Source organism: Peromyscus californicus, unplaced genomic scaffold (assembly GCF_007827085.1).
Source record: "Peromyscus californicus insignis strain IS unplaced genomic scaffold, ASM782708v3 Scaffold_13__1_contigs__length_99412109, whole genome shotgun sequence".
In the NCBI taxonomy this organism is placed as follows: Eukaryota; Metazoa; Chordata; class Mammalia; order Rodentia; family Cricetidae; genus Peromyscus; species Peromyscus californicus.
In genome coordinates this window covers 18,363,534-18,651,891 of record NW_026294424.1, presented here as the reverse complement: position 1 = coordinate 18,651,891, position 288,358 = coordinate 18,363,534, and the positions used below count along the sequence as shown (strand labels likewise).

The window sequence follows — 288,358 nt, the reverse complement described above, 5'->3', positions numbered from 1 at the left end:
TTGTTAGATATTAGAAATGTGATACTTATTTCTCAATCCATTTGCTTGAGATTCCTTTTCTATTCTTTGTTACTATGGTTGCATTTGTCTATTGTGGTAAAGTATGTTTTGGGGAAGCAATCTACCCACCCAATTGGCTAGCATGTATTTTGTGTCTTTCAATTGCAGAATTGAGATAATTAATATTCATGGTTATTATTGACAGGTGTGTATCAATGCCTGACATTTTTATTTTGTAGCTTTTCTTCATTTGCTTATCTACTCCTATAGTGTGGTTACCTCCTATATCCTTATGCACCCATAAGGATATGCTTTTTCTTCATTCTAACTTGTTTAACAGTCATGAGTTTCTTTTTCCTGTTTTTATCACAGAAAATATTTTCTCTCCTTCTATTATGACAGATAGTTTTACTGGGTTTGGTAGCCTGAGTTGGCAGTTGTTCTTTATATTTACTGCTTTGACAATGCTAGGATGTGGAAAGGTTCTCCTCTGATCTGTCTGGATGCTGTTCTAAATACAGTCATCTCTTTCTCTGGGTTTAGAAATGTTTTTGTTGTGATTTTATTGAACATATTACCTATGTCTTCAGCCTGAATTACTTCTCCTTTTTCTATAGTCATTACCAGAGAGATTTTGGGGTTGTTTTATGTCCAATAGCTATTGAATGTTCTGTTAATAACTTTTTATCTCTGTCATATAAATGTCCATTTCCTCTACTTTGTCTTCAAGCCCTAACATTCTGTCTTCCCTGTGATCTATTCTATTAATAATGCTTCCCCTGAGACTTCTTTAACTTACCAAAATTTTCATTTTCACTATTCCAGGTTTGCTCCAGTATTTCTCTATAGCCAGACTTTTTTGTCCCACCTGTCTGCTCCCAAATAACCACATGAAGACTAGTTATTGATGAAAAGTGAAAGCTCAGCTGATAGGTTAGGCTTGGTCCTAACTAGTTCTTATAATTTAAATTAACCCATATCTTTTAATCTACATTCTTTTAAGTGGTTTGGTTACCTTTGTTCTCTAAAGCCGATGCTGTGTCCTGTCCATCTCACTGGTGACTCTTTGCATCTCTACCCTTTTTTCCCAGCATCCTCTCTGCACCAAAAATGCTGCCTAGCTATTGGCCATTCAGCTTTTTATTTAACCAATCTGAAACAACAAATCTTCATAATGTACTAAAACATTATTTTACAACATTTCTCTCCATTGAGTTCTATTTTCTTACTCTTGTTTTGATTTCATTTCATTCATCTGTTTGTGTTCTTTGGAAATTCTTTCAGGAGTTTGTGTCCTTTTGGATACCTTTGGATGCCTTTATACTTTTTATTTTGAATTCCTTGTATAGAATTTCATCTATTTTACTCTCTTTTGAGGCCTTACTTTGAGATTCGTAATATTAGAATGAGTATATTGACTTGGTATTTTGTTTCTTGTGTATTTTGTCACAAATTTTGCATCTGGGGTTAGATTATTTGACTTTTTAAATCACTCCTATTTTTTTCAGTTGACATGTTTTAAATGTTCAAGAAAAACTATGCTATAGAAGGCTTAAGTTATTGTTTTTCTCTGATATATTTGAAGTCTAGCTCAGTCATTAGACACTCAGCCCACTATGAAAAATTCAGTAACAGTCAAGCAAAAACCATTACCTATCAAATCCCAATGGTTTTATGAAGTAAAGGAATATTGACAGTACTGTGTATACTAAAATACTAGTTATTGTAGGTATAAGTGTAAAGTGACAGAATGAAAATGAAATTAGTACTAGATTGATTTACGTGGGAAATGTAAAAGCAGGAAAAATAAATAGAATGGAAAAACAGTAAGGGCAGGTAGGGGAAATGAAACAGTTCTGACTAAAAGTGAAATGAAAAGAAATGCAATCAAATAACCTAAAACAGTCTAAACTCTCAGAAGGATTAGACCCAAAGACCTTGCAAACCAGGTCAGCCTATGTTCTTTGGGAAATCCTATCAAAATGAAAATGAAGAAGTGTTGAGGTAGAGAGAAAGGATGAGAACAGAGCACATCAGACTTCCAACAGATTTATTGGAAGAAGTGTGAAGGCAGAGAACAGAATGACATAAAGAGTCAGATTCAGTCCTACCTGCTTGCTGGTTCCAGCTTCAACTCTCAATATTCCTCTCTGAGCTCCCAGATGCCATGCACATTCTGGCATAGTCCTTCATGAAGTCACATCTCAGATTCTGGTTCCATCAATGTGTGGTTCTTCAAGGACAGGATCATAGCCACTGATCACAACTCTGGACACTTCTTTAGCAGTTGGTCAATTGACCAATGATGGTCCCATCCTTGGGCAATCCTTCTTGATATCTGACTTGATGCTAGGATTTTGTCTGTATTCCCCTGCAGATAATTACTCCAACTAGGATTCCACCTTGCTGAATATATGAAGTTCTGAATCAAAGTTAATTTTCCACAGTTTAGAGACAATTCTCCAGCCAGATTTCAGATATAGTCCTTGCTCTTGGTTCCTACAGTATGATTCACAGGTGTTACAGGCCACAAAGATGCTACCAACTCAGCAGGGAGCTTCTTATATGGTGTCCTCAGAAGAGGGTTCACAAACTGCTCTCCTGCTGCTATTTCCATGCTTAGCTTTTCTCTCCACCCTGACTCTTTAAAGCATTTGTTCCTGAGGGCACAGTACTGATTTTCTAAGGCTCACTGTCTTTCTCTATGCCTCCTGCCATTACCTCTCATTGAAAAGAGAGTGCTGCACCTACCTCTTTATGACAGACTGGACATCTTCTATTTATGTTTTGCATTTCTACTGACATAAAAGATTTTTGACAATCATCCACCTCTTCCAAAAGCTGTTAGCCAACTTTCCCCTGTTTAATTCTCTGGGAACTGGAGCAGACAACACCTTTGTGTTGCCCACCATGTTCTTCCTTTGCTGAAATCTGCTTCCACTTTTAATTAAGGCATGCTGGAAAGATAGTATTTGTACAAACACTTATAAAAATCTATTTGTGCAAAGTGTCATCTATCCAGGTGGAAGCACAAGCAGGAAAATAGCATCTTTGTGAATGTCAACAGCCCTGAGCCTCTGAGTGGCAAAGGCATATGAGTTGGGCTGGAAAAGCCAGACATTTACAGCTTTAAATCTTGTGAATTATGGGCTCATGGCTCTAGTCTTATGATTGTAGGCTCTCAGAGCTTATTGGTCTGATCCTGGGGTACCAGCAATTTTCAAGCTAGGCTTTCAAAACAGGGACTTACAGCTCTAAGCCTGGAGAGCCAGAGGTTTCTGGCTCTAGTTCTGCAAAACCAGAGACTTAGGGGTATAAGTTTCCATTTCCAGAGACTTACTCCGGTCTTGTCAAAACTGTTTTCCAAGCACCATTCAGCCGCTGTTACAGTTCCTGAGATTCAAGGGTTGGTGTCTTAGGTGCTTAGTCACTTTGAATGGCTTTTCTTATATTTTGAGCATTCTTCCTGCACCACAGTCTGTAGTTCTTCTGCTTGGTTCTTTTGCAGCCTCTTGCTTTCTGTAGTTTCACAATTTGCTGAGTCTTGCCTTCTCAGTACTTCCATAGTCCTTTAGAGACCATAGTCTCCCCTCCCAGCTCTGCTCTGGAACAATTCAACCTCCTTTATTTCCTGGCACTGGATTGTTCCTGAAGCTGACAGCCCCAGGTTTTGTCTATCCCATGCAGCCAGCTCAGCCTGTTCTCTTTATAATAAAGGCCACAGGTGGGCAGTAAGAGATTGTTCAGAAGAATCTGTTCATTTCTGCCTCATCTTCAACACAGGGAGGCAGTATACATGAGAGGAGGCTCTCAGACTACCAGGAGGAGATTGAGAGGAGCTGTGCTTATACAGACAGTCTCTGATGTACACCAATGGTCATGTGCAGAGCAGCAGGGCCTCACCTCTGACAGGAAGGAGGCCAGCTGTGGTGCAGTCCCCAGGAGTAGTAGGTAAGACCCTTTGCAGCAGTTTCAGACTAGAAGTACACTGTCAGCTGGAACTGTTTCACCCAGTGGAACATCATTGAAACTCCATGATGGTTGAAGGCACTAAAACTACAACAGATTCATACTGAGGGAAAGTGAGATTAAAACAGCAGCCTTGGCTATAGCTATTCCCATAGCTGGATCAGAGTTGTCTTTGGGCATCTTTACCTATATCAGAGCTCATGTAGGTATCTGCACCTGTGGTGAGGTTTCTTGAAAAATTAATGGTTATCACTGATGAAAGCTGGAAGAAGTAGCTCTCTGATTGACAGCTACCATGCTACCTGTAAAATGGGAATGCTAAAGTCATGACAGTGGCTGGAATTTCAGAAACAGAAGCAATGCTGTTCACAGTCCCACTGGACTTGAAAACCATAACAGGGCGCAATGGTTGAGTAGGACCTGTTGTGGCCTAGTCCTGGTAGTCAGCAGGAACTGTAGCAGGCATTTGCTACTGCAGCATATTGTGGTAGATGGGGAGCATCTGACAGCTATTAATCAGCAGAGTACTTGTTTGCTTCTCACAAAAAATAATAGAGACCACTTACAACCAAGACCCCTGCCACATACCAGCAGTTGGGTCCTCCAATCTGTCGCAAATGCAGAAAAAGTTTTAGCAAAGTAAACAGCTCTAAGTGTTCTAGTTAAGCACATGCCTGCTGCATGCAAAGAACAATGAAGAGAAGGCCAGACTGTCTTGAATAATCATCAAAGGATAGCAGTAACTTGAGGTGAATTCAGAGTAGGGAGAAGGTCATATAGATAACACATGGTTGCAAGCGAACTATATGGACTTTTGTGTGGACTCTGAACAGCACAGGGAGCAGCTGGAGGGGACTGAGCAGAGAAGTGGCACTATCTGGCTTGTTTTGATTGCTGATTGTTTGTTTTTTTGTTTTTGTTTTTGCCATTATCACTTTGTTTCTATGTTGTACCAAATGCTCCAGAAGATTGAGGTAGAAGGAAGACTAAGAAAATGAAGCTAGTCAGTAAGAGTGGTGATGGTGAGACTGATAAGAAATTACTTTTACAATGAGGTGATAATTTGTTAAGTTATATATTTATATTTAAACATTGTTTTATTTATTCTTTGAAAACTTCATATAATATATTTAATCACATCATGCCCCTCTCTCAACTCTTCCCAGATTCTCCTCTACCTCCCTACTCATTCAGCTTCATTATCTCCCTCTCCACTCTTAAATTTAAAACAAACATACAAAAAAAAAGAACCCTCAAGTCTAGTTGGGATTTTGTCTGCCTGGAACTTTTGTAGGTCTCATGTATGCTGTCACAAACACTGTGTATCCCTCTATTGATCTGCCGTTACATGCCTGGAAAACATTGTTTCCTTAAAATCAGTCACTACCTCTAGCTCTTACAATATCTCTATCCCTTCTTCCATTTAGATCCCCAAGATTTAGATGGTAGGGCTGTGTTTCAGATGTACCATTTAGGGATAAGTATTGTCATGTCTCTTATTTTCTACGCATTAACCAGTTATGAGTCTTTGTGTTAGTTGTCATCTACTTAAAGAAGCATCTTCTCTGATAAAAGTTGAGTGACACACTGATGTGTAGGTATGGCAATATGTCATTACAAATCGTTTTATTGCTATGTACTTTTAGCAGAATAACAGCCCTTTCCCCCAGGGTCCATGATTATCTAAGCACAGGATCATGTCTACTTGACAGTGGCTGGTGGGGGTTCTATCCCATGAAACAAAATTTAAATCCAACCAAAAAGTGATTGATTGCTCCCACAACATTAGTGCCACTGTTTCACTACTAGATAGATCTTTATTGTAGTTTACAGGGTACATAGCTGATTGAGATTCATGATTACTTCTCTCCTCCTATAGTGTGCATAGCACCTTCCAGCACTACAAATGGTAGCCAGTAGGGGTGAAGCTTCTAGCTGAGAACCAGATAGATTTCTCCATCTTCTATGTGTTTATTCATACTGAGAAGCAGTATGACTACACACTTACATACAAAACTGTGTATGTGTTCCCCTGTGTCAACCCATGTTTCCCTGGTACTACAAATAACTTTGACCATTTTCTAACTTCAACATGATGCACACTTTAGGCCACACATTTCAAGGGTGTTCTGCGCATTGCAGGAAGTTTTGTTTTATGTCTGGTTCTACTTTCATATTATAGTAATCTCCCCCAAAGCTGTGGTGACCAGATAATCTCCATCCTTTGCATATGTGCACTGTAGAGGGGTATCAGTCCCAGCTAAGATTCAGCACTTTGCATGACATGACTTTCCTGGCCAAGACTGTTAAGGAAATTTGCCTGTTGTGCATTGTTCCTGTTAATCAGCCCAGTAAGGGTCCACATCCATCCAGTGTTGGGTCATATGTGAGAGAACGGGTCAAATTTTTCTAAAACCTATTTTCAGTATTCTTCAAAAGCACCCACTTTGTAGGGAAAAGGGGCTGGCTAAAGAAAACCACCCTGACCCTGGAGCCCAGAACTAGGGAAAGATGGCTCAGATCAGGGCAGAAGGACATACAGTTTGGCTCAGTCAGATCAGAGCCATCTCTGACCCTGGCCAACTGACTTGTGAAACCAAACAATCACAGAGCAGGATAGTAGAACCCTGGGCCCAGGGTTGACTCCACCCCCAAGACTTCCTGTGTAAACCACCCTGCCTAGTCAGTTAGAAAAAAGGCTCTTCTCTCCACCCTGGTAGAGAGAGGCAGCTACTCTACTGGACTCCTCCTTCCCAAATAAATCTCTTTCTCAAAAGAGTTTTGGGTGTGAAGATCTTCAGTCACTGGCATGGAGAAGATCCTTGCTGAGACATCCCCAGTGGACAAAACAAGAGAGAGCTGAAAAAGCAGAGCAAGGAGGAGCTAAATCAAGATCTTTGCTGAGACGTCCCTCAGTGGACAAAGCAAGAGAGAGCTGAAAAGTAATACTTTTCTGGGAGCTGGAGATTGCTACACTTCTGCAGGGGTTTCCCCTTTTGCAGAGTGAAGCAAAAGAAGCAACATTTTAGGCTAGAGAAGCAGAGCTCTGCTAGGAAGCCCCCTTAAGTGGGGCCTGAGCAAAGCTCAGCTGTAGCGACTCTCTAGGAGAGAAGCAGGATTGCTATATCCTGCGGGGAGACCATCCCCCATCATACTAGGTATATCTTGACTTTCCCTAACAGTCAGAATACTCTTCTCTGCTGAAGCAGTTCCAGGCCTGGCTTTCCCAAGAAGTCAGAAAATTTTCCCTTTCATGGTTGGGCTGCTTCTTTGCAGTTCCAGCCATCATAGCTGTGCTAAACAGCTCCAGATATCCAGGACACCTTTAGGGCAGAGCTGTTGTTCTTAGCAGCTTGAGGTGTCCAGGATACCTCACCCTTCAGGGCTGAACTGTCTCCTTGCAGTTCCAGCTATCAGAGCTGTCCTAAGCAGCTCAAGGTGTTGCCTGACTCCCCAGGTAGCCAGGACACCTTTCTCCAGAGTTGTTGCAACCAATTTACTTACCTTGTTGGTGCTGAAACCCAGGACCAAACCCAGAGTTGTTTCAACCAATTTGCTTACACATTTAGCACTACCAACCCACAATAATCTATAACATGTCTCCTTCCAAAGAACCATCTCTACCTCCTGAGGATATGTCTAATGCATTATTTCAGTTCTTGGATATAAAGTGGTCTTGCTTTATTGGGAGAGGAAATAGGATGGTCAAGGAGGGCTTCTGGTCATTATGTGAAGTTATTTCTTCAGTGATGACTCCTGTCTCCTTCAGTCTTTACATATACTCCATTCCCCAGGCAAGCTTTAACAGGGTTGCCTCAGCTGAAAGGAATGAAATTGGGTAGAAAAAGTCCTGTATCTGATCCGTGCTTAGGTGTTCTGGGTCAAGATCTGGAACGCACCTGAGGAACTGTTATTCTGACAGGGGCAGGATAAACATGAGGAATGGCTAGAGGAAAATGTCTACAAAGGGAATAGTTCAAAATGAACCATTCCTACTAGGAGAGGCAACCTTTTAAGTCTAGGGGGAAATTGTTCTATTGCTGGTGCCTGTAGAGGAATAATTCTTGTCAGAATTGTGAAATAGATCATACTTTTAATGACAATGACTCTGCCTACCTAGTTTGGTAATAGAAGAAACTGATCTAATACTTTTGGGAAGAGAAGTGAGATGGGTCCAAACTCAACAGAATAACAAGCTTTCTTTCTTCCTCTGTTTTCCTGACCCTATGTGGTTTCACCCTAGTACATACATTCTCCTGGTGGTGAGAGTCTGCTATAATTCACATAAGATTTCATTGTCAACATCAATCTCCAAGAAGAGCCCTGATAAACTTTTTTAGTTGTGTCTGTACCTATGGATTCATCATGGTGTCACAAATCTTGACTAGTGAAAGTTCCACACAAGAACTCTTCTTTTAGATGGTAAAAAGGATAGGACTTCCAGGAAGACAAATACAAGTGGTTCACTAGACATAGTTACAGTCTTGTGCTTTCTCTTTATTATAACACAAATCTTAAACGGTCTTATTAATAAAAAAAACCTCAGTGCCAGCTAGTGGGTTACACTCTATGGTCATTCTCTACCTATTCTCTATAGTCATTTATTATCCTCTCACCATCCTTCCACTATACAACACTCACTTTCACTCTCCTCATGGGCATAACTATCCTATTTCCCTCTTTCTCCATCTTTATCTATTGCTTGAAACGCTGGCCATCATTAAAGATTGAATGCAAAAAATTGGAGACCATGCTAGAAATACTGGGATTTTCCTTTGGTGATGGAAATAGAAGAATCTACAGAATCCAGTGTGCAAAGCAGAGTGTGGTGGAGCACACTATCCTACCAGCACTTGTGAGGCTGAGGGAGGGGTTCCTGAGCTGCATAGTAATATCCTGTCTCAGAAAAGAATGTCAACCTAGCACACTCAGGAAATGTCTGACTTTACTTACCCTAATCATGTCAGTTTCAAGTGCTGAGCCTCTCTGCAGTGAGCACTAGTGAAACACAATGACAAGATGTGGGAAGCTCCTGAGGAAATCTAGCATTTCTCTAGCTATCCAGACAACAACACTGGGATCAGGTTAGTAGAGGCCAGGGCTTAGAACTGCCTCCCTCAAGTCTAGGGCTGTCACAGCAGGTCCTTAGGCCTTCATTTAGGGCAAAGCCTGTCATAATCTAATCAACATTACTGAGTCTCTTCTGTACTCAGAAAAGTAATCAATGGACAAGCAACCAAGTACAAACTTATAATGAAGTCTTAAGAGACTCAAATCCATGTTGGCTTACTCTCCAAAAGAATGCTGCCTTGCTTAAATATTGCTCACTGTCCCAATAGGTTACTTCCTACTGTTCTCTGTGTGCTTTTCTAAACCAAAATTGCACCAGAAATATGTAAATCAGAGATCAAAAAATTCAGTGTGGCATCTTGAACATACCAGGTTAAAAAGTAAATTTTCCAATATAAGTTTTGGGTGACCTTAGCTAGTGAAAAATGGCTACCATAGTAGTGATCACTAAAGGCCTATCTGTGTCTCCATTGTCTTGGGGAAGTCTACATTAGCTACATTAACAGTATCTATGGAATGCAAGTCTGCATGATTCAGCTCATTTTTTCTTTACATATATCACACAAATATTAGTCAATGTTAAACATCAATACACCAAAACCACCTGAAGAATTTCAAAATATACCCATGTCACATACCATCCTCATAAATGCAGCTACAATTTTTTGACAGAAAGAAAGAATTTAATTGACTGAAAATGTCCCCAGTAATTTTATAACCATCCAAGCTGAAGATATCAGGCATATGTTAAAACTTGTATTTAATCTTAGTAAGATATTGTTATGTGTCAAGTAGTGCATTTACAAGTGTCTTATTCACTTGTCATAACTGTATTAGTATTTTAACCCATTTTAGAGGTTAATTGAACTTGGATGAGTTAAACTTCCTTGAATAAAATATGATGTTTGTTTTAGAAATAGAAATTTGTATCTGATTTGTGTACTAAAAATTCTACATGCTTAATAGCCATTATATTCTATTTCCCACCATATTATGCTAGTTCTAAACAAATAGGATTATGAGGACCAATTCTAAAATAGCAGCCATCAACTGTCAATAGTTTTTCAACTAGGGATAGGTCCCCTTGAGCCTCTTCCTCCTCCATGCGGGAATGGTGACCGTCTTGGCCTTGGTCAAGTCTTGTATAGGCAGTGACAGCTGCTATGAGCCTATGAGTTCATGGAGAACATGAATTCACAGAAAACATTCTGTGAATGTTTTCACAGAAACAGAGACATTCCTGCAGCGGTCCTGCCTAATCTCTGGCTCTTACCATCTCCTGTGTCCCTCTTCTGTGAGGTTTCCTAGTTCTTGATATTGGGTGTGATTTTAATTTGCACTTCTCTGATTATTAGTGGCACTGAGAATTTTTCATATGTCAATTGACTCTCATATCATATTTTGTTAAAAAGAATGTTTACTTAGGTTTTTTCTTCTCTTTCCTTCATTCCTGGGGATGAAAACCAAATCCTCTTGTTTGCAGGACATACGTTCTACCACAGAGTTCATCTCCAGCCTGTGCCTGCATTTTAAACTGAATTGTTCTAAGTTATTGTTCTTTTCTGCTATTTGATTCTATATGCAAATTAGATATAAACATTACTTTAAATTTATACTTTATTTTCTCTCATACTGTCTATTGTCTCTATACTGGGTTTTTTGAGATTATACTTCCATCATTTCCCCTTTCCTTCTGCCCCTCCTGTTTTATTTCCTTTGTTGTGCAGAAGCTTTGCAGTTTGACAGCATTCCATTTCTCTATGTTTTATTCCCTGTATTTTCTCGAAGTACTTTCATAGTTTCAAGTCTTAAGTTTAAGCCCTTAATCCATTTTGAGTTGATTGTTGGACTCAGTGTGAAGTAAGTGTCTAACTCCAGCATATGGATACCCCTTTTTCTTAAAGTCATTGATCTCTAATACCATTCTTCCCCGATGTAGATTCTTGGCACCTTTGTCTGGAATCAGCCAATTATTTGTGTATGAATTTACTTCTGGTCCATGTTTTCTGCTGGGCCACTCCGTGAGCCTGCTTTTGTACCACAAATTTATTTACTGTGGCTTTCTGGTACATTTTGTGAGTCAGCTAGTCTGATGCCTCTAATTTTGTTTTGGAATATTTGGGGGATATTTTGGTGTTACTTCCACAAAATTTAGTTGACTTTTCACATATTTATGATTTCAAAAATTTCAGAATATCCTTAGGGTTTTGACAAGGACTTCATCTACTGTACGGATAATTTCAGGTAGTATGGGCACATTGATGGTATAAATTTCCCTAAACAATGAGTATAGAATTCTTTTCATTTGTGTGACCTTCACTTTCTCTTGTCACTGCTTTACCAGTTTCCCTAGAGATCTTTAACTTCCTCCATAGACATGGTTTTAGTTACTATTACAAATGAGATAATTTTCTTATTATTTTTTCAGAGTTCACTTTTAGCATATAGAAATGCTATTGCTCATAGTGGTTTTGTATTCTGAAACTTTATTGAATTTATTACTTCAGATATCCTTCTCATGGAAAATTAAAATTTTTAAATAAGATTATGTAATCTGCAAAAGGAGAAATTTTTACCTCCTCCCTGCCACTCAAATGTCTTTATTTCTATTTCTTGCCTAAATACTCTGTTAGGACTTCTGTGTTAAAGAGAAGTGGAAATGGGTATTTTTTTAATTTAGAAAATTCATACAATATATTCTGCTCATGTTTTTCTTTCCCACTGTGCCTCCTAGTCCCTCCCCACCTCCCTATCCACCCAACTTTATTCTTGATCTGCCCCAGATCTTAGAGAAAAAGCTTCCAGCTTTTGCTTATGTAAGCAAATTTCTAAGTGGTCTCATTAAATAAAAAACAGGGAGCCAAATATAGGGGTGAAATCCTTAGAGACCAGGGAAATAGGAATAGCCACCAGATAACCTTACCTCACCAGGCCACAGCTTCCAAAGTGCCATGACTTCCTATCTACCCAGGCTTTTATTGCCTTGCTGTTCTGCCCTTTCATTAGCCCAGCTACCCCACTTCCTTGTCACTGCCTGTCTGTACAGACCTCCAGGTCTCTATGGTTGGTACTGGGATTAAAGATGTGTGTCACCATGCTTGGCTTTGTTCTCTAGTATGGCCTTGAACACACAGAGACCCTGCTTGCCAAGTGATCGGATTAAGGGCATGTGATACCACTGCCTGATTTTCGTGTTTACTTAAAATGACTTGCTATTTCCTCTGATCTCCAGGCAAACTCTATTTATTAACATACAAATAAAATATCACATTTCAGCACAAATAAAATATCAACACATTTTCCCTTTTTTGTTTAATAAAAATAAAAAATAAAAAAGTTATAACTAATATAAGAAAAACTATATACAATAAGTTCAACAACTATATACAATATATATAAGCAATAAATATGTCAACAATGTCTAGTCCATTTGCATTTGACAAACTTAGAGAAAATATTCCATTATCTATCCTATTTTGGTAAGTACAAAATGTACCTGATTCACTTTCTATCCTAACATATATTACTAACAGAGAACTATCTTATAATGTCTTTCAAATATATATATATATATATATATATATATATATATACATATACATATATTACACCTCTTAGTGAGTTTCTTTTCTGAAATTTCTTAGCAAGGAAAATTGTTACTACAACTATCTAATCTTCAACTCCCTCAGAGACCCAAGAAGGAAATAATATTACCTAGTGAAACAGAAAGTGCAAACAAGCAACTTCCAAAAAAATGTGAGTTGACAGAAACAGCCAGCTGCCTGGATACTGTTCTGTATGCTGTGAATATGTGTTGCTCTGATTTGGTTGATAAATGAAACACTGATTGGCCAGTAGCCAGGGAGGAAGTATAGGTGGGGTAAGCAGACAAGGGGAATTCTGGGAAAAGGAGGTCTGGGGCAGGTGATACCAGCCCACCCTCCAGGCAGCAGCATGTAATGGCACACAGGTAATGGCACAGAACATGTGGCAACAAATAGATTAACAGAAGTGGGCTGAGTTTAAATGTAAGCGCTAGTCAGTGGTAGGCTAATGGCTAAGCAGTTTTAATTAATATAAGCCTCTGTGTGTTTACTTGGGTCTGAGCGACTGTAGACCAGGCGGGACACAGGAAAACTTCCAACTATATGCTTATTTTGCATGGTTTAGTGTTTTGTGTTTTGTTTTGTTTTGTTTTGTTTTTCCATGCTAAGGTATATATCCTCTTCTGATCATGAATTTTTCTCTGGATTTCATTTCTGCCTAAAGTTTCCTTTGTATCATTATTTTGAATTCCTTTCAGGTAACTGATGAATTCCCCTTCTTTATGGTCAGTTACTAGGGAGTTTCCACACTAGCAGATGTGCTTCTCTGCATTGTACACTTTGTGTTCTCTCCTTGATTTCTGTGAACCTGAAGGTGACCTTTTCCTAACAGTGACTTTCATAGAGAGACTTTCACCTGAAAATTGGCCTTACAGTACTTCCTAGGAAGGTTGTAATACTTCTAATTCTAAGCAGATGCAGAGGAGTAGCCTCTGGGCAGCTGTGATCAACACCAACAGTGACCATGTTTTTCTCAGTGACATAGCTGCACAATCAATGCCAGTACAATGGCATGATAATGTCCTTGGTGTCAACAGATTTTGGAGGGACATGCTCATTTTCTCCATGGTAAGAAGACTTAAGAAAGGGATGCACATCTTGGTGTTAGTTTTAGTGCAGCCTACAAGCATTTTAGTAGAGCCAGATTCTCTGGTGCAGGTGATCTGAGTAGCAATGAAACAAATGTCCTAGGCTAGGTTTCATATGCCTACTATCCTACTCAGTTTTGGTGTGCAGCATCATACTCCGAGACAAGAAGACAAATTCAAATGTAGATGGTGTACAGAGTTGACATTGGAGACCATGAAGCACTACACAGCAGCTCAGCACCTCCTTAGCAGATTGTATCACAACTCTGATCCTAGGAGGTGGGACACAGTATTGGAGTGACTGTCGAGAAAACTGGAGGTACAGGTCAATAATCAGGTCAGAGCTGCAACTTGGAAACAAAACCCAACAGGGCACTGTAGGAACTCAGGTCTTGGAGGATGAGGCTCTGGGTAGTGAAAATGCTGGACAATGGAATATTAGTTGAACCCCAGACTCTGTGAGCTGAGATGCAGCAGCATCAAAGACCCCAGAGTGGTGAATTTAGAAATTTTATGGGTGCTTGTAAACAGAGAACACCAAAGAACTGTCTTCAAAGGAAAGGGGTACAGGATTTGTTCTACCTATGGGAAAAGGTTCTCAGTTAACCAACATTCAGTTTCCCTAACACATAGGGTACCCTGTAATGTCAGTTTTACAGTATCAACCTTAGCTCAGCTCAGCTCAGCCAAGGCAATGACTGTTTTAGGCCCAAGGCATATGACTGCTCTGAAATTTACTTTGGAAGCAGGGTGCTGCTGAAACCTATGCCTGGGGAGAAGGCTATCACTGCATTGGTCAGCCACACCACTATTTTCCTAGGTCAGTTTATTCACAGGAATGCATGACTGCTTGAGGTAGTCAAGTCATTATTATCGCAGTGTATATAGCTTGACCTCAGACCCTAAGGCAAGAGGCAGCAGTAGCTGGGAAATGGAGGTAGAGTACCTTGGTTCACAACTGGCTTGGGTAAGAAATAGACAGCAACTTGGCTTAGAAATGGCAGTTTACCAAACAGGAATCATTTTCACCAGTGGCTAAGCCTCAGATGGAGAAGGGTACAGTGCCATTGACCCTGAAAGCTGGCAAGACCCCAGTAATTTCCCTGATTTCAAGATGGAGAAGTGCAATAGCCTTGTAGGACACCTTACAAGATCATTGTTAGCTCCTGCTCTCAGGAAAACAAATAAGATGGACTTCATGCAACTACCCTGTGGTGCTGTGGGATGTTCTGTATGGCAAATGTGTTGCTCTGATTGGTTGGTAAATAAAACACTGATTGGCCAGTAGTCAGGCAGGAGGAAGTGTAGGTGGGACAAGGAGGAGAATAAAGCTGGGAAGTGGAAGGCTGAGTCAGAGAGACACTGCCAGCTGCCACGATGAGAAACAGCATGTGAAGATGCTGGTAAGCCACAAGCCACGTGGCAAGGTATAGATTTATAGAAATGGATTAATTTAAGCTGTAAGAACAGTTAGCAAGAAGCCTGCCACGGCCATGCAGTTTGTATGCAATATAAGTCTCTGTGTTTACTTGGTCGGGTCTGAGTGGCTGTGGGACTGGCAGGTGAGAGAGATTTTCCCTGACCCTGGGCCAGGCAGGAAAACTCTAGCTACACTGTGGACTTAGTGCCTGTGAGTATTCTGCATAAAAGATGATATCATCAGAAAACAGAAAGAAAATTCACCTTTTTTCTTTCTTATTAGCATGCCTTTTCTCTATGTCTCTCACCTAACAGCTTTGGCTAGAACATTTTTATCATATTTAAGAGAATCATGAAAAATGAACATTCTTGTCCTGTCCCTAATCTTAAAGAACAGTCAGTTTTTTTTTTGCTGTTGAGATGTCAGACATAGGCTTATCATATGTACCTTGCATACAATCTCTGCTACAATTTCAATAGGCCATACCCCAAAAGCTCATGCATTAAAAGCATAATGCCAGCCGGGCTGTGGTGGCGCACGCCTTTAATCCCAGCACTCGGGAGGCAGAGCCAGGCGGATCTCTGTGAGTTCGAGGCCAGCCTGGGCTACAGAGTGAGTTCCAGGAGTGGCGCAAAGCTACACAGAGAAACCCTGTCTCGAAAAACCAAAAAAAATAAATAAATAAAAATAAAAGCATAATGCCAGTTTGTCAAAATTAGTAATTAATAAGACCTTTAAGAGGTAGAATATAATGACATTTCAAAGATGTTTACAGAACTTCCCTGGAAAGGAATGAATAGAAGATGCCAGTTGTTCCCACAACAGGGTTGTTAGAATAAAGCCCAACTCCTGGTCTCTAGTAATGACTGTGTTATTTCCTATCTGATCTTATTTTAGGTTTCCAACTGTGGGAGAATATGTGGTCCTTGCCTTTCAGTGTCTGGCCTAGTTTACTAACATAATTGCCTCCAGTATGATGTATTATCTAAAATGAAATGATGTGGTTCTCCTTTTGTATATATACTCTATCTTCTTTGTAGTATTCATGTATATACACACACACAAACACACACACACATATTCTGTGTTGATGAATAACCAGGCTGAATCCATATCTTAGCTTCTGAGAGGAATGCTACAATAAACAAGTGTATGTATGTAACTCTTTGTATACTGATTTTGTTCCCTCTGGGCATTTATTAGAACTTGGATGGCTAGGCTGCTCTGTTCTTAAGTGTTTGTGGAAGCTCCATACTTTTCTTATAATGATGATACTAATTTCCATTCTCATTCACAATGTGTAATTTCCATTCTCCATATCTTCATCAACATTCATTACTTGTTTTATAATATCTATTCTAACTGAGGTGACATAGTATTTTGTTGTTTTGAGTTAAGCTTCCCTAATGACCAAGTATATTGAGACCTTTTTCATATATGTTTTGTCATTTGCATTTTTCTTTGAGAAGTACATATTCAGAATTGAAAAGATGGTTCATCAGGTAAAGTGCTTCTCACCCAAGAGTGGTGACTGCATTTCAGATTCCCAGAATCCATACACAAATTGGGTAGGTGTGGTGGCTGGCCTCTAATTCCTCCATACGGGAGTAAAGGACAGTGAATCCACAGAACAAACTGATTGGCCAGGTTGACTGTAATGGTGATCTTTAGAGTCAATATGAAACTATGCATCAAGATATAAGGTAGAGCACAACTGGGGAAGATACATGCATACTCATGCATGTACACATACTCACCTGAATTCACAAAAATGTGTCTTTTCAAACCATCTACCCACTTTAACTGGATAATGTTTTACATTTTTGGGTTATTTATATATTCTAGTTATTAACCCACTGTCAAATGAATAGTTGGCAAATAATTCCCCACATTCTGTGGGCTATTTCTTCACTCTGCTGTTTCTTGGCTGTGCAGAAACCTTCTAGAATGCACTCGCATTTATCAACATTTCTGTTCACTATGCTTTTGGAGTCCTATCCAGATAATGATTTTTCTGAATCACGGTCTAGAAGTCCTGCCTATTATTTTTTGTTTGTTTGTTTCTAGTCCCTTTTTGTTCATATCCTATATTTGGGTCTTTAATCTTTTGGAATTGAATTGTGTATTTAGGAACATATTCAATATTTCTTTAGGTCACCAAACTTGTAGCACTGTGAGAGTAATTTATTGTGATCCTTTGGATTTTGATGGTATCAGTTGGTATATCTCCCCTTTCATTTCTCATTTTAAACAAGCAGTCTCTGACTTTTTCTTCACTAATCTGACAAAAGGCTTTTCTGCTATGACTTTACCAAATTTCAGTTTGGGTAGTTTTGTTAAAATTTTTATTTATTAATTGGTAATTTTATTTATTAACACAATGTATTTAGAGCATGTCCACCTTCCAATCTCCCATCCAGTTCCTCCCCCACATCCCTCTGCCAGCTTCATTTTCTCCCAGTCTTCTTCATTCTCCTGTCTTTTTTTATAATTCTTCTTCTCCTTCATCTCCTCTCCCTTCTCTCCTCCTTCTCTGCTTTTAACCCACCAAGTCTAATTAATGCTACCCATATTTGCATGTGTGCATGGTGCCACCCATGAGCACCCACCATGAGCTGCACTGCTGAAGAAAACTGATTTTTCTGTTTTCCAGCTTCTAGTTTGCTTGATTCTGCTCTGATCCTCACTAATTTCTTCCTTCTGCTAACTTTATGCTTAGTTTGCCCTTCTTTTCTTCTAGTTTCTTAAGGTACAAAGTGAGATTATTTGTGATCTTTGTTCTTTCTGCATATGGTGCTTATCACATTATATCACTGGTCTAGGACCTGCATTCAATGACTTTACACAGGCTGTGTTTACACTTTAATTTCTCTCAAGTCTGTTTTTATAACTTTTAAAAACTTATCCTATAGCTCATTTGTGATTTTGGAGCATGTTTAACTTTAGAATATATATATATATATATATATATATATATATATATATATATATATATATATATTCCAAAAATTAATTATTTATACCTTTATGCATACCCCTTTGTGATCTGAAAAGTTACTTGATAAGTTTCAATCTTTATAAATACTTAAGATCTGTCTTGTAGCCTTATCTCTCCTTGGGAATGTTCATGTGTACCAACAAGATTATACATAGTCTGCTCCTTTTGGATGGAATCCATATTTTTAGTAGATTCATTTGTTTCAAAATTTGATTTTAGTGCAAAATTTCTCCAGTGATTTTTCTATCTCTAAGATTCTCTATTCCTTGTTAAAATGCAGATATTGTAGGCCCTCCCTGCAGCCCACACCTCTCCTCAGATCACTTAGCCATTGTTTTATGAACATAAGTGTTGCAATGTTGTGACCATGTATATTTTTATTTCTTTATCATTGTATATTAACCTTTTACTGTTTTTAAAGTCTGTTTTCCTGATGTAAGTGAAGATATTTCTGTTCTATTTCAGATTCTGTTGAAATAAATTTTCCTTCATTCTTCACTTTCATTCTCTGTGCACGGAGGCTTTACTGGTAAAGTGACTCTCTATATGCAATGTGTGATTGGATCTTGTTCTTTAATTCTTTTGTATTCTATATGCCTTTTAATTGGAAAATGTAATCCATATGTATTAAAGATTTTTTTCTTTTTTCTTTATGTATGCCTATATGCTACATGCATGCCTGGTGGTCCTGGAGACCAAACAAGTGTGTTAGACTCCCTGGAGATGGTACTTGTGAGCTGCATGTCTTAAGTCCACTGCCAGAGCAGCACATTTTCTGAACTGTCAAGCTACTCTTCCAGCCCCTCCTTGATCTCTAAATATCACTTTCCTTACATTGATGCCTAGCATCTAAGGAGAATACATCTTCTCTCCTTCGCAGGTGTTCTTCAGTAGTACTATTTCTTTATTATAAATACAGACTTCACTTTAGTGTACATCTAGTATTGCTTGAGATGGGCCAGTTGATCATTACCCGACAGGAGCTCTTGATATTTGCACTTACTACTTTGGTTGTTGCTTCCTCTCTTTTGTGGCTAAATGGTCTTACTTGTGCTACCTGGTCTGGTGGGACTACTAGCTGGACTCAGCTGTTGAGGTTTGGGGGCTGGTCTCTTCAATAACCTCTGAGCAGGGTTGTAGGTTCTTTCCTGCTTAGACAATGATATTTGGAGTATGTTAGGCAAGGCTGCATGATGAGATCCAGGTTTGTGTGGGGTGTGTAGTTGCTAATTAGTCACAGTCATAGGCAGAGCCAGAGACTGTACACTGGAAAAAAATGTGTGTGCACATGCTTCTGAGGCTAAAGTGGGCTTAATCAAAACATGTGTTTTATGGGCATTGCTTGATAGTTGGGAGCAGACAGTGTTAGGTTCTCCTTCTCTGGAGGACTGCTTATCTTCACTTGCTTGCTGATCTGAAAAAAATCCATATAAACACCAAAATTCAGTTGGAACACCATCTCCACCTCTGAAGTTGTGCAAAGCTAGATGAACTTTTCACATGTGATTACATGTGAACATTCAGGTGCTTCCACATCTAGATTTAATTTGGCACCCAGTCCACCATTGACTGCACATAAGCCCGAACATTAGTGCATGACTAATTGTTGTCCTGCAGAAGCTCCTCAACCAGAGGAGAACTAATGATTGTTTATGACTTGTATGAAGAAGCTGACTACTGATTCTATTTGAAAAGATCCATGAATAATCTATGCTTTATGCTTTTGGGAGTCACTGAGGTGATTCTTCCATTGGCAGAAATGCACATTGAACAAGGTGCATGCATTGATCATTGTGGTCTCCACCCCCATTGTTTCTAACTGAGCCTGGGGAAGATAGTCTTACAGTATTCCCAGTAAGTGATGTTCCTCAGAAGTGCATGGGTGTGTGGTGGCCTCCATAGTTTGTTATGTTTGACTACTTGGTCCCCACTTGGTGAAACTGTTTGGGAAGGGTTAGGAGGTTTGCCCTTGTTGGAGGAGGTGTGTCAGTGGAGTGAGTTTTGAAGTTTTGAAAGACACACACTTTCCCATTGCTCTCTCTCTCTGACTCCTACTTGTGCTCAGGATGAGTTTTCAGCTGTTCTTGTCACCATACCATTGCCCCACCATGATGGAGTCTAACTCTCTGAAACTATAAATCCAATAAAAGGCTTTTTTTTAAATAAGTTGCCTTGGTCATGACATTTTGTCACAACAATAGAAAAGTAAGCAGGACAGGTGCCATCAAGGAGTGACTGATGTCCTTGAGTGGCTTGCAAGAAAAATAGTTACAACTGAACTTAAATGATGAAAGAGATAAGAGCCAGTAATAGTTTCTCCAATACATGCACACACACACACACACACACACACACACACACACACACACACACACACAAAATGTTATCAAAAGTTGTAGTAATAATATATTAGGAAATCTTTTGAAGAGATATTAGAAAGTGAAGAAAGCTTTACTTAGAAGTAGAAAAGTAAGAAGGCATCACGTAATGAAGAAATCTCCAGCACGGAGAAAGAACAAAGGCATCATTCTAAAAATGAAGCAACCAATAGATCTTCTAGCAGTCCCCTTCTCTCTCCTTTGTTGTGGTCTTGCTGAATTTTGCTGAAGCATTTCTCAACAGATTGATTTGCCAGACTATAATGTATTGTGTAAGTGCCTCCTACTATTCATTATATTCCAAATAACTGTCAAAATCAAATGTTAGCTCCTTCTGCATTTAGAAGAGTTCCTTTAAACCATTAAAGAAATCATAATTAAAGTGAATCTCCACTGGATTACATTGATCTTTCATGCTGAATTAAAATTATTTCTGCAAGTAATCAGAACAAAATGGTAAGTGTACACTTACATATGGAGTGTCAGGGAGTTGAGTATTTAGTTTCAGGTACTGATATATATCACCAGTGCATAGTTGCTTCCATATTTGACACCCAGTCCACCACTAGGGACAGGTATGACAGAAATTTCTAATTGCTGCCCTGCAGAAACTTCTCAACAAGAGAAGAACTAATAGGAGTTTATGTCCTGTGTGAAGGAGGTGGTAGTGATTCCAGCCTGGGAGATCCACACATATATAGTGTAGTCCTTCTGTGGCATTAGTGACTTCTACCATCCTTGCTTAATTTTAACAGAAGAAAAAAAGTAGAGAAATATATGCTACTTTTAAAATATATACTCAGTGTGTGTAAACAGTATTTTCTAGTTTCTGTTTTATATTTTTCAGTAGTTTGGAGAGTGATTTTGATCTTTTTATAACTTCGTGTCATATGATAGATACAGAGATCTGATACATTGTTATGAAAATGGTCTTTATAAAAGAGATTACAATGTAAAAAAACATTGCTAAGGATAATAATAATAATATAAAAACTACCATGGCATCATGAGAGATGTTTATTGTTGTCTGATGCTATTTATAGATTTTATGGGTTTTTGTTTTGTTGTTGTTTATCAGCCTACTTTCTCTGCTTTTCAACAGTGGAAAGATTGTATCTAATTCTAAATGCATTAATATTCTTTAGACTTGCAAAATTTCTCCACTGCACCACATACCTGAAAATGTTCTGTAGTTGAAACTGCTTTTTTTAAAAACAACTTAAAGGCTTAAATATATATATATACATAAAATAACAATTGATGAAAAAAGAGGCAATGAATTTGAAGGAGAGCAAGAAGTGGTTATATGGGAGGATTTGGAGGGAAGAAAGGTAAAGGATAAATATTGTGATTATATTATAATCTCAAAAATAGAAAAAAAAATGGAGCAATTGGGAGTAGTTTATAGAAGCAAACCTTGAGACAGTTGAGCTGCTTTACAAGGACTTAAAAGATTTCCAGAAAGCAAGAAAGTGACACGCATCCCCAACTCAAATTTCCTAAGAAAAACAGAGCAGTTAATAATGATTGAGTTCATGATAGTACAAATACCCTTTTTTAAATGTATTAAACAACAGTTTGTACAAACTAAAATTTTCAACAATTCAATTATTATTGCCCATTGAATAACAAAATGAAAGGTGTAAAATTCTTCAAGACACATGAATATAGAAAAACACATTTCCAATTAACACATGGGTAAAAGGAAAAAATCTCAAGAAAAACCTGCAATATTTAAAAAATGAATTTTTTAAAATACATATGATATACCAAAATAGCAACTATAGAGAATATGTAGCATTGCTACATAAGAGGAGAAGAAGCAAAAATCAGTCACCTATGTTGTGTAATTAGGAAGCAAAAACAGTAAGAAAAGTCATAGAAAATTAAGTCCATGAAAGCAGAAGCAAAGAAATGAGTGCGTGTGTGTGTTTATGTGTGTGTTATGCATGTTTATATGCATGTTTGCCTGTGTTTGTGTGCATGTGGAGGCAAAGAGTTAACAATGAGTGTCCTCTTCAATTATTTCTCTTTTAATTTTGTTGAGGTAGGGTGACTGAATGAATGCACAGCTTGCTGACTCAGCTAATCTTACCTAGACAGCTTCCTTCAGGTCTGTCCTGCTTCTGCCTCCCCAGTGCCAGGATTACAGATGACTATCATGCCTACCAGGACTTTTTGTGGGTTCTGAGGGTTCGAGACACTTATGAAACAAGCAATTATCCACTGACCCATGCATCCAGCCTCCATGATGAATCTTGAAAAGATTGATGAAATCAATGTTCCCTGGCCAAGTATGTAAGAAAAAAATAAATAAAAGCAAGAACACACAAATTACTGTTATCAGCAATATAATGGGGGTTCCCACTACTAATCCCATGGATGCTAAAGGGTAAATAAGGAAATTTTATTTTACAAATTTTTGTCAATAAATTTGAAAGCCTGAGTGAAAATGGATCAACTCATTTAAAGACACAGCCCAACGAACTCATGGCAAGCTAAGGAGACACACTGAATTTTCCTGTGTTTATTAAAGAAATTCAGTAAACAACTTAAAATCTCCTAACTCACTAAGCAGTAAATTCAGATTCATTCACTGTTTCATTCTACTAAACATTTAAGGACTAAATTACACTAATTATTCATAATACCTTCCAAAAGGCATAAGCAGAGAGAGAATACTGACTCATTCTATGAGGCAAATATTACTCTCTAATACCAAAATCATACAAAAATATTGCCAGGAGAATAAAGATAAGTGTCTCATGAATATAAAAGTACAGAAATATCTTTAGAAATAGCAAATCAAAAGTAATCATGCTTTAAAAAATTGTAGAAAATGTCCAAAATGTTTTTATTCATTCAATGTATTTATGTTTAGTTCAACACTTAAGATTTGGTTAAAGTAATGTATCACATAAAGAGGATAAAGAAAAAAAGTACATGATCATATTAGCAGACACACATTCGACAAAATCTAAAACTCACTCATGGTAAAAATTCACAACAAATTCACAAAGCGCTGTAGTCCTGGCCAGAGCAACTTGTCAAGAGATACATCATCTAAATTGGAATCGTGACAAACTGTCACTGTCCCAGATTCCATGATCTTGATAGAGAAAGCCCTGAAAACTTCACCGTAAAGCTGTTGGAACTAATAAATTCAGGCAAGTTTTGAGATGAAAAGTCAGCACACAAAAAGATCCATTTTTTCACATGTATGTCACAAAGACATCTGTTCATAAGATAAAAAACCCCTACCTTATATATGACATAAAAATATAAGGAGCTATCTGAAAAAGACATCAAGAAAACAATTTCATTTATAACAGCTACAAAAAATACTGAGGAATACATTTAATAATGGATGTGAGAGAGCTCTACAATAAAAATTATAAGACATGGGTAAAAGACATGGAATATCTTCCATTTATTTCTGTCTTCTTTAATATCAATAGATTGGAATAATTAATATTGTGAAAATGCCATAGCATACAAGGCAACCTATAAACTTAATACAAGTCCTATCAAGATACCAAAGTCATTCTTTATAGAATTGTCACAAATTAAAATGTCTTTAAGCATTAGGGTGATTTTTAATCTTCATATTTGGGACTCCTAATGTAGAAAGGGACTCCAGCCATTAGTGAATCATTATCTCAGTGATTTTCTCCAATATTCTGGCTCTACCTTTTTGTGTGTTCATGTTTTCACCTTCCAACAACTTCTTCAATGGAAGCTAGTATGAGAGAAAAGACAAAAACTTCTACCTTATATATGAAATAAAAATACTTCCCAATGAGTTGAAACAAGCCACCTTTGATCATGTGGCCACTATTGGAACAGAGATGCCTGCCATATACTAAACACTTAAGTTGGACTTTTGAACCTATTATTAGGGAGAGTGAAATTACTGCTATGATTTGAATATAATTTCTCCCTTCCAAAACTCATGTAGAAATTTGGGCTTGGAGTTTAGAGACATGGCTCGATGAGTAAGTGCACTTGTGGCACAAGCATGAAGATTTGAGTTCTTGACAAGAACCCACCTAAAACCTGAGCACAGCTATGTGTATGCCCATGACAGCGGTGATATGAGAGGCAGAGACAGTACCATTCGGTGTTTGTTTGCCATCACCCTAGCTCTAGGTTCTGTGGGAGGACACTGTCTCAAAGAAAAAGACTAAGGCTGATAGAGCAAGTGACCCATTGTCTCTGTCCTCTGAGTGTGTGCACATGTTGTACACATCCTCAAATACAGGAATGCATGCACCACACGTAAGTACATACCACACTACACACAGATACACATACACTGTGCACACACACACACACACAGCAGGAGACTCAATGTTCTTTGTCCTCTTTGAGTGTGTACACATGGTGTACACATCCCCAAATACACAAGTACATACCACACTACACAAATACAGGAATACATGCACCACACCTAAGCATAACACACACATGCACACACACACACACACACACACACACACACACACACACACATATACACTCTATACACATTCAAACACTGAAGTGGCTGGAGAGATGGACTTAGTGGATAAGAGAGTGTACTGATCTTCCAGAAGTCCATAGTCCACTTCCCAGTACCCACATTACGTGGCTCACAAACACCTATAACTCCAACTCCAGGAAGATCCAAAGCCTCTGATCTCCCAGGGCACTAGAATTTAGTGTGCTGCCCCACCACACACATAATGCACATGATTAAGAACGAATCTCTTTGCAAATGAAAAGAATAAAGAAAATAAACTTGGTGTAGTGGAATAGTGTTGGGAGGCAGCGGGGCCATTAAAAGGTATTGGAGGTGCTACTGTTCCACTCTGGTGTGACTGGACTGTTGCTCATGGTGCTGAGTGGATTCTTGCTCTCTTGGGACTGTAGTAGTTACTGCTAACAAGGGCTGTTTTGTCCTGATTTTTCTGATTTCTACCAAGTGTAAGGCCTGATCGCCTTACCTGCTCTATGTCTTAGTGCTTTTCACCCTCTAGATCTATGACCCAAAACAAACCAATATTTCCTCATTCATTATTCAGTGTTGGGTATTTTGTTATGGCAACAGAAAACAAAGATGTTTAACAAGAAAGAGTCCAGCATCAGACTAATGAAAAATGTACCACTGAATTTGCAAACCATTTTCCCCAATTCCTCTTGGTTTTGTGAAAAATTACCCTAGAGACTGGTGTTCAATTTGCCATAGGTCTTGTTTTTGACTGACCTTGATTCTTAAAAAACAAAGCAACAGATATCTATAAAAAACTTCTTTAAATGCTATATTAAGCTCATGAAGTTTGGCTTCTACCCAGTAATGGTATAAAGAACCAAAGAAACAGAGAAGCTCTGTGCTATATAATACTGCATTCTTGATTACCATATGAATCTGTTGCCATGGAAATGATGGTGGTGTATGTTGCATGCTACCACCTTAAAGCAGAATCTAGATAGTTAATGTTCCGGAACTGTAAAGGAAGGACTTCTTAGTTATATGATGAAATGAAATCTTAAGTCAGGCATCAAAGCAGTGATCAAATGTGTGGAATAAGAGAACTTTATATTTTAGAGGAAACAAACAAATTTTCAGTATACACAAAGAAATCCTTCCAAATGATTTTGCAATAACCCTTAACATAAAAATTCTTAAAACAAGGAACTTAAAGACAAATTGAAAAGAAGAATAAAGGGAAAGATACAGTATAAAAAATCATAAAACTAAATTTCCCATGTTTTCAGAATCCTTTTACAATGAAAACTTATCATAATTACTTTTTATTGAAAACATATTTTATATAATATGTTCTGAATACAATTTCCCTTCCCCAACTCCTTCCATATCTTCCTCATCTACCCATCTACCCACTAAAATCCACATCCTTCCTTTCTTTCTCTCTCCCATGAGAAAACCAGCAGGCATATAAAAATTATACTAATAATACAATAAGAAAAACAAAAGCAAACCAGAATAGAACAAAACAAATAGAAAGAGGAGTCTAAGAAAAAGCATATGAAACACATATAGACAACAGAGACACACATTCACACACACAAAAACCCCACACAAACACAAAATCAGACACCACAATATAGAAGCAATAGATCTATAAAGGAAAAAAAGACCAAAGTACTGTGAGACAAAAGCCCCCAAAACTGCAATTGAGTTCAGTGTTTGTTGGCCATCTACTGCAGTACAGGAGGCCTGACTTTAAGTGTGTGTGGATTGTATACCCAGTGAGACTCCATCAGAGGAAACTATTTTTCCCTTGCAAAGGGTTATCAATTAGTGATAGGTTAGGAATAGTGACTTGTACCTACTTCCTGTCTTGGCACTGGAGCCCTATCTGGCCCAGACCTGTGCAGGCCCTATGTGTGCTGCCACATATGCTGTTAGGAGTCATTTTATTGTTGTTCCTTTATCAACACAGTACTATTTGATTTTCCCTAGGTTCATGATCTATTTAGTCTTATGTTCTTAGCCACTTGAGAAAGTGTCTGGCATGGAGTACACTACATACACTATCACAGAAAAAACATTTCTATTCCAAAAGCAAGAAATAAAGACACAGCAAGGAAATGTCAGACCAAAACAAGACTGAAAGGCAGCAGAGAAAATTCCAAACAGTCTAATTCAGTATTTGGGATTTGGGGGCACCATCTGGGCTCCAATGGTTTTGCATAGCCTTACCCTTACAACTCTGCTGCTTTTGATGCTTCTCACTTTTCTTTGGAAGTGGTTCCATTTAGTTTTTTTCTGTGAATGCCACATATATCTGACATGTGAAATATCCTGGGTTTTCCACTGCAACTTAAGCTGCATGTTAATAGCTTCATGCAGTTGCCTCTCAGGGCCTACCTTCAGGAAATCCAAATCTGCGCCACATTGTCTGGCCTCTGGCTCTCTGTACACAAGCCTCCAGCATGCCTTCACTCCTGCATCTTGCATGCTTGAAGCTCTGCTACCAACAAAGCTGTTTTCTTCCACAGCTGTATTCTTCCACATGTGGCCTACATGTACCTACCTGGCTAAACATGGGAACACTGCAGGGAGGTCCTGTATCTATATTTCAAACTAATTTGTAATATTATCTCCTGTGGTTCATGATGGGTAGGGTGCGGCTCTCATGTCATCTTTCCTATTGTGCTTGTGTAGTCTGGGGTGTGGTGATATTTGTTTGTGTTCTAATAAATAAATCTTTCCAGAGGGCAGAGCTAGCCTCTAGTTAACCATAGAGACTAGGCAGTGGTAGCCCATACCTTTAATCCCTGCACTAGGAAGGTGGAGACAGAAAGTGATATAGCTCAGTACGGAGAGGAATATAAGTCAGGAGGAGACAGATGCCCAGCTTTTTTTGGTCTGAGTATTTAGAAGAGGTAAGAAGTCTCTCCAGTCACTGGCTCCTTTACTTCTCTGATCTTTCAGCATTTACCCCAATAGCTGACTCCAGGTTATTATTATTAAGACCAATTAGAATTAATGCTACATCTTGCATCCAACTTGTGGGGCATGATTCATGAAAAAGCCCCTTGCCTGTGGCTTTATAGCCACTGGCACAAGATGGAGCTGCATGTGGCCAAAGTCACTACACCACCACCTAAGTTTTTGTTGCAGCCTCTCTGCAAAAAACTCCATAGGTGTGTGGGCTCAATACACTGTCAGACTTAGCCCCTCACCACCAGCCAGCTCTGCCTTTAGGCAGCTCCTGTCGCATGTGTTTCTTCCCCATGGTCTCCTATGTGCATTTTTTCAGACAGTGGGTTCCCTCTCCCGGTGGGTTGTGAGCTTTTCTTGGATCCCTTCCTCAGGCTGCCACCACATTAGGTAGCTGCCTTGAAAACCTACTTGGGTTTCTACTCTTCTATGCAGAAGCAGTCAGCCTCACATTTTTATCATCATCATCAACAGATTTTGTAAGACAACTGGGAATTCTTGAAGGGAGAAATTAGCTAAAAGAGAGAGTTTTTTCTCACATTAGAAAATAGGAAACACTATTACAATGGAGGGAGTCAGGTCTCTGTATGATAATACACTGGACAGTTTGAAATGGAACAATTAAATGAGAGGATAATTAATTTAGGTGGGATTTATATAATGTCAATTATAAACATTACCAGTTTTATCATTTTTGTTTTATCACTTAGAAAGTTGGTTAATATGAGTGATAAGATACAAGTTTTAGAAAAATGTATTAAAATGGATCACAGAGATATTCAGACCCAGACAAAGGAGTTAAGACCAAAATTAAAAATATAAATAAATGACATTATCATTGAAGGTCTTGTAGACACAGGTGCAGATGTGACAATTAATTACACCAGAATCTTGGTATCAAAATTGGCCTCTTTGGGAGGTAAATGTTCAGTTTTTAGCGATTGGAGCATTATCTCAGGTCAAACAGAGCATGAGATGGGTTGAATGTATAGGAGCAGAAGAACAGAGAGGAAAATTAAAGCCATATGTGGCTAACATAGCAATGAATTTATGGGGACATTATTTGTTACAGCAATGGAATATTCAGATTAACATTCCTCCAATCTCAGAAACAAATCATAAATTAACATGTTTCAGGGAAAATAATAAAGGTATTATAAAGAACAGTCACCAAGCATTCAGGTTGTACAAGTCCACAGCACAACAGCTGCTGATCTTTCAAAGATACTTACAGCTCTACCTTTAAAATGGTTGAGGGACAAACCTGTATGGGTTGAGCAATGGTCTTTAACATCAGAGAAATTACAGGCCTTAGGACAGCTGGTACAGGAGCAGCTAAAAGCTCAGCATATTGAAGAATCAACCAGCTGTTGGAACAGATCTAAGAGCAGCCAATAAGGTAACTCAGCCAATGGGCTCTCTACAGTCTGGAATTCCTTTGCCTTCTTTGTTACCTAAAGGATGGCCTCTGATAGCTATAAATTTAAAAAACTGTTTCTTCACAATACCTTTGCAAGTAAAAAACAGAAAAAATTTGCATTCCCAGTGCCTACTTATAATAATTCTCATTCTGTTAAGAGATATCAATGGAAGATTCTCCCACAAGTAATGTTAAATAGCCCCATGTTTTGCCAATATTGTATATGTCAGCCATTGGAAATGATGTGTAAGCAATTTCCTCAATCTATAATTTACCATTATATGGATGACATCTTATTTGCTGATTCAAATATAGATACCTTAGAGAAAATGAAGAAGTAAAGAAAATTTTGCCTTGTTGGGGTTACAAATTGCTCCTGAAACAATACAAAGAGGAGATTCTATTGATTATTTAGAATATAAAATAGGTCAACAAAAATTGAGACCCCAAGAGGTTCAAATCAGAAGAGATCAATTGTGGACTCTTAATGACTGTCAAAATTTGCTGGGAGACATTGCCCATCTCTGGTCTACAATTGGAATAAGGAATTAAGAACTGAGTCATTTGTTCCAAACTTTAAAAGGTGATAATGATTTAAATAGTCCAAGAGAATTATCAGCTGAAACTGAGAGAGAATTGGCTTTGGTGGAAAAGAAATTACAGGACACATGTGAATCCTGTGGATCCATAGCTTGATTGTGTTCTGGTTATTTTTACCATTTATGCATTCTCCTACAGGAATATTAATGCAGAGGGAAGATATTATCTTAGAATTGATCTTTTAACCACATAAACGGAGTAAAAATTTAAAAACTTATGTGGAAAAGATTTCTGAGTTGATTATAATTGGAAAATTGAGACTTCATCAATTAGCAGGAATAGACCCAGCAGAAATTGTAGTACCTTTTACTAATGATGAAATTGACAAATTATTGGAAGAAAGTGAACACTGGCAAAAAGTTTCCAGTAATTTATTTGGGAGAGATTAACAACAAATACCCCCAACGCAAGAAAATTTAATTTATAAAGAGAACTAACTAGATCCTCCTCCCATTTTATGGAGAACACAAATTTCTGGAATCCCTACATTTTATACTGATACAAACAAATCAGGAAAGGCAGGTTATAAGTCAGGAAATTTAAGTAAAGTAGCTCAAAGCCTTTATGAGTTCATCCAAAATCAGAATTATATGCTATTCTGATGATATTAATGGATTTTACAGAACTTCTTAACATAGTTACTGACTTTTAGTATGCAGAAAGAGTTGTTTTATATATTGAAACTGCTGAATTTATTCCTGCTGAGTCAGAATTAACTTTGTTATTTATTCAGTTATAAGAAATAATCAGGCATAGGAATCATCCCCTATGTATGACACACATCAGATCCCATATGGGCCTGCCAGGCTCTCTAGCATAAGGTAATGATGAAATTGATCATCTATTGGCAGGAAATGTGCTCGAGGCCTCATAATTTCACAAAGAACACAATTTCAATAGTAAAGGTTTGAAGAAAGATTTTTACCATCACTTGGCAACAAGTCAATGAAATGTCCTACTTTTTATTTATACAACCAAATCTACTGCCTGTAGGAAGTAATCCAAAGGATACTCATGGGAGTGAAATCTGGCAGATGGATGTGTTTCATTTTATAGAATTTGGAAAATTAAAATGGGTACACCATACCTTTGATACCTATTCAGGATTTCAATGGGACACTGCTTTGAGCTCTGAAATGACTGATTCTGTAATCACACATTTGCTAGAAGTTATGGCCATTATGGATATACCTGTACAAATTAAGACTAACAATGCTCCAGCATATGTCTCTGTTAAAATGAAACAGTTTTTGCTTATTACAATATAAAGCATATTACAGGTATACCACACAATCCTACAGGGCAAGCAGTTACAGAAAGATCAGCTCAAATTCTAAAGGATATGCTAAATGAACAGAGAGGAGTAATAAAGACCCCCAGAAGTATATTGCATAATACTTTATTAACTTTGAATTTTTAAATGCTATTGAGAAAGGAACAACAGCTGTGAAAAGATATTGGATAATAGAAAAAATACAGAATTAAATCAGCCTGTATCCTTTAAGATGTGCTGACCTCATAATGGAAACAAAGATATATGTTATATTAGGTTTGCTTTGCTTCCACAGGAGAATAAAAGCTATGGATACCATCAAAATTGATAAAGATTAGATATGAACAAGAGAGACCTCTTGATTAGGAGAGATGATAGTTCATCAAACAGCATGACCATTCAATCTAAACTAACTTATATGACTAACAATTGCTTCTCATTTGATCAGATATAATATAATGTTCCAAAAGGGAAATCTCCCCAAAGTTAGGGTTGGGGCAGTTTTATTTTTGTACACAATGCAAATGGTCTTCTTGTATTCCCAGTCCAGTTAAAAATTAAAGCTGGCTTTGTAGTTGGAGTGTGGCTCTCCTCTTCTCTAAACCCAAATATACTTGTTAAAGTAAAATCCAAAATCCCTGTCTCCTGTCAGAGGAGCCACCTGATATGGGACAGAAGATAAACCAAAATTTAGGGACTATTTTATTGCCACTAATTTCATAATCCTCTAGTTTTATTTTGACTCTTTCAATTTTTCATAAAATATGAATATTATCTCAAAATTTTTAAGATTAATATATATTTTAAAATTTTTTGTCATGATATTAATGGTCATATAGAGTACTAACTAATTCTAGAAAAAAGCTTCATCTAGCTTCCTGTATACAATTTCAGGTTTGAGTCTCTATCAAGTAACTAGGAATTAAGATTGTGTATTCTGGATGTACATAACAAATATTGATCCTTTAATCTCTTTGAGATCTGCTACACATGACACTTAAAATGTTTAAATTTTCTGCAATGAACCATAACCATGCCTAATAGTCATCTTTGAAGTCTCCAAAAGGAGGATGGGGCTCCACAACAATGATTCCATCAGGACTATGATAACACCACTAAGCTAACAAACACCACCTAAACTTTGGCTTTGGACTACTGCTCAGGACAATTTCAAGGGGGCTAACTGAGATGGTCCAGTCTTACAGACTACTCTATCCAGGACTTGAAAAAAATGTGCATATTTCCATTACACAGAGACTGTATAACAAATGATACACCTAACTCTCCCAGGACTTGATAATTATTCCAATTTTTTTCAGGGTCCCTTAAAGATACTGTCACCCCCAGACAGCAAGAAGTAATTTTAAGAACAAGACACCCACATTCTTAAGAGGTGGTTTTTGGTCTTTCAATTGGTTATGGCTATTTGTCATTTTTTGCAGTGGTTGGTTTCAAGTTGATATTGGTAATAGTTAAAAAAAAGCTGAACAAAGGGATTAGATTCAGGGTTCTTGTTTTGAAAAAATAAAAGAAAGAAAAAAAGAGATATAGAAATGACAGGATAAAAAGGTAGACTATTAAATGTGCTCTGAAAGGAAAAAGGGGGTATAGATACAATAAGATAAAAGGGTTGATTATTAAGTCTATTTTTAAAAAGCAACTATTAACTTTACATATTTTACATTTATATGGATCTTTGTATAAAGATACAAAGTTGAGATTACTTTGGTTAGAACATACTACACATACATTTTTTACTTTTGTTCAAGGTATTGTACCTACACAACTCATTTAATAATGTAATGCAAATTTCTAGTCCTTGAAAGTTGTTATTACCAAGTCTTAGGGATAATAAGGAAATGCAGGTTAGTATTTAGTCACCTATTACAATCGAACTTGTAGTCATATTAGGTTGTTTTCAAGGTGAAACAGATATATTTTTGATAGACGGGTCATCTTCAAACACTTCAGAGATCTACAGAATGTGGCATTTAAGGTGTTTTAATAACATAGTTTCTTTTTTTATGACAGTGAGACATATGTGCTCCTGGCAGCACCAATATACTTTGGAGAAGATGATGGACATTGAAGAAACTCCATATGGAGTTTACTTTCCTTGTGACAAAAATTAGCCACTGGGCAAGAAAGTGACCTTGCCTTGACTGCTGGCAGTATGCTATACAAACTGGACAAGCAGGACACAAGAGAAAGTGACTGCTAAACTTTGCCAAGACAATGTAAGTCAGAATATCCTATATTGCAGAAATGTCTTTCAGATATTCTAGGCCTGTGGGATGAAGATGGATGTCCCAATATTGCAGAGGAACCTTGGGTGTCTGTCCAGGCAGCTGGTTGTTTCTGTCATTTCTTACATTTTTTGGAAATTGCTTGCTTGCACTTGCTGCTTACTCAGGTAATACTATTTCCTTTGTGGGTTTCTGATGGAGTTGAAGATTTAGTTATAGTTATAGTTTTCCTTGTTACCAGATTCAGAAAAAGAAATTCACTTAAGAAGTATAAAGTGTATAGGGTTGAGAGACATTAAAAGAGTTTTGGTAATGCAAGTTAGAATAGAAAGTGAATTAGGTTCAACCTTTTGGACTCACCAAAATAGGATAGGTAATGGAGTATTTTCTCTGAATTTGTCAAATGTTTATTGACAAAACATTGTTGATGTAATTGTTGCCTGTATATATTATATATAGCTGTTGTACTTATTGAATATAGTTTTTCTTATATTAGTTTACCATCTTGTGTTTTGTTTTGTTTTAGACAGAAGGGGGAAATGTGGTGATTTTTTTGTGTGCTCTAACAAATAAAGCTTGCCTGAAGATCAGAGGACAGAGCTAGCCACTAGTTAACCATAGAGGCCAGGAAGTGGTGGCACACACCTTTGATCCCAGCACTTGGGATCTCATGTCTTTGATCCCTATACTTGGGACATGGAGACAGGAAGTGATATGGCTGGGTGTAGAGGGGAATATAAGGTGGGATGGACAGGAGCTCAGCTTTTTTTCAGACTAAGGAGTTGGAAAGGTAACTAGATGGCTAGTTCCTTTACTTCTCTGATCTTTCAGCATTTACCCTAATATCTGACTCAAGGTTTTTATTATTAAGACCAATTAAAATTTGTGCTACACTGGGGTTTTCCTTAATGGCACTAATATCTCTAATAATTATAGATACTTTATCTATGCTACCCTGTCTTCAACTTAAATGCCACACTGCACATTTTTCATGTATTCTCCACTTTCTTCTCTCTCATTCTAAATTTTGGTAAACTCAATGATTCATAACCAAACAACATCCTAAATATTATGGTATGTTAAAATTCCATGGCCAGTCCTCAGGTGGAGCTCCAGGGTCCAATTGGCGAGAAAGAGGAGGGTTTGTATGATCGAGAATTGTTGAGACCAAAAAGCACAGGGACAAATAGCCAAACGATTGGAAACACATGAACTATGAACCAATAGCTGAGGAGCCCCCAACTGGATCATGCCCTCTGGATAAGTGAGACAGTTGATTAGCTTGATCTGTTTGGGAGGCATCCAGGCAGTGGGACCAGAACCTGTCCTCAGTGCATGTGCTGACTGTTTAGAACCTGGGGCTTATACAGGGACACTTAGCTCAGCGTGGGAGGATGGGACTGGACTTGCCTGGACAGAATCTACCAAGTTGAACTTAATCCTCAGGGGAGTCTTTGCCCTGGAGGAGATAGAAATGGGGGGGTGGGCTGAAGGGAAGGCGGTGGGGGGGGAGAACAAGGGAATTCATGGCTGATATGTAAAAGTAAATTAAATTATAAAATAAAATTTAAAAATTAAAAAATTTTCTTCTGTCAAGAAAATTATTTTATTACTTTTGGATAAGGCTCATTCAAGTTTCAGTATAGCCAGAATGCACTGAGAGTCTTCATAGAATGCAGCATGAAAACCTCAAGGCCAATCACAAGAAAGTCCTTTGTTATCTGAAACTTCAGGAGATAGGACTTCACTGTCCCTGTTTCTATTAGCATTCTGGTCTCCACGCTCCCATTAGAATGGTCTGTTAAGCTTTGCTTATGGCATTCCAGAGTCCTGGCCCACAACTCTAAACATATATGCCCTTGTAAAGAAATTTCATGGGTTTGAGAACCATATGGCCAAGTTCATTACATACAGTAATAAGAATATTGCTGCTGGTTTCTGTGTTAGCAACATGTTGCATTGTTATTATGGAATACTTGGCAAGAAACAATATAGGGAAAGGGGGATTTATTTTGGCTCACTTTTGCTGTGGTATGGTATAAGGCTTCATCCATAGCAGGAGCTTTCTGCACAGCATTTTCCAGCCTGTTCCATAACCAAAGATGAGGATAGAGCAGGGAGGGGCAAGGCTATAAACCTTTAAGCTCTAGCCTCTCCAGAACACTCACTGGATCTAATTGGTGCCCACATCTTAAAGGTCCTATAGCTCCCCAAAACATTATAACCAGCTGGGGCCAAAGTATTCAAGCATATGAACCTGTGGGGGCTTTTTTACATCTGTGTATAATATCTGTATCATGTGATACATTTTAATTTTGAGGTAACTCTATTAGTGTTTGCCACAACAGCTATGCTAATTTACATATCTACCAACATAAGAGTTTCTGCTTTCTCAATGGGCCATTGCCAACAGTTTTTAAGTTTTATCTTCATTGCAATGGCCATTCTAAAGTAATGTGGTATCTCCTTGTGTTCTGATATTCATTTTTCTCATGTTAAAAATATTGTAAATTTTTGATATATTTATATTTTTTCTGGAGAATTTTCTCTTAAGCTCATTTGCACAATTTTTAAAGTATTTGACCCACTTCCTACTTTTATTACATTTTTGTGTTCCTTACATATTCTAGATGTTAATCCTGAATTGTTTGAATATTTTCTCCTATGTTGTAGGTTGTATATTCACTCCTTAAATATTGCCATTTAAAGAAGCATCCTAGTTTGAAATAATCCAGTCTACCAAGTTTTGTTTTTATTATCTGTATTTTTGAAGTGTTATCCAGGTGGCTGTTAAATCTCTCATGATTATTGTAGTGTAGCTCATTCATCTGTGAGGGCCTCGCAGAATCCACTTGATAACAACCAATGCCCTGACATTCAGTGATGTAGACTTCCAAGGACTACACCTTCATTCTGATTACTCAATCATTATGTAAGGGTTTTTGCTTTCCCTACATTTGTCTTGAACTCTTACTTGTCAAATGTGTGTCTAGTTATGTCTACGGGCTTTAAATTTTCCCTCTTTGGAATATCACATTCCATGTTTTCACCTTAAACTGCGTGTATCTTAACATTTTTTTCAACACTTTTTAGCCAGTTCATGTTGTTTAACAGAGAATTTTGTGTTGTAGTTGATAAGGATTTACTAGTAACATGTCAGTGATAATCTTCTACTTGATTTGAAAACTATGTTTTTTTTTTCTCCCCTCTCTAATCTTTATGGTTTTCTGGTAATAGTGTTTCTTTCTAGTTGTCTTCTGTGAATCTATTTTCTTTCAGGTGGGATTTATATGCCTCATGCTTACATGATGACAGATTTCTTTCTTTATTTCTGAATATATTTCTGGTAGAATTCTGGTGCTCATGAATTCTTCGGGTTTTGCTAGTCTTGGAAGGTTTCTGCATTCATATGGTAAGGCCAGCCTTGCTAGATACAGTAATCTTGGCAGGCAGTTATTTTCTTTCAGGACCTAGAGTATGTCACTGCATTCACTCCTGGCTCATAATGTTTTGTTGGAAAAATGAACAAACAAAACTGTTCTTACTCTAATGAATACCCTTAAATTTAACTTGGCATTTTATTTTCAGATTTTAAAATTCTGTGTCTTGTACTTTTTATGGTTCAACTAGCTCATCATATAAAGATCCTTCCAGATCATGACATTTGTCCTAAAGGATTTCTGTATATGCATGTCTTATGATAGTCTACTGAATAGCTTTCTGCTCTCCACCTCTTTTCACTGTAGACTTTTCAAAAGCACAGACTGCTATTAATATGAGTTTCCACATGAATTGAACACTGCATGCTTATTTTTTTAAATCAGAGATCTTTCAAATGGTCTGTGTTCTCAGAGAGTCTTCTTTCAACTTGATCTCATCCATTGTTTGATTTATTAAGCACTTCAAAATCTGTGTGGTTTTTTTAAAATGTGTGCTGAATTTCTCGTTCATACTCTGCAATGTCTTCTTAATTCCTTTTAACTGTTTACATTATTTTGATTCTCATTGACCTTTTAAAATAGTGATCTCTTAAATTATTTTTTAGGTATTTTATTCATTTTGATAGCTTCAGAATATACTGGGAAGAGAGCTCTTATCTTTGTCTTTGGGTATCACACTATCTTGCATTTTTCACATTTATGTTGAGGAGGGATATGCTGAGATTTGCATATCACATCAGATCTCTGTTGCCATATTTATTAAGTGACCTTATGGTAAACAATTTTCTCCTGAAATTTTATCTTAAGGTGTCTATTTTATATTTAATATTGGCTTTGATGCTAGCTGGACACTCTAGCTCTCTCGGTAGCTTCTCTCATGCTAATAAACCTGGGCCCAATATATTCGGTGGCAGAGCTAGAGATGGACAGTTAAACAGTGAGTATACTTTAGTAGTGCAGCAGGTTTAGTATGTGACAGATCATGATTCCTACTCCAAAAAGGGGTGTCATGGCACCTGTTAAGCAATGGGAGATTCCTCAGGCAACCTTAACAGAGTCTGTCATTCACACCAATCCTGTCCATGATAAGACCAGGTGTGGAGAAGGAAAGTGGGAAAAACTGTAGATAGGGTGACGGTGGAAACTGGTATTCCTTTCTGTGGCTTTGGTGACAATATCTGCCAGGACCAAGACCATGCTGTGTCTTCATAATCATGCTACAAAATGGTAAGTAGAGAGACGAAGAGGTGTTTGTTTGTTTGTTTTGTCTATTTTGTTTTTGATTTATTAAATTTATTTGTTTATTTTACATTCTGAACAAAATTTTCTCTCCCTCCTCTCATCCCATCCCCCACCCCAGTCCTTCTCTGTTTCTGTTCAGAAACGGGCAGGCCTCCTATGCATTTCAACAAAGCATGGCATATCAAGTTGAGGTAGGACTAGCACCTCCCCTTCTATTAAGGCTGGGCAAGGCAATCAAGTATGAGGAATAGGTTCTTGAAAGCCAGCCCAAGCATTAGAGACAGCATCTGCTTCCACTACTGGGAGTCCCACAAGTAGAACAAGCTACACAACTGTCACATATATGTAGATGGCTTAGGTCAGTCCCATGTAGGCTCCCTGGTTGTTGTTTCAGACTTGGTAAGCTCCTTTTGAGCCCCACTTGGTTATTTATGTGGGTTTACTTGTAATGTTCTTGATTCCTCTCACTCTGGCTCAAATAATCCTCCCTCCCTCTCTTCAGCAGGTTTTCCCAAACTTGGCCTAATATTTGGCTATGAGTCTCTGAATTTGTTTCCATTATTACTGGATGAAGGCTCTATGATGACAATTGGGCTAGGCAACAGGCTATGAGTATAGCAGAATATTAGTAATCATCATTATGTTGACATTTTTTTCTCTAATCTTGTTTGGTTCTATCCTAGGTCTCTGGGACATTCAGCTTCTGGGTCCTGGTGCTCCAGGCAGTGTCAGAGGTGGGCTCACTCTCATGGCTGGACAAGTCATTGGTTGGCCACTCCTATAATCTCTCTACCACCCTCCCACCAAGACATTCCATAGGCAGGACATACTATAAGTTGAATGTTATGTGACTGGGTTTATGTCCCAATCCCTCCACTGGAAGTCTTGCCTGGTCACAGGAGATGGCCAGTTCAGGCTACAAATCCCTTATTGCTAGGAATCTTAGCTGGAATCATCCTTGTAGATTTCTGGGAGTTCCCCTTACACCAGGTTTCTACCTAACTCCAAAATGCCCTCCTTTCCAGTCATTTTTTCAGTACTCTCCCCCTCCATCTATACCCCAACCCAATCCCTCATGTCACATCCCTACCTGCCTGCAGTCTACTCACAAGATCTTGATTTCCCCTTCCCAAGGAGATTCATGCATCTCCCCTTGGGCCCTCCTTGTTAACTAGTGTCGCTGAGTCTGTGGATTGTAGCATGGTTATCCTTTATTTTACAGCTAATATCCACTTATAAGTGCACACATTCCATGTTTGTCATTCTGGGCCTGGGTTGCCTCACTCAGAATAATTTTTTTCTAGTTCCATCCATTTGCCTGCAGATTTCGTGATGTCATTGCTTTTAAAAGTTGAGTAACACTCCATTGTGTAAATGTACCACATTTTCTTTATCCATTCCTTGGTTGAGTGGCATTTAGGTTATTTCTAGGTTCTGATTATTATGAATAAAGCTGCTATAAACATAGCTGAGCAAGTATCCTTTTGGTATGATTGAGCAACCAAGAATGGTATAGCTGTGACTTATGGTAGATAGATTCCCAATTTTCTGAGAAACTACCATATTGTTCTCCAAAGTGACTATACAAGTTTGTGCTCCCACTAGCAATGAGAGTGTTCCTCTTACTCCACTTCCTCTCCAGTATGAGCTGTCACTTGTGTTATTGATACTAGCCATTCTGACAGGTGTAAGACGTAATCTCAGAGTCATTTTGATTTGCATCTCCCTGATGGCTAAGGATGTTGAACCTTTTTTTAACTGTTTCTAGGCCATTTGAGATTCTTCTGTTGAGAATTTTCTGTTTAGATCTGCATCCCAATTTTTAAGTGGATTATTTGGTTTGATGATATCTAGTTTCTTAGGTTCTTTATTGGTGCCACAGAATAGGGATGCCAGGGAATTAGTAGGGTAGAGGGCCCCATGGGAAGTTAGGGTATGTCCAACTATGTTGTGTAGGTAGGGGTAATCTATTCTATTCTTGGGAGTGAGAGGGGCTAAAAGGATGCCCAAGTGCTGAAGCAAGTACTTGTCTCTGTCTATGTTTCTCTCTCTTTCTAGTAAAGTAAGTCATAAGTTTAGTTTGAGATATTAAGGCAGAATAACTTTAGATATGTAGAAATTGTGAAGGTGAATTTAGAGTAGAGTAGGTTTTCCCAACCTGGGACACAGGTGGTAGCATCCCTAGCAGACTGTGAATTTGTCAATCTGAGAGGTTTCAGAAGCTCCAGAAGCTGCTAAGAATGGTGGATAGCAGAGCCAGCACAACAGCCATAGCCAGGCATCTGCAGCTGAGACCCAAGGAACATCACCACAGTGCAGGTGGTAGATGCCTGAGGGCCTGCAAGCTTTCTGCTGAAAGGAAGCCATGGTGAGGAGCATAGTGGAGACTCTATGGCAGGCAGTGGCTTGCATCAAAGACTTCAGACCCCAGCTGCTGGCACAGGTCTGTCTCAGAGCTGCAGTCCCTGGTGGCCAGAGCCCAAGACATGACGGGAGAGGTGGAGAGCAAAGCAGGTGGCTCAGCAGAGGCTCTATGGGGAAGGCTGAGAGCAGAGTGGGCAGCTGGAGAGCTGTAGCCCAGGGAATTGCTGAATGCTTCAAGATGAATAGCCAGACTGGGGCTCTGTGGGAACTGCTGAGATTGAAGTAGTCTAAACTCCCAGCAGCAAGGTATAGCTGGAACCATGGAATTGCCTTGGGGCTACAGCCGTGTTAGCAGGATAGTATACAGAGGTTTTCAGGCCCTAGGGTGCTGAGCATGGGACAGCGAGTGAAGCAGGTAAATGGGACCCAAGAAAACTGCAGTACAAACTTGCTACAAAGTTGCTGGATTTCCTCCTGGAGCCAGGCTTGTCTTAGGAAAGCCACAGCTCAGCTCATAGCAGCTAGAGAAATTGTGAACCCATGTAGCATGAGGTGATTGAGAGCTTTCTAGCCAGAGGACACAGAAGTCCTGGGAACAGCCCAGATTACAGGAGGCACAGACAGACTGGGACTGTAAAAGCTGTAAAAACCTGAATTGAGTTAGCAGCAAAAGCTTTGCAGTTCCTGTTTGCTGACTGTAAGAAAGTCTCTTTTGAGAGGACTTTACACCAGCCAGCTCTTGTGGAGCTAATAGGTTTCCCCCTGAGGGAAAAACTGCCATAAAATGCTGTTGCAGTTGAAAGTGCCTCTATCCCTGAATATGAAAGTGCCAGAGATGCTTGTTTGAACTAAAATTGTTAAGTGCAAAAAGATTTTGGCTGTGGGAAACACTTCTTCATATTTGGAAATGGAAGTCTGGTACTTAAATTTATTTTTTTAACGTTTTGAACTTAAAAAAATGAGATAAAATTATAAAAAGGTTTTGATTATGGGTTTCTTCATATTTGGAAAGCTGGTATCAGAATTTATTATTTGAATTTGGGGGCTTAAGAAATGAGTTGGACAGGAGTGATGTCATTGCAATGGAAGAATTTTGAATTTACTTATGCATATAGACTCTGTCAATGGTGATAACTTAGGAAATATTTTATGGAATTATTTGTGTTAAAAATGGAACTGTTTACATGGAGAAATTAATTTTTTCTATTTAGGCTCAAGATGTAGTTTTGTATATGCATATATGCTCTATTAACTGTGGTGATTCATGAATTGTTTTTTGTTAAAAATGGAACTGTTTTATGAAACTGCTTATGAAATTGGTTTTGTGTTAAAAATGGAACTGTTTAAATGGAGAAGGTTGGGGTTTTCTTCTAACTAGGCTCAAGATTTAGTTTAAAAAATTATAAAGAAAAGGGAGAGTTAATATTCCTCAGTCTATTTAATTTAAAAAATATTTTCTTGTTATTTGAGTGGATTAATGTTATGTCTTGTATAGTTCTATTAAGAAAGTGCTTTTGGATGTTTTGTGAAAGTTTATAAACTGTTAATGGTATATTGAGAACATTGCTTTTGAATGTAGGTTTGTAGGAATTATAATGTTGTATAATAATATTTATGTTAGTTATCATGTTATCCTAAATGGAGAAGTTTGGAATTTTTTTCTAACTAGTCTTGAAATTTAGTTTAAAAAAATTATAAAGAGAGTTCGAGGCCAGCCTGGACTACCAAGTGAGTTCCAGGAAAGGCGCAAAGCTACACAGAGAAACCCTGTCTCGAAAAACCAAAAAAAAAAAAAAAAAAAAAAAAAAATTATAAAGAAAAGGGAGAGTTAATATTCCTTAGTCTATTTAATTTAAAAAATATTTTCTTGTTACTTAAGTGGATTATTGTTATGTTTGTATAGTTAGAATAGTATAGTCTATTAAGAAATTGCTTTTGAATGTAAATTGGTAGGAATTGTAATTATGCATGGTAATATTTATGATAGTTATTATGTTAACCTATTGATATTGATACACTATTGTTTGGTGAAGTTAAGGGAGTATTTAAGTTTGATGTAGATGCATCAGAAATTTACTATGTTGTGTTAGTAAGAAATGCAAATGGTTGTATTAAGAGATTGCTTTAGAGTATAAAGAGTTTTATTAAGAAATTGCTTTTAGATATTTGCTAAAGTTTTTAAAGTGTTAATGGTTCTATTAAGAGTTTGCTTTTGGGTGTAAGTTTAAGAGAATTGTAATTATGTATAGCAATATTTATGTAAGAATTATGTTAACCTATTAATGTTAATGATGAAGCTAAGGGAGTCTTTAAGTTTGATGCAATTGCATCAGGAGTTTATTGATGTGTTTGATGTGGTTGCACCAAAAGTTTTTTTGATTTAGAAAGGGCTTGAAGCAGTTAAGACTGCTGTCGTCATCTTAGACAAATTCCAAAAAGGACATTCCAACTGTATCATCCTCTATTCCTTCACTGGGAGGTATGACAGCTATGGGAATTGCTGTGAGCTCTTAATGGAGAGTTGGTTTTTGTTTTTGTTTTTTTTAATATTAAAATTGGAGCCAATTTGGTTTTCCTAGTGGCTTTAACCAGCAGGTTGGCTTAAGGAGGATGATTGGATCATGGGCCTAAGTACCAGGTGCTTGGAAGGGTCTACACTTGGCTGTATCTAGCAAGGCGGAGGTCTTTGCCCCTCCCTTGAGCATTGTGATAAAAATCCCTGTTGTATAAAGTTTGGGGCTGGTGGACTGTGATCCAGGTCCTACTGAGGCTATCCTGCATTTCTGTCTTTCCTCTCATTGTCTAAGTATCTCTTTGCTGTGGATATCACTCTGTATAAATAAAATGCTGATTGACCAGTAGCCAGGCAGGAACTATAGGTGGGATAAACAGAGAAGAGAATTCTGGGAAATGGAAGGCTGAGGCAGGGAGACGCTGCCAGCCGCCACCATGACAAGCAACATGTAAAGATACCAGTAAGCTACAAGCCATGTGGCAATTTATAGATTAATAGAAATGGGCTAATTTAAGATAAAAGTAGATAACAAGAAGCCTGCCAAGGCCACACAGTTTGTAAGCAAAGTAAGTCTCTGTGTGTTTACGTGGTTGGGTCTGAGCAGCTGTGGAACTGGCGGGTAAGAGAGATTTGTCCTGACCGTGGGCCAGGCAGGACCAGAAAAACTCCAGCTACATCTCTTTCTGTCTAGTATTTCTCACTTCTCCCTACTCAAGAGTATCCTGGGCTGTAAAAGTGGTGACTGGTCCCCCACACTTTACATGTTTGAAATTTAGTGTGTCAGTTATGGGGTTAGTGAAGACTTTTTTCCCATTCTGTATGCTGTCATTTTGTCCTATTGATGGTATCCTTTGCCCTACAGAAGCTTTTCAGTTTTATGAGGTCCCATTTATTAATTATTGATCTTAGTGTCTGTACTACTAGTGTTCTATTCAGGAAATGAAACAAGGAGTTTTATAAGGCCATTTCAGCAAGCCACTGTGGGTAGAATGGCAAGAATGTCAGTATCCCCTCCCTGGCTTGTCAGCAAGAAGCACACAAGAATCATACCTGAGAAGGTAGCCAAAACCACATGGGTGGCTGCCTTCAGTCTTGTTACTGGTGTGAGTTCACATGCAGCAAGTCACACACTCTCTCTGAGGGTAAATGTTCCAACTCTCTGACTCTTGGGAGCAGTTTACAATATCTTCCTGGTGACACTACTAGTTCCATGCAGTGCAGTAAACCCAGTGGGCTTAGGTCATTCACAACACTGTGTCAAGTTGTAGTGTGGCAGCTATACCTTGATGCCAGCATACTAGATTGTCAACAGAGCACCAGCGACAGTAATATGAATGGACTTTGAATCCCTAAAAGAGTCTAAGTTGAGAGGCTAGATCTTTTGTCAGGATGTGAAATCCTTTCCAAAGCAAGGATACCATACAGTTTTCAGACTCCAATGTGAGTGGCTATAAGCCTGTCGCGATTGTTAGTTTTTCCAGGAGCCAGGACAGACAGCATCTATATGGCTGGCTTGGTTCCTTGTTTACCCTTACCCCTGTGAAGGGGAAAGTCCTTCTGCCTAGCTGTGGCTCCAGGCTTGCAGATGCCTTATTTCTATTACTATGCTGTTGTCTCAGGCTTCTGATTTGACCAGGTTTCAGTCTATTCTTCCTTGGAAAAGAGGAAGTGGAGGTTGGGCATTTCTATTCAGCCATCAAGTATTAATCATTTTGTTGAATTAACTTTTTTGAGAAAGTCCTACTATGTTACCCTGGAACTCACTATGTAGACCAGGCTGACCTCTAACTCATAAAGATTGGCTGCCTCTGCCTCACAAATGCTGGAATTAAATGCATGTGCCACCACACTGGGCACCATATTATCTCTTCTGAATGAAATTCCCAAACTGTTTTACATGGTGGATATTCATTTGGTTTTGTTTCTGCATAGTTGAGTCTTCCCTCCAATTTGCAGTGGATGACATATATTCAGTTTAGGAGTAAATCCCTGTGTTAGCTGTGATATTTATTCTACAACTTGCATGTTGGCTTCAGGGCTTTAGGAGACATAGAAGCCTCTTTAATATGAAGGAAACAGTTGGAACGAACTTCTGGGTAGCTTATACCAGGGCTGCTGATCTGAGTCTCAAAGGTCCATTCCCACCCTAGTTATTACAATCTGAGATCTGTGTCCTCTTTTTCTTTACTCTGGACTAGGAGAAACCATTTCTGTTTTCCTTTGTCTGACCCAGTGAAGGTATGGTTATATACAGAAATTAAAGTGGCTAGCTATTGTCCCTTACCTAGGGACCCACAAAACCCACACCAAACTCTGCTTTCTTTAGAACATCATTCTTTGTCAATGCCTCCATCATGGGTGCTGGTTGCAGAGTCATTCCTCATTCAAATCTAGTTGTCTCTCTTGTAAGACTTAATACTAGTCTCTGGGCCATGGAGCACATTGTTTCATCTGCTGTAGTGGGATCATGGGTTTATTAAAAATGGCTTTTAGGTAGCCTCCCTGGTGATGTGAGTAGCAGTCCAGTCATCCTTGTTCCACATCTAGTATCCTCCTATGAGTGAGTACATACCATGTTTGTCTTTCTGAGTCTGGGTTACCTCACTCAGGATGATTTTTTTCTAGATCCATTCATTTGCCTGCAAACTTCATGATGTCATTGTTTTTCTCTGCTGAGTAGTATTCCATTGTGTACATGTTCCACATTTTTGTTTATCCATTCTTCAGTTGAAGGGCATCTAGGTTGTTTCCATGTTCTGGCTATTACAAACAATGCTGATATGAAAATAGCTGAACAAGTGCTCTTGTGGTGTGGTTGAACATTCCTTGGGTATATGCCCAAGAGTGGTATAGCTGGATCTTGGGGGAGATGGATTCCCAATTTTCTAAGAAAGTGCCATATTGATCTCCAAAGTGGTTGTACAAGCTTGCATTCCCACCAGCAGTGGAGGAGAGTTCCCCTAGCTCCACATCCTCTCCAGCACAAGGTGTCTTCAGTGTTCAGTGTTCAGTCAAACAGGACCCCGAGAAAGACATGGGGATCACCCAATGACGGAGAAATGGAAGAGATCTACATGAACAGCCTGGACATGAGTGGGGGTGATGAAGGGCGAGGGTTGAGGGAAAGAGATCTTGGGGGAGTGGGAGATCCCAGCTGGATCAAGAACAGAGAGGGAGAACAAGGAATAGGAGACCATGGTAAATGAAGACCACATGAGAATAGGAAGAAGCAAAGTGCTAGAGAGGCCCACAGAAATCCACAAAGATACCCACACAACAGACTGCTGGCAATGGTCGAGATACAGCCCAAACTGACCTACTCTGGTGATGGGACGGCCAAACACCCTTATTGTCATGCTAGAAACCCCATCCAATTACTGAGGGATCTGGATGCAGAGATCCATGGCTAGGCCCCAGGTGGATCTCTGGGAGTACAATTAGTGAGAATGAGGAGGGTTTATATGAGCGAGAATTGTTGAGACCAAGGTTGGATAAAGTACAGGGACAAATAGCCAAATGAATGAAAACACATGAACTATGAACCAATGGCTGAGGGGTCACCAACTGGATCAGGCCCTCTGAATGGGTGTGGTTGTTTTACCTGGATGTACATTGGTTAACCACATGTGTGGGGTGTCCACAGAGGCCAGAATAGGCTGATCCACTGGAACTGGAGTCACAATCAGTTGTGAGCTAACATGTGAGTGCTGAAGATCAAATCCAGACCCTCTGGAAGAGCAACCAGTACTCTTAAACACCCAGGTATACTCCCATATCCATATAGGTCATTGTTTTAAGAACTGTTTTACTCATAAGCATGTTCCTAACCACATTGACACTGTAATTTTTAAAGCTAACTGAGCAAATGTACTGCTTCTTAAAATTTAGTGGTTTATTTTATTGTTATATTCCAATAAATTATTTAAAAAAACAAAAAAAATGGCTTTTAAATCATTTTATGATGTGAGCAAAAGAGAAAGCAATAGCAGGTTCTGCCATCATGAATTAGAAATATTTATTCTGATGGTTTTTTTTTTTCCTTTCCAGGGACATGAATATAGAATTACATAGTAGTGGGGATCTCATCTTAATATAACAGGAATAATAAGAATCTCTTGCCCTCTTGTCACTTGTCACTATAATACAGTTACCGTATAATATAAGGTTTGTAGGTTGGGTAATATATAAAAACTAGAATGTGATAGCATATAATTGTGCCGCTAGAAAGTCCTCATTAAGAATGTCATTATAATATGATAGTGGGTAAACAAATCCTTCAGCACTGATGTTTTTCTTCCCCAGCCTAATGCTGCTACCACAGCCTATATGTCTAGGTTTCTGTGTCACAATGGAGTTGCTATTATTCTTCATGTACTTCATATACTATAGAATCTTAGACTCAACAGACACAGTAAGAACCTTAAAATGACTCAGCAATATAGGTGTCATTTCTCTTCAGTACATGGGGGCACTGAGGCTCAGTGAAGTTGTTTAAACTCATAGACTTAATAATAGTCAAATTCTGAACTTGCGTGCTCAAGGTCGGCCCATCTAAAGTCAAACACTGTTTATTCTAATCTTTAGTAGATCAGTATATTTTAACACAGTCATGGCCAATGTGGTGATTCTCTCTTCTCTAACAGATATTACCTTTATTTCTCCCTCCTCTGAGGATGAACCATAAGAAATTGCTGTTTTTGTAGACAAAGATCATGTGTAGCAATCTCATGTTGTTCAGTCAAATGTGCTTTCTTAAAAATGGTGAAGTTTTTATTCTTTAGAAGTCAATATGTGATTTCCTCACAGTTGTCTTGATCTTGTTAGTGATCTACTATTATAGGATAGCTTATAGGAATAAATGCCAAAATTTCTTCATTAGGTTGAGGCAGAATGCAGCTGCAAGAAGTTTATTACAGCATCTAGAGACTGAGAATTAATGGAAGGCACTCAGGGGGCTCTTCCTACAAATCAAATGAAATGGATATTTAAAACAATCCTATTTTAGGAATCCAGAATAAAGGAATCTCCTGCTGATACCTGAGATATGTTCATCCCTGTATGTTTTGCAAAATCCTAAGAACCATTAGCTGAGAACCAAAACTGTATGCACCAAGGTATTCACTAAGTGTTCACTGAACTAAGGTGCAATAAAAACTAAGGGTAAATAAAGTCTACCAATTAAATTCTTGGACTGTCACATGAGATGATCTGATTTTCTATGGAGCTTTAAGCATGTGCTGAAAATGAGAAAGGCATTCATTAAAAGTTAGATTGTGATTGTTAGTCTATCAGCCTCACTGCAACTAAAAGTACTGTCAAGATATGGAAATTGCCTTTGTTGTAGGAATGATTAGATAGCAAATTCATAAAAACAATCCTGTAAGTGTTACTCATGTGATCAATGTACTCTGCTTTTAAAACTGGGCTAATGGTCAATTTAGGAAGCCTTATTTTGCCATCTTATTTACAAATTCTGAGAAGTCTTGTATACTATTGTATATTTCCCCCAAACATGTAAAATAACTTTTATTATTTAAAAAACTATTTTAGTATTTCCCTTCAAGTATAAATTTAAAGAGTGAGAATTTTACTACAAAATTCTACTGTGACTAAATAATCCTCTTAGAAACTATAATAGAAAATGGTGTGAATTAAGATAAGATGTCTCTGACTATTAAGTCCTTTGTAGGCATATTTTAAAATATGCTTTTGTTCTATACTTAATTCTCTACATTACTACTATTATCATAATCACACAAAGTAGAATGATATTCAGTGACTATTAGAAATCTATTTCATTAAAGAAAAACATTTCAAAACAGACAAAAATACTGTGAGATTAAATAATTTATTACTGTTGCTAAGATGAACACATCTACTTATTACTCAATTTTATGTGGAACTTTAAAAAAATAGTTTTAATACTGTATCAAAATTTACACAAGTATCTTCTCAAAAGACCAGTGTCCTTTGTATCTGCTACTGCCGGCTCTGCTGCAGGCACAAAACGTGTTTAAATGTCTCCAGATTGCAGGAATGCAACAATTGAGGGATGCTTCTATGAGGAAAGGTGTACACATAGCAAACACTTTTCTCTTGGACACTAAAATATAACATTTTAAAGGAAGAGTCTTAAATTATAACCCAGTTATGGTAATTGGAAATATCCTTCTATATTAAATGAATTTGTAAGTATTTTCAGAAAAATATCTTAGAAAAGAATTTCAGAGGGCAGCTTTGAAAATCATAATTACACTGTTTACTATAACAAAATTCGTTCTCATCCCCCTGCCAATAACCATTAATACACTATACAATAAGACCATTTAAAAACAACAAAGAATATTGACTGTAAATCAAACCATAAGTTTAGAAGATACCCAGGAATTGTTGCATCCCTACTTTTATAATCTTAAACTACAGTAAAAACAGCATTCTATCACAGGCCTCTTGCACATTCATACAAGAAACTATCATTGCCTTTAGATAAACACAAAATATCTATCACAGCATTTCCAGTACACACATTCTAATATTACATATCTATACCAAAAATAAGAAAACTAAGCAAAGCTAGCACACCTCAAGCGATCTGAATAGGAGCTTTTAGCCTCAATTATGGACATGCGTTAATTTCATAAAACATTAGATAGCTGCAGTAAATAGGCAAAGAAAGCTTTTGTTTCATAAGTGCAGTGCAATATTTTAAATTTTACATAAAGTTTATTAAATATACAGCATGTCTAGAAACTAAATTGTAGAAAGACAATCTCACAGTTCAAAACACTTAGAAAAATTACGTTTGCTTCCTTGTTAGTTGACATTGGTGTGCTGAATATATATGAAGGGTTGTGTGTTCCAAAGACATGCCTTTATAAACAACTCATCAAAATTAAAATATTTAGTTTGACCAACTGAAATAAATGATACTCTCTGATAAGCACTTTAAAAATTCCTGCTACCTTTCTAGCTTGTAAAAGAATTTGTGATATTTTTAGCACCTCGGAGTTCAAAACAGAAATCAAATATTATCTTGCATCCAACTAACTATGTGTTAGGAAGCAACCTTTCCACAACTGAAATATAGGAGGGAGCTTCCCAGTCTTGTATGCTGGAAAATACCTCTTCATATGTTCCACATAGTAGAAAGTCCCCACCATTAGTTACAATGAACCACCTCTATCAAAGCCATGGAGGCTCTACTGCACTCATCCAGCCATGCAGATTACTCAATGTGTCAATCATAGGTGTGGAGAGTTGAAAACATTTCAGCTGTCATGAAAATACTAATGAAATGATGATTTTCCAAAGCTACCTTTAGATTGCTGTGAACACTAAAGTGAGAAGTATAGCGCATCTTAGCTTTATGGGGAAGTTGTACTGAAGGGATTAGAGGGGAGATATGTGCAATGTACAATCACTCTGTGTGATGCCATGAGTCCCATTTTGTAGGAATCAACTTTTTTTCTTTTTCTTCTTTTCTTTATTTTCTGGTAGTGGTGATTTCATGTTTGAATGGAGTTCTTCTCACATGGGCCCTTTGTACTGGTTTCCTGACAAATGTTGCCTAATTCCAGGACACGAGCCTGCAGCATCTCCAAGTTTCCTCCACACAACCTTAAAAGAAAAAGAAGAAGTAAGCATCTTATGTGCTGTCTTGCAGAAACAGATGTGTGAGTTTCAGGGGAATTATGAGAGGGCCAAAGATAGGTGCAAAGACAAGACAAACTCCACACGGATGGGTTCAAACATAAAGTAAAGCATGATAATGACAGTTTCTAAACATAAAAACTTCTTTGGAGCTAGGATGCTTGCTACACCTCACACTCCAGCAACCAGAGCTGATATTATAGAAGGACTTGACATCTCCCCCTAGCTATCTGAGTGGAACTCAACTCTGACTTAATAATTCCCACCTGCAGAAATTTTCAGGATGCTGGCAGAGAGGAGCACTGGTATGTGTATTTTTATTTGAAGCTCTCAAAGTGATTTTAATGTACATCTAGAATAAAGAGCCCTTGGTTAAGAGAGCATACTGGCTCCTATAACATACATCTATAACAAAATATACAAAATGTCTAATTCATCTAGAAAAGTAAATTTGCATTCTTGAGCCACAAGCCCTAATCTTCTATTCTTAGTTTTCTGAGCTTTGCAAAGTAGGGTGTGCACCTGTCATGAATCTCAGCTAATGTGCTACTGGAGAATTCTCTCATATTTCCTGAACAGAAAACAACCAAACATAGGGTTAAGGGAATTCAGAAATTATTGAAAGAAATACAATTCACCCTAATAAATAGTGGGCCATTTTGGATCGATATTAGACAACAGGTAAAATTAAGAATAACATGAGTATAAAATTATTGAGGTCACCAGAAATTCCAATATACAAGCATTAACTGGAACAAGCACATGCATGTCCACACGCAGTAAAACAACCACAACATCCCTAGAGTGCTCACTATGAGGGCTGTTAGACCGACAAATCTCACACAAATTTATAGTGCTCTCATGAACACAAAACCAGTTTATTTATGAGTAACTGAGAGACTATTTCTTTCTATTTTGCTTTTAATTAGAAGTAGATTCATCCGGGTCATCCACTGCCATTTACAGTGATACACAGAGAGCTCTGCTTTTCTTCATTTCCAAGATAGCAGAAATAAGACAGTCACCATTGCATGGACAAACAGCCTATTGCACTCAAAGGGAATTTTAGTTACGGCCTTTAAATACCAGGAATAGAATTTTATAACAATGGACAGCTTCCGCTATACACAGGAAGTCAAGAACATCTCAAAAGATACCATGCATTCCCCCTTTCTAGCCCATAGATATAATCAGTTCTACCAAGAATGTTTTGAAGGTCTGTTTTGGAAGCAAGGGATATATTTGCAGACCACAGAATAACTACAGATATAAAAACACTGGCTGCTGCAACTAAAAAGTGCAACTCTTCTTTAGTTAGTAAATTGTAGAACACAATGAGCCACACCCAGCTATTACAATGAGGTGAAAGGAAATTGCTACATAAGGCAGAACTCTGCAATAGAGCAATGACACTAAGGGGGTACTGTATGGACAAAAAGCAGAGCAGGGCTATACACACAAGTATGACTGAGATGGCCAAGTATCTCAATTGTCACTGGGAGATTGCAGACAAACCTAAAATGACAAGGTTACTAAAGACGATGTTATGTTTCTCAGGGAGCAGTATGTTTATCCTTAGAAGAGAACCAACTAACTGTTCATTAAACAGTGTGATGATTTGTGGACAATAGTCTTTTGGTAATTTGATGGAAGTCACCCACTTCCATCCAGGAGGAATATCAGAAACTGACAAGCTTCCCATTGCCCTGAGTTCTTCCAGAGACTTACTAAATTTATAATGTCACACATAATTCTGTGACATTATAAAAGTTTATAGATCCTCAAATAGGAAGACTTTGTAATCTTTGTTACCTACCTTCCAAGAGAATTATTTATGAAACTGCCTTGTAATCTTCTTTCTTTATTACCTACCTTTCAATTGTCCTCTTGTGTTTATTCCCCAATATTTATTGTGTACTTTTGATGGACATGTAATTTTGTTGTTGTTGTTTTGAGACAGGGTTTCTCTGCTGATGGCTATGCAATTTATAATGGTGTCACAGGTACTGTTTTAAATTGTTTCCAAGTGAGAATTTAAGAATAAGAGCTAAGGTGTGGTTTTCATTTTCCCTTTGGAATAGGGATCAAAGAAAAACATGGACAGTTAGAAAAAGATACCCTAGAGGGACTTTAAAAATAAATAAATAGAAGGGTGAGGTGGGGCTAAAAACTTGTATAGTTAAAAGATCGCAAGAACATAGTGTCCTTTCAAAGCAAACAAAAGATCAACAAAAACTAGTCATGATCCCAAGATGTGTTCAGGAAGTTTTCACAAGGAAGGAAGGAAGGGAAGGAAAGGGACCGAGGGCCAAAGCCAATCTGGTATTAAGCATGATGGACAGGGTATTATCTGTAAAATACAGTGTTTTCATTCTTTATGGTAAGAGTTAAAAATAGGTGGCCCTCAAAGGAGACCTGGCTAAAACATGGACTTCACCAGTCAGTTTGAGCAAATAACTTCGTTTCTGGGTCTTAGTCCCTTCAAACATACAATGTGAGGGTTGGGGCTCTTGGCCAAAGTGTCACATCCAAATAACCTGTAACTGACGTTAAATAGAGAAATCCAATTAGGGAGCGCCACACACTCCTAGTAGGCCACCAGAAGATACTTTCTGTGCTTCTCTCCCAGTACTAAAGGGCCCATCTACTGAAATTTATTTCTGTTTTGACAGTCAATAAATGAGACGCAACAGATTCCCTAGAATTATGAATCAAAGCTATAAATTTACAAGGTAAGTATTCAAATGGAAAGACCTTAAGCACAAGTTGAAAAGCTACAGGGGATAAACAGTAGTGCATTTCAGGAAATGATACGTAGAACCATGATCATTAAAACCAAATAACAGACATATAGCAAAGTAAGGTGCTTGGAAAGGATTGCAAAATAAAAGTAGCCACAACACAGGCAAGCAAGGTTTGGAAATTCTCACCCCAGCACATATAAAATGCCCATGGGACTTAAAGATCATTTACTGAATTCCAGAAATATCTTGAGGTGGTGAACCAGATCTGAGAATGTATGTAAAGCTAAAGGGTATTTCTAAAGAAGTTTGCTATTCTATGATATAAGCATAAAATATGAGGATAAAAACACAATACAAAAATACAAAGACAATTAAAATTAGAGCTCAACCATGACTTCTTAAATTTAACAAATGTATTGTTCTACAATAATCCATTTAGCTCTTCAAAGCTGCATGCCTGTATTCATGATTAAACAATATATCAATTAACAATTACATTGTCAAGTTTTAGCTGAGTTCTCTGACTTCATGGATAGATTTCTACTCATCTGTCCCACTGGTGCACCTATCTTGCCTTATCAGTGTCTAAGCTTGAGTTGGTGAAGACAATATGAAGGTTTGATATGAAGGGTCCATATCTCATCTGTGAACCAAGTAAATATTAGCTAGCAAAGTAATTGATTTTGTGCGATTGTTCATTGTAAATCTTCATTCTTTTTAAAATGTCTTAAATTCAATACTTAAAAATGTTTATAGGTTATTCTGGAATACAGAACTGACTGATCATTTTTGATCATACCCAGGGCTTTGCATGTAGTGGGCAAGCACTATATTGCCAAACCCACTGATCTTGGTGGTTTTTAGCATGACTATATGAATATCCTTGTAAAACAAACTGAAAATAAAAACAAGGGCAATTGTTTTATTTTCATGTAAAAATGTAAAGACATTTGGTCAGCAATTTTCAAAGTAGATATTTTAAAGAATAACTAAGCTGTGATGAGGCTGTCAACACAGAATACACAATCAAGCATATCAGACTTACATTGCACATTTCTCTGACTATAGCTTTTTCTGTCTCACTAAGGTCATGGTCATACTCTTTACCCTGATGACGATCTATAGCTTCCTGAACATCCAAGACCTGGATTTGTTGAAAAAGAAAAGCAAATTTCACATGGGAAAAAATCTGTTAGTTTATGATAACACCATCAAGGACCTCCACTTTGTCAAATCTTAAGTTTTTTTCCATGTCTTCATATCAGAATGGATTCATATATGGCAAAATCTTTTTTAAATAGTTAGTTGTCCTGAAACCTGGAATGAATTTCATTAATTTTTTTCAAGTGCCTGTTAAAAGCAATCTATTATATCACTAATAGTCAATTGACTTCATTAATGTTTAAAATAATTAGGTGCAGTTAATTTAGTCATTAAGATATCTAAGAGTGTGAATCATTTGGGGGATAGTCAATGACTTAGTCCAATTCAGCATTGAAAACAATTAATTATATACCAAATTATCCGAGTGATATGTAGACAAGGCCTATACAAAAGACGGCTACAAAAGAATATGCATAGGAGGTATGCAGATGAAGACTCTGAGTTTAGAGTTCTTGCCTGGACTAGTGCCTAAGAAAGGAATGTGGGGATGGATCTTGAAGAGAAATATCTCATGGCTCCTTACAGTGAAAATATTCAAGCAACACTTTAAATATTTTTTTCATTTGAGCAAATTGTGCTTTAACTGTCTTTTAAACAAGTTTATTAGCCTATGTTTCTACTTCTCTAAACTGCCCCTAAATAGGCTAAATATACTACTTTTAAAATGTCAGTACTCTCAGGGAATAACAGCCTGTGGTACGAGGGTGCTGTTTGTCACTATTGTAGTGGTTTGCAAGCCAAAGCATTGATACAGAATAAAAACTAACCCTTATCCTAGAGCATCCACTCTGAACCGTGACTTACTAAATAGCTTGTTCCTATTGTCATCATGGTCAGGAAGGTTACATCTAAGGGTCTGTCTCAATAATGAACAACAAGGAATAATTAGGGTCTCCATGTCAAGTTCATAAACACTGAGACTCAGTTTAATTTTGTAATAGTCTTATTCAAAAACTCCTCATTATCACCATCCAGTAGATTGTTCCTATTGTCATCATGGTCAGGAAGGCCACACCTAAAGGTGTGTACCAATAATTAACAACAAGGAATAATTAGGGTCTCCATGTCAAGTTCATAAACGCAGACTGTTTAATTTTATAATAGTCTTATTCAAAAACTCCTCATCACCATCCAGATACCAACATTTTCTTTAAAAGTCTTGATACTAGCCTCATAATCATTCTTTACATACTGAGATGAAATCACTGACTCTTCAGTAATAGAAAATGTAAAGATCCCCTTGAGCATCAGCCTACAAATTTGATTTGTAATACACCTCAAAACAGTGTGTACTTCAGATCAGTTAATTTCTATTAAATTAATCTCCAATTAATAACATCATATACTTTGGAGGCTAGAAGTGTACTTTTGCTAAAATAGACCAGCTTCTCTCACTGATTAATGTTTTTCCCAACAAAGCAAAACTGGTCAGGATAGGCTAGGAAAGAAGTAGGCTAAGTAGAACTCTCCATAGCCCAGTGTTCATTAAAGCCTGGTGTTTTCTTTCAAATGTATCAACAGGAAAAATCTGAACCATTATTCTACGGCTACATTATTTTTTCATACTGATCTTATGAGGCATTTTCCAAGGTATATATCTGCATGCACTTCTCCTGACATGGGAAGTCCCAGTAGTGAGCAAGTTAGATATTTCATATTTTCTAAAGATCTCTGCCTACTTAGTCTCACTATCCACCCACCAAGGAAACAATGTGTCTCCTGATAACCCTTCCCTCTCTTGAGACAACATTTTACATGGAAATTAGAGAATCATTTCATAGGAAATTGAGGGTCTTTCCCTTGCCCTTCAGTCCTTTGAGGCCACACTCAGAATTGCACTGAGAAATTAGAAGATTTCAGTGTGGCTCATTATGTGCATTGGATTCAAATGTCACATTTGACATTCAACAAGGTAGCAGGCTGAAATGACTTTCAAACATTTTGAGTAGCAGGGCAAGGTGTTGCTTTTGGATTTTGATTAAAAACTAAACTGCTGCAAAATTGAAGTTGATCTGTTGGTCATTTCCAATTCTAAAATGCTTTCAGTTAGTGCCTGATTCACACTAAAGCTCAACTAGAGAGAAAAGTGCTCATCAGTCAGTAAGCAAGCACCTGCCGGAGACAGAGCAGGACCCTAAATGCTTGCTGTAACTTTACACCTATTCTATTCAATTGCTGGGTGAGTATTCTCGTGAGACAGAAAGAGTCCAGTGCATTGCCAGTGGCCACTAGCATGGCTCTCTTACTTGCTCTCATCTGCAATCAGTACATGTTTGAGGAAGGTGAACTCATTTTCTGTTAGCCAAAGCAAAATATCCTGAGAGCTAAACCTCCTATTCATCATCAATTTATTTGCATACCGGGCTTACTACAGAAGATATGGCACACTCTAAAACAGGGCAACTTCTATCTGATGGTAAGTCAGAAAGTGAAATAATTTTAAGAAAAGTTAGAAAACTTATATGCCAAAACTTGACCTTAAGCCATCTACCTGCATTATGGCTCACATAGGGTTGGTAAAAACTGTTCAAAATCATAAACCTGTCTAAAGGACAGCATTTCATACTTAGAAATTATCTTAGTTCTTAATGTTATTTTATTGCCTACATAAATAATCACTTTATAATCTTAGGTAAACATTTGAATTATTTAATACTTATTTTAATTATAATACTTATTAACTTTATTTACTGGAATACATCACTAGTTAATGAAATAAATGATTAATTTTGCCCAAATTTTCATTAGTCACCATCGAATCTGAAGTAAGAGCCAAAACTGGAGACCCTCTATTTTTTCCTAATGTGCCTATAAGGAAATAGTAACTGGAATTTGAAAACTTAATTTTGACTTAATAGAAGAAAAAGTAGGTTGAAGTTTATTTCAATAGTCACTGAATAATAATTATATAATTTTGTCAATTACCTTCCACACTTTGACAATCTTTCTAATACTATACATGTGGTGCAATAAGCATTGAATATATATAACCTATAACAATACTTTTCACATGGATATGCATGCACAACAGACTTCAACTTCAATGCAGATAGGAATGAATCACATTACTCAGGCAGAATAACGAAAGTAGATATTTAACCTTAAAAACTCAAGCCCACTGTCAGTTCACAAATTAAAATCACAGAGACTAAAAAGTTACAACCAACAAAGGGGTTAAAAATAAAGTGTCTATGGTTACAGTAAGACTGAGGACTGCCAGACTACAGCAAACAAGCCATGACACAACTGAGGTTCTGGAGAAATGGTTGCACACGATTGGTTACCTTAAGAGAATGTACCACAGGTTCAGGCTGCTGAGAAGGTGTGGTATGTCCACTGAAGCTAGCTGGAGAGTTGGGTGAACTGTTACTCCCATCAGCCCCTGATGACAACCTAAAAGAACCCTTAGTAGAAAATCAACAACTTTGTTATTAAAACAAAAGTCGTTTATAACCATACAGATGCCATTAAATATGCAGTCTAACCATCAAATGAGCAATATCAGTCTTATTTTTTTCTATCACCGCCCCCCCCCCCCCCGCCCCCAATTTTCTTAGTCTGCCTTAAGACACACTCAATCTAGTCACTGGAATACTCTTGCTACTTGAGTGATGCAAAAACAAGAACCATCCCCAATAGCATCTGGATGTCATCTGCAATTTACCAAAGAGTGTAATACTCCCAAGGAATGGCCACTAAGAGCATATCAAGACTGAGTTTTGAAACCTAAAGACTCGAAGAATAAGGGATTCATGAGGTATTCCTCAGCTGAGTGAAACACGTTTATTCAGCAGGTCAAATGTCATATTCCATATGTCTCAGGAAAACACTAACACATAACACTGTTGCACTGGAGAAATTGTGTCTTTTATAAAACCCTTGTTTTGGGAAAGGTCTATAATAACTATAATAACAGAACGTTTTAAAAGAAGCTTAGCTTAGTTCAACATTTCTTTGAACAAGTATTCATTTCCTAGCCTCTGTTAAAATGAAAACCAAAATAGATACAAGTTATGTATTTGTTAATTAATGATTCTTCAACTCAGTGGGTGAGAAATGATTAATTAAACCTGTGTGAGCCATGGTCACCTGGGAACTCCTCTCAGGGGTCTGCAGCTTTTCTGAATATTGATTGAGAAAAGACTAATGGATCAACAAGAAAAAGACAGCAGCAATTAGCTTCTTAGAAAAGTAGCAGGGAGAAATTTCCAAACCTGTTTTTTGTGGAGTATGCCCTTCATTCTTAAGGGACCTGAGGATTTTAATTTCTGTCCATCAAAAAACTACAGATTCAGCCACAACTAATAGATTCATCAGTAATCCACTTAGTGGGTCCTGTTAAAATAATATTCCTAAGTAGTAGGAACCACTGAGGGTGCGCTGTAAATTCATAAAGAGAGAGACAACAGTGTTTGGGGACATTCAGTTATAACAGCTACAGGAGAGTGTCCATTGTGGACATTTTTAGGGAGTGAAGGGGCAAGCTGCACACAGGAAGCCACAGTTACGAGCCATGTGCACCCAATGTTACTCACATAAAATTTAACAAGCCCTAAAATTTGGAATATAATGTCCCTTCTCTTGTTGTTGTCATTTCTACCAATACCTTTCAAGGCTCCACATTACTCCCAGCGAGCCTATGAAGGAAAGATGGATTATTTTCTATGCCATAAGAACTGTGCAATCTAACTGCTCCTGCCAGCCAACCAAACTAAGCACCAGGAAGAGGAAGCAGTCCAATGAGACATTGTTATACTTCTTTAGCTTCTCTCTTTGATTGCTACAAAGTCTTACATTAAAAGCAGGTAATGAAATAGGTCTGTCAAATATAAAGCCCCCAAACCCTCTTGAAAATTAAATTATTAAGTTTGCCTTTTATGGGTTTGTAACTTAAGTCAGACATAATAACACTGATATGAATAATAACAAGGCAATTATCTGAGACTTAATGATAGTTGGAAAATAGACCTTTCCATCCCCTAAACTGTATACATTTTTTTCTCTTTAGGTTAAGTGATTCCAAACTGGATGAGGGCAAGGAAACTCTTCTTCCCTGAGTGACATTGTTCCTCTTCAGTTCTCCTCCCCTACTGGTACATCCTAGAAACTCTTTCAGAAAAGCACGCTTAGGGTGTATGCATTCAGTTCACCTTCCATTTAGAACAGTGCATTACTATGCCATGTTTCTTGGTGATCTGAGACACAAGGCAATAAACAGTTCCATTGTGGGTGACCACCATGCCATTTCCATCCTTAACCCCCTCCTATGCACAGTTTATCTTTAAAGCTTCTCTTTCCACATTTAGACAAAAGGCAGGCAAATTAGTAATGGCATCCTTGGGCACGGATCCTCTGTTTTTAAAAACGTTTTGGCTTAACGAAGACTTGAAAATCAACATTAATACTGTCTTTGAATCTAATCATCAACTGGGATTGCTTGAATTTAGGGAAAGTCCTTTACTGATCATAACTATTAAGAAACAAACAAATAAACACTTTTATTAGTTTCCTTTTGTTGTTGGTGGTGGTGGTTTTTACTATTTTTTTTCTTCCCCCAAGACAGGGTTTCTCTGTGTAGCCTTGGCTGTCCTGGAACACGCTCTGTAGACCAGGCTGGCCTGAACTCACAGAGATCCAACTGCCTCTACCTCCTGAGTGCTGAGATTAAAGACATATGCCACCACCACCACCTGGCTTATTAGTTTCCTTTAAATAATGATTACAATAAGCTCTCAGTTGGAATATTTATTAGGAGAAAATATATTACCTTTCAAAACTAACTTTAAATTAGCTTTGAGAGCATGAACTAGTAATCAACTAGAAAGATCGAGGTTCTCCCTCCCTCTCTCCTCTCCTCTCCTAAATATATTGTATGTGTGTGTGTGTGTGTGTGTGTGTGTGTGTGTGTGTGTGTGTGTGTGTGTGAGTGTGTGTGTGTGTGTGTGTGTGTGTGTGTGTGTGTGTATTATATGTTTCTATTTGGGAGGCCTCAAAGTAACCAAATAAATGGTAAAGTTTAACACCAAATGTACTAAATGACTTTCTAGAGTGTAACACTAGAAACCAGCATCTCACTCTCTCCTCTAACAGAAGTTCAGCTATCTAAATGCTTATGAGGCTACATTTGGACAATTACCTAGGCTCATTCAGTATGTAGTCTCAGTTGACTTATACATTTTGACTAAACTAGTTTTTAATGTGCTACTGAGTAGAATGCTGTACAACAAATAATGCTAAATAGTCTCTCGGAACTTATTTCAATAAGATTAAAGCCTCTTATTTAAACTATACTGGGCTGGCTCTGAAGACAAGGAATTTAAAAGTAGAAAACCTTAATAAAATTTGAACTATAATTCCCGTCTTGAGTTGCTTGTGTTCATGCCACATGTGAAGACATGCTGCAAACACATATAATATGCAAAAATCTCCAGTCACCAGTCCACGGGCAAGGGATAATTTTCCAGACTTCCTGGAAGCACCTGGACTTTACACTTCTTTTCCTGAAGGTACTTTTGTCCTCTTGTGTAGTTGGGCTTGCTCACCCTTGACCCCTGGGTCAGAATAAACTAAGAAAACTGGTAAGAGGTAAAAGATTTCACTCCTGCCTTCCCTGCCCCTCCCCATTCAGCCACCTCCTCCATGTGTACAGATATCGTCTGTCCCCTCCCCATTCAGCCACCTCCTCCATGGGCACAGACATCATCTGTCCCCTCCCCATACAGCCACCTCCTCCATGTGTACAGATATCGTCTGTCCCCTCCCCATTCAGCCACCTCCTCCATGGGCACAGACATCATCTGTCCCCTCCCCATACAGCCACCTCCTCCATGTGTACAGATATCGTCTGCCCCCTCCCATACAGCCACCTCCTCCATGTGTACAGACATCGTCTGCCCCCTCCCATACAGCCACCTCCTCCATGGGCACAGACATCATCTGCCCGCCTCCCCAACTGTAGTGACTCCTCTAGCAACAGAGGCCACCTGGTTCCACACAAGCAAAGGTAGACAGCTGGCTCGTCTTCACTCACCGGGAGAGAGGGCAGGCATCGTCCTATTCCTCGGCACCCTTGCCACCACTGCAAGACCCGCCGGGCTCTGGGCCCCCAGCCTTTCTCCACATTTGAGCTGTTTCTAGTTGGAGGTTGACTTCTATTCTGGGTGGCCTTATATTTGGAACAATATGGTACAATCACTCAGAAAAATACTGTTTCCCAAGACTCAAGAAAGCAGACAGAATAAGAAGCTTAATGAGATGAACCACAATGACCACAATGGCAAGCTGTAACATGCACCTGTATCTGGGGGAAGTTCAGAGTGGAACCAATAGTGATGTCTCTTAGGCAATAATAACTGCACCCTCAAGCTGTCGAAAGGAAGTGATGACGGTGAAAATAAAGAAAGTAACTTAGACATTAAAATGATGTCCTTTCACAGATTTCACCAATTAGGAGCAAAATTCTCACAAATTTTCCAGATATACAAACTGTAGAACTGAATTTAACAGAAATAATGCAATTTGTAGCAATATGCACTTTTGGTAACAAATACAAATTGGAAATTTAACTGATAATTTGACAAATTCTCAGGAAAAAAAATTGCTGCATAGGAAAAATTATAAAGTCCTAAGAGGTATAAAAATAACTTTTATATGCCAGATTTCTATCAGTTAGTCAATGTTCAAATTTCTATACTAACTGGTAGTAGGAATAATATAAATTAACAAAAAAAGAAAATTCTAAAAATAAGTTTCCTGAAATTTCAGATTTCCTACATGGCCAACCTGTATAAATCTATAAAAATGGTGAGAAGCAAGTGAACTTATTAGAACAAGGTGTCTTTTTCTTCCTAAAGCTACTATGTCCCTAGGAAAAACAACCAAACATCCCTCCCACACAATGGCTAATAATTCCAGTGTAGACCCATGGAGGTTAATTCTGAGATACTGAAACAGAGAATCAAATGTTTTTGTTCTCTTTTGTAGGGCTGAGGCCTCATGGTCTTTCCCCATCCACTTTGCCTGTCTATTAGACCACAAATTGGCCTTCCAATACCTGAAAACATGCATATAAGTAACATACAGACTGAGCATGCTATATTTAGGAACATATATATACGTCCATATGTGCACATAACAAAAACTAATGAAAAGAGGCCATGAATTTGAAAGAAAAAAAGAGTATATAAGAGGGTTTGAACAGAAAAAGGGTAAGAGGGAAATGATGTAATATAATCTCAAAAATAAAAGAAATTTTTAAAAAGTATTTTAGTTTTCAAATCCATTTCCTGGAAGTTGGTGCTTTGGCGTCATTTTCACTGTAACTTTATGGAACAAGAGAGGAAAACACACCACGGTCTTAAGTCAAAGATACATTGTTTTTCGGTAGTTGATCCTCCCAAACCCTGGACTCAGTCTGTGAAGTCAGCACCAGGGACACATGTCAATTCATGCATACTCTGCTATTCATATGTAACAGAAATTTGGACATTTGTGCTAGAGTCAATGCTCACTTCAGCATGCAATACTGATGTGAAAATCATTCTTTTGTTAATTATCTTATATGTAGATACCTAACCTATTTGATTAACAAAATAATTATATTCAACAATTTATAAAATGGTTGATAGCTTTAATTTTACCACCCACCCACACTCATCAGTTCTATTTCTGAGAGGATCATTAATTATAAATGCACATTTTATAGATCCTTTTACAAGTCTTCTGGATTTGGTGATTTTCATGATGTAGACATCTCTCAGACCTTAAAATTTCCAGATCCAGTGAAATAAGTAAATCATATAGGGCTAAACTTATTTTCATTCTCTCTTCCCATGCAGTGAGGCCAAATCCCAACATGTGTCCTTTATAGTAAAATATTACCTCACCCATGTAATCTACAGCAGAGTATCTAATTTGATGATGATATAAATATTTTAATGAAAAACATGCCTCTGGAGAATCAGGATTCTTGATTTGCTAACTTATGTCAATATGTGTTTTAAAATTGAGGTACATGGAAAATGCATTCTGAGACAGCTACTATCTTTTGACCTCTGTTCATGCCAACAATGACTCTCAGATTTTTGCCAGCTCTCCATATAATTTTCTCAAGACAACTTCATAAAATAGAAGAAATTTTCAGTATCTCCACCTCTGGGATTAATTCTGGCAACATGGGAAACCCAATCCTAGTCATCAACTGCCCCATACAGTAATAATTATCCTCCAATAAGCTAGATGCCATTAAACTGAAATTATTTTTGAAATTTGCAAATGTATTCATTTCCTATATATTCTTTAATGTAATTCCTATGTATGGTTTGGCAATGTGAGTCAATAAGAAAAATGAATGAATTTAAAGGGAGGAAGGAAAAATGAGTGAGAGTCAAAGTAAGTATCACTCTTCTTAAGTTCCAACAGAAGTGTACAATAGTGATTCGTTTTTATTCTCTCAAACTCTAGGAATTTTTGAAAGGTGCACAGTGTAAAAAAGCACAATGCTTTGGAAATTGGTCAAGAAAGGAAAAGTGAAAATTAAGACCTAAGAGGAAGACAGAAGGGACTGTCCAGGGTGTACTCCTATTATGCCAGGCTTCTCAACAAATCAGACAAAATAAAGCTTTTCATTAGAAGACTAATAGACTTGTCCACTAATAATGACTCATTGGAAATCTCAATAATAAAGGATCGGAAAACATAAAGTAGCTCATATTTAAGCCAAAGGTATCTTAGCCCTTATGAGTCAGTCTGATCTTGAGCCTTCTATCTCATTTACTTAGAAAGGAAGAAGAAACATTTTCATATCCACAACATACTGGTATAGTTGTAGTCAATGCCTATAGTCTCATGACTTGAAGGGCCAGAGGTTTGGTGTCTCTTTCAAACTCCTCTGTACTTAAACATGAATTTAACATTCAAGCAGCACATCATGGCATTTATCTTCAATCCAGGACTCTTCCAGTGAATAGCCATAATTGTCTGAACATGTACAGGGTTCTCTAAGATTATCCTTTCTTATTTTTTCTTAATGGGTTACATATGTAACCTAAGGAAACAAAAGTCAATTTTGCACAACAAACAATATAACTTCTTTTACAATCATGGTTTTCTCCAATGAGTCAATTCATAGTTTAATTATTCCTTATAGGAATCACAGAATCATTTAAAATATCTATTATTCTCTTTGATGAAACACAAATCACAAAAGATGATTATTCAGAATTTGATTTATAGTCTCTACAATACAAAAAAAATTTGTCTAAAAATAAAACTTCTGCAAAAATCCTTCCCAGTGATTAATTATAACTAAGGAAAATGCAATTACAAAATGATAATGTTTCCTGAGATTTACATTCTACTATGGAATTCTCCAACTTGAACTACCAGACATATTACTGAATAAATAGATGTATGTATATGTGAGGTATGTGCATTTACAGACATATGGGGGTAGAGTGTATACAAATATATACATATACACACATATTTACTTCTGAGTGAAATAATATTGCAGTGCCCTATAGCCACAGGCTTCCTACTTATTAGAGGGAATGTGTGAAGAATGAACTTAGGACAGACCTTTACTGTCAATATAAAAAGCCAACTATGGATACCTGAAGATTGATCAGCTAACATGGTTTCCTGTTAAAAATACTTAATATTTTATAAGTCCTAAAGTTTGGACAAGCTATCATGTAGTGCCTCACACCCCATCAGAACACAATCATGGTTTAGGGTGGATAGTGTAATCAGTCCTTCATTATTACAGGACAAAGGTAAGTCTTCGTTCAGTATCCTTTAGTAAGTACTGCAGAACTGCAGCTGCACACAAAGAGAAGTGCAGATTAAATGACAGACTTAGAGATCATCTTGGCAGACTATCCATAAGATTTCTTCACATAGATAGGCTTAGGAATGCTGGTAGCCTCTGTTTTGCATTCAAAACAATACATAAATGCTTTTATTCAAAGAAAACCTAAAACTACTTTTAAAATCTATTAAAAATTTATTTAAAAATTTTGTATACCTCCCCTCAAGTTGTTGATGAGGCAATTCCCAGAACATTTGAGAGATTCTCTCAAAACAATATAGGCTATTGCCACTGTTCTTGGCTCTTCACCAGAACTTGATGGTAAGACGCTCTGGTTGAAGATACCACACACTTTAGTGACAGGACATGGAGAAAAGGAGCTGTACTGATAAGGAAGCTGCCTCACCACTGGCTAGCTCTCAAAGTACCAGAAGGTGCTCCATAGTCTGTTGGGAGAGAAAAGCCAACAGCCTTGCAGAGATAAACACTGTCAGCTACAATAGTGACCACCCTGGCAAGTTATGCACTCAGGTTCAGCAGTGACAGGAATGTTATGGGTGTAACCAACCATATTCTAATTGAATTTAGGGCTCATTACACAGGAGAAAACAAATGTCTGATACTGTAAATCTCACCAAGAACCCATTGTTAAGGAGCTAATATGACCCAGGGGTGAACCTACCACTATTATTTTTCTAAATGGACCTGGAACCAAATTGCCCCATAACTACATATCTCCATACCCACAGATTAATGCAGCCCTCAGTTCTCATCAAAGAAGCTTCTTTACTCAGTGAAGGTCATTAACATAGAAACTCAAAACTCATCAAAGTGCAGAGAATAAGTGCCTGGGAAATGTTTAGCTATAAATTGAACATCTCTGTCATACCCCTTTTCTCCCAGGCTCAGGGAAATTTTGGAAGAGGAGTTGAAAAGACTTAAGAAGTCAGGAGGACCAGGATGAAAAACTGTCTTCTGTATATGACAGGAGCAATGCACTCATGAACTCATTGAAGCTATTGGCTGCCTGCACAAGACTTGCATAAGATCAAGCCAGTCAGCACTCCAGTATAGAGAATGGAGAGGCTCAAGGAGCCTCTGCCACTAGCTAAGGAGCTACTGACAGTTAATGACTAGTAGAGAGGGATAACCAGTTTTCTTTAGAAATGTGATATCTTGTAAACTGACCATCTTCCAGGAGATTGCCCCACAGCATTAATTAAATTGAATGGGTTATTAACAAAACAAAAACAAAGAGGCTTGCTAGGGACTGTAATAAGGGAATCTGGGAGGAGTTAGGAGGATTGGGAAGCAAATGATCAAATTACATCCTATGTATATATGTATAAAATTCTCAGAGTTAATGAAGTATTATATTAAAAAGAAATCTATACTTACAGAGATTATTTGTTTATTTAGTTATTTTAGGTAATTATCAGGTAATATATCAAACATTATGTTTTAATATTTTAATAAATTTGTATTGAAAACACTAGGTTCAAATTATGAACTCTATGTGGTATTTAGGAGCTGTATGACATTGAGAAAGCCATGTGATCTCTTTATGCCTCAGTTTCCTCATCTACAAAATATAGGCAATGATAAAATGGTATATCTCATCCATGGATTTGGTAGCTGGCATGAAACAATCTCTCCAATCACTGCCTTTCCCATATGACTGCTCTGCTTACTCTCATTATCAGGGATGTTTTGGATTTGGTTGTCAACACGTTTTATAATGTGTCAATTTACTTTCACATGTTTTTATATATAGAAATGTCTCTCAACCAGGGGCAATTTTCTTCCCCAGGGAAATACCTTTGGGGAAAAATATCTATAGTCATTCCACTGTTAAAACTAGGCAATTTCTATGATCATTGAGTTGATAGATGTCTAAAATATTGCTAGACATCTTACAACTCAGTCTCATCCCATCAGAAAAAAAAAGTATGCTGCCCAAATTGTTAAGAAAGCCTGCTTTAGAGAAAGAGAACTATGTACAAAAGCTACAAATCTACATTGCTTTGATCACCCTGAGATGACTTTTAGGAAGTGTCTGTAGCCTTCTGGGGGAAGTCCATCATAGGGCTTGGAGAGTGTACAACCTTACCTCGTTTCCAGTTTGCTTTCTCAGTATGACAAGATGTGATCTCTCAGCTTCTTTCTCCAGCCACCTGCTGTTATGCCTCCCAAACAATATTGGATTCTCACTTTACAACCATAAGCCTCAATAGATACTTCCTTGTCTAAATTGCTTTGATCATGATATTTTAGCATTGCAGCTATAAGTAACTAATACAAACTCCATAGCAGATGATGCGTATGAAGAAATATTTAGAGTTTGAAATCATTTGAAAAGAAAGTAGTTATACTCCAGTCCTCAAGCAATCTAAGTAACATCAATGAACAGGAAATTACTCTAAGAAATGGATTCAAATTAAAAGTGGCCCAAACACCCTAATGTAACAATACTATATGAAAATACGCATTAAAAGCAGACAAAAGGCAACGGTCTAAAGAACAGAGTCCTATAAAGAGGAGAGACATAGCAAGCTGCAATACCCTAAAAACAGACATATCAAATAAAATTGGCAGTGTTTTGTGGGAATTTTGAAAGAAAGCAGAGCTTCCTTAATACACAAGGCAAACATTCTATACTACATTTTAAGCACACTCACTAGGACAGAAGAAAACTGCTGACAAATAGAAGCAAAGACTCTGACAAGCAAAACAACATACTGTTCCTGACCAAGCCATTCTACAACATGCAGAAAGAAATCATAAAGAAACCTGAGCATAGCAGTGATGAATGTCTCCTTTGCACACAGCTGAGGCATTCTGTCCATTTATATGCATGTCTCCTCAGAGCATAGAAGATACATGGAAAGCTTGTCTTACTGACAACTGTTCCCAATCACTGGGTTCCTACAACATGTTAGGACCACCACAGTGCTGTCAGTCCAAATATTAATACTGGCCAATACAGACTACTATTACATGTGAACACCCCCTTTCATAAGACATGGACTACGAATATCCAAAATATGTAAGGGATTCAAGCAACTCAATAGCATAAAGCCAAATAACTCAGTAAGAAAAAGGACCAGGAACTCAAAAACACATTTTTGTTTGAGATAGAGTCCCACTCTTTCCTCTGCATCCCAGACTGGCTTGGAACTTGCTAACTAGCCTACTACCTCAGCCTCCAGCATGCTAGGATTACAGCGCAGAGACACTGCAAGCAACCTGATTGGACATTCCTCAAAAAGAAGACAAAGAATGAGTGAACCAATAAGCATTGGAAAAATTACTACTCCTAATGACCATGGACATGCAATGAACTACATCTCAACCCAGTTAGAAATTATAATTACTTTAAGTGCAAGAGATAACAAGTGCTGGAAAAGGGGTACAGAGGAAGTAGAATTCGTTTACTGCTGGTGGAAAAGTAAACCACTACAACTATTATGGAAAACAATATGGAGCCTCCTCAAAGACCTTAAATAGAATTATTATGTAATCCAGTGGTGCATGCATCCAATGAGACTGAATAAATGTCTGTCCTTCAATTTTCATTACAATACTACGGAAAAGAACCAAGATATCTAAACAAACTAACAGAGACATCTGCACATACACAAGGGTGCGCATACACACATATAAAAATAGAAAAATATTCAACCAAGCAGAGGGTGAAATTTTATCATTTTTGAGAATATGGATGTGTCTTAATGATAATACATTAAATGAAATAAACCAGTCAAAGAATGATTAAAAAAATGACAGGATCTTATTCATAAGTGGAACTATAAAAGTTATCTTGTAGAGGTTAAGCAAATGGAGTAGCTACCAGAGGTGAATGGAGGGTAAGGTAAGGAGATGTTGGTCAAAGAGTATAGTATATCAATAGGAAGGAATAAGAGTTCCAAAGACATACTGTGTAATATGTTGGCAATAATTCCTATGTTTTAAAATGCTAGCAATGGACATATAGCCACAAAAATAACTATGTGCTTGTACATATGTTTATTAACTAGATTTGCACATTTCACTTGTATATGTATTCCCAAACATCTTTGGAGACATGGTGTTTTGTATTTCATGTAAAAACATTTTTTAATGTTTAATTTATCATTATTGTGTACTTGTGTGTATGGTCCACCTAATATTATATGTGTATGTACGCACATGGAGAAGACAGAGGAAAACTTTTTGGAGTAAGTCTCTACTCCACCATGGGTTTCAGGGATAAAACAAGTCATCAGGCTTGCATAATATTTTACCTGATGAGCCATCTCACTGGCCCCAAACTTTTATTTAAAAAAAAAAAATAACTGGGTGGCAGGTATTGTTCTTAATAACTTATACTTCATAGTGATCTCTTGTTAGTTTGACTCCTCTATGGGACACTCTCTGCTTTGTCTACTGATCTAGCTCTTGAAGGATAGAGTCTTGGGATCCTAGGGGAGATTCAGGCTGTCTGAATGTCTCTGGGTCTGGGGTACCACATTCAGAGCATATTTTATGGACTGATAGGGATGATATGGCACACACAGGCTGAAAATCAGCTCTGTGCTCATGTGGCTTACTCTACTGCTAAGTATATACCTACAATGGCAGCTGTAGTGATATATTATTTGTACTCTAACAAATAAAGCTTGCCTGGGGATCTGAAGACAAAGCCAGCCACTGTACTAAACATAGAGGACAGTCAGTGGTAGCACAAGCATTTAATCCTATATTTGGAAGGCAGAGATTCATCTGTATCTCTGTGAGTTTAAGGCCAGGCAAATGTAAACAATGCACATTTGACATGAGCATCACATAGGATGTGAAGCACAGAACCACAAACACTGAAGTGGGCATGACACACAGTCCAAGTAATCTTCGAAGTCATGTGAAAACATTAAAGTGTTTTAGACAGAACCACAGTCTGTATGGGAATTAACAGTATTTTATAGACATATCTAGTAATCACATGAGAATTGTGGTGATATATTATGTCTCCCAATATATTGTGTACCCTAATAAAGCTTATCTGACATGAGAGGAAAAAGCCAGCCACTGTATTAAACATAGAAGTCAGGAAATAGTAGCACATGCCTTTAATCCCATTCAGGAGGCAGAGATTCATCTGGATCTCTGTGAGTTCAAGACCACACTGGGAACAGAGCCAGGCATGGTGGCATACACCTTTAATCCCAGCACTAGTTAACCATAAAGGTCTGGAGGTCTGTACAGACAGACAGGAAGTGACAGAGCTGGGCAGAAAGAGAAAATGATGTGGCTGGGCGGAAGGGAGATGGCAGAATAGAGAGGCATATAGGTGTGGGTATACAGGAAGTAGGTCTCTTTAGAAGCTGAAGAGTTGGTAAGATGAGGTTGGCTGTGGCTTGTTCTATTCCTCTGATCTCTCAGTTTTTCACCCCAATATCTGGCTCTGGGTTTTTTATTAATAAGACCGTTTAGCAATTTGTCTTGCAGAGAATAATTTCATTGGGGCAAATCTAGTTGAGATGAAGTTTTGGTAAGGTAATTAACAAAAATGCTTGAAGTAAAGCATGATCACTTGCTGCCTATACTGGATAATTGCACAAGAACAAAAAGGATGATGTAATGATTTAAAGGGCAGGACCACATGAGCCTTCATGTAGATTTGGATGTGATGAGGTTGGGAAGAATCTACAATGGCTCTCTGCTTTCTGACTGAGTACCAAGTGGTCATGCCATTAGCCAGGCTAGGAAATACCAAAGGAAGCAACATATCTACCTCCTTTCTCAGATTTTTAAATCCAAGATCAAAGAGGTGATTGACAATACAAATTCCAGAAACATTTTTCCTCACTTGTACACTCCAAATAGTTTTTTTTTGATGTGCCAGATTTTTTTTTTTTAAAAAGGAGTTTGTAAACCATTTAACTTACAAACACTGTTAGTTTCAAGCAATGACAACCACATTGTTAGTGATAATATGAGATTAAACTCTGCAATATTTTTGGGGAAAATAGAAATGTTTGTTACTTAAGATGAAGTTTTGAAGCATATAAATGTAATTCCCAAGAAAAATAAATCAACAGACATAAGTAGTTAGAGCAGACTACCTTTTTAAATTAGGATTACAGAGGACAAACTCCAGGAAGAGAAGCATTAGTATTTTGAAAAGGCTAAGACAGCAAATATCCAGTATCCCCAGAGCCAGAGTAACAGTCAACAAAGCATAACAAAAAAGGTCTAATTAGAAAGCAGCTGATAGACAGTAGGGAGGAAATACGGACCACTGCATTCTGTATATTCTGCTTCTGTACATCTGTACATTTGTGCTTAATTTTAGACTTTTAGTAACTATACAACTCCTGGTGAGGAACTGAATTTTTTTTGAGGGGTGTTGCATATAATTTGCCTTCTGATTGGTTAATATCAAATAGAAAAAGAACTTCTGATATTGCTTCATAGAGGGATATGTCTGAGTATCTCTAGGTTTGGGACTTATACAGTGGCAGGGAGGGTGAAGTGGAACACATTGAAAAGCAAAGAACTAAACTGGCAATATGGAAACAATAGGCAAAGAAGTAATAGTCATTAACATTGCATTTGGTTACAGAGTATAACCCATTAATAACTGTGTTAAAACATTCAGCAGGCCATTAAAACCCAGCAGAACACACACAGAGGGGGAGCCCCTGTGACTAAAAGCTATTTATGATAAATACTTAAAATACTTATTGAGGTGAATAACTTTCTGGATTTTGTAAAAAAAACAAAAACAAAAACAAAAAATCAACAACAACAAAACATTGCTGTGGAATAGTCCTTCTGTATGTTGTGAATATGTGTTGCTACCATTGATTCATAAAGAAGCTGCTCTAGCCTATTCAAGACAGGTTATAGCCAGGCAGAAAATCCAAGAGAGATAGGGGAGAAGAAAGGTGGAGTCAGGGAGACGCCATTCAGCTGCCCAAGGAACAAGATGCCAGCCACATGGTAAAATATAGATGAATAGAAATGGGTTAATCTAATTTGTCAGAGCTAGCTAGCTATAAGCCTGAGCCATACACCAAACAGTTTGAAATTAATATTAAGTCTCTGGCTGGTTATTCGGGAACAGGCAGGTAGGAGAAAGTCGTCTGTTTACAAATGGCACCTATCATCTGTTGTGGATCCACATAGACCTGAGAAAGCTTAAAATAGATTCTGAACACACAGAGACAGAGCTGCACTGGGCTTCCTAGTCTCAGTCTCATGCCAACAGCAGCACAGAAATGCATCTGCCTTCAAGATGGAGCTGGCTGACAGCTGCCATGAACTAAGCTGCATGGTAGATTTCTGCAGTTTCTCCCACAGAGAGGATTCTCCCAGCTGCTGTCTGCAGGCTTGAGAGCACAGCTGCAGACTTAAAAACACAGCTCCACGCTGAGTAATATTGCTCCCCAGAATTGGGGAGGTAAGCATGACTCCTTGGTACCTGTGCCATGTTGTTAAGCCAAGTGGGAAGGAGCCAGCAGACAAAGCCTAACCACACAGATAAAACATTTAAAAACTCTCCTGATCAGAAAATGATTACAAATACACAAAGAGATTCAGATGGACAAAACCTCTAAACGGGTTATAGTATATTTAAAAATATATGTAGGCTTGGAGGATGGGAGTGGGAAGGACAGAGAAAGTACTTACAAAAAGAAATAGAGTAGTAACATATATAGTGAGACATGTAATGATGGAAAATGCACAGAGAGTCTGGATACTGTGTATTATTGTGTTGTCTTTGGGTTTTTAACTGCAGAGAGACATTTGATTGTGGGGGCTGCTAAGATAAACCAACATATATATTTTAAAGGTATCTTGACTTCAAAATTTGTGTCTAAGGATATGTTGCTTTGGAAAAGAGGTTCTGGTTTTGTTTCCACAGAAGATGAGAAGTTGTGGATTCCTTCCAGGTTAATATGGGTCCATCAAGGAAGATCCCCTGAGAGGTCTCCAATGGGAGCTATGGCCCAGATGATCCAACATCCAGAACAGCTTCAAGGCAACTGGCTGAAACAATACAGCCTCATAGACTACTACAGTCAGGATTTGACCATAAACCTAAATTTTCTCAGGTTCCCCATAAAATTACCAGTGTCCCCAATCAGCAGGAAGTAGTATAGAAAGCTACACCCAAATTCCCAAAATATTGTTTATAAATGTTTGTTTTTATTTAAAGAGAGATATGATATAGAAATGATGAAGAAAGGGTAGATTACTATGATAAAAAGGGTAGATTATTGAATCTACTTTAATCCAAAAAAACAACTGTTAATTTCAAAATACTCTACATTGGTATGGATTTTGGTTTATTACTACAAATTTGAGGTCAATTTTGTTATACTGTATGTATATTTCTACTCTTGTTTAAGGTTTATGCAACTCATTTAAAATTGTAACATATCACTAAGAAATACAGATTAATAGTCATCTATGATAATCAAGCTTATAGTCATGTTAGTTAAGTATTTTAGGTATACAATGATATATTTCAATTAAATAATCTTCAAACACTTCAAAGACCTACAGAATATGGCATTTAAAATGTTTAAATGTTTAAAATGTAGGAACTTGGACTTTTCTGGACAGTGAGACATGTCTGCTCCTGGCAGCACCAATTACTTCAAAGAGGATGATGGGCATCAAAGAAACTCATTATGGAGTTTGCTTACATTGTGGAAAAGGTTAGCCTTTTGGGCAAAAAAACTGTTCTTGCCTGAACTGCTTGGCAATATGTTGTATAGACTAGATATACAGGACGCATAGGAAAGTGACCACTGAACTTTGCCAAAACAAGGCGAGATGATCCTTCAGGTTCCTGCTTCACAGAAGAAACTGCCAGACATTCTGCAGGATACAGAGATAAATAATTGATGAACTTTGCCAATAGGCAAAACAATCTGTCAAATTTCTTGCTTCACTGAGAAGTATGCCAGATACTCTAGACCTATAGGCTGAAGAGACCTATAGGCTGAAGATAGATGTCCTAATGTTATGGAGGAACTTTGGGTGGCTGTCCAGGCAGTCAGATGTCTCTGTCATTTCTAGAATTTTGGAAGTTGCTTGCAATACAACTGTTTGCTTAGGTAATATTATATCCTTCTGGGGTCTTTGATGAAATTGAAAATTAGACAGTTATAATTATAGTTTTACTTAGTTATGATAGAAGGTAAACTAGATATAAAACTTTAGACTCACAAAAATAGGATAGATGATAGAATATTTTCTTTAATTTTGCCAAATGCAAATAGACTAGATATAATAACTTTAATTCTTGATAATTGTTTGTTACATGTAATTTTACCTTCTTCTTTGTATATGAAAATCTTCCTCTCTCATTAGACAGAAAAGGAGAAGTGCTGTAGGCTGTCTTTCTGTATGCTGTGTGTTGCTCCCATTGGTTAATAAAGAAGCTGCTCTGGCTTATGGCAAGACAGGTTATAGCCAGGCAGGAAATCCAAGAGAGATAGGGGAGAAAAAAGGCAGAGTCATAGAGATGCCATCCAGCTGCCCAAGGAACAAGGTGTCAGCAGACCGGTAACACCAAGACCACATACAAAATATGGATTAATAGAAATGGGATCATCTAAAATGTCAGAGCTAGCTATCAAAAAGCCTGAGCCATAGACCAAACTGTTTGTAAAGAATATTAAGCCTCTGATGGTTATTTGGGAAAAGGTGGGCGGGAGAGAGTCATCTGTTTACAGACCCTAAGTTTCTTCGATGAGTTTTCTGATACATAAAGCTCTCCTACAAAATGAGAAGGCCAACATAAAGTCAGAGGATCAGCAGGAGGCACTGCAGTCACGTGATAGGCTATAGTTCCGCTGGGGTTGTCGACTGAAGATCTTAGAACATCAATACTCATCTTATGTTGAGAGGTTTATTGAAAACAAAAAACAAGAGCAGTCAAAATGACTTAGACAGTGTGGCCTCTGCCTCCTTGGTTTCCAAGTGTGTCAACTGAAAAAGCAAAACCACGCTCACACATACTGAGAAGCCTGAGCTTACACTCACACACACTGAGAAGACTGAACTCACACACACACACACACACACACACACACACACACACACACACACACACACACACACAAACACACACTGAGAAGAACCCTGAACTCACAGTCACACACTGAGAACAACACTGAACTCACACTCCCACACACTGAGAAGCCTGAAGTTACACTCACACACACTAAGAAGCCTGAACCCACACTCATACATAGGAATCACTACGAAGAAAACTGAGACACTGAACATGTGTTCTGCTTCCTAACAAAAAAATCAGTTTATACTGGGAAAAAAATGTTTGAACTCTCACTACTATGCTCCTTTACAACACCCAAAGTAACTTTCAGATGCACCAGGGGTTCAAATACAACTTTACAGAATAAGGCCATGAAGTAAGGCCCACATGCTCAGTGATTCTGGGAGACTGAAAAGGCTATATTGTTTTCTCTGTTGGTCTACACTGCCTGATTATCTCACCCTATCTTTAAATTAGAGGCTGTTACTGGACACAACCAGCAGGACTCTGCTTCTCTCACCACTGACAGGAAGTTTTCATTCAGACCCATGACTTTACAATGGGTATTCACACACACATGTATTTTACTGTTTCAATGTTTTATCTCATTCAGACTTCACACAGCTGCAGATGCAGATGTCCAACTCTGTATCTCGCATCTCCCTGTTGATATCTAACACCTCAAACAGGACTTGATTGCTCCTGAAACTCCTTACTTGTCCATCCCAGTCTTCCTCATCTCAACAATCACTGCTCCCAATTCCAGAGGCTTAAATGAAACTACAAGTGTCATGTCTGATTTTTCCAAGGAACCCTGGTCAGTAGGGGATTCCGTACCTCCCCGATTCCACAGTTACCTATGTTCATGGTTCATTCTGCTGTCATTAGCCTGCTTACAGAGCCATATGCAGCCTCTTCTTCTTCTGTTCCACATCCAATCTATCTCTAAGTACTGTTAGGTCCATTTCAGAATACACCGTGAGGGGGCTGGAGAGATGGCACAGTAGTTCAGACTACTGGCTAATCTTGCCGAGAGCCCAAATTCAGTTCCTAGCACCTACATCAGACAGCTTATCACCACCTGGATTTTCAGTACCAGAGTATCTGATGCTCCCTTCTGACCTCCACAGGAATGAGGTATGTGGACATGTGCACATACATATTCAGGTACACACACACACACACACACACACACACACACACTATTTTAAAAGAAATATTAAAATATACTGTGACTTCAACTCCACTCCAAATTGAAGACACCGTTAAGTCAGACTACCACATAGTTCACTCAAGAGTGCAGTTCCCTCTCTCCACTTCTAACTTTAGCAGTCTGATTGCCTCCAAATATTGAAAATGACCTTTGTATAATGTAAATAATGGTACTCTGCCCCTGGCTCAATTCTACTGGTAGCTTTCTGCCAACTCAGACTCAAACCCCAAACCTTGACCTTCACCAACAGAACCCAAAAGATGAGCCTGACTCTGGCTCACTTCTTGTTGCTCTCTGTTCTATCCTCTCCACACCACCATTCTGGTCTTTTCACTCTGGTTTCCTCAGTCATGCCCAACTTTTTCTTAAAGGCTTTAGTCCTTGGGGCTTGCTTTGTAGACTCCCTATTCCTATACCATGCTCCTTCCCTTTCCTTTGATGACACTTTGATGTCACTTCTTCAGAGAGGATTCTTCTAACTCCATGTACTCCCATTACTCTCCAATTCTACATGCTTGTTTTGTTTGCTTCAGGATGATTATTGCCCATTTACAGTTTTAAGAGTAACCCACCTGCTAAACTATAAAGTGCATGAGGTTAGAGACCCTAGCTTTTTTATTCAAGATTACATCCCCATTGCCTGAACGAGGGTCCTGTATAAGATTCTCAAAACACATTCAAGAGGTAAAGGAATGGACAGCCTTTCGTGACATATAGACATTCCACCTCCTATTTATTCAGGGCTGTTTGGTTATACTCACAAAAGTAAATGAAACCCACTAATTTCCTTCCACTTATTGACACTCCATTTTTTGTGAACTGATCCAATGTTCACAATTCTCTTTCCACACAGTAATCTCTACATGAGATTTTTTTTTTTTTTTTTTTTTTTTTTTTTTTTTATGGTTTAGAGAAACATTGTTTAATGGTAAAGCTTAGCACACTCCAGCACCAGGACCGGCATGGAGTCGAAGCAGCAGGGACGGCTGGGTGACCCCACGGAGCCTCACATGGCGAAGAGGATGAGGAAGGCGACCATCAAACAGAAGAGCCCCATGGCCTCAGACAGGGCAAAGCCCAGAATGGCATAGGAGAAGAGCTGTTGCTTGAGAGACGGGTTCCTGGCATAGCCAATAATCAAGCTACCAAACACTGTTCCAATGCCAGCCCCTGATCCAGCCACACCAACTGTGGCAGCCCCAGCGCCAATGAACTTGGCGGCTGTGTCAATATCCCGGGAAACAACACTGGTCTGGAATTCCCGTCTGGCCACCTGGAGAGGGGAGCTACTGCAGGAAGGCTGTTTAGATGGGGCCTCTGGCCTACTCAAGAGGGAAGCAGACACAGGCCTGATTAGACCCCTGGTACAGGAGCGAATCAGAACTGGAGAAACGAGCAGTGCCTTGGTGGTCTGCATTTTTCAATCTCCCCGCTTTAGCCCTTGGTCACAGCGCTCAGCTCCCCCACCCTCTACATGAGATTTTATGGATAAAGAACAACATTAACATAATAACTTCATCTCATCCCCCCACACAAATCTTGATCACAGGTAAAGACACAAACTGAGGCTCTCTAGTTTAGAAATATGCTGTTTTTTTTTTTTTCCCTGATGTTTCTGGATGACTTGAAAGGAATCAAATGGCCAAATTCCTGAGGCTATAACCTTAATAAAGGTAACCTTTAACATATCAGCCCAGATACTGGAGAGGTTCATTTTAAAATGTCTAGAAAAGGCTAAAGTGAAGGTTTAAGGAAGTCAACTTTCAGGTTCTTTTTTGAATTTGAAGTTTTGTAGTAGCATTCTCCTAGGAGACAGGTTAAGCAGCAGAAGTGGATATTCTAAGGTGAGTCAAAGCTGTCTTCTCTAAAAGTAGAAAGTACTGTTCTAGTTCAAGGTAGAATGATCAGAGACTGCCTGACTCTCAGTAAGTCACTTGTTCTCAACAGGAGAATGGAGAGCCTTATCAATTAGTTTCATGTGGCATCTGTGAATGGTGACTAATAAATGTGATTGAGAAGCACTCTGAAAATGGTAAGTGTCATGGAGAGGCCTTGTAATCGCCAGGTTGTCATTGGGTCACCACCCAAGCATTGTGAACACTCTTACCTCATCTTTCTTTTTAAGCTTTATTTTGTTTTAATTGACGAGTGGTAAATGTACGCATTACAGGATACAGCATGAACATCACACTGTGTGATCTTTCAAAGCCCCTTTCTACCCCCAGCTCTTCTAATGTCAATCCATCTTAATGACAAGTGGGTGAGGGCTCACCTCACATTCCCACTACATACAAAATATGCTGCAGATGGTAAAGTAGCCTTTGTTCTCCCTAAAGTGCCCTGCACATTCTTGATGAATAGATACTGCAAAAACAGTAACCTGTCTTGTATCAGCACACATGAATAAAAATAATGGGAAAAGAGGATATCAACATGAAGGACTTGAAAAATACAGAATTCATTTAATTTCAAGAGAGGTCTGCAAGTTTCTCATTCTTCTGTAAAATGCTCTCACTTTAGGAAAAATGAGAGACTGATTTCAGACCTCCCCTCCTTAGCCAAAAATAACTTTCCTCATTCATTGATAAACACAAAACTAGAATTTTACTTGTCTTTGTAAGGCTGTATAAAAACTCGTGTTTTTTGTTTTTTGTTTTTTGTTTTCAAAACTGCCACACATGTGGTATCTATTTTAAAGATAAGCCTCCCCCATGTTATTTTCTTAGCAGTCTCTCAAAGGCATGTAAGAACAGCCAGGACACAAAATTAATATAATCAATCACTCACTAAAATGCAGCTACAATTGCTATAGATAAGTGTTTGAAAAGTTTCCTACTCAAGTGGAACAAGAGCCTACAAAAGCAATTTGCCTTTCCAAGTCAAATGCAAACATCTCAGGCTCTGAAACATTTTCCTCCCAAAGATGACCTTTCATAGAGGAGACTTTGCTGGTGCTTAACAACTCCCCCAGTGCAATCACAGCACAGTTCAAATCCCAAAACTGGTAACTTTAGTACATTTGGGGACAAAAAGACAAACAATTTGAACTAAAAATAAAATCACTTACTAAAAAGTGTGTGCATAATGAAGTATATGTATTATCATCTAAATTTTCATCTCTGCATAGATACCAACTTTTCTTTTAAAACATGATGAAAATGTAAGAGATCATCCAAAGCAACTGGTGAAAACTTACCTTAGTTTTGAAATCATCTGGCAGAGTCAGCAAACTACTGCCAAACTTAAATGAAGCCTATTTCCTATTCCATCAATAAAGTTTTATTTAAAAGCAAATAAAATAAACAAAAATTCCAACATACTCATCATTTAGATGTTCTCTGTGGCTCTATTGTTATTCTTATGCTTTGATGGCATGCATAAATAATTGCAACATATTTTTATAACAACAAATTTTAAAATATTTACTGACTGGACCTTTAGACGTTTTCCCACTTCTATAAATAAAGAAGAAGCCAGGTGGTGGTGGTGCACATCTTTAATTCTAGCACTCAGGAGGCAGAGGCAGGTGGATCTCTATGAGTTCAAGGCCAGCCTGGTCTACAGAGTGAGTTCCAGGACAGCCAGAGCAGCTACACAGAGAAACCTTGTCTCAAAAAATGAGAAAGAAGGAAGAAGCAGAAGCAGAAGAAAGAAGAAAGAAGAAAGAAGAAAGAAGAAGGAGGAGGAGGAGGAGGAAGAAAGAGGAGGAGGAGGAGAGGAGGAGGAGAAGAAGAGAAGAAGAAGAAGAAGAAGAAGAAGAAGAAGAAGAAGAAGAAGAAGAAGAAGAAGAAGAAGAAGAAAATTGGTACAGTGAGAAGTTTCTGGAAATAGGCAAGATTTTAAGAGAAACTGACTAAACCAGTGATAAGAGAAATGTTCTTCCCTAGGGAACAATTTATTTGAGGAGTATAAATTTCCTTAATTCTTCCTAAAAGTAACACCATTCACTATCAGACTAATTGTAAGAGTAACAAAATCTCACAGCAAACATCAAAATAGATATTCCAGAAACTAAGCCCAGGCCTCCTTGCTAACTCCAAGCTTCCCAACGGCAGCACAGTGGCACTTTTACTTCAGATGGTACTAGTAGTGTTGTTTGAATAGATGCCTTACTTCAAGAGAAACAAGACATGTGCCAAATAAAAAACAAGTGTGAGTAAGCGGGAAGAACACCAGTCTGGTGCTAACAGAAATTCTGGATATGTAACTTGCTCTTTTCTATTAGTAAACATTGTCTCACCCACAAAATGAAGATAATCAGGGAAGCCAAGGTCAGAATTTAAATCATCATCAAGAAGGACTCAAGAATGGGACCACAGTGATAGACGACAGTAGTTAGTGATTGAGATCAAACTCAGAATAGAATGGATATCCCTACTATCCAGCCTGCACACCAATTTCAAACAAAGGCAGATCTAGCTTGAATGACTGCAGATTTAAAAGAATTATATATGATATAGAAAACCCTCCTCCTCATAGAAAAGTCCATCTCACAATGAAAAATACAGGAATTGGGAACTGTCCTTTAGATGGCCTAAAGATTATTATTCCTGACACAGACTTAATACTCACCAGAACTGATATTTCAAAACTGCAAAAAAAAAAAAAAAAAATACATTGAAAAGAAAAAAAACTCTATCAGACATAGCAATAAGGTATTAAAATAATGTAACAATACAGAACTTTTCAAAATAATTAAGGTCCTTTGAATTGATAAGGATAGATTCATTTATAGCCATGAGTTCTCAACCTGGACTACTTAACTAAATGAAAAGATGTCTTACTATACTCCCATGCCTGGGTCTGATAAACTTTGTCAGTATCAAGATCCTGAGCATGATTCATGTTTAAGAAGTAGTAGTTGAAGGCAGTAATCTTCCCATGCCTTCCTATCTAACATTGCCACATTCCGAGCTCTAAAAAAAAAATGAGCATACTCAGTTTTCCTAACCAAGAGAATTCTCTGCAAGGAGAGCCAACTCCTATGAGGCCACATGTGACCATTAGAGGCCAGTCCTGAACAGACTCTCTAAAGGCCTTTCCAACTGCTAAAGAACCTCGGCTGGCACTTATTGACAAAAGTTTGTAAGTTTCATGGGCTAAAGATCATGTCTTAAAATATGATTGGATGGGGGATAAAAGAGTAGAAAGTGAATGAGGCTTCCCCAAAGAAAAATAACACACTTTTAAGCACAAAGTTACCAAATACCTCTTTGTTTAAAACCTTTTTTATAAAGATACCATTGAAATCTTAGCTGGAACTTCTGTCTGCTTTTTACATTCAGTCCTGGTGAAGCACCACAAATAGGAAGAACTCACTGCCCCCACCACACACACACACACACACACACACACACACACACACACACACACCACACACCACACACACACACACACACACACACACACACACACACACACACACACCACACACACACACACACACACCACACACACACACACACACCACACACACACACACACACACACACACCACACACACACACACACACCACACACACACACACCACACACACACCCACACACACCACACACACACCACACACACACACCACACACACACACACACCACACACACACACACCACACACACACACACCACACACACACACACACACACACACACACACACACACCACACACACACACACACACCACACACACACACACACACACACACCACACACACACACACACACACACGCGCACACACACACACACACACACACACACATACCACACACACACACACACACACACACACACACACACACACACACACACCACACACACACCACACACACAAGTTAACTGTGACCAAATCCACTGGGTTCCATTTCTGTAGTTACGGATATTTCCTTGATTAGTAAAAAGATGCTTAAGTAAAGATCATTTTTTCTCTTCAACATGCAGACACCCTAGCACGGGGTCAGGAACAGCTGACACATCTTGACTATCACAAAGCCTTTTTCCTCAGAGTCAGTGAATATGTCAGTCCAAAATGGCTCCCACCTGGTTTTAAATTTACTAGTTATTTGTTATCTGTCAAAAACTAGAACTCTTGCCTTGAACATTATGTGTGGCAAATAAGAGCATCGGGGTCATGGAAAGGCCAAGCCAAACTCCTTTATTTGCTGCCTTACATTTAAGCCAGATATTTCTTCTGTAAACTTCATATTTTCAGTTAAACATTTTTCCTGAGAATAATAAGCATGTTTCCTGAGAATAATAACTACATAAATAGAACTAACAAAGACAGTTAGAGTGTGGATTTCAGGCAATCATGATAATGTTAGCTATTTTCTTTATGTAATTTATTTTTCCCTCTTAAAACATAATAAATGTAAAGTTGTCCCGATGCCACTGAGTTCTAATAGAAGGGTTTTTATTTTGTTTTGTTTTTAAACATGGATATGGCATTATTCACAAGGGCTTCATAAACAGTTCTCACCATAAGACACCAGCAATGACAGTTCTCTAATTGCTACCTACTATTTTGAGATAACAACTAAAATTTTAAATAAGCAGAAATTCTGAGAGAGGGTTTCATTTGTTGAAGGTCTTGATTCAGGACTTTTAAAATGACCAATAACTGAGATGAGTCAGTTTTTGTGAGATCCTATGAAGTTTGGAGTAATGAAGTTCCCACAGTGGGAAGAATCAGACCAGGTAGACATGCATGAATCAAAGTTAATGTTGTACTAGTAATTATTGACTAGTAATTCTTCCTTCCCTCATACACTGCCTGGAACCCTGGGGTGAAGACTGAATTTATGGATCTGTGGCCTGTCATAAATCAGAACCCAAGTAAGACTAAGGGATTTCTTCAGCTCAGAGATGGCTGGAGCATTTGAGAGCACCATGGAAATGGTTCCTTGGAGCAAGCAGGAGAAATCAACATCAGGTTCTGGGCAGAGTGTTGGGAGTCAAAGTCTAGAAACCCACATAACTAGGCTTAAGACAGTAGCTGAAAAACTGAAGGCTTGACAGGGGAACATTCTACAAGCCGGCTCACAGCCAGTCAGTAGAGAGTACTGTTACCATCTGGGACCCCTGTTTGGTCTGGTATAGCCTAAGAAACAGTTATGAAGCACTTACAAATGTTGGAGTTGTTTTCTAAATTATCCCACTGTTTATCAATGTAGAACTACTTCATAGAATTTCTAAAGTGAACTCTACAAGAACCCTTAAATCTTCTAAATAATATTTGCTTAGCTAAGGCAAGACTCAAGTAAAGCTGTCACATAATGCTGTCCTTCATCTAGTATGTTCTCTGCATCCTGATTCTCGAAGCACCTTTAATCAATGGCACATGCTAACATCAGCTTAATGATGCTCAATATAAAAGGCCAAATATGCACATACCCTAATCTGTGAAAGCTACGCTGATTGTTGTCCCACAGTGTACCTCCTACTGTTTTGTCTTATTCTCTATGTGGACCACACATTCTACAGAGAGGCCTCATACACTGCTACTTGGCTGCTATTTCTGATGCTTTGGTCTATTGCATGAATCCAATAAATTAGAACACTTTTGAAAAATGCTTTCTTCCTCTGCACTCTCTTCTTTGAGTGTCACAGTTCAGCTGACTTTGACTTATGTGCAGCTTCTCTTCTGTTTCTCTCCTCAATCTGGCAACACCACAAAAATAAAATAAAGCTAATGTATGATATCCTGTGTCTTTGACATATCCTTTTCATAGTAATTTGTCTTATCTGACAACTGAATGTTGAAAATTTGTAGTACATTTTAAAATAAAAATTACCTATTGTTTGACTATAAAGTAGGAGTAGAAAAAGCTGGTCTTATATTTCTTCTGTTTGCGTTCTCTTTTGTCACAATTTGTTAATTTCCCTCTATCAAATATCACATCTCTTTTTATGACATGTAACATTGTAAGTATTTTTATAGATGTAAGAGATAATGTCTTAAATTGGGGTGATATTTATCATTTTTGCTTATTTTTATTTTTTCAAGGTTTATTTTTATTTCTGTCTGTCTGTCTCTCTCTCTCTCTCTCTCTGTGCGTGTGTGTGTGTGTGTGTGTGTGTGTGTGTGTGTGTGTGTGTGTGTGTGTGGCCTGTGTTTTGTATACATAAGCAAGTGTTTGTGCAGGTGCTCACAAAAGCTAGAAGAGGGCATCCAACCCTTTGTAGCTATGAGCAGTTGTAAACTACCTACAGTGGGTGCTGGAAATAGAACTGGGATCCTCCGGAAGATTATTAAGTATTCTTAACCACCAAAGCATCTCTCCAGTCCCTGTGCCTACTTTTAAGGGATTTTCTTCTCAAACAGCAATATCTAATAAATAGCACTTCCTTTAAAAATATAAGTCTGTTGATAATTTTGGATTCTGCTTAAAGGTCATATTTACACAATACTTTTGAAAAACAACTCAGTGTCTCTGGTAATACTTGCAATAGCGCATGTCATAAAAAGACCTCAGTCCATGGCCAGAGTCTGCCACAGATACTGTCCCGATGTCCCACCTGTTCTCACTGCAGGCTGCTCCCCACCAATGCATAGCCCCAACTCATTTTTAATGTCATCTTGAATCTCTACTTTTAAAGACTTTTTTTTATTCTAGGGCTTTAAAACTTTATAACTTTCAATGGTGTTTATTATACCTGTTCCAGTGGTACACACAGAACCAGGCTTTTAATTATACAGGCTCAGGATACACTGAGCTAGAAGAAACCATACTTAGAAATGAAGAAAATGAAGCATTTGTGCATAACCAGAGAATCCACAACCATTCATCATAATTGTTTTATTTTTAAATATGTATATTATTAAGGAAAACTAGAGTCTTGATGTTCACTATGTAAAATTTCTTATAAAAAGTTAAGAAGCTTATATTATATATATATATACACACACACACACACACACACACACATATCACTTAAATATATGTAAATTAACACAGCTCAGTATATGAACCCACTATATGGGTATTTAATGTGACTTGTACCTCAAACATACATACCTATGCTGATGTTATTTAAATAGTTTTAATAGATACCTGGTGAAATTTTATTAACTTTAGAACCAATTAACTTATATAACCCACAATGATAGAAAGATACATATTAAAAACTCACAGCAAATTATTAAAGTTTTAAGGTATTTTTAATATCAAAACATAAATGACACCCACCTATTTTAGTATATACTGTATTTTAACTCCCTTGATAGAGTCATAAACATACAGAGCTTGGTAGACCCTTCCATATTGCCTATGATGACCCTCTGGTATAGGTAAGGAATATGAAGCTTGGGGACTTTTTAAGGAGTGTCCCCAAGGTCTATGAGCTAGGTAAGGTCAGATAAAAATCTCAGACCAAGTTCTCATAGACCCCTGTCCAGTGTTCTTTATAGCATGTCACAGTGTCTTTTGATTATTTGCTTGCTCTGAGTCCAAAGTCACATTTAAGGCTTCTTAAATATGGTGAAATAATGCTTTTCCCCATGCAATAGCAGCATTTAAGTATAATTTGAGGAATTCTCAAATCACTTAAAAATGTATATACTTAATAATCTACACAGAGAAACCCTGTCTCGAAAAACCAAAAAAAAAAAAAATAATAATCTTATGCTGTTAAAGAAGATAATTTGCCTATATTATATTTCTTGTGCATGATATAGTTAAGTTTAGATGATATAAATATTGCCTATTTGGATTCATGTTTTCTGTCTTACATGGAAAGGACATGTAGGTGATTACCAATTATTAAGTGGCAACAACCTTAATTTTCAATAGGTTATATTTCATGAGCAATATTTACTTTGTTCAGGCTACAGCAAGGAATAATATGGGAACATAAGACTTCATGAAAATGGATTGAATCCCATTACAGGAAATGTCAGAATCAGAAAAAAGAAGATAGTTTGATATAGACATCTCTACCCCAGTCACAGAGGATGAAGCGTATATCTGAAAATGAAGATCTAGTAAGCCTGAGCTCAACCTGAAGTCACAGCCCATTTATGAGTCTCTAGAAAGCCAATGTTTCTTAATGGATTGCTGTTTTGATATCCACATCCCAATGATATTTACAGTGAATTAAAATAATTCCAAAATCAAACATAAAACTATGCCCTCCACTTTCAGGACAAGAGCTAGCTACCTGATCTTGTTAGAAATGACTGACTTATATTTAACTTTGGTTTCTGGCTTTTCTTTGGGCTTCTTAGAAGGGTGAAGATGAGAAGAAGAAGCCATACTCCTGGTACAGAGAAACATTAGTGTCTCTCATGGAACCATTTCCCACTCCATCACTAGTCTTGGCTACTTCTGCTTATTCAAATACCTGTAATTCTAGCTTTTGTGTCTACACAGAAATATCTGATGCTCAATAAGTTTAATTTTTGTTGAATTCATCAAACAATGTCTATCATAAATCTAAAAATTTGAACATGCCCTATTGATAGAATTGTTAATGTCCCATACTTATGTTAAAGATACTAAGTATGAGTTATTGATAATATGGCCCCTCATAACTTAGTACCTGATAAATGCAATAATTTTATCAATAATGGTAGTGAATAGCATAACCATGTGCTTAATACACATGTCTATTTCAGCTACAATCTCCCATTAGGATGACAACATCTGGTTATGGATCAGATTCCTAAGCAGGACCCTTTAAGAATGAGAAGATCTCATTAAAGTGCAATATAGCTTAGCATTTTGAACACTCTTATGTTCTCTTGAACTTTTTCTTCTCTATAAATTTTACTCATTGACATTTCCCCTGGTAAGCATTAGTTTAAATCTCCATTCATTTAGGTTTCCTAGCATGATATTTGCCACCTTAACTATTTGTTGTCTGTATCTACATATGCCTCCATTCCAATGTTCCCACACTGATGTAGTTCTCATTTGTCCTTTGAGGTTCTACTGAACTTTATATTAATTATATGAATTATCTACCTCCCCCCAATATGACTCCAAAAGTAGTCAGTCTTTAGAAGATTAACTAATTCCCTGTCTGTGATATCCAGTTTCTACCATGCTATGTGACATACTGAGGTTGCTATTCATAAAAAAGAAAGAATTCTGTACCAAGTACCCTGCAAGATGCCAGAGTGATACAAACAGCAGCTAAAGAATATCATCACTTGCTATAAGTATCCCGGAAAGGCTTACACTGTGACTCTGTGTGTGTGTGTGTGTGTGTGTGTGTGTGTGTGTGTGTGTGTGTGTGTGTGACAGAGAGAGAGAGAGAGAGAGAGAGAGAGAGAGAGAAAGAGAGAGATACTGATCTTCCCAAGAGTAATTTCTACCCCAAAAGAAACCTGTACTTGCAGTCCTACAAAATTAAAAAATATTGGCAAATCATGTAGTCAGAAATGTGACAAGAAAAAGAGACAAAAACAATATATAATAATGTCCACTACAGAAAAGAGAAAAGGAACAGGATCGGCATTTGTCAGAGTCCTGCCATCTCTGCGTGAGCACTGGGCTGCTGATGTTTGCACACATCCAGGAGAGCTGAAGGAGCAGTTCTAAGATGTGAAGTTGGACTGATACTGTGTTGCCATGGAAGTAAGAGGCACAATTTCCTTCACTCCTGTGTACCCTTCCCAGCTCTTCTGGCAATAGTTACAGTTCTTTTCCTTTGTTCAGAAACAGCCCTGATTCCTTCTCAAGGCTCTGAAAGACGGCATTGTGAGGCCACATTGTGACCAAATTACATGAGAGGGTAAGTTTTCATTCCCAGACCTAAAATTAGATACTTCTGTGTGCATTAGTGCAACAGAAATAGCCATGCTTGCTGAAAGGGGCCTACTTGGTGGAGATCCCAGAACCTTATCTGTCACACAGGTCTGCTGAGGCACAGCACAAAAATGGGCAAGGACACCAGACAGTGCTGCGTGCTTGTACTGGTGCTGTAACCCAGCTCTCAAGAGGTGGGCAGGTACATGGAAGGGCCTTTATGGCACAGAGCACACAGAGTGCTCGCCAAGCAGATGTTGGTACCAGAGCATTTGATCAAAGGGAACAGATTTCCCAATAGGACTTGGAACAAATGCACTTAATTGGCTTTGGAACTACCACAAACTGTTTGCTTCAGTTTTAGGACCCATTGTGATGAAAAATTCAGTCAATACAGAATAGACAAGGATAATTCTTCCAGAAAACAACAGTTTGCCCCTGGGATATATATGAATAGCAATGGAAGTCCTTAAAGGACAGCACCAACAACATGTTTACACTAAGGTCATCAGCTAAGTACACCAGCCATTTAAAGACATCTTCTAGTTGAAGAGAATTATTCACTGCAGTCCAGCACATAAATAGATATGGTGGTATTAATAAATTCCCATGACCATCAAGCCAACAATGATGGAATGAGCAGAGTGATTGAAACAAGCTTGGATTTGGGGCTAGACAACTAACTTCATGTGAGCAGCACCACAGTGACTCTCTGCTTGCCAAGCCTCTTCAGTCCCGTGAACAGAAAGCCTCTCTGGTCACACTGTCATGAGTGATTTTTCTATGCAGACTTGTGATTACATAACACTTTATGATTCTAAAGTATTTTGGAGATGTTCCATAGAGAAAGACTATTGGGAAATACAGGGTTTCTCATATTTGTGATGGGTACTGTTGCTTTCACAAAAACTGAACATTTTTCTTAATACAAGAATGGATGAGACAATAATAGATACATAAAATGATAGATTTAGTAGCTCTTAACTAGCTGTCTGTATAGGATAATACCCCTAATCTCTATGAACTTGATATTCTATTCTTAAGATGTGAGTTGTCTTAAAGGACATGTAAGTTTCTATTCAGTTCTGAGAATCTATGGCTCTATATCCAGAAAAAAAATCTTGCATTTATATATGAGTTTATGTCAAAGCAGATGTGATGCTTTTCATTTTAACATAAAATTCCTTAAACAACTATAACTTGATACCCCTTGGGTCTGTTATTTATGAATGTCATTTATGCTATAGTAGGTGGTTCTAGTTTTTTTTTTTATTAGGCCAATAAAATTGTATAGATATCAGCTAAATTTATTTAAATACCAAGCAATTTTCATTGATGGTTCATATCATGTCCAACATGCATGAAGGGAACTGAAAGGTGAGTTTGAACAACTTTAGCATTATATGGATTGCTAGAGATGATACACAATCCTTTGGGATTTTTTTAATGTGGTCTTAATAAAACTATTCACATTAGTGCTCAAGGACAAATATCCTAAGTTTGGGTAGTCTTTGCTGTTAGGACACCAGCCTTTTAAAAAGGCAATTTCTTTTGAAATAAGTATTATCTAGAATAATATTCCATTTTCTAAGTATAGTAAAATGATTGTTCCTTTGGATATCATTGAAAGGTACCCATGAACATGATTTGAAGTGCAGTTCTGTAATTCTAGCAGGGTACTCTTGTGACCACGATGGTACAAGAAACTCTGCTTCCCTTGGACAGCCTGCTGCTCAGTAGATGCAAGGCTCCTACCTACTTCCTGTGGGAAACACTCCACAACCAGGTAGAACCAACTCCATTATGTCCACCTTCTTGCAACTGTTCTATATAGTCAGCACTTCATTGTGGGACCCGATAACTTTGCACAGTTAAATGATATGGACTCAAGCCTTTATTCCTACCTTACGGAACACCCCAATTGTAAAAGACAGAACCTTGTTGCTAACAAATGAAGAGATCAACCTTTTATAGTTGGAACTTTATATAAAGAATAAGTGTAGTGTTTTAAAAGGAGATTTCTTCTTCTGTAACTGCCATACATAATTAGGCTAAACTCTGAACAATCAGAAATGAACCTGGCTATAGCCTCAAAGGAACCTGACATACTTAAGATTCCAATTAGCAACTGCATTCTTATTTCCATTAGTCTAAAGACAAATGGGCACTCTTTAATAAGTTTAGGAGTAAAAGATACCTTCTAATCAAGGCACAGTGAGAAAGCTCTTATAATTGAAAATCAAGTGTTTGAATAGTGAAACTATTTATTTATGCAGGAATGTCAGCGTGTAGCACTGGATTGACCTTGCGCATAAGCCAACATCATGCAAGTACAAAGAGTTTCTGCAGGGAAGGATCACCAGCCACTATTTGCAACCATACCAAAACATCTAAAAACAAATAGAGTATGCCTTTGTGCCATCCAGCCCAAGTCTCAATCTTTTTGGTGAATATCTTTACAGGATTCTCAGTACTCTGGGATCAGTTTATAGTGCTCTATATTATGTTCTCTCCTTTATATGTGTGTGTGTGTGTGTGTGTGTGTGTGTGTGTGTGTGTGTGTGTGTGTGCCAGCTTCTGCTTACAAGGTCAGTTAAACCAGCAGTTCTGGTTTAAGTGCTGTAAGTGAAGGAGATACTCAAGAGTTAAAAACTTAAAGTATTGTTTATAAACTGAGATCAATCATATTCTTGGCATACATTTTAAAATGTATTTTGTATTAAAGTGATATGTAAATGTTTAATTAAATATGAAAGACTGCTTTTCTATCTTTAATGCCTAGAATTTGATGTGGTATAATGCTTTTCTTTTATAATGTTACATATATAATAAATACATTGCTTATATCAACATCATAGGTTCAATGAAACATGATCTTCCCTGCACATTTTTTAGAGGAAAAACAAAACAAAGACTTCCCTTGATAGCAAAATCCCAATGTATTTAAAAACATATAATTGGACACTTAGCCCAACACTTTAACATGAGGGATTATGTAATAACTGCTCACTTGGATATGAAATCCTATGTATTTAAGTATTCACATACTCCAGGCATATCTGACAATGCTTCTGTCTTTCTTCAAGAGTTTTATATATTATTTTTACATATTTAAAAACATTTTATTATTATTTATTTATTGTATGTGTATGTGGGCACATGCCACACCATGTATGGGGTTCAAAGGACAATGAGCAGAAGTAGGTTCTCTCCTCCCACTATGTGAGAACCTAGGGATCAAACTCAGGCCCTCAGGCCTAGCAGCATGTACCTTTACCTACAGTATCACTCCTCCAGCCTCACATTAAAAAAAAATCATCATTTTCTCATTAGTTGTTCTTTTCTAACAAGAAGGCACATGCACTGGCATTTTAGTGTTTGAGATGAGGCCCAATCTCTAACAAAAGGAAACACAAGTATATTGTTTTACATTTCTTTTTCCTTTCTTCTTTCAAATGTACAGTTGCCTGAGATATGGCAAGTGTAAGAAGTCATGTTTTATAACTTTCTTTATAACAGGGGAGAAGTTCACTGTTTTCAGTCAAGGATCCTAGTGCAGTCATATTATGACTCCAACATCGAAGGGAACATTTGGAAAAAGACCAGAATAGTTAGGAAGAACATAAAAAGAAATGTATCAGTATCTTATTTCACAGTGCAAACCGTCCCTTCTGGTATGATGAATTTGAGTATAAGTGGAGTCTGAGAATAAAGAGAGGATTCACTTCATTAATCCCATGATTTCTAGAAATAAGTTGACCAATGAAAGAGACAGGAAAGGATTCCCATATGCAGTACACAACAGCCCAAATGATCACAACAGAGCAAAAATGGTTTAAAATCAACGCCAAATTACTAGACCCAAAATGTCTTTCCAAAGTGTCCCTGCCTTCAGGTTTAAACATCTTGTCTTTGACTATAATGTGCTTGTCTATTTTATTTAAAATATCACTTACTCATTGCCTGAGGGGCAATTTTCCCTTAGTCACTTACAAAATGAAAATGGTCATAGAAGGTAGAAGGAATTCAGGGGATCTGTTGCTTGGAAACTTCAGAAGATGTTTAAATGCATTACTGCATTGTTGTTAGACAATATGAATGTGTTACTAGTCTAGAATTTGTGGATTTGTTGAATTTCTCAAGAAAATCTTTTCTGAAAACCACCACCTCACAAAAACAGCCTCATTCTTATCAATTTAGCAGGTACAGAAACAATTATTTAAGTGAAATATATGACGAGCCATTCAATATTCCAGAAAAAATGCAACTTTCCACTCACCAGGGATAGATAATGAAGTCCCAAAGTAAACATTGCTAATTACTATCATTACTTTGTTGCACTAAAAGAGTTCAATTTTATTAAAGAATTCTAGAAAGCACTAATTTAAGTAAAGTATGAATTTCGAACCAATAACTTCACTTAGCTCATAAATTAGCAAAATTTCAATTTAAATGAGTCACTTCCCTTTACCCACCAGCTCATGATGCTGTGGGCAGTACTATCAGTGTTGTTCTCTCCCTCACTTTAAATTATTCCACATTCTTATTGACATTCACATCCTTTAGTGCACCACTCAGAAATCTGGGTAGGATGATGGCCATCATGGAACGTCATCACAATCTACATGATGAATGGCTATTTACAACATGATTTCTACTATTTAAAGGAGAACATGGAATTGAGACTTTAAACTTCAAATGACACTGGCTAGCTATGTGCTTCTGTAAGTCACCCACCTGGGGCAGCATGCGATTTTCTTCTTCCAGCTGTCTGACTCTGGCCTCCAGCTGCCTAACATAGGACAAGGTTGATTCTAAAATTAAAAAGAAAGAACTCGCATTATACACAAGGTCTTGTTTGCTGTACTGTTAAGGATATTTTTGGTTGATTGTTAAATTGGACCAAGTCACTAGTCTGTTCTTTAGAAAAGAAAGAAAATTATTTCCAGAAAAAGCATTTATACTACACAGTTTTGAGTGTTGTACAATGTTAATCAGTATTCAAGAAAATTGTCAACGAGGAGGCTGAACTTTTTCACACCAGTTGGGCCTCAGAATTTCTGGGAACTCTCTTCACATATTTTTACTTGTCCCATACACCAGACATTTTTGTGAAGTAATCTGTAAACAAAATCAACTACAAGGTTTCATTAACTTTTTTAACTAGTATGAGTGTCAAATACAAAGTTTTTTTTTTCACTTTCCCAATAAGCATTAGAAGTTTTAGGAGAAACATTTATTCTTCTCCTCAATAACCTACAAATATTATCTGTGATTTAGAGAATATCCATACAAGCACTAAATATTTAAATCAGGACTGGGCTTTTACTTGGATTTTGGCTGAGTCCAAGGACCATGATCTGTTTATTTGTTGTTTCTTTCTTTTTTTGTCTGGTTTATATCTCTACCCTTCAATCTTTAAGTAAACTAAAGGCAACAGAATTGCAATTGATACTTGTTTTAAATTTTTCAAAGTTCAGATGCTGAACATTCAGAAGTGTTATGTCCCATGTCTGTTCGTACACAAACTCTCCATTTTCTAGCTTCTTGGCATAAGAGGGGTCACAGAAGGAGGAAAGTAGAGTTTTGCTCTGGGGAAGATTATGACTGATGGTAACTCTTCACTAAAATAACAATATTCAAGTGTCTCATACAGCAGGGCATGTCTGACATTACCCAAGAACAGACACATTTCAGGTATAGTAAAAAGTGCATGGCAGGTCAAACCATCCAACTTACTAGAGCAGCAGACCACCCCCAGGTTTTCATGATCCAGGGTCCCAGAAACACACAAGAAAAGCAAATGAAACTGAAGCATATTTAACAGCACATGCTTGTAGCCCCAGTCGTTGGAGCTTTAGATACGTATGCAATAATGCTGTGATCTGAAATTCAGCATGAAAAATTATTAGTTTTATCTGGGAATTGCTTAAATGAACTCGTTTCTTTCTTTTGGGCTTCAAAAGCAAGAAGCCAGCAATATGAGAAGTACCAGTTTTTAATTCCTAAATAAAACAAGCTCACCTCTTTTAAACATAGCATGTTCACAAAGATCTGCAGGAAACCACCCTCAAGAACATCAACATATTGACACACCGACCTCAAGACACTTTTCACAGAAACAGGTGGAAACACTGGGGAAACTGAAGACATTTACTAGAAATGTGCTCTCATCAAAGCTTAATGGCATGAGGAGGCTATGCTTTGTGGACTTCTCCAGAGGAGGAAGGAGAGCACACCGTATAAATAGTGAGATTATAGACCTTACTCTGCCTTGCTCTGCAGATGAAGAAGAAGGGAGGAGGGGCGGACTCCTCAGTTCTCCAAAGCCCACTTTCTCCTCAAGAAAAACAACCTCCTGCTAAGGACCTTCCGAATTAACAACTGCTCAGTCATGTTCTATGTAACCAATGAAAACGAAATTATTTCCTCTATCAGTCCTTCTCTCCCTGTACTGCACTATATCTGTGCCCATGAAACTTAAAGGAGTGAGCACAGTCTGTCAAGATGAATTCTGCTGAGATTGGAAAATGCTACTGGGAGGAATTTGTTTGAATCCAGTGACCATCTCCAGTCACTTTAGTCTACTTATCCTTTGTTGTTGTTTCATTTTTTTTAAATAATTTCTTCCATGCAATAAATTCTGATCACGGTTTCCCCTCCCCCCAGTTCCTTCCAGATCTTCCCCACCTCCCAACCTACCCAACTCCATGCTCTTCTTTTTCTCTCTCTTTAGAAAACAAACACAGCTCATGGTTTTTCTCAACTCTTCAACATGGAAAGCATCATATATACGTATGTAAAGACTCGGGTGTAAAGAGATGGGAAGTGCTTTTAAACAGGTAAAATACATTTCATAAATCATGCTACAATGAAAACGGACAGAAGTTTTGAGTTCATCTCTTCTTCAAGAATTAATCTCGTTTATAAGAATATAATCTCTTGTATAAGAAGATCATGTGACTTCTTTGTGTCAGTAACTGTTCCAGGAAGTAGTCTAAGTCATTAGATACTCCTTAGAATACAAGTCTCCTTTTTGATTCCAAGCCGGTGTCTGTCCAGGCCCCAGAAGCCCTGTCAACTGTCCCAAGTGTTTACCTTGTCACACAATTCTCCTTAACAACCAATAGCTAACTCGCATTGGGGAAAAAATTCTCCTATGGACAAAAACGGGCCCAGTATCTAATCTCATGGGAAACTGGAGTATTCGTGCTGCCGGTCCACTCCATAACAGCAGATGGATAGGCATACTTGTCTGGATTATTTCACCATATCAACATTCTGTGTTTCTATATCAAGAGTCAATGAAAAAACTATGCAATTCTTCAACTATGACATCAAATAACAGTTAATAAGTATCTTATTAATCCCTTAAATTTCCAAAGTTTATTTGTTTCTAAACCATAGGTCATCCAAGCTTGACTAGTAGTAATAACCAGTATATGATACAAATATATATGCTAGTTTTAAAAAATAAAACAATAGGATAAAGTATATGAAAACCCATGGCTTTAAAAGTCCCATAAGCTACATCCTTGTCTCAATTGACTCCAAATAAACTGACAGAATCATTTGTAGAGTAAGAAAGAAACATCCATGATTAGAATTCATTCTCCATGTTCGCTATGACTCTTTCCCTATAGCCTTTTCCTTTGCCCCATTTTCAATGGTAACAGCTATAAAATAAGCTGGTCTCTCAGTCCTCACAAGGAACATGAAAAAACTAAGAGAACTATTTGACAAACATGAACATTCTTTCTATCAGAAAGAAATCACCACAAAATAGCAATGCCATTCAAATGCCTGTTACTATATACCAGTGACTAAAAGCCTCATAAGACTGAGATTTCAGTATGCCATTTTAGTTTTTACAGTGAGGCTCCAAAAAAAATCATAAGACAAATAAATTACTATAGTGTGTGTGTGTGTGTGTGTGTGTGTGTGTGTGTGTGTGTGTGTGTGTGAGAGAGAGAGAGAGAGAGAGAGAGAGAGAGAGAGAGAGAGAGAGAGAGAGGCAGGCAGAGAACACGCATGTGTGTTATAAATAAAGAAGGACCTTATCTCTAAGAAATCTCCAACTAGATGAGAAGAAAAAAATCCAAACTCATGTAGCAATAAGAAACTCGGTACTAAGACATAGGAATAAAACAATCCATGCTGACTTCATTTTTTAAAAAGAAGCTTGCATTTAAGAATGGAAAAACAGAACTATGACAGGTCCAAGCACATGTGGAGCCACAGCAAGACAGGCATCCAAGGAAGATCCTTGACCCTATCATAGACAGAAAAGGAAAGCCATCATGTGACAGCACAAAAAGGACCAGCTGCTTATCAGAGGAATGGCTATAGTCTCAGGTCCAAAGAAACAGCCTCAGCCACACAACACGTGGCAATTTGCTTTTAACTATCCTGAAGGTTCTTATTTCTCCTTTCTTCTGGGATGTTTATGGTCACTTGGGCACTGGAAAAATTAGGCAAGAAAATTAAAAATTGATTTAATACTCTAACGACATGCTCAAGACACTCAGGCAAAAGCAATTTCTCTCCAAGTACCTCACTGCTCCTGAACCTTCATGTAAAAGTTCATAGGACTTCTTCATAATAAAATAAGTGTCCAAAGTATATGCAAACTGAGTGCATTGTCTCACATCTGTAGTCACAGCTCTTCAGAGACTACTGGAAGTTCAAGGTAACCCTGAGCTGCACAGCAGGTGCCAAGCCATCAGAAATAGAGAAGACCCTCACTCTCAAATCGAACAACAAAACAAACCCCACCAGAATCAAACAAACTAAAGAAACAGGAAGAAGAAATATATGTAAGAGTCATATATATATATATATATATATATATATATATTCATTCATTTTGTTACATTTTTAAAATTTTATGTATATGAGTATGCATATCTGTGTACATGTGTATCTGTGCACCACGTGTGTGCAATGTCTATGGAGGCAAGAAGAGTGCATCAGATCTCTAGCTGGAATTAGAGATGATTGTGAGCTGCTACATGGGTTCAGGGAATTGAACCTGGGTCTTCTGCAAGAGTAGCCAGTGGTCTTAATCACAGAGAGAGCACTCCAGCCCTAAATTATGTATTTTCTGAATGTTTCCAATGGTTAGACAGATGCAATACTGGTTTTCTAATCCACGCAGTCCCCCGACTCCCAGAACAGTTTTCAAATGAGAGAACTACACTGAAGTACTTGGTCTTTAAAAGTTATTATGTAACACTCTATAATCCAATACATCTTTAAAAATTGTGTTTCATTATGAAGGTATCAGAGAAATCCTCATCTCGGAGCTTCTCATCATGCACTCATTTTATGTCAATCATTTGCATAGGTATCTAAATACAGTTTCCCCTTTTCACCTTGATTTAAAATATCCCTGAAGGACCTACCTTTGCAATAATATAATGTTTTCATTGGACATTCTCCTTGACATAACTTTCCTGAAACATACCCAAAAGAACTATAAAGAACTGTCATGATGTCCTTTCCCAGCTTGAAAGCACACAATGAAAAGACAAAACCATCTCTACCTTGCTGCTTTCTGAAGGAAGCAACTGTTTTTCTCCCTAAGGAAACATATCCCCAAAATCACATGTGAATCACTCTATTGTAGATAGTTTATCATTTGAGTGAAAACTAGGGTTTGTTCAACTTCTGAGTGGTTTGATTACATAAAGTACTGTCATATCTTCAAAACTTTAGGGCAGAAAATAAAATCTGACTGTGGAGCTCAAGCACAGCCCAGGGTATTTAAAGGATGAAAGGAAGATGGAGTCAATATGGAAGACACTGCTGGCCATAGGTAGGGAGACAGAAAAAGAGGAAGGAGAGAGCTGTCCAAATGCTTATCCTTTCCAAACCTTAGGTTCAAATTCTGATGTCACTGGCCTGAAATTGAGAGGTGGTGCTTTGGCCTTGAAGAGATGATGATGGGATGAGTGCCTCTGTAACAGGGAAGTTTGCCTGTGAAACCCACCTTGCTCTCTTGTCCTTTAGCCAGGGATTTAGCAGGAGGCAGGTCCTCACCAGATACTGGCCCACCTAGAACTGTGACCCAGCAGCTTAGATCTACATATTATAAATCAGGCAGTATTTGGTGCTCTGTTAGAGCAGCATGGATCAAGCTAAGAGTCTCAGCAAGAGTCCAGTTCATAGACCACCTCCTCAGCAAACCCCAAGCTCCTAAAACAGTTTGTCCAAGTTCCATCTGAATCCCACTAGTTACAGACTTTTACATACTCCTAAAGAAATTATTTCAGAACCGACAAAATACATTTCTCTTTCTTCCTCGGGAAGCAAAGGTCAACCTTCCATTGAGAATTTATATTAGCTACAGAAGTGTAAGTGATTAAAATTTGCACTATAATTTGATGCTCTTCTTATTTTTAGAAATTCTTGTAAGAATTAGCCCTTTCAGATTTGTCTGGATAGGTCATTCAGACATCCTATTGGCAGATAGTCTTTAGGGTAATAAAACAAACATCTCAACTCCCCCCCCCCAAAAAAAGGAACTACAATTCCTTGAAATAAGTAGAAAGTAGAATTGGATTTGCCCATGTCCATCACATTCAAGCTAGTTTCACTCTCCAGAGCCCTGCCAGCTGGACAGAGAACTGAGGGAGTTACTTTCTGGGGAAACCAGTTCAGTCTCTGATTGGCCTGGAGTCCATTAATGGCTAACTCTAAGTTAGCCAGCCATCCTCCTCGTTCCACTGCCTAGTCAAATGTTCCCTATTCTTCCATTAGCAAAATAAAACGTAGCTTTCAGGTAATTAGACTCACCAGTGATTAGAATAAATTTCTTTGTAAATATATAGAGCACACTGTAACAGGTGTTCAGAGACAACTCCAGGAAATGTTGTAAATAGTTGTGAGTGAGGCCCAGATGGTACTTTTGACTCTGCAGGTTAGTATTTCTACATTTAAACTTGTCCCACTCCATATGTCCTATTAGCTTTCTTCTCACTCGCAAAACAATTATATACCGATGCCTTGTGATTCCTCCACTTATTTACAGTGTTACTTTCAATATTCGACCAAATAGTTCCCAATCCCCAGCACTGACAGTGCTGCTCCCAGCAGGGCTAACACACCAGCACACTATGGCTTGCTTTAACATTAACGTTATCTTCCTCCAGTAGTTACTGTCTGCTGTGTGTTAAACGCTCTCCTAACTGCAAGATATGACTGCAAGCAGAAAGGATAAGATCTGAGTGTTTATGGAATAAACATTCCCACGGGAAGACAGACCATAAAGTCTAACCACATGAGGTGGTTTATGAAGGTAAAATATGCAAAAAAAAAAAAAAAACCTGACTAGGCAAAAGTTCTGGGCAGAAGGGAAGGTAGTGTGTACAGCCTGGCTTAGTCACGAAGCAAAAGCAGCTTGAGGAAGCACTGTTTATCCTGTCACCTTCCCACAGCACTCAAGTTTTAAAACCTTGTGTAAACCACTTCAACTATTTTCCTTTTGACAAAAAACTTCACATTATGCCTGGCTTCTCTCTCACATGCTCTGTTTCTTATCCATGGAAACAGTTGCTCTGCCTTCAGAATACGCAATCTTTTGAGACTCTCCTGTTTGTGTTCTTGCCCCTCCTACTCCAGATGGACATTCACTCTCAGTCTATTTGGAACCTAGAGAGTTCCCTGAAGTGTTCAGTCTGATCACCCCCTTCTTTGTTTCCTATTTTGATCTACAGAAAAGCCAAAGTCCTTACAACATCTGCTGGGATCTCACATGATCTAACCACTACTTCTGTTTCCTGCCATCACTTGCTCTACCTTGGACATGGGAGGACATCTTTTCTTTCTTGAGCACCAAAGTTAGTCTCTGGCCTCAGAGACTTTGCCTTAGTCATCTACACTTCCCTAATGTCTTCTTTCCTGCACAGATGTATGGCTGACCTCCCCTTCTCCAACTTTCCTGTGAGACTCCATCCTTTCCATTAACTGTGCAGACTACCACCACCTCTACCCTACAGTCCTAACCTAACCTAACCTACACTCCTAACCCTATACAGTCCTAACCTACAGTCCTAACCCTATACAGTCCTAACCCTATACAGTCCTAACCCTATACAGTCCTAACCTACAGTCCTAACCTAACCTACATTCCTAACCGTATAGTCCTAACCTAACCTATACTCCTAACCCTATACAGTCCTAACCTACAGTCCTAACCTAACTTACACTCCTAACTGTATAGTCCTAACCTAACCTATACTCCTAACCCTATACAGTCCTAACCTACACTCCTAACCCTATACAGTCCTAACCCTAGTCTTAACCTATAGACCTAACCTATAGTTCTAACCTATAGTCCTAACCCTATAATCCTAACTCTATAGTCTGAAAATATAGTCCTAACCCTATACCCCAACCCTATAATCCTAACCTATACTCCCAACCCTACAGTCCTAACCCTATAGTCTTAACCCTACAGTCCTACCTACAGTTCTAATCCTATAGTCCTAACCTATAGTCTTAGCCTAACCTATAGTCCTAACATATAGTCCTAGCTCTATACCCCCAACCCTATAGTCCCAATCCTTTAGTCCTAACCCTATAGTCCTAACTTATAGTTATAATTCTATAGCCCTAACCATGTTTTATGTCTGTCTGTCAAAATTCTACATCACCTCCTCTCCTGTAAAGTGGTTTATTCATAGGCTTATTTCATAAGACCTATCTCTCACACTAAAATGTAAACTATGTGGGAGGATATTTTCTGTTGTGTTAAGTGGCATAGTACAAGTTTCTAGAATAGTGTCTGGAACAAATTGTATAGAACAGACAAACCAACCATGTGTACCCTGGGAAAAATTTACTAATACAGGTCTACACTTTTGATAACTTAATGTAAGACAGGATTTGTATTAAATGAATGTCAGTATCAATTCTTTTACATTGCTTAAAAATTGCTCTTCAGAAATGTGAAGCCATAATTATTAAAACACAGAATACCACTGAGAAAATTATCAACAACATGATGACCATAACCAACACAGACATTTCAATAATAACCTTAAATATCAATGACGGCAATCCTCCAATAAAATGATACAGATTAACCGAATCAATCAAGAAACAAAATCCATCTGTCTGCTGCCTATAAGAAATACACCTCAGTTTACTATAAGGAACCACCTTCGAGTAAAAGGATGGACAAAAGTACTCCAATCAATGTAAGACAGAAATGTGAATGAGATATTTTCTCAAATGATAAATTTAGTAAGAAATTTTGACATGATTTCTCATTGGGTTATATGCTTGTGTATGTGTAAGAAAATTTGCTGTAATCTAAATAATTATGTCCCCACAAATTTTCCTATATTGAAATTTATCCCCATTCTGATGATTTTAAGGGATGGAAGCTTGTGAGGTGCCTGGATCATGAGGGATAGGATGATAACTCTTGCAAGGAAGGCCAGTGGGACCCCTGTCCTCCACAGCAGGTAAGCAGGTGTGCCATTGCTGAAAAACAAGAGGTACCCAAGCTCTGAGTCTGTTTGATGCATCTTAGACTGTTTATAAGTTACCCAGTATATGGTATTTCACTAAAGCATCTATACAAAGTAAATAATAAATAAAAACTAAGATGGAAAAGAGGTGTGAGGAAATGTGGGCAAAGGATCAGTTGCAGAAAAATACAATGTGTAAACTACATCTACCTCTGAAATCTCAGAATACAATACGAATGCCCTTCTGCTGAAAATGTGCTTTAGTCAGGAAGGCTTTTGGTTACTAATGATCCCTGGGAGACATCAAACATCATCTGGACATTCTCTCCCTGTTGCTCCTGACCAGGGCTCTACTCTGACAGCAGAAAGAAACCCAGGGGTCAGACATTACATAGGGCAGGGGCTAGCTGGGTACTGAGTGAGAGAGAGTGAGCAGTCAGAGATCAGCCTGAGCAGGGTTGCCAGCAGAGGTCCGTATCAGACAGAGTGTGTGTCTTTGAGATCAGAAAAATCCATCACTTCAAATGGGAAGAACAGCAAAGCCAGGTGCTGTCTTGTTTATTTTGTTTGGAACAAATGCTGTAGATCCTGAATTGTTTATCTAGAATGGTTTGACAGAAAAATCAGGCTTGCTATTCTACAGTACAGTGAGAGCTGCCTTCTGGAATATTTGCTGGTTTGTTACATTATTATTTTCTATAAAAGAATTTATATCTAAATCAATTTAAAAATCAGAAAGTTTATATCCTAATTTTTATGCCAGAAAATAACCACCAAAAATTTGCTCATTTCTCTTATCCCAAGTATTTGATTAGAATAAAATGGTGTTTTATTGTTTATTTTCCCTCTTCCACACGCAGTCCTGCTCCTTGATGCAGATTGGATATGTCCCTCAAACCTCATGTGATGGAAAGAAAATACCCAAAGTCACATGTAGGGGGTGATTGGACATAACTCTCTGGAATGACAGGTTATCGAGGAAGGGGTTTATTGTTATAGGGAGTTTTCTCTGGCATGTGTGCCCCATCTCACTATACCCATCACCTACTCAAAAGCTGCGCAGTTGTCAGCACTGAGCTTTGGGATTGTTCACCCTTCAGGCCCTCTTTTCTTTATAAAATAGCTAGTCTCAGATAATCTATAATAGCAACAGAAAAAGGGAGTTGGAACCTCATTGTTACATCTTCTATTTCTGTCTCTTTATACATGAGCTGGAGGCTCTGTTTGGCAAGGTCTCAACTTATAGTTCTTTCCCGGACTTTCCTAAGATGACCACAATGTTTTTGGAATGATGGTGTTCAATAGCTTATTGTTGAGTGTGCTCTGCTCTAAAAATGCCCTAGGACCTTATACAAGTTTTTGTGTTCCCTGGACTATTTGAGGCAGTTAACTTAAACTGTAGCCCAAGTTCCCCTAATAAAACACACTAACGAGCAAACTACCTGAAGGCTGGCTTGCTCTGCTCTGATATTGCATTCACTTTTACTGTATCCTTTAAAAACATCAAGCCCACAAAGGAGAGGCAGGTAAGTAGCAATCAATTGGGCTAAAGAACTGGGAAAATACAGAAAATATTTCAAATTCCAAAGAGCTCCTTGGCATAAGCACCACCCTAACAGCTTTTCAGGGCTAAGATGTGTCTTACTTCCCACAGCTCTGCTGTGGCTACTGCTGCTGTTGTCACTTCCCAGAGACAATAACTGTCTTGCCTAATGCAAGAGGATAAAAATGGCTGTCATTTTAATACATGTAACAATTTTCTTTAATGTATGCAGCTTCCTTGTAAATGCATCTCAAAAATATTGTCAATGAGTGCACAAGGAAGGAAATCTGTAAAAACCAAATTTCTAAAAGAAAATAACCCTATAAAAATGCTATTTTCTGAGAATAATGAATATCCTTTATATATCTTTAGATATGTTATAAGCCTAAAGTTGCTTTTTTTATTGCTATTAGACTTTTCAGAAAATAAAAATATCAAATTATGCAGCAAAGAGTCATTAACTTGAACTTCATCTATTGGGAATTCATAAGGATTTTGCAGAATCCAGTCTATGTACATTCTTTATTCTAGCTATGAAACGATAGCAAAACAAACTCATTTCTGCAACATGTTATATATTTAAAGTGATCACTAGCAATTAACTTGCTTAAGGGGAAAACTATATACATTGAAATATATGTTTATCTAGGTTAGTATATTTATCAAGTGCTTTTCAATTATTGCGGACTAACCTACTTATTGAGCATTTACTGTGCTCTAGACACACTTCGTTGACTCCACTTTTCTTCTTTTTTTCAAAGAATATTGTAGTAAGAAGAATAGACAGACACATTATATATATCACTGTCCTATATACATCCCATCCTTTAGTTTACATTTAGATCACCAGATAAGACCTGGGTATCCAAGTCCACAAATAAATACAAACACCTTAGAAGAAAATTCCAAAGAAACAAGGATAGAATTTGTGATATTTCCAAGACAGGAATGAGCTGGAGACATTGAAAGAATGGGGAGAAAACTAGAGTACATGAAGTTGGGCACCGAAAGACCTGAGCAGAGAACAAGGGAAAAGAGACAGACCTGCCTCTTAGAAAGGGAAGTAAGTAAAGCACCTTAAAGGTTTATGCTGTTTGCAGCAGAGAGCCATTGGAAGAAGAGATGGGACACAAAGCCATGCCTTATCAGACCTTAAAATGGTTGTTCTGGCTTTTATAGAGAATGGAAAAAAGAGTTAAAAGAATGGTTACTGGTGGACACTGAAAAGGACACTGTAGAAGGTGGGCTGATAGAAAAGCAAGGGATGAACATGAGCCATATCAGTGATGCAAAAAAACAGATTCAGTGTGTCTCTAGGAAGTAATTCAACAAAGCGTATGTATGAAGTAGAAGTGAGGAACTAAGGAAAAAATAATGATACAGACTATATTTGGCATGAGTGATTAGGTGACAGTGGTGATAAGTGTGTGACAGTCTGGAGAAAGAGTGGGATTGGCATCTGAAATTAGGTGGTCTATTTTGTTCTTCAGCTTAGATAATAGATAACCACGGCAAGATATTGAGTAAGTAATCAAAGTCTGGAGCTCAAAGAAGAGAGAGGAGTTTTCTTTTAAATGTGGAAGCCAATAGCAAATAGCTATGTTGAAGAACGGGAGCAGAAGTAGAACTACAGTGAGCAGAGCTACATGGTGATAGTTATTATTGATACCCTTGGTTGAATCTCGGAGGTTGAAGTGGGTTGCCTATTACTGAAGACCCCACACACTGCAGCCAAAAGACTCAGAAGATTCTATCTGGATCTAAACTGAAAGTCTCCTTTCTGCACTCTAGTTTTCATAGTACCAGAAAGTACTACATAAGCTGCCAAGGAAGGGAAGCAGTCAATAGTCCTACACAGCCATGATGCCTATGAACTATAACAATGACTTGCATGGCAAGATATATAGTGGTACTCATATCTTTGCAATAACCAACAGTTGACAAATGTATATGTGTATGTGTGTTGTGTGTGTTATATATGATTGATAGATTATACAGTTATAGACAGATATAAATAGATAATAGATATAGATACACAGATTTAAAGATAAAGATAAAAATAATAAAGAAAAAGAGACTATCAATTTGAGAGGGAGCATAGAAGGGGATAAAGGAAAGAAAAGGGGGAAAGTGATACAAATATATTTTAATTTAAAAAAATTAAAAATTAAAAATTGTCAGAACTAAATTAAGCATTTATTTGATTATTGGTATTTTTAACATAACTTAAAATTTCAGGGTTTTGTTTGTTTGGTTGGTTTTTGGTTTTTCAAGACAGGGTTTCTTTTGTTGGTGCCTGTCCTGGATCTCACTCTAGACCAGGCTGGCCTCGAACTCACAGAGATCTGCCTGGCTCTGCCTCCTGAGTACTGGGATTAAAGGTGTGAGTTACCACCACCCGGCTCAGGGGTTTTTTAAACTGATTTCATGTGACACACAAGCAGAGGGGAGAACTATCTAAAGGGACAAAGGAGGTTAACAAATGGAAGCAAAGGGATGGCAGAGGGCAGAGGGAGGGGACGAGTCAGAACAAAGTCTAATGACATGCAGAAAAATGCCTAATGAAACCCACTTTGTTTCTAACTGTAAAAAGTAAATCAAAGGAAAGAAATTTTACCTATATGGAATGTTAAGGTATCAGGTTTTAAACTACTACTAATGAATCTAAAACTTCTTGTTGAGTATGAGCAACATCAGCTAACCTAATATGAACTCTGTTCTTTGCACCCTTTGAATACAGAGACAATTGAAAGCTTCCAGAGGTCTGGTCAGGAAGATTTCTACTGGCCACCTAGTTCATTTGGGCTCTCTAGTCTTGAAAAGATTCTATTATTTTGTCTTCACTACACAGTTGTTAGACAACAACAGAATAGTGAATTTCATCATTCAAACAAATGAGGTAACACTGTAGCTAGTAACTTCTATTTGATTTCCCATGTCAAACACCTAAAAAAATCAAAAGGCATAGACATGACAGACTATACTTAATCTACATGGCTAAACATGATGTAGGTGTGCTCCTCATTTTAGGTGAAAGATGGAACAATTAGAGATGTTAAGAAAGTCACAAAACTAGTAGGCTATAGATAGTTTTAAAACACAACCTGAGGCCTCAAACCACCCAAACCTACCACTGGAGCATTACACTCCACACTACAGAAACCACAGTAGGGCAACCCCAAAGACCTCCATACATTATTTCCCAAAGACTGTGAGAAGCACCGTATAGACTGCCAGATTTAAACTCCCTTCCCTGTCCTATCCCTGAGTGCCACCTGTCACTCAGTTGATACAGTTGTAGAAGGAAAACCACAGTTTTCAATGGTAAGTAATTCATCTTTTTGATCGTTCCTTTGGGTAAATGAGTCAGCCAAAGTGACGAATAAGCAAACGACCCCAGCCAAATGCTAGAACTGCTAAGTGTTAGTGGGCTGATTAACACAGACACTAGTGTTTGAAAGTTCTGGAAACTCAGAAGGCCGTAGACTGAGGAGGAAATGATGGACACAGACAATTAACAGAGACTACTGACTCGCTATTTATTTTCAAAGGAGCTGCTTTCTTTTTTAATTAATTAATGTATTTATTCTTCTCTCATATTTTATACCCTGACCTCAGTTTCCCCTCCCTCCACTACCCTCAGTCCCTTCCCCACCTCCCATCTTGCCCAGGTCCACTCTGCTTCTGTTTCCCTTCAAAAAAGAACAGTCCCCCCAGGGATATTAACCAAACATGGCATATCAAGTTCCAATAAGACATACCTTCATGTCAAGGCTGCACAAGGCAAATGAGTAGGAGGAAAAGGTTCCCAAACACAGGAAAAGGGTCAGAGACACTCTCACTGCCACTGTTAGGAGTCCCACAAAAACACCAAGCTACACAAACAAAACATATATGTAGAGGATCTAGGTCAGACCCATGGAGGCTCCCTGGTGTCCTTCAACCAAAGAATGGATAAAAAAAAATGGTACATTTATACAATAGAGTATTACTCAACTGTGAAAACCAATGACATCATGACATTGTAGGCAAATGGATGGAACTAGAAAAAAAAAAACATCCTGAGTGAAGTAACCCAGACTCAGAAAGACAAACATGGTATATACTCACTTAGCTGTAAAGGACAATCATGCTAAAATCCAGTCCCAGAGAAGCTAAGTAACAAGGAGGGATCAAGGGGGGATGAATGGATCTCACTGGAAAAGGGAAACAGAACAGATTTTGTGAGTGGAATAGGGGTGGGTGGGGATGAGAACAGGAGGGATCATGTGGGGGAAGGATTGAGAGAGAGAGAAAAAAAGTACTAGAAAAGATGACTAGAATTGGGGGGTATTTCAGGGATGAGGTAGAAACCTAGTGTAATGGAAATTCCCTGAAAATTACAAGGATGGCCCTAGTGAAGACTCATAGTAATGGAGGATATGGAGCCTTAACAGGCCATCTCTGTAACTAGGCAAGGCCTCCAGTGGAGGGACTGGGACACCAGCCCAGCCACAAAACCTTCAGCCTACTTTTATGTGATATTTATACACTGTGAAGATGTATTGCTGTGATTGGTTTAATAAAAAGCTGAACAGCCAACAGCTAGGAGAGATAGGTGGGACTTCCAGGAAGAGAGAACACTGGGAAGAAGGCAGAGTCACCAGACAGACAAAGAGGAAGCAGGATGAGCAATACAGAGTAAAAGTAATCGAGCCACAGAAAAGAACATAAATTAAAAGACATGGGTTAGATTAAGTTATAAGAACTAGTTAGGAATAAGCCTAAACTAAAGCTGAACTTTCTTAATTAATTATAAGTCTCCACGACATTTTTTGTGGGCTGATGAAAAATCTGTCTGTCTAAAACCTACAATTTGTCCTGCCTGCAAGATGTACTGGGGTTAAAGAGGCGTGGAATTTGCAGAAGTGGCCAACCAATGACTGGTCCAACTTGAGACTCACTCCATGAGATGGAGCCCATTCATGACATTGGCCAGGACCCAGAGGCTGGATAGCCCAGAGACCTAGCATAGAACCAAACAGGACTGGCAGGAGCTGCTTTCTTAACTGTCTTTTAGCACTCAAGAAAGGTGGAGAAACAGTGATTCCTCTAAAAGTCATGACTACTGATGCTGTTGACATTGATCCTGAGAAACAACAAAGAGAATCTGTTGTGCACCACCAAAAGGAAATAACTAAGGCATTTGGGAGGAAGTTGAGTTTTTTTTTTTTTTTCCCAAAAATCAGATACCTCAGACTACTATTTTAAAAGCAAAAATTACTGGGGCTGGGAAGATGGCTCCGTTGCTGACGTGCTTGCTGAGCCAGCAAGAGGGTGCCAAAGTCCAATGCCTAGCACCATGTTAAAAAAAAAAAAAATCAGGTGCAGAGAAGAATATACTTGTAATGTTAGCCCTGGGGAGGTGGAAATGGTGCATCTGCCGAGCCTGTCTATCTGCATCTGTGCTCCAGGTTCACAAAGAAACCTTGACTCAAAAAATAACGTGGAAAGCAATGTCAAATGCTGGACTTACATACATATGCATACATACCTCCCCCTCCCCCCCCCCCCCCACACACAGAGTCATAATTTTTTACAACAAAATTCTATGAACTCTCAAAGTATATATCAGTGTTTACAGTATCTGGAAACTAGAGTAAAATAGAATCAATTTTTATACCTAAAAGACTATACTTTGAAAATAGTGGTTTATTGCACTAGATACAATTCCATACAAAAGGATATTTTAAATTCATTTTGGCCAGACAATGGAATCTGTTAAGTTTTATGCAGCTTGCACTATCTTTAAGATTGATTTTTTTATATCATTCTGAAGGTACTTCATGTTGAACTACAAAATGGCTTTTTTAAATCAATAGATTTTTTTTTCTTACCTCCACAAAAGACAAGTATTGCTTTTTCTTTCAAAGCAGATGACGTTGAAAAATCTTTCAATTTTCACTTTAGTTACCTATTTTCAGTACATAGTCACTGTGTTTAAGGAAGACCTTAACACATAAACAAAAAGAAATTTATAAATCAGAAGTTAAAAAAAAACTATAAAAATTTCACATAGGCTGTGAACTTCATGCCTGTGAGGAAAAAACCCAAGTCAGACATCAATCTTAAAGTCCAAGCAGTAAGTGACTAAACTAATGCACATGCCTTTCAACAGGAAAACATCCATAAGAGTTTAAAAGATTCCCATAAAGTTCAAGACAGTGGGAGCTAAGATAAAGTACAAAAGTTGACTTGTGAAATAAAAAATATTGTGAATAAAGTATCAGCCCACACAGCATAAGTCAAACACTCCTCCTTGAAGCTGCAATAAGATTAAAGAAAAAAGAAAAGTCCATGTGATCCTATATGGTTTCAGTGAGGCAATCTAATTAAAAGTAATAATAATTAAATAAGATTTATGTACTTGGGAAAATATTATTTTAATAAAATATCCTCATGCATGTTAGATAAAAGGAGCCTGGCCATAGGGGTATCTCTTGCCCCATTTCTTTAATTAATTGTTCATATTATTCTCTCCTGGCTCTTCTGGGAGTGCACAGCTGTGGGGGACACAGCCACACTATGATGGGTCTGCTCTCCCTGAAAGAATAAGCAAAGTTACACAAGATTTAAAGCAGTGCAAGCAAGGGGAAGGTCTGCTAAGAGAATCATCAAGAAAGAGCCATTCTCTCTTCTCTCAGCTCAGCTTTCTGTCAAAACCAACAACCCAGGCCAACAGAGATGTGGGCATTGCAGAATGACTGAGGAAGGCTTCTTGAATCATCACATTAGAGGAAGGAATGGCACAAGATGAATTGTTTTTAATTTGCAGTCTGTCCTTAGAAAGCACCAAAAACATTAAGACAAAATAAAGCAATAGACCCACAGTCTGTGTAAATTCACAGTCAAGACAAATGTTGGATACTTCTTACATTTACAAATCTATATATTTTTCAAAACAGATCACTTTAATGAACCTATCTAAAGACAGATTAATCTTCTTAGTCTACATAACAATTCCTTTGAAATGTATTGTCCTAGATGCAGTCTATGTGGGAATGCCTGAGGAGTCAATCTATCACTAAGATAAATCAACCTCTCATATATATTCATTATTATCAAGCTAGGAATATATTTCCTAAAACACTCAGAAAAATTAACTACTTGGAAGCAGTACACATCATAATTTTAAAGCAAGAACGCTTCTACTCCGGGCTAATAAGATTCAATCAGGCTTTGGTTTTGAGGTTTAAAAAAAGTCTCTTTGTGATTATCATCATGATAGCCTAGTGGATAAATTTAGAGGGAAGAAAAATCAGTTTACAAGCTCAGCTCAACCCTTCACATAAGCTTGAGAAAGATTCCACCTGAAGAAGGAATATCAAAAGGGCGACATTTGTTCAAGTAATGTTGAGGCAACCATGTTAGTGAGATTTCATGGGTATAGTCTAGAGAGCAAGAAAATGGGGGTACATTAGAGGGTTGCAGGGCTAACAGGAAGGAGGAAATGATTCAATTATATTATAATCTCAGAAGTAATAATAATAATAATGGACATTTAAAATTTTCTGAAGCTCACAGTACCAGAACATTCATTAACCACCATCTACTCAGTTGGGTCTCATTGCAACAAAGTGTTCTACAATGCAGACTCTCCCCGGAGCTCAAGTCTAGACCATCATTTCGGATGGATGTTTCCCTTATCCCTATACTTTCAGAAGCTAAACTCTGTCTTGCTGTCTAGTCTCTCAGCACAGAAGGTCAGAGTTCATGATCAGAACATTACCAGTGTCCTGTTGTGTACAGTCTGTCTTCTACCTGACTTCAGATGCCATAAATCAGATTTGCCAACTCCAAAGGACACACCAATGGTGGCTGGAACCAGAATAAAATAATTTTTCACAGTTCCTCACTTGTTCAGCATGAGGATAACATCAGCTTAGTCTTTCTGCATACTTAAGTCCAGTGTTCAAAGGAGCTGAAAAGAGCACAGAATGTTTATAGAAAACATCATTACCAGGAATTATTGTGAGCTTTGTAAAAGTAGTCTGGGTATTTAACCTTACTCTGTCTTCTCTAATGTTCCCTTTATGCTGTTTTAACTATTACCTCCTTGAAGACACATTTCTGGAATTCATTTGAGACTCACAAATGAAAATAAAGGTCATGGATCTGGACTGCATAGGTCTGAATACTACCTCTATTAACACGGCTTTTAGTGACATATTAAATTCTCTCATCTCTGCTTTCCTATTATAAAATAGACCAATTAAAAACATCTACCCCATAGAACTTTCCTGAGGATTGGATTAATATGTGTAAGTAATCTAAGTCAGTATCGACCACATAGCAATTTTTATTATCACCTGCACTTCATTCTGCTGCTGTGTGTGTCTTAGCTATCACCACCCCACAAACCCTGTTCCTCTGCCTTCTTCAATAGATTCCTTGCTTCTACTCCACCCTAGTGGTATAACAGAAAATAAGATGATGCTCAACATTTGTATGGAACATTTACCCACACGGTCATCTTCAGCCTAGATTCCTGCCCCAGACATTGCAAGCTGTTATGTCATACCAGCAAAAGACAACTTCCAGTGAGTATACCCTCACTGCTGTAGGGAACACTAGAAAGGAGCAGGAGAAATCTGTGACACAGATGCAAAAACTTAACTACAAATAGATAAGAAGATTAAAAGGCACGTGGAAGAATGCATACGCCTTATGTATTTGAGCAACGCTGACTAAATGACTGTACCTACAAAATTTCTCCCCCTGCCATTACTAAACCATTAAATTATATGTCACCTGTTAATAACCATTAAAATTAGGTAAAAGTAAGGATGATACATTAAACAGTGTATTTCTTTGTTCAACAATGCATGGATGTTACAGATATGAGGAAATAATAGAGGACAAAGAGATAAGAAACAAGGAAGTAAACAAGTAAAATTATTGTTTTATTATTCATGTAGATAAGTGTTTGCCTATAAGTACATATGTGTACATACATGCCTTGTACCTGCAAAGGTTGGAAGGGGGTATTGGATCTCCTGGAAGAGTAGTTACAGACAGTTGTGGTCTACCATATGAGCACTAGGAACTGAACTCATATACTCTGCAAAAGCAGAAAGTTCTCTTAACCCCTGAGCCATCTCTCCAACCCCAAGTAAAACTATTTTGAGCATAGTAAGTGATATAAAGGAACTGGCTAGTCAAGGCATTTAGTTTATAACTAATGAAAGAGGGGAGACAGTCACAATTGGGAAATGGAAATTTGAGACTGAAGACAGCTCATACAAAGGGCCTGTGGTGGAGGAACTTAACAGGACATGAGCATGAAGAGCCTTGCCTGCTCATTAGCTCCAGCCTTTGCAGTGAGGAAGAAGAGGTCAAAAGAGGTTTTATAGGTTATTCAACTGAGGAACAAAAATACTTTAATAGGGGCTACCAGTAGGAGAAAGCATTTTAAACTAAACATTAAGCCCCATGTCTACCACCTATGTTAATAGAATACATGATTAAACTCCATAAATCTCAATAGGAAATGGGGTACTGATCAGCAAATGAGACCAATATTATTGGTGGTAGCACACTGAGCTACACAAAATACCAGAGTAGCATGTCAGCAGATCATGAGCACAGTGGGCACTAGTCTTCCATATAGGCCACAGAAACCAGAGAGGGCTGTAGACATGAGAGTGAGGCAAGGCCAGGTGATCCCCCAACTCCATCCCTAGATTTGTCATGGAGGAGGCATAGACTGAGAAAGCAGGAAGCAGCACCTAGGAAGGGGCTATAATTTCTTTTCTACACTAAAATAGTGATTTTAATTTAAAATAGAAGTTTATTTTTATAAATAAATAAAAGGGTTGTCCAAAAACATGGGTCAAAAGGCTCTGCAGGAGACTCTGAAACAAACAGGCTTTTTCAAGTCCCTTCTGAAAACCTCATTTCCAATTATGAATTCAACTCAATATTTCAAGTAAAATTTCCTCGTAATGAGTAAAGAGAAGAGTCTGGGGACAGATGAACTGGGTTTCCTGGCTAAGTATTTAATTTTCCACTTATCTCTGCAAGACAAGGGAAATAATGCATTAATATTTATAAAAATTTTATCATGATTCCTAGCCAAAACTTGTAGATTATTCCACATTTGAGTAGGTGTGCTCATTAAAGGAAAAAGTAAAATTCAAATTAACGAGCATTTTATTTATGAAAATATCTTTACACATAAACCATTTAAATGTATAAATAGGAAACCATAGCAACTATATACTTTAAAGTTTGCTACTCAAAAGGAGAAGCTTAGACTTCTTTACTTCATTGGCTTAGTTCTGCGAAATGCTGGCTTTTAACAATAGAAGAAAATCTGTCTATTTTATCATCTTTCATGTATATGTGTACCTCTTATAACATAAGATAATCTGAGTTATTTCTAAATATTTGAAACTAGAATATATCCTATTAATAGAAAGTCTACTTGAACACACAAAAAAAAATTACAACTCTGGTTTGGGGACATTTTACAAGCCATGTGTGATAACACACAGAAAGTTATTTTAAAACTTTTTGTGACAACTATTATTAATACTTTCAATTTAGTGAATGTCAGTGATGTCTGCTTACTGTAGAAAACTGACATTTTTACCATTTTGTAAATAATTCCCTGAAAGAGAAATGGGAATCTTGATCCATGCACTTAGTTAAACATTTATGGGTAGTCAAAAGTATTCACCTGTACTGACATAAAAAGCTCCAAAGTATATTTGAGAACATTGCCTTACAATATATTCTATTCTCTGCTTATCTTCACAATAGCATCATCTCTATTTATCAGGAAAGGCAGAAGAGATCCAGTAAAATGAGACCATGGTTTATTTAGTCAACCAAGAATCTGGTTCAATTTATGTCAACGGCTTCAAAGAACTGACCACTGAGCTTCATCAATGCTGTGTTCATTTCTCTAAACTATAAACTATAAGCAAAGCTATAAGTGAACCTTATGGTCTTCACTGCCTGTTCCTTTGCATAGATGCTTATACCAGGCCAAATCAGAACTAAAATTCTAAGGTTTGAATGGATGAAGAAAATGAAAACTATCTGAGTTTTGTCCTTGCTATTTAATAGACTATGGTAGAGCCTTTTAAGTCAGTAGCTGAAGTCAATGGTTAAATGCTACACAAACCAAACTTGACTATGGGACAGGTCTTACAATTATTGCCTATGAAGACTGACAACATTTTATGTGACATTCATTATATCATTAACTGTTAACCAGTCCAAATCTCAAGTTCTTGAGACATGATCCCAGAATCAAAGTTGACCTTGCACACCGCTGCTATCCTTTAGTAGATCTTCCTAGGACAAGCATGGCACTGAGCTGGCCCCCCAGTTGATCTACACACTTGCACCATGCTAGGAAAGTCTAATGCTAAAATCAGCAGGGAATTTGGAATTAACTATCCTTCCATCACAGCTTAAAGACATTCATTCTCAAAGGTCCCATACACATTTTCCACTTTAATGAAGACCTCTCCATTGATTAGAAGGCAAGCCAGTGGGGTGGAGAGATGACTTAGTGGCTAAAAGTGCTTGCTACTCTTTGAGAAGCCCAGATATGTCCTGGAACTCACATATGGTAGCACCATGTTTAGCTTCAGCACCAGTTTAATCCAGGTAACACCCTCTTCTGGATTCTGTAGGCAGGCACCCACACAGACATTCTCACAAATAAAAGGAAAAAAATACTTTTTAAAAGTGCACTAACACACAGCAGGGTTTCAATACTTTTTTTTTTGAAGATGCTAAATTCCTTCATGCATTTGCCCACCTAAACATTGTTACCTTTTTCTGAAGACTTTGTAATTCCAAGAAGCAAGCGTGTATGCTTTCATCTTGGCAGAGCCTTCCTTCACTAAATTAGCCTATGAGAATCACTCTGGTATCTGAATTCACTCTATATTTTCCGTCACTTCAGTGAGGATCCAAACAGATTAACACTCATTTCATATTGTGGTTCTACCTCCTCACATATATGCACTTCTTCTTAAGTACAGGAGTGAGAAGATAGGTGTTATGACCCACTTAAGTACTTGATATTTGAGCAAAGATTTTCTGTCTTAAAATCATTACCATAAATTTATTTCCACCAAGTTTATTCTGAATTTCTCCATTTCCAAAGGCTGGTGTGTGTGTGTGGGGGGGGGGGGGTTGCTATTGCTATTTATGCAAAATGTAGTCTGATAAAACAATTAGTCTGTTTCTTCCTCTGTAAAATGTTTAAACAGATTGTTTTTAAGAGCTTACCTTAGTCAACCCATGGGATTTCCAAATGTCTACTTGTAAATTACTAGTTGGGGAAGGGGGAAGGCTCAACTCTCATGGCAGAAACAATGCTGCCCACGAGGTTCATTTTCCAGAAGCCTATGACAGGAAATCAGCGGAGTGAGAAGCAGAGACACCCCAGTGAAGACACTGAAGCAAATCTGGGAGAGCCCACTGTAATCCCTAAGGAGACTCGGAAGGAAGGAGGAACAATTGGATCATCATCCACACCCCTTGCTCCAAATGAAGTACTGAGGATCAGATCACAGAGCTCCAGAACTAGGGCATGGGAAATTTCAAACAAAAACAGAATCTATACTAGAACTTCCAGGAAGAAGAGAAGGAAATGCTGAGTTATGAGAAGGGAAGGAATCAGCTCTGGCTCTCCAACTATGGCTGGTTTTGTGCACCAACAGGCTTGTTAAGTGGATGACTGACATACTGTAGGCGGTGTCCTATGCAGCTTTAGATCCCCTAGACTAAAAACAAATTAATCACCATTTATTAGGGGTACTTTGATATTGATGAAAGCATTAGAGCTGTTATCCAGGTTGGGAGAATATAAACTATGTAGCATTTCCAAAAACTATTTCAACAATTCTTCTTGCAAAGGTTAACAGTATGTAGGTCATATGAAGGAAAATCACCATCATCTCACACTCTTTATCAATAGATGAGGAAACTGAGATACACAGAAGCAAAAGAACTGGATAGCATAGACTAGAACTCAGGACTATCCATCCTATTCCTGGTCCATCTCACCCTTCTATACCATTCTGCATGTTTGGATTCCAGCACAGACCACAAATTCAAACCCATCAAGCAAAATCTGCTTTAGTCACATTTTCTCTCTTTATATTTTCCGAGGCCCTTGCTGTCCTTCTCCACCCCGCCCCCAGTGTCTGAGGACTCAAGTCACTCCCGTGACTCTGTTCCCTTGTTTTATTCATTCTTAGATCCAGTTTCAGCTTCTAGCTCACCTGAATCTCTGTGGATTCCCTCCTGCTGGAGTCCTCATACCACCTGCTGCATTAGTGAGTGGATCTCCTCAAGGCTAATTATCTGCTTGCAGCAGCACAATCTCCTGATATACATACTCTCTCAAAAAGCCCAGCCCCAACGCTTATCAGAATGCCACCCATAGTCTCTGCTGGCTCCAACCATTGTCCTTGCATTCTCAAAATACCTGGCACTCATGTCCTAGCCCTGTTCCTTCTCCACCCACACAGCTATTTGTTGCCAGAGGCAACATCATGTACTCACTCCTGTAGGACAACCTTCTGCCACAGCAAGTATCCATGGCAACCAGATGGGTCGAGGAAATAGAATTAAAGTCCCTAGATAATTCCCCAAAGTTAGCTTAGCCAATGAATGGTTTACTAGAGCAGTGAACCTTTGGCAAAGCAGAGTGTATTATATTTCAAATCCTCTTTGCTGCACCATAGTCTGTTGGACAATGACACAGCTTAAGGTAAGAACGTAGAGAGAGAACATCGTAGGCCTGACCAACCTGGATAAAAAATACAGCCCAAGAAATGAGCAAATGAAGAAGCAGGCTATCAATTCTCATCCCTATTTCTATTCAACCAAATAAATTCAGAACCATGATAAAGAAAATAAGCACATAAGAGATTTTCAGAGCAGTAGGAAAAAATTAACCTCAAATGCATAGAAAAGATAAATATGATTTACAGCTATAGAGATGAAAATAAAAAGCAATATGTGTAATCAATTACGTCATACAAACAACAACACTCTTCAGAGCAATGTGGCAGTCACTCACAAGGCAATGACATCATCTGGCTCATCCAACTTTCTATATGATTGGCATGATACCTAACCAATCTGGTGATTGAATAAGATGGTGTGTTTGGAAGTGCTGTGGTGGAAGAATAAAGAGCTTCGCTAATTTTCATGCTTGTGCATTTCAGGGACCAAATCTAAGCTAAAAAGGCTACCCTTGGGAAATAAAACTTTAGAAAAATTACATCAGTTGAGTTTCATGACTCAACTGATATTCAGTAAATAATAACATATTTTCAAATTAGAAATGAATTTACTTAGTATATAATAGGTACTCACTAAACATTGAAGGGATGGGTGTTGTAACCAAAGTGCTAAGCAGAAAGTAATTTTCTCTCTGCCCAGTTAAAATCCTTTAGCTCACTGTATAAGCTGGATGTGCCTGAGGCACACCATGCTTTCTTCCTCAAACTGCTAAAATTGGTCCTTTCTTCCTAAGCAAGGAATCAGTGTTACAGCTGTCATGAACATGATTTACAGTGCCATAAAGTACGTATAAAATAATTGTAAGCCCTTATAACCATGGATAATAATAAGATTTTTCAAGCCCTACAGTATGGGTACCATATACAGTACACAATGATTACATAAAGGGCCCTAATGTATCATAAATTGTATGTACATCACAAAATACAATGTTATTAGACATTAAAACTTAAAGTACTTGAGGAGCTGTACTAAGCAGTGAACCTTTCATTAAAATTATTTCTTGCCTTTTCAGCATTGTCTCCTAGTATACAAACGTTGTGTGAGATACTCTGAGTTTAGGCTCCCATTTATTCCTAATAAATACACCTACAGCAGAGACATCTCAAATTGTTTCATCAACTCAGATAGCTATCCTCAAAACAAGACACTTGGGAGGTGTTTGCTATTGATTATGAGAGTGAAGAGTATGCTCCTACATGCAAAAGAGCACGCTAACTTGGTGCTGCTCTTTGCCATTCATCATCTATCATTGGCCTCACTTGAAGCTGAAAAGGGATATACCAAGCTTCATACCCAATCAAGGCCACTAGAGAGAGGGTGATAGAACCCTTCATCTGCTGTTGTGTCCCCTGTATCTGAAATTCTGTTCTCAAACTGGAATGTGCACTCAAGTAATCTTATTACATGATAGATTCAGTAGATGTATCTTGGGAGGATACTCTTTGAGTTCATTTAAGAAAAATCTGTTAAGAGAAGAAGTATTTCAAGCATAGTGGGTGCTTGAATTCATTCTCCAGGTTGCCCCAAGTGTGACCTCAACTAATTATTATCATGTCCTCAGAGCATTTTAGATATCCGCCAAAGACAATTACACTGATACATTTTTGGTGGTGGTGTATCAAACTCAAGGCCTTAGCCATGCTGAACTTGTGTTCTTTTACTGAGCTACACTCCTAGCACATTAGAATTATCAATTAAACTTGTGTAAAAATGCTTTGCTCCATTCCTGACACATGGATTCTCACTAAATGTTAGTTACTTACTCTTCAATGTTGAGGTTGTTAAAAACTACAACAATGTCAACAATTAACATCTCATTGGCTTGAGGTTTTTAGAAGCAATTTCAAAACAACACTCATCAGAATTGCTGAAAACCAAAATCTTATATTTGAGTGTTGACAGAAGCCATCAAATAAGTGGGATAAAACATTGAGACCTGAAGGATGAGGCAAACTACATGGTGTAGCTGAGGGCAGAAAGTGAACAGAAGCCAAGAGAAAGGCTACTCCAAATGCTTGACTACAAATTGAGACATAAGTCTGTGTTTCTCCTTCTCTTTCTCTCCCCTATCATCAGAGATCAAGAATTTTTAAGAATGTTTGTAATGGTATTTGCTCCACCCATAACCTTGGGCTATATGGCCCAAAATAGGTAGTGTTTCTTGCCTTGGTATGTGACCTCTTAAAGGAAAGAGAGAAGGGTCACACACACACACGTCTCCTTTCTTCTTCCTGGTGTGATTGGATGGCCAGGTACATTCACTCCGGGACAGACAGAAGACAACTTCAGCTGTTTACTCAGTTCTGTATTCGTGAGTGTATTTCCTCAGTTTATATCAATAAATCCTTATTACCCATTAATAGACTCATGTGGATTGATCTTAACAAATGCTTTAAATCTAGAACAATATATGAATCAAAACTGTTTTTACCCTTCTATGCTACACATCAAAACACTAGCACATGAAAATTATGCAGGCCTGGAAACATCTTAAGTGTGTCATAGATAAGTGTTCTCAGTGGAGAGAAAATTTGAGGGGAAAAGTCATATCTCATATTGTCTCCCAAAATTTAAAGTCACTGCCATCGCAAGGGTTCCTTGAAGGTCAAATTAGAAGAAAAGCAGATGTCTCAAGCTTTGGGGAGAACTTGACTTGCTCGGGGTCTGTGTCCTGTCTATTCTTACCTAGAAACTGAGGCGGAAAATCAAATCAAATGAACCTTCTCTCCCTGGAGAGCACACTATTATCCCCATAGCATTACTTCCCTTGCATTCTGGGGAGAGCCAGCTGCTTCTCTTTCTCAGTGACAGGGAGTGCTCTAAACATGTGTGACTATATGGGAAGGGAATAGCTCTAACAATGCAAATCCCATGTTTTGCTTCCTCTGGAGAGCATTTCTAATGGGCATTCTCAAATGCTTAAGCACATGAGTTGTTTCAGCTCTTGTTTCATTTGATGTTTAATTCTTTAGTATATCTGAATTGGCTTGGTTCTTAACCTATAAATGTGATTGAACTCTGCAAATTTTTTTTGTAAATTAGAATAGAGGAAAGCTATTCTGTCTAAAAAGCAATTCTTCTGAAGCTTCTACTACACTCCAGATGAACACTTAGATTTGCTGTTACTCTAGCAGCCACAGAAGGCAGTACTAACTAGCAACATACTACATTCCAGAAAGATGTACTCGTCTCTCTCTGATCCTAGACTAACCAGCCCTTCCTCAGTCTGAAACTGCTTCTTCTACTTCAGGGAGCTTTCCTACCAAAATGTCTCTTTCCTGTCAAAACAAGCCAGCATCCACTCAACCATGAGCTGTGTCAGTGAACATGGTCATGACATTTCACCCAAGGCATAACCCAGCCTCACTGGAGACTGTCAGGGAAGGCAGCAGTGGCTAGAGGCAAGGACAGAAAATAACTTTAACCATGTCACAGTTGGATGAGACTGGGAACAAGTAATCGTAATCTTCCTATGTTGTGGGATATTATTTTAAGATGTGTTACATTTGTTTATGCTGTGGAATATTTGTTCAGTGATGCAAAGATGTGCTACATTCTTTTATGTTGCATTTGTTAACTCTGTGAAGCTGTTACTTTGCCTGTCTAAAACACCTGATGGTCTAATAAAGAGCTGAACCGCCAATAGTGAGGCAGGAGAAAGGATAGGTGGGGCTGGCAGGCAGAGAGAATAAATACAAGGAGAAATCTTGGAGAAGAAGAAGAAACAAGGAGAGGAGGTTGCCAGGGGTCAGCCACCTAGCCACCTAGCCACACAGCCAGCCACAGAGCAAGAGGGAAAGTAAGATGTACAGGAATAAGAAAAGGAAAAGGCCCACAAGCAAAAGGTAGATGGAATAATTTAAAACTAAGAAAAGCTGGCAATAAACAAACCAAGCTAAGGCCAGGTATTTATAAGTAATGATAAGTGTGTGATTTATTTGGGAGCTGGGTGGCGAGCCCCCAAAAGAGCAAAGAGTAACGAGTAAAAACAACCAGCTACATGCTATACTGGGCAAGTGCACATTATGTGACACACTTGAGAAGCCACCGCAACAAGCCTGGGAATGACCTGACAGTCAGCCGTGCTGTGACGGAGTCCACAACAACATCACTGCCTGGGCCCCAGAGCACTCTCCAAAGGTGCCCTTCCATCAGCATGCATCTTACAGGCCTCAGCTGCACAGTGGCCAAAGGCAAGGGCAGCCTTTCCTATCAACACACACAGTAGTCTCATGTGGTCAAACTCCTCTAAAAGCTGTTTCCTGAAAGTGACAATCAAAAGGTGAGCCTTCCGAATACACTCACCTCCCCAACCCCCTGAGCTGCCCCAGTTGATCTAACTGCCCCAAACTTTATTTCTGAAATTGCTTTGTTAAACCAAAGCTACATACAGTTGATCCCTCTTCCTTCGAGATCACCATTATTTTGTGAGGATTATTGTAATTTGTGGCATTAAGTAGGTCATCAGTATACCATGAAACATTTTAGAAATGTAACTGCATTGCCAGTGAAGGTCTATGAAGCTTTATGATGATTAAGTTGGCAGTGTCAGTTGATGTGTTCCAAGCTGAAGCCTATAAAACACAGTTATAAAGATGCTATGGTCTACACAGTTGCCTATCATAGCCAGGAGCTAGATCTGCCATCAATCATCTTAGCAAGGCCTCATATCATAAACTATTTATAATTTTCTTGCTTCTGAAAAGCCCCTAAACAATAAATAAAACTGAAATTTTACTCTACAGACAATATTCTTATGAAAAAGTTTTCCCCAAAACTTCATTTTTATACTTATTTCTATTTAATTTTTACATGTAAGTAAGCACAAAAGTTTCCACTAGGCTGAAAGAAACCATATTCAATGCCAAGTTCAGTTGAACTATTGTACGGATAATACTAATTTCTCATTAGTTCCACAGTGAACACATTTTCAGACCCAAACTGAGCAAGGCTGGAAAGTAGGCGATCCACATTTCTCACTACCTAAGGAGAAACACTGATTTCTAGAACATCCCTTTCTTTCCCAGCTCCTTTTAACACAAGATTCTTCTGCCCACTTCCTCCATCCAATAGCCTCCTAAGTACACAATGAAGATTTGGTCCTAAACCCATGTGACTCCAAAGCCTAGTCCCTTTCCTTTCTCCTCCAGGGCTGAGATCAAGCGAGGCAGCAATTGCAGAGAATCTGCCAGTGGACTCAGTTCTGTGCACATTCAATAACTGGGTTGTCTTTCCTCCTGTTCACAAACAAATGTGAGTCAAGATGAAGTGACCTCTCTTCTTCCAGTAGATGAAAGACCCAAGCAGAAGTAAGCCTGCAACAAAGAGCCAAGGTGGATGTTCTTGGGTCCTAATTTCAGTTCAGCAAAGCTGAGATGCTACTGTTTTACTTTCTATTATCAGCAGCTAGAAGACAGCTAAGGCACATTCCAAGCCCTGGTTTTTCTGAGTCTAAAGAAATCAAATCTTATCACCTCCCATCTTGAGCAGATCTTAATAAAAACACAACTTTCTAAATAAAACCAACTTGTCCAAATGAACATCTGGGTGAATCTAGAACCTCTGTAATACTATGCCAATAAGAGATTCCCTAGTACAGTCTTTCATTTCAATCCAAGTCTCAGTGGGGACAGGGGAGTTCTCTCCTCAGGAGTACAAACAGCTCAGTGAGTAAGACTTAGAACAGCAATACTGCAGTGAACACCATGCTGGAAAAGATACCTGAAGGCAGTGAAGTGCGCCACATCCTCAGGACTGGTTTGAAGAAATGTCAAGATGTGCTCAGAATGTCAGACTCACCAGAGAGCATCCCTAAAAGCTTACTCATACTATGAAAATAAAGTGAGATTTTTATTGTCATCAATGAACTTCAGAATTGGAGTGACTCATGTAAAATGTTCATCATAATAACACTTAAGGGTTTGTGGCTGACAATGATGTCATTATGACAGTTTAAAAAGGCTTTTCTTCTCTGTGTTCATACACACAGCCAGCCAGTCTCACTTTTACTGGAAATAATCATTGCTCAGAACACTGAAGACGTCAGCCCTACATATGAATCATGCCCACCTGCCTGCACATGACAGACATTTCTGGAGTTGTTTTCTGTTTATATAAATCAAAGTTTCTAAATATCAAAATATTTCATAATGGTTTCCTTTAGCCAGAGATCCAGTTCCTTCAAGGCAAAGCTGGAGACAGCAGGAACATCCTGGTCATTACAAGAAGCAAAACTAAACTGTACCCACTGTGAGCTACCCTAGTCATTGCATATGGGAACAGTGTTCAGATACTCTGTAGCCGAGGATGATGCTGTTCTTCATGAAGCCCACACCAGATTTACCATCTTTATAATATGCAGGAAAGCCTCTTGAGTTTTGAAATGATGGAGGTGTGAGTTTTAATCCTGATTCTGACATTGACTAGGTATATTATTTCCATGGACCTTAATTTCCTTGAGCGTCAATTCTCAGATCTATAAAAATATCCAGGGAAATAGCTCTAAAGAAATAACTAAATTAAACTGGAACAAAATCAGCATTCAGTGCTGTGCTAATTATTACCCTTACCTGCATACAACAGCTAAAACGAATGATTGTAAAGTTTTCATGTGTCAAGGTCATCCAGTAAAAACAAGGGCTAGTTTCTTCAGCAAGTGCTTCTTATTTCATGAAGCTTTATGCTGCCTCTTGCCACCAGGTTGGGGACTGGGCATCAACCACTAGAAAAGGGTAGTGTACATGGAGCTTGACATCAATGAAAAGCTGATCTTGCTGCCCTGATTTGAAGCAGATATTTTAGAATATCTGCAGTAAATCTCACACTGTGGAGTTCCTATTTCATCGTGATAGACTTTGTCGTCTTTCTTTTTTTCCATATAGAGGCAACCTCTGTAGCCAGTAAGACATCTATCCTAGATGGAAATAAAAATGAGTTCAAAAACATTCTTTATATTGTGACTTTTCTTTATAAAAGCTCCAATTGAATCACTTCAAAATAAATTCACTAAATTATAAAGATAATTCCTCAGATTTCTCTGGGCTTTAGATTTAGTTCTCGAATTTTTTCAATTTGAATGTTTGTCTCCATCTTTAAGATCTAAAAGACAATCTTATCAAACAAGTAAAACTGCGAAGTTAGAATTTTCAACTATTCAATATGAAATCATCTAACATCACCTTAGCTAGACGATATATCTTCCAAACATAGCAACAACTGAGCAAGGCAAACAACAGAGGCCAGCTGACAGTTGCCTCACTCCTGCCCATATCCTTGTTCAGCTGTACAGGCTCTGCTGTGGTCACCGCAATAATTCAGCCTCTAACTCAGGCTTGGCATAGAAGGTGTTCGGTAAACAGCTACTGCCAATGTCGGTGGCTGACAAGCTTATTTGAGATTTGAGCATACTTGCCAGGTTCCCAGCTGGAAGCATTTTATAGGCCATCAGGTTACTGTATGAAATAAATATAGAGTGATAAAACAATCATAATTCATATGTTTCACCATCTTAAACTTGCAGTCTCACATTTTGCTGAGTTAATGTCGTTTAGATATATATTTGTATGAGTGGTTATTTAACACAAGCAGACAGTTATATATATTGGCAATTATATTCAACCTAACTCAAACCTATTACTTAAGAAAATGTGATATATTAGAAGTCTCAATAAAGTTGCAAAAAAAGAAGAGCAGCCACAATTTTCCTGCTGTAAGCACCACTACAGCCATCACACTTGGCACAGCATTGGCTCCTGGCTTCAGGATTTGGGAAGGCAATGTAGGAAGAGTGCATAGAGGCAGGAGGGGATCATTTTGTGGAGCAAGTTTATAGTTGAAATAAAAAGAAATGTGTCAATCATCCAATTGTCATTTTTGGAATCTAATATCATTATCTAGGAAACAGGAGGACTTGAATATTAAATCAGCAATGCTGATTACAGAATGAGAAGTACTCTGAGCTGAATTAAATTCAGCAATTAATCACAGCCAATGCCCACTTGTAAATATCAATATTGAATTTTAAGCATATAAACCAGCCAATCAATTAAAACCAAGAGCATGGCTTTAATCAGTGAAAGCTGAAATACAATTTGCTGAAGTCTACATCTAATGAAATTTAAGTCATTGTTGAAACCTAATCTTGTTGCCTGTGAGGCAGATAAACAAATTACAGAATCTTTTGGAAATGTCATTATCTCTGGGCTGTGCCCTTGCCTTCTGAGGAACTGGCAGAAGCTGTATTCCAAAAGCACCTTGCTGCCACCAAACCCAGGGAGTTTAAACATGTTTAAAAGCACAAAACTACAGACGATGCAAGTTCAAATCCTCACTTCCCAGCTGTGCATCTGTGGACCGCTCACTTTAAATCTTCGTGATTTAGTTTATGTATCAGTAGGACCCATGTCACATGCTTATTGGAAGATCGAATCAATACCTGTGAAACACTTAAAATAGTACTTACTAAATGGTAAGTGTTCAGCAATTACTACTAAATGCATGCATCAATTCCATTGCTTAATCTTGTATCAGTGGTATTGCATCCCCAAAATATTTAAGACCATCATTTTATTCTTTTTATTATCCAAATAATCTCAAGGATAATAGTTCACAGGTTTTTCTGTTGCATTGTTTAAAAGAATATAGTGAAGTCCATTATTTTCCTATTTCCCAGATCTTCTATGGGTACAAGTACAGAGGGTAAGAATCAAGAAAATCATTTTTGAATATTTGTTATGTCAGTTCTTCTGTTTTATTTCTATTGCACTGTTGTGAGTGGCCCAACAGTTCTTCACACAATTTGAGTTTCCTATTCCATCACCATCAAAGTCACAAATAATCACAGAAAGTTCATTCACCTTGCAATTAAATCAACTTGGCCTGGTGAACTCTCACAGTTTTAAAGGAAGTTATCAGAGCCACAAAGCAAGAGTCACTTTTTCAGGCATATCTTTTTCCTCAGAGCTAAGATTATATGCAAAACACATCTTCAGTGCCATTGTTTAGCACGAGAACATTTCAAAAACATGATTTCTTTGAAATGCCAGTTCTATGAATTCTTCATAACTCCAGAAAACCCTAATTATAGGTGCTCAATTCAATTAAAACTACAGAATCGGGGGCCATAAAGATGGCACAGTGGGTTAAGGTGCTTGCTGTCAAGTCTGATAATCTAGGTTCAATCCCTGGACCCCACACAGTGGAAGGGAAGAATGAACATTTGCAAGTTTTCCTCTGAGCTTCTTCTCATGTACACATGTGGCAAATGCTTCCTTGCTACCAAGATAAATAAACAACTGTAATTAAAAAACAGAGCTACAGAATCAATGGTAAAACCTATTGCCAGTGGCATTGACCATGAAATGGGTTAGGATTTCAGACACCGCCTCCTATTTCCTTAAGAAGAATGTGAGAAAGAAATTTCCTAATGAAAATACAAATTACAAAAGTCCAGGTTCCACCAGTACAGGGAACGATCACAGTAGCCACTGACTGAAATAGCACAAGCAAGGGCTTTCACTTGATGAACATGAGGACAGGATGTGTAAAGTTACCCTCCTCCCTATCTCCTCTCCTGTCTCTCTCACAGCTCCTTCCTGACACACTTGATACAATCCACTTCCTCAGCTATTAGCACCTATTTTCCGGAGTGCCCTTGCAGACTCCTAGGCATCCACTGACACATTGCTCATCTATTAATGATTTAAAAATTACAATTCTAATCCACACTTACCAAATAATTGATCCTTGAATTTGGACAGGACAGTTCACAACTTTTATAGAGACAGTAATTGTCTTTTCTCAATCAAAAGTGAAAATCCCTAGTGACCTCTCTGCACTACAAACACAGCAAACATTCAGAGAAAAAATAGCCACACAGCTCACTAAGGACTAAGTCCCCCATTCTCTCACCTTTCACTCACAGCAGGAACCATCCTTATGATGTTTTTCCTGCTACTGTCCTGTAGGAGAGCCAACTCAGTTGACCAGCTTTCCAGTTCATATCAAGTTATTGTTTACCAATGACAAATTTTCCTCTATTACTTTATGCAGTTGTTACTGAATGAACCTTACAATGCGCCATTTTTGTGCCAAGATTGATAGTTCCAGACAGAAAAAAAATTAAAACAGTGGCTCCCATGTAGATTCCTGGAATCTAGTGTTATATGTAGGAGACCAACTCCAACCTGTCCAAGTGTTCTTGGGGGGAGGGGGAGAAATGAGGAAATATTAGATAGAAATATAGACAGACTATGAGAAAAACAGAGACACAATATAGCTTCAGGAGGGCCCTGAGTCAATATCCATTCACCTCAAGTTTTATTTAAATGGGCTTTTTATACACTACCAAGGGGAGAGGCAAAAGACCTCCCCCTTTTAAGATCAAAGCACAATGTGCAGCCAAGTGTAGACCCTTCAAAACACTTGGTAACCATGCCCCTGGCCAAATCATCCTCTTATGCAGCCCAGCCAGGCAAAGCAAGCTTAGACTTTCTGACCTTGAGTAAGGTCTTACTAGGGAGCCTCTACAGGGCCCCTACAGTTATATCTTCTGAACTAATTTTACTGGGACCACAGAGTTAAGTGTATTCTTTGGTTTGAGCTTATATCATGATTACTACTTGTCAGGACTAGAAATACATGGCATAGGAGAGACTTGGCACCAGACCACAGAAAGTTCATTCCAAAATCAGTACAGCCAACGATAAACTGTTGAAAAGTTGCAGTGTAAGGAGACAGATTTGTAACGGATTCTCCTCAGGAGAGGATGGTGTTTGAGACACCATCATGATCACCAAAAAAACAGTCATAGTCCATAAGAAAAAACAGTACCAGTTTGAGGAGCCAAAACCCTGCTTTGCTCATGTGTCGCGCAGCCAGGCATGACATTCAGCTTGCCACTGAACCTTCTCCCCAGTTAGTTTTTAGAGCTCAAATTCCTTTCCTCACAGGGTCAGCAAGAACATCAAAGGAGAAGAAAATATGATCTGCTAAGACCCTGTTCCCAATGACTACACAAGGCCATCAAAGCAAGGTGCACAAGAGTGCCCTTAACAGCGTAAATAAACAAAACACACGTTGTGTCCAATGTATGTGGAAACGAGCTTTATGTGAAGTCATAAGAGACACCCAAGGTTAGTAGGGTGCCTTTGTGTTGGAAAGATGGTGTTGGGTCACTCTGTGTCCAGAGCTTTTAGTATAAAATCATATACATTTCTCTTGGAGAACATTCCTCTGGTCATCCAAAATTGATTTTTCTGTTTGGAAACTCTAGCATCTATGTGGATTGCAGTGTCTCATGGTGACATAAAAGAAGCCTATGAGCAGAGTACTATGAGTTACTTTCAAGGGCATTACCAGCCTGATTCCATCCGCCGCTCCCACCCTCATTAAACCCTACTATGTCAAGCAAATTCTTCTCTCATACTGGGCATGAAAAATCTACCTCCGTCTCTAGAAAAATCAGATCCTGCATTCTCTGTTGCTTTTCTCCAGTACCACTGATGCCAACTCCAATGGCCTTTCCTTCTTTCCTCCTAGCTTCTTGGTGTTGATCACATTTTAACCAGCCCTTGGGTGATTCTGTCACAAGTAGCCAAAAGATCATACCCTCAATAGAGTGTTCCACAGAAAATACTTCTTTTGGCAGTTCTTTGCACATTCCTACATGTTAAATATACATGAGATACACCATATACACAGGACACACACACACATACATATAACATATATATATATATACATATAACATATATATATAAAATTTGGTCATGTGTTCATAAATACTAGTATGCTATTTTATTTCACAAATGTGCTTACACAGCCTTTTTATTGTTTCCATGAAAGCACCTGAAACCCAGCGGTGACTTCTACATAGTTTTTGTTTTGTTTTGTTTTGGTTTGGTTTGGTTTTTCGAGACAGGGTTTCTCTGTGTAGCTTTGCGCCTGTCCTGGAACTCACACTGTAGCCCAGTCTGGCCTCGAACTCACAGAGATCTGCCTGACTCTACCTCCCAAGTGCTGGGATTAAAGGTGTGCGCCATCACCACCCAACACAGTTTCAGTTGCAAACCTATTTATTTCCTCCTCGAACAGACTTGGGAAAAGCAGGAAGATGGGCTGATGGCTGTTCTCCTGATGGCTGCTGACAGAACAAGAGCTTTGAAAACCCCAACCATTGGGTAACACTCCAGGGTAAAGACTGCAGTCTTTGTTTACAGGAAAACACAAACTGAGTGTTAATCACAAAGGCACCTCATTGATCTTGGACCCCTTTTATGACTTCAGCATAAAGCTCATTTCTACATATATTTGCATTGGACACACTGTGTGCTTTGTTTTACACTGTTAAGGCCACTCTTGTGCACCTTGCTCTGATGGCCTCCATAGCCAGCCTTGGGTAGTCATTAGAGCTGGGTCTCAGCCGTTCATATTTTCTTCTCCTTTGTGTTTTCCTGTAAACACGGTGATAAACAAAGTGATTAAATATGATGTAAAATACAGGCTTACATAGCAAGATTCTCTAACTTCATAGGGAAAATGTCGTCACTGAATTTATGCTTAGAAAAATTATCATTCCCAAAAGGGGTATCATAGGAGCAGGCCAGTCATCACACTGCCATACCAGATGCTGTTACCTGCTTTATCACATCCAGTTACACAGAATGTACTTTGAATACAGTCCCTAAATCCCCTGGAAGAAGAGAGAATACATGGATTTAAAGGAATTTTCTCTTTGGCAGCCAGGCAGCAGTGTGCCCGAAGCCTTTAATAACATAGCTGTAGTTTTACATCCACATTTCTCTTCTACCCCAGCAATGCCATTTAGTACAGCTCAAGCCAGCTCCTCCAAAATCCAAGGTCAACTTTGCTCCAAGAGGATCAAACCTCCCCTTAGGGTGGGAATTGTGAGAGAGTAGAGTGTTGGGTATGTCTAACTCAGGTCACGAATGAATCAGCATCTCTACCCTTGTGAACAGACTATATCTGAGTTTATCCTCAGTACTAAACAAGCCTGTCCAACTATTTCCCTCTGAGTTCTCCCCAGCTAGGTAAAGCTAACCCTTCTGATTCCCACTACGCCATCTGAATAACCTCATTAGAGAACCTAAAGATTTCTGCCTTCATTATACTTACAGTGAAGTCCCATAGACCTTTGGTGAAAAACTCACTCCTGCCCCTATGTAAGACTTATTAATTCAGCTATAAGAAACAGGGGTGTTGAAAGCATGAGAACAGGAATCATGGCTAATTTTACTTTGGAGAATTTATTTAGCCTCCTTGCTAGCTGAAAATGCCCTGTCTGTTACCTAGTTTCTTGACTACAGTCCTCGCTAATCTATGTAGCAACTAGAATCTCCTCTTGTAAGTCAGAGAGAAAGTAATTGACTATCCTCTATTCTGGGCACTTTCAATATCCAGGGCTATTAAATCAATGATCAACAAACTTACTCAAAGATCTGTTTCCAATGGTAATGCAAAGAAAAAAGGGAGGTGTGTACTCCTGAATAGAGGGTGTATGGCCTCAGGTTCTCAAGCCGAAGTTATAAATTTTAATTCTCTCACACAGTACAGATGCATCCAAACAAGAACATTAGGACAAGCTAATCAAGAAAGAAATCAGTAGGGGGCATTCATGCAGAGGATCACTGACAGCACTCTAAACTTAACATAGCCACAGCTAATAGCCTCCTTACATCCTCTTCTCCCATTAAAGATGCCCTGGAAACAAACTACCCAAGGATATTGCTGCTGTTATCACGGTTACTAAATTGGCAGGCAATATTCTCTAAGTGCACAGAGCCAGGAACTGAGGTTTCCTGTGCCCCATCTCTTCTTCCAGACTGAGTGCAGTTATAAGAGGAGCAAGAACGGAGGTACTGGGATAAATAATGCATGAGAACTTCAGGTGCAGGAAGCTTTACTCAGGACTGCCGCTAATGCACAGCTAAGCCTGGCATCTGCTGCCTGTGTGACTGGATTTGCTAGCCTGTGTGTCCCACATGGTAATGAGGATGGCAGAGCTGAGGAGGATGCTGTCCTTTGATCTCAGCCTTAGCCACTGTCAGCTGTTCAGGTTGTTCTCTAAGGGCAACCCCCAACCAGGCCTCTGACCTCCAAACTCCTGGAATTTAACAAGCAAACGAAACCACAGCACTTCAGAGGCTACAAGGTAGATACAAGCGATATACATGGTTAAATACTCCATTAGTAACACCCTAAATTAACAGCCTTCTATCTCTGCCTGATCTCTGATTTCTAACTGTTCTCTCGGGGTTTTTTTTGTTTGGTTGTGTTTGTTTGTTTGCTTTGGTTAGTGCTTCCCCCACAAACCATTAGGTGATTTCCTGGACTGAATTATCCAAGAAGGAAATGGAAAACCATTGTCAGTTAAAAGAGCTAAAAGATCGCCTAAGTCTGTCAATTCTTTGGAGATTACAAGATATCCCGTATATATTTGTAAAGTTTACCTTTAGAATTTCCTAAATTTCAGCACAGCCTTGAAACAGAATTCAGGATCTAAACACTTACTCCAAATGTTCGCTTTATCAACCAAAGAACAATTGTTTTTAACCCATAATGCAGCCAATAAGAGAGTTGAAATGAGGGCTCCCCTAACTGATGCTCTTTCTGATCTGAAATTCAATGGTGTTTTCTTGCAATCAGGCCTGCAGAGAATTTAATCACACATCAGCGTCTCACTTTAGCAATCACCCTACCAGTCTCAGAGCACTGGATATCACGTTAACCTTGCATATTCTTGTCCCTTCTATCTTGTCCCTTCTATCATTTCTCAGCAGTGCTACTCAGTCAGCCCCCAGTTACCTGAAAATATCAGTGATGAGAGTTACCATTCAACTGTTGCATCTGCCAGTAGAAAATCACTTTTTGACCCAGCATCAACTTTAGGAAACATTCATGGCTATACAAACTGGCTTTCATGCTTCAGACCCACCTCATCATAACCCCTTGCAGTCTATGCAAGACACAGTCAGGAATCACAGCTGTAATCCTTTCCAGAGATAAATACATTGTTGAAAGCATTATGAGTAGAGCACGACGTCCCTGATTGGAAGGTTTTTACCAATTTGGAGACCTTTTTATGATCTTAAACAGCAGTGGTTGGTGCCAAGCTCCAGGTAACCATCTGCTAGCTGACATTCAGTCTTCCAAAGTAACCTGAAGAATAAGACTTAGGACCTAGTTCTAAATACCAGTATACAAGACATCCACATCATCTCCAGAAGCACATTCTAAACTCAGAGGGGCTCATTCTAAACTCACTTGCCCTCTGGCCTGTGTTGTTAGGCATTCCTGAGAGGAGGATATTCTGCCCCTCATGACCTCACAATTTAACACAGAAAGCATGCCAATGAGAAACCACAGTCCAAGGCCCAACATTGTGATGCAGCCTGAAACTATCACCATTTTTTCAGTTAACATAGATACCTTGACTCTTGGCTTTAATTCTTCAGTCTAGTGATCTCCCAATTGAGTTATTCTGGCATTTAAATAATACAACAAAGTATGTTAAATGCTTGAAAAATTATTATGCTTATTTTGTAAGAGAGTCTTATTCATGCCACTTGTACTTGTGGAGTTCAGAGGTCAACTTGCAAGAGTTGATTCTCTCCTCCCACCATGTGAGTTCTGGGGATCGAACTTAGGTGATCAGGCTTGGTGGCAAGAGCATTTCTACTGAACCATCCTTCTGGCCTGGCCCTAATTGCTGAACAATCATATCTGCATACTTTGTGTACAGAACACATGTTGTATTTTCCATAAGGATCACATATGGAAAACATAGGCCAGTTCAAAGATAAGAAAGAAAAGGGAAGGGGGGAATAGGTGAATGGACAGGGAAGGAAAGAGAGGAGTAATATTCTAAATGCAGAGATAGGAAACTGCTTCTCAATGGTTCTGAGTAAGTTTCTTACTTTATCTGTAGTTCACTAAACATACCAATAAGAATCCATGCCAGAGCAGCAACCTTGCCTAGCTTTGCCTCTCATTTCCTCTGATTCTTTTAGTGTCACTGTGGGAAGCATTTGTAATGTGCTTATGGACACATGTCCCTGCTTTTAAACAAGTCAGTATTACCTCAGTAAAGCCCACTGAGAGCACACTCCAGAAAAAGCAGTGCTTGCAAAACTTCTGTTCATTTTTCAGAATTCACAATGAAGTGACTAGCCCCCAATCTACCATAAAAATGATTAAATGTAAACACTACTGAGGCTGTACAATAAATATTTTATACATTAATATGTTTTCAAAAGTCTTACTTCATTTTTATTGCTTTTCTATATGGCATTATTCTATTTTAGTATGTGCAATGAAATAATCTTCCATGAAAAAAGTAGGCATTCTTGGCCCATTTTAAATAAACCAATGAATAATTATTGCACTATTAATTTGCTATGTAAATTGTTTAAATTGCTAACTCTTTTCTCTCTGCATTATTAGAGACAACTTGGTACTTCCAAAGGAAAATGAAAAGTCTCTTCCTACAGGCTGCCCTTCCCTCATTCCCAAAATCTATGACTTGAGTGCTCGGTCCTATGATTCTTTTGTAAAGCAGGCTACAATCCCTAGAAAGTATTTCAGGATAATACCTTCTTAATGTTCAGTCAACAAGAGAAACCTTGAAAACTATCTTAACTACTCCACATGCTACTGTAACATTGCTTTCAACAAGAACCCTAGTTGGGGACCATCTGAATCTCTCCATGTATCTAACAGCTAATGGCAAGGTCCCTTGGTGACATGTGTGCTTCCACCTTCTGTGGGTGTGGGGACAGTCCACAAGCTCATTCTATTTGTTGTTTATGGAAAGGGAATTAAGGAAACTATCATACCCCAGGGCTTTCTCAGTATGTTATAAATAGTTTAAAATTCTTTCCTAGCATTTTGGCACAGCTGGTAAGGAGAAGCCCTTGTGAACTAGTATTGGCTCTTTGAGATAAACATTTAACAAGGTGCTGTTCTGACCGCAGATATGGCATGCATATATGGCAGATATATATATATGCTTCTGCACGTGGGGAACACAGAAAAAGAGAATAAAACACAGCAGTGAAGCTACACCCAAGGCTCTTGCTGGTGTGCTGAAGTTCTTGACGTCATTTTCACATCCTGAAAAAGGAAATCGCTACCTATGACTCAAATGTTAAAAACTTGCGTCTTTTCCATTTCAGAGCTGCCTGCCTCCCATCTCCTTTTCATCATATGTAAGATGTTAACACACATAGACTTAATTGGAAAATTGAGAAAACCTGTCAGCTACATTGGCGGAACCCTAACACAGACATCCATTGCCTGGGCAGGGATGCATGCCGTCTGGTTCTTCTATGGGATGGGGACTCCACCAGGCATGAATGTAGATGAATTTCTAAACAGTCTTATTAAATAAGAACCACAGAGCCAAATACAGGGGTAAGAGCCGAAGAGGTCAGAGAAATAGCGAGGAGCCACTGACTAACCTTAGCTCACCACCTCACTGTAGCTTCCCAAGAGAGAGCTTCTTCCGGTCTAACCTGTGTTTTTATTGCCTTCCTGTTCTGCCTTCTCATTGGCTCTAAGCCACATCACTTCCTCGTCACTGCCTGTCTATACAGACCTCCAGGTCTCTATGGTTGGTACTGGGATTAAAGGCATGTGTCACCATGCTTGGCTGTGTCTTTGACCACACAGAGACTCTACCTGCCATGTGATCAGATTAAGAGTGTGTGCTACCACCACCTTTGACCTCTGATCTCCAGGCAAACTTTATTTATTAACATTGAAATAAAATATCACATTTCAGCACAAATAAAATATCACCACACATGACCTTCTTCTTCTATTTTCTAAAGAGTTTCCTGGCACTAAGTAATGGTGTTAACACCCACAAGGAAAAGTCTCTATGTACATCCTGCCTTCACAGTTTGAACAGGTGTTAACTTGGAACAATACTGAGGGAAGACACCCACAACTCAATAGATGAGCCCATACTTGTCACTCAGGTCTTTTGCCAGAAACCTGGGTCCTGAAGTGTAGACTCCAATGGCACATTTTCAGAAAGATGTCAACTTGTTTTCCTTGACCTGTATCTGGGCTGAACTCCTGAACCACATAAGTAAAAAGCTATCTACACATTAGTTATATTTATGTCATAGGAAAATTCAACCATTTGTGAAAAAATAAATCATGGAAGAACATGTTTCATAAATATAATGGAAATCTTATGTAGAACTCACAGCACAACAACAACAAAGCCTTTTATAGAGTTCAGAAGCCACAATCTTAAAAACAACAAGAGTGAAAACTCAATTTAAAACACAAACAATGCATTGGTCAAACAGCCTCTTTCTTTTAGGCCAGGAACCAGTACTTTTAACGGATGTTCAGCAAAGAGTCTGACTCATCCGGAGAATAGAGAAAAACAGAAACAACTACTTGTGTCAATGGAAACAAACTGAACAACAACAACAAAAAAAAAAAAAAAAAAAAAAAAAAAAAACCCACCAACCAAGCACTGGGTGATGTAAATACTACGCCTCATATTCATATCTAGTAATATGTTCAGTTCAATGAATCAGTAACATGACATCAGCACTGCCAAAGTCACTGTCATTGTCATTACTGTTTGGACTAACACCATGAATTCATGTTGGGTATTTTGGGAGGATAGAAATTGATTATACAGACCTTAGGAGCAACCATACCCTCCCTAACAAGTAACACTTGCTTCAATACTTGAAGTGGACTCGGTCTTCAATGTGAAAGTTTCCGGAAGGCCCCTTTCTGGCCTTAAAATCCAGAAACATGATCCTCTTTTCATACATAAGTCCCAAGTTTTAATGATGCTTAGGTAATAGTTTATCTACAATGGTCAGTTGGTTCCTATGTTAACAGAAAGCAAGTAACTAAATAGAATCAACTCTAAGTAGTTATTGTCAGCCCTGAGAAGAGTTATCTCATTGAGGTAAGCAAGAAAATAAACTAAGAACAGACAAAAACTCCCCATGAGCAGATAAACCAGCCTTGTCAAATGCTGTGACTTAGAATACTGACATCAGAGGCTCATTGCCAGATGAGCCCTTGGTTTTCTCTATGTAACGTCTCTGACTCTGGAACAGTCCAACTGATACATCTCAGAGGTAGCTAATGAGTCATTATATGCAAACCTACTCCTCCATCAGAGGTGTCACCTAGTACCCTAGGGCCTAAACCTCCAACTGAGAGGGTCTTTTGTATTTTGCCTATTGCTGTAAAAACTGTTGTTTCAATGTATGCCATAACATAGAAGGCTGGAGAGTTAATCTAATGCCTCTTTCAATCAGCTAGGATCTTAAGATGAGCTACTGTTTCTAAATATCCAAAGAAAGCAACGCATATATAGGTGTAAATACAACCCATCTCAATTTCTTTCTATAGATGGGATAATCAGTGTTGGCTCTGGTGGAATGGGATCATACTCAGCCAAGATCCAAGCTCTATGATCAGAAATCCTCCCTGACAGTGCTTCTGTGGTTCCTGGAGGAAGATACACATACAATGAACAAACACATCTAAAGGAACACAAACTCCATAGAGACCCCAAGTAACTCAGCATGAATCACGTTGAGTGATAGGAGGGGCTGCTCCTGTGTGAGGACCAGGTGTTTCTAACCTACAACATAAAAACAGCCTAAGCTAAATCATCCTCCACGCTACCTAAAAACAACTAAATCTTATTACTCTCCCCTTCCCAAAAGACTGAGGCAGGATTCTGAAAGGGTGGAAAGCCAAAAAGGAAGAATTACAGGACTGTCCAAATCTTTGACATTGTGACACAACATTATCTGCAAAGCTCGTACTTGTGGATCCTACAATCAAGTCATGCACACCTATGCACAGACACAATCTCATAATGTTTGAAATAAGTTTGCAACTTGGTAGTGAGAACCATTCACCAATATCCTGGTGCACATGTGCCCAGGGCACAGGCTGATACACTTGATAAACTCAAGAAAAATGTCCATTTTCTGTCAAGCTATAAATATACTGCAATTCAAAATGTAATTTTGCTGCAATAAATGTTTTAATTTATTGCATCTGTTTTTCTGAGACTCATGACACAAAATTTGCCTAATTTCTTCCATCTATACCCATAAAAATCACACTAGAACAAGCTAGACTTCACCATCTCTCTCATGGGCCTGTGCCAGGCTACACCTGGCCTACCTACTTTGACCCTCTTCTTACATTTGTTTCTATGGGAAAAATCAGCTTAATGTTTTAACTTGCAAATCAAATTATAGAGATTCAGGTTATGTTGCTGTTTTCCTAGATCTCTATATTGGGCTCTCATTTTTCTTTGAATGAAAGCTAAAAATGTAACTTCCCTTGTAGGGCTTTATGCATTATCTGTATGTATGATCTCATTGCATTCTAGGGTCCCTTAACTTGCAAAGTTTCAACCACATTGGCTCTGACTATTCTTTCCCACTTTAGGGACTTTCTGCTATATTGATCTCTTCTTCCTATTTCAAGGGACTGACATGTCCTTATTCCTTACAGCTCAGCTTGGCACTAGCTACTCAGAAGAACCTCCCTAACTACTCCTGCCATAGTGGCTCACACCTGATTTTCTCTGTAGCTACTGTCACTCTACAGCATTCACTACTAGATGTTTTCATAGTCTAATAACTGATGCTATCTGTTCAGAGATGGATCCCTGGCACCCAGCACACAAGTCAGCTCAGGGTAGGGGATGTGATCAGTGCTTTTTAAATGTTAATAAATAAAAACCTGTAAAGTGCTTGAATCAGTCTATTTAGTTTCTGCCATCAATCACCAAGTTTCTAAAATAATAAGAAAAATTTCCCTCTCAATAGTCTATTTCTACTCATTATTTGTCTCTAAATGAGAAAGCAATCCATTTAAGATGAAAGTTTCACAATCAGTTCATTTGTGCTCATGGTGATTATCACACAACATCAGTTCAGAATAGTACACCTTTAAAGAGTGTAATGGTCATGTGAATTTAAGAAACAGTACACATTACTACTTTTTTCCTTATTTTCTTACCTCAGAAACTCACAATGCACACTAGCATTTTAAAAGCTCCAAAAGAATTGGTGTAAGGAAGCCTGATGAACTATGATCTGTTTAACCCAAGATTCTGGATTAATTAATTAATTAATGATTAATTCAGAATCTTTATTCTATCAATATCAATCAGTCAATAGTCTTCATACTTGAGAAATAATTGTATTTTATATATATATATCTATATATATATATATAGATATATATATAGATATATATATATATAAATTGCCAAATAAATTTCCTTGAGAGACAGTCTCTGGGTTCAAGGCATAATGATGATTTACATTTAAAACATAAAGAAATCCAAAAGTCAGTTTTCTGTAAATCAAAGATTCCAAGATTTTAGAGTTATTTATACCATTTCCTTGTTTTTCTTCTGGAGGTTTGAAGAATCACCATAAGTGTGGTTATTAACTGTAAATTCAACCAAAGCTGGATAATTCTGAAACAATGCAACAGCAAAATTTCACCACAGGCAGAAATAAAAGTCATTTGATTTTATTGGCCATAGTGAGATGGCAGAGATGGGTATATTTCACAAGCATGGAAACACACAAGGCAGCACGCTCTTCCCTCACCAGTCTTTATAAGGATCTGTCACCAAAACCAAGGTTGGAGAAACAGAGGAAGACAAGGGGCATCACGCTAGCACAGACAAATGCTAAGCTGTGGGATTCACGTGGACCATGGAGTTCAAAACAATCCAAGTACCAAGAATGACGGAAGAGTGATAGCTTCAATCTAAGGGCCACACCAAAGGATCACGTCAGCATTGACTCAAGAACAAAAGCAGGAAATTGGGTCAGGTGTGGTCCGAGTGTCACAAAGCAGAGCAGAAGATCGGAGAGTTCCTCAGAATCACAGAAGAGGAGGAAGAGAGAGCCTGGCTCAGAACCAGGACAGTCATCATTCATGCCCTCTGGGACACAGCTTGGCCTGGTCACAGAGAAAGGCTCTTGTACTTTACCTGTGGGTACAATATTAAAAGTATTTGACAAAGAAAACAAGGGTTGCTATCAGCCTGTTCTTTTACAACTCAAAAGTCTTAATGTGTTGAACTGAGCCCCTTTAAAAATAATAAAACCATTAATTTAAATTAGACTAGTTAAAGTTCATGACAATTTAGACATTGGAAGTGCTTTTACTCTGTAAAAAGCACATAAATAAAAGGACATTGAAGAGAAGATTTCGGGTGGCAACTGAGGAGGCTTTTTGAAAACGGATTCATGTGCATTTGTCCAGTCCTATCTCTCATCTCACTGCCACCTACACTATGACTGCTCTGGGCTCTGCATGCCATCTACCCTAGATTGTCTATGTTCCTACCTAAGGGGAGCATGCTCTCACATCATGTCCTTTCCCCACTCAGATCACACTCTGCAGGGCTAAGGCATACTCTTCTTTCAAGACTTGGTTCAGATACCTCACATCCATTGTCTCCATGCTCTACCAAAACACTTGGAAGATCTATTTACTTGACAATTTACTTTCTAGGTCATATTTGCAATTTTGTCATAGTAATTACTAAGAAGTGATTAGTAAATACAGGGAGAATTAATAAATATTTGTAAAATCCCATGCCCAAAAAAGATGAAGAACTAAGACTGAATTGAGCAAACAATCAAAAACCATAGGTCCTAGTGCCTACTGACTTGTGAATACATATACTTCTAATTGACATGCTAATTGCAGTTTAGACAAATCTACCTGGAAGTTTAAGTCTGGTCTACACTCTGAATCCCTCTGGGCTATTAAGTCATGGCTGCTTGCACTACCAAGATGCTTACTGCCAAGTAAGCAAAACTCAGCAACAGAAGGGTCAGTTTATGTGGGTACAATTACTGCATTATGCATATGAGGCTTTTCGTACACCAACCTTTGGACATAATTAACATTCTTTTATTGCATGAGGGCCCCACAAGTTCTTTCAACCATTGGCATAGACACTGAGCCATATATCACTAGAAGTTGGTGCTAAATGTGATGCTTTGGTCTTAAAATTTTCCATTTCAGTACAGCCAGATTCATTAAAAAAAAAAAAATAAAAACAGAAGTAAAAAAACCATTGATTTGACTTTAATGGTGATGGGATGACAGGGAAAGCAGAAACAGGACTGGGAGATGATGTGCTATTCTCCATTGAGGTATCTGAAAATATTTCACGTAAGTTGGTTCTAGAAATATAATTTTCATGCCAAATTAAAGGTAAACATAGTTATGGATAATACATCAAAAGTACATCACTAAACATATTCTCTGAAGCTAAAATATGCAAGGAGATATAACTAATTTTAATGTAACTCATAATAACTTCATTATTTATTGAAAAGTGTCAATCAAAAACATTGAACTAGTTTTTATACATTAGAAGAACTTTAAAACTTGCAATGGTTTTCTTTGTGATTCATCTCCAATGTTCTTTCTGCTTTAGGTAATAAATATGCAGATTATCTTGATGCTACAAAGAAAAAAATACTGAACAAAAGGAAAATTTAAGCAAGAAGCTGTGAATGATTACAAAGCCTGCTGCATCGTGAAAATCTTGCCATAAATAACTAATCTGAAAACTTCCGTTCCCTCAGTTCACCCATCCCTCTGTAATGAGTGATCTTGCCACACTGCCTCTCTACTCACCAGTGGAAAGTGAGCTGTCAACTGTGGGTTGCGGGCTGATCCTGACACCAGGCTCCGTATGGGGCCTCAGGAAGGGGAGAGATCACCAGAGGGTCTCTGCTGTGATTCAGCCTCCCCAGTGACAGCTGTGTTGGGAAGAGGGACGCCCTGAGGATAACAGGAGGGGAACTTCAGGCCTAAAGTCAGATTCCAAATTCGGAAAAACTTTTCACACTCCCCAAAGTAGTTCTCATTTATATGCACAGTACACTGTCTGTTGGGTGCCACCATGTCCCATTTCTTGCAATCAGGCAAACTGTGAAAGGCGGAAGACTTCAGAAAGGGTAAAGATGAAAAAATGAAGGAGAAGGAGCAGGCCTCCTCCATGGGGCCTTGACTTAAGAGCTGCGCTATACAGGTACATTGAGGCTGGCAGGACAGACAGAAAGCAGATGCCTCAATGATCAGAGATTTAAAAGAAGCCACCAAGTGTCACACCTTGCTGAGAGACACCATATATCAGTGCTACTGGAGGACAGTCTCACTGGAGACCTGAGCCCTTCTCTAAGATTATAGAAGAGGCTACATCTTGGAGTTCACCTCTACAGTTAAGGCCAAGCCCTAAGAGCAAGCCTCCAAGAGAACCATCCTAACATAAAAGTACATTTGATGGGATCAAGAAGACTGAAAGAAATTTAACTCACCACTAGAAAAAAAATTCAATTTGGTTTTGAAGAAGGTAACATACTCCAGATTCCATATAGGAAATGTATCTTCGACACTGAATTTACAACATAAATTGTAAGTCATATAAAGAAGCAAGAACACATGACATGATAGAGAAAAGTAAGCAGCCAATGTAAAGCGGCCAAGAGATTACCCAGATGTAAGAATTAGAAGAGAACTTTTTAAATAGGTATTATAAATACATGCAGGGGCCCAGAGGAAATATGGACATGTGAGCACACAGATGGTAAACTCTTAGTGAACCAGTTCTAGAACTGAAAAGTGATATATTTAAAATTCAAAAAATGCACCAAGCAGGTGAGTAGCAAATTGAAGACAATAGAATAAAGATTCTGAACTTAAGGACAATTTTTTTTAATTATTGAATTTAAATAATATTGATGAAATATTTTTTCAGGTGTAAAAGAATTTCAGTGAAGATGTTCTCAACAATCCCAATTGGCCTAAGGGATGCAACTTTTAGGTGAAAATGGAAACAAAAGAACAGAGCATGAAAATATTTAAAGGAATAATGGCTGATTCTCTTCTAGTTTGCTGAAAATATCTACAGATTCAAAAGGCTCAGTAAACCACTAATGCAAACAAAATTACAGATAACCTCATACTGTCAAACTATTGAAAACCAAAGATACAGAGAAAAATTAAAGCGGCCACAAAAATAAATGGAAGGGACTTGAGGAGCAGACATTTGGACGACAGCGAACTTCCCTAAGAGCATTCATGGGCAGAAATGCCATCTTTATCCCTAAGGCAACATTCCTCATCCTGTGACCACATCCCTGAGGATGGCAAAACAAAGAGGGTGTATAAACACAAAATCTTAGCCTTGTCTCCTTCATCTGCACTCAAAGGAGAAGTTGTTCAGTCTGAGCTTCAAAGGGAGGCATGAGGGACTAGCAGTTAGATTCTCTAACAGGCAGATTGACAGGGAGAGGGCCAAGCCCAGATAATAAGAATGGCAAATTTCCAAGATGGCTGCCTTCTTCCTCACCCTCCTGCTCTGAGACAAAGCCTGGTGGGATTGTTCTCCTGCCAGTAGACTCCCTGTCTATGGACCATCAGAGAAAGTCGAGGTCAGACCAAAACAAACTTGTGGACCTATCAGACTCTCTGTCTGGTTTCAAGCTAACTAAGCTTAAATTGGTGGGAGAAGACCCCCAGAAAGACTCTAAAGACCCCGAACCTCAAGAAAGGACTTGACTTCTGCTTCTCAAACTCCCCCACTATTTTCTGTAGAAGATCTTTTTCTCTGTGTGCTGTGCTCTGTGTGTGTGTGTGTGTGCATGTGTTATGAGTATATGTGTGTATGAGAGACTATGTGTGTGAATGTGTGTAAGAGTATGTATGTATGTGTGAATATGTGTGTGTGTGTGTGTGTGTGTGTGTGTGTGTATTACCTCACCACTAATAGTCTTTCTACAGGATGGAGAAAGAGCTATTTCTTCAAGTTGTAGGAAAATCAGACCAATTTCAAAGGAGGAAGAGGAACATGGGAGACAGCTACTGTGTAAATAACAAGAGGGAGCCTTTCCCTCTTAATTTCATTAAAGAAAACAGACTTTGTATAGAAAGAGTGATACTGCACTGTCTGGTCTAGGATGCAAGCAGAAGTAATATACATGACACTACACACAAAAGATCATAAAAGTAACTATTTAGGATTTTAAGCTGAGCATGATGATATATACCTCCTGTCATTCGGGAGGCTAGGGCAGGATTGTGAATTTCAGGACTGAATTAAAAAAAAAATTATTTTTAACAACTTGCAACTTCAATCATGAAGTTTATAACATAAATTCTGAGAAATGACAGTTTCTGTATGTATGCTCTAACTTTCAGAGCAATGGTTTTAAAAAATAAAGTGCAGGCCGGGCGGTGCACGCCTTTAATCCCAGTACTCGGGAGGCAGAGCCAGGCGGATCTCTGTGAGTTCGAGGCCAGCCTGGACTACCAAGTGAGTTCCAGGAAAGGCGCAAAGCTACACAGAGAAACCCTGTCTCGAAAAACCAAAAACAAAAAAAGTGTAATATTTTATTAATGTAAACATCGGATCAAATTAAAATGAAACAAAGGTGACAAAGAGAAGGGAAAGGAAGACAGGACAAAGAGAAACAAGTTACACAAAGGTAGAATATTAACACTATCAGCAAGAATATTAAATAGAAATATACTAAGTAATTCTAATTGAAACACAATCAAAAACCATATAAAAGATCACAGAAAATTCACAGCATGCAAATGATGCACACAGGAATACTGGTGTAACAGAACTGATAAGAAACATAGAGATCAAGACAAAAATTACAGTAGACAATGAAAGCTCTTTACTGTGTAGCAGCCCAGTATGTCTGTAAAGTGTAACAGTATGAATACTTAACATATGCAGCTTATTCTATTAAGTTTTATCTTTAAAAAGTAAGAAACTAAGACATATAATGGCTCCAACATGAAAGGAAGATCTGAAGTTTAATCACTGTAAAACTAGATATACTGGAACTCATTAACATATAGTACTACCTCCTCAGTGAATGTTTGAGACAGAAAGAGAGAATGAGCTAGAAATAACTTCTCGAAGAGATGGAATTGTTAGCATCATTGCCTCCCACCCACATTTCATTTTTTTTCTGTGATACTATCTAAACTAAACACAGGAACAGGGAGTTTGTTTGCTACTAAATAAGACCAAGAGTCATTCATTGCCTCCTAGAAACTAAAGCAGCTCTGTCACCATGCTATAGCATGTACTAAGAAGAAATTTAGGAGCATCAATCAAGAAGACACTGAGTCAAAATTAGTCATACTGCCATTTCTCATATTGAACAGAGTGCCTAATTCCCAGAAGCTGCTCAGCAAATACTAGCTAAAGAGTGAATGAAGACATGCCTTTCATGGGTTTCCTCCAGAAAATTTTCAAATGTAATATATAAAACAGTCTTCATTTAGTGAGTCAATTTCAGCACTGCCCTATGACTTTTAACAAGTCATGAGTTTTTCATATCCACATCACCAGTGTCAAATAGAGAAAATGGTTAAATAATCTTCAAAGATTTTTTTTTTTTTTTTTTGGCTATAGAAATCCATGAGTCTCTGGGTCTCTTTGTAGAATCAACAGGGAAAGTGTTCAGGACAGCTATAAATTAGTCAATAAGGAAGAGGAAGAAAATGAATAACATTTGAAAATTTTGCTCCGAAGAAATTTTCAAGAGAAGAAGACTCAATTCATCTATTCTAAGTGGCCCAATCACACTGCTAAAATGAGGGACATGCAGGATTTTTTTAAATAAATATCTCCTTTCCTACATATATGTGTGTGTGTGTGTATATATATATATATAGATAGATAGATAGATAGATATGTATATATAAATATATTATAACTATATGTATACATACATAAGTGCTGTGGAATGTCATTTAATATGCTTGGATTATGTGTTGCTCTGATTGGTTGATAAATAAAATGCTGATTGGCCAGTAACCAGATAGGAAGTATAGACCAGACAAACAGACAAGGAAAATTCAGAGAAGAAGAAGGCTGAGTCAGGAGTCACCAGCCAGACACAGAAGAAGCAAGATGACAAGGCAGAACTGAGAAAAGGTACCAAGCTATGTGGCTAAAATAAATAAGAATTATGGGTTCATTTAAGTGTAAGAGCTAGTCAGTAATAAGCCTGAGCTAATGGCCAAGCAGTTATGATTAATAAAAGCCTCTGTGTGTTTACTTTGGGGACGCGAGTGGGAAACATTTGTCCTGACTGTCGACTATCTGGCCAGGACACAGGAAAACTTCCAGATACATTTCGTGCCGAGCCTGGTCTAAAGAGCTAGATCCAGGACAGGCACCAAAACTACACAGAGAAACCCTGTCTCAAAAAACCAAAAAATAAAAAAAAATAAGAAAGAGAGAGAGAGAGAGAGAGAGAGTAAAAGTAATATAAAAAATAAGCCATGTAAGGATGGAAATCACACAAAGTCTGGATTATATTGTCTTTGGGATTTTTTAACTGCAGAAAGACATTTGATTGTAAAGACTGCTCAGTTAAACAAAAATGTATATTTTAAAGACACCTTGACTTCAAAATTTGGATATAAGGATCTGTTGCTTTGGAAAGGAGACTCTGCTTTTGTATCCACAGGAAGAAAGAGGCTACGGATTTGTTCCAGGTTAAGATGGATCAGATTTGAGCAAGTCAGACCTCCTGAGCCTTAGCAGATGGTACCTATCAACAAAAGTTATAGCCAGTCTTCCCAGGACTTGACTATTATCTCGAATTTTCTCAGGATCCCCATAAAACCACCAGCAACCCCTATCAGCAGGAAGTAGCCTAGAACACTACATCCACATTCCCAAAAAAATGGATTATGGATGTTTGTATTTATTTAGGTTGTTAGTTACAAATTGTAATTGGTCATAGTCAATCTCTTTCTAAAAGAAGAAAAGGGGATAGGTGATATTTTATTTGTGCTGATGCTGAGATGTGGTGATATTTTATTTGTGCTTTAATAAATAAAGCTTTCCTGGAGTTCAGAAAAAAAACAAGCCATTATAAGTAAACACAAAAGTCATGCAGTGTTAGCACATACCTTTAATCCTATCACTTGGCAGGCAGACATCTGCCTGAATCTCTGTGAGTTCAAGGCCACACTGGAAACAGCCAGGTGTGCTGGCACACACCTTAAATTCCAACACTAGTTAACCATGGAGATCTGGAGGTCTGTGCAGATAGACAGGAAGTGACAGAGCTGGGCAGGAAGAGGAAGTGATGTAGCTGGACAGAGAGAGCAAATCAGATGGCAGAACAGCAAGGCATATAGACATGGGTAGACAGGAAGTAGCTTGCATTTGAAAGCTGAGGTATCGGTAAGGTTATGGCTGTTCCTATTCCTCTAATCTCTCTCAGGTTTTAATCCCTATATCTAGCTCCGTGTTTTTTATTTAATAAGACTATTTAGAAATTCATCTATAATTGGCGTTCAACACAAGTGGAAAAGATTTGTCCTGACCACTGACTGACCAGCCAGGACACAGGAAAACTTCCAGCTACACATAATTATATGTAACACACACAAATGTGTGTATATGTATATACATACATATATATACATACATACATACATATATATGTATACATATCAATCACATACAACTGAGTTCATTCAGTGTTATTCTTACGTACATATATTTAGGCCTGACCACTTTTGTCCCTTAAGAAAACTGATTCTCCCTCTCAGCAGCCAATGATGGTCCATAACTGTTCATCTAGAGGTAGGGTTTTGTGAAATTTTCCCCATCTATGTTGGCATTTCAACTGGTGTGGTCATTCTACATGTCTTGTTTAGATCACCACATGGAAAGTCACAGGGTACATCATGGAAAAAGGGATGAAAAGAATGCAAGAACCAGGGATGGAGACACTTCTTAGGCACTATCTTTTAAATATGGCAAGAAGTTTCACCCATGAAATCTCAACAATATGGCATACATTTGTAATCTTACCAGTATGGGACTAAGCAGGAAAATTTTAAGTTTCAGGGCAGCCTGAGCTACGTAGTAAGACCCTGCCTTAAAAGAAAAAATTTCATGTAAAAGCGTTAATTAAACATGTGGTGGAGACATACTTTGTACTGCTCTATGGTTTAACAAGGAAGATGGGAAAATTTTCCCAAAACTGATAACCTCTCACCTAAAAGGGGACTTGAAAATAAAATGTCCAGAGGAAAGGACTGTATAATTGAGAGAGTCCTAGACCTCCAAGAAACTTAGAACTAGCCTACTCAAAGGATCTGAAGGCTGTGCCCTCTGCACTTAAGGGTGATGCCAGTCATGTTAAGACCTGGTGTCTTTAGTATGAACTAAAAATTGTGAACAGAGTTCATTTCTGAGACAGAAGATACTTGGCTCAGTGATCAGTGGTTTGCATTTGAAATCTAGGTGCACATCCACCTTCAAGTGAAAATACAATTCCCAAGACACCAAAACTTCCCTGGGTCCCTCCTTCAGGTATCCCCAGAAGCTAGTGAACCAGCAATCAGAACATAAATATAGAAGCACTTATGATAAAGTTTCTAACCAGGTGGTGGTGGCAGATGCCTATAACACCAGCTCTCAGGAGGCAGAAGCAGGCGGCTCTCCATGAGTTTGAGGCCAGCCTGGTCGACAAAGTAAGTTCCAGGACAGCCACAGCGGGTACACAGAGAAACCCTGCCTTGAGAAACAAAAAAACAAAAAAAAAAGAAAGAAAGAAAGGAAGAAAAGAAATGAAGTTTCTAGGTCTATAACCTTGTTAATCAATTGTGGTAGAATCCTGGGAATAATTTTACACTGATACCTAAAAGTTCTAGTAAGAAGAAAAACAAAAGATTAATGAGTTTCTAAATTTACCTAACAGGAAAATAAGGAGGGGGATGCTCTCATTTCATACTGTGTAAAAGTCTCACAAAGCCATCAGTCACACTGAACTCTGAGTGTAAAATCCTTCTTTCCTAACTAAATTTAAACTGGACACATGGATACTGCCCTGATTATGAAGTGGACACTACCTGGATTCACCTGAAAGAGGGAACATCACCTAAGAATTGCCTCAATCATATGGCCTTTGGTATGTTTTTGAGATATTGTCTTGACTGATGATTGATATGAGAAGGTCCAGACCACTGTGGGCAATACTATCCCAGGTGAGGGGCCTGGGATATATAAGAAAGTCAACTGGGCTTAAACCAGTGAGTGAGCCAGTCAGCAGCATTCCTTCATGGTTCCAGGTTCCTGCCCTGATCTCCCTGATGGTGAGCTGGAATTGCTAAAGAAAATAAACCCTTTTCTTCCCCCAAGGTGCTCTTTAGGTGAAAGTGTTTAGACAGGAGAACAGAAAATCAAAGCAGAACATGGTTAGGAACCTGGCCCGAATGATTTGTGGGCTCTGGTGTATCTCTGCACTTCATTATTGTGTAGCTATTTCCTCTGAGTTGAAACAGCCCCCTCTGGAGGAAGGAAGGAGGCCCATGAGACTTGGAAAGTTAAGAAAGGAAGCTCAGAACAGCCTGGACATGAGTGGGGGTAATGAAAGGCGAGGGTTGAGGGAAAGAGAGCTTGGGGGAGCGGGAGATCCCAGCTGGATCAACAACAGAGAGGGAGAACAAGGAATAGGAGACCATGGTAAATGAAGACCACATGAGAATAGGAAGAAGCAAAGTGCTAGAGAGGCCCACAGAAATCCACAAAGATACCCACACAACAGACTGCTGGCAGTGGTCGAGAGACAGCCCGAACTGACCTACTCTGGTGATGGGATGGCCAAACACCCTAATTGTTGTGCTAGAAACCTCATCCAACTACTGAGGGATCTGGATGCAGAGATCCATGACTAGGCCCCGGGTGGATCTCTGGGAGTCCAATTAGCGAGAATGAGGAGGGTTTATATGAGCGAGAATTGTTGAGACCAAGGTTGGATAAAGTACAGGGACAAATAGCCAAATGAATGGAAACACATGAACTATGAACCAATGGCTGAGGGGTCCCCACTGGATCAGGCCCTCTGAATGGATGAGACAGTTGATTGGCTTGATCTGTTTGGGAGGCACCCAGGCAGTGGGACCAGATCTTGTGCTCATTGCATGAGTTGGCTGTTTGAAACCTGGGGCCTATGCAGGATTGTTTGGCTCGGCCTGGGAGGAGGGGACTAGACCTACCTGGACTGAGTCTACCAGGTTGACCTCAGTCTGTGGGGAAGACTTTGCCCTGGAGGAGATGGGAATGGGGGGGGGGGGGGGGGGGGGTTGGGGGGAAGGTGAGGGGGACGGGAGGGGGGAGAACAAGGGAATCCGTGGCTGATATGTAGAACTGAATTGTATTGCAAAATAAATTAATAAAAAAAAAAATCTTAATTCCTCACCTCAAATGGAAAAAAAAAAAAAAAAAAAAAAAGAAAGGAAGCTCAGGAAGCTGAGAAAGTTTCAACATACATGAGGTTCCTGAGATTGTAAAAACAGTGTACAGTTCCTGAGGGTAGAGCTGAGGGTGCTGCCTTGGTCAAGCAGGGAACTCTAAGATGCAGCCACATAAGTCACCACACAGAAGGCTTTTAGGGGACACAGCTGCCTTTGAGTTAGTCGTGTTGCTGTGAGCGAACTGCTTATTTATCCCCTGTAGGAAACCTCACGACATTCAATGGATTCACCAAGCTGGGCTTGGAATAACTTGTTTCTCCAGTGTCCTGTTCCAAGGGCCTCTGGGATTGGAGAAAGGGAACAAAATAGCCCATTTGAGGGTCTCTTTCTTCCTTCCTTCTTCCTTCCTTCCTTCCTTCCTTCCTTCCTTCCTTCCTTCCTTCCTTCCTTCTTTCTTTCTTTTTTTTCTTTCTGCCCAGAAAGGGGCAACAAATTTCCATTTCTTTCTACTTTTTGTCCTGAGGAGTGAGTTTCTACCCCTCTCATGAAGTGGATCTCTCTGTACCTGTTGCACAATGGAGCAGAAGGTTAGGCTATCCACACTTACCCCTACCAGTCAGCAGTTACAGAGACAAAGACCCAATCACTGCCATAGAAAGAGCACACAGACACCTCTACATCAATAGAGAAAGGAAGGGAGAGGGAACCTGAGTGCAGCACCCTAAAACCCAAATGAAGACCCCAAACCCTTACAGTCAGTACTCTCCCCAATTCTGGGGGCCCCTTTGCTACCCAAGAATTCTGTAGTATTTGCTAATAAGCAATTTCACTTTGTATTGTGCCATGTTCCTGTCTTTTAATTCTTTGTCTAATTGGGGAAGAAGAACCTTCCTGCTAGACAGTATCAATAATACGTGCACACACACACACACACACACACACACACACACACACACACACACACGAGCTGTAGAGCCCTAATACACAGTGTAGATTGAACAGTACATTCCAAACATGAGATAAAAAATGATTGAGATAGATAACAGATGGACAATAAGAATAAAAGAAACAAAGCTGTGACAGACTACCTGCAAGGACTGGTATAATTACACAAGCCCACTGAATTATATGATTGTATTTTAGATTTATAATACTGAAGTATATGATTGTATATAGATTTATTTATATTTAAAAGGTTTAATCTTATGTATGTGGTCATGTTTACTACCTTAACTTTGGGCTTCCCTCAGTGACAATAACCAAGGTTTATCATTAAAACCATTTAACTTACTTTTCTTTAAGACTTGCATTACTGGCCAGTCAGTGGTGGCACACGCCTTTAATCCCAGCACTCGGGTGGCAGAGCCAGGCGTATCTCTGTGAGTTTGAGGCCAGCTGGCCTAGTCTACAGGGCGAGATCCAGGACAGGGACCAAAGCTACACAGAGAAACCCTGTCTCAAAAAAGAAAAGAAAGAAGAGAAAAGGAAAGGAAAAAAAAAGAAAAAAAAGAAAGGAAAAAGACTTGCATTACTGTCCCCACGATGAAGCAATAGCAGTCTATGGACTGCTTTTCTCTGGACCCTCACTAAGCATTGGCTTCCCCAGCCTCAGCTCAGATGTAATCTAGGACTTCCCTTTTTTCCTCTAGTGTGGTAATTGACGGTACTTCTGTCACCTGTACCCTCCTTTTTCACGATTTACCCATTCATCTTGCTGAGCACATCCACCTGTAGCTTTCTGAGAAAGGATATATTTTAGTATATTTCTAAAGTGTGGTTATTTTGCTGTACAGCTGGATGTTCATTCTCTTGGGAATGAAATATTAAGTTGAAAAATCAAAGCTCCTAATTTTAAAGATGTTATTCCTATGCTTTCTGAACTCCAGTGTTGTTAATATAGATCTGTGACTCCAATTCCTTTTTATATATTTCTTTTCCTCTGTGTTATGGATTTCTACAATCATTTCTATTGTTCTAGGTTCTCCAACCCTATACTAAGTTTCTGGGTGTATTCTTTACAAACAAGCTTCTTCTAGTTTTGAGAATTTTTAAATTACTTCTATGTTAAGTCTCTATTCCCCATTCTCTGATCTCTTTCTAGATTTCATATCAGATTTGAATATTGCCTCCTGGTTTTCCTAAGTATTATATCTTTTTTTTTCCATTCTATTGCTTTTATTTACTTACTAGGATGGTTGCTTTTCAAACTATCCTTTAGTTTTTTTGGTGACATATATTTTTGTTAATAAGATCCCTTTTCCCCTTATCATCCTTTATTATTTCATCCTGTTCTTAGTTTATATAATGCTGACTCAAATATAAAAATTCAAATATTCTTAAATACTATTTTGACACATGGCTTTATATTTTTCCTACTAGTTTACCTTATTTTGACTTTACCATTGAATGTTCCCCTCAAATGCCATGTAATTTTTATCTCCATATTCACATTTATGAGCCTCACATTGAAGAAGATTGAGCCTGTGAATATGCCTTCGCATATCTGAGAGATTTTCAAATATACAGGCAGAAATCTCTTATACTCAAATATTATTCTGTTTCACAAGACACTAATATCCTGCTTCCCTACCTCAGAAGCACATACTATGTAGCTTTACAACATCTGTAATTTTCAGCCCTGTGAGTCACACATTCTCTCTGCTACACAAGATAGCCTTGGTCACAGGACTTCCCAATAATTTTTTCCTAAAAATAAATCTTGTTTCTTCTATATGAAAGGAATGGGATGCAATGGAGAGGATATCACACGATCATGTTGGGTGGAGAAATGTATAGGGATCTCTAAACTTCCACTGTGTAAGATCTCACTGAATCACAGTGTGTTGGGAATTTAAGATTCATCCCATTGGCACCCCTGTATGACTCAGCAGTTGTAACATCACCAGGAATCTTGTGAAGCCCATCTACTTGCTTCTAGCTTCTGGTTAGTTCTTCCCTCTACAGGATGGCAGGTGCTAGTTTCTACTTTCTAGATAAGTTCATTACCTCTCCTCTTTCTGCATTTCACTCTGCTAAACTTCATTACAAAACCTGTTACCCTTGGTGCCTCCTATCCAATTTTCTCTAGCCAGTGGATTAATACTTAATATCATCACTTAATACTTATAATATTGCTTGATAACATCTCCAGTGAAGAGGGACAGCAAAACCAAGGAGAATCTGTCATGTTAAACTATGCCCCTTTAAAATGAAGACTATCAGCCTATAACACAGAAAAAAACATATTTGGAAATATCCATGTCCCGCACTATCTAGCCTCCTTAGCTTCTATCCAGGGTTCCAACTCTTAGCAAAAATCATAAGACAAAAGGGAAGCTCATCCAAATGGCACATCATTAAAGCCATCATTTTATAAAGACCAAAGAAAGACACCTGCCCAAGAATAGGAATCCTAGAACCTGACTCATATCTACTCCTGAGTTTAATGTCCTTACATTACATCTGTAACATCACAGCAACTGACTTGGCTGAGTAAGTGCTTCTCCCACATCTACACACTCAGGAAACCAAATGCCTTGGTCCATGGCTTACCTTCCATCAGGCCTAGGTAGTTTTTCAGCAATAGGTGGCCTCATAATTGGTCAAATCTTTGTAATATAATGATGGTTATCGGGAGGAATTTGACTGGAAGAAGGAAAATCATCATGGCCTATGTTGACAGTCTGTGTTTTCACAAGGCGATCTCCACCCTCTCTGCCCAGCTGTACATCCAACATCTGCTATGTAGGGTCTATGAACCCAAAGCGAGCATCCAACATAGAAAAGGGCTAGAGGCCAATTCAACTCACACCTCCAATTAGTGCTCCGACTCCTTGAGAGCCTGAGTCCTACCAACCTAGCCAAGGAACTATCAGGTGCCAGGTCCTGTCTTTGTTAGCTTTGCTGTCCTGGTCCACTCCTTCACTTGCTTTACTCAAGACCTAGCAGTCTCCCACTGTAGAGTTCAATGACAACTCATTACCGAAATTACTCTCTGCCTTGCTCCAGAGAAGCCCCTGAGCAAAGTTTACATCTCCTCATAACTGAGCAAAGTTTGACTCTTTCCCCATCACTGCTGTTTAGTAAATTCTAGGGTGAAATGATACAGATTATTGTTACAGGTTAGATGCTGGAGCCAGGCAGTCTTGGATTTGATACAGTTCTACTGCTTAGCTGTCACATCTTGAGCAAGTCATTGCAGTTCCTTGAGCTTACCTCCCTATTTTAATTGTAGTGAAAATAAATCCTAATTCAAAGGGTTTGGTTATTGGTGCTGTTCATAAGACAGAACAAGCAACTAGATAAAGTCTCAGAACCATAAGGTATTTAGTGTCTTTCTATGATGGATTGCAATAAATGTCTGAGAAAGCTCTGGCTTATCTAACAGAGCCTTCAATTTCCAAATTAAATTGATTTTTAAAGATTTACTTTTATTGTTTTTAGTTACATGTCTATGGGATATGAGTGCATAAGAGCGTTAAGCGCCCACAGAAGCCAGAAGCATTTGATCCCATGGAGCTGGAGCTACAAGTGGTTGTGAGCAACCTGACATGGATGCTGGAAACCAAGCTTGTGCTATGGGATATTTGTAAACTGTGTGAAGATGTATTGCTCCAATTGGTGTAACAAAAAGCTGAACATCCAATAGCCAGACAGGAGGTATAGGTGGTACTTCCAGATAGAGAGAGAACTCTGGGAATAAGAAAGGTGGAGTTACCAGCCAGGATAAGAGGAAGCAAGATGGGCAGTACAGAAATGAAGTAATGCCATGTGCAGAATATAGATTAATACAAATGGGTTCATTTAAGTTATACGAGCTATTTGGGGAAAAGCCTAAGCAAAGGCCAAGCTTTCATAATTAATAAGAAGTCTCTATGTCATTATTTGGGAGCTGGCGGGACAAAGAAAGACTTGTTACAAGCTTGGGTCCTCCGAGCATTATGTGCTCTTAACCACTGAGCCACAATTTCCATAGTTCTACCTGACTTCTGGGTACTCAAAGCACCTCAAATTTCAATTATACATGACCAAACAACCTTTGAGACATTGCAACATCTAGTGTACACTAAAATACCAAAATAAAAATGAGTATTCAAATTCACTTGAGCCCATAAAAATAACACAAAACTATTCCTCTAGATTAAACAATTCATAATATAAATGGAAATGCAGCTCAGGAAGTGCCCGGCACTAACAAAATTTAGATACCCCCACATTATGTTCTGTTTTTACCCCATTGTTTAAACCACACTGCTAGGATGCTATTTCATGCAAAGCTTTTCTTTAGTGTTTTATGATCACATTTTCTTTGAAAATGTGAGCTGTAGATATATTCTGTGTGATTGCACAGGACTCATCCTAAAGATTCAGCATTCAAGGATATTTAGTGAACTAATAGGAACAGAAAATTAATTGATCCATTTTTAACACACTGTTTTCATTACTAATATATAAAACTATATGAATCACACTTAGAAAAATGATGTTAATTTTTGCATAATTTCTGAAACTTTGCCAACTTTTATTCACTAAGTCATCACACCTTTCTGGCTTCTATGACTAATTAGTGTAAATGAAAGTGCAAACATCTGATCCGGACCAACATAAGCACATATATATATCCCCCTCTAAAATCTTGGGAATTCCTACTGCATAATGAAAACACATGGCAGGCTATTTCTCCACAAGATGAATATGACAATACCACTACTGTGAGAAAACATTTAGCAGACAAGGGTTATCTGTGATCCAGATGACAGATTTGCATGCTCTGTGTTAAGTATAAAATAAAAAAACACTAACAAAGCTTATACATATGGAAAACAAAATAATGCTGCAAATAGAAATGGACTATTTGAGATAACAAGGGGATCGATAGGTATTAACTCTACTTTGTGCCAGAACCAGCGTAATATCAACATATCCCCAACCTAAAAGTGAGCATTTGAGTGAGGAGGATGGTGTCAGTGGGAGGAGCAAGACAGCATCAACCACATTCAGAAGTTTCAAAGGGCATGCATAAATTATGACACCCAAGTGATCCTGAGGATTGGGGTTGCTGGTGAAGTGTCGCACTGCCTCTAGAGAGTGCTCCTGATGCTGGACTCAGTGAATCTTCATTGCATATTAGCAAAGGCAATTTACGATGCAGGTGATGAAGCATAAGCTCAGGTCTCGCAGGAGCCTCTTGTGAGCGCCTGGAAGGAGCCCTCTGAACGTGATCTCACTGATTTACATTTTACACATTCTGAACAAGTGTGATCTATTACCATCACCACAAGACTATCTCCCTCTGCTTCAGCCTCTCTCCTGTCCTATAAGCATACATCCCCGCTAGCAGGTATGGTAGGTACACAGGGATTTGGGGACCAAGCTGAAATGTATTTAAGAGTTCATTTAATTGGGACCTTGGGGTATGTTTACGTGATTTTTTTTTGTAAGAAGGAAAAGTCATTTCTCCAGGTCTGGATAGAGAAGGGCTTCTGGGAATGCGGACATTGCCCACTGCTTGGTGGCCCCTCTCTGTTGTTTCTTAAAGATGTAAGACAAGCAACTGTAAAATAAATGTGGCCTGGAATGACCATCAAGAACATGTAATGGTGTGAAGAAAGACAGCCTTGAAATATAAGCCCAGAAACTAGTGTAAAAGACTTCCAAATCTTACAAAATGATAGTAAAAAAAACTTTATTAATAGTCTTCCAAATTTGATATCACTCATAAATATATACATGGAATTTTGTGACTGAAAGCTGAATTTTTCCAAGCTACTGATAAATTTTAAAAGAAAATGAAAACAAAGTTGAATAAATTTTTCTAGGAGAAAGATCTGAATTACTTTCCTGGTTTCTTGGTAGAATATACTAGAAAAAAAAATCATGGTTGATTTTCTTAGCTACCACATGTCATATCAAACATCACCAGATCATGAGACTGCTAACCATTTAGTCTGTTGCTATAATTATGTTAAAGGAGCTATTCCAGATGTTTCTAAATCCGAATAGGTACTTGACCAATCAGATTTTATCATAAACACAGGTCTAAAGTAAGTTCAAAATAATCTAGAATTATGCTAAATCCCACTCTCTAATGTTCTTAGTAAAACATGATGTGCTTGGTTATGCTCTTAGGTTCACTGTGTCAGACAGCCGGTTTTCTGCTGTGCAGAGGCTGTAAGAACTCCGCAAAACCTCAACACCTCCAGGGCTAGCACTATAAGCCAGCATGCCCGAGCCAAACGTCATTCTGAACTTGTCTGATCTGCCCAAGTCCAGATGAATTTGGGGCTCTATGCACTACGTTAAATAATTACATTTTGGAGGAAGAATCAAAATCTGCATTAATTAAAATAGCATAAATATAATTTTAAGTGTGGATTACATGCAAAGGGCAAAGAGAACTTAAAAAAACACCTACTGCCAATAGACTTGTTCAATCTTTCCTCAGATATGTTATTAAAAATAAAAATTAAAAAATAATAATATTGTTTGTTAGATTGGCTTAGGATGCTAGCTTGAAATCCATTCTTCTGCCTTGACTAGAGGTGGTGAGACCCACAGAATTAACAAGAATTTAGGGTCAAGGGATGAGGAGGAGGAGCTGATGACTATTTTTAGGACCTGTGAACACTGTTCCATTTTAGAACAGTGTTAGCTTCTCAGTTGGAAATGTCACAGACCAAACCCATAAACACATTTCATTGTCCATAATTACATATTCCACTATCACTTCATGGCATTAAAAAAATAATAGATGAGCCTATCTTTGTGTGTGCAAGCACACATGGATACTACAAATAGAATCCTCCAAGATCTTATTTTCCATAGGACATGTTTCTGACACTGACTCAAGTTTTCTTCTAAGCAAATTGTACTGCCCTCTTTAACGTTCATAGACTTTTAGCCTGTTGCTTGCTTCACAACAGTAGAGCAGCTGGGATTCACTGCTGATGCGTCCTGGAAGCCTTCACCTAATAACTTGTATCTTTAGTAGAAAGAATGTAATTGGGGGTATGGGTGCAAAGGACAGCAGTAATGGCTGGGAGACAAAAGTAGGAACAGTTTCCATTCAGAATAGGATAAGACTCTTGGGGAAATGATACAAAGTTTTTCTTCTTTCTATAGCTTGTCCATCGCCTTTCATCATCTATCTGTTTTCTCCTTCTGTGCTCAACATCATCTGTTTTCTCCTTTTCCCTCTTTCTACACCTTGCCTAAGATTTGAAAGAGTCTGAAGCATCCACGAGCAACGTTTGAGACACTAGACCATTAAGCCACCATGTGGAAGATACGCTGGAGAAAAGAACAAAAGGCAGAGATGAAACTAAGGGTAAGGACCTGGGAGTGTGCTATTTTACAAGCACAAGTATAGCAATGATCCCTTAAAGTGTGACCTTTTCAGGGAAACCCAAAGGACATGAGAGTCTAAGTCCTGAAGACACCTGAAGGTGAGAATGAGGGAATGGCACACACAATAGTCCTAAGAAAGAAGAGTTCTTGGTATGACTACAGAAAAAGAAAGCAATGACTTAGAGAGAGAGAAACATGGTGGAGAGAGCAGGAAGGCAAGGGGTCAGATCACAGCGTGCTTGAGTTTAAGTCTGTACGGCCCCTTACTTTTAGACCCATGGGAGTCTTTTGGGACGTCTGTGAATATAGAGACAGAAAGCACAGTTACATGCAGGGAGTTCAGACATTCAGGAAGTGCAGTCCAGGAGAGAAACAAGAGAGCCTGAGGCTAGATGGTAAGGGAAACAGGTGAATTCTGGATATATTCTGAACGCAGAGCTGCAAAGAATTTTCTGGCGTGTTGAATATGAGACATAATTAAGCCAGGTGGTGTGGTGGTACAGGCCTTTAATCCCAGCACTTGGGAGGCAGAGGCAGGTGGATCTCAGTGAGTTGAAGGCCAGCCTGGTCTACAAAGTGAGTTCTAGGACAGCCAGGACTGTTACACAGAGAAACCCTGTCTCAAAAAAAAAAAAAAATGATAGATAGATAGATAGATAGATAGATAGATAGATAGATAGATAGATAGGGACATAATTAAGCCATGAAAGAGTTGAGAGTGACTCCTGAGATCCTGTCCTTAGAAATAGACCTGGATTCTTTAGCAGGCAGCCAGAGGAGCAGCATTTGGCAGGTTTGTGGGCAGGATTTAGTGAGTCTGCAATGTGTGATGCTTTGAAACTTCCTGGACATTCTAGAAGAAATATCAAATAGGTTAGTAAATATAGTCATTTGAAATTCTTGAGGAGGTTCAGGTTAGAGATAGAATTTGAGACTTGAGTACATAGGAAAATGATGCAGCTTACACTTCCCAGGACCCATGTTCTATACCGCAGAAAGAAGGTGGTTCAGCTGTCCACACTAACCCATTCCAGAGCACAGATCTCCTATGGACACAGGCATTACTCTAGAAAATACATACTTACATATATGCATACTCACCTTTCCCAGTCACAGGACCAGCCTAATATACAGCTGCAGCACACACTGGGGAGCACACTAAGAATGTAGTCTTGCAGTCTAGTGTTGGCTCTCTAGGAACAGCTAGCAGGTCAGCTAAGTCAGCTACCTCCACCTACCTCATCAGACCAGCAGAGACGGGCAGTGGAACAGGGAACTCATCTCAACTTTTTTGTTATTATTGTTGTTTCTAAGACAGGGTTTCTCAGTGTAGTCTTGGCTATCCTAGAACTCACTCTGTAGACCAGGCTGGTCTCAAACTCACAGAGATCATCCTGCCTCTGCCTCCTCAGCTCTGGGATTAAAGGCATGTGCCTCCACCACCCAGCTCATCTCAACTTTATGGTCGTGTTCCAATTCAGCTACAGAGTGTTTCCCCTAAAAAGAGCAAAAGCCAAAAAGGTAGATTTATCTACTTGTCTTCTCACATTCACCCAGGTTTTATAGAAATGAGTGCTAACCAGGAGCTCTCCTTAACCATGTACGAAGTACCAGACAAAGAACACTATGATGCCCCCTTCTTGGGAAGCATCAGGACTATAGCAATCCTAGGGGTGTCAGGCTCTCCATAGGAGGACTCCTGTGCCTCTTGTATCTATTGTATTTCTACAGGATGTCATAGTGCTCATGAAAGGTCAACTCTTATAAATTCTAACTAAGTACTTTCACTTGTTTTATTCTACTTGTGTATTTCTAGTGCTTTTCTGAACTAAGTATTCATTTAGTCTCCACTGGCCTCTTTGTTAATCAAGGCTTTAAGTGGTCTTGATGAAAAGAATGTTCTCTGATGCATGCCCTATTTTCCAAGCAATAGAATTAGACACTGTAGCTATATTTTGCTTTAATTCAGTAATCCACTAGGGTTAGGAATTGGAAAAGTCTGGCCTGGTAGAGAAAAATGATTTAAGTACTTACATTTTCTTTTGTTAACTGTTCTGTTGGTTTTACATGGATATTTGTTGCACCAAGGAGCTTGCCTAAGATGATTCACTCTGTCATGAAGCATAACAGAAATGAAGAAATCCATGTTCTGCCTCAACTTTACTTTGAACACGAATTCTGACCCTGCTGTGCTCTCTCAGAAACACTATTGCCACTTGCTACTGGGTACCACAGAGAATTTAATGAAACCTGAGCAATGTGTAGATGGCTTATTGATGGTCACCATAGGGACTGACTATTTCCCATTGAGGTGAAGACAACTCAAAATTACCTACGGGCTCTTGATTCACACCAGTTTATCCAGTAGCATCTAAATCCCCAGTCCAGCTCTTCTCATGAAGAAAAAGAAAGCCCTTTAGAGCCAAGGAAATCTGAGATAAGACTAATTTGTATTAGACAGGGGAAAGAAAAGAAGTAATTAGTCATAAAACAGAGTGAAATAAGTATTTATGAACAAACTCAATCATTCTGTTTGCATTTAGTTCCCAGAACATCTGATATATGCATATTCATATCAAAATAGTATGAAGTTTGAAAATAGTGTTTTCTGCATAGCCTACTCTTATTAGCCATAGTTTAACCAAGTCTTAAATAGAAGAATCTGGAGAACATGGCGAGTAATTGCACAGCTACAGGAGGCTCCCCATTGACCTACCACGTTTCTTAACAACTGGACTCTTGGCAAGTGTGATTTTTACCACCAGAGTTAAAGTAAACTCATGTCTTTCCTTAATTTGAAACCACTCCAAAGCCCTGTTACACATCATGTGGCAGATGTTCACTAAATGCTTATTGGATGGATAGATGAACAGATGGAATGTGGGTTTCATTAGCTCTTTGCAGTTGTCCATCTGGATACGGGATACCAAAAAGGTGTTGAAGAAGAAGAGCCAGAACATGGCATGGGCTGGACTTTTGGGCAACTGACAGCCTCAGTATGTAGGCAGGGAGCATGTGAGGGATGCTATTAAAACTTGTGTATCTAACACATTTGACCATGAATAATTAGCTATATTTATGCTCTCCAACTCATTCCATCAGAAAGAAAAAAAAAAGCTATTGAAAGCACAGCCATGCCATATAAATCTTTGTACTTTCCAATGTCTAACACCATACCTTGCACATATTGGATGCTCATTCAGTATATGTTAGACAATTTGTACTAACACAAATCACAAATTCTGGGAATACATTCAAAGAGTTCCTACTGAGATGCAATGCATTTTAAATTTCAGACTGGTTCAGAAGCTAAATCTTAACATATGGATTTGGCTAACTGAGACCTGAATGCTCTAAAGGGCAGCAGGCCTGCCCACGCCAACATCACCCCTGCTGCAGTGCCCATCTAAGTGCAATGGCAGTGAGCATACAACATCAGTATAAGGAAGGAGAAGAATACAGCCCCAGTGCTATGAGCACTTATCTGGCCTGTTTCGTTCTACAAGGCTTAGTCATGGTTCTAACTCAAGAGTGGTATTTTACATAGCACTGTGGTTTCCAACATGCTTCTTTCACATTCCTTTGAATGAAGGAAGCCTCATTAAACCCCACTTAAGAGTCAGGAGACTAAATTGCCAAGAAGCTTTCTAAACTCCTCAAGCTTACCTAGGACACAAACTCATGATGATCGAGTTACATTTATTACTAATCCAAGTTGGTTCTATGTCTTAAAAGGAAAAATAAAGTAAAAACAAAAAAAAAATGTGTATATGACTATTTTGTAAAATAAAGTGCTTATATTTTTTTTAGTTTTCCATCCAAGTACAAGATGTACTGGGGTAAAAGCACACAGAAATTGTGAGAGCAGCCAACCAATGACTAGTCCAACCTGAGACCAATACCACAAGAGGGAGCCTTCCACAGTACTGCCCAGAGGACCAGGACCCAAAGGCTGGACAGCACATAGACCTAGGATAGAACCAAACATGACTGGCAAAAAAAAAAAAACGTCAATGTAATGATAACTAATGATATTCTTCTATACTCATAGATTGGTGCCTGGCCCAATTGTCCTCAGAGTGTAAACTGATGGAAACAGATGCAGAGACCCACAGCCAAACATTAGGAGGAACTTGGAGAATCTTGCAGAAGAATGGGAGTATTGTAGGAGCCAGAAGGAGCCAGAAGGGTCAAGGACACCACAAGAAAACCCACAGAATCAACTCATCTGGGCTCATAGGAGCTCCCAGAGCCTGAACTGACAACCAGGGAGCCCACATGGGGCTGACCTAGGCCCTCTGTATATATATTATAGTTGTATACCTTAGTCTTCTTGTAGGACTCCTAACAGTAGAAGCAGGAGCTGTCCCTAAGGCTTTGACTGGCTTTTGGGAACCTGTTCCTCATACTGGGTTGCCTTGCCCCGCCTTAATAAAAGTGGGGGGGGGGGGTGCTTATTTCTTCTGCAACTTGATATGCCATGCTTTGTTGGTACTCATGGGAGGCCTGAAGTATCTGAACAGAAACAGAGGAAGAGTGGATTGGGGGGAGGGGCAGAAAAGACGTCAGTGGGGAGAGAATGGGAGGACAGGAGGGAGGAGAAACTGCCAGTCAGGATGTAAAAATAATAATAATAAAAAAATAATTTAAAAAATTGTTTTTGTAAAGGCAAGATATATGAGTAAGAGGAAAGGTTCACTGCCCAAAATAACAGAGACAATTTGGGCCAGCTAAGGCAGCCAACAAACAGAATTACTATAAATGTTTAAATGACAGCATTTTTTTAAATGTCCACATTTTTTAATTATTTATTTTGTATTTATTTATCCTAGATAAATGAACTGAATAAGTCAATAATTATTTAAACATGCATGTAACATATGTGTGTTTCAGAGCCTCTTAGGTTCATGTCATTGTCAGGCCACCTCACCCCCAAATGACACATCTTGCCTGCCATACCTAATGAAGGTCACCAACACAGCACAATTGCTAACACAGCCTTGACCTCTCATTAGGCTGAAATATGAAGCCACATCACATGTTACTTCTGCTGGCAGATAAGCTACCTAGACCTTAGAGAAGTTAAGGAACCTGCGAGCCAGGGACCGTCTACCACACAAGGCCAGTAGCCTGAATTTGATCCCAAGGACTCAGGTAATGTGGATGGAGAGAAGCGATTCCAGAAAGCTGTCCTCTGACCTCTACCTGTGCGGTATGGTACAGATATACACAATGATAACAAAAAATGAGGGGGAGGGGAACTTTTCAAAATAACCTGGATAAAGTTCTCATTTTTTTAAAGTACAAATGTGAATAAACTATTTCCACTAAAGTTTTATTTCAAACATAACCTCTCACATTATAGACACTCACAAACATCTTCCTGAAAAGGACATTAGTCAAAGGAAAAAGTCTGTTGCTTGTCTATCAGACTCTAACTTTCTCATTACCTCATGCTGACTCTAATTCTAGCTGAAATACTTAGAAAAAGCAAGCAAATAAAAAAAAAATCCACACAACACTGGTCATCTTGTGTCTATCCATTGCCCGCTCTTCCCTATCTTTTTGGTCTCACACTACACAGACCAAAAGACATAAATTAACTTTCACACACGTATTGCTCTAGCATCTTTCAGTCTTTTTGCACTTTGACCCCTAGTTCTCTTCTTTCATGTCAACTTCTGCTTTCCTGTTCTAAATGAGAGTTTGGTTGTAGCTATTATTTTCAACAAATCCCTCAATTCAATACGAAAACACTTAGTGGGTTTGCAATCCCATTCAAAGGAGCCAGGCCTTCCTGTGTTTAATGGAGATAATTCCACTTTCGGGAATAACCTCCGAGATGAGTAATTACAAATGTGGCATTTCTTCAGATTCCAAATAAACAGACTATTATGTCTTAGAGCGCAAAACAGTGACACTATTTTAAGTCAGTAGAAGCAAGACTTCTGTTAAAGGATGGGTTTCCAGTCCTTAGAAAACAGGTGTAAGGCACTTCTAGGGAGGTAACAATTCGAGCCAAGCAAGCCAGGTCCGAAAAGTCCAAAGTAATTCTGGATTCAAGCAGAAATGTAGGCATATGTCCACACCAAGCAAGTGCTCAGAGAATTAATTGAAGGCTAGAACTTCGTTGACACTCAAGAACCAGAAGAGGACAGGAGAATTAGTGAATCCCACATTTACATATCAGAGGTCTGGAGGTTCTCCTTGGTTGTTGGAGTCCATCTGGGTTTCCTGGTGGCTTTATCCAGCAGGTCTGTATAAAGAGGATGACTGGACCATGGACCTGAGTATCAGGTGTTTGGAAGGATCTACGCTTGGCTGTATTGAGCAAGGGGGAGGTCTTTTGCTCCACCCCCCCTGGAATTGTGATAAAAAGCCCTTTGGAATAAAGTGCAAAGCTGGTGGGTTCAGACCCAGGCCCTCCCAAAGATATTCTGTGCTTTCTGTCTTTCCTCTCGTCATCTAGGTATCTCTTTTTAGCTAATATTTCTCACTTCTCCCTACTCAAGAGTACCCTGGGTCGTAAAAGTGGTGACTGGTCCTCCACACTTGGGCACGTTGCTTATCCTACACTCAGTGTGACCAGAGTAAATAGGCCTGTGTCCCAACAAGAGTCACTCTTCTCCTCTCTGCCTGCATCCCCCCCATTGCCCACAGCCACACTTCTGTTGCACCTTTACCACCTCCCATCCTCATGTGGCCTGCTGAACTCTGTACTCAACCGTCTACATTCTCCTACTCCCTCCTTAGAGACTGGTTAATTCTTCCAATGCCAGGTTATTAGTACAGGGAGACACACCACGGAAGATCTCTGATTAAGTCCTACTATGGCTATAACAAGTACACATGCAAACCTGTTACATTCATTGAATAAAACATCTCTTGCTTCTGATCTCACTATTTCTGTTGATGGAAAGGAAATCAGTATCTTTGTGCTACCTCCAATCTCTTTTCCTTCTCTTCCCAATGATGAGGCATCTACAGCACTTTTGATAACTTCCCTTCATGGCAGTTTAGATAACAAGTTTCCTGGTTCAAATCTTTGTGATTTCTCATTTGTATCATTACAATTGTTCTCTAACTCATCTCCTGTCTCCAATATCCCTTCTCTCTAATGCATACCCAAACACACTCTTGATTAAGCTTCTTAAATGTTTTTTGTTATTGACTTTCTCCATTTAAGAGAGTACCACATCCTCAGTCCCCATAATGGGGATTCTAAGGTCCCCATAATGTTCGCAATGTCACACTCTTCCCAGATATTTCTCCAGGGACTTCCTTCCCCTTCCCTTGTGTCTGCCACATAAAATGGCATTCACCTCTGCTCTTCCTACCTGTTTTCCTCCTATACCTTTACTCTTCATTGTACTCTTAGGACTCGATATCCATACCAAGCTTCCACCATTACACTATAATTTGGGCTCACCTCACATTATGAATATCTTCTTCATGAAGCCTTCCCTACTGTAACTTACCTTACCACCATTTCCCCTCTGGATAAATTGTGTGACATTCTAAGATCCCTTAAGCCAAAGACCGAGTCTTATGTTTACACTTCTAAAGTCCATACCATAGCGTCGTGAATACTAAATGACCTGCACTCGATCACAGTGAGCCACTTCAGTTGTTCTGAGTTAATGAGATGGCATGGCACTACTACATAGAATTCAGCCAAATTCACCTCCATAAGCACGTTTTTCTCTGTTCCTGCCAAACATTTTGACAAGCTGAATTTGTTTGAGATTATTTCTAGTTATTTTTAAAAACTTCAAGCATAAAATGAAATATAAACTATATTCATCCAGCATTACTATACAAGTGGTGGCTGATTTTATTCTAAGTCTTCTGATGAGTGTATACTCTTTTCACAAATTCTGAAGTTACAGTGAATTTACCTAAGTAAATCCTTCAGACAGGATAGGCATTGAATCAAGAAGGTTCTCTTTATCTGGCTGAAATCAGACCCAGATAAATAATACCTAAGTCAACTGTGTAGCTCCTACACAAGGAGTAAAAGGGCCTGTTACAATGAATTTTACATCAATATCAAAGACCAAATCTCCTAAAATAAATCTGATTTAGTACTACAAATGAATTCTGATAGGTATAATTCATTCTCTCCTTATGCATGAACTATTTTATTTTAGTCAACTACATTATAATTGAATTTTCTTCAGGCAATTCACAGCTAGGGTGACTGACATGTTTTAAACTGATAACACTGATCAATAGGCCACCAAAGACACATTGTGCTCATTTAATAAACTAATAATGAACAGGATCCTGACAACTGAAAGATATTCTCATTAATTAATTCTCACATGCAGATACCTATAAGATACCCTTGACAGCTTAAAAAGATTACATAGTCATTTTTACCCAGCAGTTAGACCTGAGTTCCCATGAAAATATTATAACAGAAAATGCATAGTTAATTCAATATGAAGCCTTTACTACTATATGTGGTGATATTTTATTTGTGTTTGATAAATAAAGCTTGCCTGGAGATCAGGCAAGTAAACAAAGTCAGGCAGCACATGCCCTTACTCAAATCACTTAGCAGGCAGGGTCTCTGTGTGTTCAAGTCCATATTAGGGAACAGAGCCAAGCATGGTGACACACGCATTTAATCCCAGTACCAACCATAGAGACCCGGAGGTCTATACGGACAAACAGTGACAAGGAAGTGAGGTAGCTGGGCTAAGAGTCAATGAGAGGGCAGAAAAGCAAGGCATATAAAGGGGTGGGTAGACAGGAAGTAGCTCACATATGGAAGCTGCAGAGTTGGTGAGGTAAGGTTGGCTGCTGGCTTTACCTATCTCCCTGATCTCTAAGGCTTTCACCCCTATATTTGGCTCCAAGTTTTTTATTTAGTAAGACCATTTAGAAATTCATCTACAACTATAGGTTAACTGCTATATTTTAGGCTGTAATCATGGTCTAGTTGAATTTTGACCTTTCTGAACCAACTAGATTTAATAAAAAGCCTATCATACCTGTCAGGGTTGTATACAGGAAATCCTTAAGGATTCTGAACTATAAGACACACAAATTTTCAATTATTCCTATAACCTGTTCACTGCTTCAAATAACTCTTTGTAATTTTTAGTTCTCTAGTTTGTATTGTGTATTTGTATTCTTATGTGTTTATATGCATACATGTTTTTGTGTATGGGTTCATGAGTGTTTGAAAGTGGAGGCTAGAAGATAGCCTTATTTTTATCCCTCAGGAGCCCTCTACTCTACTTATGGGACAGACTTTTTCACTGACCTGGTGCTCACCAATTAGGCTAGGCCAGGCTGGCCATGAGAGCCTGAGACCTGCCTGTCTGCCTCTCTGCACCTGCCCCCATGCTCAGCATTTTCATATGGGTTCCCATAACAGAGCTCAGGTCCTAATGCTACATAGGTGCAGCCCTTGAAATTTCTGCATGGCTTTTTATCTTCTCTCTAAGAATGAAATCTCCTTCCCTGTTACTACACATTACTGTATATTCTACTCACTCTTGAATCCTTGTTTTCTCTTTATCCCCGCATTCCTTACTCTATGCCTATCATCGTATTGTGTCCAACATTATGTCTCCTCCTAAAATAAAGCCATGAGCAATGACTTTAATAATCTCAAACAAAACCAGGCGGTGGTGGCGCACGCCTTTAATCCCAGCACTTGGGAGGCAGAGGCAGACGGATCTCTGTGAGTTCGAGGCCAGCCTGGTCTCCAAAGTGAGTTCCAGGAAAGGTGCAAAGCTACACAGAGAAACCCTGTCTCGAAAAAAACAAAAAAAAAAAAAAAAAAAAAAAAAATCTCACACAATTCCACTATTTTTTCCTCCTTCCTAGCATAACAACCATGTCCTTCCTGTCCCCCCAAATGAACCAAAAACATGGTCTTACTCTCCATCATCTTCAATGTCTGTGGCACTGAAATGTCCTTACACAGTTGACACTCATCCAGGCACCATCATTTGACTCATCTTCTGGCTCTTCTGATGCCGCTATTGCTCCTGGCATTGACATGGAAGTGTTTCTATATGTAAAGTTTGTATCATTGCTTCTCTTTACCTCGCACATCCATATTTATACCACCCCACAATGCATTCTACAGCCCTACTCCTCTGGAAAGATCTAGTCCTAAACTTCCAACAGCCTGTTCTTTCAATGCTGTGAACAAAATGAAGCTAAACCTTTTTTCCTTCCTCCCTCCCCCAGAGCCTTCATAATCAGGTGCCAAAAGCTACCTCGCCTTTAAAACTCCTTCTTACTCATTTCTTTTCAACCACTAAATAATTATGAGACAAAATTTGCATAGTTATTGACATGTGTTACTTCTACATATCCATAACCATTACTTTAATGTTATTATAGTCACACACAGAAAACTCTAACCAGTACATTACATGTAAGTAGTCATGGGATCAGCATGGCCAATGAAATGGGTTATGAACCAACATGGTAAGTTACTTCTGAATAGCAATAGAGAAAAACATAGGAGTGAGAACTCTGTGTTCTATTCTCACATTGCAGTGATCACAATACTTTGGAAATGGATACATCCCTAAATTAATCTTCACTAAATTCCAATAAAAAGCAGAATATCCACACCAAGCCACATCATTCATTTAGTGAAAGGAAAAAAAAATTCATTTTGTTGGTTCCTAGAATTTAGGATGTGTTTTGCCCATATATCCTAATCTGCTTTCCCACTCACTTCTTCAAAATACCCTATTAGATAAAATGTTCTTCTCCGTGGTTTCTCCATCCAAAGATATTACTCTTCGATCATCTTATCAGTTCTCCAAAGAAGCTGCCACAGATGCTTTAACTAGATTCAATACTCTATTTTTAATGCTCTCATAACACTAGATATCTATTTTTAGTATATGTGTCACTGTTGCTGATACTTTGATTTTTAAACCCATCTCTTCTACTGGCCTGCAATATGCTGCATGCATAATCAGAGACACCATTCTTGTTTTAGTTCACCAATGAACACCCTGCCCAGTTTCACAAAGTAACAAGCTGAAAAACATTTATTTTGGGACTTTTTCAAGACAGGGTTTCTCTTTGTAGCCCTGGCTGTCCTGGAACTTGCTCTGTAGACGAGGCTGGCCTCAAAGAGATCCACCTGCCTCTGGCTCCCGAGTGCTAGGATTAAAGGTATGTGCCATTAACTTCCAGTTGGAAAAAAAAATTTTTTTAATTGAGTTAATGTTTGTATTTGCATTATCTAATAATATGAATGAATATGATATCCTCGTACATAATAGATACCCATTTAAATGCCTTTTCTATTCAATTTGTTTCATGGCATAGTACACTTATCCTTAATGCCACTGCTATCCTCCCATTCCCAAGTATAATGAGACAGCACAAATGAAATCTATATAGGAGAATCACAAAGAAAACTGCAGAGACCCTGCTAAGACAATGGTTCTCAACCTGTGGGTCACCACCCCTTTGGGGAACAAATGACCCCTTCAGAGGGGTTGCATATCAGATATCCTGCATGGTAGATTTTAAATTTTGATTCATAACAATAGCAAAATTATGCTTATGAAGTAGCAATGAAATGACTTTATGGTTACAGGTCACCACATGAGGAACTGTATTAAAGGGTCCAAACATCAGGAAGGTTGAGAAGCACTGCTTTAAGAGCTTGTTAAGAAGGTTTATTTGAGAAAGCAGGACTGAGGTATTAATCCTCTCTTATCCATAAAATTTGATAACTTCTGCCTACTAAAAGGGAAAGTATACATATACTATACATTGAGCTACACGTGTGTATATATGTATATATCCATTCATGACCCACTGGTCAGGCTGATCATGTGACTACATCTACATGCAAAGTACTGAATGGTACTATTTTCTGCAAAGCTGTGAAAACAGTCATTGAAGTGATGGATATTGATTTGTACTCATACCCACATGTTCTCCTCAGGTGAGTGGAATAAAAGATACATAGATAAATGCCCATTCAGTTAATAACTAAATATGCTAATCTACAACTGAAAAATCATCAAAGCCCACATCTGCTTAAATTGGCACAAAACCAATCACAACCTGTCCTTCTGCAACATGACTTTGGCACAAAATCTATATTCTGAAGAGTAAATTAAGTTTCATTAATCCCCCATCTTTCCAATACAGTCTTAGAAATCACTCTTAATACCTTTCTTTTGCAGTCTTTTACACTGCTGCCTTTGACTCCAGTCTCATCCTATATAGAAACCTCTTTCCATCCTATTCTGCTCTTTTAGTTCATCAAATCCTCCCTCCTGCCAAGAAATGTCTCACCTGGAAACTCTCCCTTCAATCCTTATCTTAATTATCTGTCCTATTCATCCTTCAGATCTCAACTCTGACCACCATACAAAATAAAAATCTCTAGACTGACTTGCCTCATTAAAAAGATACAACCAGCTTGTCTTTTGATAAGAGTTAAGAACTCAAGGAGAACAAAGAGACATTCTGGGTACTGGTGAGGTTCTGTTTCTTAACATTGTGTCAACCATATGAGTATCCACTGTGAAGATACATGGAACTACTCATCTATAATATGTTTGCTTCTTTCCTATATATTTTACTTTAATGAGTTCTTTAAAAAAAATAGTACATAATGGTCATATGTATTCCCCTTTTATGTATTACATATTTCAAAGCTGAAATTTTTGTATCATTTGATTAATGCTTACTATGCCCCCACTCAACTATAAGTGCCACAGGAGTAAGCTGTGTAGACAAGTACTTAATATTCAATGACTAAACCAGAGAAACTACAGTGGGATAGACTCCATTGAGAAATACAAAACTAGGTCAAATCAAATGGCACAACTACCTTCTGTCCTGCTATAGACCTTCTACTCGCTCAGGGCCCCTTTCACTTTCTAGGGTTTGTTCTGCCACAATACACTAGAAGATTTTTTTACACTGGAAAGGCAATCCAGTGATGGTCAGGAAGGCTGAGAGAGAAAAGAAAAGGGCCAAAGCTCCACAACAACAAGACTGAAGACAGTAGGAGGAGACACAGCAGGTGCAGAGGGGTCAGTGGAAACAGGAGCCAGCAGACTCCAGCCAGCAGCCAGCAGCAGCCAGGGCAGCTAACCCTGAGCGCTGGGAAATGTAACAAACAAGAGTAGTAGACAAGGGCTGCTTCTTAGGATAACATTGATGGGTTTTCCTCTGGATACGGTGGCTTTACCATTTCACTGGTATTGAACTCTGTTAATTATGTCTATATTAGCTAGTCATGATCATTTGTTTCCATATGAATTTTAGGATAGTTTTTCTTAGTTCTGTATAGAATGTAATTTGAAAGTTGATGGGGATTATATTGACTGTATTAACGTTGTATTGAATATGTAGATTACTTTCAATAACAGCCATTTTCATAATATTAAGTCTGCCAAGCCACAAGTATGAAAGATCTAATCTAGTGTCTTCTTCAGCTTGTTCCTTTGGCATCTTCAAGTTTTCATTAGAAGGTATTTTACCTCCTTGGTTAGGTTTATTCTTTGGTATTTTGTATGTGTGTCCATATGCATGTGCATTTATGCACGTTACATGTGTGCATATGGATGTGAAGGCCACCTTGGATGTCATACCACTGGAACTATTTACTTTACTTCTCCAGCAATGTCTCTCAATGAGACCTGGGACTCTCCAAAGAGGCCAGGCCATTTGGCCGACAAGCCCTAGGAATTCTGTCTATGTACCTCACTAATACTGGGATTACAAGAGCACTTCAGCGCCCAGGTCTTTTCATAAGTGCAGAGCATCAGACTCAAGTCCTTGCTCATGCATACATAACAAGCATTTGTGACAGAGTGGTCTCCTGGGCCCTACTTGCTTGGGGTTTGTTTCATTTTTACTGTCTCTCTATTCTTTGGTCCCTGAACAAACTGTTGGTTCTCAGGTTCCTCATCTCTGCTTCATGACACCAAATGAAATAAAGCCATCTCCTTAGGAAGAGGGACTCTCTTAGGAGACTGACAAAATTATAAATAACACTTCTCATCTCCTTCCTGTCTGCTTTCTTCCCAAAACCATCCGGCTGCCTTCTGCATGTTCTTGGGGAGGGGGGGTCCCTCATTCCTTTCTTTTCCCCTTATCAAGTCTTTATCATCTCATTCTTGAAACAGCAGTGTTGTGTGATATTTTGTTTATGTTCTGACAAAGCTTGCCTAGAGATCAGAGGGAGGAGTTAGTCACTTGTTAATCATAGAGGCCAGGCAGTGGTGGCACACCCCTTTAATCCCAGCACTTGGGAAGAGGAAGCAGGAAGATCAGGAGTTCAAGGCTACTCTGGGCTACTCAAAATTGAACCAGTCCAAAAGAAAAACAGAGAGGGACTGTGGTGTCTCACAACTTTGACCCCATCACCTGGGAGGCTCATGCCTTTGATCTCAGCATTTGGGAGGCACCCTATTTCAATCCCAGCACTAGGGAGGTGGAGACAGGAATATAAAACAGGTGGAGACAGGGCCTTCTCCATTCAGTCTGAGGATTCATGGAGACAGGATTATGCCCTATTTGGTCTGAGATTTTGTCAAGGTGACAAGTCTCTGGTGGCTGCTGCTCTGCTTCTCTGACCTTTCAGCTTTCACCTTTGATATCTGACTCCCGGGTCTTTATTAAGATTAATTAGATTCATGCTTTACAGCAGTACCCCAACTTTCTCAATGATGTCTAAACAGGAAGTTTACTCTATTTTCTGACTCCTGAGAATATTTTTCACGGGCTTAGGCTTGGTTTTAAAACACCACCGCTGTATGTGTGCCAGTTACAGAACAGAGTACAGAAATATTTCCATTGCTCATTACAAGAGCATTCTAGCTTTAAAAATGCAATGCACTGAGTGAACATCCCAAACAATTTGAAGTACCAAGCTCTTGAATGGTTGTTTCCAAGCAATTCCTTGGTCCCAGTAGGCCCCTCCCACCATCTTCTTCCTCAGGCCTTGCAGAGAAGCAAAACCAATGAACAGACAAATCTCACCTTACACAGCCCACCTGCCCTTCACATGCTGGCACAAGTGAAGGCATTTACTGCTTCAGAGTCCTCAAAAGGAACAATGCGAAGTGTGATACAAAGCCATGTAAATATAGCCACAGCAGGAGCTGGCAATGTTACAGCAAATTAAATTTTAATGAGACAAAGAAAATGCTGAACCTTCAGGAAGTTTATCAGAGAAAGGAGCAGCCAAAGGACACAATGCCCCAGGGCCCAGGTGTAGACAGAGAAACAGCTACATGCCATGCCCATTCAGGGTCAAGGTTTCCAAAACACACAAGACACACAAATGTGGGAAGACCTTCCCTCTGGGGGAAAAAATGCTAGTTTTTACTTAAAAGGCAAAGTAAACAGATGTAAGATCCTTCTTGAAGCCTGGAGTCACATAATGTGCAAAAAGGTCATGTTTCTATATCAAGAAAAGATGCTGTGCATGCAAAGCTTACTGGCCTAAATACAGCTGCTGACCAAGACACACTGACCTCAAAGCCACCACAATGTGTGTTCTGAGGTTGTCCTTCAGGAATAGATTCACAAACAGGCTTTCTAAGACTTTTTCTATATACTTTTCCAGGTTCAGTCTGGTCTCCTGGCCTGGAAACCAGAAGACTCTGTCAATCTGTCTCACGGACCCAGACAACATACATAGTCCATGGGAAGAAATGGAAGCAAGAGAGAAGTTGTGTGTTAGACTTGGGTACAACCTTCTAGCCTCAGGCAAAGCCTTATGTGAGGACCATTTCCTCCCCCATATCTCTGATCTGTGTGGATAGCAGCAATAGAGCCTTCCAGCCTCTGGCTCCCCTCTAGGGTTGATAACCAGGAAGTAACTTAAGGAAAGTGATAGGGGTGAGGGTAAGATCATGGTACAAATCATCTTCTTGGGCTTGGCCATGTTCATTATAACTAAAGGTCACAAACATTGGTTTCCTTTTGCTAAGAGTCCAATCTGACATTGCCATAATCTATTCAGGCCCACTTCCATATGCTCTTCAAAGCAATTATAATAGCTCAGAATATGGGTTACAGAGTCAGACTACCTGATCAGAATTCTGACCTTGCCAGTCAGTATCTTATGACTGCATGAATGACCTGCCTTCTTCAAGCTTCTGCAATATGGAGGTTCTTGGAAATACAGTTCAGAGTATTTTCACGGCAATTAAATCATGAATACAGCAATTGACTCAGTTCCTGCTATATGAAAGTGCTCAGGATTAAGAGGAATGCCCCAGAAGACCATACTGGTTCAGTGAGTAGTCCTCATGTGAGTGCAGTGTTCCCACCTGATGAGGACAGCAGCACTATCACAAAGTAGAAGTCATCAGAACCGAGAGCCAAGCAAGAGCCAGCCAAGGCCAGCCATGGCCTGCCAGGGCCAGCCAGGGCCAGCCAAGCTCAGGACATGGCTTCCCTTTACATCCATCATGTTTTTGTGCCAGCTGGTAAGATGTCCTCCCCCCACAACCAATATTTCTGTAGAATATTCAGAAGCAACAGCATTTATCATGATGACATATCCTAACTTGCAGAAACTGAGACATCTAGAAACAGCCATCTGAGTAATATCATTTACATACCTTGTTACTTTCTGAAATGATCCAGTGAGAGAAAAAAGTGAAGTTGTTGTGGCTTTCTGCATAGCTGGTGAAGCATGCATCTCCCTGTGCCCCGTCAGGCAGGAGAATTTCTGCAGGAACCTTCCTCTTCCTCCTGTGAACAGCTTAGCCTCCTCTAAATAGCTTCGAGAAGCAGCAAACAGGAAGGCCAAGACTAACATCCCCATTCCCTGCTTGTTTGTCCCACAGTGCTTCCCTTCTTTTTAGTCATCTAAGTGAGAAAACAAACATAGCTGTATTTTACAGAAGAATAGTAGGAAAAATGTATCTTCTACCATGAGTGTCCTCCATGTTCCCTATGGTATATTCATCTACGTTTACATCTTTTAATGATCTTTATATGTTCTGCTATGGCTAGTTATCAATGAGTTAATGAACATTCATAAAATGTTTTTGGATGTTATAATGATAAAACTCTTTTGAGTCCTTTGCACAGACTTGAATTATAAAGATGACTGGAAAAAATGGCTTCTCTCAAAATAAACATATTTCCCAGCATGAACTCAGAAACAAAGGATCCTTAGAACATCAACCTTCCATATAACAAAACAAAATTATACCTACAAGTAAATATCTAGCTAAATTTTTTTCCAGTAGAAGTTCCTAAATACCCAGTGACAGCTAGATCAAACTTAAGCTGATTATTCTACCATGTTATATTTTTTGACTCTAATGAGTTGTATTTCTTTTAATTTTCAAAATATTACATCAATATATACCAATCAACTGTATGTCTAAATATTACCAGTACTAAAATTAAGAAAAAAGAAACTCATAAAAAGATAAAATCCACAAGAATAAATTCAACAGGAGAATGTAAAATTTGTACACTGAGAATTTCAAAACATTGTTCAAATTATGGAATCCTTGAATAAATTCATATTAACCAGAAAATTTAACATTGTTAATGTATAATTAAAGACCAAAATGACCTATAGATTTGGCAAAATCTATCAAAATCATAAAAAGATTCTTTGTAAATATTAATTTGTTCCTAAGGTGAAAACAAAAAACCCAGGGACCCAGAATAACTAAAATAGTCTTCAGAAAGAAGAACAGACTTGGAAAAGTCATAAATCTAATGAAGACTTACTAGAAATGCTATGGCAATCAAGACAGTGTGACAATGGATTCACAGAGTTGTGTAGGACTATTGTGCGCATCTGTATGTGGGGTCAGCTGAGTTCTGACAAGGTAGCAATGCCATTCACTGAAGAAAGAAGTCTTTCCAACCAATGGTACTGGGACAACTGAATACACAGACACACACACAGATACACAGACATAAACACACAATGAAGTCAGAATCTATTTTATATCATATAGCAACAAATTAATCAAAATTTAAAAGTTATTATCGCTAAAACTATAACACTCTTACAAGAAAACATATACTTTAAACAAGACTTTAGAGGAACTTTCAATTTCCAAAAACAAAGTCAAATAATACAAAGGGGACTTTATTATCAACATTAAAATTTTTGTGCTTCAAAGGACACTCACAAGGAAATGGAATGGACAGAATCAAAAAAGGCATTTGCAGATTATGTTTGATAAACAGCTTATGCTTAGGTTATATAGAGAACTTGGCCTAAAGCTCAGTCATAAAGAGTTTGCCCAGATTATCCAAATCAAAAAGTATCAAAGGATTTGAATAGGCATTTCTCCAGATAATATATTTGATAACCTAAAAATAAGCTTTTTAGTTATTAAGGAGATGCACATCAAAGCCATAGTGAGCTACTACCCCATACCTAAGATAATTGTGGTCCAAATACAGGCAGTAGTAAATGTGGGCAAAGATGCGGAGAAACTGAAATATTCATATGTGCCTGTAGGCATGTAAAATGGTGCATCCACTTTGGAATCCAGTTTGGTAGCTCCTCAAAATATTAGTCAAAGAGTGACCAAAAACAATTCAAATTCAAGACATATGCCCACATAAGTACTATACATAAATGTTAATGTAGCATCATTCAGAATAGTAAAAAATGTGAGAATAGTCTAATGTAAATAAGCTGGCAAATGGGTAAATAAAATGATAAAATATGAGATATATGTATATCATATGTGGAGATTTATATCGATAGATAGAGAGAGAGAGAGAGAGAGAGATAAAGTAAGATAGATATGTATATATCCACACAAGGAACTATTATTCAGTCTTGGAAAGGATAAATAACTGATGCATAGTGAATGAATCTTTAAAAGCTCCATGTGAAATAAAAGACAAAGTGTCACAAGATGTTACATGAGTCCACCTGAGTCCACAACAGCAGAATCCAGAGAGACACACGATGGATCAGTGGTTGCCAGTCACTGAAGGAAGAGGAAATGGGGTAATTGCTAACAGGTATGCTGTCCCTTCTTGGTGTGACAAATAGTAAATTAAAATGAGATAAAGTTGATTGCTATATAGCTCCCTAAATATTTAAGACCATTGAAATACCAATGAATAAATCATAGCATATATGAATTATATCCAAAATTTCAGAAAAAAAAAGTCGTACTTGAGTCATATGCAGATTTTAAAAGTATGTCAAGTTTTGGTAAGGCTCAAGTAATCCCACTAAAAATATGGCACATTACACACATACATAAAGTAACAAGCTGGGAAAAGGAGTTTCAAGCTATGATAATTTTTCAAAGTGTGCTTGGTGGTCTCTCAACAAATTTCTCTAAGAATCAGCTGCTAAACCATTATGTTTCCAGTGACTGCCACTGCTGCTCAGAAATATTTCTTCAAATAAAGCTACACCATGCCCTTTCTAAAGCCTAAACTCAGTTTTGGCCTGAAGAACCAAGATTAATGAGTACTGAGAGACCTTAGATGAAGCAAACCTCACCCCAGAAATGCTGTTTAATGAACCTTCCATTCTCAAAAGCAAACAGTGCTAATTACATCCCATCAAGTAGCCTGGGTAGTAAACATCAGAACTGTTCTAAAGGCCTTCAGACAGGCCCCTAACATAAGTGAAAGGCATTTGGGCCTCTCCTGGCATCATATAGTTTTCTATAAGTTATTTGGAAGAGGAAGTAGAAGCATAGTGGATAAACCCTACAGAGAGAAATCTGTCAGCAAAGACAAGGCAGAAGGCCACGCTTGCACAAGCAAGTCACTTCAGTCCTTTCTCTCTGGGGCTTCCTGATCCAGAGGTATCTCTCTCCTGTCTAGCGTGTTTATACAAAAGGAGTGTTCAGATACCCACACTGAGGATGAGAACACTTAATTATCCCTGTTCCTGAGCCATGAAGGGTGGTTTTACAGCCTCTGCAGTCATACAGTGACCTTGACATCTGCCTGCAAAAAAAAAAAAATGTCTGCTCAAGGAACTTAAAAATGCAGAGCCATTTTGCTTCATCATTTAAAACTTTGGAGAGCAGCTTGTTTTTCCTTCTGAAACTCTTGCATTCATATTTTGCTAATAAGAGAATGCTTAATTATAAGGGTCCTTCACACTTGTGGGTAAGAAGTAAGCATATCAGTATGCTACTCCAATTCATTAGGGAAAAAAATGAAAGAATAATTAGAGTAGTTAAAGAACCGTCACAAAACCCACCACAGAGCCTATCTGAGGTCACAGCACACCATTGAGGTGGGTAAATCTTTCATAAAAAGGATGTTTGTGCTGAAGCTGTGTTTCAAAAGCAGTATGATTTTTTTCACTCTTGCAGAGTACTTCTGTATAAAGAAAACTATCAATTTTTATAAGAAAAAGAGACCCTGTGACTATGAACAAATCTCACAATTTAGTCACTCCAGTTAATCTAGTATCCACATAAAGATAAGCCCTTGAAATAACTTCCAAAACTCTCTCTTCATATTCTAAATTCTTGACATGCACAGTGTTCAAGAGATGAGAATATGGATTACATAGACTATGCTAGGAAGGTCACAGATGATAAACGCTATTTCTAGTAAAAGGATATGCTGCCTATTATGCTTGTTTATTTTTAGTGAGAGAAAAAGCAGTTGGTCCAGTGTTGAGCACAGAGGAGAGCAGTATGCTTTAACTCACCTGCACTGTAAGTCCAGCACTCTCCGAGACTGACTGTATGTGCTAGGAAAGGCCTACAGACACCTTCTCAAACCTCATCAGCCCCTTCTACAATATGGGGTAATAGCCACCCCTCAAAGTCACCATTTTGTTAAGCAGTTTAACAGAACATTTCCTTCAAACCCCACAACAGCACACTGAAGGTCGATTTCCCCAGTGCGTACTCATTCATAAAATCAACACCACGTGCGTGGCACACCACAGTGCCAGACTCTAGAGCAAGACATTGACTTCTGAGAAGAGGCCCGAAACAAGGGGGCGATATTCTTCCCTTCATTTGCTATGGAAACATCACTTCAACAAGGTTCAATTAAAAATTTAAGGAAAAGAAAGAAAGAAATTGTACCTCACTGTGAATTTCATCCTAGCCGCTTTTCTTCTACTTGATAGCAAAGTAAGCACTCAGGAAGAAGAGGAAAGAAGACAAAGCCTAGTTCTGCTGCAGACCAGTTAGTGGATGATCTCCCGAACTCAGTCTACGTATCTTTAAAGTAGGCATAAGGAGGTACATTTTTTCAGTGGATTATTGTGGGGTTTAAAGGAAATGTTCTGATAAATTGCTTAACAAACTGTTTAACACATTAGCAATTACCATCCTTGCTTAGCACATTCTAATGTGACTTTCCCCACTGAACTGCTTTAGAGATCGATTCTCTGAATCTCAGTCATGACACATCAAAGCAACATCAGGACACAGACACCTGCTGTCTGGTTCTAGAGCCCAACCTTCCCCGCCAGGGAAGCTGGGCCTGCCTATAATTTTGATAATGACCACAACAAAGTACACTTGAAGTACACTTGACAGGCTAATTGCAGGTTGCTTTTAGTCTCTGACTCGTGCCAGCAATCTAAAAGGACTAGCTGGCTTTGTCGACGCTGTGCAAGCCACAGCTGAGTGATGTACTCACCGCACTGGACAAACTGTGCAGTTAACATCTCACTGAGGCTGTCAGAGCACAGCCGAACTCCAACATCATACCAGGAGAATGGCCTTTTGTGTCTATATCAGCATTTTGCAAAAATTAGTAACCAACTGAAACACATCCCCAAAAGCCACGTAAGTAAGGAGTTCTTAGAGAAGCTGAACACAACTGAGAACATCAGTCCAGGATGAATCATTCTTACACCAGAGACCCTCCGCCCTGCTGCTTCCTCAGAAGGCAGTACCAGTATCACTTAGGCACTCAGAAATGAGAGCTGTGGGCATTTGGGAGACTCAAGAAATTTGCATAAATATGAAGCTAATATGCAGAAGCCTCCATTTATAGTGAAGGAAGGACTCACTGAGGAGCTGTAGGTTCTCTCCACGCCTCTGCCAGCCAAGCCTGGTGTTTATTTCATCCTATCTACCTTGACTTAGCACTCCTTATTCAGACAATCTGAAGGTCACTTTTAGCTTCTGAAGTGGGATGTGAGAAACATAAGTAGACATTGACAAGAAGTAAACCTGAGTGACCACTTCCAGTCAAGAGCATGAGGTCCCCTGCATCAGCTAGCCTTCATTCTTGCTCTGCCACTCAGCTCTCTTATTACTACCAAAACCTGACTTCTCTAACTTAGGAGAGAGGACAAGTGAAAACTGGACTATAGAAGTCAGGCACAAATCACACTGTCACTGATTCTCTCTTCAATTCCTCAGGCATGCATGTCTCCAAACTTCCCAGTGCCATGATTGTAACATTTGTCTGTTGGAACTGGGAATAGCTCCCTGAACCCTCCACTCTAATCAAAGCAGCTATGACACTGCACATTGGGTACCAGTACTCTGGAAAACCGTTCCTTCTTGATTCCCAATGCTTACAACGACTCAAAGGAAGCTGCTATTGTTCCTATTACAGGGCAGTTGTGACTATCCCAGTGTTGTTAAATAATACTGTACTCAGTCAATAGGCATTTTCAACCTCTTTTCCAGAAAATGAACTGGGATTATTGTCTTCTACTCCTGTTTTGCACACTTCGTCTTTTACCTCTTGCTGGCTGGTGGCTTCCCTACCAGCAGGTATGCTCTTATTAAAAGGTACCGCTTTCCAAAGCTGATCTCAACATACCTCCTCTGAGTATCTCTTGAACCTATCAGCTAAAAAGTAAATGTCATTCCCTAGTTTTTGTACCACCATTCTGGAACTTGCATTTGCTTTTGTGGGTCTCTCTCCTCTAGGACATTGCCATCCTTCAAGAGGGTGACAGCAGCAGCAGAGCCATCTGCTCAGCTCAGTACACCACACATGTTTGCTGCAGGAAAGCCTTGTAGACAAGCATCAACTTAGAACAAAAGAACACCTAATGTCTGCTTTCAGTTGATATATTCTCTCCTTTTCAGTTCAGATTTGAGTTTTTCCTTAATGTACCTTTTTCATTCACATGTTAAAAAAAAATCAACTATAGGCTATATTTATAATATATATTTATTATTTTATATTTATATATGATAATGTAATATGATCATATTGTAATTATTATAAAATAAATATAATAATGAACACTATATTATTATTCAAAATAGATCTGATGATATCTATTTAACCAAGGTTCCAGTTGGTACCACAGTAAATGGATGTTAACCGAAAGCTAGGAGTCTGTACAGCAAGGTACCTATGTCGGCGTTAAAGCCATATCACATAATGAGCTATCCACACTGCCATTCACAATCTTACAGACTAGGAATAATCTATCCACACTGCCATTCACAATCTTACAGATTGGGAATAATCTATCCACACTGCTGTTCACAATCTTACAGACTGGGAATAATCTATCCACACTGCCATTCACAATCTTACAGATTGGGAATAAGCTATCCACACTGCCATTTACAATCTTACAGACTGGGAATAAGCTATCCACACTGCCATTCACAATCTTACAGATTGGGAATAAACTATCCACACTGCTGTTCACAATCTTACAGGTTGGGAATAAGCTATCCACACTGCTGTTCACAATCTTACAGACTGGGAATAAGCTATCCACACTGCCATTCACAATCTTACAGAGTGGGAATAATCTATCCACACTGCCATTTACAATCTTACAGACTGGAAAAAAATTATCCACACTGCCATTCACAATCTTACAGACTGGGAATAAGCACTGAGCTTCAGGTCCTTCCCCATCACACTACACAACACTGAAGAAGCTATAACTTCTGCAAATAACTCTCTGAAGATATTTTCATCTTGATTCTAACTCTCCACAGAAATTAATTGCCCCCAATCTCACATCTGTTTTGATTTGTTTCTGACTTAACTAAATTATTTTTCACAACCTGAGATGAACTCATTTATGCTAGGCTTACAGGTATATGTGAATATCTACTAAGTTATTTCTGTCAGAAGAGATGATGAAAACCATTCAGCCTTTCATAATGTGCTAATTATTATTCAACAAATAATTAAAACATAGTGTCTTCCCTAAAGTCAGAAAGCAGGCAGGACAGGAAAAGAATGTGTAAATAGTCAGTGATAGAAGATGAATACATAATAAAGATGTTAAAAAGAAGAGCTCGCTTCTGAATATCTTTAGGAAAACTCTAAGTGGGCTCTAAAGAAAGTGCACATTCATAAGGGAAATGAAACTCAGGGTAAATGTACATGAGTGACTGAAAGGAAACTGGCAAATTTGAGGGAAAAAAACCTGAGGACCTTCAAGAGGAAACAAATTATGGCTGAGAAGGAAACATGACAAAGAAAATCCCCATGCAGCTTTGGGAATTTCAATATCTTCATTATTCTTTGAAATGTATAGAATGCATTTTATCATATCCACCTATCACAACTCCCTCCATCTCCCCTTAGTGCTTGTCATAATCAGGATTCTAACGCTGTGACAAAATACCATGGCCAAAAGCAACTTGGGTAGGAAAGGGTTTTTTTCAATCCACAGTTCCACAGTACAATCCATCACTGAGGGAAGCCAGGGCAGGAACTCAGGCAGGGGAGGAACATGGAGAGACAGGAACTGAAGCAGAAGCCATGGAGGGGCACTGCACATTTACCGCTCATGGCTTGCTCAGCCTGCTTCTTTATACTCTCAAGGACAACCTATCCAAATGACTCTAGTATGTGACTAGTTGACATAAACGAACCAACACAGTGCCCTGCTCCACCCAAGTTCATGTTCTTTTCTCTCTTCCTTCCTTCCTTCCTTCCTCCCTCCCTCCCTCCCTCCCTCCCTCCCTCCCTCCCTCCCTCCCTCCCTCCCTCCCTCCCTCTCTCTCTCTCTCTCTCTCTCTCTCTCTCTCTCTCTCTCTCTCTCTCCTTCCCTTTCCTGTAGTTCATAGTCCCAAGTTCAATTAGTGCTGCCCATTCGTGCACAGGTGTGGAATCATTCACTGTGTACCAGTGAAGAGACTGTATCTTCTTCCTCTGGCAGCCATTAACCCTCAACAGCTCCTAACTTAGGCATGGGGTGGGAACTCAGGGGCCCCTTCCTGACCCATGCTGAAACTTTGACAAGTTTGATCCAGCGCAGGTCTTGAGCAGATAAGCCTGGCCTGGTGTGAGTTGGTGTGTGCAAAGCTTTCAGCTGTTGCGGCTTCCCTCTACTGGCTGGTACCTAGACCTTTCTGCCTCCTCTCTCATGATGTTCTCTGAGCCTTGATTTTTTTCACAAAAGCAACTGTGGCCAAGACACTGCCAGGTAATAAGAAGAGCTGCTTAAAAATGAAGGTCTAAAGAAGCCCCTAACCTGTACAATTCAAGAGCTACTTAGTGAGGTCCTACCAAGTGTGAGGTCCCACTGGGCATTAGCATGCTACGATTTGCTGAGCTGACCTTGCCCTCCAGCTCTGTGTCATCCAGAAAAATGGTAAAACCAAGTTAATCCTGCACCAGGGGCCTTCAAGTTCCATGGCAGTCTAGAATAACTTTCCAGATAGATGTTCTCAGAGATGCTGAGAAGGAGAAAGAGGTGAGCAGCTCATCATGAGCATGCTGGAGTGCTTTCCTCCTTCATGGGAAGGAGAGTGTTTCACATTATAAATTAGCAACTAAATCAACAAGAAAACTGTTTGGCAGTCCCAAGTAGTTTCTGAAGCAGGAGAGGTAAGCTGAGATCTAAATGATGATGAGAGCCTGCCGAGAAAACAAAGGAGCATCCCAGATAGTGCAACACCTGTGCAGTGGCCTCCAGAGATGGAGGGAGGGACTGTGTGGGCTGAACAATGAGGCAAGGAGGGCCTCTCCAGAGGAAGGCAAGGGAATTCTGTTATTATTACAGTCACATTACTATTGAGCTTTAATAGAGGGATCCAACACAATCTGCATCAAAAGAGGTGTCCTTTGGGAGGCTAGAAATCAAATTGTTTAGGTGGGTACAGTGATGGTGCCTGGGAATTGGATGATTGCAGGACAGATTCAGACTTTGGGGAAATTTTGTGAAGAATTATGTAAATGGACTTGCCAGTGAATTGGATGTGGAAAGTCATGCAAGGGATCAAATTTAACTTTTTTCTTTTCCTTTCTTTCATTTTTTTTAAAACAGAGGGTACCATTTTTCTAAGGTCAATAATTCTAGAAAGAAAGTAGCCCTGAGAAAGAAATTCCAAGTCTGGCTGTGGGCATGTTATTTATTAGACACTAGTGGAATGCCCTAAAGAGATGCTGAAGAGGGATTTACAAACAAGCACATGAGGTCCTTGGAGAAGCCCAGGCTGTGGGGACAGCATCTGCATTAAGTAAACATATAAAGCTATGGGGGCAGATGAATCTGCCTAATCAGGCAGGAATAAAAGAGCAACATAGGAGGGAGACCTTGGGCGGTCCAGCATTAAGAGATCACACAGAGGTGTAGCTGGACTTTCTTTGGACCTCCAGCTCACAAACAATGCCATGGAGACTTATTATTATTTATCGCAAAGTTTGGCCTATAGCTTAGGCTTGTTCCTAACTAGCTCTTATTATTTAAACTAAACCATTTCTATTAATCGATATTCTATCATGTGGGGTTACCTCTCTTCTGTCTTTCATCTACTGTTTCCTCTCCATATATCCTGGTGTCTTTCATGTGCCTAGATTCACCCTCCTCTTCCTTTCTCTTCCCAGAAATCCCACCTATACCTCCTGCCTAGGCTGTTAAGATTTTTATTACAACAATCACAGCAATGTATTTTCACACAGTGTACAAATATCATTTTCCCACAACATTTCCCCTTTTTTGTGTAATTAAAAAGGAAAGGTTTTAACTCTAACATAATAAAACTTTATACAATAATTATCAGGTAAAAATTACATTTACAATGTTTAGTCTATCTGTATTTGACAAACTCAGAGAAAATATTCCATTATCTATCCTATCCTGGTGAGTCCAAAACAGAGGATTAAGAACAAGTCCATGTACCATGAATTGCTAAATGGTCTTATTAGTGTAAAAAAAAAAAAAAAAAAAAAAAACCCGGAGCCAGATATTGGGGTGAAACCTGAAAGATCTGAGAAGCAGAACAGCCAGCCACTAGCTTACCTCTATGAAATCCTCAGCCTAAAGAGACTGTTTCCTCATGCCTTATATACTTTTCTCTGCTCTGACATCACTTCCTGGGATTAAAGGTGTGTGCCACCACTCCTGGCTCTGTTTCCAGTGTGATCTTGAACTCACAGAGATCCCAATGGATCTCTGCCTCCCGGAGTGATAGGATTAAGGGTGTGTGCCACCACTGCCTGGCCTCTATATTTAATCTCATGGCTGGCTCTGTCCTCTGATCCCAGATAAGTTTATTAGGGTACACAATATATCACCACAAGTCCAGGAAAAAAAAAAGGAGACCAAGAGGTATGATATGTATGGTGAAAAAGACAGCATTATAAAGAAGGAAAGCTGTCTGTCAGATGGTGAGACGCTAGTGCCCTCTGACATCGCCATGGAGCTAGATGTCCCAAGAAAGTGCAGGGAACTGAAGAACTACTGGAAAGAAAGGAGAAAAGGGAAGAGAACATGAAGTAAGGAAGTTAAAGTTGTAACTAGAACCCAGGATAGCTGAGAATCTCTCTCCCGGAAGGATATGTATACAGATGCACATAGCCTCAAATGTTAGGGGTCCTGTGGTAATTTGAATGGGAATGGTCCCCCATAAGCTCACTCGCATGTTTGAATGCTTGGTCCCCAGTTAATAGAACTATTTGAGAAGGATTGGGAGATATGGCCTTATTAGAGAATATGTGTCACTGGAGGTAGGCTTTGAGGTTTCAAAAGCTCATACCAGACACAGTTCTCTCTCTCTCTCTCTCTCTCTCTCTCTCTCTCTCTCTCTCTCTCTCTCTCTCTCTCTCTCTCCACCTCCCCCTTTCTCTCTCTCCTTCTCTCTCCATCCCCTCCCCCTCCCTGCAATTTATAGATCATCTGTGAGCTCTCAGCTACTGCTCCAGCACCATGCCTGCCTCCCTGCCCCCCCGCCCCCCGCCCCCCTTCCTCCCTCCCTTCCTGCCTCACTCCCTGCCTCCCTGCCTCCCTGCCTCCCTGCCTCCCTGCCATGATGGTCATGGGCTAACCTTCTGAAACTATAAGCAAGACCCCAATTAAATGCTTCATTTTATGAGTTGACTTGATCATGGTGTTTCATCACAGCAATAGAACAGTAACTAAGAAAAACTAAGGCAGGGCCATTAAACACAATTCTCTCTAAAACCAAAAACTCTTTCCAATGGTAAGAATTCCAAAAGCTTGGTCTATAGTAAAAAACAAAACAAAACAAAACAAAACAAAACAAACAAGTTATGGATTCTCAGAAAGAGGCATGAGTCTACAACTAGTTCCAGTTTTATAAAGTCATTTAGTTACCCATAAAGTTGGCCACATTGGAATGCTCCTTTGTTCTAAAGTAGGATCATTTAAAATCATTGCCCATCAGCTTATCTATACTAAGAGTAGTCAAGATGATTCTAACTGTTTTGCTGCCTTCTTTCAGGCTGACTTTGACAGAGAAGGCTGTGAAAGGACTAGTCTCTTGAGAGACCGTCTGTATTCATAGGCTTCAAGAGTTCATCTTGTTAACTGATGCTATTCCTGCCATCTCAGGCAGGGGAGAATATGATTAGTCTAAGGTCTTTCATCAACAAGGCAGTTAAACTACTTTGATTCTTCAAAACTTTTCAGGAGAGACTCTGGTCTCACACTGAGTGACTAAGCAGCCATAATTATTAAGTAATCAGACCCTACAGAGTCAGAATCTAATAAAAACACTAAATAGTATCCAAGGACCAAATTGTTTATATATATGGTTTGCTTCTAAATTGTAACTTCAGTTGACAAGTTGCCATTTAGTGTAAAGGGCGACTACTAGACTGTATTTGACAACTTTGTTCTGTTTTTTTAGAGCAATGTTAAGATGTAAAAAGAGATCCCCCATAGGGATCATGCTTTGCAGCTCGTTTAAGCACCAAAGCAGATATTAGGCAACAATAGTAAGACAAAAGAGCTATAAACCCTGCCAGCTACAACAATGGCTAGCCTTATAAGCTATGCCCACTGATGTCATCGTGGCACAAACATCACAGAAGCAACAAACCACTTTCAGATTAGATTTAAGTCCTACTACACAGGATGAAACCCATACTTGGCATCATTATTGGGCTAAGAACCTATGGCTAGACAGATTCTCCTTAGGTAGAATCTATTACTAATATGTTGACAAATGGACATAGTATTAAACTGACTCCTAATGATTTATCATTATAACCATAGATCAATGCATCTGCCACCTCTCACCTGAGAAGTTTCTGTCTGCCATAAGTGGTGATTAACACAGTGACTCACAGCTGGTCATTATGCAGAGAATAAGAGACTGCAGAATAGTCCACCCTAAAAGGAACATATATATCACACCCCGCTCTGATGACTTGGGATCATGGTAGAAGAGAAGGAAGATATCATGTAAGAGCCTAGAGCAAATGACTACAAGAAAGCACTATCCTCTGGACACATAAGGGAGCTGCGTATATGAACACAAAGCAGTTTCATCAGCATGTAAAAAAAAAAAAAACAACAAAACTGTATAAATCCAAGCCAGACCAAATCCCAGCATGGAAATAGAGAGCATACAAGTCCACCCCAAGCCTTGAAGCTATTGTCAATTATTAGCTGTGGGGAGAGGGACAGCAGTTTCCTCTAAGAGCATAGCCCCTGGTAAGTCAACCCCTTTCCAGTAGAAGACCACACATGCAAGAATATTTGAGCAGCACAAATTAGTCTTGAAAGATAAAAAAAGAAAATGAACACCAAATTGGGTGGATGGAAGAGGGGGTTGAATTGGGGAAGAGCTGGGGAAGGGAGTGAATAAGATCAAAATATGCTGTATGTAACCATCAAAGAATTAACAAAAACACCTTTATGGTGGGGAGAGTCTAAACATGAAACAGTTTTTTGTTTTGTTTTGTTTTTGTTTTTTTGTTTGTTTGTTTGTTTTTGGTTTTTTGAGACAGGGTTTCTCTGTGTAGCTTTGCGCCTTGCCTGGAACTCGCTTTGGAGACCAGGCTGGCCTCGAACTCAGAGATCCTCCTGGCTCTGCCTCTTGTTTGTTTTTTAATTGCCTACACAACTGACCTACTGGGATCTTTCAAAGGGTCAGCACTAGAGCCAGGACCAAGGTCCTCAAATCACAATCAGGGTGGAAGGCTCTAATTTTTAGCAGGTGGTAAAACACAGAAAACAAACAAAAGCAAAGATTTTCATTTGAGGACTATTTCTCTGAAAAGAGAATTTAAAAGAAGTCTGACCGCAAAAGCTCTTCTCAAACAGTGTGCTCAGAGATTTCATTCATGAAAGGGAAATATTGCCAAGGCAAGTAAACTTTGGAAGACCTCAGGAAGGGTCTGTAATGCCTGCCATGAAAATCTCATTTCCGCTAACAGGACCAGAGAGCAGCCAAGTTCTGCAGCAGAGCAGAAAGATAAACATGCTCATCTGAGACTGCCTGTAGACTAGGGTGTAGAGTTGATGTTTTCGAGGTCAAATTAGGAAAGTAGGAAACACAGAAAGTGCTGTATTTTACTCATGTCTAGGAATTACATCTCTGCCCCAAATATACGTCCCTACAGTAAGTCTTTATCCTAGACTGTGCGTTTTTAATGTCTTAAGCAAAGGAGAGTTTGGTTCAATTAATCTAAGTAGTTGTGCAAACTCTAGGCAGCCTCAAGAAAATCTCCAAAATACAGAAAACAAAATGAAACCTGAGATCCAGAATCAAACACTGGATGTTCGGGTCTTCATGTGATCAGACACCTTGCTGAATTTGACTGACTGATTTTGACTCCCTTAAAGTCCCTTTCTTAAAGCTGTCTCAGCAATAGTTAATCCAGCAGAATTCTACCTACCTCATTAATATCTGTATCAACCCCACCAATGTTCTCTGACAAGTGGTTTTTTTTTTTTTGTGTGTGTGTGTGTGTGTGTGTGTGTGTGTGTGTGTGTGTCTTTTATTCATGTCTTCCCAATGAAGCATCAGAGGTGAAACTTAGATATACTTTGCTTATGTTAGTGCAGAGTTAGTTCAAGGTGAAGTCATATTGATTCCTTGGCAAAAACACATCTGTTGAGAACTAATTCATCTTGCCCTCAGATTAAAACAAAGAAAAAAAAAAGGTGATGTAGACTCTTTAATCTCAATTTGTACCATGTATTACTTTGAAAAATTATGCTTCATTTAGAAAAACTATCTAGACTTCAGACTTGGTTATTTGCAATTGTGCTCTGGAATGTTTTCTCTGCCTTTAAAGAGACTAATAGGCCAAGAAAAAAAATCTACCTGGTTACCGGCAGAAGTCAGATGTCCATCATGAGGTCAAATGGGGCTCTACTGTCCTTCTCTTCCTCTGTCCTCACACTTTAATCTTACCCTTCCTTTTCTATCATCTATAAACTAGATGTGCTGCCAATACTCAGAAAACCAACCCCAAGGACCAAATTACAAAACTTCATATAACTGAGATCTAAAATAGCTGTCAATCATTGATATCATACATTTTACTATTATCACTAGTGGCAATGTTATTATCAATCATGTTTTTAAAAATAACAATATACATGTGTAAAAAAAAGGAAAAATAAAATGAGTGAGATACCGTGTAGAAATTAACAGATGTAAGCCTGCTTCCTGATCATGTGAGATTAAGCTTCCTATGACCTAATACTGTAAAGGAAGCACCTGATGGATATGAATTGTAAGTGAAGATTTTGATTATTCCATCTAAGGGAACCAAACTTTTCAAACAGTGAAGACAGGCATTCAGTTTTGTTGATAAAAGTATCCATATCACAGCCATCATGTACTATGGGGGCATATTTTGCTGTTGATTTAGTTTTTCAGTAGAGAGAAAGAGACAGACAGACAGAAACACTCCTAAGCAGGAAGAAGTTCATAAACTTGACAGTTACTGTCACCACGGGTTCTATTATTTTCTGTCAGGTAGTGGGAAAGGTAAAATGAGATGACTCATTGTTTAACCAGATCAATTAACACCAAGTCTAGAACATAAGATTTCTCAATTTAATTTTAAAATTTAATTTAAATCATACAAAGAGGAGAAGGAACGGTCAGAGAAGAAAATACATAACATAGACCGAGACCTCAGTTACCGCACTAAATGCGAGGTGTATCAACTACAATCGAGTAAATGTTTACTATATACTCACTATGTGCCAGAAAGTATACCATCTCATTGAATTCTGAGAAGAATTTCTTAGTCTGACTGCTATTACCAGTTTCTACTTACATGGAAGTGGGGCACAGGGAAGTTAAAAGACTTTCCCTTGTCACTGAGCTTGTGAGTAACAGAGACAGAAAGCTAATTCTAGCCTGGAGGACTTCACAAAAGTAGCTCTCAGTTAAATAGATATTCTAAACCTATGCAGTAAGGGAACTTTAGTCTTAAGTGATGTTCTAGAATGACCTTGGAAAAAGCACCTCTTCCTTTCTCAAAAATCCAGCAATTTCTATAATCAGACTGCTATAGCATTTTTGGTCATAATGAAATGCCCCAAAAGAGTGGTAAGCACCACACAGAGCACATAGATGGCCAAATTATAGAACCTCTTCCAAAGTCTTCAAATGGAGGTGAGCAAACTTCAAAAGGTCATCAGACAACCAACCAACAAGCAGCCCATCCAGGGGATCTAGAATAGGCCTGTGTGCTGATGGCATGGTCCCTGGCCTGGAGTACTACTGGGAGATGTTGAAGCTTTAAAAGGCAGGGCTAGGACGGAGAAGCTAAGGTAGTTCATGCACCTTTCAAAGAAGCTAATAGGATGCTCGCTTCTCTCTTTTTCCTAATGTTCATCCTCAGCCATAAAGCAAAAGAGCCATGTCAGAATGAACTCCTACTCTCTTGCTGCATGATGTCCTTTGCTAGTTGTGCAGCACCAGAGGCCAGGTTCCCCTTCATGCTCTCGGATGTGCCAGCCTCCAGACCCATCACTACAAACAGCTGCCTCACATCTTCCATCTATTCTCTCTCCATTCAGAGTGAAAAGGAAGCGCCAAGTCAGTAACATCAACTTGACTAAAACACAGCCAGAAACTTACACTCAGGCAGGGGAGAGAGACATCAGGCCAATGTGTCATCACTACTGACATAAACCAAAGATAATCAGAAATCCCAGTGGGCCCAACAGTGGATAAGGCTCTCAATTCATGGTGGCTTGCTGAGGAAGAAGACTTGTGGGCTATTGGGCTATAATATTTTTTTAAACACACAATGAAAATTTAGGAAAGGAATGAAGGTAAAAAAGAAGAGAGGGGGAGATGGAAGGAGAAAGGAGGGAAGGAGGAGGGAAAGAGGAGCATCATACACAATGGACAGATATTCAGAGCAGGAGCTGAGGACACAGTCAGGATACACACATGGGCCAAAGGATAAATAAAATCCAATCCCTGCTCACATTGACTGCACAACTGCAAGAATGGCTGCCATGGTTTCTTCTCTTCCTCCAAGACGTTTTCCCACAAATAGTGAAATAATTTTAACAAAATAAATAGGAAAATCCTGAATTATTTTTAAAATATGAAACCTTTTATCTTTTTCTCAGTTGCCAAGCAACACACTTTTGCTCTGATAAGATCTGAGACCTTGATCAACATCCTTAATTGAATAGAAGGGATATAGAAAGAGGATCTCTGGATTACAGGTTGATGTCTTAAAAACAAGCACACACACAAAAGTAAAGAAAAGGGAAAGGTGCAGGGCTCATACCAAAGCGTTGGGCTTTCATCCTGAAAATAGTGAGCCATAGATTCTTAAACTGTAGGAGCCTCCTGTGTGTAGCTAAAAACAAAGGGTACCATCCACAGCTACTCGGATTGCTGTAGATGTGCAATAACATGACAATGGTGCTTCTTACCATAGCAGCTGCAGTTATTCACTCCCAGACACTAAAAGACTTTCATTGCCTTTTGTTCCCTCCTGGAGTAAAAGGCACTAAAGTTTGCACATTGAAATGACTCAGGATGTATCCCCGATGCTCAGCACAGTCAGCCCACTATTTTCATAGGTTTGCATTCACAGGTTCAAAATATTCAGGAAATACATCTGTATTGAACATACATGAACTTTTGGGGGTAGCTATGCAATGAACAATGCAGCATGGGAAGACAGAATCTTTTTTGAGAAAATGCCTCCATTAAGACTGGCTCATAGGAAAGAGTGTCAGGTAATGTCTTGTTTAATGACTGACATGGGAGGGCCCAGCTCATTAGGAATGGTGCCTCCTCCCCCCCACCGGGAAGGTGGTCCCAAATTGTATAAGAAAACAGGCTGAGCAAGCCATGAGGAACAAGCCAGTGAGCAGCTCCCCTTGACGGCTTCTGCTTCAGTTTTTGCCTCCAAATTCCGGCCTTGAACTTCCCTCAGTGATGGACTGAGACTGGTAGTCTAGGCTGAAACAAACCCTTTTCTCCCTTGAACAAAACTGCTTTTTGCCACATCAAAAGAAACCAAACTAAGACATCTAGCATTATAGACTTTAGACCTCTGGAACTGTAAACCTAAATAGACTCCTCCTTGTGTTGCTCTTGGTCATGGCATTTTATCACAGCAACAGAAAACTCGGTCACATATATTGTTACATGAGCTAACAATTCTATTTTTAAATATTTATCCAAGATTATGAAAGCATTTCTGTACAAAAATTCTAGGTGGTATATTCACAATAGCCAAAAGTGAAAGCAATCTAACTATCCTTCTGTTGAAGAAGAGATTCTAAAAACCTAACAGATGTGGGGACTGGAGAGATAGCTCAGCAGTTAAGAGCACTGGCTGCTCTTCCAGAGGTCCTGAGTTCAATTCCCTACAACCACATGGTGGCTCATAACCATCTGTGGTGGGATCTGGTGCCCTCTTCTGGCCTGGAGGCATACATAAATAAATCTTAAAAAAACAAAAACTGACAGATGTATACAACAATATATAGTTTATCAATAAAAAATATATTGCTGATACAAACTAAAAGATGACTATATATTAAAAAATGCTAGGTAGCCACAAAAGACTATATACTATGTAATTCTATATTTATGAAATGTTTAGAGTAAAAAAGATCATCAAGAAAGAAGCAAATTGGAAGTTTCTTTGAGGTGATGAAGGAAATCTGAAAGTAACTATTAATGGATATATGGTTAAATAAAAACTATATTTTTAAGGAGACAAACATGTTCTAAAATCATTTGTGGCCATGTTTTTACAGTTTTGGAAATACAATTGCTGAACTCTTGTTTTTGGGACAGGCTCTTGCTATGACTCAGACTGATCTCAAACCCACAGTGCCCCTCCTTGACCAAGCAGTGAATTACAGGCATTAGCTACAAAGCCCAACTTAAAGCACACACTTTAAGTGGCTAGATTTATAACACATAATGGAGATACTAAATGAACAGAAAGAAGGCCAGAAGAACAGGAGTAGAGAGAGCTGGCAGCCTAACTGTACTGCTAGCAATTTAAGTGCATCATAGAGAGAATTATTTGGAGGAGAAAGACCTCTCATCTTACCTCTTACATGCAATGTAACCACTCCAAGTATGTGTATACCTATAAAGGGCAACAAAAACAGTGGTGGACCACCACTGCCCAGCCACTCTGAACATTTTTAGTATAAATGAATTTAATAGAAAAATCTATGTTCAATAATTTTACACATAAAAACATTTGTTGTTATATACAAAGCTTGGTGGGCTTCATATAGGTAGGCCGGGCGGTGGTGGCGCACAACTTTAATCCCAGCAATCGGGAGGCAGAGCCAGGGGAATCTCTGTGAGTTCAAGGCCAGCCTGGGCTACCAAGTGAGTTCCAGGAAAGGCGCAAAGCTACACAGAGAAACCCTGTCTCAAAAAACCAAAAAAAAAAAAAAAAAAAACCAGTGGTGGTCAGAATACCATAGAGGTCCCTTTAACTGACAATATAAAAGTGAATTCCCCTGTAGTTTGACTACTAAAAATATTCGGTTATAATTATACCTTGGCCAATTTTCCTTTGATACAATTGACTGTTCTATCAAATAGTAACTACTGTATCAAAAACCAAAGTAATAATTTCAATGAATATTTTCTGTGGATGAAATTCAGATATATAAACAATTTGCTTTTCAGGAATAAACAGTATCATGATTTACATACTGCAATCTAGGGTCAAAATACAACCTGCTGTCTGTGTTTGCAAATAGTCATGTGTGTTCATTCATGTATTATGTCTCTGTTTTGTATAGCATGAAATGGGGGTGACAGAGATATACAGACTGCAAAGTCTAAAATATTTATAATCTGGTCTTTTAAGAAATATTTTGCTGATAACTCTCCAGAAAAATATTAATGATCTAACTTTTAATAACCAATATATACATCCAAATGCACCCTTCTTTAAAGCATTCACCTCACTATGTAGTTCATATCTTAATGGTGTTTATCCTTGTTCAACTTGCCACTCCTGAAATTAATCTGGGAGCTCTGAGGCCTGGAGCATACACATGTGAACATCATACCCATAGAAAACTTTGGTGTTTGGGGTAGATAGGTTGTTATTTGGAACCACGATGACAAATCACAATAGGTAAAACTGCCATTGCTTTAAAATCAGGAATGTCTCTGAAGCAAGTCAGTTGTGATCCCACAAAGCCTGTGAACTGTCTTTAAAAGCAATTTCAAATGAGTTCTAAAAATGACTTTGAATAAAGGCAGCATCTTTCAAATAATTGTTGAGCCTCCTGCTGTCACTATTTTGAAAAAGCAAACACATTTGGATGTCTAAATTCTAGAGTATTGGTTAAATCTGCCGCTCTATTTCCCAGTCACATCTCAATCTGGAAACTTCGGATACATATGTTGTCAATGGGTGGGAAAATGTGACTGATGTGCCCTTGAATATAATGTGCCAGGAAAATAGATTTACAATGACGTTAACTCTCTGTGGTTCAGTTATCCATGATGGGTTCCCTAATAGCTGAAGGGCTTGCACAGCACTTTCCTAGACTAGGTCCACAAATTCATTCTTCTATTAAAAAAGAAAATGGAAAAGGCAAAGTGTTCCAGTTCAGCATCCTCCCAGGGAATTCCCTCTGCACAGCTGTGCACAAATGCAAGAGTTCCTGTACTTCAGCACTTTGCCTAAAATGATGCCTAACTCCAATATCTTTAGCGATTTTTAAAGCTAGAAATCATTTTATGAGTAACAAAACATCGTGCTTGTAACTTAAATTTGTAATCTCAATTAAAAACTTCAATTTGATAATCAACATTAATGTAATAAATGTAAGCAGACATTTCTCTAAAAGCTGAACTATGGCCGAGGAGGGAGGGAGAGAAACACACAATTAAAAAGAACCAATATTTTCTAGTTTTCCTCTCTAATACAGTTGGCTGGGTGTGGGGGCATATACTTAAATCCCACTAAGGCGGCAAAAGCTGATGTTCCAGGCCAGCTAGGGCTACAAGGTGAGCCCATTCTCAAAAAGCAAAGGTGAGACAGAAACACCACCTAAAAACCTCACAATGGGCCTGGCGGTGGTGATGCACACCTTTAATCCCAGCACTTGGGAGGCAGAGGCAGGTGGATATCTGTGACTTCAAGGCCAGCCTGGTCTATGGAGCGAGTTCCAGGACAGATTCCAAAGCTACACAAAGAAACTCCATCTCAAAAAAAAAAAAAAAATCCTCACAATGGAATCAGAAATTTATAGCTTAGAAAATTCTATATTTTTATGATTATGTTTCCAAATATTTATCACTCTTTTTTTTTTGGTTTTTTTTTTTTTTTTTTTTTTTTCGAGACAGGGTTTCTCTGTGTAGCTTTGCGCCTTTTCCTGGAACTCACTTGGTAGCCCAGGCTGGCCTCGAACTCACAGAGATCCGCCTGGCTCTGCCTCCCGAGTGCTGGGATTAAAGGCGTGCGCCACCACCGCCCGGCAAATATTTATCACTCTTATCCATCTCCAACCACATGACATTTCTCATTAAGCAACTTTACTGAAACTCTCCAGAATATTTCATTTGTTTTTCATAGAAATAAATTCTTATAATCTTAGCTCATCATCTACATACTGTTTCACTAAGTTCTGAAATTAGATGTTTAATAATTGCAAGCAACATCAAGGAGGTTTGGAAATACACAAGCCAGCTTCAAGTAAGCAAACAACTGGTAGGACACGAGCACGGTGTCCTTCTAGCTCCAACTCAGCCAAATGAGCATCCATCAATGTTTGACAGAGAAAACTGTGATGAAAGGAAGAGCTGTATAAGTACACATTCTAGTTTGGTTTTGCAGCTGTGATAAATCATGGACAAAACCAACTTGGGGGAGGAAAGGTTTTATTTGGTTTTCAGGTCACAGTCCCTCATGGGGAGAAGCCAAGGCAGAAGCCATGAAAGAATAGCTTTGTTCCCTCTGGCTTGCTCAACTCTCTGTTTTTATATGGTCCAGGCCCACCTGCCTAGGGATGCCACCACCCACATTAGACCAGGCCCTCCTTCATCAACTAGTGATTAAGCCAATGCCCTACAGATACACCCACAGGCCAACCTGATAGGAGCAATTCTTCAAGTGACGTTCCCTCTTCCCAGATGTATCAAGTGAATGTCATGATTAGCTATCTTGATACACTTCCACTGCAAAAGTTCATATGTGGTTCGCAAACACTCAGTGCCTTGGCAGCTGATGATTTTAAATGCCAAGATAAATGGTACACATGGACAGATTCTATTCCTGAGTGACCACCTGTGAGTCCAGCCTACCTCAGACTTTTCTATGTGATTCATCTCTTATTCATAAGCTAGTGCTTGCTATGTGCATACCTGGGAAGAAAGTCAGGAAGAAAAGAACCACAAGAAATACCAAGAGAATTAGAACTTTAAAAGTGATGTTCTCACAAAATGGAAATTCCTTTTGAAAACACAATGGATATAGTTCAATTCAGTGCTACAAATTGGCTGGATAAAAACCTTTAGAGGCAGTGGAGAAATCATGTATAGCCAAATCAAGAGCCCCATATCCTTGACCACCTAACATACATTTCCTTTCCCTCCAGATTTGTGGGGAAATTTTCATTATATGCTATTTTGGGAAATGAGAAAGCAACAAAAAAGTGGAGATGAACTACCATTGCTACTTTGTTAGGTAAAGCCAGTCACAGAGAGCTTTTAGACAATCCATTTGTGGTTTGCACTGTCATTAAGAATACTGACATTTCTGATGTGCAATCTTCCGGAATGCCATTTAGCTATTGAGAAATAATAATCAAGTACAAAATACCTTCTCAGAAATGCCTGACCTGCTAAGCTGCCTGCAATGAATGGATAAAAACAACTGGCCACTCCTTCTTCTGAGTGGTTTTTGTCCCAATTCTTGAAAGTACATCTTTCTTTCAGCAGAATATTACTCTACACATAAGCCATTTTAAATTCATAATTGCTTACTGAATTGCTATAAATAATTATACCATAGTATACAAGCTTATCTTAATAACAATTCCATTTTTTCAAAGATTTTATTTTATTTTTAGTCTATGTGTATGAGTGTTTGCCTAGGTGGATGTATATAGACTGTGGACTTCAAATAAAAATAAGTAGGAAAAAAAAGAAAATATTACTAAAATAAAAAGGTATTAGAGGAACTTATGGTATGAATACAATTGAGTTCAAAATCAGAAACAAGTGGGTAGGAGCAGGAAGGATGGCTCAAAAGGACAGAGCACTAGTTGGTTGTTCTTCCAGAGGACCAGGGTTCCATTCCTTGCACCTATAGAGTGGCTCAGAACCATCTGTAACTTCAGTCCCAGAGGATCCTGCACCCTCTTCTGGCCTCCTCAGGCACAGCACACACATGGTGCACAGGCAAAACAACCACACACATTTAAATAAAACTAAAAGAGGTAGGGAGTAGAGGGGTAGGTTGGAGGCTCAGAAAAGAAAGCACACATAATGTAATGTGAGTGTGTTGAAAGGGGGAGAAATGTGGTTGATATATTATGCACCCCAATAAACTTATCTGGGGGTCAGGGAACAGAATGGCCACTATATTAAACATAGAGGTTAGGCAGTAGTGGCACACACCTTTAATCCTAGCATTCCAGAGGCAGAAATCCATCTGGATCTCTTTGAGTTCAAGGCCACACTGGAAACAGAGGTGAGCATGGTGGCACATGCCTTTAATCCCAGGACTTGAGTTCTCATGTCTTGCTTGGGAACAACACATGTCTTGAATCCTAGGAAGTGATGGCAGGAAGCAGAAAGGCATATAAGGCATGAAGACCAGGAACTAGAGGCTTTTAGACTTTTAAGCTTTTGGGCTTTTTAGCAGCAATTCAGCTGAGATCCACTCCGATGAGGACTCAGAGGCTTCCAGTTTGAGGAAACAGGATCAGCTGATAAGTTGGTGAGGTGAGGTTAGCTGTGGCTTGTTCTGCTTCTCTGACCCTTCAAAATTCACCCCAATACCAGGCTCCCCTGAATTTTTTATTTAATAAAACTATTTAGAAATTCATGTTACAGGGAAATAATACAGAAAAATGTTCAAAAATTTAAGCCTTCACTGTTCTTCAGGAAGGAAAATCTACAAGAAAAACTAGATTACCATGTTGGCAAATGTACTGACTGGTTTTGTGTGTCAACTTGACACAAGCTAGAGTTATCAAAGAGGAAGGAGCCTCGTTTGAGGAAATGCCTCCATGAGATCCAGCTATAAGGCATTTTCTCAATTAGTGATCAATGGGGAGGGACACAGCCCATTGTGGGTGGTGCTATCCCTGGGCTGATGGTACTGGGTTCTATAAGATGGGCTGAGCAAGCCATGGGAAGCAAGCCAGTAAGTAGCTCCTCTCCATGCCCTCTTCATCAGCTCCTGCCTCCAGGATCTTGCCCTGTGTGAATTCCTGTCCTGACTTCCTTCAGTGATGAACAGCAATGTGGAAGTGTAAGCCAAATAAACCGTTTCCTCCCCAACTTGCTCTTCGGTCAAGGTGTTTTATACAGCAATAGAAGCCCTAACTAAGACAGCAAATAGCACTAAACTATACAATACCAGCAGCTGGTGAACATTCAGAGGAATCAAGAGTCCATCCACTGACAGTGCAAAGGAGGCTGGAATATCAATGCACTCTGAAAAATGTGGCCTTGTAAACAAAGTCAAGCACAGACATATTGCATGGCTCAGTAATGATACTCCAAGCAAAGTCTGTGTGCTTAGGTACACAAATATGCACACATAAATATATTCATGACAGCTTTTTACATAATTGACAAGAACTAGCAAAACAAACTCATCAGTAGTACACTGAGTACAGCTTGTGGGCTGTTCATGTAGAATATTATACAACAGCAAACATTTTTTGCACAAAGAGCCAAATGCTAAATCTTTTAGACTTGGAGAACATCTGAACTCTTCTGACTAAGAGCCGTCGTGTTCCAACTATTTGTGGGTGATGAAATTTGAATGGCATCACTCACACCACAAAATTTTTTTGGATCTTTCTCAAATATTTTATAATATTAAAAAAAAAAACATTGGCTTTCAGGTCAAATAAAACAAGCTCAGAAGTGGCCATAGTCCACAGTCTACAGCTTACTGATCCCTGCTATGTAGCAACATTTTAATGTACAAAGTCCATTAGATGTTCAAGACCGAAGAATCTTCAGCACAAGACTAATATTTAAATTAACAAGTTCAAAGAGAATAAATCCTAGAAAGGCAAAAGCATATGCTGTCAACTGACACAGAAAAATCATTTAACAAAACCTGAGACCTGTATCTATGAACACTAGGAAGAGAACTTTCTCAGCTTAGTAAGAAATGCTGAGTGCTGAATAGATGGCTCAGTCAGTAGAGTGCTGGCCTTGAAAGCACGAGAATCCGAGCACAAGCTCTAGAATCCTTGCAGGAAGAGTCAGGCATGGTGGCATATGCCTGTAATCACAGCAGCGTTGAAGTGGAGTCTAGCCTGCTTGGGGAGTTTCAGGCCACTGAAAAACCTTGTCTCAAAAATAAGAGTATATGACATCTGAGCAATTACACCTGAGGTTGTCCTCTGGTCTCCATATGCACATACAAAAACATAGGCACATACACACATACACACATGTACACATGTACTCATGAGCACACACATACATACACACACACACACACACACACACACACACACACACACACACACACACAGAGTGTTTCTCAACCTTCCTAATGCTGTGACCCTTTAATACAGTTGCTGATGTTGTGGTGACCCTCAACCAAAAAGTTGTTTTCCTATTTCATAACTGTAATCTCACTACTGTTATGAATTATAATGAAAATATTTTTAGAGATAGAGGTTTGCCAAAGGTTGAGAACCACTGATCTAGCCATGAACTCTATAGTTAATATCATATTTAATAGTAAGAAGCTAGAGTCTAGATCCTGAATAAGGTGAAATATTCTCTCTCCATTCCTGCTCAACATTGTATTAGAAGTCTCATTTCACATAATAAGACAAGAAAAGGAAATACATACTATAAAATCTGGAAAGAGAAATAACACTGCATTTACATTGGCAGATGGCATAAGTAGGAAATCTCCAAAACTGATAAGAAGTTAAAGCTTTCTAAAACTAGTGAGTGGGGAGAGCAAGGTCAAAGAAGATGAGGTTATAAAAGAACTATTGCTAAGAACTGTATCAGTGAAGAGCTGGAATTAAAAGTCAGCTAGAAGAATGTAAAATACCTGATAGCTAATAAAATAAGTCTATATGCAGAAAACTACAAAACTGGTGAAAAAGATGAGAGATTAAATAGAGAGGCAATACATGCCCATGGACAACAAGACTCAATATAATGAAGATACCATTTCTTTTAAACTTGATCTACAAGTTTAGTGTAATTAAATAACATTTCCAACAAAACATTTTTATGTGTATCCATGCATTGATTTTAATGTTTAGGTAGGTAAACAAAAGAACAAGAATGGCTAACACAATACTGAAGAACAACGGGCTTGTTGGAGTCATCTAAAACAAACTCTATAATTACTCCAAAGAACCACTATGTAACTATTAGCACAAAGTGAAATTACCAAAAGAATAGACATAATATCAATGAAACAGAAGTGAGGACTCAGAAATGGATCTACATAGTTATATCTATTAATCTTTAACAAAGGAATAGTCAGTTCAATAGAGAAAGAACATCCTTTCAGAAGACACTGAGACAACTGGAGGTCTACATGGATCCAAAAAATGTGGACACTAACTTTACAACTTCATAAAAATTAATTCAAAGTGAACCATATACCTAAGCATAAGTCACTGTCTTAGTATTTTATTGCTGTGAAGAGACACCATGATCCTGGCAACTCTTACAAAGAAAAGCATTTAACTGGGGCTTGCTTACTGTTTCAGAGGTTTAGTTCATTGCCATCATACCAGGGAGCATGGCAGCAGGTAGGCAGAAATGGTGCTGGAAAAGCTGAGAATTCTACATCAAGATTCATAGGCAGCCTGCAGAGAGTGACACTGGGCCTGGCTTAAGCTTTTGAAGTCCCAAAGCCCACCCCTAGTGACATACTTTCTCCAACAACCTATTCCAACCTAATCCCTCAAGTAGTGCCATTCCCTGATGATCAAGCATTCAAATATTTGAGCCTATGGGGGCCATTCCTAATCAAACCATCACAACCACAAAACTCACTGAGCATATTCATGCTTCCCACTTACCTTATCATTGATCCTCACCTATAGTTTGCAAACAGCATGGTGATCATTGGGAAATCCTCACAATTCAGATTAGACATTTGTGTAGCACTTATTGCATACCGGCATCATTGATTTACCTACACATTCTCTTAATTTGACATTCTATAAAGTGGGACTTATTACAAGACTCTTCTTAAAAATGAGAGCCCTTGGGCTGGAGAGATGACTTGGTGGTTTAGAGCACTAGGTCCTCTTCCAGAGGATCCAGGTTCAATTCCAGCACCCACATGCCAGCTCACTACCCGCTGTAACTCCAGCCCCAGGAGACCCTCTTTCTGCCCTCCATGGGTAGTGCACACACATGGTATGTAGACATGCATGCAGGCAAAACACACATACACATAAAATATTTTTTAATGAGAAATCTAAGTCCCAAGATTATATAATTTGTCTAAAGTCATTCAAGTAGCAATTGGAAATGCCAGGATTTAAACCTGTGTGTTTTACACAGTACAATGATAGAAGCTTTTCCCCCAGAAAGTTGTGCTAAGCCATTTAGTCATATCTTAGTAGTGTTCAGAATCACTATCTTCCACCAGCCAATCCTGGTCCACATGTCTACACAGCTTTATTGATGCATCATGCTTCTCTCATTACCTGCTGCTGATTGACCTTCCCCAAACTTTCAGTTCACTATGAAGCTTCCCCACCAACCTGCAGCCTCTGTGATCAGGCCACACTTATGAAAAGAGGCTATTTGGGTTGTTCTATTTCCAATTACGAGGATTTGCTCTGTCTGTGCCTAAATTGAGACAAGGCTGAAAAGAAAATCACTTCAACAGCAACTTTTATACTTGAAATAAATACTCTTTAAAATCCAGTCATTAAATGTGCATTAGTCTCTTTTTCAATGGGTTCCTAGAGTGCAGAATAATAAAAATTTTAAGAGGCAGTTCAATGCCTGTTTGGCCTAGTTCCTAGAGTATAGCTACCCAAGCAGAAGTCATCTGTACCCCCTTCCCCCAGCATACTCCACAAAAAGGCAATTCCTAGAACTGCTTTTGTTTCCAGTAGGTAATTTTAGCTTCTTCGCTTCACCTCTTGGCCACACACACCTGATCCTAACTTGGAGGCGGATCTTCGTCAGAAAAGGTGCTCCGGTTCTTTTTTGCCATGGAGCCACTCACAGCCTGTCTACATGGGGGAGAAATAACAAATAAATGTGAAATGTTGGCTTAATTCCAGGACTAAGTGGACCTAAACTCCTGAAGTCTAAAGACAGGAAGAGCCTAGCTCACTGCTTACTGCTTTGGCAAACTACAGTGGCCAAAGTGATCACTGATATAAGTGAACTGGACGTGGTGGCCTATGACTGCCATCCCAGCACCAGGGAGACAGAGACATGATCAGGAGTTCAGGGTCATCCTCAGTTATATATCAAGCTCAAGACTAGCCTGTCTCAAAACAGAATAATAAAGGACAAACAGGAAAGTCTGGAGCCCTGACTAAGTCTCTATGAATGGAGAGCTCTTCCCCTTGAGTTTTCTTGATTCTGTGAGGTTATGTCCCTTTTGTGCATCATTAATGATAACTATATTAGCTTCTTAGCTGCCCAGGTTGAAACGACACAATCAGCAACTAAGAGTTAAAGGAGATGGCTATTGTGTTGTCAAACAAATAAAAATGGAAGTGAACTATTATGTTCTCTATGGTGAAAAAAAGGCAAAACTTCTAGCACTCATCAGCATTCTCCAGAACCACTGCCCACACTTTCTAAGGAAGATGAGCTATTGAGAAGGAGTGTAAGCCTCCCCACTGGCACAAAGCTTATGAAAAACTCAAGCCAGAATCTGTGCAGAGGGCACCTAGCTCCAAACAGCATGTTCTTCTCCCTGTCAGGCAGCTTCTAATAGAATTTCTGTGGAAATACAGTCTGTTCACTGGGGGATGCAGGAAAAGGGTCACAAGTTCAGTTAGACACATTCATCAGTGAACTTTATATTTTGGTGATACGCACATAGAAATAATCAAGTGATGGTTTGTGGATAAAGATCATCCCTATTTATCTTCCCAAATAAATACATTTTCCCTTATAGTGTGAACAACACAGAAAGTGATGTATTCTCCCCATCAAATATGAACCCAAAGCCTCCTCTCTCCCACTGTAAGTCCACACAGAACACTGCTCCTCAAAGAGAGAAATCCAGAATGGGATCCCCGCGGGCTTCACTCAGCCAGCCACCTCACAGACACTTACCAAGAGCACTATTATTCCAAGTATTGATGGAAGGGAACAAAGGATTTACTTCCCTTAAGAGATCTAAATTAGAATTGGGAAGACAGACAGTAAACAAACTATTATGCTCAAATAAATGCTATGGGATGCTACAAAACACAGCAATGAAACATTTGGCAAGGAAATGGAACACCAGAGAAGGCTTTCCAGTGTAAAATTTGGCCAGATATACTGTGGTGATTTGAATAAAAATGGCCCCCATAGACTCAAGGAGTAGAGTTATTGGAGGTGTAACCTTGTTGGAGTAGGTATGGCCTGTGGCCTTGTCACTGGAGGTGGGCTTTGAGGTTTCAGATGCTCGAGCCTGACCAGTCTCTCTCTCTCTTCCTGTTTCCTGAGGATCTAGATGTATAATTCAGGTATTGTGTCTACCTGCATGCTGTCATGCTTCCCACCCTGATGATAATGGACTAAACCTCTGAACTGAAAGTAAGCCCCAATTAAATATTTTCCTCTATAAGAGTTGCCGTGGTCATGGCATCTATCCACAGCAATGAAGGCCTAACTAAAATATATACCTAGCAAATACTTAGAAGCAAGCAGCCAGCTACAACCAGAGCAGCTTGAACTATAGATGTGTTAGAGCAGTGGTTCTCAACCTTCCCAACGCTGTGACCCTCATGTTGTGGTGACCCCCAACCATAAAATTATTTTCATTGTTACTTCATAACTCTAATTTTGCTACTGCTATGAATTGCACTGTAAATATCTGTGTTTTCTGATGATCTTAGGCAACCCCTGAAAAAACTCATAGATTGAGAAGCACTATGTAAGAAGGATAAAGCAACCTAAATATATGGTATAAGAGCTAAACTGTACAACAGATTTTCTGTACAACATACAAAAGAAAAGAGAGAGAGAGAGAGAGACTGGGTTTTATTTTGGAGGTAATGAAACTCTACTATTGGCTTATTTTCAGAGAATCAGACTGCTCTAATAGAGACTTTAGTACAATTACTCTGAAATCCAGGGCTCTTTGAAATGAGAAGGTATCAGAGAGGATGGAAAAGTAAAGGTGAAGGGCCCATGACCTTTGGCCCCAGAAGAGAAGCAATGTTGGTCTGAGCTAAGGAAATAACAGCAGAGATGGAGACAGATAAAAGAAGTGCTTGGGAGGACAGATTGCCTATGTCTGTATATGGTCTGAAAAGTTAGACAATCAAGAGGGAGAGACAGCATCCAGCATTCCAATGGTCATGTCGGAGGAGCAGCAGGTGGCAATTGAAGTTCAGGTGTCAGCCCACCAGGAGATAAATCCCTGATGACTGAATCTCAGATAGACAAGGCCCTGAGACCACAGACTCCAGAATGTCTTTTGCTTCTGCTGTGCCTCTCATGGTTGTTGCTGCTATGTTTCTCTGGTATCGGGCATGGTGTGAATGAGATCCCCACTGCCTGTAATGTAGTGTGTTTATCTCATGGAAACATTCCATTCTAGTGGGCATTTTTACCTGTGGATTATTATGAAGATGGTTTCTTCCTAAGCTGTATTTTCTAAATGATAATTAATAATGTTAGTTTAAATAGTTTTGATGATTAAAAACAAAATAAGGAAGTGTTACACAGCTAGAACCATGAATTTTTATTGAGGAACCATATAGACTGTGGCTAAGGTTAATAATTAAGAAAAACAAATGAGTCCCAGTAGCCCAGCTTGCTTAAATTCTTTTAACCTTAATGTTGAGAGATGTGTACACAGGTTTTGAAGTACATCATAGCTAAAACAAAGTTTTGCAAATAACAAAGTTAGACTAAGGTGTTTTTTGTCAAATAGCTTTGAGATGAAAAACCCAAGAAGACAATCTAAAGTTTTAGAAAAGCACAAAGTTGAATGAGGAACTCATTAAGGTCAGGGAACAAGAACAGAGCAGCCCAATTATCATTAGCTATAGTACCTTTCTTGCTAGGACTGGTTGATGACCAAAGGTGATGATTAATTCCTTACACCCATTTCTGCCCTCAATCTCTTGATACAAGAAACTATTAACGAGTGAGTATACACCCTAAAGATTTAAAGTAGAGCTGATTGATTATTTTTCACATACAGTTTAGGTTTGTGATTCCTTTAAGATTCCTTATAAGATTACCTTTCAAGATAAGTAATAAAGTGATTTGGTCCTTTTTTTATAACCACAAAATGCAGCTTGCCAGTAAAAGAATATCTTGCTGTTAATCTATAACAAGTTGCTTGGGTATGGATGTATGTGGGATCTTGGAATCATTTGTTTTTGAACTGTAATACATAAAATGCTTAATCAAGTAAGGGATACGGAAAACATGATATTTTTTTACTTGTATTCATTGTAATCATTCACTCGAAAAACAGAATGTAACAACATTGTAATTTTTATACTGCCTGGAAGATTTTGCTGGGGTATGTAAGTTGTGAGGGAAATACTAAAGATAGAGTTAAAATGAGTTAAATAAAAACATCAGGAATGAGAGAGTTAGAAGGAGTTAAAATGAAAACATAAAGAATGAAAGAAGGAAATCACCAGGAAAATAAAGAATAGAGAATGCAAAAGAATAAAAAGAAGGTTTGAAGGAAACCATCAAGAGAGTGTGTGAGTGTCTTTTTCCCTAACCCCTCAGATAAAAGTCTTAGTGCCTGCAGATTCTGTGGATTCCCTTTGAGCCCCATGCTGCTGTAGGCTGGTCCCCCAGGCAGCGAAACTACTTCTTTTGTTAGTTCACTGAAGGAGGAACACCAGTGAAAATAAAAATGATTGCAATGCTAGTTTTAGATGTTTTCATTTTATTAAAACTGTGCTTTCAAGCCAGGCGGTGGTACATTCCTTTAATCCCAGCACTTGGGAGACAGAGGCTGGTGGATCTCAGTGAGTTCAAGGCCAGCCTGGTCTACAAGTGAGATCCAGGACAGCCAAGACTGTTACACAAAGAAACCCTATCGCAAAAAAAAAAAAAAAAAAAAAAGCAAAAAACAACAACAAAAAAAAAAAAGAAGAAAAAAAAAAACCTGTTTCTAAAGTGTCTAGGAAATGCTAGAACCAAATATGATTTCATTATCTACAATAATAGTGACAGTAGCCTTTGAACATATTGAAAATAACAATCAAACCAATGAAGGACACATGCTTCCCAGGAGGAGGCATGACAGGAAGAAGTGCACACACCAGGATTAAGAACAGAAAAGTGGGGATGAGAGCACATTCCTGCAAGTGAAAAACAGGACATGCCCAAAGGAATGTGGCCTACTCCATTTGAGTCTCTCTAACTCAGCTCTAAAGGAGTTTTTCACACCTGCTATTCTTTCCCCCAAAGTGAACATTCAGGTTGCTACTGGACCACATGGAAATTCTGGAATCTCCCCCGGACAGCACAGATTGCCCAAAGAACACCACTTCTCCTACCCCAGGCATGTGACATATATGTAAAGAAACCACCACAAAATTCCAACCCCAGAACCAAAGTCCTCTAAGCTATGACACAATGTAGAGAAGAAACAAACTATTCTGCTCCCACTGGGAGCCTCTTGCAAAGAGGACAGCGCTACCCCAGCAGTGTCAGCCTTGCTGCCTTTCCAGCCTCTGGTGCTACTTACACAGTCGGGGAGTCTCCACTGAGGACTGTAATCTCCTCAGCACTCTGTGGGGGACCTGCTCCCACTTTTTCTCCCAGGGTACTCATGAGTGAGAAGTGAGAAATATTTAGATAGAAATATAGAGGAAGAGAGACAGATAGAAACACAGGATAGCCTAGGGAGGTCCTGGGTCAAAACCCACCAACCCCTTCAGTCTCTTCTAAAGGGCTATTTATAGAAATGCCAAGGGGTGGAGCAAAAGACCTCCCCTTAGCACAGCCAAGTGCAAACTCTTCCAAACACCTGGTAACCACGAATATGGTCAATCCATCCCCTTATGCAGCCCTGCTGTGTAAAGCAAGTTCAGATCTCACTAGGAAACCTCTGTGGACCCCAACAACACTCCAAGATCTACTTTACATCCAAATCTCTCCTAGATTTTATAGTTCACAATTTAGTTACTGAAAATCATGGTGATGTCAACCAAGGTCAGGGACCAGTATGTTCAGAGGTAAATATAAGCTCATGTAGCCAGGAAGTATGACCATAAATTGGCAACTCAAAGTCTAACACATAACAGTAGCTCAGATAACTAACTAACTAAATAAATAAATAGCTTTTGTCAGGTGAGGACTGATCTGGCTTTCTCTTATTCTGTATTTTGACACCTCCATAAAGACAAAGTTTTCTGACTCATCAGAACCATTTGTCCCTGGAGTATGTGCATCGTCAGATCTCAAAAGCAGAAATGACAAGTTCTCCAAATTTTCCATAACAAGTGGAGGCCTACCGATAGAGCTGGTTCATCGTAGTCCATTATACATTAAAATCTTTCTCTAAAATGAGTATACTAAACAACTGAAAGGAGCCATGTCCATCTAAACTACTCAATAAGGAATATTACACAGTTCATTATGAGAAAGAAAAAGAGAGAAAACAGATGTGTGTCTTTGCAATTTATCAAAAATATCAGCCAGGTTTAAATTAATCTTCTTGTGAGTGACTGGGGTTTTATCTGCTTATCTGTTTATTTAATTTTCTTTCTATGGAACACAGAAAAAAATTCACATGAGATTGAATAAGAATGTTTAGTTTCAAGTGCGTTGAAAGAATGAGCATTCTTATTTATTGTCTGTGAAATCACTATGCCACACCACCTGACCAGAAGCTGGGATATCAAGAGTTAATTGTAATTTGGGCAGCCAGTTTGCATTTGCCACCATCCTCAGACCTTGTCACCAGGTCTTTTAAGGATATAAAGGCTCAGAATGGTCAAACACTGACACTAGACTCAAGGCTCCTTTTTAAGTTTCTAGTTTCTGCTACAGTGGACTGATAATCTGTTTGAACAAGGGAGCCTTGAGAAAGTTGAAGAATCCTTGCCTCTTCCCATCTAGATTGTGAGTGGATGGGTTTTGAGGCTACTATAGAGTACCAAGGAAATTCTGGTACTTAGGCATTTATAATTGAATGCTGGAGACCATGAAGTACACAAGCCAGTATTAAGAAGAAAAGGAAGCATCCTGAGACAAAGAACCAAAACTTTCCTGACAGTGTTCCTTTGTCCTTACCTCCTCTTCATCTACCACATACACTGGATGAGCCTGAAAGAGGTGAAAGCAGTGGACTGGGAATGGCACAGACATATCATTTGATCGTTTTGAAGCCTACACATTCACTATGGAAGCTGAAGGACCCTGTGAGTAGAGCTAGGCTCAGGACATGTCTTGACCCACAGGAAAGTAAATCACCTTGTACCTAGTAAATTCTCACAAATTCTTCTCGCTGTTCATTGACTTACCATTCTGGCAGCTGGGACAGCATGGAATGACGACACCTGGGATATAATGCATACTTCTCTTTCAAGAGACCCTGCGGCCATGAACTGAGCTTCTAGTGTTGCTAGCATTTGGCTTATGCATGCATTTGTGTGTGTGTGCATAAGGGTAGCAGAGGGAGACTGTCCTCAGATTTCATTTATAGATAGAATTAGCTGTAAGCAGCCATTTAGCTTAGTTGCTTATAAGCTGATAAAATTTAGCATTCTGAATACTATAAAAAGAAACTGCCTCTAGAAAAGTCTGTGTTCTTGTAAGACTTGGAATTGAAGGCAGAATAAGAAACTAAAACTGGAACTCAAAGTTTTGTAATGATGACTCACTGATATCATAGAAAGACAGCACTGATCTAATCAAACCATTAAAACAGATTCTGTATACATAGTGACTAAGGAAGAATCGGCTAGCACAGGAAAGGGACAAGGGCTCATGATTCAAATAGAAACATTGAGTTATGTTTCTTGGGAAAAGTTCATTACTTCCTAAGAATCTTAAATATTATCATCATCTCAGTAGCTTTAGGCAGATAGCAAAAAGCTTGATTTCTTTCCAGAAGGCATCTGTCTTAGTTACTAATGCTTGTGATGAAACACCATGTCCAAAAGCAAGTTGGGGAAGAAAGCAATTATTTGGCTTACACTTCCAAATCTTGGTCCATCATTGGAAAGCCAGGGCAGGAAACTGAAGGCAGGAGCTGATGCAGAGGCCATGGAGGGGAGCTGTTCACTGGCTTGCTCCCCATGGAGCTTTCTTATATATAACCACCAGCCCAGGGATGGCCCCACCCACAATGGGCTGGGCTCTCCTACATCAATCACTAATTAGGAATATGTCCTACAGGCTTGCCTGCAGCCTGATCTCAGTGGTTCTCAATTTGTGGGTCATGACCCCCTGGGGGTTCAAACGACCCTTTCACCACCTAAGACCATCAAAAAAAGACACTTACATTACGGTTCATAACAGTAGCAGAATTACAGTTATAAAATAGCAACGAAAATAATTTTATGGTTGGGGGTCACCACAACATGAACTGTATTAAAGGGTTGCAGTGTTAAGAAGGTTGAGAACCACTGCTCTAGAGGCATTTTCCCAACTGAGGTTTTGTCCTCTCAAATGACTCTAGCTTGTATCAAGCTGACTTGAAACTGGCCAGCACAGTTTCACAAAACCAGGATCAGGTGATGGACACAAAAGAGGAGAAAGTGAAGGCCCAGCTTCGCAAAGACACACAAAAAAGAAAAGAAATAGTATTGTTCAGGAACACCTATTTACTGACCCAGGAGCCTGACTTGAGCATCCAAAATTATTGTCTCTTTTGGTTTCATGAGGTTAGATTAGTGGTTTTCTAACTTTAAAAAGTCACTTTTTTTTCAAGGAAGACATTAAGCAAAAGTATAAACAATCAACTAGTTTAATGTAGGGGTGCTTTAGTTGGAAAGCATCTGCGATGAGGTAAGTGGGGTGATTGAGACCCTACTCCCCACCACAGCCTCCACCAGCCCCAAGAAATTCTACACATCCTGTGAAGTGAGATGTGAAAATCATGCAAGGCTTGATAGAGAACACAACAGAATAAAATGAGGTCAAAACACTACAGTCGGAAAAACATAAAATGATAAAGCGGCGAAGTCATACACTGACTGCTACACCTGAGGAATCAGAGTTGACAATGTTCCCAGGTTATTTTTCTATCTCTGTTGTTGTAAAGAATTAGTTAATTGATTTTCACTTACCAGTCAGTGTATGTCTGCCTTCTGGACAACAAGGCCGTATTTTCCCAAAACCTTATAGCATCTTTATTATTGTCTCAGACGCTCTAATCAGAAGATGGATTCTCTTAACTGCTGACTCTCTGGTTGTAAACTCTCCAGCTGTAGCAAAACTGTAATTCATTGTAACACTGGCTTGGAAAAACAAAATAAAATCTGAAGAGGACTGAATGGCTTAAAACAGGAAAAACAAAACCCTCACATACTGATGTAAAACCTTTTAGTTCAGGAGCCCTTAGGAAAAGAAATAAAAGACATAAACTATTAGAATTAAATTGGGTTATAAAATTCCAATAAGAATTTTGTTTGTACTAGGGCACTTCCTTCCCTGGTCCACTAAGTTTAATCCCAAAGTCTAAAAAATGAAGAACTGTTCTGGCAACTCAACTATTTACATACTCGGTCCCCAGCTGGTGGCAATGTCTTACAAAGTTGTGTAATTTTTAGGAAGGGAATACTAGAGGGAACAGTCACTGGGGGCAGGTCTTCATGTTTACACCACAAACCTGATTCCACTGAGGAGACATGAACAAGCAGCTGCTAACCCCACCCCACCCTGTGTCCTCCATAGAGCAGCTTGCCTCCGTGCCTTGCCTGCTCAAATCAAACTGTATCTGCTCAAATCATAAGCCATAATAAACTCTCCCTTACGTTGCTTTTTGGTCACCTCAACAAGGAAAACAGCGAATATGAGAACATTTCCGATGACTCCTCTTGTGCTAAACTAATGGTGCTGTTAGAAAACATCCAGCGCTGACATCTAATGCTCATGTAACCTGGCCTCACACACTGTCTAATGTACTGTCACAACCTAAGCAATAGCTCAGCACCCAACTACTAACCTCCTCACTGTTCCTTAAACACTACTATTTTCACATCTACAGCCTCTCAGAGCTCACACATGCCTATCACCCAAACACAAACACTGCTCAGGAACCAACCACACAGCATTCCTCTTTTGAGTAGCCAACCCCAATATGACATAGAGTCTGTGAGCCATGTCCCAGACCATAAAATCCCACAGTTCCAACCACACACCCTGTCCCTTGGGCTCTTAGTTATATAGCCCCAGTCACTATTTCCCTTACACTGTGGACATGTCAGACCCCAAACTTCTAATCTCTCATTATGCTACCCTCCCTGGCAGTGTCCATCATTATACTGCACCCATGTGGAACACAAAAATAAATATTTCTGGAATAAACGAGTGTATGTGTATTTTCAATTTCTCATCTGCTTATAGAACAGTGCAGAAACTTATACAAGAGAAATATGAACAGACTCCGCCTTCCCTCTACCAACCACACTCATGAGCCTTTCCTTTACTGTCATTGTTTGTTTTACTTTGGTGTTTATCTCAGGACATACTCTGATTAGCCTTTAATTTGTTGTAATAAATCTCCATTATCCCTGCCATTACTTAGAATGCATGGCTGCCTGATTAGTCAAGGCAATGATTTATAATGAAACCGCTATAGAGTACACACTTCCCTTCAGTAACCATGACGTTCCCAGTTTCACTGAAGGCTTTATTCCAAACAAGTTCAAGCTCTAGCTGTAAAATAACCATACTAAAGTGCCAAAGAAAGAGGACAATGTGCATCTTTAGCCAAAGATTCCTGGACAGGACAATCAAAATCTGGTGGTACACAGTGAATAGTTTCATCCATATCAAAACTCATGCTGAGGCTTGTTTCTCAGTGTGATGCAATGGTGCTGAGCAGTGGCAGTCTTTAACAGGGACTAATTTGTCCTGAGATCAGACTCCTTCTTGCATGAGAGGATTAGTTATTCAGACAGCAGGTGAGTCTGGCATCTTTTTTGCTGTCTTGCACTCCACTTTCTGCCATAGATTGGAGCATAACATAGAACATGGCCCTCACCAGAAGTCATTCACTCACCAGAACTACATTCTTGGACTTGCAAATTCATGAGCCAAATGAACCTCTTTAATTTACAAAGTATCCATTCTTGGAGATTCTGTTATTGTACACAAAACAGACAATAACTTTTGCTAATGCAGAACATGATAAAGTACAAAGAAAGCCAAGGGCCATTGTCTCACCACTAGCTTGCCAATGGCCTACTCTCCCCTGCATATGAGTTGATAAACCAAACATACTCTGCCAACAGATGAGGCAGACACAATAGAATTTTGAGATAATCCTGTCGATGATGGAACAGAAAGTGATGTCCTCACTCTAATCTTCCAGCTTACTAGCACACTAAGCAACATGAAAAAGTAAGAAAGGTAAGAGTCTCAACAGAATGCACACTTCACAATGGTCAGCACGTGAGTACATGCAATCCGCGACTTGCCCAAGCAAAAGAAACAGCATCAGCAGACTTTAGAACTGCCCAAGCCCCACATTCCCTCCCTAAACTTTCTTAAGTTCTGTATTCACCTATAGTGTTCAGACTCATTGCTGTGGGGCTTCTGAGAGAAAAGGATCCATTCAACATACTATGTGGTGAGCTACAAGAATATGTTATAAGGAGTCCAGCTGTGTATTAAAGCTCTACCTTGACCAAGCCAAGGGTCAGTCAAGTGGCAAGCCATCTAGCATGGACTATTTAGTGTTACACAGCTTAATATTCAGCTGTGCCTTGTTATGAATTTCTTGTGCTCACAATTCCCATAGAATTCTTGTATGAACTTCCTACTCAGGCCAGTACTTGGATAAGGTCACATAGGCAGTACAAGCAGGTGGTAGATGCCTAGCTTTGTTCCTAGTGCAAATGAAGCTCAGACCATTCCCTTGCCTTGAGGTCTAAGTGGCTCTCCAGAGCAATTGATTGAGAATAAAAGAGGTTTTTACATATCAAGGTGGAAGGTAGGACGGAGCAACATTCCTGAGGAGGCTGAGAACAGCGTGGCCAGGGGAAGAAAAAACAAGTGTTTTCCGTAGAGGCAGATAGAACAACATGACCAGGGAGAAGGGAAGAACACAGAGGTTTTGTAGATGGTAAGGCAGAACTCTTGTAGAGTTCATCAGAGCCAGGAATAGAGAGCAAGTAGAGATGGAGGGCGAAGAAACAGAGGACGAAGATGAGACTGGAAGGTTAGTCGTTAGCAGGACTATGAGAGGGCAGTAAAAGAGGAGACTGTAAGGAACCAAGCGTGAACAACCCTGGTCAGGAATAGAATGACGTAAATAAACCACAAATGGAGTAGTGATAAGTTATGTGTGGAAGTAGTGATAAGGCTAGAAACCTAGCCACAAAGGGGTATAAAAGATGAAGCCTCAGACATGACCAAGAGAGCTCCTCAGACCCTCCTATGAGACAACTCTTCTCCTCCAGACACTTGGGCTCCTGCCCTCAGCGCAGACGCGGTTGACCACAGGAAGGCTGACCAAGATCCAGAGGAACAGACATGGCGAGTCCAGACCTGTACACCTGGAGAGGTATTCCCGTTTCTACTTGGAAGACAGGATAAATATTGCTTGTAATCTTATTGTGTGAATAAATGAGTGTTATACCAAGTCTGAATCAAGAGTGATTATTCCTCCCCCATAACCGGGGTATGTGCTCGCCACAGAGACAAGGAGGAACTGAGTGTCAGGATGGAACTGAAGCTATGTAGACAGGATTTCATCCCAGAGAAATAAAGTAGATGGACAAAGAGCTTGGTGTATCTAGATTTATTCCTGCCCTGAATGCCTGACAGAGCTGTAGCTGTATAGATAGAATTTTGTCATAGAGGAATAAAGTTAACAGACATAAGAGCATAATGTACATAGATTTTTTTTTCCCTCAGACATTCCACCCAGACATATCGTCTTCCCCAGACTCTGGGCAATCCATAATACTAGATGGAACCCTCACAAGTTTCCTACTGTGCACAAAAGTACAGACAGAACTTGAAGCAGTGAATTTGGGTCATGCCATGCATGGTGAAATGTCCACATTGCAGATAATTCTTTTTAGAAATTGTCCTCATTCTCCATGCTGAGACTAAGCTCAGCTTCATGATGTCTGAAAGTCAGGTAGGGCCACAGATTGGAAAGGGGGCTCAGTTCAAAATGATTAGAGTCTTCATCCTTCATGTCCCACTGAGAGGAAATATAAAAAGCCATAGGAACTGCATGGACTGTGTCTTGTAGCTTTCTCACCTCAACTTTGCCTATGTTTATGGACATGAAACTACGTTTTTATAACTGGAATGAAAATAAATTTCCAAAGCATATTCTTTACTAGAAACACATACTGGATGGCATTGATGGATCAGATCCCAGAACTACATTTTAGTCCAAAACAAACAAACAAAAATTTAAGGTACATATCAGTAAAATGTCGCCAGCTATTTCTCTGGGGACAGGCCATTCCTTACTGAATGTATGTGTTTTATTTTTGAATGTTCAAAGGTTCTTCTTCGAAGAAATGATGGCATTGGATTATTATTTTATTGTCTATACCCAATGATGCAAAAAGCTGCAATTTCCATGTTTATCCCCAAATTTTATTTGTGAAGCCCAAATTCTGAGATGGCTGATGTAAGACTTCTCACTCCCAGATGATTTTTCCCAGAGTACCACACCGTATGAAAGGTCACACAGCAAGAGAGCAGCAGAGCCAACTCTGTATCTAAACTGCAGCAAGGCACACGTGACACCGACCCACCCTACCTAAGTTAGCATGTCACACTCTTTAAACTCTGGTCAACATTTCATCATTTTAAGGAATTTAGATGAAGGGTGAGATGAAGAGGGTTTATCAAATTGTTTTCCATTGTTTTAATCTGTATAAGTAAATCTTAGATATGCCCATTTAAAGATGAGTGTCTACATGTTACTTTACCATGTGGGTGACATTCCAGAGACACTCACACATGTAAAAATAACTAGCTGTGCATTGTCAACAGCACAGTAACACTAGCCAGGCTCTTTTCTAAGTCAGTGTCATATATTCTGTTTTCTCTTTAGATCCTATAAATCCTTTGCCTTTCACTAAGCCAGTGTCACTGTATACACAACTGTATATACTATAGGTAAGTGTTTTCAAAGACGTGTTTGTATACTAGACCAATAATTCCTAGAATGTGCCCAGTGTTTTGTGAGACTACAACAAAAACCCAAAGATATGAAACCTACATTGCACATAGTGTTAGGATAGAAAGGGCTAAAGAATTGATATCTGTATGAGTGCTGAGGAGACACTGCAGGAATTAGGAAGTTCACGTCTGCCCCCCACAGAGTTTGAGAAGCCTGATTCCTAATAGTTTCTCATGAAAGTCACTATACTAGGGAGTCTAATCATGACAAACTACCTGGGTAAGATTTATTCCAAGACTTCAAATTCATCATAATTATAACCGGCTCTCATCAACTACTTTCCCCTATAGCCTCACAGGTAGAGTAACTGTGGGTGGGCTCTGTAGCACTAAATGTACCTGCCCTGCTAATCAACATAAGCCTGTGAGCAGGATGAATCACCCAACAGACAGACTCTTGCCAACTCTTTATGGAGGTTCCCCTCACAAACTGGGGTCTCTAGACTGCCTTTATCTGCTGTTTTCATTCTCCCCTTTGTCATAAGTGGACTCTTATCTTCCTCTCCCATTAAATCATATCTAATTCATCATCTACGGGTATGACTAATGACTCGCCTTTCAGGGTGTTATTATTCTGTTAGGTGGAAGGGTGAATTGGCACTTGCTATCTAGGGAAATCAGAGAGATGCTGAATTAATGAATACAGTTAATTTGAATTCTCAAGTGTAGCCTGACAGACCAACTGCTATGAGAAAAAAAATCAGATATCGTGACCTTTTAAATGTCATCAAAAGTGGAATGTGAGTGTACTTTTTACTTCTGCCTGTAGTATCATAATCAGAATAACTGGCTTAATTAGTTTTGTTTGCAGTAAGCTGAGTTATTAAAAGCACAGCTCCTTGAGAGCAGTTGGTGTTGCCATCTGGCTGGTCCCCTCACTCCTGGTCCCGTTCCTTTCTGCTGTTTGCTGACCAGAAGTCCACACTTCTCCAGACACATAGCATGTTGGCAGTTAGTACAAGTGGGTGTGTGAGGACTGGATGAAGGTCAGGCCATCTTGCCAAGAATGCATCTCAGAAAAGAATGTAGCCATGGGGTAGGCAGAGTCCATGAGAGCAGCAAGGATACTGGACTCCAGGCTAAGACTGAGAAAACTTTCCCCATAAAAAACGAATCTGGGCAATGGCCCATCTATTGTAAACTGTATACCCCATATGTGTGGACCTGAGAACCCTAGGAAACAAACTGAACTCACTTCATCTTCTAGAACTTTTCCCAAGCCAGAGTCTACTGCCAGCCACCAGCTCACACTCTCATCATTCTATGTCTCTCAGTATTTGAACTTTTCAACAGGAATGGGATAAAAATGGTTCCATTTCTGTTAAGCAACCCTCCCTCAAGTGGCCTTGAAAGCTAGAACAAATGCCCTGCCCTCTTCACATAACTGCTCTGTGCCCTAGGAGTAACTGAAGTTCTCTAGTTCTATACCAACTGGAAACCAGCCTTGAGCAATTCATTCAGCTCCAGTAGTCAGTTAGATTTCTTCTTCAAAAGACTGGGAACTTGAATACTTCGATATCTCTACTGCAGAGAGCTCTATAACTAAGTTCTATTATACGATTTTCTGAACTGAACTGAACTGCACTGTCCTAATTTCTATTTTTAACATTGAAATAAACATCCAGTCACAAGTGAATTCATAATAAAACAAGTAACTACGTGTATGCTTCTACATGTGCAAGCATACAGTGGGGCCGCGGGGATTACTTTCGAACCCAGGCCAGTTCACTACTCCTTGGGCAACCTGGTGGCCCCCACTCATGGAAGGTTACTATGTTGATGTTGAACTTAGTGAGGACACTCTATTAGCACAGCACAGCACAGCACACTATAGCCCAGAACTCCTAGACTCACACGATTCCCCGTCTAAGCCTCCTGAGTGGCTGGGACTATACACATGCACCACTGCACCCAGCAGAGATACTTTTTAAGACATGAAAAAGTTGATGTTGTCATTAAGCAAATATCAGAGTGTTCTTAAATGAACCTAGATGATAACAACTACTAAACATATAGGCTACATGGTATAGTCTATGGCTCCTAGACTACAGGTTACTATTCCAAACATGTAGGTATCTATAACACAATGGTATCTGAATACACTGAATACTGGCTTGTTACTCATGACTTGCTCAGCCTGCTTTCTTATACAACCCAGGACCACCATCCTCAGGACAATACCACCCACAATGGGCTGAACCCTTCCCCATCAACCATTAATCAAGAAAAATGCCCCAACACACTTGACTACAGGCAATCTGATGAAAGCATTTTCTCAGTTGATGTTCCTCTTCCCAGATAACTGTACCTTGTGTCAAGTTGGAAAAAAAAAAGGACAAACACACACTGTGGTGGTCTGAATAAGAATGGCCTCTTCGGTTCATCTGTTTGAATGCTTGGTTCCCAGATAGTAGAACTATTTGAGAAGGATTAGGAGGTGTGGTCTTGTTAGAAAACCTGTGTTACTGGGGTGGGCTTTGAGGTTTCTAAAGCTCATGACCTAGTATCTGCCTCTCTATCTCTGTCTGTCTCTCTGTCTGTCTCTCTGTCTCTGACTCTGTGTGTGTGTGTGTGTGAGAGAGAGAGAGAGAGAGACTCTTTCTCTGCCTACAAGTCTATGTCTCTCTGTCTATCTCCATCTCTGTCTCTCTCCTTCTCTCTGTCTGTGTGTGTCTTTCTCTCTCTTTGTTTGCAACTTGACCATAGATGTGAGCTCTCAGCTCCTGCTCCAGCACCACACCTGCCTGCCTGATGCCACATTCCTTGCCATGATAATCATGGATTAATCCTCTAAAAGTTAAGAAAGTTAAATGCTTTCTTTAAAGTTGCTTTGATTGTGGTGACTTCTCTCAGCAATAGAACAGTAATGAAGATAATACCTTTCAATAATAATTTTTAATATTATAGCATCAATTCTCCAGTCAAAAGACACAGCTGGCTGAATGGATCAAGAAACAAAATCCATATATCTTTTGATAGCAAGAAAAACATCTTAGCTTTAAAAGGTTCTTGTCTAACAGTTTTTCTGAAATTAAAACATTCCACCCTGAAGGAAAACTGACCAGATGCACTACACCCACCCACCCCCACCCCACCCCACCACCCACCCCCACCCTGCCAGAGTAAGCAATAAAAGCTGAGAGTCCTTCTCAGACAAACAAAGCCAAGCTAAAAAGAAGACTATCAGACCAAACCGGTGTCTAGAAGCAGAAATTAGCAGAACTGCTTAGAAGAGGTTTAGACCAGAGTCACTTGGAAAGAATGTTCTCCAACCTGTTGAGCTGCCTGTAGGCTATACAGTGTGCTCCAAGTTCCCAGATTTTGTGAATCCACATACTAGGGTGGACATTGGAGATATAGCTCTCTTTGAGTCATTTCTGCTCTTGTAAGTAACCCTTCACCAATATTCCTATAAATAACCCAAGAGAACTCATTTGTTCACCCAGAGTGACTTTGGTATTCCATACAGGTGGTCTGTCATTGGTTTCCTTTGGTCTGTCATGGGTTCTGTATCTGGAGTGAGTTTCCTCCCCAGAAAAAGTTCTGTCACACAATATTGAGCACCTTCTTACAGTGAACAAAAGCACTTCAGTCAAACAGGCCCAGAAAACAAGTAGGTATTTCTATCATCTCTGACGAAGCAGGTCTCAAGCTAAAACTAATCAGAAGAGACAAAAAGGGATACTTCATTCATATCAAAGAAACATTTAACCAAGAAGACATATTATCCTAAACATATATGTGCCAAACTTGAGTACATCCAATTTTGTAAAACTTAACTGGAGTTACAGACATAGATTAACATCAATTCAATAATAATAGGTTATTTCATTTCAATACCCTACTCTCTTCAATAGACTGGTCATCTAAAAAACAAAACAAAATAAAACAACAACAACAAAAAGCCTAATCAAAAAGACTTCAGAATTAACTGACCATACATTAAATGGACTTAACAGTTATCTATACAATATTCTATCCAGATACCCAGCAGAATATGAAATGTTCTCTAAAACAGACCAAAAAATAGATCACATCTTGAGAAACAAATCTTAAAAGTTTCAGAGAAACTGAAATAACTTCATGTATCCTATAAATTAAATAATAATGCAATAAAGCTAAAAACTAACAGCAAACAAATCTAACAGCTGATGCCTTGAGAAAATAAATGAGACTGATAAATCCTTGGCCAAACTAGCCAAAAAAAAAAAAAAAAACAGAGAGAGAGAGAGAGAGATATCTTGAGGATAAATAAGAAAGGAAAGGTTGTGGCTTAAAAGTGATGTATTTGTGTGTCAAGGTGACAAGGGGTCCATTGTGCTGGCTAATTTTATGTCAATTTGATACAAGCTAGAGTCATTGGAAAGGAGAGAAGCTCAACTGAGGAACTGCCTCAATAAGATAAGGCAGGCCTATATTCACAACAGCTAAGAAATGAAAACAATTTAATTCTCCTCCTATTGACAAATGGGTAATGAAATGTGATACATATACACTATGGAATACTGTTCAGATGTAGAAAAAAATGAAATCATGAATTTGCAGTTAAATGAATAGAGCTAAAAAGATCATATTGAGTGGCATAACTTTGATCCGGAAAGACAAACATCATGTTCTCTTATCTGTAGTTCCTAGCTTCAAATCTTCAGATGTAGAGTAACTTCAGAAACCAGGAAAATAAAAAGAAACCATATTTGGGGGTCGGGGAGAAAGGGCCAAAGCAGGGAACAAGTGATCTGAAAGAGGAAAGAAGGAAAATCATGGGGGAGCTTCAATTGGAGGCAGTAGAAAGAGATAAACACAGAGGCAGGAAGAGAGCAAAATAACAGCAGGATGTCTGAAAAGGTCTCGAGGAATCATGGTATTATCAATCTATGTCTTAGGTAGGATTTCTGCTGCTGCGTTGAAACACTATGACCAAAAGCAAGTTGAGGAGGAAAGGATTTATTTGGCTTATATGTTCATATCTGTTCATCATCAAAGGAAGTCAAAATAGGAACTCAAACAGGGCAGGAACCTGGAGGCAAGAGCTGATGCAAAGGCCATTGAAGACTGTTATTTAGGCTTGTTCTCCAAGGCTTCCTCAGTTTGCTTTCTTATGGAACCTAGAACCACCTGCCCAGGGTGGTCCCAGCCACAATGGCTTGGTCTCTCCCACATCAATCACTAATTAAAAAAATACCCCATAGGCCTACCTGTTATGGAATATTATTTTTAGGTATGTTACATTTGTTTATGCTGTGGAACATTTGTTTGAATGATGCAAAGATGTGTGGCATTCTTTTACGTTGCATTTGTTTAATTCTATGAAGCTGTGTTACTTTGCCTGTCTAAAACACTTGATTGGTCTAATAAAGAGCTGAACAGCCAATAGCAAGGCAGGAGAAAGGATAGGCTGGGTTGTCAGGCAGAGAGAATAAATAGAGGAGAAATCTGGGAAGAAAAAATTAGGGAGCAAGAAAAGAAGGAGAGGAGGAGGATATCAGGGGCCAACCACCCAGCTACACAGCCAGCCCTGGAGTAAGAGTGAAAGTAAGTATATACAGAAATAGGGAAAGGTAAAAGCCCAGAGGCAAAAGGTAGATGGACTAATTTAAGTTAGGAAAAGCTGGCAAGAAACAAGTCAGACTAAGGCTTGGCATTTATAAGTAAGAAAAAGTCTCCATGTGTGATTTATTTGCAAGCTGGGTAGTGGGTCCCCAAAGAGCAAAGAGACAAAAGAGAAAAAGAGTAAAAACAAAAGAAAGGAAAAAAAAAAACTAACTACACCTACCTATAGCCCATCTTATTGAGGTACTCTCTCAAACAAGAAGCCTTGGCTCCCTCCTCTCTAGTGAATCTAGCTTGTGTGAAGTTGATATAAAACTTGCCAGTACAATCTACCTAAAATTATATATAGCATATATAGGTCTATGTATACATATAAATATACAGTTTAAATAAAGTTTTCATATCTGGGCTGACAATGGTTCCCCAAAGAACTATAATCTATCTAACAAAAATCTCAAGACCAAGTATGAGAAGACCCTTTTGAGTTGTTGGTCAGAGTTGTCCAAGTGACACCTAAAACATTATAGTCTATTGGTTTTGCCCTTGGTTGCCTCCCGAGAGTTGAAGGTAAATCCCTATTGGCTAAAGACTCCTACTTGGGACATAAGATCTGGAGGACTGGACTGGATCTGACCTGAAAGCTTCCTCCCTGGGGACTATCTTTCATAGCATCAGAAGGTGCCATATAAGCTTCCAAGGGAGCAAAGCAACCAATACTCCTACCCAGCTATAATTCTATGAACTAAATCAATGACCAGTATAACATGGTAACTCTAAGGGTGCAATGGTGGCAGGCATACTTGTCAGTAATGGACTTAAGGCCCACTCAACAAGAGGGAAATCATGCCTGGTACTGGAAACCTAGCCAACTGCTCAGGGCTAGTGAAGTCATGGATCTTGGAGGAGAACCTAAATTGCCACTTAACAAGTATAATTTTTTACCTACATCTGAATGTTTGAATATTTATCCTTATGCTAGGTTTCACCCCTCAGCAAAAAATAAAATTAAAAAGTTACTTAAAAAGTTACTTTGCAATAGACGAAGACCTCTACAGAAAACCACAACTGATCAAAATGCTTAGAAGAAGTGACTGTGTGGTGCCCAGTTCCAACACAACTCCTGCGCCTATGGCTCAGAGATCATAGTGGAAGAAAGGGGGAGAAAGCTTGTAAGAGCCAGAGGAACAGGAAGTTGCTGTGAGATTTTGTCTCCTAGCAATGTCAGAGAAGCTGTGAGACCAAAATGAGCCATCTTAGAAATGAGACCAAAATGCTTTCACCCTAAAACTAAGGCCTAAGATTTCTCCTTTTAGGTACAGGCCATGAGTTACTGGAATAGGTCAAGAGTTACTAAAACTAGTCAGTTCAGATTCCAGAAACCAGGAAGTGTAAAAGTACAGAGTCACAAGGTAGTCACGAGGTAATGACTGCCAGACTATGGAACGTCCTCTCCCTGGTTTCCAGGGTAACTGACCATAAAAATGTCCCCACCTGAGGGCAGCCAATGAGAGATGGTGGCGGGCAACCACTCCCTTAGAAATAAGATTAAGACATGATTTCTAGGGAGTCCCTAGAAGCGAGCCAATCAGAATTGTACTCGTACTAGCACCCCTAAATGATGTAACCTTGTGACTTTTCCCTTTAAAAACTGAACCTGCAGAGAGGCGGACACTTCCTCCAGCCTCCACTGCGTTGGATCTGTTGGACGAAGTCCCTGCCTAGGCTTGTATTTGGATATCCCGAATTAAACCTTGCTTTTGCATTCTGGCATGCTTGTCTTTGGTGGTCTCTCTGGGGGCCGAGATCTGGGCACAACAAAACTACACCCATTAAGTCTCATCACCTGCCTAAACAAGACCTGAACAATGATGATACCAATGGACACACTCACATGGAAGAGCGAAATATCATGGGACCTCAACCCTAGATTAAAAACTATAGTCAACTAAGAAAACCTGGGAGGAGGAGTAATAATCTTTCCCAGGGAAGAGCCCTGAAAATGGTTATCCAATACCTAGTGGTCAGCCCTGTAATTATATACATACAAGTAACATTATACAAACTTAGCAGTTTATATTTCTATATTTAGGTGCACACACATACATAACAATTAAAGAAATAGAGGGCATGAATTTGATAGAGAGCAAGGGGTAGGTACATGGGAAGTGTGGTGGGCCTCAAGAATATATTATATAGACTCAGCTGTGTATTAAAGCTACACTTTGACTGGCCAAGGGTCTATCAAAAGGCAAGCCATTTATTATGAATATTTGCTGTTATCCAGCTTTTAGTATTTCAGCTGTCTTCTGCTACGAATTTCTTGCATGCCCAATTCTCCCAGACCAATTGGCAAACAGTTCAGCTCCTCAGACCTTCTGAACTTCTAGATAACTAACTCCCCCACTGAGCCTAGGAGACAAGCTGGCTAGAGATGCATAGCTTTGTTTCTTGTGCTAATGAAGCTCAGACCATTCCCTAGCCTTGAGGCCTAAGTGGCTCTCCAGAGCAATTGACTGAGAACAAAAGAGGTTTTTACATATCAAGGTGGAAGGTAGAGGAACATTCCTGAGAAGGCAGGGAACCTCAGTGGCCATGGGGAGAAGAAACAGGTGTTTTCTGTAGAGGCAGACAGAACAGCATGACCAGGGAGAAAAGAAGAACACAGAGGTCTAGTAGATGGTAAGGCAGAACTCTTGTAGAGTTCATCAGAGCCAGGAGTAGAGAGCAAGTAGAGATGGAGGGCGAAGAAACAGAGGACAAAGATGAGGCTGGAAGCATAAGAGCTTAGTTGTTAGCAGGACTATGAGAAGACAGTAAATGAGGACAAAGAGGAACTGAGTGTCAGGATGGAACTGAAACTATGTTGGTAGGATTTCATCCCAGAGCTTTGTGTCTAGATTTATTCCTGCCCTGAATGCCTGACAGAGCTGTAGCTGAACTGATAGAATTTTGTCATAGAGGAATAAAGTTAACATACATAAGAGCAAAGTGTATGTAGATTATTCCCCCCAGATATCCCATGCCGGACATAGCGAAATCCCCAGACCCTGAGTAATCCATAGGGAAGGACTGAAGGAAAGGGACGGGAAATATGATGTATTTTAATTTTAGAAAGTAAAACACATATCTTTAAAGAAATCAGCTAAAGCATTTCTATACCCCAACCATACCTAAGTAGTCAAAAATGTGAATTTTCATTTGCCAGATTTAAAGGATTCAATTTTTTTTTCTGTAACTGAAAATGAAGGTAAAAGACATACATGTGGGAAAAGTCACTCAGTTATTTAAATTCAAAGCATTTAATGTTCAATGAATTTACATATAAGGTACTTAATTCTACATATGGTCAAGGACAAAGAGGTACAGAGGGCTGGAAAGATGGCTCAGTTGACAAACTGTCAGTCATACAAATGTGAAGACCTAAGTTTGAATACTGAGAATGCACATAAAAGCTAGCCTTGGTTACTGCAGAACTGGTGGGGGACAATGGAGTTGTGGGGTGGCCATCAGGGAGAAGAGAATCCCCAGGAACTATTAGTCACTCTATAGCCAAGCAGTGAACTCTGGGGCTCAAGGAGAAACTGTCTCAGACACAAATTGGAAAGTTATCTAGGACAACACCCACCTGAAGTTACTAGCTTCCATAAACATGCAGACAAATAACCCCACACACATGCACACATGTATCACACACACACACACACACACACACACACACACACACACAGTGTACCTCACACAAACATGTACACTTGTGCCCACCCACGAGCACACATGTACTCCCCACATACATGCACACACACACACAAACACAAAAAGACAAAGAAAGAAATTAAAGGGGAGTGTAAGGGAGTAGAGAGAAAGGGAAAGTGGGAGGAAGTAGAAAAATCAGAGAAACCGTACAAATAATGAGTATAGTCTTTGCATAACTATAAAATCCACCATTTTCTGCCCCAGAGAAAAGCAAGGAGACCTAAAGTTCTGAGGGTTCTGTTCCTGCAGTTTCCTCCCTGCCAGTCTGAGCTGCAGTGGCTCCTGAATACAGGGGACTTGGAGTAGTTACATGAACCCTGGAGGTAAGCAGCCACATTACACAGCCCATTATCACCTTTTATCTTAGAGAGGAGATGCAGCCTTGACTTATTCACACAACCTGCTGCACCCTCTGCCACCCTCTTGCCTCTCTAGGTGCTCTGCTTAAGAAAGAGCAGCTTCTTCCTCCTGGAAACCCAGAAACGCCACTCCTGAGAATGTGGTTTCTGTCACTGAACCTCCCCAATGACAGACCCCCATAAATGAGTGCCGAGATTTCATCTGTTTTCAAAGTGCTTCTGGTCTACTCTCAATTTCCCCAGCTTTCTTAAAATCAGCTCATTTCAGAACATGAAACTATCCTGAATACGTCTTGGAATCAAGTTCAAAATTAATATTACAAATATATACAATGCTCATCATACACATTATGTGTTAAGATATCATTAAGTGCAGGGCATGCTTATGACAAACTACCAAAAACATAATTACTTCAGTTCTTATATTACAGAAAAGTTCATTATCTGAAGTATAGTCTAGACCTGGGAAATAAAGAATAAATATTGAAAAGGCCAAATTGGCAATGGGGAGACAGTTGAGTTGGTAAACATAAGGGCCTGTATTCAGATCATACACGTCTGTAATCCTAGCAGGCAAAGACAGGCAAATCTCCAGAGCTTGCTGCTCTCCAGGTTCAGGAGAGACCACATCTCCAACAATGTGATGGGTAAGGTTGACACCAGAGGTCAACCTCTGTATCCACGTGAATGCTCTCACACACAAACACACACATAAATATGCTACACACCAAAGAGAGAGGAAAATAAAGGCAAAATACACAGAGATGACTTTACTCACAGAAGGACAGCTCAAAGTCATTTGTTCTTTACGCACACAGTTATAAACAGTTGTGGCTGTCCACGTTCCCAAGCAACAGTAGACTATCAGAAGTGACAACATGAGTGAGGCCTGCCTGAGATGGAAAACAGTGCCCCTGATAGCATGATAGCTTAGTACCATGCCACATCCAGGGACATGAGTACAGTTGGAGAAGTGTGAAAGCCTCTATCAGAAACTTTGTCTGGAAAATGTCTTCCCATCAAGGTCACACTGGCTGGCCCTGTGGTGCTACAAAAACAAGCATTATGGTTGCTCATTTTCTTATAACTTTGAAAAAATTTGGGTTCACATTTTTGTTTCTGAGGGTGAAGATTAACTAAGATCCCTACAACAATGCTTCCAGAGTACTTTGTCTTTACTGGGTAGGCAGTTCCCATAGTATTTCTCGTTCCCATAGTATTTTCCTGTTTATGTGGTGATGAACATCCACCCGTGCGTCTATATCCACAGGTCACGTTTTTAAAGCCTTTACCTAATGAAACTCAACAGCTCACAGGTTTGTATTTCACAGGCTTTGCTCTAAATTCCAGTTCAATAATCCTATTATTTCTATTACATATTCTAAAAGTTGCAATTGCCAAAATACAGAAATATTTAAATGATTTAAATTGGGTGTAAAAGAATAGGCTCTTTACCAATGAGAAGAGATTCTTGATTGAATTCACAGGAACAACTCATGTGGCTGGGTGCCAGAAATGCCAAAGTGGCATTTCAATATTTGCTTGACTAAATAATCAGTTGAGTGTTTGGCATTGTTCAGATACAATATTTGAGTTATCAAAATGTACATAAATACATACACATGGGCAAACATGAACAACCTTCCTACAGAAAATCCTGGCCACCTAGATTTAAAGAACATTCATAGCTTTGTGGAATCACTTCCAGTGGAGGTGAAATCTGGTCACAGCACCAGCTGGCACGTTCCTAAACCTTTCAAGTTTTCCAATGGCCTCTCAGACATTCTGGGATTTTCATAAACAAAAAGCATAATATTTGAAATAGTTCGTCATTCAAATATATTTCATGATTAATGCAAGATGTTTTGCAATACAAGTATGGTACAATAAATTCTACTTTTTAAAAGTTCTTAAATTGTTTTAATCATCAAAGTTTTCTAATTGCTTGCCTCTTAGATACTTTGTGATTTTTAAGTCATTTAATCAAATGGCTTTTATAATTAATGCAATATGCTTTATGCATACAAGTATGATACTACTTTTCAAAACTTCAATTGATTTCCTATGAAAATACGTATAGTTACCAAATTATGCCAAGATCTTAAGAAAAAACACACTATCTGTCCCATTAACTGTCTAATACAACACAACACAACATACACAAGATGAAACTCATTGCTAATATTCCATAACTAAAGGTCTCTCAAGAGACCTTCAATTTTTTTCTGCTGTCTGGATGCAACAATATGCAATGCTATGGCTTTTGCTTTCAAAGCAAAACAATAGATTTGTAAGAGTGATCATTTCTGCTATCAAACAGCACTGCGTAATCCAGACAACCTTGGATTAGAAGTCTGGAGAAATCCTGCAGAGTTCCTCCTACAGGTTTATCTTATACTCACAGATAAAGCTACTTTCATGTGGTTTTCCTTATTTATTAATGACCCTGGTATAAAATTAGAAAGAGTGTAAAACTCTGGGCAAAAACCAATGAAGTGGGAGGTTTTAAATGTGGCATTGTCCTGCGGAAAATACTCAGCATTGCAGGGCTTGTGTAATCTATATACACCACCAATATCCACTGTGAATGATATAGAAAGCCATATTCATTTCCCAGCTGGACACAAAGCCTTTAAATAGTAAGGCAATCCTCCACTGCTCATATGTCAGCTTTCCCCTGAAAGTAGCCTGACAACCCCATGGACCAAAAACACAGATTTTTCTTCCTCAAAGCAGTTGAATGTTCAGACAGCCCTGACCTAGAGTTGAGAGAAGTGAAGACTCACAATACTTGCTATATTCAGTCCTTCTATTCATGGGGTTAATCAATGGAAAAGAGAAACAAACTTTCTTCATTTCCCAGAATGCTTTAGTGTTTGAGGCTTTTATGCAAACCCACAGCTCCTTATACATGGAATGGTTTTTCTCCTGGCCTGCTCATTCACACCACTACTAAGTGCCTGTGGAAGCACCCAGTCAACATCGTCTGCATACACGAGTAAAGGCCTCAACAACTGATGTTTTCAAGGCCACAGTAAATTTAATCTGCAAATAGGTTAGAAACCAGCACAATGAAGAGCAGTTTTATAAAACCAGCGTACCTGGAATCGCAGCACTGGGGAGGTGGACCAGGAAGCAGAAGGATCACTAAGTCCAGGTTAGCATGAGCCATGTAGAAAAACCATGCTTTAATTTTGCCCTCCCCCAAACTGGAAGGACTGGTGGTGTCTAGACACATTTGCTCCTATGTTGGAAGAGGAGATACAACCTCTCTTTCTGTCTCTAGAGTCTCTAAACTGCCAACACAAGGAGAGCAAGAAACTCTCAAGAGTTGGGCATGTAACTCTGCCATTCCTACCAGTGAGGCCAAAGCTCCTCTAAAGAAACCTGACTTATTCTGATCAAAGGATTTTTTTTTGTATGTCCTGGTGGCTAGGGTGATGTAGGAGAACACAGTTATTGTCCATTAAAATGTACTCAAAAGCAACTTGGGCAGAGACCCCTGATTGATCATATACTACACAGGCCCCTAGAAGTCCAGGTAGGCCACCTGCCAGAGGGTCTCCTCAACTCTCTTAGTGTCCCACCCAACCCTATCCCCAATCCCTCCATCCCTCCTCTTGCCACAGCCCAGCCCTCAACTTAAGGAGAGACACCCTGCTCAACCAGAGGCCACACCTGCCAAAAGATCAGAGAAAACAGAAAACAAAGAACAAATCATCCTTTCAACAAAGACAAACTCAGAAATCAGCACCAAGACCTATAATCACCCCAAACCCAGATGCCTACATGCTAGCGTAAGAACATAATCAACAATAGCCAAGGTAATAGGTCACCACCAGAGAATATTCTACAACAGCAAGCCCTGAATATTCTAACACAGTTGAAGCACAAGAAAAGGACCTTAAAACAAACTTTATGAAGATAATAGAGGTCCTTAAAAAGGAAATGAATAAATCCCTTAAAAGAATTGAGATGACAATCAAAAGAATCCAGGGAAACACAAATAAACAAAAAACTGGAGGAAATGAATAAATAACTTTTTAAAAGCTAAGATAGCCAACTTAAAAAACAAACAAGCAATTGAAGGAAATAAATAGAACTGTTCAAGACCTGAAAATGGAAATAAAAACAATAAAGAAAATATAAACTGAGGAAATCCTGGAAATGAAAAATCTAGATAAGTGAACAAGAACTACAGAGGCAAACTTCAAACAGAGTACAATAGAGAGAAGAGAGAAGATGAAACAGAAGAAACAGATACATTAGTCAAATAAAATGTTAAATCTGGAAAATTCCTAACACAAAACATTGCGGAAATCTGGGACACCATGAAAAAAACAAATATAAGAATAATAGAAATAGAAGAAGGAGAAAAATACCAGCTCAAAGGCCCAGAAAATATTTTCAACAAATCATGAAAGAAAATTTTCCTAACCTAAAAAAGAGCATGCCTAGAAAGGTATACGAAACATACAAAACACCAAATAGACTGAACAAGAAAAGAAAGTACCCTCACCAAAAATAATAAAACACTAAACATACAGAACAAAGAATATTAAAAGCAGCAAGGGAAAAAGTTGCAAGTAACATATAAAAGCAGACCTATTAAAATTATACCTGATTTCTCAAGGGAGACTCTAAAAGCCAGAAGGGCGTGAACAGATGTGCTGCAGTCTCTAAGAGACCACAGATGCCAGCCCAGACTCCTATAGCCAGCCAAACTTTCAATCACCATAGGAGGAAAAAAACAAGATAGTCTATGATAAAGTCAAATTTAAATAATATCTATCCACAAATCCAGCCCTACAAAAGATACTAGAAGGAAAACTCCAACCCAAGGAGGTTAACTATACTGATGAAAATACAGGAATTAAATAATCTCCATCAAGTAAATAATCACCAGCAAAACCAAAAGAAGGGAACCCCACACACAGACACACATACCACCATTACCACAATCAACACCACCAACAACAAAATAACAGGAATTACAATTATAGGTCATTGATATCTCTCAATATCGATGGATTTAATTCACCCAATAAAAACACACAGACTAACAGAATGGATGCAAAACAGGATCCTTCCTTCTGCTGCATAAAAGAAACATACCTCAACATCAAAGACAGACATTATCTCAGAGTAAAGGGTTGGAAGGTTTTCCAAGCAAATGGACCTAAGAAACAAGCTGGTGTAGCCATTCTAATGTCTAATAAAATAGACTTCAAACCAAAACTAATCAAAAGAGACAGGGAAGGACACTTCATACTTATCAAAGGAAAAATCTCCCAAGATGATCTTTCAATTCTTAATATCTATGCCCCAAATGAAAGGGCAACCACTTTTATAAAACATTTCTAAAGCTTAAATCACACACTGACCCTCACGCACTGATAGTGGGAGACTTAATACCCAACTCTCACCAATGTAGAAGACATCCAGCCAAAAACTAAAAGAGAAATACTAGAGCTAGCAGATATTATGAACCAAATGGACCTAATAGATATCTACAGAGCACTTCATCCAAACTCACTTTCTCCAAAACTGACCACATACTCAGTCACAAAGAAAATCTCAACAGACACAAGAAAACTGAAATAACTCCCTGCATCCTATCAGACCACCACAGACTAAAGCTGGATTTCAGGAAGCCTACAAACTCATGGAAACTGAACAACTCTCTACTGAATGAAAAACTGGGTCAAGATAGAAACAAAGAAAGAAATTAAGGACTTTCTAGAATTCAATAAAAATGAATACACAACATACCCAAACTTATGATACACTATGAAAATTATGCTAAGAGGAAAGTTCATAGAACTAAGTGCCTACATAAAAAATGTTGAGAGATCTCACACAAGCAACCTAACAGCACATCTGAAAGCTCTAAACAAAAAGAATTAAGCACACCCAAGAGTAGTAGATGGTAGGAAATAATCAAAGAGAGAGCTGCTGAAATCAATAAATTAGAAACAAAGAGAACAATACAAAAAAATCAATGAAATGAGTTGGTTCTTTGAGAAAAATCAACAAGATAGACAAAGTATTTCCAAACCAACTAAAAGATGGAGAGGAAACATTCAAATTAACAAATCAGAAACAAGAAGGGGGACATAACAATAGACACCAAGAAAATCAGGAGAATCAAATGGGCATACTTTAAAAACCTGTACTCTAACTAATTGGAAAATGGATAATTTTCTTGATAGATACCATTTACCAAAGTTAAATGAAGATCAAATAAACAATATAAATAGACCTATAACCCCTAAGGAAATAGAAGCAGTCGTTAAAATTTCTCGAGATAGATAGAAAGATGGATAGATAGAAAGATAGATAGATAGATAGATTTTTTTTTTTTTTTTTTTTTTTTTTGGTTTTTCGAGACAGGGTTTCTCTGTGTAGCTTTGCGCCTTTTCCTGGAACTCACTTGGTAGCCCAGGCTGGCCTCAAACTCACAGAGATCCGCCTGGCTCTGCCTCCCGAGTGCTGGGATTAAAGGCATGCGCCACCACCGCCCGGCAGATAGATGATTTTTTTAAAGGCCAAGGCCAAACAGTTTTAGCACAGAATTCTAAAGAAGAGCTAATGCCAATACTTCTCAAATTCTACCACAAAACATAACAGAAGGAACATTACCCAATTCATTTAATGAGGCCAGAGTTACCCTAATACTCCAAACTACACGAAGATTTAACTGAGAGAATTTCAGATGAATTCCCCTTATGAACATAGATGCAAAAATACTCAACAAAATACTTGCAAACCATATCTAAGAACAAATAAAAAAAGATTATCCACCATGACCAAGTAGACTTCATTTCAGAGATGCAGGGATCTCATATGGAATGAAATCAACATATGGAAATTAATCAATGTAAACCACCATAAAAAGAAAATGAAAGACAAAAACCACGTGATCATCTCATTACATTCCAAAAAAACCTTTGACAAAATCCAACACTCCTTCATGATAAAAAGTCTTTGAGAGATCAGGGATACACGGGACATACCTAAACATAATAAAGGCAAATCACAGCAAGCCAATAAGTCAACATCAAATTAAGTGGAGAGAAACTCAAAGCAATTCCACTAAAATCAGGTATAGGACAAGGCTGTCCATTCTCTCCATATCTATTCAATATAGTACTTGAAGTTGTAGCCAGAGCAATAAGACAACTGTAGGACATAAGTACGCAAATTAGAAAGGAAGGAGCCAAAGTATCATTATTTGCAGATGATATGATAGTATATATAAGTGACCCCAAAAATTCTACCAGGGAACTCCTACAGCTGATAGAGTTTCACCAAAGTGTCCGGATACAACATTAACTCAAAACAATCAGTAGTCCTCCTATATGCAAATGGCAAACAGACTGAGAAAGAAATCTGGGAAACATCAACTTTCACAATAGCAGCAAATTATATAAAATATCTTGGGGTAACTCTTACCAAGCAAGTGAAAGACCTGTATGATAAAAATTAAAAATTAAAAATAAAAAAAACCTTCAAGAATTTGAAGAAAGAAATTGAAGAAGATATCAGAAGATAGAAAGGTCTTCCATGCTCATGGATTGGCAGGATTAACATAGTGAAAATGGCCGTCCTACCACAAACAACCTACAGATTCAACACAACCACCATCAAAATTCCAACATAATTCTTAACACACCTTGAAAGGACAATACTCAACTTCATATGGAAAACAAAAAACCCAGGACAATTAAACAATCCTGAACAATAAATGAGCTTCCCAAGGTATCACCATCCCTGATTTCAAACTCTACTACAAATCTATAGTACTAAAAACCACAATACAGCATAAAAACAGACATGTCAATCAATGGAATCAAATTGAAGACCCAGACATAAATCCACACACTCTGGATACCTGATTTTTGATGGGCTCAACTAAGCAGGGCTCATGGGAGGTCACAGAGAATGGAGTGGCAATTGGAGAGCCTTCATGGATCTACTCTAGGTTCTCTGCATATATGCTATGGTTGTTAGCTTGGTATTTTGGGTAGACTCCTAACAGTGGGAATGGGGGTATTTCTGACTCTGTTGCCTGTTCTTAGCATTCTTTTTCTCCTACTGGGTTGCCTTGCCAGCCTTGATGAGAGGGTTTGTGCCTAGTGTTATTGTATCTTGTTGTGTCATGCTGATGCCTGTTATTTTCTCAGGAGAGACACTGGTGGGTGGGGGAGCTGTGGAGAGGGTAAGTAGGGGAGAACTGGGAGAAGTGAAGGTAGGGAAAGCTTCAGTCAGGATGAATTGTATGTGAGAAGATAAAATAAAGAAAGAAAGAGGGAGGGAGAAAGGGAGGGAGGTGGGGAGGGAGGGCGGGAGGAAAAGAAATGGGCTCAAAGGAAGCAAAGGGATCATTTATGTGACCCTCATGCTTTTAGAAAAAAGAAGACAATACAATAAAGGCTATTGTTTGTTCTATATTTCCCTTCTCTTTTGATGATAACCAACAATGTATGCCTCTGGAATTAAAATCAAAAACTTTTATTGTTTGTTTTCTGATAATGCTGAGTGGGTAAACTGTCTCTGTGATCAACAGAGAAAAGCTGTTGCTAAAAAGAACCTGAGTAAACGAAGGTATCCAGGACCTGAGCTAGAATCCTGCTTTTAAAAAAAGCAAAGATCCTCCAGCTTCATCTGCAAGCAAGTCTTGTAAAAGAAGACACCTGCACCTCCTAAGAAACTTCAGCTTAATGTCAGATTTCAACAGAGTCAGGTAATAAAACCCACCCTTTCAATGCTTGGGGTCCAGTTTGTAAAGATTTATAGCTAGGAGTAGCTAGCTATTTGTGGACTCTAATTATAATTCTGAAGCACAATAAGCAACTTTGATAAGTTGGCCAATGCCTTAATATTGAAATGCAGTAAATGTTGAATGTACTTCATTTTCGAAAATGGAACTCTCACCCTCTATAAACTAAGAAACTTACCCTTTGAACATGGAAGTACACCCATGTTCAAAGATCTGGGTTAGTTTTGAAGATATGTGCCTTTGTGTGCTGATTCTGTTGTTTTTCAAAAGGCTATAAGAAATGATTATTAGAACTTAGAGAGAAAATGTTATCTAAAATTTACCTGTGCATTCTACTTGGAGATTACATCAACTATGCAACCAAAGGAAACTAATAGATAAATTTCAAAGACTCCAGAGTTTATAACTGAAAGCATGAGAGAATTTAAAGATGATGGAGGCACAGTCAGCTGAGATGTTTTCAGTAAGATTCCCTCAGTGTGCATGGGTGTGATTGTGGGAATGCACTTCCTTGGCGAGGACAACACCCTGCAGGCAGTTTACCTGTTTCAGCTGCCACAGTTCAACCCACCTTCTCACTTGCTTTCACCAGCTTTTTTGTTCATGCAAAAATATGCAAGAGCTTAATCCACAGCACTCATATTTCACACCAACCCCAAACAGAGTGGCTCTGGAAATGACTCAGTCAATCTGCAATTCAGGATTAACTTCCTGGCTGGTTCTTATCTGTTCATACACCAATGATTACAACAAATTGTATGTGGATTTAAAGTAGAGGAAAGTATGTTTTATCATCCATATCAAAAATTAATTTGTAATGGCAGAATAAATACAAGCTACCAATGCCCAAGTTTACAGGTTGATGATCTGGAAACATCTCATTGTGCCACTTCATTTTCCAATTAATTACTGAAATAAAAATGCAATGCAAATGTGCTTGAATCACACTGTGGTGAGGATATCAACTCTTAGCAGAAGAGCCATTACTTAAAAATGAAAATATTTAGACACAAGAATTGAACTACATACGAAATTTTCAATAATGGTACCATTACAATAGATTTATAGTTAAATTATTATACTGTTATATTTTTAAAATCATTTGTTTGGCCCACTAAATTTAACTAAATTCAGGTAACAATGAGTCATATCTGATATCATCCTTAAAAGCATTTGACAAAAATCAACATCTTTTCAAAAAAGGGAAGCCAACGGATTAGAGAAGAAATACACCTCAGCACAATAAATGCCAGCATTACAACCATTCTCAGCAGAGGAAGTGTAAACGTTTTCCTCTAAGATGCCCACTCTCATGACTGTTTATCACAGGACCGAAAGTCTTGCCCAGGTACAAATAAGAGACATCCTATTAAGAAAGGAAGAAATGAAATTGCCTGGATTTGCTGGTAACATGATTTTTTATAGAGACATTTCTAAAGTATCTACAAAAACATGTTAGACCTGGTAATCAGATTAGGTGACCTTGAAGGACAATAAACCCAGTGACCTCAAATAAGTAACATTTCTATTAACTACTAGCAGCTATTCAACAAAGAAATTATGGGGGAGGGGAATCCCATTTATACTAGGAAAAACAATAACAAATAGCAAAAAGAACTATATAAATTTAAAGAAAGAGGATCTGGTAAAATGGTTCAGTGGGTAGGAGCACTTGCTAAGCAGGCATAAGGACCTTAGTTCTAATCTCCATCACCCACGTAAAAAGCCAGCTATATCCCAGCACTGGGGGGCAGAGAGTGGGATGTAGAAACAGATGGTCACAGCCTAGCTCCAGGTTCAATAAGAGACCCCATCTCAGGAAAATAAGGAGAGGGATACAGTATGACTCCTAATGTCCTTCCTCCAAACTCAGTATAGGAGCAAATCTGTGCATGCACCACCATATATATATACACACAATTAAGGAGGTAAAGGGTCTGTATACTGAAAACTATAAAACATTAATGAAATAAATTAAAGAAAAATAAAGGTAAACTAAAGGATATCCTATAATCATGGATTGGAACAATTAATACTGTAAAACCACTACAAGCTTTTGAAAGAATCAACATAATCTGTACCAAAATCTCAATGCCATTTTTCAAAGAAATGGTCAAAAAATCTTAAATTAAAATGAATATATAAATGATCCTGAATATCCAAAACAATATTAAACAACAACAACAAAAAAAACAAAGCTAGAGGCATCACATTCAATTTTAAAACATATTATAAAGTGATTATAATAAAAACAACATAGTACAATAAAAAACTTTTTAAAAGACACATTGACCAATGGAACAAGATAGGAAACTCCAATAGACACACATATTTGATCAACTGATTTTGTTTTCCGAGCTGATGATCAAACTCAGGACCTTGTACTCACTACACAAACACTCTGCCACTGAGTCGGAAGAGACATAAGGAGGAGGCATAGGCATAGGCAGGATGGCTACAGGCACTAACAAAGTATTGTGTATCTCAAAATAACTAAAAAGGCAAACTTCAAATGTCCCAACACAAACATGATTTGTGAGCTGGGTAATGGATATGCTATTTAGATTGATTTAACCATGCCATATTGTATATACAGTATCAATCCACATTTTACCCAATAAATATATACAATAATATTTGTAAATGAAAAGAGTAATGTCTTAAGCATAATAAGATAAAAAATGAACTGTAGTTCTTTATTTAAATAGCCATTTTGTAAGTGAATCACTTGTCCCTCAGTATTTTTTTAAGAAAAGTTTCATTAAAATAGTACACAGAGTTACTTCTCAAGCTCATTAAAAACTAATCAAGAAATGGAAAAGTCATTAAGTTTACCTTCCCATTAACCCATGGTGGCCCCTGAAGACAAGTGTCATGAAGAGTGACCCAACTCATGACAGCAGCAACCAAATTGTCTTTCTAAATGACTTTGGGCTCTTATGGAGAGCTGTAGGGCCAAGTTGCCAGCAGCCATCAGGGCACCACAACAGGGGACTGGCTTCTCCCAGCCACCTCTCAATGTGAACGACAAAGAAACCTGCAGCTTTGAATGCCCCCACCTCTCCCTTTTCACTCAAAAGAACACTGGATACACTGGAAGGCAAACTTCCAGAGTCAGTTTCAGCACTAGAGAGAAGGATTAGGATGAAATGGAACCCAACAGGTAAATCCCCAGGCACAATATTGAAAATTTACCCTTTAGTGTCACTGCAAAAACTGGCTGCTGCCTCCACCCCTGCTTGGAGCTGGCTGCCCAGACTCTAGAGCAGTTTTCAAATAAAATGATAAATTTCAGATATCTTGAATAGAAAAACGACAGTTGATAAAAACCAATCATGTCCACTCCAACCCAACCATAGATAACACAGAAGAATTATGGGGGGAGTTAGGCTTTTTATTTTCTTTAGAAATGATTTCTTTTTCAGGTTCAAAGTGATTTCAGAACCAAGATGCAGAAAATTAAGCCTCTTCCAAAAGGTTTAAAAGCGCTAGTATAATGTTGCCTCAGCAAATACAGTGGATGTTCCGCTTCCAGCCTCCAGACAGTGCACATTTTAAACAGGCACACTTAAATGACCCAGAAAGACATCTCCTGCAGAGCAAGTACATCCTGTTAGAATATGGCTGAGACTGTGGAGAAGAGGGTGATAGGTTCCGAGTAGGGAAGGAATCATTTGCTGCATTTTAAACACAAATAAAGGTCACAGATTGATGCTACCACTTCCAACCCGACAGAAAATTTTAAAAAATTTTTCAAAATAAAGGTACATGCACAGGTCCTTAAGCAAAACCCACGGAGTCTGTTTAGGGACATGAAATTTCTTTGTTGTGTTTAAATATTCACTTCTTCCTATACATAAGCTATTCACTGGATTTCAAAATCATCTGGAAGCCATGCCACAAGTGATCCCTGGTAGGAAACAGCAAACAGCTAGGAAAACGTTCAAGGTCAGAGCCAATGAATCTATTTCTATCCAACACAGTACAGATTTCACCCTGGCAACTCAGCAGCCCAAGATGGACAGTTCACCTCTCCTCCCTACCCTCACACCCAAGCTCCTTCAGGCTATATAAGATAAAATAAATATGGGGAGAGTGGAGAAGAAACGCATGATCATTATCCCGGGGAAATGTCAGGTCTCCTACCTACCCACACTTAGCCAGTACTCCCCTTCCTAAAACTGCTGGAGAGCACCTCTGAATTCACAGGGGTCTGCTGAGTTCCCGAGGAAAGCAGTTCCCCAGCACGTACTGACCCACCGTTCATGCCACTGTAGACATTTCGGTGATGGGGTGCTGAGTCCTCTTGAGCCTGCCGTCGGAGGGTGCCCTCCCTGCTGCCCCCGCCGCTGCCTCCACTGCCACCTACGTGCTTGTGATCAGGGCTGCCCCCGTAATGTTGTTTGAGATGCTCTGGGCTTGTTCCCCTGGCTCTGGGAAGATGCTCCAGGCTCCCACCGAGGGCATGTTTCTGGAGATGCTCAGGGCTCCCTCCGCTGTGCCTGGCATGTTCTGGGCTGCCCCCTGGTCTGTGCTTCTGGAAATGTTCAGGGCTTCCACTCAACACGTGTTTGGGCAGCATTTCCGGGCTGCTCCCTGAATGTGGGTGCCTCTGCTGCTCCGGGCTGCCTTTGCACAAGGGCTTGTGGTGCTCAGGGCTAGGTCCTTTCAGTGCTTTGGGGTGATCTGGGGTCCCAGAAGCCCTGGGTTTGTGCAGATGTTCAGGGCTGGAGCTCCTGTGTTTGGTATGCTCTGGGCTGCCCTCGCTTCGGGGCTTCTGGAGATGCTCAGGGCTGCCCCCACTGGCATGGTGTTTGTGGTGGTCAGGACTGTCGGTGCTGCCGGTGCTGGAGGTGCTGCTGCCATCACCCACATCCCGCACATAGGGTGCGGCAGAGGCCACCAGTTGGCACAGGCTGGCCTGGCTGTCGATGGAGCAGCGGCTGCCTGCACATCCTGCACCCTTCTCCTCATCCAGCAGCACACAGAGCTCCTTAAGCTCCATGTTCTCCTTTACCACCTCCTCCTGCTTCACCTCCAGCTCCTTCAGCTTCTGCAGATATAAGGCCACCTCCTTGTGCATCACCCCAGCCGTGTAGCGACCCAATCTCTGCCACTCCCGGGACACCCTTTTGCCTTTCTGCCGGTCATCATCCAGGAAACAGCACAGGTCCCTCAGTTCCTGGTTGTCCTCCTGGAGTTTCTGGTTAATATCCTGAAAAGAAAGATGGGAGTTCAATGGAGTCGAACAGAAGAGGTGGCACTGAGCCTAGACCTTTGCCAGGGAAAGCCCCAGAACTGGAGAATCCTTACAGAGGTTCTCAACATGTGGGTCACAACCCCTTTGGCAAACTTCTAGCTCTAAAAGTATTTACATTTGTGATTCATAACAGTAGCAAGATTACAGATATGAAGCAGCAATGAAAACAACGTTATGGTTGAGGGTCACCATGACATGAGGAACCATATTAAAGGCAGCAGCAACAGGAGGGTTGAGAACCACGGTACGTCAGGTAAGAGACCACAGAAAGTTGGAAGATGGTAGATATCCTTGAAGTTAAACTATAGGTGCTGATTATGTTCCCTAAGGGATACTCTAACAGTTATTTTATTCAGTTTTCACCCCAGAGTTTAGGGGATAATAATTATGACCCTTTTACAGAAGAACCTGGGCTTCCAGGAGCTTCATTCCGCCAGCAGCTAGAGAGCAGCCTTGACAGGAAATTAGTGCCCTACACTTCAGAGACAAAGATGGTGGCATGGTGGCTTACACAGGTAATCCAGAAACCTGGGAGGTAGAAGCAGGAGCCTCCATAGGACTTCAAGGCTATTCTAGGCCACACAGTGAGTTTCATGCCAGTGAGAGAAAAAGAGAGAGAAAGGAGGAGAAGAGGAAAAGAAAGTTGTTTATGCCTTGTGGCTGTGGAGAGGCTGAGGCAGCATTTCTTTAAAACGCTGCTGTGAAGTTTTCAGACTCAACAGGGGATGAGCTGTCCCATTCCCCCAGCCCCTAGGGAAAAGCACAGTGCCCCCTGGTGGCAATCCAGTCCACTGTATCCACCCTTACTGACCATAACCCCTGGGAATTCACCCAAGCTCAACGCTTACCCTCAACCAGAGCTGCTGCTATTATAATACTCCTCCCCAAACCGCACCCCCAGCAAATGCCACCTCCACCTCTCACTCTTTATAGGAACACAGGGTCCTCCCTCCGTATCTTCCCCATCACCTCTCCTTTGAGCCAAACAAATCTTTGGAGTTTGGACCTCCAAAATTTAAACTTCTTACTCCTGCCATGAATCACTTTAGTAGCTTCCCATTGCCTTTAGAATACAAGGTTCCTCAAGTCTCACAGAGCTTCAAATGTTCTGTTTCTGTGCACTTCTCCAGCATGAATAGTGATTCATTCATTCATTCACAAAAAGTTAGTAGCCACAGACTATGCACAATGCAAGTGTTAGGAATGTGTTCATGAACATTCAAGAAGCCCTAGAACCTAAGATCCTAAAGCTTTTGCTCTAGTAAAAGTGGTAACGAAAAGCCAGTCCAGGGCTGGAGAGATGGCTCAACAGTTAAGAGCACTGGCTGCTCTTCCAGAGGTCATGAGTTCAATTCCCAGCAACCACATGGTGGCTCACAACCATCTGTAATGATATCTGGCGCCCTCTTCTGACATGCAGACAGAACACCTCAGGTACCTCTCTTCACCAGGAAAACTTAATAAATAAAGTCCTTTTATACCCAATTATGCTTATGCATTCCAAGTAGAAGATATCTCCTTCTCGATATGAACTTACACAAAATGATTCCTCTGAGAAGTGTCCCCTAGTACCATAACATCACCCATGATGAGATGACACTTCAATCCAATGCTTAACGCCTTTGGCATACTTGAGCATTCACTAGACATCACCTTCATCACCTGCCTCATGTACAGTTCTGACAATGTGAAAATCAGATGTCTGAAGTTTCTGTTTATGTTTAGGTGGAAGCCTCACCTCAGCCCCACCTCTCTCTCCCCCCCAGACCCCACACCTGAGAAAGCCCACCAAGCAGCTCCACTCCCAGAGGATATTTAAGGTATGGCCCATGGACTTCCCCTCCTGGTTCCCCTCATGGCTTCTTCTCTTCCCCTGGGACCACCCAGGAATGCTCTGCTCAGATTAAACCTAGACTTACTGATTTACTGCATCAACGGAGAGGCTTAATATTGGGGTTTGGAAACTTTGCAGTTATGCAACACAGTTATCATGCTTTGCTACATGGACACATACAGTGAACACAATATGATTTATGAACATCTCAATGTCCATCTTCTTTAAAGCTCTAGGTCTATGGACCAAACAAGCTACAGCTGTAGTTACACAGAAGGAATTCCATGCTGTTTTCAGCTGGACCCTATTATATTGGGATGTACAGTAGAATGAGGGTAAGCTATCACTTGATATTGATGCTTTAGAAGAAATCAAAAGTTCTGGGTATTCAGAGAAAATGATACCAAATAAAATCAATCTTGATAAGCTTTAAAAATTAATCAACATTGAGCTCCACCAAGGCATTTGAGATGAAGTTCAAGTTGTGTTGTTCTTCATCTGAATGCATTTCCACCTGAAAACACTTGGATGTGTCTATGCTGTGGCTGTTCTTGACTTATCTAGAATGATAATGTACAGGATTGCTATTATCATAGGCTTTTCCTTAAGAACTGAAATGGACACTTTCCAACATTCCAGAGTAGGTGGTCCAGCAGCGTGGGCCCATTTATGCCATCCATAACTCCTGCTTCCTATTCCTGTTCTTGAGAATATTATTTGTTTCCAATGTTGATCTGTTTTCTTCACCTTTGATGGACAGATAAGCAACCAGCTTGAACCAATAACCTTGTGAACTAGCTTCTTCAAATCTGGCACATTAAAATATAGACTTTCTCAAAAAAAAAAAAAAAAACCTAGATGTTCTTTTAACATCTCCACAGGCCACAAGATATTACTTTAAGTGCCTAAAGTAGCCTTTTAAAAGTTTAAATCACTCAAGATTTCAACCTACTAAAAGCTGTGTCTCTGGTAGAAGAAAATTGTTTTCATGTGGTTCTTTATGTTCTCTGCAGATGTGGAGGGTTAAGGAGCACAGTGATTTGAATGAGAATGCCCCCACCCCCAGGCTCTGTACAAACCTCCAGTTGATGTTGCTATCTGGGCGATGTTTAGGAGGTATGACCTTGCTGGAGAAGTGTGTTACAGGAGGTGGGCTCACTCCTCCACCTGTTATCTCCATTATCTGCTTTGTGCTAGCAGCTGAAGATGTGCGCTCTCAGCTTCCTGCTCCTGCCACCATGCCTGATGGACTCTTATCTCCCTGGAATCATAAGCACAAATAAACTCTTTCTTCTACAAACTGCCTTGGCCAGGGTGTTTCATCACAGCAACTGAGCAAGTGATAAAATTAATAAGTGCAACACAGCTGTAGCTACTCAATTCCTCCAGAGCAGTCCCCACCTGGACCAGGCTCAGCAGCACAAAAAGACAGTTTTTAGTTCTTCACAGCACCAGAACTCTAACAAAAACCCCTTCACCATGTCTTCTGGATCCACACACTGGACACAGAGAACATCCACTAAGCCTTTTCTAAACATTACTCTGTTGAGAAAGCATTCTCAACCCATTGGTCTCTCTGTACATGTGCAATATTTAATCTTCATAAAACCTCAGATACTATCAAAATCCCCATTGGACAGATTGGAAGATTGAGGCTGAGAGGCCAACAGTTTCCCTAAGCTGACCAAACTGTACAATGGCACTCCCACTTAACCACTTCAAAATAGTTAGATGTGATTTTTAAAGTCAGGTTACAGGTGTTGTCATCCCAGTTACTCAACATTTGCAGTTTTCAAGAGTGCCAGGCCCTCAGAGGACCCCCAAATGGAATCACTTTCTTCCAGTTAAGATAAGAAAATATACCCATCGTTCATTCAATCAAGCATCTTCGTGGCTCCCTATGGAATCCAAGGAAGTTCTCATCCCAACTGGTAAACAGAAGGGAGAACACTGGCCTCAAAGAGACTTCAAACCACAATATACTCAGGGTGGACAAAAGGCCTGGGGACTACCATGTTTACTGCAAGAAGGAAGCAGAATTTGCAATAGAAGATGACCTGTAAGGAGTAAGTGGTCTCCTGAGTGACTGCTGTTAACATGGGCATGGCCATGTCAAGGACCCTAATACCATAGCCCCATGAGAGTGGCAAACTCTACCTGGGTGAGGCTCAAAAGGATGATAAAGACTTCCTCTGGTTCAAATATGTCAAAAATGTTGACAGTGTGTGCAGAAATATCACTGTAGTTTTCTCCCTTCCCCAGGTGTTCACAGCCTGAAGACTGCTCCCATACAGAGACACCTCCTGCGGAGATTAGCCAAACCTTCCTCCTTGTTAAGCCACATATAATAACCTCACCTCTTACTTCCCTATATGCAATAACTCTGCCTCCTTATTCAACTGTATATGACAAACACACTGAGATTGAAGGCTGCTGTGGCTCCACTCTTCCATCAGAATGAGTATATCCCACCAAATTCCAGCTTCTCTGAGTGTGTCTGTGTGTTGTCATTCCTTCATTCCCTGGTCACCCCTAGTCAGGGTTCTGGAATCCAAGCCACAGAAGAACATCAAAGGGACCAGTCTCAATCGCTTCTGAACTCGATAAGGAGGTAGCCTACAAAACTTTGTAATATCGGGTCATGAATCCAGACCTTGAAGTTTACTACTCAGGGTAAAATTGCTTTAACTGACCCAATATCTATTTCTCTCAATGAGGTTACTGGAGGGATTGACCAGATAATGTGGCCTAATACCACTCCTTCACACTCTCTCCTAGACCTGCACAGGTTGTACACAACCTAAAAGACCTTCCAAGGATTTCTTGAGTTATTAACATTAGTTCTTTATCTGAGTGAAACCTTTAGGAAGTTAATGAAAAAACTTTTCCAATACACATTGTGTTTCAAACCATGAAAGAAGACTAAACGACAGCACCACAAACAAATCCTATTGTCCAGCCTTGCCTAAGACACCCAGCTCGTAGAGGCACATGGTTCTACACGGATGCTTTCTCCTGATGACAATAACTACCATATTTTGCAGTCAGTTTCAGCATCAAACCTTCCCTCTACAGTGTTGTGCCTTATTTTCACAACACCTTTAGGAAGTAGCTCTTATCATCCATATTTTATTAATCAACAAAACAAGGATCTGAGAAATTAATTACACAAGCTTGCCTCCATGGTAGATAGATGAGGGTCCTTACTTTCAAGACCATATTCCTACTATTTTAGCCTTCCTCTCATTTCCCCTAGGAGTCTGGTACTTAATAAATAATCCATTAGTAATGAATTAAAACGAGAAAGATTTTGACTGTGGGAATATTCCTATCTGTTCCCACACTAGGGAGTGTGTGACACTGGGTTTGGACCTGAGGGAATCATTTCCACTGGGGCTCACACATAGGTGAGCCTGGAGCATCTGGCCCTTCCCATTCCTCAGTACTCCAGAATCCCAGAGCTGGAGAGCTGGGGCAATTAAGAAACAGTGGGAGAGGAGAGAGACAGGAACAGTTTGTGCCTGGAGGGAATTTGGTCCCTGGGGTTCCTACTTTGGTTTCGTTTGTGTCTGGCTTCCTATAAACAAAAGCAGAACAATGAGAGGAAGGAATACCAGAAGGCACCAGGCGAGCTGTGAGCAGAGGAAGTTTGCAGTGCACAGCGGCAGGGCGGTTCCCGGTGGGTCTGTGGCAGCCTGGCTAGCACATTAGAGCTCTCCAAAGATAATATAAAGTTCGTGGGTTTGGGGGCAGACCTAGCTCAAAAACAAAGCATCACTAAGGACACTTACCGGCACCTTCTACAGTAGTCCCCACCCACGCTTAATAAAATCAATGTGAAATCCGGAGTGACTAGAGCAGGGAAGTAAAGCAACCCCAGGTGACGCCAACCTTAGGCGAAGGAAATCATGGGAGCTAGTTAAGACCTGAAGGCAGAAATCAGGCTCACTCGCACACAGCACACTCACACAGGCTTCTCGGGTAGAGCCCGATGCTTCCTTCTCTCCGGTTCCCAGCAGCGGTGCCCTTTCTTTGCCCTCTGTTCACTAGAAAGCTAGTGGCGCCAGAGCAGCTACACTAGACCCCTAAAGGTGAAGACGCCTGGGGTGGCAAGCTCACTAGTCTTCTCCCGCAGGGGACTGTAACCTAATTCCTAAAGCATCGACTTTCTAAGCTCCCTGTGCTCACCGTGTCCCTCCCTGACTTCTGGCACCCTTGGCTCTTGCTCCCCTAGTATTAGAAGAGTCAAAGAGAAAGCCAGATGCCTGTAAGTCCCCATATGAAGGAGGCAAAAGCCTCTAAAGTTTGGAAAACTTTCTTAAGGGCTGGAGATGGGGACAAGGGATGCTACTAGGAGAAAGGGGAAGCTCACCTGTTGACCGAGGGACGAAAGTTTGACTGCCTCCCCTCACCCCACCCCACCCCACCCTGGGTCCCACTCCCAGATCCCTGCCCCGCCCAGCCCGGCCTTATCGCCAGGCCCAATGCTCACCTTGAGCCCTCGGATCTCGCCGAGATGCAGCTGCAGGCGGCGGTTGACCTCCCGAATGAGGTTACTGTGGTCCAGCATCGCGCTCACCTTCTCGGCCTCCGCGCGCCGCAGGCTGCGGATCAGCTCCTCCTTGCTCCACTGCAGCAGCTCTTCGTCCGTCACTTTAGACAAATCCTCCACGCCCGGGGCTGCCGATACGCCCGCTGGAGCCGAGGGACAACTTTCCGCCGCCGCCGCCGGCGCCGCGCCTCCAGTCGCCTTCGACATGGTATCCGCGCGGCGGCAGGTGCGAGTAGGTGGAAGAGGCGAAGTGACTGGCTAAGGCGCGGGCGCGGCTGGGCGGCCTCCGCCCACACCCCTGTGCGCTCCGAGAGTCAGCAGCACCGCCCGAGGACCGATGAGTGGGGACGGCAGGGATCGCGCTGCGCGGCCATCCTACCTCGCCATCCGCGCGCGCGCACCTGCCGAATCCCGGGGCCCGACAGCCAGCCGCGGGTGGCTGCAGTGGTCCATCCCAACTCCACTCAAGTCCATGGTGAAGGGCGCCGAGGAGCGGGAGCGGGCGGGGACACCCAGAGGGCTCTGCCTCGGTCCCCTGCCCTCTCCTCCGCCCAGATCGAGACAGTCGCCACCCACCACCACCTCCGTTCTCTGTCACACGCACGCACGCGCCCTTCTCTCCCCCTTGCTCAGCCCAGGACTCCGCTGCTCTCCTAGCTGCCCAGGGCTTGCTGAGCGCCCGGCCTTCCAAGGAAGGCTCTAGCACGCCGGGCCGCTGCCCTTCCCGGAAGGCTCGGCACCGCCGACTGGCTGTAGTCCTCCTTCGGCTGATCCTAAACTGTTCTGAGAAGCCTTGGGTTTTCAGAGCCCACCGGAAGAGGGGGGAGGGTTGGGGAGCGGCAGGGGGAGGAGGCTGGCGCCCCGGGCGCCAGCATCCCACAGCGCCTCCGGCAAGGGGTAGAAGCGGCTGCCACTCAAGCTGCTTCCCGGGACCCTGAGCACTCGATGCTCTGCAGCCTGGGATGGCTGGGGGCGCGGCTCTAAGAGCGCAGGGATGCGGGTGGGGCTGGAGTCGAGAGCAGGTGCGGAGCAGGAATCGCCAGGGCCTTTCGAGGCTCGAGCGCGCCACCAAGTGACTGAAGGAGGTCCCCTCCCTTCCATCTCTTCAAGCCAGACTAGTTACTAGGCAGGGGAGACAGCCTGCTGACCAAAATGAGAGACATTCAGTACTTGGAAGAATTGGAGATGCAGAAAACACGAGAGCAAGACCTATGGGATAACTAGCTAGATACACTTCGCGGGACTGGAAAAGAAGGGAAAAGCTTGTACCGAGGTCACAAAATCCTGAAGCTCAGAAAAGCAGCTGCTGAACCTAGTTCTTTGGGAACATCCACCCCACCCCCAGGCCTTTGTTTTCTCTAAAGACTCACCATCTTATGAAGAAGGGGGAAGTACTGAGCCTTTTAAATTTTCATTTGAGAAACATCAAGGCCTTTAGAAAATAAAATAACTTCTGCTTCTTCTGGGACCTGGATTTAAGGTCTGCACACCTGCCTCAGCAAAGCAAGGCTCTCCCACAGACGAGCTGAAATACCAACAAATACCAATGGATCTTTCCTCTCCTCTGTGCTGCAGGCCGCAGCAGGCTGGGCTGACCTTTGATGGTCTTATCCAGAAGGAAATTCTTTGGATTCTATGCATGGGCTAGCCTCTGGTTAAATAGAGTGCAACCCTCTTTGAGCTGAAAATAACCTATTTTCCTAAAGGTCCTGCACAAGGCCCTGACAACATCATTTCTGGGAAGCTGACAGGACTGGAATTTTACAAAATCATACACCCTATCCCACCCTGGGCTTCCCTCACCATGAGGATTTCAATCACTGTCCCACCAGCAAGGCAGTGTGTGTCCTCTTTAAAGCTGCCACCTAGTAAAAGATGATGAGTTAGGGACTGAGACTTTTGCTTTCTAGATAGCAATGGAAGGCCGTACTGCTGCCCCCTGACCAAGACATCTCCCTGTCCCCAACCCCACCCACCATGTAACTGACTTTCCAAAGGCTTCTATATCTGAGCCCTTGACCTCCCTTCTCACAGCATGTACTTCCTCCAACATTCTCTCACACACTGGGGTCTAACTCTCCTCCCCACCAACTTTTAGTCAGATTTACAACCCAGAAATCTTTCTTGGGACATGGAGGCACTGTAATAAACCGGGAATGTAGCTCCCTTCTCCTGTTTGCAGAGGTCAGTCAGCATTCATAGACAGAGACCAAGCCTCAGCTAGCCCTCCAGCACTTCCGACTGCTCACCTTGGTCCACAACCATCCCACCCTTTCACTTCAGGTAACTTCTCAGGTCTCTCCCCTGTTGTGATGGTCTTGACTACATCCCATGCAATTTTCTTGATACTTTCCTGTCTCTCAAATAAATGCACAGAAGGTTTTCAAGAGAGTGCCTCAGACCAGTTTGGGGATGGGAAGAGAAATTGGAAGATGGAGAATTCTGAGTCTTGCTACTTGTTCTTAAATGAACCATCTGAAGTTACTGGCACTTAGGCCATCATAGGGATGGAGCATTTAAGTGCTGTCATTGGGGACTCTGAAGTCAAGCCCACTGATCACAGTGCCCAGGGGCAGCTTCTTGTCTGGGCCTTGGAACCACCATGATATTTATCCCCGGACAACAGCTTACTCCTCAGACTTGTGTCCTTTCTACTCCTTTGCCATGCATTCATCCTTTGTAGTCCCCTTCTTGAGGTACACTTTCAGCATATCCCACTTCTACTACTGACCCCTAATCTTAGACTTCACAGGCTCCAGAACTGTGGGAAAGAAAGGTCTAATGTCTGTAAGTCACCTAATAGTAGGCCAGCTAAGAAACTGTTTTCTCTCTGTGAACCGCTAACTCCTTAAAGACAAGATCCACTTCCTAACTGAATTTAAAAAGGAGAAAAGAATGAGGTTGAAGGGAACAAGCATTCCAGGGACTTTTCTTTGTCTGGGTTCTTTTTTTCTCTCTGTTTGGATTGTCTTACAACCCACAACATATGCACAAGCCCTCTTAATTTTGAAAATATTAATTACTGTTAAGTAATTAATTATTCATACTGTTTAGTAATTAATTAATTGTTCTGTGGGGGAAGTTGGAGAAGTGGCAAACAGTTGGAACCTTTTCAAAATTGTTTAAAATTAGGATAAAATGTGACTATAATGACTTAGCCTCAAATTTCTGCAAAATGCCTTCAGTTGACAGGATTTTTGCTAATGATGCCAGACAAAAGCAATCTGCATGGTAAGACAGAACAGACCTCACTTTATCTGTGTTGAGCCCAGAAGTACAGGCAACTATAGAAACATTCTGTCTTGTTTCACCAAGAGTCAATTTCCCAGGAAACATGCAAAACTCAGCACAAATGCATTATTGTTCACCTTTGACACCCAACTGAGTCCAGAATTATGCCCTCTGTGCCCAATGGACTTGCTAAGACTATGAGCCAAAATATCCCCCATCTTCCCATGATTCTTCTTGTTAGATATGGTCACAATGATGCAAAAAGGAATACACCCTCCCATCCTTAGTCTCAACCAATCTGGGAAGAGAGAGTCTGAGATGGTATCACAGTATCTCAGGGGACAAGGAGGAGGCAGTGGACCACAGAAGCAGGGTCTGGAGCCTTGCAGTCTCCTCCAGTCTCTGTAGCAGCCACTAGAAGCTGGGAGAGTCAGAAACAGATACTGCTGGGGGCTTTCAGAGGAACACAGTCTCCTGATACACCCATTTCAACTCTGTGAGATTCGTTTCAGATTTCTGCCTTTCTATGAAAGACTGCATTTCTGTTATTTTATGGCAGTAGGTTTGTAGCCTCTACAGGAAGCCAGTAGAATACCACCTAAAACAAGGCATGCTTTAGTTGCTGCTGTCTTCCTGGCTCTATGGCTGGTGAATAACTACTGATCCCACCCCGCCCCCTCCTTTTCGGAGGGCAAGGATTTCATTCATCAGAGAATCCTCCTCTACCACACCTGGCCAGTAAAGTGTTTGTTGTAGAAGCTCAGTAAAAGTTGTTCAAATGTGTCTGCAGCTCAGTCCCTGGGGTGCCTGTGCTCTGATGTGCACACAAGAAAAGCACAAAAGGAGGGAGGCTTCCTGAAGGGATCTCCATACGGGAAACAACAGATCACACACAACACCACAGCCACTGCAGGCCCCATCATGTGGAACATTTCTGAGAATCCATAACCTTGGGGATAGAGAAAAGAGAGTGCTAAATGCAGGGTCTACCTATCAGGGCTGACTTGCAAGGCAAAATCCCTGCAGAACTCATCCACTGCTGCTTGTCCTTAACCCTGAGCCATTACATCTGGAAGAGTGCAGTCCCTCAGTTCATGTCTTACAAGTGAAAACACCACACCTCGTCACACATTGTGTGAGATCTGTTTTGTTTTGTCTTGTATACGGAAGTCACAGTGGATCAGGCAGTTTAGGAAGGAAGTCTGTTCTCTCTTTCTCCAACAGTCCAGGCTCTGACAGCTGTGGTATCAACCAAGATGTTTGTGTCAAGTTCCCCCCACCCCAAAAAATTCAGTGTGTTAAATAGGAGACTAAAAATGGAGTCCTTCTCAGTGCCCTTCAGAACAGACTCAGCCCTGCCTCAAGGTGTCACAGCCACACTGTGACTGGAGAAGTGCTTTCTCAACAATGAATGCACAGTCTTAGTGATCACCTATAGGATGCGTTACTAGTTCCTTTTCAGAGAAGGAGTCTGAGGCTCAGGCCAAACTCTTGCAGCTGGTAATGGAGTTGCTTCTGATGTCCACATTTGCTAGAAAAGGGAGAAGAGGTTTGAGAGCCCCCAAGTAGGCAGCCTGAGGTCCTCTGTGGTGAATTCAATGAGACAGAGTTTGGGCATTATTGAAAGAGCAAATGAAAAAATAAAGTAAATGAAAATTTAAAAGGCAATAAAAAATAAAACTTTGGGGCATTAGTGAAAAGGCAAATAAAATACGAGAACAGGCTTTGAGGATAGCAGAAGGTGAGTCTCTAGACTTTGCCACCTAGTAAAGAGTCCTAGTTGCAGAATAATGCACCAGGAAGGGAGTAGTGGCTTGTCTCTGGTTTCTCTAGGAGTATTGGAAGTTTCTAAACCTAGTGATATGCCCATCAGAGATGTTGACACATGAGGCTCCCTGCTTCTGCACTACCATGCTGCTGGCTGGATCATTTGTCTTGAAGTCTCAACTTCACAGCACCAAAACAGACAACATCGCCAACCAGCACCACTGACAATGGATCCCCTCATCTTGAATCTAATGGCCAAAACAGTGAGCAAAAGCTCTCTTAAATACTCTCAGTTATAGATGAGGAATGGTGTTGGAAATGACAGCCCCAGGCACCCTGAGATCACACCAGTGGGAGAGTGGAAAGGGACTAAAAGACGAGAGAGGGAAACTTCATTTTGTCTTTACAAGGTCTCCCAAGCCCCACGGGCCAGCAGCACTGGGCAGTCAGGCTCTCCACCTGTATCTCAGGATTATTGAAGAGGCATCTGCCCTTTAATAGGGCCCCAGGTGATTTGTGAGCACACCAGAGTCAGGCACTAATACAAACCAGAGTCAAATAGAAGCCAATACTGAACTAGAGGAAAATCCCTTACAATCTAAGGTGTTCCTCTCTTAGAGGAAATCCTTTTGTAGAGTGCTCAAGCTTCTATCACATCCAAGAGTATATGAGCTGGAAAGTAAGGCTCGCCTTGCTTTCATTTGTCAAAGAGAGTGAAAGCTCACTTGAGACCTAAGAATAGCTTCTTCCTGTGTAGCAGCAATGCCCGCGTTACCGATACCCGCTCACCATGTCCGAGCAAGGGGCTGCGGATTAAAAAATAAGGGACAAGGGACAGCAAGTCATTCGCACGCCTGAATGCTGAATGCCAGCCGAATGCCGTTTATTGAAAGAGGGAGGAAACCTTAAATACAGGCTTACAGCACAATGGCGGAGCCCTGGAGGGCAGAAGTTGGCTATATTCTTGTATCTAAGCTGTTTACACCAAATGCAGGATAAAGGAACAAAGAACCTCTGGTTGATGGTTAGGTGAGAAGGAAACCGGCAGGGAATCTGAATAGGGAGGACATCTGGTCAAGGTCGGCAAGCAAGGCAGCAGCCACTCACAGTGGGGGGCCAGGGCCCACAGGTCCCCCCTTTTTACTAAAAAACAAGCTTCTGACTTAGGTTGCGTGGGATGTCAGCAGGTCACCTTACCCGTCATAGAGACACCTACCCAGGCCACACAAGTGCGCTGTCTTAGGTTGATGACTGCCCCCCAAGTATTACCCATCTCTGAATACTCATTATCATACAGACTCAACCACGTGAGCTGTAGAGTAACTGCTGCCAAAGATCTCAAAGTGGCGCTGGGCTTGCAATCTGTGTGACACAGAAAAGACCAACAGAAGTCCTAACCCACCCATAGCCAGGAGGCTAAAGGCAATTGAGCCATTCCCTTCTTAAATGAGCCTTACTGCAAATTGGAGTCCTTGTAAGGTGGTATCCCATAAGCAAATGGAACTTGAGTTTTAATAATTTTTACAACTTTCAAAGCCAATTTAAATGTATAATTATAGAATTAAATTTATCATGCCCAATAAAATAAAAGATTAACTAACTGTGGTAGCTACTTTTGCTGCCAGGGTCTCCATTGTGCTAGCTGTAGTACCCAATTATGAAATAGCCATCCCAGAAGCAATAGCAGCAGTGGCCACCACCGCTATAACAGCAACAACAGCAACAGTGATGTCAGTCTCTTCTGGAGCGTGTGAGCATCATCTGTGTCTAACTGCCACAGTCAACTGGCATGGACGCAGCTCCAGGAACACAAACCACCAATGCCCATTATTCTTGATCCCAGCACTACTTAGGCTGGCAGGTCTGCAAAGGAACAACTAAGAACCATAAAGAAAACAAAAACAAAAACAGCAAACAAGGAGCAGAACTAATGGTCTCATTAATGGCTACATTCAGGCTCACAAATTTTAAGGTATCTTCAAAAAGGCTAGATGAATTTCAGGAGGCCAATAAGTGTTTGCACAGAGCCATTCCTGAAAAGTAGGTACTACACCAGCTTGAAGAGGGTTGCAAAATGTGAAAAGGCTTAGCTGGCATGTTACTGTTAACAAATGAAGGTCACTGACCTTCAGAGTTATCCTCAATCTTCAAGGTGTGACACATTCTCAACATTTTTGAAAAAAGTTACCATACATTACCTTCTGAAGAATCCAACCACCTGGCTATAGTTCCTAGGCTTACAATAATGTTTGCCAAGGCTAGTCTTATTGGACTCTCAATCCCCATTGGCATCAGAAGGGGAGAGTTTTTTACGAAGGCCCAATAGGTCTCTGCCATGTTGAGATTCAGCAGCAGCCACAGGGCACACACAGCATTCAGGAACTCAAAGAGGAACTTCATTGTCCTGCGGAAAGACACAAACAGATCCCTGGGCCCACACCAACACTGGATCAGGTCCCCTCCAAGTGCCAGTATTTCCTTCCATCGCACCAGAGGATGATTTGCAACAGGAGCCCTCCAGTGCTTATCTGCAGCAGATACTCCAGCAGAACCCACCAATAAAAAATTTAAAATATATAAAACAAGGGAAAGAATAAAATGTGGAGAGGAGAGATGAGCCCCTAGCTCCCCCTTTTTACTTTAGCAATATATGTTTTTAAGGTATGATGGCAGTGTTCTACTATAGCCTGTCCTTGAGAATTATAAGGAATACCAGTCTTATTAACGATAGAAAAGTCTTGGCAGAATTTTGAAAATCCCGTACTGCTGTAGGCGGGACCATTATCAGTCTTTATGCATTTTGGCACTCCCATGTATGCAAAAGCATGAAGACAATGATTCTTTACATCCTTAACCTTTTCCCTTGAATGGGCAGAAGCAAAAATTAGAGAAGAATATGTATTAATAGACACATGGACATATTGTAATTTTCCAAAGGAAGGCACGTGTGTGACGTCCATCTGTCACACATGATTAGGTAAAAGTCCTCGGGGATTAACTCCCAAATGAGGAACAGGTAAAAATTCAACACAAATAGGACATGATTTAACTATCTGGATGGCTTGTTCCTGGGTTATGCCGTATGATGACGAAGAGATCCAGCATTAAGATGATAACGTTGATGCAACTGAGTAGCCTTATCAAAAGCAGAACAAACTAATGTGACAGCCATATGAGTAATGGCACCAGCCCTCTGATTAACTTCACTTAGAGGTCCAGGCAATTGAGTATGAACTCTAATATGGCCCACATAAAGGTTATGTGAGCAGGACCATATGAGTCCTTGCACTTGCAATAAATATTCATGAATGGGAGAAATGGATGGTATGTAGGCTGTTGTCTCTAAAGGCATAATGGCATGTGCCACATATTGACTATCAGTATAAATATTTACACTCTCATCAGAAAATATCTGTAAAGCAAGCAACAGTGCCTGTACCTCTGCCATCTGGGCAGAAATGCCCTGGACTTTCATTCTCTTTATTATGTTACCAGAAACCACCACAGCAAAGCCAGGTGAAGTGCCATCAGTAAATACCACACAGGCCTGAGGAATAGGAGTCATCTGTACTATCTTGGGAAATATAACAGGATGCAATTTAAAAAAACTGACACACATCATTAGAGGGGTAGTGAGTATCAATCCGACCCTGCATGGAGCATGTCAATATGGTCCAATCATTATCATTAGCTTGCAACCATGCTATTTGAGACTGGGTGTATGGGGTCAACACAATATCTGGCTCCTTACCAAAAGTTTGAACACTGATCTTGATTCCCTTAAATATAATCTTAGCAACAGCCTGTGGATAAGAATTGATGATTTTTGCTGGAGAATCTGGGGAATGTACCCATAAAATAGGACCTGTTTGCCAAAACATTCCAGAAACAGTCCCTCAAGTCAACCACAATTAAATGCCAATGTTTAGGAATTGCCACAGGGGCAGGCAAGCCAGGCTGTGTTGCTCCCATGAGAAGCATGGTTTTATTTATAGCTCTAAGATCCTGTAATAGCCTCCATTTTCCTGACTTCTTTTTAATAACAAATATAGGTGAGTTCCAAGGCGAAGTAGAAGGAATAATATGTCCAGCATCTAACTGTTCCTTAACTAATGTGTTCGTAGCCTCCAATTTTCTTTAGTAAGGCCACTGTTCCACCCATACAGAGTTATCATTTTTCCAAGTCATTTTTATCGGTTGTATTATCAAAGGCTGCTGTGCAGTGACCCCTATGGAAAAGACCCTAATCCTCTAGTATCCCCAGGACCTCTAGTGACAGTTTTTGTCTGCCACAGGGAGTGAGTCTCCTTGCAACATTTTCCCTAAGCCTCTGCCCGGGCAGTAGCCCTGATTCTTCAGCATCTGTTGTTGTACAGGCTGTGTAGTAAGTACTGCTCCCATACCGTCTAACACATCCCGTCCCCACAAGTTCACTGGAATGTCAGGTAGCACAAAGGGTTGAAAAGTTCCTGCATGACCTTTCTCATCCTTCCAATTTAAAAGTAGCCTGCTCTGCAATGGCATCTGAGCTGTGCCGATACCTTGTAGGTTAGAGGTGGAATTTTTAAGGGGCCAACTGGGATCTCAGGATTCTTGTGAAATTATAGATATATCCAGCACCAGAATCCAATCATCTTCCAATCTCAATCCCATATAATTTTATTTCTAATTTAGGCTGCTTATTATTGATAACTGTTTGTCAAAATATCTTTTTTCCTGTACTTTCAAAGCCGCTAGTTCTACTTACAGGCACCATTTTGCATTTAAAATAGGAAAGCGATAATAATTGAGCAATTCTATCACCAGCTTCTGTTTCCATGGTCCTTTTTACATATGCCACTTATAAAAGCATTAAATACAATCTCCATAGCATTTGAAGAGGTAACTTTAGATAATAGTCTGGAGTATTTTTATAAAATCTTAAAAAGAGGATCTTTTTTATAGATTCCAAGCAACACATTAATGCAAATATCCAATTATTAACAATGTGGACCAAACAATTTACCTGTATTTTATTTACTGGAAAAATAATTTGTAACCTCTTTATCAGTAAGAGATTATTATTTATGGGTTTATCTTAGCAACATTATTTAATAAGCTAACAACCCAATCCACTTCAGGTGTTATATTTCTATAGAATTAAACCAAGAATTTCTAGAAAGCAACTTAAAGAGCAGAGCCAAATTTTCAGTAATGATCAACAGACAAGAGCACACCTAATATATAGTTCAAAATTATGAATCCTGTTCCTTTAGTTTATCTACCATGAGAATCAAACATTCATCCAAACATTTATTAAGACAATCAAAAGAACAAAAAATCCTTTATTCACACAGCATTGACTTAGCATTCAATGTCCTGACTGAAACCATTTTTCACCAGAAGTTGGGCCCGTTTTAATTTTAGCGCTAGTCCCTTCCTGGGCCTCTGCTCACTTGGAGTGAGCTGAGGCTGCGGCTTAGCTTTGGCTCCGCCCAGTGCTCAGGCTCTATTGCCGGCGCCTGCCGGGGCCACGCTCCATCGCAGCTCTGGCTCCCATGGGCGGATACCTGCCTGCCCGCCACTCCGGGCTATCTAGTGCTTCCGCTGCTGGGTGCGCACACGCCCAGCACACACAAACTCACGTTTAAACTTCCTACTCCCATGAAGGGACTACCTAACAATGAGTTATTCCCACCATAAGGGAAAAACAGAAAAACATTTCCCATGAAGGAATCCTAAATACTGAATTATTCCCACTCCAAGGGAAAAATAAAAAACATTTGAACCAAAATAAGCAAACAGACAGCAAAACTTCTAACCTCTGGGCTCGCTTGCTGTTCAGCCCGCAGCAATGAGGCCTACCTGCCGACTCTTTGTAATTCAGATGCTGCACTGCAGAAAGAGCTCAGAGTTTCAGCTATCCTGAAAATTCTACAATTGGAAAAAGTCTTTTCTTCCTCCATTACCACTGGGAAGAGGCTTCTCTCTTTTGTTCACCCTTCCTCTACAGGGCCCCAATCTTTAAGCCTAGTTTCAAACTTTTTCCCCCTTTTACCGGGAAAATCCTTTTTTCTTGATTAAAATTTTTTCTCCCTTTTCTAACGGGAAATTTCCTTTCCTTTCCTCTTCTCTTTTGGGAAGATTTCCTTTTTTATTTAAAATCTTTAGCTGTCTTGCCCTTTCTTAACTTCGGTGGTGCCCTATTTGCACCCATGACAATTCACTCTTACCTTTTTCTTTTTTCTTTAAAATGCTGGCCAGCCTTCCAAGAGTGTCCATCAGCTTTCTCCCTTCTTTCTCAGATCTCAGTAGTGTCTTGGTAGAATCTTGGTAGGTCCTCCATTTGTAGCGGCAACGCCCACGTTACCAATACCTGCTCACCATGTCTGAGCGAGGAGCTGCAGATTAAAAAATAAGGGACAAGAGACAGCAAGTCATTCGCCAGGGCTGAATGCTGAATGCCAGCTGAATGCCGTTTATTGAAAGAGGGAGGAAACCTTAAATACAGGCTTACAGCACAATGGCGGATCCCCGGAGGGCAGAAGTTGGCTACATTTTTTGCATCTAAGCTGTTTACACCAAATGCAGGATACAGGAACAAAGAACCTCTGGTTGATGGTTAGGTGAGAAGGAAACCAGCAGGGAATCTGAATAGGGAGGACATCTGGTCAAGGTCGGCAAGCAAGGCGGCAGCCACTCACAGTGGTGGGCCAGGGCCCACATTCCTGTCCCTAACAGGCCACAGCTTTGTGACCTAGAGCTGAACCTTTCAGTAAGCAGTAATATGTCAGGGAAGATAATTCTGAAGTAGTTTTTGAGATCTGTTTCTGTCATTTTCTTTTAAATATTCTCTTCCTAGAATGTTTACCAACCCTCCTCCAGTTATGTGTGAATGTGAGGCTTACCATTGCTTAGACAACTGTTCAGGAATCTGTTACTAGTGCTTGTAAATATAATGTGCTGGTTCTCCAATTCCTCTTATTTCTGGTTCAACGTGTAGATGACTATGTTGCTTTAATTTGCAGTCAGTGCCCCAGAGGGAAGCTTATGTAAAAGTTCAAGGAATCATAAAGGCAAGCAGTGTAGTGGGAAGCACAACCAAACTAACACATGGGTTCTCTAGGTGACTTCCATCTTCTCTGTGGGGCACACAGAATTCTCAATTACATCATACATTCCTGCTATTTGTTCACTACTGGCTGAGGGTACTGCAAACAAAACTTCTCATTTGGCCTGTTACAGAGGTCTCTGTAATACCATGGTGGCCTGAGTAAAGTTTGAGTACTCATTTTAGTAAATCACTGAATAAAATGGCCACATTTTATATGTGTTGTGTGTGTGTGTGTGTGTGTGTGTGTGTGTGTGTGTGTGTGTAAATCTATACTTGATATGTGTCCATGTGCTATCAGGGTGCATTTGAAAGTGTATGGATTCTCATCTGTAGAGCTATTAGAATAGACAAGGCCTCAGACAATGACCGCAGGAAACTACACTAGCATATGTAATGATAGGCCTATTATCTCATTACAAAAGACATAAACTCCATACCATCCAGATTCCCAATGTTGGTGCTTTAAGAAAAGTATGTTCCTGAGAAGATCATCCCATTTTTTCTAAGAACTGAGACCAGAGGATTTCAGTAAAATCTGAAATTGTGTGGAACTAAGATAGCAAGCTACCAGAAGCCCAGAGTACAGCTTAACTAGGGCAGAAAACTGACCTCTAGTTACAGCTAGGCCATGGCATCTCCTTTCTAGCTCTGGTTTCTATACCTTTAAAATGAAAAGAGCAGTAAGAATCAGGTCTTCTGTCAAAATATGAAGGGAACATGTTTCTAAATTATAGTATGTGACTAAACGTGTGAAGTTTGAGTATTTGATGGATATTATTCATCCCTACTTTGTTACTCTCCAACCAACAAAGTACCCTCTAAAGATTCATCACTCATCCAGTCAAGGAACTAAGGTCCTGTTTGCTTCTGTCCCTCTAGAGTTGCAAGACTGACTAAGCAGAGTTTCACCCCACAGCCAACCCCTAAGCTACATTGAAATAAAGGGGAACATGAGTTTTCAGCTGTATCCACCAATCTTTCCACATGCATGCCCAAATCAACTCTGAAGTCCTGGCTAATCCATAAGGGAAGCTTTGTGTGAGTTAGCAATATGTACGTCTTTCTGCAATGATATGTCCAGCTATGTGTTACTCTGGGTTTTCCTGATAAACAAAGCCAGGTAGACAGGCCTATAGGTGGATGACTGGATGGATGGGTGGATGGACAGATGGATATATATATAGAGAATGTACAGACATTGATTTATTATAGAATATAATCACAGAGGCTAAGAAGACCCAAGAGCTGAGCCTGATTGCTAGAGAGCCAACAGTATTGACTTATGTGACACTGAAGATCTGGGAACCAGGAGAACAACAGTGTGGGTTATAGTCTGAGTCCAAGTGTGAAATCAAAAAATCTGCCTCAGCTTGAAGACAGACAGGGAATTCTTCCTCATTCTACCTTTATTTTGCTAGGACCTCAATGGATTAGATGAGCTCTGTTTGCAGTAGAAAGTGCATTGCGTTACTCAGTCTGCTGTACAGATGTTAACCTTGTCCAGAAATATCTTGAAGACTTGCCCAGAAGAGTTTTAATCAATTATTCACATTAAAATGGCCCAGTCAGGTATGGTGAGCCATAAGCTGCATTCCAAGCTCCATCTTCCCCCAAGCTGGGTACCCTAGTAGAAAAAACCTCAGCCTACTAAATCACACAGTAGCTCTTCCTATGGCCTACCTTATATCTGCTCTAAATACTGCCCATCTGTTTTAGAATTGGTACTTATAGTCTTGCCTCCATAAGTCTCCAATCCTTCAATCCTGATCATTGCTTTAGGTGACATCTAATACCTCAACAAAGGGTAGACCACTTTATAAGCTGCCGGAATGAAGCATCATTTTAGTGTTTTATTATTATTGTTTGTTTATTTGTTTGTTTGTTTTTAACATGGGGTCTTCCCAGAAAAGCATCTGAGTTAAATGAAGTACATATGGAAAGAGTACAATGCTGAACTTTCCCTTTCAGTGAAAACACACACACACACACAAATTTCCTCAACTGACAAGTCTGTGAAAAATGTTCACCTGAGCTAGAAATAAGAGAACAGAGAAAATAAACAAAATCAAAAAAAAAAATCAGGAAAGGAAAAATGAGAGTCCACAAGGCCAGGAATGATATAAACAAGTAGGGAAATAAACAGAAATAAAGACTGAGTAAGCATTCTGTGAGCTCTGAGTCCCAGAAATGGTGCTGGGGCAAGAGCACAACAGAAGGAATGAGTCATTGTTTACCAGCGCAGACAGGGTGCTGTCAGTTCAACACATGTGTGACAACTAGCAGTGGAATGTCCCAAGCCTAAGAACACTGTGCAGCTGGCATCAGAAAACAGCCAATCAACGTGTTTTTGTCTCCTCTACAAATGGAGAAGGGAGAGGGGTGCACATGAAGTCTCCATGTGATTTCACAGGTAATGTACACAAATGTTAACACCACAAATGGAGGGAGTAGACAGCGGTGCCATGAGACTGAGGAGAGAAATGCCTCAGATATTGGCCAAGAAATATAAACAACGCAGCCAGGGAAAGCTGGGGATAGAGAGCTCTTGCTATGGTAACAGGCTTAAAAGCTAAATGTGACTCTGCAGTGGAAATGTATTTTTTTATTCCAAAAAGATAAACAGATCAACCTAACAGAGAAGAGGAAAGGAAGAGTAATGCAGAGGGAGAGAGAGGGAGGTGTGATAAATAATACTAAGAATGTTTGAAAAAGCCATAGGGAAACCTATATTCTATAAGATTACTTTAAAATATACATATAATAAATACATATGTACACAGATATAGTTTAAACGGAGCTACTCCACATGGAGACTAATGCTCTCCCAAGAGCCAGAGACTACGTGACAGAAATCCCAATACCAGTAATTGATACTTCCCTTTGAGTTGTCGGGAGGTCCAAGAAACCCACACTAATCAAGGCTATTGTTCTTGGTTGCCTGCCAAAACTGTTGCTGAAGACACCACACAGGTTCATTACAAAATTGGGACGATCAAGCTGGTGCTGACCTGGAAACCTCCTTCCTGAGCACCAGCTCTCCTAGTGTCAGAAAGTGTTATGCAAGCTGCCAAGGAAGAAGTTATCATCAGTCCTTCCAAATTGTAAACTGAACACAACAATGACCAGCATGGCAAGATACCCCAAGTGTGCAATGATGGCACTGATATGTTGGGAGTAACTAACAACTGCCTAATTATACTTAAAGGGAAGTGAATAGGAAAGAACCCATGGCTGGAAAGGTCATAAACCTTGGAAGAAAACCTATTACTGCCATTTTGTTAAGTTAATATAGTGTCTAAGTACCTTCTAAATACTTCTCCTCATCAAAAAAAGTTTATAGCCAACAGATCAAGGCCATTACAGACACAACTGGCTAAAGGGTAGAGAATAAGGGACTGTGGAGGGCTCAGCCCACTGGATCATCTACAACATATCTCCTATACTTAAGGTTCAGGGACCACCATGAAGGCAGGACAGACAGATTTTAAGAACCAGAGGACCAGGATGACTGCTGAGATGCTATCTTCTGGACATGACAAGGAAGCTGTCAGCCATGATCTCTCAACAATACATGCTAGCACATGACCTGCACAAAAGCAGTCATGCCAACGTGGCTGGGAAAAAATTCACAAGGCCCCACCTCTAGATGAAGAGCTATAAGCAGTCAATGGCTGCTAAGGGAGTGTTCTTCAGGGACAAGTCTCATGATAGGTCACCCAGGCCTACGGAGACAGTCCTAAATACATATAAATATGAGCAACACTAATTGGACTTTGTAAGATGTATATGTGTACATATGTATACATATAATCACAACAATAATAATCACAGAAGAGGTCATAAATTCAAGAGAGGTCATAAATTCAAGGGGGTCATGGGAAGAGTTGGGGGAAGGAAGGGGACTCAAATAGATGTAAATACAGTGTACTTATTCATAGAATTCTCAAAAATTGAAAAAAACTTAAAGGATAAGCACAAATTGCCTTATATTAAAATATACTTCTGTGCTCATCCCTAATATCTGAAAATCTGGAAATGAGTTCTAGGCACAAGGAGACAGGCTCTTAGAGACAGGTGGTTATAAGTCCTTTATTTCACACAGAGTGTCAAACTCTGACCATTGATGGCATAAGAGAGCTCTCATGTACCAGTGTAGTTGTTGAAAAATCAATACCAATTCCTGGAGAAACTCAGCTTAATCTCAGTGGCTGGGAAAGTGAGATGCAAAGTAGCCTGTTCACACAACACATGGGCTTCCAAGGGGCTCTAGTATTTAACTCTCCACTTAGTGAAACTGGACCTGGTCAGGATCTTCTATTATAACAGAAACAAAAGAATGTGTATGTATTGTGCAAGGAGATTTATTGGACTGGATTATACAGCATGGGTGGATGAGCGCAGTGATGACAGGCACTACTGCTCAGCAAAGAAAATGGCTCTCCACCAGGCCTGATGCCTACCTACTTCTCTTTTTTTTTAAAAAATTCATTTATTTACTATGTATACAGCATATGTGACTGCAGGCCAGAAGAGGGCACCAGATCTCATTACAGATGGTTGTGAGCCACTATATGGTTGCTGGGAATTGAACTCAGGACCTCTGGAAGAGCAGTCAGTGCTCCCAACCTCTGAGCCATCTCTCCAGCCCAGCCTACCTACTTCTCTTCACCAGGATTTACAACCCAATGGAAGTTGCTGCTTCATTGAGGACAGATCTTTCCTCACCAGTCATTGTCTTACATGTCAATCCTCTCTGGAAACACCCCCAAAGACACAGAGAAGTGTGTTTTTTCAGTCTCAGATATCTGTTAATGTGGTAAAGTTGACCACCAAGACCAAACATTACAGATGACTTCTCATCAGTCTCCTTGTAAAGTGCACAGTCTGATCTCCCTGCACAGCACAGCATGCATGTTCAGTGGGCTTCCCAAAGCTAACCTATCCAAATCTGAGTTCCCTCTCATCTCTGATCTCCCATGACCTGAGCCACTGCAGCAGCAGGCTTCTCCATTCTCACATTTCAAAGTCACGTTTAGCACTCTCTCTCTCATGCTGCACATCCACTTTAACCCACTCATCTCAGCCCTGCCCTCGGCCATGGTCTTTTCTCTTGTTCCCCCTCTCCTTTGCATGCTGAGCTGCCTCAGATGCTCCCCTTAGGTTTTGAGATCTCAACTTGAACATCTCTCAGCATATTAAAAGAGGAGAGGAGTGGTTTCAATGCACACAGGTCCAGGATGAAAGGCTGCCTAGCATTCTATGAATTGAAGCTGTGCAATCTGTGTCAGTCCCATTAATGTCTCATTTTTGGTGTTGTTATTAAGCCGGTTTTTCAATGATATGATATGAATCATTATGCTAATCATTATTATGTTAAACATTGTATACACTCCAGGAAGGTCAAATATGGCTTGTAAAATTTCATCCATAGTATAAGCAAAGAAGTTTTTAAATTCCTGAATAGTTACATTATCCGCCAATTTATGAGAAATATTTAAAATTTGTAAAGATAAAAATTTCATTTATTTATTTATTTATTTATTTATTCACTCATTCATCAGTTTGAGATATAAATTTATTGAATAATTTTATCTCAGATAATCTCCTAGAGAGATTGTCCTGAGTGTCCAGATGTTCTAGAGGTAATTTACCATGTTGGGCAAATTTTGGGTGTAGTAGCGATGTTCGGCCAGCAGGTGTCGGAGGTATAGCCCTAAAGCGGGTCCTGAAGCTCTGTTCCAAAGACGTTGACCTGTATAGGCTTAAACAGCTACAAAGAACAGGTTTAATAAAGAGGGAGCTGCCTGCTGGCACTCTCTGGCCTCTGTGGGCCTAGGCTGTCTCGCCCACTGCGCTAGTGCACAGCTGTGACCATGAAAAGGCATGCAGTTAGTTGCTGGTATCTGGGACCACGGAACCAGCGTTATACAGCCGGCATCGCCCAGTCTTGCGCAGAGGGTCGGGGGAGGTCAAGTCTGTCCAACCCCTTGGCCGGCTACTGAGCGACAAGGGGCGAGTGGGCGTGCAGGTGCGCGGGCTCGGCCAGCTCTCAGCCTCAATCCCTGGCGAGGGATGTGCAGCGGCAGCGTCGCCGGGCACTGTTTCGGGGAGTGCCCTAGAGAGCTCTGGTAACCAGCGGCACTGGCACTCAGGCAGTCGGCGGTAGCTCAAAATGGGGAGTACAAATCTGCCACCACGGGCACGGCTGATTGCTGGCAAGGAAAAGATCTCGTGCTAGCTAGCTCTGGGCTGTGGAACATAGACGCAGGTCGGGAGACTCCAGGCCTGAGAACGTAGGGGCGATTCAGGAGGAACCCGGTCTCCGTGGGTAGAATCTGAGCAGCCTCCAGCTCCAGCAGGCAACAAATCACCCGGGCTGCCCGTGAGTGGCACACAGTGCAAATGTGCAAATGTGGTGAGATACACCAGACACCCTAAGATGTGAGGGGAATCCAGCAGCTTACGGATACTATCCCCACACCAGCGAGGTGGGCAGAAGGGAACTGCTATGCTCTGACCAAACCTATGGAAGCCGTGGGCAGGATGTGAGCTGGCGGGGGTAGGGCGTGGGGTAAGGGGATGAGGGGGGAGTGGGGGATGTAAAAAGTCTAGCCCATGTGAAAGTTTCTCCACGTGGATAAGTGCAATGGATGACCCACCCATGTTGGGTGCCAGATAAAGCAAAAAATCCACGGAGTCTGCTTAAAGGGCAAAGGGATTTATTTAAAAAAAAAAAAAAAAAAAAAACCCTCACAAGACAAAACAGAGGAATTGTCACAGGGTCCTGAAAAAGATGAGGCATAGACCCACTCTGTTCTTCCACACATGAGATTGTCCCAACATCCAAGTCCCAGGAGGGAATGAAGAGAAAGATGCATATATGTATCTCAGGTCTTAAGGGGTAGCCAAGAGGCCATGCCCCAGGGGCATATACTTCAAGGTCATAGGCAGGTAGAGCAGTTACCTGCTATGTCTCTAGGACTGTGCTTCAGGGTCACAGAACAAGTATCCACTACACCTTTCCTTTGTGGCAGATCATTTAAATTTTTTGTTAAACGCATCAATGAAAAGACAGCAAAATAGAATCTAACTTTAGAGCAAGAAGCCAGGCTAAGCCTTCCTTCTATACCCCACACGGCTTCAATTTGGGGAGGAGGTTTCTAGGACAGTCCTTCCTTGCCACAATTTCAAAAAGCCCATGCATAGTCAACTTTCTTCAGTAAAACATAAGATAAATACACCATCTTGTGTAATTTAGATCATTCTGTGTTAGGCCCTACTGCAGTGAATGTGCTGTGTAAGGAGTTGCACTGTATTGTTTAGGAAATAAAGACAAGAACCATTAGTTTACTCCAAACCCAACTTTTCTCAAGTTGACTGGATGCTGAGCAAATCCACTGATGGTGTAGAGGGCTGATTATCTTGTTCCCATCCAGACTATCTTAATCTCTTCTCTATCAAAATGACAAGCAAAACAGTTTTAGCACTGTGATATTGATATTGAAGGTATATAGAAAGGGCACTTTCAAATTACACAGAGAAATGTAAAAAGATACATCTTCCTGCAAAGCAGCATTTATTCAAAGCCACCAAAATATAATAGCCTGAAAAACCAAACTTATGAATCATCATAAGAAAAATAATTTATACACAATTATATTTATTCTGAATTGTATTTAAGACAATATTACTTGAAATAGAAAACTGATAATAGCACAGGTCACTCCTGCCAGAAGACCAAGAGGCTACCTGAGGGACTTCCACATTCTCTCTGTTAACCCAGACCCAATCCTCCTGGTCACCCCTAGTGCTGCAACAGAATACCAGCTGCAGCTTCCCCTTTCCTCTGTCCATGTCTCCTGTGGACCCCTAGGACTATCTCCCCCTGGTCTTCCCTTCCCCCAGCCTCTAACACCAGAAAGCTTTCCCATGAACACATCAGCTGGGAAAGTCAGTAAAATAGACAACACTCAACCAACACACTCTCTGAAAACCCAGAAAGGAAACAGAAACCAAGGAACAAAACAGTTACCCAACAAAGACAAACCCAGACATCAGAACCTAAACCTATAATCACCCCAATTCCAGATACCTAGACACCAGTGTAATAACATAATCAATAACATCCAGGGCAATATGTTTCCACCATAGCCCAGCTATTGTCCTACAGCAAGCCCTAAATATTCTAACATACTTGAATCACACACACAAAAAAAAGACCTTAAAGCCAACTATATGAAGATGATAGAGGTCCTTAAGTGGGAAGTGAATAAATCCCTTTAAAAAAAAGGAAAGGAAACCACTAGCAAATAGTTGAAGGAAACAAAACTGTTTAAGACCTGAAAATGGTAATAGAAGCAATAAAGAAAATATAAACTGAGGGACTCCTACAAATGAAAAATGTAATGCAAACAGGAACTATAGAGGCAAGCTTCATAAAAAGAATACAAGTGATGGAAAAGGTAATCATAGGCATTGAAAATACAATAGAAGATGGATACATCAGTCAAAAGAAAAGGTTAAATAAGAAGATTTCCTGACACAAAACATACAGGAAATCTGGAACATTATGAAAAGACCAAACCTATGAATAATAGGAATAGAGGGAAAAGAATAATACCAGTTCAAAGACCCAGAACATATTTTCAACAAAATGATGGGAGAAAATTTTCCTAACCTAAAGAAGTTGATGCCTATCAACGTACAAGAAGCATAGGGAAAACCAAATAGATGGAACCAGAAAAGAAATTCCCATCAGCACATAATAATCAAAACACTATATATACAAACAAAAGAAAGAATATTAAGAACTGCAAAGGAAAAAAACAAGTAACATATAAAAATTAATTAGAATAATTAGAGTTATACCTTACTTCTCAATGGAGATATTAAAAGCCATTAGGGCCTAGATATATGTGCTGCAGACTGTAAGAGACCACAGATGCCAGCCCAGACTAATCTCAGCAGAACTTTCAATCACTATAGATGGAGAAAATAAGAAATTTCATGATAAAGTCAAATTTAAACAGTATCTACAAATATAGCCCTACAGAAGGTGCTAGAATGAAAAATCCAAATCAAGGAGGTTAAATACACCAATAAAAACACAGGAAACAAATGATCTCACACCAGCCAAACCAAAAGAAGGGACACACACACACACACACACACACACACACACACACACACACACACTCACACAGCACCAACATCACCAAAACCAACACCACAATAACAAGAATTAACAATCCTTAGTCACTGATATCTCTGAATATCAGTGGACTCATTTCCTCCAATAAAAGGACACAGATCAACAGAATGGATTCGAAAACAGGACCCATCCATCTGCCATGTACAAGAAACACACCTCAACATCAAGGATAGACATAACCTCAATAAAGTGTTGGAAAACATATTCCAAGCAAATGGATCTAAGAAGCAAACTGGTGCAGGCATTTTAACAACTTAGAAAACTAGACTTCAAACCAAAATTAGTCAAAAGAGATGGGGAAAGACACTGCATATTATCAAAGGAAAAATCCACCAAGATGACATTTTAATTCTCAACATCGATTACTCAAACACAAGGACACCCACTACTACAACTTAAATCATATAAGAGGTTCACACACTGATAGTAGAAGACTTCAATATCCCACTCTCACCAATGGACATGTCATCGAAACAAAATCAAAACAGAGAAATGCCGGAGCTAATTGACATTATAAAACAAATGAACCTAACAGATATTTTCAGAACATTCCACCCAAACACAAAAGAGTATAACTTCTCCTCTACACCTCATGAAACTTTCTACAAAATTGACCACATACTTGGACAAAAATAAAGTCTCAATAGATATAAGAAAATTGAAATAACTCCCTGCATCTTATCAGACCAGCTTAGACTAAAGCTGGTTTTCAACAACAACAGAAACAACAGCAAGCTTACGAACTCATGAAAACTGATCAACTCTCTACTGAATAAAAAATAGATCAGGATAGAAATAAAGAACTTAAAGACTTTCTAAGTTCAATGAAAATGAACACACAGCATACTGAACTTATGGGACTCAATGAAAGTGGTACTAAATAGAAAAGTTCACAGCATTAATTGCCTACATAAAATAATTGGAGAGATCTAATACTAGCAACTTAACAGCACACCTGAAATCTCTAGAACAAAAAGAAGTAAGCACACTCAAGGAGAGTAGACAGCAAGTGATATTCAAAATGAGGTCTGAAATCAACAAAATAGAAACAAAGAAGCAATGAAATGAAGAGTTGGTTCAGTTCATTGAGAAAAATCAACAAGATAGACAAACCCTTATACAAACCAACTACAAGACAGAGAGAGAATATCCAAATTAATAAAATCAGAAACAAAAAGGTGACACCAAGAAAATCCAGAGAATCATAAGGACGTACTTTAAAAACCTGGACTGCACCTAATTAGAAAATCTAAAAGAAATGGAAATTTTTCTCAATAGGTACCACTTACCAAAATTAAATCAAGATCAGATAACAATTTAAATAGACCTAGAGCTCCTGGTGAAATAGTAGTCTTTAAAAGTTGCCCAAGCAAAAAAAAAAAAAAAAAAGAAAAAGAAAAAAAAGCCCAGGGCTAGATGGTTTTAGTGCAGAATTCTACCAGACTTTCAAAGAAGAGTGCTATGGGATGTATGCTGTGAATATGGGTTGCTCTGATTGGTTGATAAATAAACCTGTTTGGCCAGTGGTGAGGCAGAATAAGATTAGGTGCTACACTCAAATGGAAGGGACAGAAGAGGAAGAAAAAGGTAGAGGAGAAGCTGTGAGCCACCACCAGGAGGAGCAAGATGTGAAAGTACTAGTAAGCCATGAAACCACATGGCAAGACATAGAATAATAGGAATGGGTTGAATAAAGTTATAGAGCTACTTCATAATGTGCCTGAGCCATAGGCCATACAGTTTGTAATTAATATTAAGCCTCTGAGTGATTATGTAATAAGCTGCTGCAGGACCGCAGGGCCAGATGGGACCAGAAAAACTTCTGTCTGCATTTGATGCCCAGACATGGTAGCAAGAATTTCCACCCAAAACCTGAGAAAGCTTTTTAAAAAAGATTTTAAAATGGAGCTGAAAATAGCATCTTTGTTGTATCTCTCAGGCAAGCCATGATAAGAGACACTGTGACATGTGGGCTTAAGCTACAGTATGACAGGTTCACAGCCTGCGGGCTTGACCTGCATGGCAGATTCCCATTGTGGTACACAGAGGTATCTCCAAGATGTGCAGTGCACTGCATGGTGAATTTAGCTTTTGCTAGTACAGACAAAAAAAAGAAGAAGAAGAAGAAGAAGAAGAAGAAGAAGAAGAAGAAGAAGAAGAAGAAGAAGAAGAAGAAGAAGAAGAAGAAGAAGAAGAAGAAGAATGTTTCTGGGCTACACACTGCTGGAAGGAGGCATAGACTCACTGCTTCCCAGAGCTGGTGGTGAGCATGGCTCCCAAAGCTGGTGGTAAAAGTACCTCTGCAATGTTGAGAAGCGCAGGGTGTGGAGTCAACTGACATAGTCACCTCGCAGCTTAACAGTGTAAAGCTCTTCTGATCAGAGAAGGATTATAGATTCACAATAAGAAAGATTCAGATGGAATAAAATTCTCAACATTTTACAGTGTGTGTAAAATGTCTATAGGCTTGGAAGAGAGAGGAAAAAGAGTATAGGCAGTTATATAAAGAAATAGTTTTAAAAAATAAAGTCTTTAAAGAGAAAGTAAAAGTAATATAAAAGTTAAGCCACATAAAGATGGAAAATACACAGAGAGTCTGGATTGTGTTGTCTTTGGGATTTTTAACTGGAGAGAGACATGTAGTTGTAAAGGCTGCTGAGTTAAACCAATATACATACATACATACATACATACATACATACATACATATAATGTGTGTATGTATATATATATATTTAAGGTATCTCAAAATCAAAATAAGAGTATGCTGCTTTGGGAAAGAAGGTTATGTTTTTGTTTTCACATGAAGTGAAAAACTTTGGATTCATTCAAAATTAAAGGTGATCAGATTTGATTGAGGAAGACCCCCTGAAATCCTGACTATGGACATAAAAACATAAACCTGAAAGAACTGCAAGACACGAGATATATATTTTACCTGCTCAAACACATAACAAGAAATTATCTTTGGCTGACTTGTGTACAATGCACAGTCTGTACTTGTATTAATGCAGATATGTATGTTACCTTTAAATTTTTATGTATTTTGAAGATGAGGGAACCAGACACCAGTGGAAAAAAATGGCCCATATGGTGGTATTTTATTTGTACTGAAATGTGATTTTAATTGTATGTTAATAAATAAAGTTGCCCGGGGGTCAGAGCTATTAGAGCCATAGCAAAAGCTGGGCGGTGGTGGTGCATGCCTTTAATCCCAGCACTTGGCAGGCAGAGCTAGGTAGATCTCTGTGTGTTCAAGGATACAGGGAACAGACAGTGACAAGGCAGTCATGTGGTTGGTTTTACAACCAATGAGAAGGCAGAACAGAAAGTCTATATAAAGACAAACAGACAGGAAGTGGGTCTCTTTCAGAGAGGTCTCTTGGCTGAAGAGGATAGCTGCAGCAGGCGGGTAAGGCTCTTAGCTCTGATCTCTTAGCTTTCTTCTTTGCATTGGTTCTGTGTTTCTTATTTAATAAGACAGTCAGTTACATCTACAGGCCCAGATGATCCAGCATCTCAAAATCCCTATTTGCATTTTCCTCTGAGTTCTGCATCCAGAGAAGGTTCAAGGATGCTGGCTGAGATGATCTAGACTCAAAGACCACTCCAGTCAGAACTTGACCATAATCCTAAATTTTCTCAGGGTCCCCCAAAGATTACCAGTGCCCTCAATCAGCAAGAAGTAGCTAGAAAACTACACCCACATCCCCCAAAATGGATTATGGATATTCATCTTTGTTTAGGGGGTTGGTTACAAATTATTGTTGGTCATAGTTAATCTCTTTCTAAATGAAAAAAGGGGGATATGATATAGAAATATATGATATAGAAATGATAGGACCAAAGGGTAGATTATTGAATCTACTTTAATTCAAAAAACAACAATTAATCTTACATATTTTACATTAGTATGGATTTTAGTTTATTGATACAAATTTAAAGTTAATTTTGTTATACTGTATATATATATATATATATATATATATATTTCTACTCTTATTTAAGGTATTTATGTTTATGCAACTCATTTAAAATGATAATATATAATTAAGAAATACAGATTAATAATCAGTCATCTATGATAATCAAACTTATAGTCATGTTAGTTAAGTATTATAGGTATATATAGATGTATTTCAATTAGGTAGGTAATCTTCAAACACTTCAAAGACTTACAGAATATAGCATTTAAATTGTTTTTAAAACTTAGACTTTTATGGACACTGAGACACATCTGCGCCTGGCAGCACTAATTTCCTTCAAAAAGGAAGATGGGCATCGAAGACACTCCATATGGAGTTTATCTTCTTCTCGACAAAATTAGCCAGTTGGGCAAGAAACTGCTCTTGCCTGGACTACTTGACAGTATGTTGTATAAACTGGACATGCAGGACCCATGGGAAAATGACCACTGAACTTTGCCAAAACAAGGCAAAATTGTCCTTCAGGTTCCTGCTTCAGAGAAGATACTCCAGACATTTTTCAGGACACAGAAGAAAACAACTGATAAACTTTGCCAATAGGCAAGATAATTCTTCAAATTTTCTGCTTCACTGAAAGTCTGCCAGAGACTCTAGGCCTGTAGGCTGAAGATGGATGCCCCAACATTGCAGAGGAACTTTGGATGACTATCCAGGCAGCCAGCTGCCTCTGTCATTTCTAAGATTTTAGAAGTTGCTTACAATGCACTTACTGTTTACTTAGGTAATATTATATCCTGCTGAAGTCTTTGATGGAGTTCAAGACCAGGTAATTATAATTATAGTTTTCCTTAGTTATAATAAAAGGTAAATTAGATATGGAACTTTAGACTTACAAATATAAGATATATGAGAGAATATTTTCTTTAATTTTGCCAAATGTGAATAAACTAGATATTGTAACTATAATTCTTGCTTGATATTTGTTTGTTATATGTAATTTTACTATGTTAAAGTTAAAACCTTCCTTTTTGATTAGACAGAAAAGGGGAAGTGCTGTGGGATGTCTTTCTGTATGCTGTGAATATATGTTGCTCTAATTGGTTGACAAATAAAGCTGTTTGGCCAATGGAAAGGCAAAATAAGGTTAGGCAGTACATTCAAATGGAAGAGATAGAGAGGAAGAAAAGGTCAGAGGAGAAGCTGTGAGCTGCTGCCAGGAAAAGCAAAATGTGAAAGTACTGGTAAGCCATGAAGCCATGTAGCAAGACATAGAATAATAGGAATGGGTTGAATTAAGTTATAAGAGCTACTTAATAATGTACTGGAGCCATAGGCCATATAGTTTGTAATTAATATTAAGCATCTGAGTGATTATTTTATAATTGGCTGCAGGACTGTGGGGCCATATGGGACCAGAGAAACTTCTGTCTGCAGAAGAGTTAATGTTGATACTCCTCAAATTATTCCACAAAACAGAAACAGAAGAAACATTGCCAAATTCTTTCTATGAGATCACAGTTACCCTAATACCCAAACCACATAAAGACTCAACAAAGAAAGAGAATTACAGACCAATTTCCTTTACAGACATAGATTTAAAAATACTCAATAAAATACTTGTATACCAAATCCAAGAATTCATAAAATAAAGATCATCTACCATGATCGAGTAGGCTTTATCTCAGAGATGTAGGGATGGTTCAACATATGAGTTTTAGTATATATAATCCACCATATAAATAAACATAAAAAATGACATGATCATCTCATTACAAGCCAAAAAAGCCTTTGACAAAATCCAACACCCTTTCATGACTAAAGTAGAACGTAGAAGTATGGAACCATGTAAGGTGTGTTAAGGAATGAAATCTATAAGGTACACTCAAGACACAGAACAGAGCTGAGACACCAGTGCTAATTCAGCTGCTGCTGTGCTGCCATTTGGCCCAAGGGTGATGGAACCAAACTTCAAGCCTCACTTCTCTGCTGCTTGTTGCCTGCTCTGACCAGACCAAGAGAAAGGGCACAACCCTTCCCCCATAGTTTTTAAGGGGTCACTTATCTTCAAAGAAGACCATGCCCATCAGGCTAAAATGTTCCATCAATTTGTCATTGAACCAAATGGCAGAATTCCCACAACATTTCCTACTTTTTGTCTAAAATAAAAAGGAAAGTTCTAATCCTAACATAAATAAAAACTATATACAATAAGAACAACTATCAAATATTGTCCAGAAAAAGGAAATGGTAATAATCTTAACAAGGAATGAAACTACATATGACAAGAACAATTATCAAGTAAGAAATACATCCTAGATGCCCAGACCATAGGTAATTGGCAATTCTTATAGCTATTACTCCAATAGTTGTCCTTTCATGAATAATCCAAGTTTTGTACCTAGTATGCCCTTAGTGATGATTCAGGAGGATTGTGACTGTAACTATCTAGTCTTCAACCCCATCAAAGATCTGAGAAGAAAAATAATAGCACCTGAGTGAGCTGGAAGTGCAAGCAAGCAACTCTCAAAAAATTCAAAGAATGACAGAAACAACTGGCTGCCTGGACAGTCACCCAGGGTTTCTCTGCAATGTTGAGGCATTCAACTTTGGCTTACAGGCCTAGTATTTCTGACAAACCTTTTACAGAATCAGGAAATTTTGTAGGACTGTCCTATCCTGTCTTGTCAAAGTCCAATAGTTACTTTTCTTTGTATCTTTCTTGTCCAGATTGGACAGTGTACTTACTGTCCGCAGTAGAAGCAAGGGTAGTTTCTTGCCCAACAGGCCAGTTTTGCCAAAAGGAAAACAAATTCCATATGGAAGATCTTTGGTGCCCATCATCTTCTCAGAAGTAGATCAGTGCTGCCAGGAGCAGACGTGTCTTACATCAAAAGAATTCTAAGTTATCAAAATATTTTAAATGCCATTTTCTGTAGGTCTTTGAAGTATTTGAAGATCACCTGTCTATTTGGGAACATAGCTCTGCATGCATAAAAACCTAACTAACATGACTATAAGTTTAACAAATATGGTCGACTATTAACTTGTAATTCTTTTTAAACTATATACCTTAAGGACTAAAGCTTCATATATAAAAATAAATAATCTGTAGAGGTAATACCTTATGCAAAAAATAGAAACAGGTACAGTATAAGGATAATAATCTCACAATTGTGACAATATACAAAAAATATCTTAACCAGAGGTAGAAATGTAAAATGTAATATGACAAAAATAACCTTAATTTGTATCAATGTACAAAAATACCTTAAACAGAAGTAGAAACATATATACAGTATAACAAAAATAACTTTAGAGTTGTATCAATATACAAAAATATCTTAAACAGAAAAAGAACATACATACAATATAACAAAAATAATTTTGAATTTGTATCAATATACAAAAATTCATACCAATGTAAATTATTTAAAGCTGATAGTCTACCTTGTAATCTTATCATCTCTCTCCCCCTTTTTTTCTATTTCAAGTGAGATCCCTGAGTTTAATCTTTATTGTTCTGCCCCCAACCCTAACAACTTATTGCCAACCCCCTACAGGTGACAATTATCCATAACCCAGAGAAAAACTTCCTGCTGTCTGGGGGGTGACAGTCTCTATGGGACCCTGTAAAGACTGAAACAATGGTTAAGTTTTAGTAGAACTAGCTGCAACATTTGTAGCCAGTCTCTGAGTAATGGGTGCTTTATCTGAAGTTCTGGCTGGAGTGGTGCAAGAAGGTGGACCATCTCAGCTAGCCACCTTAGAATCGTCTTGAGCACATTGTAGTCCAAAACCAATCATTGGGTGGTGTTTATCATCTTAGCAGCATTATAGTGATTTGGGTTGAATCATCCTTTTGGAGATTTTCACAGATTGCTTTTAAGAAAATTTGTTGTTCACTTTGGAAAACTTAAACATCATTAATATCAGAATGGAAAGTTTAATTTTTAAGATAGTAGTATACCTCAAGAAAAGTTTTAAAGAGTCAGATTAAGTTTGAGGGGAAAGAGATTTGTGACAACAATAGTCCCTAGATTTTGGCTTTCTCTTGCCCCATACCAGGTGGCTTTTCTGATATGAGACAGACTCTGAATCTTCTTTTAACAACATGCTTGGGTTTAGGGAAGGAGAGAACCACACTCCAACTCCAAATCCAAGTTTAGGGTTTTTTAAAAAAATTTATTTATTTATTTATTTATTTATTTATTTATTTATTTATTTATTTATTTTTAGTTTTTTGGGACAGGGTTTCTCTGTGTAGCTTTGGAGCCTGTCCTGGAATTCACTCTGTAGCCTAGGCTGGCCTCAAACTCACAGAGATCTGCCTGCCTCTGCCTCCCAAGTGCTGGGGTTAAAGATGTGCACCACCACTGCCTGACCAGGTTTAGTTTTTAATTGAGTTGGAATAACAAATATTTCAAGAAGTAACGAGATTTTTACCCTGTAGAAGTAATTATACCATCATGAAAGATTGTTTCTTTTCTTGTAAAGTTTTCCAGACAGTTCTCCTTCCTTCTTTTGATGTCAATCTGTCCAAAGGTCCTTGCTGTCCTTAAGATGGATATTTTTATTGTCGTGTAAAGACAAAAACAGAATCTTTTCCTGACCCTAATTTGGTGAGTTTTTCTTTTTGACATGTTGAATTGCCACATCCATTGATGAACAATTACTTCTCCTAATCAAGAGGTCTCTCCTGTTTGAATTAAATTTTTATTAATTTTGATGGTATCCATAGCTTTTCTTCTCCTGTGGAAACAAAAGCAAAGTTACTTCCCCAATATAACACATATCCTGGTTTCCCTTCTGAGGTCAACACATCTTTAAAGTGCACAGGCTGATGTAACTCAGTAGTTTTTTATATTGTCCAATGTCTCTCTGCAGATATTGTTCCTTTCTCATTAGCATTTAGAAATTTTAGAGTTAATAAGGCATTATGCAATCTATCTCGGGGGTCTTTATTACCCCTTTCTGTTTGCTTAGCATTTCTTTTAAAGTGTGATTTGATCTTTCTTGTCCTGTTGGATTATATGGTATACCTGTAATATGCTTTATATTGTAATAGGCAAAGAACTGTTTCACTTTACTAGAGACATGTGCAAGAGCATTGTCTTAATTTGTACAGGTATTCCCATGATGGCCATGACTTCTAATAGATGTGTCATTACAGAATCAGCCTTTTCAGAACTCAGAAAAGTTGCCCATTGAAATCCTTAATATGTATCTATGGTGTGGAATACATACTTTAATCTTCCAAATTCTGCAAAATGAAACACATCCATTTGCCATTTTTTTTCTTTGAGTATTTTCTTTTTTTTTTTTTTTTGGTTTTTTGAGACAGGGTTTCTCTGTGTAGCTTTGTGCCTTTTCCTGGATCTTGCTCTGTAGACCAGGCTGGCCTCGAACTCACAAAGATCCACCTGCCTCTGCCTCCCGAGTGCTGGGATTAAAGGCATGTGCCACCACTGCCCATCTCCTTTGAGTACTTTTAAGGTTACTTCCCACAGGTAATGGAGTTTGATTATATAAGGAACAAGTAGGACATTTTCTTATAATTTCCTTGGTTTGTTGCCAAGTGATGGAAAATCCTTTTTTAAACCCTTGCTGTTGACATGTTGTTTTTATAAAATTCTGAGGCCTCCAACACATTTCCTACTAATGACTGATCAATTTCATCATTTCCTTGTGATAGAGCGTCAGGCAGACCCATATGGTATCTGATGTGTTTTATATATATATATATATATATATATATATATATATATATATATATATATATATACCCTCTTTCTGACTATTTCCTGTAATTGTATAAATGACAAAGTTAATTCTGATTCATCAGGGATTAGTCCAGCAGTTTCAATGTGCAAAACAACTCTTTCTGCATTTTGACAGTCAGTGACTATATTGAAGGTTCTGCTAAGTCCATCAATACCATAAGAATAGCATATAATTCTGACTTTTGGACAGAATCATAAGGACTTTGAGCCACTGTACTTAAATTTCCTGATTTTTGACCTGCCTTTCCTGATTTATTTGTATCAGTATAGAATGTAGGGGCTCCAGTTATTGGTGATCCCCAATATATATATGGTATTCCCCAATATAAATATTATATGGCATTCCCCATGGTAATGTGAGGAAGAACCCAATTGGTTCTCTTAATGAATTGAAGTCTTTTACTTCTGGGATATCTGTTATTAATCTCTCCCCAAAACTACTGGAAGCTCTTTGCCAGTGTTCATTTTCTGTTCATAAAGAGGACATTTCAGCATTAGTAAAAGGTACCACAATTTCTGTTGGGTCCATTCCTGTCATTTGATGAAGTCTTAATTTTCATTTTAGAATCAACTCAGAAACTTTTCTGCATATGTCTTTAATTTTTTACTCTTTTGTGTGGTAGAAATATCCAGTCTAATATAATATCTTCCTTCTGCATTAAAATACCTATAGGAGAATAGGTAGAGGGTAATATAGCCATAATGCAATCAAGCTCCAGATGCAAATGATCCACATGTGCATCTTGTAATTTCTTTGTCATAAAAGCCAGTTCTCTCTCAGCTTCAGCTGATAATTCTCTTGGACTATTTAAGTCCTTGTCATCTTTTAAGGTTTGAAACAAGTTACTCAGTTCTTGAGTTGTTACTCTAATAGTGTGCCATAGATAAGTAATGTCTCCCAGCAATTATTGAAAGTCATTAAGAGTTCACAATTGATCTCTCCTAATTTGTACCTTTGGGGGTTGAATTTTTTGTAGACCTATTTTGTATCCTAAATAATTAATTTAATATCCCCTTTGCATTTTTTCAGGAGCAATTTGTAATCCCAAGCAAGGCAAAACTTTCTTTACTTCTTTAAACACTTTTCTAAAATGTCTACATTTGAATCAGCTAATAAGATATCATTCATATAATGGTAAATTATAGCTTGAGGAAACTGTCCACAAATTATTTCCAATGGTTGTCATACAAAATATTGGCACAGGGTGGAGCTGTTTATCATCCCTCATGGGAGAACTTTCCATTGATATCTCTTAACAGGCTGAAAGTTATTATAAGCAGGCACTGTGAAGGCAAATTTTTCCTTCTCCTTTTCTTGTAGAGGTATAGTGAAAAAACAATATTTTAAATCAATAACTATGATAGGCTATCCTTTAGGGAACAGAGAAGGCAAGGGGATTCCAAGCTGTAGAGAGTCCATTGGCTGAATTACTTTATTTATGACTCTCAAATCTGTCATCATTTTCCATTTTCCAGATTTCTTTTTAATAACAAATAACAGGAGAATTCCAAGGGCTTGTTGATTCTTTAATATATTGAGCATTTAGCTGCTCCTGTATCAGATGTTCTAAGTCCTGAAACTTTTCTGATGTCAAAGTCCATTGTTCTACCCAGACAAGTTTGTCAGTTAACCATTTTTAAAGTAGAGCTATTGATACTTCTGAAAGATCAACAGCTGTTGTGTCCTGATTTTGTATAGCCTGAATGTTCAGTGACTGTTCTTTATAATACTTTTAATACTTTTCACAGAAATATACATTGGTTTATGATTTGTTTCTGAGATTGGAGGAATATTAATCTGGATATTCCATTGCTGTAACAAGTCTTGACTGCATAAATTCATTGCTATATTATCCAAATATGGCTTTAATTTTCCTCTCTGCTCTTCTGGCCCTATACATTCAACCCATATTGCACTTTATTTTACCTGAGATAAAGTTCCAATCCCTAAAAACTGAACATCTACCTCCTAACAAGGGCAATTTGGATGCCATGATTCTGTTGTAATTATAGTTACATATGCCCCTGTGTCCAGAAGACCTTCAATTACAATGTCATTTATTTATAGCCTTAGCCTTGGCCTTTGATCATTTATTGAAGCCTGCCAAAATATTCATTTTATGGTTTCTCCTGGAACTTTTGTTTCATTCTCTAAAGCTATTATATCATTCAGAGCAGTATGGTTTTTGCCATAGACACTAAGGTCCTTTAATTGTTCTGTTGAGGTGATCCCCTCATGGTGAAAAGGAATGACTGAACCATGTTCAGCATGAGGGCCTGGGAGAGGTGCCCAAGGTGTTTCCCAATGGTAAAGGGTTGCTTTTCTTGTCAGCTGTTGATCTGCATTCATTGGCCCAATGTCAGCCTTTGCCATGTCTTCTGCATAGTCCAGAAGTTTGGGACTTTCTGCTTGAGTTATTCCTAGAAGAAAAATTGTTTCTAGGAATGCCTTTCCTACAATTTGTTCTGAAATGACCTTGTTTACCACAATTAAAACATCTGACATTTTGATTATTCCTTTTGCTTTTGGAAATCACCTCTCCTACCCAAGAATTATCATAATAAAGAGACTCAATATTGATAATGTGTTAGAGCCATTCTTCTATAGGGGTTGATCTGACATTTAGTGGCCCAATTATCCTTTTGCATTGTAAATTAGCATTTTCAAAAACCAAAGATTAAATCAGCACTCATCTAGACTCTTGTCTGATTTCACTCTAATTTACAGCTGAAGTCAATCTTTGCAAAAATTTAGTGAAGGGTTCTTTTGAGCCCTGTATAACCTTAATATATAGGTCAGTCTTCTTTCTGGATTCTTGAATCTTGTCCCAACCATTCAAGGCTGATGTATGGCACAGGGACAACATGCATTCATCAGATGTAGCCTGACTCTTTATATTAGCATAACTGCCTTCACCAAGTGTTTGATCTTGGAAAATCTCAAAACCTCTAGCCTTATCTTGCTGTTCAATGTATGTAGCTTTTTTCTCAACCAGCCTCTCCATTATAGCTGAGGACCATATTGAAGTACTGCTGTGACTAATTGTTTTCAGTCCTTTGGAGTAATTTTGTTCCAAGTGGACCATGTATTCAAAATATGCTGAATGCATACCACAGGAAACTATTGCTTCCTTAAAATTCTTTAAGTCTAACATTTGTATAAAATTCCATTTATATTCCATAAATCCTTGGGGGTGCTTGTCACTTGGTTGCCTTTCATAAATGGTAATGGGATAAATCATAGTTGGTGTACAAAAAAGGAAAATGCTGCATGATGGTCTTTCTGTATGCTATGAATAGGCATTGTTCTCATTGGTTGATATATAAAGCTGTTTGGCCAATGGCAAGGCAGAATAAGGCTAGGCTGTACAATCAAACTGAAGATGGAGATGAAGTAGGACAGAGTCAGGGCAGATGCCAGCCAGCTGCTGAGGAAGCAAGACATGTAGAAGATGAGGTAACAAGCCATGAGCCACATGGCAAATATGGGTTAATTTAAATGTAAGAGCTAGCTAGCAATTAGCCTGAGCAATCAGCCAAGCATTTATAATTAATATAATCCTCTGACTGATAATTTGGGAAGGATTGTGGAATGGGGCATGACAGAGACAAGCCTCCAGTAACACATGACAAAAAGTCTAAGAGTGATTAGAGATACAAGGAACATATCTAAACCTAATTAAGGCAATTACAGCAAGCCTATAGCCAGCATCAAATTAAATGACAAACTCAAAACAACATACTAAAATCAGGAACATGAAAAGATTGTCCATTCTCCATATCTATTCAATATAGTACTTAAAGTTTTAGCTAAAGTAATCAAAAGGATACAAATTAGAAATGAAGAAATCAAAGTATTGTTATTTGCACATTGAAAGGATGATAATCGGTGCTGGTGGTGGTTACGGCATGGAAAGGTCACAGTCATGACAGAACCCACTATCAGTATTCAGAGTTTTATTTGGAGGAAAAGGGGCAGGAGAGGGGACCAGGCATGGTGAGAGAGAAAGATGGTGGGATGGGGGAAAAGGGGAACAGAGCAGAGCAGGGAGCAGAGAGCAGAAAGAGCATGGGGTCTGCATCTGGCTTTTAAGGCACAGATTGTATGACCCTGCCACATGTACATAGTCGCCAGCACCCCCTGATGACATAAGATGCAAGACACCGAGCTGTGCGTGTGCAGGAATGAGGGCAGGATCCTAACAAACACGATATGATAGTAAAAATAAATGATCCTAAAAGTTCCACCAGGGAACTCCTACAACTGGTAAACACTTGCTACAAAATGTTTGTATACAAGATTAACTCACAAAAGTCAGCAGCCCTCATATATACAAAAGACAAACAGACTGATAAAGAAATCAGAGAAACAACACCTTTTACAACATCCTCAGATAATATAAAATATCTTGGTGTAACTCTAACCAAGCAAGTGAAAGACTTGTATGACAAAAACTTCAAGGATTTGAAGAAAGAAATTGAAGAAGGCATGAGAAGATAGAAAAATCTCCCATGCTCATGGATTGGTAGAATTAAGATAGTAAAATTGGCCATCCTACCAAAAACAATCTACAGATTCAACACAATCCCCAGCAAAATTTCAACACGCCCTTCACAGAACTTGAGAGGACAATTCTCAACTTCAAATGGAAAAACAAAATAGCTAAAACAACCCTGAAAAATAAAAGGACTACTGGAGGTATCACCATCCTTGATTTCAAGTTGTACTACAGAGCTATAGTAATAAAAACCATGTTGAATTGGCATAAAAACAGACATGCTGATCAATGGAATCAAACTGATGAGCCAGACAAAAATACTCACACCTATGGATACCTGATTTTTGGTAAAGAAATCAGAAATACACACTGAAAAAAAGTATCTTCAATAAATGGTTTTGGTGTAACTAGATGTCTGCATGTAGAAAAATCCAAATATTTATCACACCCTGAATGAAACTCAAGTCCAAGTGGATCAAAGACATCAAGATAAAACCAGACACACTGAACCTGATAGAAGAGAAAGTAGGGCATAACCTTGAATGTACTGGCACAGGAGGCAACTTTTTGAACAAAGAACCAATAGTGTAGGCACTAAGACCAACAATTAATAAATGGGACCTCATGAAACTGAAAATCTTCTGTAGGGCAAAGTACACCATCAATCAAACAAAGAGACAGCCTATAGAAATAAGAAAATATTTCCCCAACTCCACATCTATTAGAAGTTTAATATCCCAAACATACAAAGAACTCAAAAAATTAGACATCAAAAACAAAACAAATCCAAGTGGTACATATATAAACAAAATTCTCAATAGAAGAATGAAAAATGACTGAGAAACGCTTTAAGAAATGTTCAACATCCTTATCCATCAGGGAAATGCAAATCAAAATTATTTTGAGATTCCATCTTACACCTGTCAGAATTGCTATAGATCAATAACACAAGTGACAACTCATGATAGTAAGCATGTGGAGGAAAGAGAACACCCCTCCATTGCTGGTGGGAGAGCAAACTTGTACAGCCACTACAGAAATCAATATGATAGTTCCTCAAAATCTAGGGGTTGATCTACCTCAAAACCCAGCTATACCACTCTTGGGCATTCCCAAAGGATGCTCCATCTTACCAATAAGACACTTGTTGAACTTTGTTCATTGTGGCTTTATTCACAATAGGCAGAAACTGGAGCCAACCTAGTTGTCTCTCAACTGAAGAATGGACAAAGAAAACTTGATACATTTACACAATGGAGTATTACTCAGTGGTTAAAAAAATGATATTATGAAATTTGCAGGCAAAAGGATAGAACTAGAAAAAAAATCACCCTGAGTAAGGTAACCCAGGTCCAGAATTACAAATATGGTATGTAGTCACTTATAAGTGGATATTAGCTGTTAAGTTATAACCAAGCTACAATCCAGACTCAGAGAGGTCAGGTAAAGAAGGCATCTCTAGGGCGTGTGTGTGTGTGTGTGTGTGTGTGTGTGTGTGTGTGTGTGTGTGTGTTCTCCCTGGGAAGGGGAAATAGACTAAATTTTCCATGTGGACTGGGGGCAGGTGGGGATAAGATTAGGGAGAATCAGGTTGTGGGGGCAGGGAAGTGATGAAGGAAGAGAATGCAGGGAGAGCTAGCTAGTATTGGGAGCTTTGGGGGAGGTTGGTGTGGAAACCTAGTGCAGTGGACTCTTTCTGGGATCTATGAGGGTGATGCTAGTGAGGACTCCTAGTAATGGTGGATACAGAGTCTGAATTGGCCATCTTCTGTAGCCAAGCAAGGCTTCCAATGGAGGGACTGAGTTATAATTCCATTAAGTTTTTGACTAAGGGGGTCCTATGGAGATCCTTAAATAATCCAAGCTGGTGCTAGGTCATTCTCTGAAAACTGACAACAGGGCCCCATTGCCAAGAACAACACCCACACAGCTCATTAAATGTAGAAAGGTCAAGCTGGTGCCTGCATAAAGTCTTCACCCTTATGTTCTAATTCTTTTGGCTGAAAATGTACTCTGCAGGCTACAGAAAGAGAAACGTGGATATAGCTGGGTCCTAAAAACTCCCTCGTGGGAGGGGGTAAGAAGACGCAGAGTCAACAACACAGTCTCCAGGGTCCAGTGAAAGGCAAACAGTGGACTTGTTTATTCAGTAATGGGGAAAGCCCTTATATACCCTCCTCCCAGCACCCAGGCTGTGTCCTGATCTGATGACATTACGTGGTCATCCCTCATTGCCTGGGAATTATCATGAGCTCTGACAGAGATCTGGTGACATTGCAAGGTCATCCCTTATTGGCTAGGCACAATCAGGAGCTCTGGACAGTGCCTGTTGCTAAGCTCTCAGGCCGATTCCAGGTTGGCTTACAAAAAAGTACATTGTGTGCATGGTTTGGCAACTGGTTTGAGCCAATCTCTTCAACCCTATGGGCCTGTCCTACTACATATTATACACCCTTTTTATTTTATTGCATGGGTACTCAGCAGGAGTTGGAGTTCTTTGCTCTGGCCTTGTTGACCCCACCTCAGGGAGGGGGGGGCTCAGGAACTGGACTGTGCCTGTCTCAGGTTGGCTTGCCAAACAAGCTCTTACCAATCATTGACTATCAGTCCTCAAAAACATCCATCCCGGGGGAGTCACCCTAGGTGGGGAGGATCAGGAAGTAGCTTTTTGAATTTCAGAAAGGAAGGCATGCATAACCTCCTGTGGAGAGCAATGAGTTGGATGTCAAATAGCCATTAACACTATGTAGAGTCACCTTAGTGGTCACCTATTGTTGCCGGATGTGCTATAGGAGACACTTAGAAAGAAGAAAGATTAAAAGCACCACCCTGCCAAACAAAACATAAGTGAGAATCCAGGAGGGATCAAACAGCCTTTTTATATTTTGCCAAACTGCAAGAATCCAGCTCCAGAGGAGGGAAGGGTCTGATGATAAGTAGATGCAAGAGCAGCAATGAGAGAAATCAGACACGAGGCACTTCTTAGTTTCATTTTAGAAGAGATGGACAGAGAGGAAGCATATGTTTGGATGGCTTGCCCTACTCTGACAGGAACCATCCCTTGTAGGACAGGTCCTAGCAGAGGATGTAAGGAGTTGGTGGGGGAATGAAGTGAGTCAAGCAATGGTGGTCAGGAGAATCTTGCAGCCTGACTGATTAGCAGCCAGAGTACTTCTTTATTTATACAGAATTTAGTAAGCAAGGATAGATTTATGATATTTCAAAACATAGATCATATCATTTTTGTTTTTGGACAGACATATGTTTCACTTCCTTTTGCTCATCTTTTGTCATCATTAACAAACTGTGACAGAACAGAGTTATCATTTCCAATCATTTTTCCTCAAGTTTTGACATCATTAATAAACAGTTATCATTCTTACTCATTAACCCCATACCCAATTTTTAAGAATCTAGAGGCATATGACAGCCTTTTCTCAGGCTGAAAGCTTTGGTTGCTTCAAGGACACTAAACCAAAACAAAAATCTTCAAGCTACCCTGGGCATTTTGACATGTCCCAAGCTGTGTATTATTAACACTTAGTGGTCAGAGTGCCCAGGAAAAATCCTCAGGCTAAAGCTTTTGTAGTTATTCAAATTCTGGAATAATACAATGTTTATATTTTGTATCTTTAAATAATTTGTCTATATGTCTAATCTTGGCATTCTGTTGTTTCTTGGTCATATGATACCACAGTGGCTCTGCATATGCTAACATTTCTAAGAGAGGGAGGTCCTGATGTCTCATTCTTTTATCATCTTTCCAGTCCATACTCTGCTCATCAATATGTCTCTGTGAAGGGTAGTAGTGTATGCCATGTAATTGTCTGAGTGTATAGTGGGAAGAGGCTTGTAATATAAACTGTGGCCAACTCCTCTAGCCCACTGAATCTTGTTGACCTTTTAAGTTTACTTTGTTTTGATTAGCTTGTTCCTGTGTATGCACAGGGACAGATGTTTCAAGAATATCTCATAGCCTCATGAAGAGACCTTGGCTTATTTATGTATCACAACCTCCAAGGTATAAGGAAGACCTTCAATTAGATAAGGTTATCTCCCTAAACGTGGGGGGAATAGTATGTTCAGGACAGTCCTGGGGAAACTTAAAAGCAACATTCATGGGAGAAGGCATAAATGATTCATAAGAAATTTTCCATCAATCCAATATCCCCAAATTTTACAAATACTAAAAGTGCCCCAAGTATGTAACAGGTAGAGATGAAAACCAAAGGTAGCATGGCAGTCATCATGTGGCTCAGCTTTGCTGGATCTTTGTCAAGCAGCTATGCTACTTTTATGACTTCTGCCATTCAATTCAGATACGGTTGTGCCACCAAACCTTTTCCAAAAATAGTCAAAGGCCATAACCTCTGCCCTTGTCTGATTTAATTGGAAAAGGTCGTGTATTAGCTATAATGAATAATATAGAAACTTAGCTGATCATGGGCCCTTAATATATTTAGCAAGCTCCTGGTGTGCTAAACTAACATTCCTCATCTCAAAAGACATCATACAAAATGAGGAAAAGTGAGGGTCCACAACTCTTCAGCTTTAGGAGGCAGTGAGAACAAGAAAGGGGAGTATTACATTACCCATCCTGGGTGATTTCCTCCTTGGTAGAAGCAGGCTGATCTGTGGCTGGGCACACATCTCTTGCTGGGACCCATACTGGAATAGTGGCACTCTGAGGAAAAACACAAGCATACTCTCTCCCACAGGTCAGTAGCGGGGCTGGTGGCTGCCATTGAAGGGAGATAGGATCTCTCCATCTCACCAGCTCAGGGACATGTTCCTTGGCAGAGATACCCAGTGCTTGTACGCTGGGCTGAGCCCCTTGTCATCAAAACTGAGAAAGTTCATATGGAAAAGGACCTCTGTTAAAGCCAGATAAGGCTCTCTCCTAGCCTCTGGTGAGATAGTCCTTGCCAACAGCTCCTTAAGAGCTCTGTTGGTCCTCTCCCCAGTGGCTTGTCCCTGAGACTTGTAGGGGATTCCAGTTGTATGGGAAATTTTCTAGGACCCCAGAAAGTCATTGAATTGTTGAGAGGCATTGGCAGGTCCATTCTCAATCTTAAATGCCCAATGTACTCCCATAACTACCATGGCCTACTTAAGGGCCTTGATAGCATTGACAGCCTTCTCCCTAGAAATGGTGATGGCATAAACAAAGGAGAAATTGGTATCTATTATCACATGAACGTATTTAAGATTGTCAAAGGGGACATAACATATGACATCCATCTGCCAGATGGTGTTAGGCAACAAGCTCAGGGGATTAACCTCTGCATGTTGAAGCTGTCCTAAGGGGGCAAGAGGGACACAAGTGGCACATGCCCAGGACAAATGTTTACATTGGGGAACCAATAATTCTGGAAGAAGTCTATGAAAATTCTGTGGAAACAGATGGAGCTGGTGGATAAGAGCCTTGGCTTGCTCTAGGAGATCCATACTAGCTATTAATTGATGGTATCTGTGACTTCATTTCCTCAAGCCAATATTCTGGTTAATTAACAGTGAGATCTAATATGTGACCGGTACCAATGCTCAGTCCTCTGATTTAAGACATCTTATATGAGCAGCATGGTGCTGGCAATGGAGGCCAGTGATTCTTTGGCTCAAGAAAAGGCCAGCACATGAACTGCCTGCACAACATACTGGCTGTCAGAAAAAATATTAATGGGCTCTTTGGAGCCAGGATGCTGGATAGTGGCATTTTGTACTAGGTTGACCAGAAAAGTTTCTGCCAACCTTTGAGGCCCAAGATGCAGTGGGGGGGGGGGGGACACTGTAGCAGCTGGGAACATACTGCAGCATGAGGAAATTTCTGCCTTCAGAGGCAGGTGGACATCAAGGCACTTCACTCAAAGGGTACTGCAGCAGAGGTATAGCCTCCCACAGTAGGAGTGGAGCCGACAAGGAGACAGCACATGCAGTCTTAACTGTAGCCATGCTTTCCTCAGCAGGTTTCACAGGGCCTGAACTATCTGCCTTCTCATCATCAGATGCCATAGATAGATCAGACATGGAAGGGGTGGATGTGATGGAGAGGTTACCCATTTTGTAGAGGGAGACAGCAGGTGAGCAACAGTCAGAGAGAAGATGGTGGTCAATGGGTGGAAAATTGCATGGGACCTTCATGTCTTGTGCTTAGTGGAGGACTTCCATGTTGTTTTAGGCCATGGTTGTATGCCCACATAGTGTCTCTGGACAAGGAACAGTGTTCAGGAGCTGAGCCTTGGTTCTGCCTGCTGAGGGATCAGCCCTTATGTGATTGAACCAAAATAGAAAAAAAGTCCCCTTATTTGGTGAACCAAAACAGAAAAAAATGTGCTTTCCTAGCCTGATGGGCAGACAAACATGACAGACAGCACAGAAGAAAAGAAAGCAGGGGATGTCCCAATGCTTACCTGCCAAAGGGACCAAAAGCACACATTGAAGATCCTTCTCATTGAAACACACTTTCCTGGGTGCTCTGTCCAGCCCCATGAGTTAAGGG

The 288,358-nt window shown here is 39.4% G+C and overlaps 2 protein-coding genes across 6 annotated transcripts; both read right to left on the bottom strand.

Moving 5' to 3' along the window:
• Positions 1 to 48,907: 48,907 nt before the first annotated feature.
• Ccdc85a (coiled-coil domain containing 85A) lies at positions 48,908 to 247,293 on the bottom strand. Of its 5 annotated transcripts, XM_052734624.1 has the most exons (7): positions 246,296 to 247,293; positions 238,970 to 239,924; positions 93,192 to 93,268; positions 61,667 to 61,801; positions 57,921 to 58,040; positions 54,518 to 54,616; positions 48,908 to 50,695 (listed from the first exon to the last, which is right to left on the bottom strand). In XM_052734624.1, exons 1-7 carry the CDS (start codon positions 246,560 to 246,562, stop codon positions 50,606 to 50,608), a joined length of 1,743 nt encoding a protein of 580 aa, XP_052590584.1. In that variant the 5' UTR covers positions 246,563 to 247,293; the 3' UTR covers positions 48,908 to 50,605. The 5 variants fall into 5 exon arrangements, with proteins under 5 accessions (XP_052590584.1, XP_052590585.1, XP_052590586.1 ...); XM_052734625.1 differs by lacking the exon at positions 54,518 to 54,616; XM_052734626.1 differs by lacking the exon at positions 61,667 to 61,801 and having other exon boundaries at positions 246,296 to 247,291.
• On the bottom strand, positions 77,617 to 78,191 carry LOC128108272 (ATP synthase F(0) complex subunit C1, mitochondrial). Its single transcript, XM_052734630.1, has one exon. It carries the CDS (start codon positions 78,125 to 78,127, stop codon positions 77,717 to 77,719), a length of 411 nt encoding a protein of 136 aa, XP_052590590.1. The 5' UTR covers positions 78,128 to 78,191; the 3' UTR covers positions 77,617 to 77,716.
• Positions 247,294 to 288,358: the final 41,065 nt, after the last annotated feature.

Coding starts and splice junctions, on each gene's coding strand:
- Ccdc85a (XM_052734624.1), bottom strand. CDS start 246,562: ATGTCGAAGGCGACTGGAGGCGCGGCGCCGGCGGCGGCGGCGGAAAGT. Junction 61,802..93,191: donor AAAATCGCATGCTGCCCCAG/GTGGGTGACTTA, acceptor TCCAAATATAAG/GCCACCCAGAATAGAAGTCA. Junction 58,041..61,666: donor GATGCCTGCCCTCTCTCCCG/GTGAGTGAAGAC, acceptor TTTTCTACTAAG/GGTTCTTTTAGGTTGTCATC.
- LOC128108272 (XM_052734630.1), bottom strand. CDS start 78,127: ATGCAGACCACCAAGGCACTGCTCGTTTCTCCAGTTCTGATTCGCTCC.